This window comes from Cheilinus undulatus, linkage group 8, assembly GCF_018320785.1.
Source record: "Cheilinus undulatus linkage group 8, ASM1832078v1, whole genome shotgun sequence".
In the NCBI taxonomy this organism is placed as follows: Eukaryota; Metazoa; Chordata; class Actinopteri; order Labriformes; family Labridae; genus Cheilinus; species Cheilinus undulatus.
The window spans coordinates 3,955,411-4,233,168 of NC_054872.1; the positions used below are offsets into that span (position 1 = coordinate 3,955,411).

At 39.2% G+C, this 277,758-nt stretch overlaps 7 protein-coding genes across 10 annotated transcripts in view; 5 read left to right on the top strand and 2 right to left on the bottom strand.

The window, feature by feature from the left end:
- Positions 1-14,844: 14,844 nt before the first annotated feature.
- Positions 14,845-59,405, top strand: LOC121513790 (sodium- and chloride-dependent transporter XTRP3-like). The gene is made up of 11 exons (XM_041793758.1): positions 14,845-15,062; positions 41,501-41,641; positions 45,791-45,882; positions 45,975-46,202; positions 47,616-47,726; positions 47,886-48,127; positions 49,454-49,616; positions 49,852-50,053; positions 50,277-50,436; positions 51,863-52,028; positions 57,682-59,405. The coding sequence occupies exons 1-11, from the start codon at positions 14,939-14,941 to the stop codon at positions 57,850-57,852; spliced, it is 1,800 nt and encodes a 599-aa protein (XP_041649692.1). The 5' UTR covers positions 14,845-14,938; the 3' UTR covers positions 57,853-59,405.
- Positions 59,406-87,351: 27,946 nt separating this feature from the next.
- On the bottom strand, positions 87,352-103,519 carry sacm1lb (SAC1 like phosphatidylinositide phosphatase b). The gene is made up of 20 exons (XM_041792664.1): positions 103,461-103,519; positions 101,518-101,615; positions 100,378-100,452; positions 100,167-100,294; positions 99,378-99,527; positions 98,946-99,005; positions 96,856-96,889; positions 96,386-96,487; positions 96,092-96,177; positions 95,241-95,327; positions 95,056-95,124; positions 92,774-92,853; positions 92,512-92,610; positions 91,976-92,114; positions 91,738-91,807; positions 91,558-91,630; positions 91,083-91,176; positions 90,876-90,968; positions 90,725-90,782; positions 87,352-88,901 (listed from the first exon to the last, which is right to left on the bottom strand). Exons 1-20 carry the CDS (start codon positions 103,487-103,489, stop codon positions 88,765-88,767), a joined length of 1,761 nt encoding a protein of 586 aa, XP_041648598.1. The 5' UTR covers positions 103,490-103,519; the 3' UTR covers positions 87,352-88,764.
- Positions 103,520-106,095: 2,576 nt separating this feature from the next.
- On the top strand, positions 106,096-119,181 carry fbl (fibrillarin). The gene is made up of 9 exons (XM_041794423.1): positions 106,096-106,217; positions 108,867-108,965; positions 109,047-109,193; positions 112,120-112,214; positions 114,156-114,326; positions 114,429-114,561; positions 115,633-115,745; positions 115,834-115,979; positions 118,005-119,181. The coding sequence occupies exons 1-9, from the start codon at positions 106,208-106,210 to the stop codon at positions 118,027-118,029; spliced, it is 939 nt and encodes a 312-aa protein (XP_041650357.1). The 5' UTR covers positions 106,096-106,207; the 3' UTR covers positions 118,030-119,181.
- A 3,701-nt stretch (positions 119,182-122,882) lies between these two features.
- On the top strand, positions 122,883-213,891 carry dyrk1b (dual-specificity tyrosine-(Y)-phosphorylation regulated kinase 1B). 3 transcript variants are annotated; one of them, XR_005992214.1, is made up of 15 exons: positions 165,934-166,427; positions 167,383-168,718; positions 199,298-199,464; positions 202,234-202,353; positions 202,446-202,634; positions 202,905-203,052; positions 204,726-204,875; positions 205,462-205,598; positions 208,404-208,550; positions 208,651-208,791; positions 208,983-209,103; positions 209,230-209,412; positions 210,301-210,404; positions 212,400-213,634; positions 213,743-213,891. XR_005992214.1 is itself a non-coding variant. In XM_041793274.1 (14 exons), the coding sequence occupies exons 2-14, from the start codon at positions 168,613-168,615 to the stop codon at positions 212,913-212,915; spliced, it is 2,229 nt and encodes a 742-aa protein (XP_041649208.1). In that variant the 5' UTR covers positions 165,934-166,427; positions 167,383-168,612; the 3' UTR covers positions 212,916-213,866. The 3 variants fall into 3 exon arrangements, 2 of the variants coding, with proteins under 2 accessions (XP_041649209.1, XP_041649208.1); XM_041793274.1 differs by having other exon boundaries at positions 212,400-213,866; XM_041793275.1 differs by lacking the exons at positions 165,934-166,427; positions 167,383-168,718 and adding an exon at positions 122,883-123,564 and having other exon boundaries at positions 212,400-213,865.
- A 9,810-nt stretch (positions 213,892-223,701) lies between these two features.
- ppox (protoporphyrinogen oxidase) lies at positions 223,702-241,742 on the top strand. Of its 2 annotated transcripts, none has more exons than XM_041792458.1 (13): positions 223,702-223,832; positions 228,912-229,009; positions 229,114-229,248; positions 229,380-229,495; positions 230,383-230,515; positions 231,825-231,969; positions 233,194-233,387; positions 233,548-233,608; positions 235,669-235,787; positions 237,002-237,115; positions 237,422-237,571; positions 239,077-239,119; positions 240,859-241,742. In XM_041792458.1, the coding sequence occupies exons 2-13, from the start codon at positions 228,926-228,928 to the stop codon at positions 240,993-240,995; spliced, it is 1,431 nt and encodes a 476-aa protein (XP_041648392.1). In that variant the 5' UTR covers positions 223,702-223,832; positions 228,912-228,925; the 3' UTR covers positions 240,996-241,742. The 2 variants fall into 2 exon arrangements, with proteins under 2 accessions (XP_041648392.1, XP_041648393.1); XM_041792459.1 differs by lacking the exon at positions 223,702-223,832 and adding an exon at positions 223,913-224,160.
- Positions 241,743-246,989: 5,247 nt separating this feature from the next.
- Positions 246,990-262,734, bottom strand: rbm42 (RNA binding motif protein 42). Its single transcript, XM_041792767.1, has 12 exons — positions 262,410-262,734; positions 259,684-259,740; positions 259,147-259,273; positions 256,039-256,108; positions 255,888-255,950; positions 255,354-255,517; positions 254,741-254,890; positions 254,390-254,524; positions 253,909-254,026; positions 253,675-253,772; positions 247,366-247,462; positions 246,990-247,233 (listed from the first exon to the last, which is right to left on the bottom strand). The coding sequence occupies exons 2-12, from the start codon at positions 259,737-259,739 to the stop codon at positions 247,121-247,123; spliced, it is 1,191 nt and encodes a 396-aa protein (XP_041648701.1). The 5' UTR covers position 259,740; positions 262,410-262,734; the 3' UTR covers positions 246,990-247,120.
- A 6,484-nt stretch (positions 262,735-269,218) lies between these two features.
- LOC121513596 (aldehyde dehydrogenase, mitochondrial-like) overlaps positions 269,219-277,758 on the top strand; it is a 31,933-nt gene continuing 23,393 nt past the window's right edge. Inside the window, exons 1-3 of the mRNA XM_041793429.1 lie at positions 269,219-269,400; positions 276,132-276,236; positions 276,667-276,807. Coding sequence (XP_041649363.1) covers positions 269,281-269,400; positions 276,132-276,236; positions 276,667-276,807 — 366 coding nt within the window. The 5' untranslated portion in view covers positions 269,219-269,280. The remainder of the gene's footprint in view (positions 269,401-276,131; positions 276,237-276,666; positions 276,808-277,758) is intronic.

Here is a 277,758-nt window from a genome sequence, read left to right on the forward strand (position 1 = left end):
TTTCGGGCCTCTCTGCCACCCGGGAGGAGCGGCGCAGACAGAGGGGAGTATCTAGGACAGAAAATGGTCCCGTCTGCAGGGAACCAGGAAAAACAGACTCCTCTGTGCTGTGCAGCTGCAGCCTCAGTCCACAGCATTAATGATGTCCTGCAGAGCAGAGAGCAGGCTCAAACACCGGAGACTCCATCAGGATCCAGCACAGACCTACAGGACAGTAACGCCATCAGTAAATGCTCGATCTGCTGTTGGACGAAGTCTACATCAGCCATGAGAGGAAGAGTCAACGCTTCAATGTCAGGCTCCTCCAGAGCTATAGATATTTATATTTAACTGTGAAAGCTCATCTACTGTTGGTGACTGCAGTGATATGACAGAGAGCATAAAGATAATGTCAATTAAATAAAAGTATGCACTTGTAATATACCTGACATTAATATTCACCCCATTTAAAGTGACTGACCTAAATCAACAGAGGTCCAGCCAACTGGTGCTAGTAGGCTCACAATTAGTGAAACAGGGATCACCCGAGTGCTGTAAATGTGTCTCAGTGATTGTAGTATAAAGACATCTGTGTCTGGAAGGCCCAGTCACTGGTTAATCAGTATTCCTGGCTACCATTACATCATGAAGACAAAAGAACACTCCTAGCAACTCAGAGAAAAGGTTATTGAAAAGTATAAGTCAGAGGATGGAAACAAACTAAATTCCCAAGGCTCTAAACATCCCAGAGTTCAGTTAAATCTAGGCCAGGCCAGTATGGAAGAATGATGGTCTAGAGGGGGTAACAGGGCTTAATGAACTTTTTCACATGGTGGTACCCAACCAGTAAGAGCTGACCAGCCATCATGCTTCTTACTGGCATTAATTCCTCTTCTCTTCCAGCACTGTAAGCTTTATCGTTGGTGTTAGTTTTGAGATCAGTCATTGAAGCCCAAATGAACACCGAAAGAGACTTCCAGGCACTCATGGCTTTTAACATAAACTTTGGATTTGTTCTGGGAACATGGATAGACACCACATCAGCTCAGCATGGCTGATTTTACTGGAAACCTCGGTCTACTGACTGACTCATGAGGATAACACTCAACCTGGAAATATTCCACAAACTCACACAGCCAGCATCCAAACAATGGTACAATCCACCATCGATACATACTGACAGTCAGGTCAGTCTGTAAGAAAGGTCAAGAGGACACCAAACTGAGGATTCTGAATCAAAAGCACAAAGTGATTAGGATGAACCTATACAGATGTTTTTGTGAATTCTTTTAGCGTCAGACTCCCAGAGTTGAGTTTGAGAATCTCCTTCATGGCCAAGAGTGCTGAGTCTGAGATCTACACTGCATTCTTAATTATTATAAAAATGATATTTTTCTCTGATTTTTCTAAATAGTCAGTGCGAATTAGCATAATTCAAATTATTGATATTAATATTAATAATATCAATATCATTCCTGGACAGCTGGGTAAGCAAATCGAGCGCACCTTCTCTAAGGTCTACGGAAGAGGCAGTGGAGGGGCTGAAGCTAGCAATGGACAGAGAATTTTATTTTAGGCATTGATTCCCAGTCTAAAATCAAATTTAATCATACTGTCCCTGTCCATCGTGTAGCTTTAGCCCATCTACTGCCGCTACCTTAGACCTTAGAGAAAGTGCGCTCGATTTGCTTGCCCAGCTGTCCAGGAATGATATTAATATTACTAATAAGTATTTCGTGCCCACATTTTACCTACTTCCTGGCCACAAATTAGTATTTTGTGCGCACATTATAGCTATATTGTGTCCACAAATTAATTTTTTTTGACCATGTCATGTCTGGGGCTCCGTAGCAAGGGGCATTTTCATGGGGAAACAAATTTGGCTCAAAATCCGGGATGTCCCAGGTAATATGGGACAGTCTGCAACTCTGCCTGCTATATATCTGGAGACGAGCAGAGTGGAGTGGTTTCTGGCTCATGGTGGAGGTGGATCTCTGCATGGATGAACACTGCATGATAGAAATCTGGAAACGTGGGTTACAGGATGCCCCTGCCCTCTCACCGCTTAACCACAGGCCCAACAGTTGATGAAGACGAGCACCTGATGATAAAACAACAATGTTTCATACTCTGGGAGTCATACGGCCCAGTCACAGAGACAGTTCCGTCCAGCCTGCAGGATGTCCTGGGTAAACAGGACACTTTGGAGACTAACTCTATGGGACTGGGGACTATTTGAGTCCACTTAGATATCATTTAAAGGTCAAACATGGCTAATTTTCACTTTTCTAAAGAGGCAAATCAAGAAGCTTTTAGGAGCAGGAAGACTGGGATGTAATGAGTGTGTTGATCACTAAAAAGAGCCTGAACTCTGTAATAATTCAGCAGTTTCTCTCAGTCAGGATGAATTTGTCCTGAGTGGAATCAAACAGCAGGAGCGGTCGCCTTTCTGCATGAAGAGCCCGTCAGCAGAGATTAAGGAGACTCTGCCTAATTGAGTTCTTTCTTTAAGAGTTCATTCAGCTGCAGAGACGGCGTTTACATCCTCACCATAATGAGTCCTCTTTTACAGTAAAGCATTAACTCATATTGAGCCCGTTCATTCACTCTGCTCCTTCACTTCATTAAAAACGGAGCCGTCTGCTGAGCAGCCGGCTCCAAACAGACAAACACGCTTTGTGGTATGTGGGGGCTCAACAACAGTAAAGTGGGACACAGCCAGACGCCACACGTGGACGTTACAAAAGCAGTTCCATCTGAGAGTCATTGTGACCCACAAGGATCGGCGTCCCAGGCTGTGGAGCAGTTTCTTTAGCTGGGGAAGAGACGGAGAAAACAGGCAGCAAGGAGGTCTACAGAGCCGTCACGCCAACATGGCGGCACGTGGATGGCTCAGAGTTTTAAAGGAGAGCAGTCAGCATCGTAAAACAGGAAGTCTCTATAAGAGTCATTTCATCCTGGGACGTCCTGGAGGAGACATTAATTAGGTTTTATTTTGAAAATACACTCACACTTCCCATTGATAGACTGCACACACAGTTTGATCATTTGCATGCTCTGTGTGAAATGTAAATAAAAACAGATGTCAATGATGGTCAATGATGGCTTATCCCATTCAGGGTCACAGGGGGGCTGGAGCCTATCCCAGCTGTCATTGGACAAGAGGCGGGGTACACCCTGGACTGGTCACCAGTCAATCACGGGGGCTGACATATAGAGACAGACAACCAGGCACGCTCATATTCACACCTACGGCCAATTTTTGAGTCACCAATTAACCTAGCAAGCATGTTTTGGTGGTGGGAGGAAGCCGGAGTACCCCGAGAGAACTCATGCGTGCACGGGAGAACATGCAAACTCCGCACAAAAAGACCCTGACTGGGAAGGGAACCAGCAACCCTCTTGCTGTGAGGCAACAGTGCTAACCTCTGCGCCACCATGCAGCCCAAACTGACAAACCAGCAGGAAAAAATAATCAAAAGTCAACTGAAATTAAAAAAGTTAAAACTTAATTTAAAAAATGAAACTAATGGAAGTTCCAAAACTGTTTTAACCTTGCAGTGGCCCCTGAGGACCCCTTCAGCCTTGTCCCTGGCTCATAGAGATTTCTCCAGATTCTCTGAATCTTTTGATGATATTATAATAAATTTATTTATAAAGCGCTTTCAGTCAAAGTGCTGTACATAGAGATAAAATCAACTTGACAATAAAAACATTAGAGAATCCACAAACATACTAAACAATAAAAAGGACATCAGTAAAACAAACAATTTCAGACTCATATGCAACAGTAAACAAGTGGGTCTTCAGCTTTGCTTTAAACACATCAGTGGAAGATGCCTGCCTGATTTCTACAGGTAGACTGTTCTACAATGTCGGTGCACGAAGGAAAAAGCCCGCTCCCCGACTGTCTTTTTCCGGACCTTTGGGACACTCAGAAGTCCGGTCCCCTGAGAACGAAAACACGAGTAAGGACATACGGGTTCACCAGATTTGACAGGTACGATGGGACAATGCCATTTACAATTGTATATGTTGGCAGCAGCACCTTAACCCTTGTGCCCTCCTCGGGCATTTTTGGCCATTTTTCTCAAGTTTTTTTGTTTTTTATTTGTGATCATTTTGTCAGTTTTACAGCTTGTGGCATGAATTTTTACAGGAACTTTTCTTTCTAGTTAAATTTTTTAAATCCAACATGTTTTACTCTTAAATGTCATTCATACTCTCCCAATGAAATCTGTACCCTCTTAACCTTCAAGGCAAAAAATGCACACGTACAAAAAACTGCTATTATATCAGCATACATCATTATTTTTCTCTTTATTAAATCTCTTTAACAGCCTCAGACTTGTTCCAAACTAACAAATATGCAATAATTTTCAAGATTTCAACCCTATAAATGCCAGTTTGATTATTTGAAATATTTTATTTTTTACCACAAAAAAAAAAAAAGTGAATTATTTTCCATAAGATTAATAGTGGAAAGAAGGGGCTTTGGTGCTGATGAGAGTCTTGGATGGGTCAAATGTGTCCATGTCCTCTGAATCATTAGGACGTCTGAATGTTGAAGTCCAAATTTTGGTTTCATTTAGAGGTTAAGTTCTCAAAAAAGATTAACCCCAGAGCTGCACACATAAACTATAGACTGTCTATAAGTCCACTTCCTGTCCCAGCTAAGCGTTAGATTCCTCCATTAGTGCGTCAAACCCCCCGTGGACTAGCAGCAGGTTTTCTCATTGATCCATGAACCGAGCTCTGACACACCCGTCTGGTTCCTCACAATGACTCCAGTGAATCCGTCCTTTCTCTGCGGTTGTTATGTAACAGCAGAGATGAGGAGGAGCAGCGTGGTCACCACGTGAAGAAGGCGTCCTGCTGGTTTTTACATTACTGAAGGGAAAACAGAAGGATGATGAAGAGCGCCATCACTGCAGCGTGAACGCCGTTTAGCCAGCGAACTCTCTGAGGGTCTCTGAGAGCTGGTCTAGGGTTTGGATGTGGTCTTCATTATTCCTGTCTGAACAATAGTCAACAATTATAATAAACTTTATTATCAGAATGTCTGCTTTTATTTCTTCATCTTTTTCTGTGTTGTTTGGTTTGTATTATTTTTTAAAAAGCAGCGATGCAAATGAAAACAGATTCCATTAAATTACAAAATAAACAACCTGTCATAAAAAATATTACTTGTCTCTGTGACTCTCTGGGACTCCTCTAACATCCCCATGACACTCCAGAGGGTCCGGGCCCCCTGTTTGAACCAAAGGAGCATAATCGAGGTCTTCAGACTGTAAAGTTGACGGTTAAACCTGCTCTGACTGTAGTTTTTGCAGTGTAACATTGTCATGTGACTCTTGTTTTTTTTGTCCTGGTCCCACAGGATGAACTCTGGGTAATTAAAGACTTTAATGAGCGTCAGTGAAGAACATTTAGTTACACATTAAACACCACAGGCTGTTAATATTTCACTGATCGTCCTATTGTCTCTGTCCTGTAGATCTGCTGAGGTCGGCACATCTCATGATCATCCTCCTGATATAAAGATTAAAATCACATCCTGAGGGTTTCCAGTGAAAGTTCAGTGGATCAAGAAGAAGGTGGTGAGGCCTAATGACCTTGACCTTTGACCCCCAAAATCCAGTCAGTTCATTTTCCCTGCTTTCCTGTGACACTGGGACTGCTAACATTAATGCATTCACGCTTGATCTTAAACTTGAAACCTTCATGCATTAAAAAAATAATAACCTAATTTAATCATATGACTAAGTTTGACCACAACTTGCTCCCATAGTCCTCCAGGTCGGATGTTTACTGGGGATGAAGAGGTGGAGAGGGTCAGACACAGCCAGCAGTGATGACTGAGGAGACAGACCCAGGTCTGCTTAACGGATATTTTCTTTTTAAAAAGCAGGAGAATGTTAGTGAAGATAAAACCAAAACTGTTGGTACATGCTGCAGTGATGAACTGTCTTTACACCGAAGAACAACAAGTCTTAAGTTCCACCTTCAGGCAAAGCACATCTTTGCTAATGTTAGCAAAGACGCTAACAACAACACGGGATCAAGCCATGGTCATACCACTCTGTTCAGCTGCTTCAGGACAGTTTTCTTCTTCAGCTGCTCAGATAAATGCTGAAAAGTGCTCCAGAACTTTGAGACAGTCCTGTTTGTTAACAATATTAATCCAGTGTAGAAATCCACGGTAGAATCGGCAAAACTGAAGTTAATTAGTGAACTTTACAAGCTGAAGACGGAAAATATGATGCGTTCAGGTAACCTCAGTAAATTTGACAACTACATTCTATGTTATGTTGTGTTCAAATGTCACATAAATATAGTTATTAATAAGAAATTTCTATAAATACAGTGTAAATATGTGTTTATTTTTTGTCTGCCCTCATTTTGTCTTTTCACCAAACTATAGAAACACTTAAAAATAACAACCTTTTAAGATCTTAAAACATAAAAATATTCTTAGACCTTGAAAAATATGCTGTGATTAAGCATGATAAATCACAGCGTAGTGACGTGATTAATGGTTATGTTTTTTAATCGAGTTACAGCACTAATGAAAGCGTAAACTTTTGTTTGGGTTTTGGTCGTCTGTCCACATGAGAATGGCGTTTATGGGTGCCTGAAAATGGAGCGATTCAGAAATGAGCTCCGGAAAAACTTCCCCACTCCGTCTCCATGCCAATAGGAGAAACCTTACTTTCTTCAACACAGATGTGCACTACAGTGGCAGTCAGAAGAGGGAGGGCAGTGTGAGTCTGTGCTGTTCCAGCCTCTGAGGGGCAGGAATCAGTATGGAGTAAACTGTAGACAGCTTTATTTCAACTGGCTGCTGAGGTCAGCCCTGCACATGGGTTTGTATGTGTCTGACTGACTGAGTGACTGAGTGAGCTACAGACACACTGGTGGCCCTGTGCTGGCCCAGAACAGTCTCAGCACTGGTACCAGATGTTAGACTAATGTACACCTTAATCAAGCCATGTAACAACAACATGTGCCACTTTAGGTCTGTTACTGGCTGGTTGCAGGCAATCATAGGGCTGATATACAGGGACAGACAACCAGGCACACTCACATTTACACCTCTTATGTCATATTGTGTTGTATCGTAGTGAACTATATTGTTATATTGATACAATTTAGAGTCACCAGTTAACCTAACGAGCATGCCTTTGGGGGTGGGAGGAAGCAGAGAGAGAATCCTAGAGAGATTTCATGCATGCAGAGGGAGAACATGCAAACTCTGCACAGAAAGGCCCTGAGCAGGGAAGTCAACTAGGAACATTCTTGCTGTGAAGCAACAGTGCTAACCCCTGCACCATCGTGCAGCCCATTACAGTATATATATATATATATATATATATAATCAAAATCAATCAATTAACAAATATGGCTGATAATAATCAAATGACAAATAATCAAATTTGCTATGGAAAAAATGAATGGGAGTTTTGCTCCAGAATGACACTGTTGAGCTCTATGGTGAGAGATTTAATTTCTCAACACACAAACACAGAGTTCACCTAAAACTCAATAACATGTAAGGCAAGGCCAATTGTTTTAATTCTCACTCATTCAGTTCTGAGAAAATACAGGTTGTCTATCAGAGTTGGAGCACATGATGTGGTTGTGTTTATGAGTTTGAATGCACTTCATTGCTATAAACTTTGAAAGATGAAATTAAATAAGGAATAGGCCGGAGGTGTGGGACACACCAGGCAGAAACACATTTTAATGGTAAGATTTAACAATTCTTTGTTGTTTACACTTAAGAGAACACATGAATGCCTGTTCATATGAGACAGATCTGGGCCACATAGATCTAAACATCAACTAGGCCACATATAGCATGGACAGATCTGGACCACATAGATCTAAACCTCTAAGAAGCCTCATGTGGCATGGACAGATCTGGTCCACAGATCCAAACCACATTCGTGCCACATGAGGCATGGACTGATCTGGGACAAATAGATCCAAACCACATCCAGGCTACACCTGGCATGGACAGATCTGGGCCACATAGTTCTAGACCACAATTGATCCACATTTGGCAGGGGTGGATCTGAACCACATGGGCCAATGTATGAAGAAAATTCTCTTCACATTCTGAAGATGTCATGTTCACAAAATTGGTCCAAATGAAGACAATGGATCATAATAGATCTGTTTTATGGATGAGATTCCTGGATCATTGCGGCCAGTTTAAGGAACTATTCTTTGATTTACTTTGATTAACTCTGACAAACACCGAGGAGCGACAGATTCAGCTGTAGATCTCTCTGCTTTATACATAAATGCACAAACTCCCACTACTCTCACACCTCGGCTTGTATTTTAACAGATCAGCAGCCTTGTCCCCTGTAACTTAGTCTCTTATTATCTCTAATTAAAATTTGAAAAGTTTTTATTCTCATAGATCTATTTATAGCGTGTCACTGCCTTGTCTTCCTCGTGGATAAAGCTTTACTTTTGTCGTAGAGATTTTTTCACCACCGGTCTTTAGAGATATTAATAACTTCGGATCTAGAATAATTACATGTTGAATAATCAGACATAAATGAGACAGAAACTCTTGCAGAAACAACCAGAGCATGGATGAGAATAATAAACATCTTCAGTCCCTCATTTATCTCGTCTTCCTGTTGCTCATTAACGAGGTGAGCTGATAATGAGTAAAACAGATGTTTATGATAGCTCTGCTCTCATAGCACGACCCCGACTCTTCACTCCAGAGTTTATCACAGGTCAAAGGTCAAAGAAATCCCTAAAAAGTCTGGAAGGTAGTAAACAGGAGAGAGGAAACATTATATATTATTATATTTTATGTTATATTCTATACTTTAAACCGTCTCTGTCTGCATGGTCAGATTTGTGGTAATGATTCAAGCGCTCCATTTTCAGTAGAGCTCCTTCAGGTGATAAAGGCCTCCCTGCGTGTTCAGGGTCGCCTCTTTATGTGTCAGGACGAGGACGAAGACCCATAAATTTATTGCCCAGCTGACCCACAGTGAGGCTGTTTGTTTACAGCGTGGCAGGATGGCGAGGGTCAGTGTGAGCATGGAGCCTGACATAGATGTTGGAGGTGACCTACAGTCATGGTCAAGTTTCACAGCAGGGCAATGATCTCTGATGAAGCACGGGTTCTTCATCATTTAATATTTAAGAGACACGTGACGTCTGACCAATCAGAGGTCCTGATGCTGACCCTGAAGGTTAAAACCATGCTGAATATTAATAAAAGGACGGGGCCAGTGTGATGTAACCAGTCTGATTTTCTAACTGCCCTTTTTGAGCCTTTTATATTTTAGTAAATTTGGTTTTGTCAGCATTTCTGATGAGCGAGGAGTCGAGGAGTGAGATCTCAAGCTAAATCATTAATTCTAACCCAGATAAGTGGCTCTTTGGCCTCCTCTGAGTGGCCTCAGCACGTTCAACTCCAGCAGGGTTTGATTGTTGCATGCAGCCAGATCTGCCCGCAGGTTTGGCCGGGCTCCTAAAAACCCAGAGAACGAGCCGTCAGAGATTTATTGATGATATCAGAGCATGTGTGTTGGATCAGTAGCACTGGTGCTAGCATGTGTCCTCGCTAACAGTTACTACATTTGGAGCTGAAGAGTGTGTTAAGCTGTTATTAATATCTGATGATTAAGTTATTAATTTAACTTTTTAACCCTTTTTCATCAGTGTTTCCACTTCAAACCAATTTTTGACATCTTTTAATCAATTTTAGCCACTTTTAATCATTTTGGGGCATTTTTTAACCGCTTTTCACCGTTTCCCCACCCAATTTTGCCTCTTTTCTTGTCATTTTTAAACCATTCTTGCAGCCCTTTCCCATTTTTGCCACTTTTGGCCTCTTTTAATCAATTTTTGCCACTTTTTAACCACTTTTCGCCATTGCCACACCAGTTTCCCCCCTTTTTGCCATTTTTGAACCATTCTTGCTGCTGTTAACCCAATTTCACCACTTTAAACCCAGTTTTGCCTCTCTTTAACAACTCAATACTGTTTTTGTCGGCCAGTTTTTGCCACTTTCAACCTTCTTCTGCCAATTTTCCTCTGTTTTTTTTTTTCTTTTAGCAATTGTTACCTCCACCAATAAGGTTATGTGATCGGCAGGGTTTGTTAGTTAGTTTGTCAGTTTGTTTGTTAGCAACATAACTCAAAAAGTTATGGATGGATTTTCATGAAAATTTTTTAAGGAAGAACTGATTAGATTTTGGGATTGATCCGGATCACTGTCTGGATCCGGGAATTTTTTAATTTTTTTTTATTCTGTACTATTGGGAGATAGGACTAATGGCGGAGGTCTGCGCTCTCTGAGTGCTTTTCTAGTTTGTTTTGTTTTTGTTTTTTTCTTTTTGTTTTTTGGTAAAGTTATTTCAGTTCCTTCTTTATTCTCTGGCACCCTGGCATTTGTGCAGATCATGGTTTAGCTGACATTACTTTCCAGTGTTTTAGTCAATGTGCACATCCAGATTGTTAACATTAGAAAAAAGGTGATTCTGTTTTTAGAAAAGGGTTTTATATTTTGATAAATGCTTTATTATACTGCAGCCTAAATAAATCATTTTTGTTGCTTCGATAATAGTAGTTATTCCTCAGGTTAAATATAAAATATCAGTATCACAGCTTAATTTCTTTGAATAGAAATCACACTTAAATGTTTCAGATCATCAAACTCATTTTAACGTTAGACAACAATAACCTGAGTAAAAACAGAAGTCAGTTTTTAAATGATGACTTAATTTAGCAAGAGAACAAATCTATCCAAACCTGCCTGGTCCAAAGTGAGAAAGTCATTGCCTCCTAACCCTAATAACTGGTTGTTCCATCCTTGGTGTTTGTGATAACTGTCAATGAGTCTCTCACATCACTGTGGAGGAATGTTGTCCCACTCTTCTTTGCAGAATTGTTTTAATTCAGCCAAATTGGAAGGTTTTCCAGCTGTCCATGCCACAGCTCTCTTTGCTGGTAGAGAGCAGAATTCATGCATCCATCAATCACAGGAAGTGGTCCAGGTCCTGGTCCAGGCCATCACACTATCACCATCATGTTTGATTGTTGGTAGTTCATCCTTTTGAACATGTTGATGGTGTTCTAGATTCTTTTGGGACCTTCTGGATGAGTCCTCCATGCTCTCCTGGTGCCATTTTGGTGGGCCGACCACTCCTGGGGAGGTTCAGCACTGTTCACAGTTTTCTCCATTTGTGAATAATGGCTCTCAGCATGGACTCACTTTTCCAAAAGTTGCCAACTGTTTGGGTGTAAATGGAGGGGCACATGCCCATCGCCCCAGCTTCACCAAAATTCTGTTCTTTGCCTTTATTGATGATGTCATCAGCACTTATAAAACATTCCATCCTTGCCTGTAAAGATGGTTTTTTTCAAACCTTTTGAAACATGCCATTCTTACCTTTGGGGGACTTTAGATGTTGTTCTGGGGTCTTTTGGGACCTCCTGGATGAGTCATCCATTTTGGTAGACCAGCCACAAAGATTGTTGACAAAACTTACAGTTTAAATGAATATCTTTGCGATTCCTGCGGTCGTCAGGTGATGTTAGCATGTACCGTTTGGGAAAGCTGGAGAAATAAATACTGTGCTGCTGCTCCACATAGTGGTCAATGGATCTTTGTTGAACTCATTTTGCCCTCTAGGCCTAAATGCTGGTCACATGACTGAAAGCTATGAATAAAGGGGGTCCTCTACGTCATCCAGCTGGAGCCCCCCCCCAAACAATAATTGACCTTCTGTTGCTGAAGTTTAAAGAATCTACAGTCTTTCGTTATAATTTGCCGAGTCGTCGTCTTTACTGTGTTTTTTCCACTCTGGCCCCACTGTTTTAAAGTTACTCAACAGGTGATAAAGAGAGAGCAGAGTAAAAACAAAGCTTCAGAAGGATCCTGGCGTGAGCAGAGAAGTGGGTTAGTTAATGAAGACAGCGTTTTACTGTCACTTCAGGTTCATGTGAAGACAACGGGCTCGGCTCTGGACTTTCCTCAGGAGGCAGAGTACTGCAGGGTTCGAACATTTACCTGGTGATTTTCCAGGCTCCACCCACCACACGGTGAGCTGCATCCTCCTCGCTGTCAGTCACCCATGTGGAAATGAGCCGTCCTTAAAAATTTTAAAATGAATTTCTAATATTTTATTTTAATCAAAAAAGGTATTTAAGTTCAAATGAGCCAGTTTGTGTTAAATGTATGAGCTTTTTATAAATATTCACAAGCCTGCAGTCTAGGCCTTTCACCAGTTAAAAACATTTGGAGCATCAGACTAGGAAAAATCCAGCGAAGAAGACCCAGGACTGTTGAGCAGCTAGAATCCTACATCAGACAAGAATGGGACAACATTCCTGTCCCAAACCTCCATAAGCTGGTCTCCTCACTTCCCAGAAGTGTTCTTAAAGAAGAGGAGATGCTACACAGTGGTAACCACAGCCCTGTCCCTATTTTTTAGATGTGTCGTTTATGTTATATTGTGAATAAAATACAGATTTATGAGATCTGACAATCTTTGACTTCAGTGACTGAACTTTGTTGGAATAGGGGATTTATCTGCCCAAAAGTAGTCCGTAAATTCCATGTATTAATTTCTATTCCTCCTGTAAAACATTATTGTTGAACTATCAAGCATGAGCCCTCAGTAGAGCTGTACCTAAGGTGGGGCAGGTGGGTTAAAGGTCATCCCTAAACCTCCACAGTCCTGCTGTGGAGGTTTCACTGCTTGCCAGACGTTCACCTTTGTTTAACTCGCCGAGACTATTTTCAGCTGATCTGAAATCAGGACTGATCGTTTAAATCACAGGTGTCAAGCTCAAGGCCCGGGGGCCAAATCTGGCCCATGGAATGATTATATCCAGCCCACAAGATCATATCATATCTGAATTATTACTGGCCCACCACGTCTGCAGATTTCCTCCAGTATAAAAATGTGAACTTCAACTTGATTATTTAATTTATCTTTGTGAAGCCATTAAAATCTGGAAAAGTAAAGAGAAAGAAAAATCAGGTAAAAAGTCAAGATGTGGGGGAAAAAATTAATTTGTGTTTTATTTCATATTTTCAATTTTGCATCTCAAGATTAGGACTGAAACTTATGATTTTAGACTTTTCATTTCATGCTTTGACCTTTTCAACTCATAATTTGGACTTTATATGTCACATTTTTATCTGTAGATTCCTCATTTTAAATTTTTTAGTCATATTTTGACTCTTTCAACTCCTTACTTTGGCTTTTTAATGCCATATTTTGAGTTTTAAACACATGATTTCAATTTTTTTCTCATATTTTGATATTTTAAATTCAAAGATTTTACTTTTTATATCACATTTTGACCTTTTACACTCCCAATTTTAAATTTAAATCATATTTTTAACTTTTTAAGTCATCATTTTGAATTCTAGTTCATATTTTGACATTTTCAACTCCTAATTTTGTCTTTTTAATCCCACATTTGGAACTATCAGACTCACAGTTTAAAATGTTATGACATAATTAACTTTTAAACTCATGATCTCAAATTTGATCTCATATTTTGACCTTTCAAACCTATGATTTCAACTTTCTCCTTGACTATTTGCTCTTTAAAAAAATATTTTTCTATTTTTAATATCGTGTTCTGATCTTTTGAGCTAATAAATTGGATTTTTTTATTTAGCATTTAAACTTATCATTTTTCTTTTGAATTTATAAATGATTTATTATCAGTGCTGTTTGTTCATATTTTATCACTGATGGAAATGAGATTGACAGTTTAAGGGTGTGTTGACCCTGTTAGGCCCTCAGGTCAGACCTAAATCCAGAATCTGGCCCCTGCTGTGACTGACTTTGACACCCCAGGTTTAAATCAACTCTCAACCTGCCTCGCTGATATCTGGTCCATCAGGACGACTTCTGGGACTCGCCACTGCTGATGCTGCTGCACGCCACAACAAGGACGGTCTTCACATCGCTGGAGAATCTGGTGCTGTTTTAAAATGTTGTGGTGTTAAAAACATCCTCAAAATTGGATACTAGAGAGGGAGGAGCCTCAGAGATGGCGATCTGGGTAAGGCCAAAGAGCTGATGTGCTGAATCAGCATTATTTTGAAGGATGTAAAAAGGTGCTCTGGGTCAAGTCTTTAATGTCGGGCCTTGAGGCAGGTCTAGGTGTTTCATGAGAGTTCATGTTACAGCTGTAGGACGACTGAAGATGCTGTCATACCTGTTAGAGGGGCCACTGTAGGGATGTACACTATTATCCTTATTATTTCCAAACTTATTTTGAGCCAATACTGACATGTACACACCTTTATTATGATGAAGGACACCAGGTATCTCCTGTCTCCTATCAGAGCTATGTCTGCCAGATCAGAACAAAATGTAAAATAAAGGAAACTGACTCATTATGTGGTTTAGATGTTCCTTAAATCAGCTCATTCCTGAATGACACATCCCTAATAAAAACTGTTTCTCCTTATTTTAGCCAGCAGTCTGTTTTACTGTATGGACCAAGCTCCTCCTAATCCTCCTCAGACACCTTGGGCCAATCAGAGCTGCTGTTAAAAGTCAGTGAGGGTTAAATCAACTGTCTTGTATCTCTCGATGTGATTGGCTGTGTCCCTTTAAATCAGTCTGATGCCCTGCACCTGTCCACCTCACCTGTCCCATTCCGGCTGACTTTCACCTGATATTATCACCTCTCTGTTTCCAGCTGTGGCTCATACTTTTTGAAGGACTACATATCCCATGATGCCCTGCCATGTGCCACCAGCAGAAAGGCTGCTGGGAGCTGTGGTTGTTTGCAGCCTCCTCTCCTCCTGCTCCTCCTCCTCCTCCTCCTCCGGACTCTTTTCAATGAGCGGAGCCTCAGAGACCAACAGACGCTCTCAGAGACCCGCAGCCTCCCGCACCTCTCCGTTATTGTTCCTGACACAGACCGTGGAAGTGGATTCGCAGACATGGGAAAAGATGCGAGACCAAACTGGGACAACCCCATGCAGTTCGTGCTGGCGTGCGTGTCGTACGCGGTGGGTCTGGGCAACGTGTGGAGGTTCCCCTACCTCTGTCAGATGCACGGCGGAGGTAAGGAGCGTTACGTAACGGCTTTATTCTTTCACTCACACAGTCACACAAAGTCTCATTAGCAATTTAAATCAACGGAGAGACCGAAAACACACTCTCACGTGCGCTTAACAAGATTTCCTGAGCATCCACTGCTGCAGAAGTTTAATAGACAGAGAGAGAGCAGGGCCTGAGGGCTCCAATAATCCAAATATTTACTATATGAATGGAGTAAATGTGCTGCAGGTTAGCTTTACTGTGTTTAAACCGGAGATTACACTTTCTACCAACAGCCTCAGTCATGTTCAGACTAACCCTGATCAATACTCTTATTTATTCAGGAACACACGTGGATTATTCACCCTACCTTACCAAGGTCCAAAACACTGGAATAGAAGACTATTTAATAAAAATCCCCTTTAAAGAAATATATTTTCAAATATCCTAATGAATGAAGGTAGGACATTGTTTAAATCTGTTTTCTTTCTTTCATTATTATTCTCCTGATTTATTATTGATGCATGAATTCAGTCATGTAACTTTATTTATCAACCAAACTAAACACTAACTGTCTGCAGCACAGAGAGCATATAGCCTCAGTTATCTTGTCTTTTGATGATCGTTGTAAACTTGAATTAGGATGTTTGATATAATCAGTTTTATAGCAGTACCAGCAGATAATAAAACTTTAGAGTTTATTATCTGTATTGTGTATGCATTGTTTTATTTATGTTCAAAGTTAAAGATTTGGACGTTGGATATAAATTGGTTTATTGAATGGAATAAATTTTCAAGTAAATAAATAAATAAAAATCAGCAGGTCTGAATATTTCTGCCAATGATAACAGCGGATATATTGGCCACTTATTATATAATAATAATAATAATAATAATAATGTTATGGAAAATAATAACAATAATAGTAATAGTAACAGTAATAATTACTATTATTACTAGTAATAAGAGTAATGTGATAATTAAAAAAAATAAAATTAATAATAATATAATGATGTAAATGATAATAACAATAACAGTAATGTGATGATGATAATAATAATAATAATAATAATAATAATAATAATAATGTTATGGAAAATAATAACAATAATAGTAATAGTAACAGTAATAATTACTATTATTACTAGTAATAATAGTAATGTGATAATTAAAAAAATAATAATAATAATAATATAATGATGTAAATGATAATAACAATAACAGTAATGTGATAATAATAATAATAATAATAATAATAATAATAAGGGATTTCATTTTCAAATTAAATGACTTAATATCACTTCAAAGCAAATTCAAAGATTTTATATCCACTTTATCAGCTTTATTCTAACACATTATATTAATAACCTTTAATGGGCTTACACATTTGGCACTGATTGGTGCTAATTCTATGTATCTATTTCACAAAACAACACTGAATTAAATCACTTAATAAAACAATCATTAAAATGAAAAGTAAGTTTATTTAGATAGGTGATCCTAGTTCAGTTGTTATATAACCTCGTCCTTTGTTTGTTAGGGATGATCTTTTTTGGATTTTTGCTGATATTTGCTGATATTTCCAAAACTGCAAACTTCATACTAGAGTGATAAGCAATGAATTTATATATTTAGTCAGTATTTCTTAAACAAATGAGTTTTTTTTAAATGAGATTTCATGTGACTCTTATATTAAATAATTTTTACCAGCACCTGATTTAAAGGTTATGTGTGTAAAATTGGGAATATAAGCAGAATGTGACAGTCAGAGTCTAGACTGAAAGGGTTAATCCTGGTGCTGACTGTGGTGTCTAGTGGAGCTGTAATAAACATACATCTATTGTGTTTTCCTGTAGAGACATAGCTGAGTTTGTGGAGGGGGGTATCTTTATTTATAAAGCAAAACGCTTATGCTAAGATAATAGAAATAAAATGTTATTATCTAAAGATGATTAACACTAATTCAAACATATTTATAAATATTATTTTCATTTTTTATAGATTTTTTTCTGCTTATGCTCCTACATATTACAAATTTAAAGGTACAGTCTGTAGAATTTCTGCACTGAAGTTGTAGCTGTCTGCTAACTGTCATTAACTAAAAGAAGAGAGAGCAGTGATGCCAGTGACACAGCGGAACTAGGAAACTAACTTCACTTCTGTTGACATAAGAAAGGATCAATATTACTGAACATTTTTTCTCATTTCATCTGAAATACAGTTTCCTTAGTGTTGATATGTACGGCTGATAAATTAGCTGTAAATATCAGCAGAGTTTTTCATACCTGTTCATACAGATAATTAAACTTATTATCTGCCAAAACTAGTGCCTTGCTGACGATACTGTGCATCTCTTTTCGTTTAATGTCAAAAGACAGGGAAGAATGATTAATGAACCGTTTGTAGATGCACTACAGCCACAGTCTGGCAGTAGAGTCGCATTAAAATCAGAGGCCATCTAAAATAATGAAAAGAAGAAAACAGTCACAGTAAAGGAGGACATCGGCTTCAAAGGCAAAGCACAGAGTATTGGTGAAACTAGGGATGTTGGGTTTTTTTCCTCCTTTTTGCAAAAAATGGTGTTATAAACTTTATAAAGGCAAAGATGTAATGTTTTATAAGCTGGAAAGGGTGGTATCTTTAAATGCAAGCACGTAATGTTTTATAAACTGGCAAGGGTGGCATATTTAAAGGCAAGGATAGAATGTTTTATAAACTGGAAAGGGTGGTATCTTTAAAGGCAAAGACGGAATGTTTTATAAACTGGAAAGGGTGGCATCTTTAAAGGCAAGGATGGAATGTAGTATAAGGTGGAAAGGGTGGCATCTTTAAAGGCAAGGATGGAATGTTTTATGAACTGGAAAGGGTGGTATCTTTAAAGGCAAAGAGGTAATGTTTTATGAACTGGAAAGGATGGCATCTTTAAAGTCAAGAATGGAATGTAGTATAAAGTGGAAAGGGTGGCATCTTTAAAGGCAAGGAGGTAATGTTTTATGAACTGGAAAGGGTGGTGTCTTTAAAGGCAAGGATGTAATGTTTAATGAACTGGAAATTGGTGACATCTTTACAGGCAAGGATGGAATGTTTTATATAGTGGAAAGGGTAGCATCTTTAACGGCAAGGAGGTAATGTTTTATGAACTGGAAAGGGTGACATCTTTAAAGGCAAGGATGGAATGTAGAATAAAGTGGCAAAGGGTGGCATCTTTAAAGGCAAGGATGGAATGTAGTATAAAGTGGAAAGGGTGGGATCTTCAAAGGCAAGGATGGAATGTAGTATAAAGTGGAAAGGGTGGCATCTTTAAAGGCAAGGAGGTAATGTTTTATGAACTGGAAAGGGTGGCGTCTTTAAAGGCAAGGATGCAATGTTTTATAAACTGGAAAGGATGGCATCTTTAAAGGCAAGGATAGAATGTTTAATGAACTGGAAAGGGTGGCATCTTTAAAGGCAAGGATAGAATGTAGTATAAAGTGGAAAGGGTTGCATCTTTAAAGGCAAGGAGGTAATGTTTTATGAACTGGAAAGGGTGGCATCTTTAAAGGCAAAGAGGTTATGTTTTATGAACTGGAAAGGGTGGCATCTTTAAAGGCAAGGATAGAATGTTTTATGAACTGGAAAGGGTGGTATCTTTAAAGGCAAAGAAGGAGTGTTTTATAAACTGGAAAGGGTGGTATCTTTAAAGCCAAGGATGGAATGTAGTATAAACTGGAAAGGGTGGCATCTTTAAAGGCAAGGATGGAATATAGTATAAAGTGGAAAGGGTGGCATCTCTAAAGGCAAGGAGGTAATGTTTTATGAACTGGAAAGGTTGGCGTCTTTAAAGGCAAGGATGTAATGTAGTATAAAGTGGAAAGGATGGCATCTTTAAAAGCAAGGATAGAATGTTTTATAAACTGGAAATTGGTGACATCTTTAAAGTCAAGGATGGAATGTAGTATAAAGTGGAAAGGGTTGCATCTTAAACGGCAAGGAGGTAATGTTTTATGAACTGGAAAGGGTGACATATTTAAAGCCAAGGATGGAATGTAGTATAAAGTGGAAAGGGTGGCATCTTTAAAGGCAAGGATGGAATGTAGTATGAAGTGGAAAGAGTGGCATCTTTAAAGGCAAGGATAGAATGTAGTATAAGGTGGAAAGAGTGGCATCTTTAAAGGCAAGGAGGTAATGTTTTATGAACTGGAAAGGGTGGCGTCTTTAAAGGCACGGATGTAATGTTTTATAAACTGGAAAGGATGGCATCTTTAAAAGCAAGGAGGTAATGTTTTAAAAACTGGAAATTTGGCATCTTGAAAGGCAAGGATGGAATGTAGTATAAAGTGGAAAGGGTTGCATCTTCAAAGGCAAGGAGGTAATGTTTTATGAACTGGAAAGGGTGGCATCTTCAAAGGCAAGGAGGTTATGTTTTGTGAACTGGAAAGGGTGGCGTCTTTAAAGGCAAGGATGTAATGTTTTATAAACTGGAAAGGATGGCATCTTTAAAAGCAAGGATAGAATGTTTTATGAACTGGAAATTTGGCATCTTTAAAGGCAAGGATGGAATGTAGTATAAAGTGGAAAGGGTTGCATCTTTAAAGGCAAGGAGGTAATGTTTTATGAACGGGGGGTGGCGTCTTTAAAGGCAAGGAGGTTATGTTTTATGAACTGGAAAGGGTGGCGTCTTTAAAGGCATGGATGTAATGTTTTATGAACTGGAAAGGGTGGCATCTTTAAAGGCAAGGAGGTTATGTTTTATGAACTGGAAAGGGTGGCATCTTTAAAGGCAAGGATAGAATGTTTTATGAACTGGAAAGGGTGGTATCTTTAAAGGCAAAGAAGGAGTGTTTTAATAAACTGGAAAGGGTGGTATCTTTAAAGGCAAAGAAGGAGTGTTTATAAACTGGAAAGGGTGGCATCTTTAAAGGCAAGGATGGAATGTAGTATAAAGTGGAAAGGGTGGCATCTTTAAAGGCAAGGATGGAATGTAGTATAAAGTGGAAAGGGTGGTATCTTTAAAGGCAAAGAGGTAATGTTTTATGAACTGGAAAGGGTGGCATCTTTAAAGTCAAGAATGGAATGTAGTTTTAAGTGGAAAGGGTGGCATCTTTAATGGCAAGGAGGTAATGTTTTATAAACTGGAAATTTGGCATCTTTAAAGGCAAGGATAGAATGTAGTATAAAGTGGAAAGGGTGGCATCTTTAAAGGCAAGGAGGTAATGTTTTATGAACTGGAAAGGGTGGCATCTTTAAAGTCAAGAATGGAATGTAGTATAAAGTGGAAAGGGTGGCATCTTTAAAGGCAAGGATGTAATGTTTTATGAACTGGAATGGATGGCATCTTTAAAGGCAAGGATGTAATGTTTTATGAACTGGAAAGGGTGGCATCTTTAAAGGCAAGGAGGTTATGTTTTATGATCTGGAAAGGGTGGCATCTTTAAAGGCAAGGATAGAATGTTTTATAAACTTGAAAGGGTGGTATCTTTAAAGGCAAAGAAGGAGTGTTTTATAAACTGGAAAGGGTGGTATCTTTAAAGGCAAAGACGGAATGTTTTATAAACTGGAAAGGGTGGCATCTTTAAAGGCAAGGATGGAATGTAGTATAAGGTGGAAAGGGTGGCATCTTTAAAGGCAAGGATGGAATGTTTTATGAACTGGAAAGGGTGGTATCTTTAAAGGCAAAGAGGTAATGTTTTATGAACTGGAAAGGATGGCATCTTTAAAGTCAAGAATGGAATGTAGTATAAAGTGGAAAGGGTGGCATCTTTAAAGGCAAGGAGGTAATGTTTTATGAACTGGAAAGGGTGGTGTCTTTAAAGGCAAGGATGTAATGTTTAATAAACTGGAAATTGGTGACATCTTTACAGGCAAGGATGGAATGTTTTATATAGTGGAAAGGGTAGCATCTTTAACGGCAAGGAGGTAATGTTTTATGAACTGGAAAGGGTGACATCTTTAAAGGCAAGGATGGAATGTAGAATAAAGTGGCAAAGGGTGGCATCTTTAAAGGCAAGGATGGAATGTAGTATAAAGTGGAAAGGGTGGGATCTTCAAAGGCAAGGATGGAATGTAGTATAAAGTGGAAAGGGTGGCATCTTTAAAGGCAAGGAGGTAATGTTTTATGAACTGGAAAGGGTGGCGTCTTTAAAGGCAAGGATGCAATGTTTTATAAACTGGAAAGGATGGCATCTTTAAAGGCAAGGATAGAATGTTTAATGAACTGGAAAGGGTGGCATCTTTAAAGGCAAGGATAGAATGTAGTATAAAGTGGAAAGGGTTGCATCTTTAAAGGCAAGGAGGTAATGTTTTATGAACTGGAAAGGGTGGCATCTTTAAAGGCAAAGAGGTTATGTTTTGTGAACTGGAAAGGGTGGCGTCTTTAAAGGCAAGGATGTAATGTTTTATAAACTGGAAAGGATGGCATCTTTAAAAGCAAGGATAGAATGTTTTATGAACTGGAAATTTGGCATCTTTAAAGGCAAGGATGGAATGTTTTATGAACTGGAAATTTGGCATCTTTAAAGGCAAGGATGGAATGTAGTATAAAGTGGAAAGGGTTGCATCTTTAAAGGCAAGGAGGTAATGTTTTATGAACGGGGGGTGGCGTCTTTAAAGGCAAGGAGGTTATGTTTTATGAACTGGAAAGGGTGGCGTCTTTAAAGGCATGGATGTAATGTTTTATGAACTGGAAAGGGTGGCATCTTTAAAGGCAAGGAGGTTATGTTTTATGAACTGGAAAGGGTGGCATCTTTAAAGGCAAGGATAGAATGTTTTATGAACTGGAAAGGGTGGTATCTTTAAAGGCAAAGAAGGAGTGTTTTAATAAACTGGAAAGGGTGGTATCTTTAAAGGCAAAGAAGGAGTGTTTATAAACTGGAAAGGGTGGCATCTTTAAAGGCAAGGATGGAATGTAGTATAAAGTGGAAAGGGTGGCATCTTTAAAGGCAAGGATGGAATGTAGTATAAAGTGGAAAGGGTTGCATCTTTAAAGGCAAAGAGGTAATGTTTTATGAACTGGAAAGGGTGGCATCTTTAAAGTCAAGAATGGAATGTAGTTTTAAGTGGAAAGGGTGGCATCTTTAATGGCAAGGATGGAATGTAGTATAAAGTGGAAAGGGTTGCATCTTTAAAGGCAAAGAGGTAATGTTTTATGAACTGGAAAGGGTGGCATCTTTAAAGGCAAGGAGGTAATGTTTTATGAACTGGAAAGGGTGGCATCTTTAAAGTCAAGAATGGAATGTAGTATAAAGTGGAAAGGGTGGCATCTTTAAAGGCAAGGATGTAATGTTTTATGAACTGGAATGGATGGCATCTTTAAAGGCAAGGATGGAATGTAGTATAAAGTGGAAAGGGTTGCATCTTTAAAGGCAAGGAGGTAATGTTTTATGAACGGGGGGTGGCGTCTTTAAAGGCAAGGAGGTTATGTTTTATGAACTGGAAAGGGTGGCGTCTTTAAAGGCATGGATGTAATGTTTTATGAACTGGAAAGGGTGGCATCTTTAAAGGCAAGGAGGTAATGTTTTATGAACTGGAAAGGGTGGCATCTTTAAAGTCAAGAATGGAATGTAGTTTTAAGTGGAAAGGGTGGTATCTTTAAAGGCAAAGAAGGAGTGTTTTATAAACTGGAAAGGGTGGCATCTTTAAAGGCAAGAATGGAATGTAGTATAAAGTGGAAAGGGTGGCATCTTTAAAGGCAAGGATGGAATGTAGTATAAAGTGGAAAGGGTTGCATCTTTAAAGGCAAAGAGGTAATGTTTTATGAACTGGAAAGGGTGGCATCTTTAAAGGCAAGGAGGTAATGTTTTATGAACTGGAAAGGGTGGCATCTTTAAAGTCAAGAATGGAATGTAGTATAAAGTGGAAAGGGTGGCATCTTTAAAGGCAAGGATGTAATGTTTTATGAACTGGAAAGGGTGGCATCTTTAAAGGCAAGGAGGTTATGTTTTATGATCTGGAAAGGGTGGCATCTTTAAAGGCAAGGATGTAATGTTTTATGAACTGCGAAGGATGGCATCTTTAAAAGCAAGGATAGAATGTTTTATAAACTGGAAATTTGGCATCCTTACAGGCAAGGATGGAATGTTTTTAACCTGGAAAGGGTGGCACCTTCAAAGGTAAGAAAGGAATGTTTATATATTTCAGAGGATGACATCGTTAATGGCAAGGATGTAATTTTTTATTAACTGGAAAAGGTGACATTTTCAAAAGCAAGGAGGTAATGTTTTATAAACTGGAAAGGGTGGCATCATTAAAGTCAAGGATGGTATGTAGTATAAAGTGGAAAGGGTGGCATCTTTAAAGGCAAGGATAGAATGTTTTATGAACTGGAAAGGGTGGCATCTTTAAAGGCAAGGATGGAATGTAGTATAAATTGGAAAGGGTGGCATCTTTAAAGGCAAGGATGGAATGTAGTATAAAGTGGAAAGGGTTGCATCTTTAAAGGCAAAGAGGTAATGTTTTATGAACTGGAAAGGGTGGCATCTTTAAAGTCAAGAATGGAATGTAGTTTTAAGTGGAAAGGGTGGCATCTTTTATGGCAAGGAGGTAATGTTTTATAAACTGGAAATTTGGCATCTTTAAAGGCAAGGATAGAATGTAGTATAAAGTGGAAAGGGTGGCATCTTTAAAGGCAAGGATGTAATGTTTTATGAACTGGAATGGATGGCATCTTTAAAGGCAAGGATGTAATGTTTTATGAACTGGAAAGGGTGGCATCTTTAAAGGCAAGGAGGTTATGTTTTATGATCTGGAAAGGGTGGCATCTTTAAAGGCAAGGATGTAATGATTTATGAACTGCGAAGGATGGCATCTTTAAAAGCAAGGATAGAATGTTTTATAAACTGGAAATTTGGCATCCTTACAGGCAAGGATGGAATGTTTTTAACCTGGAAAGGGTGGCACCTTCAAAGGTAAGAAAGGAATGTTTATATATATCAGAGGATGACATCGTTAATGGCAAGGATGTAATTTTTTATTAACTGGAAAAGGTGACATTTTCAAAAGCAAGGAGGTAATGTTTTATAAACTGGAAAGGGTGGCATCATTAAAGTCAAGGATGGTATGTAGTATAAAGTGGAAAGGGTGGCATCTTTAAAGGCAAGGATAGTATGTTTTATGAACTGGAAAGGGTGGTATCTTTAAAGGCAAAGAAGGAGTGTTTTATGAACTGGAAAGGGTGGTATCTTTAAAGGCAAAGAAGGAGTGTTTTATAAACTGGAAAGGGTGGCATCTTTAAAGGCAAGAATGGAATGTAGTATAAAGTGGAAAGGGTGGCATCTTTAAAGGCAAGGATGGAATGTAGTATAAAGTGGAAAGGGTTGCATCTTTAAAGGCAAAGAGGTAATGTTTTATGAACTGGAAAGGGTGGCATCTTTAAAGGCAAAGAAGGAGTGTTTTATAAACTGGAAAGGGTGGTATCTTTAAAGCCAAGGATGGAATGTAGTATAAACTGGAAAGGGTGGCATCATTAAAGTCAAGGATGGTATGTAGTATAAAGTGGAAAGGGTGGCATCTTTAAAGGCAAGGATAGAATGTTTTATGAACTGGAAAGGGTGGCATCTTTAAAGGCAAGGATGGAATGTAGTATAAATTGGAAAGGGTGGCATCTTTAAAGGCAAGGATGGAATGTAGTATAAAGTGGAAAGGGTGGCATCTTTAAAGGCAAAGAGGTAATGTTTTATGAACTGGAAAGGGTGGCATCTTTAAAGTCAAGAATGGAATGTAGTTTTAAGTGGAAAGGGTGGCATCTTTAATGGCATGGAGGTAATGTTTTATAAACTGGAAATTTGGCATCTTTAAAGGCAAGGATAGAATGTAGTATAAAGTGGAAAGGGTGGCATCTTTAAAGGCAAGGAGGTAATGTTTTATGAACTGGAAAGGGTGGCATCTTTAAAGTCAAGAATGGAATGTAGTATAAAGTGGAAAGAGTGGAATCCTTAAAGGCAAGGAGGTAATGTTTTATGAACTGGAAAGGGTGGCATCTTTAAAGTCAAGAATGGAATGTAGTATAAAGTGGAAAGGGTGGCATCTTTAAAGGCAAGGATGTAATGTTTTATGAACTGGAATGGATGGCATCTTTAAAGGCAAGGATGTAATGTTTTATGAACTGGAAAGGGTGGCATCTTTAAAGGCAAGGAGGTTATGTTTTATGATCTGGAAAGGGTGGCATCTTTAAAGGCAAGGATGTAATGTTTTATGAACTGCGAAGGATGGCATCTTTAAAAGCAAGGATAGAATGTTTTATAAACTGGAAATTTGGCATCCTTACAGGCAAGGATGGAATGTTTTTAACCTGGAAAGGGTGGCACCTTCAAAGGTAAGAAAGGAATGTTTATATATTTCAGAGGATGACATCGTTAATGGCAAGGATGTAATTTTTTATTAACTGGAAAAGGTGACATTTTCAAAAGCAAGGAGGTAATGTTTTATAAACTGGAAAGGGTGGCATCATTAAAGTCAAGGATGGTATGTAGTATAAAGTGGAAAGGGTGGCATCTTTAATGGCAAGGATAGAATGTTTTATGAACTGGAAAGGGTGGTATCTTTAAAGGCAAAGAAGGAGTGTTTTATGAACTGGAAAGGGGGGTATCTTTAAAGGCAAAGAAGGAGTGTTTTATAAACTGGAAAGGGTGGCATCTTTAAAGGCAAGAATGGAATGTAGTATAAAGTGGAAAGGGTGGCATCTTTAAAGGCAAGAATGGAATGTAGTTTTAAGTGGAAAGGGTGGTATCTTTAAAGGCAAAGAAGGAGTGTTTTATAAACTGGAAAGGGTGGCATCTTTAAAGGCAAGAATGGAATGTAGTATAAAGTGGAAAGGGTGGCATCTTTAAAGGCAAGGATGGAATGTAGTATAAAGTGGAAAGGGTTGCATCTTTAAAGGCAAAGAGGTAATGTTTTATGAACTGGAAAGGGTGGCATCTTTAAAGGCAAGGAGGTAATGTTTTATGAACTGGAAAGGGTGGCATCTTTAAAGTCAAGAATGGAATGTAGTATAAAGTGGAAAGGGTGGCATCTTTAAAGGCAAGGATGTAATGTTTTATGAACTGGAAAGGGTGGCATCTTTAAAGGCAAGGAGGTTATGTTTTATGATCTGGAAAGGGTGGCATCTTTAAAGGCAAGGATGTAATGTTTTATGAACTGCGAAGGATGGCATCTTTAAAAGCAAGGATAGAATGTTTTATAAACTGGAAATTTGGCATCCTTACAGGCAAGGATGGAATGTTTTTAACCTGGAAAGGGTGGCACCTTCAAAGGTAAGAAAGGAATGTTTATATATTTCAGAGGATGACATCGTTAATGGCAAGGATGTAATTTTTTATTAACTGGAAAAGGTGACATTTTCAAAAGCAAGGAGGTAATGTTTTATAAACTGGAAAGGGTGGCATCATTAAAGTCAAGGATGGTATGTAGTATAAAGTGGAAAGGGTGGCATCTTTAAAGGCAAGGATAGAATGTTTTATGAACTGGAAAGGGTGGCATCTTTAAAGGCAAGGATGGAATGTAGTATAAATTGGAAAGGGTGGCATCTTTAAAGGCAAGGATGGAATGTAGTATAAAGTGGAAAGGGTTGCATCTTTAAAGGCAAAGAGGTAATGTTTTATGAACTGGAAAGGGTGGCATCTTTAAAGTCAAGAATGGAATGTAGTTTTAAGTGGAAAGGGTGGCATCTTTTATGGCAAGGAGGTAATGTTTTATAAACTGGAAATTTGGCATCTTTAAAGGCAAGGATAGAATGTAGAATAAAGTGGAAAGGGTGGCATCTTTAAAGGCAAGGATGTAATGTTTTATGAACTGGAATGGATGGCATCTTTAAAGGCAAGGATGTAATGTTTTATGAACTGGAAAGGGTGGCATCTTTAAAGGCAAGGAGGTTATGTTTTATGATCTGGAAAGGGTGGCATCTTTAAAGGCAAGGATGTAATGATTTATGAACTGCGAAGGATGGCATCTTTAAAAGCAAGGATAGAATGTTTTATAAACTGGAAATTTGGCATCCTTACAGGCAAGGATGGAATGTTTTTAACCTGGAAAGGGTGGCACCTTCAAAGGTAAGAAAGGAATGTTTATATATATCAGAGGATGACATCGTTAATGGCAAGGATGTAATTTTTTATTAACTGGAAAAGGTGACATTTTCAAAAGCAAGGAGGTAATGTTTTATAAACTGGAAAGGGTGGCATCATTAAAGTCAAGGATGGTATGTAGTATAAAGTGGAAAGGGTGGCATCTTTAAAGGCAAGGATAGTATGTTTTATGAACTGGAAAGGGTGGTATCTTTAAAGGCAAAGAAGGAGTGTTTTATGAACTGGAAAGGGTGGTATCTTTAAAGGCAAAGAAGGAGTGTTTTATAAACTGGAAAGGGTGGCATCTTTAAAGGCAAGAATGGAATGTAGTATAAAGTGGAAAGGGTGGCATCTTTAAAGGCAAGGATGGAATGTAGTATAAAGTGGAAAGGGTTGCATCTTTAAAGGCAAAGAGGTAATGTTTTATGAACTGGAAAGGGTGGCATCTTTAAAGGCAAAGAAGGAGTGTAGTATAAAGTGGAAAGGGTGGTATCTTTAAAGCCAAGGATGGAATGTAGTATAAACTGGAAAGGGTGGCATCATTAAAGTCAAGGATGGTATGTAGTATAAAGTGGAAAGGGTGGCATCTTTAAAGGCAAGGATAGAATGTTTTATGAACTGGAAAGGGTGGCATCTTTAAAGGCAAGGATGGAATGTAGTATAAATTGGAAAGGGTGGCATCTTTAAAGGCAAGGATGGAATGTAGTATAAAGTGGAAAGGGTTGCATCTTTAAAGGCAAAGAGGTAATGTTTTATGAACTGGAAAGGGTGGCATCTTTAAAGTCAAGAATGGAATGTAGTTTTAAGTGGAAAGGGTGGCATCTTTAATGGCAAGGAGGTAATGTTTTATAAACTGGAAATTTGGCATCTTTAAAGGCAAGGATAGAATGTAGTATAAAGTGGAAAGGGTGGCATCTTTAAAGGCAAGGAGGTAATGTTTTATGAACTGGAAAGGGTGGCATCTTTAAAGTCAAGAATGGAATGTAGTATAAAGTGGAAAGAGTGGAATCTTTAAAGGCAAGGATGTAATGTTTTATGAACTGGAAAGGGTGGCATCTTTAAAGTCAAGAATGGAATGTAGTATAAAGTGGAAAGGGTGGCATCTTTAAAGGCAAGGATGTAATGTTTTATGAACTGGAATGGATGGCATCTTTAAAGGCAAGGATGTAATGTTTTATGAACTGGAAAGGGTGGCATCTTTAAAGGCAAGGAGGTTATGTTTTATGATCTGGAAAGGGTGGCATCTTTAAAGGCAAGGATGTAATGTTTTATGAACTGGGAAGGGTGGCATCTTTAAAGGCAAGGATAGAATGTTTTATAAACTGGAAATTTGGCATCCTTACAGGCAAGGATGGAATGTTTTTAACCTGGAAAGGGTGGCACCTTCAAAGGTAAGAAAGGAATGTTTATATATTTCAGAGGATGACATCGTTAATGGCAAGGATGTAATTTTTTATTGACTGGAAAAGGTGACATTTTCAAAAGCAAGGAGGTAATGTTTTATAAACTGGAAAGGGTGGCATCATTAAAGTCAAGGATGGTATGTAGTATAAAGTGGAAAGGGTGGCATCTTTAATGGCAAGGATAGAATGTTTTATGAACTGGAAAGGGTGGTATCTTTAAAGGCAAAGAAGGAGTGTTTTATGAACTGGAAAGGGTGGTATCTTTAAAGGCAAAGAAGGAGTGTTTTATAAACTGGAAAGGGTGGCATCTTTAAAGGCAAGAATGGAATGTAGTATAAAGTGGAAAGGGTGGCATCTTTAAAGGCAAGGATGGAATGTAGTATAAAGTGGAAAGGGTTGCATCTTTAAAGGCAAAGAGGTAATGTTTTATGAACTGGAAAGGGTGGCATCTTTAAAGGCAAAGAAGGAGTGTTTTATAAACTGGAAAGGGTGGTATCTTTAAAGCCAAGGATGGAATGTAGTATAAACTGGAAAGGGTGACATCTTTAAAGGCAAGGATGGTAATGTAGTATAAAGTGGAAAGGGTGGCATCTTTAAAGGCAAGGATAGAATGTTTTATGAACTGGAAAGGGTGGCATCTTTAAAGTCAAGGATGGAATGTAGTATAAATTGGAAAGGGTGGCATCTTTAAAGGCAAGGATGGAATGTAGTATAAAGTGGAAAGGGTGGCATCTTTAAAGGCAAGGAGGTTATGTTTTATGATCTGGAAAGGGTGGCATCTGTAAAGTCAAGGATGAATGTAGTTTATAAAGTGGAAAGGGTGGCATCTTTAAAGGCAAGGAGGTAATGTTTTATAAACTGGAAATTTGGCATCTTTAAAGGCAAGGATAGAATGTAGTATAAAGTGGAAAGGGTGGCATCTTTAAAGGCAAGGAGGTAATGTTTTATGAACTGGAAAGGGTGGCATCTTTAAAGTCAAGAATGGAATGTAGTATAAAGTGGAAAGAGTGGAATCTTTAAAGGCAAGGATGTAATGTTTTATGAACTGGAAAGGGTGGCATCTTTAAAGTCAAGAATGGAATGTAGTATAAAGTGGAAAGGGTGGCATCTTTAAAGGCAAGGATGTAATGTTTTATGAACTGGAATGGATGGCATCTTTAAAGGCAAGGATGTAATGTTTTATGAACTGGAAAGGGTGGCATCTTTAAAGGCAAGGAGGTTATGTTTTATGATCTGGAAAGGGTGGCATCTTTAAAGGCAAGGATAGAATGTTTTATAAACTGGAAATTTGGCATCCTTACAGGCAAGGATGGAATGTTTTTAACCTGGAAAGGGTGGCACCTTCAAAGGTAAGAAAGGAATGTTTATATATTTCAGAGGATGACATCGTTAATGGCAAGGATGTAATTTTTTATTGACTGGAAAAGGTGACATTTTCAAAAGCAAGGAGGTAATGTTTTATAAACTGGAAAGGGTGGCATCATTAAAGTCAAGGATGGTATGTAGTATAAAGTGGAAAGGGTGGCATCTTTAATGGCAAGGATAGAATGTTTTATGAACTGGAAAGGGTGGCATCTTTAAAGGCAAGGAGAATGTTTTATGAACTGGAAAGGGTGGTATCTTTAAAGGCAAAGAAGGAGTGTTTTATAAACTGGAAAGGGTGGCATCTTTAAAGGCAAGAATGGAATGTAGTATAAAGTGGAAAGGGTGGCATCTTTAAAGGCAAGGATGGAATGTAGTATAAAGTGGAAAGGGTTGCATCTTTAAAGGCAAGGATGGAATGTAGTATAAACTGGAAAGGGTGGCATCATTAAAGTCAAGGATGGTATGTAGTATAAAGTGGAAAGGGTGGCATCTTTAAAGGCAAGGATAGAATGTTTTATGAACTGGAAAGGGTGGCATCTTTAAAGGCAAGGATGGAATGTAGTATAAATTGGAAAGGGTGGCATCTTTAAAGGCAAGGATGGAATGTAGTATAAAGTGGAAAGGGTTGCATCTTTAAAGGCAAAGAGGTAATGTTTTATGAACTGGAAAGGGTGGCATCTTTAAAGTCAAGAATGGAATGTAGTTTTAAGTGGAAAGGGTGGCATCTTTAATGGCAAGGAGGTAATGTTTTATAAACTGGAAATTTGGCATCTTTAAAGGCAAGGATAGAATGTAGTATAAAGTGGAAAGGGTGGCATCTTTATAGTCAAGGAGGTAATGTTTTATGTAGTGGAAAGGGTGGCATGATTAGAGTCTAGGATGGAATGTAGTATAAAGTGGAAAGAGTGGCATCTTTAAAGGCAAGGAGGTAATGTTTTATGAACTGGAAAGGGTGGCATCTTTAAAGTCAAGGATTGAATGTAGTATAAAGTGGAAAGGGTGGCATCTTTAAAGGCAAGGATGTAATGTTTTATGAACTGGAAAGGATGGCATCTTTAAAGGCAAGGATGTAATGTTTTATGAACTGGAAAGGGTGGCATCTTTAAAGGCAAGGAGGTAATGTTTTATTAACTGGAAAGGGTGGCATCTTTAATGGCAAGGATGTAATGTTTTATTAACTGGAAATGGTGACATTTACAAATGCAAGGAGGTAATGTTTTATTAACTGGAAAGGGTGTCATCTTTAAAGTCAAGGATGGAATGTTTTTAACCTGGAAAGGGTGGCATCTTTAAAGGTAAGAAAGGAATGTTTATATAAATTTCAGAAAGGATGACATCGTTAATGGCAAGGATGTAATTTTTTATTAACTGGAAAAGGTGACATTTTCAAAAGCAAGGAGGTAATGTTTTATAAACTGGAAAGGGTGGCATCATTAAAGTCAAGGATGGTATGTAGTATAAAGTGGAAAGGGTGGCATCTTTAATGGCAAGGATAGAATGTTTTATGAACTGGAAAGGGTGGTATCTTTAAAGGCAAAGAAGGAGTGTTTTATAAACTGGAAAGGGTGGTATCTTTAAAGGCAAAGAAGGAGTGTTTTATAAACTGGAAAGGGTGGCATCTTTAAAGGCAAGAATGGAATGTAGTATAAAGTGGAAAGGGTGGCATCTTTAAAGGCAAGGATGGAATGTAGTATAAAGTGGAAAGGGTTGCATCTTTAAAGGCAAAGAGGTAATGTTTTATGAACTGGAAAGGGTGGCATCTTTAAAGTCAAGAATGGAATGTAGTTTTAAGTGGAATGGGTGGCATCTTTAATGGCAAGGAGGTAATGTTTTATGAACTGGAAAGGGTGGCATCTTTAAAGGCAAGGATGTAATGTTTTATAAATTGGAAAGGATGGCATCTTTAAAAGCAAGGATAGAATGTTTTATTAACTGGAAATTGGTGACATCTTTAAAGTCAAGGATTGAATGTAGTATAAAGTGCAAAGGGTGGCATCTTTAACGGCAAGGAGGTAATGTTTTATGAACTGGAAAGGGTGACATCTTTAAAGCCAAGGATGGAATGAAGTATAAAGTGGAAAGGATGGCATCTTTAAAGTCAAGGATTGAATGTAGTATAAAGTGGAAAGGGTGGCGTCTTTAAAGGCAAGGAGGTAATGTTTTTTGAACTGGAAAGGGTGGCATCTTTAAAGTCAAGAATGGAATGTAGTATAAAGTGGAAAGAGTGGCATCTTTAAAGGCAAGGAGGTAATGTTTTATGAACTGGAAAGGGTGGCATCTTTAAAGTCAAGAATGGAATGTAGTATAAAGTGGAAAGGGTGGCATCTTTAAAGGCAAGGAGGTAATGTTTTATGAACTGGAAAGGGTGGCATCTTTTAAGTCAAGAATGGAATGTAGTATAAAGTGGAAAGGATGGCATCTTTAAAGGCAAGGAGGTAATGTTTTATGAACTGGAATGGGTGGCATCTCTAAAGGCAAGGATGTAATGTTTTACGAACTGGAAAGGGTGGCATCTTTAATGGCAAGGAGGTTATGTTTTATGATCTGGAAAGGGTGGCATCTTTAAAGGGCAAGGATATAATGTTTTATGAACTTGAAAGGATGGCATCTTTAAAGCAAGGATAGAATGTTTAATAAACTGGAAATTTGGCATCTTTACAGGCAAGGATGGAATGTTTTTAACCTGGAAAGGGTGGCACCTTCAAAGGTAAGAAAGGAATGTTTATATATTTCAGAGGATGACATCGTTAATGGCAAGGATGTAATTTTTTATTAACTGGAAAGGGTGGCATTTTCAAAAGCAAGGAGGTAATGTTTTATAAACTGGAAAGGATGGCATCTTTAAAGTCAAGAATGGAATGTAGTATAAAGTGGAAAGGATTGCATCTTTAAAGGCAAGGATGGAATGTAGTATAAAGTGGAAAGGGTGGCATCTTTAAAGGCAAGGATAGAATGTAGTATAAAGTGGAAAGGGTTGCATCTTTAAAGGCAAGGATAGAATGTAGTATAAAGTGGAAAGGGTTGCATCTTTAAAGGCAAGGAGGTAATGTTTTATGAACTGGAAAGGGTGGCATCTTTAAAGTCAAGAATGGAATGTAGTATAAAGTGGAAAGAGTGGCATCTTTAAAGGCAAGGAGGTAATGTTTTATGAACTGGAAAGGGTGGCATCTTTAAAGTCAAGAATGGAATGTAGTATAAAGTGGAAAGGGTGGCATCTTTAAAGGCAAGGATAGAATGTTTTATGAACTGGAATGGGTGGCATCTTTAAATACAAGGATGTAATGTTTTATGAACTGGAATGGGTGGCATCTTTAAAGGCAAGGAGGTTATGTTTTATGGACTGGAAAGGATGGCATCTTTAAAAGCAAGGATAGAATGTTTTATAAACTGGAAATTTGGCATCTTTACAGGCAAGGATGGAATGTTTTTAACCTGGAAAGGGTGGCACCTTCAAAGGTAAGAAAGGAATGTTTATATATTTCAGAGGATGACATTGTTAATGGCAAGGATGTAATGTTTTATTAACTGGAAAAGGTGACATTTTCAAAAGCAAGGAGGTAATGTTTTATAAACTGGAAAGGGTGGCATCTTTAAAGTCAAGGATGGTATGTAGTATAAAGTGGAAAGGGTGGCATCATTAAAGGCAAGGATGGAATGTAGTATAAAGTGGAAAGGGTGGCATCTCTAAAGGCAAGGAGGTAATGTTTTATGAACTGGAAAGGGTGACATCTTTAAAGGCAAGGATGGAATGTTATATAGACCTTAAAGAATGACATCATCTTTCTGCTTACAGGATGATATCATCAAAGACAGAGGAAGGAATGTTGGTGAAGCTAGGGATGTTGGGTGCTTTTTTATGCTCATTTTCTAACACGTAGTTGGCCTTAGGTAGCAACTTTTGGAAAGTGGCGAGGAGTGAACCCAATCCCTGTTGATGGTTACATAAACGAGGTCATGAAGCTCTAATGACATGGCGGGTTTTAAAAATGTGTTCCTGTCATATTTCCCGTCATGTCTTTTTTCTGTGTTTATGGTCATTGCTCTGAGTCAACAGGAGTGTGGTTGGCGTCTGTATATTTCCAGTCCTTATTCTGTTATCATGTTATCATAGTTGTTGTCACCGTCGGCTCATCAGAAGACAACTGACTGTTAAACGCCACCGTGTGTTTCCTAACAGCCGATCATAAAGGCGGGCTGAACCAGGAAGCATGAGGCAATGATTGAGTAGAAATGTGATAACTGTGGTTCTTTATAGACTTTATACTGACTCTGCTGATATCAGCTGATCCATTTGTACAGAGAGTGGCGTTTATTTTATCTTCTCATGTCTATTAGCTTAAATATCACGTGCATTAACGGTTAGTATTTACGGTTTTAGCGTCATAAATCTAGAGCTCAGTGGTGGTTATATAAATCCTTTTAGGTATAAGATAACTGGACCATTAGGGTCAGCCGTAGGTCAACGAGAGGGACTGGAGTAGTATTTGGCAATGACCTTTGATCTCCAAAATCAAACCTATGAGTGAGAGAGAACATTTGTGCCAAGTTTGAAGAAAATCTCAGTTTCCTTCAGATATCACGTTCACATAGACATAAAACCAAACCACAGGACAAATATAATCATTGTTTCAGTTTCATTTGATCTGCTCTGTCTATAGAAGCTACGAGGTGAGACTGTCAGTAAGTTTCGTCACACTTCAATGATTGAAGTTTTAAACCTGTATTATAATTTAACTACAGATTTATTTACCAGTCCCAGATGCATCTGCTTGATCTTAGATCTGTAGTTGATGATCACGTTTCCTATTCAGTCCAGTCTCCTTTTTTTCAGACTGAGTTTGCTTATTTTTTTCTGTGGCGTACGAAACTTTCTCTGAGCTCTAATTGTATTTCTGCTCTTAATTTTGAGCCGACCAATAAGAAACAGTTAGAGGATAGACCAATCATGTTGTTGCTATGCTGTTCTCAAGGGGACATTCACTTTGATCTCACTAAGAGAGTCCCAACATTCTGTCTCATACACACTCAAAGCCCGAGAGCCAAAAATCATCATCAAACTTCCAAAGTTATTACTAAAAATCTGTCAGAGATAGCAAAAAAGTGAGTCCAGAACAAATAGCTGAATGATTTTTCTACTTCTAAAGCCAAATGAAGTCTGTAGGAGGAACTGAGTTGGAGTTATACGGCTTGAAAGAGGACTGATGATGTGTGTGTGTGACAGAATGTTGGGACTATATTAGTGAGATAAAAGCAAATGTCTCCTGGAGAACAGCATAGCAACTACAGGCAGAGCTAAAATGATTGGTCCATTCTCTACCTGTTTTCTATTGGTTGGTTCATCAAAAATCCAAGAGCAGAAATAAATTTAAAGCATAGAGAGAAAAATTTGAATGTGTCAATTCGATAAACAAGCAGAATGGACCGAACCTTGCAAAGCAGATGGATTTGCCCATTTCTGTGTTTCTCACTGGCAAATCCATCTTGCAAAGCTCCCGTCTGAACAGTTTGGGCCTGGTTAGAAAGAAACAGCAGTGCTCCTCAGTAAGGAAAGTAGCTCTTGGCTGTCCTAAAAGTCGCCAGAAGTCACTAAATGACGCCATCGCCCAATTTGCATAATTGCCCATATGCTTTTAATTGTAATGGACGCTGTTTGAGGAGGGAATAACGTCATGAGGGACAGAAAGCTAGGAAAAAAGACCCTAACTACGTTTAGAACTACAACTTCTGTCAATTTTAGTTTTTATAACGTCACAATTCCAACCCTCCTTTATCTGGGCTTAGGACTAGCAACAGAGAGAGATACTCTGGCTGTTACATTAAATTTATTTATTCATTTAAGTTTATTATTCTATTTTTCAGAAGTTTAGTTTTCTTGAGTTTGCCAGTCGCTTTTTTTGCAAAGAGTCACTAGAGATGAGAAGGCAGGTCAAAAAACTGTCATCATGGTGCAGCATCAACAACCTGGTCCTCAACACAACAAAGACTAAAGAAATAAAAGTGGACTTCAGGAGAAGCAGACCTGACCCTCAGCCCATACACATTAACGGGGACTGTGTGGAGAGGGTCTCAGACTTCAAGTTCCTGGGCCTGCACCTGAAAGATGACCTGACCTGAAAACCAACACCACAGCACTGATCAAAAAGGCACAGCAGCGACTCCGCTTCCTGAGGGTCCTGAAGAGCAACGCCCTGGCCAAGGAGCTGCTGGTGTCCTTTTACAGATGCTCCATTAAAAGTGTACTGGCATACTGCATCCCAGCGTGGTTTTCCAGCTGCACTGCTCAGGAGAAGACAGCTCTCCAGAGGGTCATCAACACAGCACAGAAAATCACTGGCTGTGCTCTCCTCTCCTTAGAGGAGCTGTTCAGGTCCCGCTGCCACAGGAAGGCCCTGAGTATCCTGAAGGGCTCATCCCACCCAGCTCATCACCTGTTCCAACTGCTACCCTCAGGAAGACGGTTCAGGACAATAAGAACCAAAACTAACAGACTGAAAAACAGCACCTATCCCAGAGCTGTTTCAATATTAAATGATAATTGCAGCAAATGGAACTGCAAACACTTTCATTGTACCTTGTACAATGACAATAACTGATTGTGATTCTGATTCTGATTCTAGAAGGGTCTGAAAACTCACTAAACATAGTGACAAAGTCGCTAAGTTGGCAACACTGGGTGACAGGACCAATCAGCAACGATGGGCAGTACTTTCAGGCACAGCGGAGTCGTGACGTAAACAAGCAGCAACAAGAGGCCTATGCAATTATGGTGGAAGAGATTAGCATGGATGCTGCGAAAGCACCAGTTTTATCAAAACTTAATGACATTTCTTTGTTAAAAGAAGAACAAAGAACAGCAGTGAGTTGTTTTCTTTTCAAAAATGACAAAAGTCGAGTACTGACATGTCTACAGTCACCATGTTTCGCGTTATGCAGTTCTCTATGGATTTACTCCTACGTCACATGTTTTGTTGCTCTGATTGGCCCATAAAGATGTGACAGACAGAACATTCATCCAATCATCCTTGGAGTGTTTTTTTTTTTTTCAATTCCTCTGTCCTTTCCCAAACACTGTCTATGGTGTGATACAAATCAATCTGTCGTGTTGGGTTAGAATGGACCTGAATGAGAGGACAATTGTTGAAGAGGAAACTTAAGATTTGGGATCAGGCAGACATTTAGAGCACAAACACAGAAAATCTAAGAACAAGGAGCCAGGTTAGAGCATAAAAGCAGGTTTGAATAGAAAAACTGAAGAAAAAAGCTAAGCCCAAAATCAATAAGCTTTCCACTCTTGAGTTTTGCAACAATAATGACTCCATAGAGCCAACAGACCCTGTACTCTGAACATGTCAGGATAAAAATGGAGGTTTCTCTTTTTCTCTGTACTCTCAGCATCTGTGCTGCCTGTGTGCACATCCACGCTCCATTTACTGCACATGTGCTCATGTGGTCAGGGGAGCGTGGTACGTCATCTGTAGACAGAGTTATCACTTTTATAAGAGATATTACATATTAATATGGATAATTATCAGATAAAAAACAACTCTGTGCTAGCATTAAAACAGGTACTGAGGCTGTCAGATACAGGGCTGAAGCTCCAGATGAATGAAACCGTCACTGACGTCTGCTTTTATTTGTTCTTTAGTTACATAAACCACAACCCAACCAGGGATGAAGAGAGGATTGTTTACACCAGAGACCCGGTCCTGGATCTGAGTATGTCTGACCCTGAGGTAGAGAGATGTTACAGTGTCTTTTAGCAGATGCTTTTATCCAAGGCAACATACATCTGACGGATAGACAGGTGTTCCAGGAGCTAAGGACCTCGCTCAAGGGCCCAAACTAGATATCAAATCTGTCCTGACTGGGATTCAAACCTCCAATCTCCCATATCAGAGTCAGTGGTGTAACCCACTAAGCCAGGGGTGTCCAAACGTTTTCCAATTGGGGCCACATACAGAAATATCTTAGGATGGTGGGGCCACGTTTATATCTCACCTGGATATTAAAGTTAGTAAAACCAATCTGATGTTGGTTGAGATGTGCTCAGTGACTGTGTATGCTGAAATTGCTAGTTGATGGCTGACAAGGCAAATGGCCAATCATTTTAAGGATTTTGGGGGGGGCCAATCAGATTTCAGGGGGCCCTAGTCAGCTCTGGCTACCACTGGCCCCGCCCCCGGAACATCATTGGTGCGGCTTTTTGCTGCTGTAACCATTAGGGCAGTGATACTCAACATGGGGCTCTGGACCAAACACAAATTTCCTTTTTTTTCCTGCTAAGTTTATAGCTAATATCTGATCTAATATTGTGTTGGCTAGAGTATAGAATGAATTATTGCTTGTTTTTATTTGAAAATACGTCAGATAAGGAACTTAAGAAATAATCTCATATTAAATCGCAATGGCAATAATGGGTAAAAAAATCACAATTAGATTATTTTTCCAAATCGTTCAGCCCTAGAATGAACGAGGGAAGAACAATTTAAAAACATCTAGTTGCAGTCATTTCTGCTCATATTGCAAATCTGCAATAACTTCATTAAAAAGATGATTATTATTTATGTCATTTGTTTTGATTAAAAAAAATTCCCTCTAGAACTGACCTTTTTGTTGAGCCGTATCACAAACTGCTGCTGTTCAGTGATGGTCTTTAACAACAAAACATGAAATTGAACTTGAAATATAATGTTTTTTTTAAATGGCAAATATATTAGGAAGAAGTCAAAATCATGAGTTTAAAAGGTCAAAATATGAAATAAAATTTGTAATCATGAAATTAAAAGTCAAAATATGATTCGAAATTTTAAATTCTGAGTCCAAAAGATCAAACTATGGGATTATGCAGTCAAAGTGTGGAGTTGAAAATATGAGATAAAATACAAATAATTGTTTAAAAAAGGTCAAAATATCACAAAAAAACTAGAATTATGAATCTTAAAGCTTAAATTATTATATAAGAAGTCAAAAGTATGTGTTGAAATGCGCAAAGTATGAAATTAAAAGCCAAAATCCTAACTTTGAGTCCTAATTGTGAGGTGTAAAATTGAAAATGTGAATTTAAATCACAAATTAATTTCTTTTCCCACATTCCTGACTTCTTATCTAATAATTTTTACTCCTTATCTTTCAAATTTTGTGACTTAACAAGGATATCTGAAATCATCAACAGTAAGATCACTTTTTTATACTTCTGCAGACCTCAGACTGTTTGGCCAGTTAGAACAGAAATATGAGATCATCTTGCAGGCCGGATTTAGCTGTTCCACCGGCCGGATTTGGCCCCTGAGCCTTGAGTTTGACACCTGTGATCTAAGTAAGGGTTAATGGATTAAAGGGTTAATGCCCGACGAGGCTTCGCGTCGGACGGTTCACACCTCCGTGTCGTCCACCAATCCCTGATAACTGGACACCTTGAAGGGCATTAACCCGCTTATACCATGGTCACTTGCCAACAAAAATAATTAATAAAACTACTAATTTATGATTTATACGTTTTGTGATCAAAATAGAAAGTTTTACAAAAACAACAACTTCTTTCCCCTAGCAATGCCTGAGGGCTTGACTAATAACTGGAATAGCCATTCCAATCCCATAACGTTCTTAGGGAATGTAAATGTGTTCACTACTCCAGTAAATAGGCGGGCCATAGATACGAAGTCACAATGGAACAAAAATATAGTCCGCTCAGCACACTTTCTGAACGGATTTATCAATGAAATGACATGAAGACGAGTGAGACGGAGAGTCATGTGATCAGACTGTAAACTGTAAGTTAACATGAACAGTCATCTGATAAAAATCTCAGTTTTAGCTGTTTGAATACACAGAATAATTCCTCCTTCAGCACTACGAGGTCACAGACATGAAACAGAGCTGTCCACGCCCTGCAGGTGCTGATTCTCCATCAGACACGTCAATATTTATCAGATATTATCATGCCGGTTTATCAGAAGCGTTTCCTTTGGCTCTACAAAGAAATAATGGCTTCTTTTCTTTTGTTTGTGTTATTTGAATCTTCTGACAATAGTTTATAGCAGTTAGAACAGGAGGGAAGTGAGTTTTTTGCGATACTCACCTCTCTGTGTTAAGGTGATGGAGAGAAGATGTACGTCTGTTAGCAGAGTCGGTTTGCTCAGCGTTTCTAACATACATATCCAGTACTAGACCGAATTATTAACGGAGGAATAATCACACAGTGGGGCATCAGCTCTGCTCTAACTGGATCTTGCACGCTCTCTCTGAGAGGGAGAAAATTGACACACGTCAATAGACACACAGCACATGCGCATTTTGTCACATATATCCAGCGCACATCACTGGCTACTGTCACTGCTCATTTACATAAGTAAACACAGAACAGGACCTCTCATTACAACTGAGAGCACATAGTCGTGTTTATGTCAACAACGTCGGATATAAAAGATAAGACCGTCTTAGGTTACAGGTCTTAAACCTAGAGTCTGTCATTTTATTTATGTCAGTAAAGTGACGGTTGATGACGGTCTATAGGCTTCTTAGACTGGCAGCGCTGTACTCCCTGCTCAGAAAAATGACTGTTTCAGGTTGCTATAGTTACTCCCAATGGAGTAACGGCTAACGGTTGCTGCGCATTAATTTGGAATGGTGAAAAGATTTTTTTTGACCAGGACTACTTGAGAAGTTCGAAAGGTGTCCGTATATCAGAAGTTAATTGACACCAATGGAATTTCCAGAGCCAATCAGAATCGAGTTTTCACCAAGACCACGTTATAACTGGTTTTAACAGATGGCATCACATCACACCTATCCTTGCTTCCCTCCACTGGCTTCCTGTCACTTGTAGAATTGATTTTAAGATTTTACTGATCACTTTTAAGACTCTTATGGGTTTAGACCCAGGTTATATCACTGAGATGCTGACCCCTTATGAGTCGTCATGTAGACTTAGATCTTCGGCAGGGGGCTCCTGGTCGTTCCAAAGTCGAGGCTCAAGTCCAAAGGAGACAGGGCTTTTGCTCTCCAGGCCGCTCAACTTTGGAAGGACCTGCCGGTCCCATAGGACTGCCAGGAAGCCTGCCATGACTGCCCTTCACCATCAGGCCCATTAGCACTGGTGTCAGCAACACGTGCACTGGAACCTGAACCTGTGGAGGAATGTTATGTTCTGAGATGAGTCCAGATTCTGCCTACAGCAGGTGGATTGTAGGGTATATGTGTGGAGAAGATGCAGAGAACGCTGGGCTGATTGTTGCTCAGATAGAGTAACATCTTTTTATGGAGGCAGTGTGATGGTGTGGGACAGCATGGAAAATTAGGCCTGTCATCATTAGAGGCAATCTCAATGCAGAGAGATGTGGAGGTGAGAATCTGCAACCAGTGGCAATCCCATATCTCATTGCTAACTGCACACAAAGTGCACACAAACTACTCAAATGTGCAGTCCCATTTACATGTATGTAAATGAGGAGTGGGGGTGGGAATTATCTCCAAAATGCTTCAGAAGATAAACCTCACAAAACTACACCTAATACATGTTGTTTTCATTACGTGTGTTAATTTGTTTATCAGTGATGTTTGGTTTAAAGTTGCATCATCCTTGATGAACAGATAATAATGCTCCTTCCTCCACGTTTCCAGATGAAACTCTAAACCTTTTCCTGTCATTTCTCCCTTCCAGGAGGGTTCCTGATCCCGTACCTCATCATGCTGGTCCTGGAGGGGATCCCATTATTCTACCTGGAGCTCGCCATTGGTCAGAAGATGAGTCTGGGCAGCATCGGGGCATGGACCGCCATCAGCCCGTATTTAGGAGGCGTGGGTAAGAGAGTGGACTAAATCAGAGCTGTGTACGGAGGCATGGGAGAGACAAAATAACCAAGGGGAATAAGTTAATAATGAAACTGTGATGGTTCAAACCTACATAAATCTGGATTCGTTATAGAACTGAGCTGGAAATTTTCAAAATAAAAGCCTTGTTTTGGGCCAACCTCTCCAGGGGTGCGTTCAGTCCTTGGTCATTTGAGGTTGTTCTGAAACAAAGCGGCGTTCCCTCTTTGGTGGACGGATGTGAACACAACAATCAAACTGTCAGAATAAAACAAGAGTGGAGATCACCAGGAAGAGTCGTCTCTGTTGGCTATTGACCAAACCCTGGAGTTACCGTAGATTTATCAGCACCCTATGGCAGTGGTTCTCAAATGGTGTGGCAAGACGACAAGTCTAGATGTGCCTTGGAATCTGGCTGGACCCCTGAAAAAACCCAGAGAATGGACCCTCCCCAGTTGTGATTTATTGATGAGTACGTGTGTTGGATCAGTAGCATTCATGATACTATTAACCAAGTTAACCAAGTTTTCTACCCATTTTTCCACTAATTTTGTCACCTTAAACCATTTTTGCTGCTTTTTTGCAATTTTGAACTTTTTAAAAATACTTTTGACCCTTTTTTTTTTTTTGCAACTTTTTTGCAACTTTTTGCCACATTCAACCCATTTTTTGCAACCTTTTTAACGGGTTTGCCTACTCTTGCTATTATTTGGACATTTTTTTGCCATTATTTTCAGCACTTTTTACCACATTGTAGCAACTTTAACCCTTTTTTGCCACTTTTCTGCCTCTTGTAACCTATTTTGTCATCTTTTTGACACTTTCAACCCATTTTTGCCACCTTCTTGCTAATTTTCACTCACTTTGCCTTTGTTTGGCCACTTTGTTGAATAATTTTGGCCATTTTTTAATCACTTTTAAACCATTTTAACCTCCTTAACCTACAACATTTAACCCTTTTGGCCACTTATAACCCGTTTTTGCCACCTTTTTGACACTTTCAACATGTTTTGCCACTATTAACCAAATTTTTGGCACCTTATGCCAATTGTTAACCATTTTTACTTTGTCTTGCCACTTTGTACCCAATTTTGCCATGTTTATCATCACTTTAACCAATTTTTGCCACCTTTCAGGCACTTTTTGCCGACTTTTGCCACCCCCAGTGGTCTGGGCCCCACAAACCTCTCACCTTTATTCCCCCTTATGGGCCACCTTGACTGCTACATTATTAAAAAAGTCTATTTTGTATTGATATGAATATGGTGTGCCTTGAGATTTTGGCTTAACCTTAGGTGTGCCTAGGGCGAAAAAAGTTTGAAAACCACTGCCCTGTGGTGTCTGTTCACCTGTGTATGTGTAAGGCAGGCTGTGGCGTGGTGAGCTTTGGCTCACTTTATTTCAGTTTCAGCACAAAAACCCAGTGGAACAATACAACAGTGGATCATCTGACCAGTCAGATCAGAGGAAATGTACTTTCTCTGATTCACTAATGTGGTTTTCAGTTTTAACCAAAAAAAATCTAACTAAACTTAACTAAATAACTAAAATGTAAAAATTATTTTAGTTCACTAAAGCTAAATAAGAATTATGTTTTACAAATAAGAGAAAAACTAACTGAAGCTGTATTGTGTGCCTATAAAGCTAACTGAAATAAAATAAGATTAGACACCAAATCTTATTAGATTTATTCTCTGACAGCAGACTCTCAGCGCTAAAGCCTGGTAAAACAGTCTGACTTCACACAAAGGTTGATTTTAGATCTGTATTTCTATTCCAATATCAAATTTGAAAGCCTATTATTTTATTTTAAGGCTGTCAAAGTTAACACATTAATAAATCCTGACTTAAGTCATAGTTATATACCACTTTCTTTATCGTTCAGCTCGTTGGGGGTCAGTGGGGCTGGAGCCAATCCCAGCTACATTTATATACTAGGAATTTAAAACAAAAGATAAAAAAAGGTAATCTGGGTTAAAAAAAAAAAAAGGGCAATCCAAAATGTACTGAAAGACCAAACAGTTCACAGTTAAAAAAATAATTGCGTAAACTTAAAAATCCAAACCAGCTGTTTCAGCTCTCATATTTCTGAGGTGATTCCACATCTCAACTTGGTTCTAATGGTTTGTAAATGATTAATATTAAATCTCAGCAGTAATCTCCATGAACTGTAAACTTAGCCAGCAGATGAACACATCAAGTCCAAAATCACTGCTGCTGTGAGTGTAATCTGTTTGGCTTGAAGCCCCTCGTCTTCAGTGATATTGATGGTCTGCGGTTTTTAACCCAGTTAGTGATTGCATTAGTTAGCTTAGTTAATTACCTCCGCCAAGGAGGTTATGTGATCGGGTGGGTTTGTTCATTTGTTCGTTTGTTCATTTGTTCATTTGTTTGTTAGCAACATAACTCAAAATGTCATGGATGGATTTTCATGAAATTTTCAGGAAATGTCAGAAACGGCATAAGGAAGAACTGATTAGATTTTGGGACACTGTCTGGATCCAGGAATTTTTTAAAGGATTCTTTACTATTGGAAGATAGGTCTAATGGCGGAGGTCTGCGCTGTTACCACTTTACACCAGGAGATGGCGGACATGAGTAACATATTCAAAGTTTTGGAGTGTATAGAGTTTGAAAGACGCACGCCCGGTTGAGGAGACGAGTCGGAGCGTAACAGAGAGAAAGACAGTGAATTGTAGCAAGAATACTCACAATGCTGGGAAGAATAGAGGAATATTCACCCTCTGCCATGACTTTCAGTCGTCCGGTGAGACCATGGGTGCTTCCACCATGACAGTCTACACGTAGTGAGGCCAATGCTTTACCTCACCGCGTCTTCACCCCACCAGGGAGGGAGTAATCAGGGAATTAGATTTTGGGAGTGATCCAGATCACTGTCTGGATCCAGGAATGTTTTAAAAGGATTCTTCACTATTGGGAGATAAGGTTGATGGCGGAGGTCTGCGCTCTCCGAGTGCTTTTCTGGTTTGTATTGTTGGCGGAGGTCTGCTGGACTTCACCGGTGTAATCTGAAGACCATGGCTTAATCTCCTGTTGATGTCAGCATCTTTGTGAACTCACAGTTTTGGTTTTTTTCCAACTTCCATTTAGCAGCTTTTTAAATGGAAATTTTCCTATAAGCAGACCGGGGTCTCCTCAGTCATCATAACCCTCAGGCACATAAACATCCGTGCTGGAGGACAGGAGGGAGTTGTGGTCAAACTTGGTCTTATGATTAATTTTTAATTTCTAATTTTTAATTTTTTACATGACAAGGTTTCCAGATTAAGCCCATGCATTGATGCGTTAATGCAGCCCTAAACAGTACTCAATCATTCTCAGTATTTTTGTTACTTGACAGTCACCCATTAAATTTTCCCAGAATGCCTTTGGCATTGCCCACTTTTGCACCATGAGCGAAGTTACTGACTCAGAGAAGTCCTGCATGTGTGAACCAAGCACAGTACACAGTGGAGTCATATTTACGATGGAAGAGGACTTCCTGGTTCAGTGGGAACCTTTTACTCCTTCCCTCTTTAGCTGTGAGCATAAATGTTCAGATTAAAGTCTGTGATAGAAATAAGGGAAAACTGCAATTGATGAAGAACATGTAGCTTTGAGTAGAGTACCTAAAATTGTTATTTTGGGTTTGATTTATACAGATTTTTTAAGTGTAGTAAAGTTTCTACAGTGTAGTCTTGCTAAGTTAACCCTAACATAAATGTGAGTAAAACTGAGTTCATATAACTTCCTGCTTCTTAACAGAAACTGTTTTTACAGATGCTTCCATTGTTTGAGTTTTATTAACTCTTCAGGGATAACCCAAAGTTTCCTCTTCTACTAAGAAACTTTGATGAAATTAGTTCCAACAAAAAAATTATGAGTTTTTAAATTTGTTCAGTTTTAGAGTGTTTTATAATCCAGAAGATTCGGGAGTCCTCCTTACACTGGAGAGGATCTTCTACTTTCTACAGATTAAATCATGGTGTCACTCTGATTAGACTCATTTCCTTTGTAAGGCTTATAAACAAACCAAACTTTAAAGATTCTGATTGCTTTTGTCTCTCTGAGCTCTGACTTCACTGTAGACTCAGAATCATCATTTAAAGTATTTTCTAATGTTATGTACTTCCTGTTGCAGGTCTTGCTAGCGTGGTGACCTCTCTGTATCTGTGCCTCTACTACAACATCATCAACGCCTGGAGCTTCTGGTACCTCTTCCATTCGTTCCAGGTGAGCTCAGATGCCATTCGTACTCTGACTTTAATTTTATAAAATATCATTTTTCAGTGTTAAACCCTTTCCTGTGGTCCTGTTCCTCACAGTCGGTGTTGCCCTGGGCCGAGTGTCCCGTCAACGCTAATCTGACGGGACCCTTAGAGGAGTGTGACCGGGCCACACCCACTGAGTACTTCTTCTACAGAGAAACTCTGGATATTGCTGGTTCTATTGAGGAGAATGGTGGCGTCCACATGGGCCAGATGCTCTGCTTCCTGCTGGCCTGGTTCGTCACCTACCTATTCATCGTCAGAGGAGTCAAGTCCACCGGAAAGGTGAGACACAACCTGTCAAATCCCAGGTCACAGCAAACAAAAATGATCAGTACTATAAACACCAGAGTACAGGTATTGGCTCCCTGCACATCACTAAAACGTGTGACAGACACGCCCCTCAAAAACAAACTCCATTTGTTCCCCTTTTCCCTCATAAGTTGACATGATGAAGTGATAATGCACTTCAAAAAAGACCCAGAGGGTAATGGCTCACTAGTTCATAGAACAGTGTTTCCCAACCTTTTCCAACTCAGGGCCCACTTTTAAGTTTCAAAAGTTTTTGCGGCCAACCTCCGATCCCTTAAATACGGAGGCCGTATAATGCATTCTCAGAGCACCTTTTTCATTGAAGATTGAACATAAACTCACCAGCACCCTTGGGGGGCCAGTAGTGATTTCTCCATTGAGAAAGTCTACCAAAAGGCCATGTTAAGAGAAGTTTACAACTATACCAATCATTCAAAGAGTGAATAATTTTTAAAAAATGATTCTTTAACTACTTTTGTATCCTGAAAGTAGAGAAATGTTCAGGCAAAAAAGTAAAATAAAAAAAAAAAAAAACTCAAAGAGAAGCCTGGACGAGCAGTCCAGTTTTGTGATGGTTTAGCCTGTTAAACTCTGACCTTATCTATGTTTCCTCAGCTGACGTCTGTCCAGTCTGTCTCATTATGATGGGAAATCTGTCTCCTTATAGAGACCCAGATAATTTTGCTCAACCCAGTAGAGCTGATTCTTCGGCTCCCAAATGGTTCTTAATTTGGTACCAGTTTGTCTTTTTAAATATGGATTACATAACAACAAAGCATGGGGGAAAGGAAACTGGCACTCAAACAAGAGCTAGCTACAGTGGCTCACATGAAAGAGCCATATAATAGAACAGATTCGTTCATGAAGAGCTCTTCATTTCTTGGTCTCTAACCTCACAAGGTTTGTCCTGTTGATAGTACATCACTGTTTACATTAAAGGCATGTTTGTGACTAAATGAGGATATTTTTATATGCTAAAGGGGCTCAGTACTAGACTCCTCCAGATTCCAGTCCCACTTCAGACCACACTAGGAGGTCTGCAGGACTAAGTATTAGTGATAATGATCTCTTCCTCTCCAGAGAAATTAGTTAAACTGTGGTAAAAATCACTGTTTAGTAAAAGTGTAGGGATTGTGCTCAATGTATGTAGAAATGTTCTGATGATAACTGCAGCGTAGAGGTCCATTTAGAGCTTTAAAGTACTAACTCTCCTTCATTCACATTCATTCCTAATGGCCGTCTCCTACTTCGTGACCGCTGATGGAGCATTCAGGATGAACTACCAAATTGAAATAGTTTTTTAATCATGCTTTAAACATGTTTATTTCTACTGTAAACCTTGATATTCGACTTTGACTATTCTCTCCATGTTTGGTTCCCCCTTAGGTGGTGTACTTCACCGCCACGTTTCCTTACGTGGTCCTCTTAGTCTACCTGGTCAGAGGCGTCACTCTTCATGGAGCCATCAATGGTGTCACGTACATGTTCACACCAAAAGTAAGGCTGGAGATACAGCGGAGTACATTTATATGTTCAGATATTCATAACAGAGTGACGTTAAGCTGAAATTCTAGTCTAGGTATTTTATTTTGAAATATTTGGAGTTTCAGTCATTCGATGACTTCTGCTTTCATGTTTGTTTCTTTATGCTCTTAGATGGATCAGCTGGCCAACCCAACCACTTGGATCAATGCAGCCACTCAGATCTTCTTCTCTCTGGGTCTGGGATTCGGCTCCCTCATAGCCTTCGCCAGCTACAACCATTACAACAACAACTTTGAGCGTCAGGCCATCGTGGTCTCCCTTATCAACAGTGGGACATCCGTCTTTGCCAGCATCGTCACATTCTCCATCTACGGCTTCAAGGCCACCGTCAACTATGAGAACTGTCTGGAAAGGTGGGTGCTGAGTCATGCTGAGTCATTTTAGAGACTGGAAATGGTTCTACAGAATAACACGTGAATTATGTAAGATCTGCAATGAGATTTACCTGACATCATGATGTTGCTTCAGAGACCGTCCAGAGAGAGGTTTTTTTAAAAAAAACCAATCATTTAAAAACTTTATTAATAATTTAAAGACAGAACTGAATAATCCAAAAAGCAGAAAACCGGGATAGATGAGGGTTAAATTAATGACTGATGGAGAGAAACATGGATGGATGGACGGACGGATGGACACATGGACGGATGGACGGACGGATGTATGGATGGACAGACAAACGGTTTGATGGATGGACAGACAGATGGACGGACACACGGACGGATGGATGGATGGACAGATGAGTGGACAAATGGATGGACAGACGGATGGATGGATGGATGGATGGACAGACAAACGGATGAATGGATGGACAGACAGATGAATGGACGGATGGATGAATGGATGGATGGATGGATGGATGGATGGATGGATGGATGGACGGATGGATGGATGGATGGATGGACGATGGATGGATGGATGGATGGACGGAGGGACTGACAGACAGATGGATGGATGGACGGACAGATAGATGGATGGATGGATGGATGGACGATGGACAGATGGATGGATATATGGATGGACGGATGGACAGATGGATGGATGGATGGATGGATGGACGATGGACAGATGGATGGATGGATGGAGGGACTGACAGACAGATGGATGGATGGATGGATGGACGGATGGATGGATGGACGGACTGATGGATGGATGGATGGGCAGATGGATGGACAGATGGATCGATGGATGGATGGACAGACAAACGGATGGATGGATGGGCAGATGTATGGATGGATAGATGGACAGACAAACGGATGGATGGATGGATGGATGGACAGATAGATGGATGGATGGATGGATGGACGGATGGATGGATGGACAGATGGATGGATGGATGGAGGGACAGACAGACAGATGGATGGATTAATGGATGGATTGGCAGATAAATCAACATCGATCTGTGGCTTCCTTTTAACTATTTTTTTTAATAAGATTGATCTGTCCTTAGATAATCTCATTGGATTTTGCCAGGAAGAGTACTGTGGAGGTGAAATTTGACTTTTGGTCTTTAATTGGCCTTTTGTCTTTGGGTGTACACTATAAGATATGGCTGATGTTGCAGCAGATTAAGTGGTACACTGTTGACTCTTCACAGGTGAAGTCAAAGACTTTCAGAGTTCCTTCTGTGTTCGTTAAAGTCATTTTCTGATTTGACCATCCCTTTCTCTCTCCCTCTCCAGCACTCGTGTTCTCCTGCTGAATGCCTTCAGTCTAGCTGAGGACACCATCAGCATAGACAACGTCCTCGAGTGGATCCAGAAGCTGAACTCAACGTACCCACAGCAGTTTGCTGAACTTGGACTGGAAGCTGTGCCCTGTGACCTGAACAAGGAGCTGGACACGGTTGGTCTCTCAGCTTACTCAGGATTTTGAGGCTTAGCTCTTGATTTGTAATGCTGAAATTGTCACCATTATATGGGACACACCCCTCCAAGAGAGGAGACTTCCATCATGATTAGAGTCTTAGTTTAGCATGAGGCTCTATGGGGACTTAATCACTCTAGTAGTCATATTCCTGAGCCCTGTAGGTCGCTGCTAGTCCTGAGACAGTTTTTTGTCTGTTTCTGTCCCGTTTCAGGCGGTGGAAGGGACCGGTCTGGCCTTCATCGTGTACAGTGAGGCCATTAAAAACATGCCTCTGTCTCAGCTCTGGTCCGTTCTGTATTTCATCATGCTCCTGCTGCTTGGGTTGGGCAGCATGTTGGGCAACGTCACTGCCATCATCACCCCGCTACGGGACTTCAAGATCATCTCCGGCATAAGCAACGAGATGTTCAACGGTGAGATCTACTGAAGAGCAAAGCTGCAACCAGAAAATAATGAAGCTTCAGTATTTATTTATTTCATCACTGCTCCAACCACTTGCTCAGCATTCTCCATATCTCCTGCTCCTGTCACACATTTGATCTAACTTTGAAATTATAAAATTCTGTGTTTGATGTTGTTCTAAATAATCACAACAAACTGGTGTACCACTGACTTTCTGACGTGTTTCACTTTCAGGTTTGGTGTGTCTGTTCTGTCTCCTACTGGGCATCGGTTTCACCACGCCATCAGGAAACTACTGGTTCACCATGTTCAACGACTACGGAGCGACCTTCTCTCTGCTCTTCATCGTCCTCTTCGAGGTCATCACCGTCAGCTACATCTACGGCCTGAAAAGGTACGGCACGACACAAGCACCTTTAAATAAAGTCCACCAACAGGGACTGTAATGATATCATATTCAAATCCATTTATTTTAATATGGAGTTGCCTTTTGCAGCTATAACAGCCTCTAGTCTCCTTGGAAGGCTTTCCACAAGATTCTGGAGTGTTTCTGTGGGAATTTTTGCCCATTTATTCTGTAGAACTTTTATGAGGCCAGATACTGATGTTAGACCAGAAGGTCTGGCTCATAATCTCCATTGCAGTTCATCCCAAAAGTGCTGGATGGGGTTGAGGTCAGGTCTCTGTGTGGGCCAGTCCAGTTCTTCCTCTGAACTCATCGACCCATGTCTTTATAGTCCTTTGTGCACTGGAGCACAGTCATGTTGGAATAGAAAAGGGCCGTCCCCAAACTGTTGCCACACAGTTGGAAGCATAGCATTGTCATAAATGTCTTAGGGTGCTGAAGCGTTAAGATTGGCCTTTACTGCAGATAAGGGGTCTAGCCCAAACCTCGAGAAACAGCCCCATAACCCCCTCTTCCTCCTTAACGCTTCCACTTTCTAATAGTATCACCAACAGTTAACTGTGGAATATCCAGCAGGGGTGAAATTTTATCGTCTCAATCCAAAGGTTGCATCCATAACAGTACCACACCTGAAGTCACTGAGCTCTTCAGAACGACCTGTTTAGGATCACAGATGTTTGTGAATGGAGACTGCATGGCTAGATGGCGATTTCATACACCTGTGGGTCTGATTGAAACACCCACAAAACAATGTCCTTAAAGGCAAATTGTGAATGAAAGTTCCTTTGTTTTGCAATCATATCTAAATGATTTTAATGTAAAAATGGTGCAGTATGGATTAGAAATAGAACAAAATCTGTAATTAATCTGTTTTTTCCAGGCACACTTTGGCGACCCACTAAAAATGGCTTCGCAACCCACCATTGGGTCCCGACCCACTAGCTGAGCATCAGTGTACTTGAACATAGTTAATGCATGGTTCAAAAATGTGTTTGCGATGGAACAGCACAGTATAAACAAAAGACTATCACCATAATGTGATTTTATAATCTCAGAGAATATTTGAGTTTTGTTTCTCATACATTTACTCCCTTCTAGCTCCCTTGTTTTTTCTCTTGAATGTTTCTGGTGTGTTATTGTAGCTGATGTGGAGTTGGATTGTCTTTACAGAGATAATATTGGATACATTTTTTTTTTTTTCTTCAAGATTCATTTTTAGGCCTTTTCATGCCTTTATTTGAAGGACAGTGGATAGACTCGGAAACAGGGATGAGTGTGGGGAGAGACATGCGGTAAAGGGCCACAGGCCAGATTCGAACCCGGGCCGTCCGCGTACATCGGTAGCGCCCTAAACCACTCGACCATCTGCGCTCCCACATTTTTTTTAGCTAAATAGATTTTCTTCATGTTGTAGGTTTGAAAAGGACATCGAGGACATGCTGGGCCATCGTCCCAACTGGTACTGGAAGATCATGTGGGGCGGAATCAGTCCCATCCTTCTCATTGCCCTCTTCATCTTCTACATCGCCAACTACATCATGGGAGGGACGCCCACTTATATGGCATGGAACAAAGACACGGTGAGCTGTGGCCGCATTCTTCTTTATGACTGTTACTTTGACTTTACTGCGTTTCTTTTACCATATAAATCTGAGCATCAGAGCTAACACAGGCCTGGGTCAGGGTCTGTCTGGTTTCCAGATTATGAACCTCTTCTTTTTGAAGGGACTCTACAGAGCTGTTCAGTTTGGTCTCTGAGTGAATCTGCACTGGTGTAAAGCACCCCTGCTGGCAGGGAAAGTCATATATTGTTTCTTTAAATATTAGGCTGTGAAATAGAACTGTTTCAGGCAAAAACAAGCTGACAGTTTAGTCATGGATCCACCCCCTGGTCAGCAAGAAAGCTTCCTACTGCTGCAGCTTTGGGGGAAGCTGGTGGTCACCACCACCTCGGTGTTTTAGCTAGGTGATAAGATCTGACTGAGACTTCTCAGTGTCCCTGTGCTGTTGAAGAGTCCAACAGGACAAAAACTGACAGTTTATATTAGTATCTCTGGTTTTATGAGGTTGTCATATGATGTAAATTTATTGGTTTGCAGAAATGGAGAGTAAAATGCCCAGTGCTGCAGCTCCACACAGTAGTAATGATAAGTGTTTTTTGCCCAACAGGCATCTGTACCGGTTGCATGTCTGAAAGCATCAAACAGGAGGATTTTGTATTTAAAGTCAAACACTGAGTGTCCCTGAAAATGTGCCTCACTATTAACTCCTTCTCTATGCAGATGACTGTCTGCTTCATGTATGGAATCCACTTTTCTCCCAGCTTAAATTTGAATTATTCTGAAGTCCTTTAGTCAACTAGGCTGCATTCTCAATAGGCCCACCTGCTCCATACTGTGTTAGAGCACAATCGTCGCCCTTTTCCAGTCCCCTGCTGGCCTGCATTCACATTGTTCCTGGTCCAACCACGCTAGAGCTGCTTACTTCTCTTTCAAGTGTTTTGTAGTGGTGGGAGGTCAATACCACCACCATCGGTGGTATTTCTGCCACTAAATGGATTATGCAATACCATCTAGGGATGTTCTGATACCATTTTTTCCTTACCGATATGATTCCTATATCAAGGTGTTGGGTATCGGCTAAAACTGAGTACTGATGCGATACCAGTGGGAACTTTCTGGACTGACTGTGCAAATTATGTTAGACCCACAGTGTTTAACAAATTTATTAGACCACCACCCAAAGTAAGGTTTATGCCACAGCTGCCCTAAATTAACAGCATTGGTAATCACCAAAATCATTTTTTGTGTTTCTGCAATGGTTAATACACCAATATGTAGAAGCTCTTTAACCCAAATGATATTTTTAATGCTAAAATATAATTATTATTGTTATCCATGAATTTTCAAATTTATTGATTTACAAAAAAACTGAAAAAATCGTTAAGCACATTATTATTTCTTGATCAAAATATCAAATTGTAGTTATTCACTATCATTCTGAACAGAAAAATGAGTTTTAATGGTTGAATGTTATGCTTGCTTAATTTCTGACTTCTCAGAGAAGCCCAGTGAGCCGGCTCAAATTTGGGTGAATTCAGTTTGAAATCCCTCATTCCTGTTCAAAATGGTAAAACGTGGAGAGCTGACTGAAAATGAAAGAGTCCGCGTTAAAGCACTTCATGATGCTGGATGGTCTCTGAGACAAATATGACAGGTGGTCTAATACATTTGTTAAGCACTGTATGTTTGACTCAGAACATGGCTCAACAAGTAGAATCATAATGTGCAGCATCTCTGTGACCCTAAATTTGTTTTCCTGCTGATTATTGAGTTTTACTCCTAAATATTAAAATAACAATACAGGGGGCTGCATCACACTTTTGATAAACTGTGTCACTTCTCTGTCGTGTACGACTGCGCTGGTCTGAAGGTGTTTTAGCGATCACATTCAGAGAAAACTGTCACACAGCCATCATTCTCTGCTGCTGCAGTGGGTCCTTTGGTTCTTCTTCGCTGCTCTAAAAAAGGGTAGCCCATTCGTGCAGTGTTTCCAGCAGTGTAGAAGAACTGATTCACGGTTTATAGCGCTGACATTTAGCATGGCTAAATGGAGCAAAGTATAAAGTTAAACCAAACGGTATTGGTATCGGTGCATAAACTCACCGATATCTGCAGTTTAACTGGTATCAGACGTATTTCCAATACTAGTATCGGAATCAGAACAACTCTGTAATACCATCATCAGTGGTTTAAAAGTTGAATGTTGTGCACTCATAAGGTATAACCAATGCCTTTTTCTGTTTTTATAGGGATGCACAGTATTAGAGTTTTGCAGATAGCCACTATGCTGATAGTTACACATTTTTTGTAAGATTAATTGTGTGTTTTTTTTTGCTTAAATTAGAGAGACACAGGACAGTGAATAGAGCTAGAAACAGGGATGAGAGAGAGAGGAACGACATGCTGTGAAAGAGCCACTGGCTGGACTTGAACCCACAAAGACAGTGACCTCACCACTGCACACCTACACACGCTTTAGCCAGTAACTCTCCTGATATTTGTTCATGTAGTTCAGATTTAAAAAGTCTGTCCTTCTAACACTCATTAAAGTTTAAGGACAAGCAAACTTCAGTTTCAAGAATATTCATTTAAATTTAAGAAATTAGGAGAAATTTAAAAGAAACGGCATTAGCTGATGTAGATTTGTTGGTCCGGACTAAAACTGTGAATTTATCTGTACATACAGTCGAGACTTAGAGCCAATAAAGTGGTTCAAAACATCGGCAGAAATGATTATATATGATGATTAAATCCTTAAGCTAATATCTGCTGATACAATCCACCCCTAGTCTTTTAAACAACAAAAGTTGGAAATAAAAAAGGAAACTCGCTTTCAGATCTCACAGAATCAGCTGAATGGCACAACATCACTAAGACAAATCAGTGTAAATGGATTTTATGGCATTGTTTTTCCTCCCTCTATCTCTCTTTTATTGGACATGTTACAGGTGGTCGTTATCACGGTTGGTTCAGTGATAAAAGCTGAAGCAGGAGCTGATATCCACAAACACCGAACGTATCGGGAGGAGGTGGATCAGCTGACCAACTTTAAGAGGCTGTTTTCAAACATAATTCTGCCCTAAGAGTGAAACACACAAAGCTCTGTTAGAGTTTACATAAAGACATATAAAGAGACGGAAACATAAAGAGCAGACGTGGAGCAAAGAGCATTAGGTCAGCCTGGATGTTACACAACAGAGTCCCTACAGACCGCTATCAGACAGAGCTGCTGCAGGGTGGGACTAAATACTGAGACAAGCTCTGAGATATAGAGTCTTGGCTTTTTTGAAGTTTAAATCATATCTTTACAACAGAGTACAGCAGCAAATTCAATGTTTTTTGTTGTTTGAATTTTTACTTTCACTTGGTTTAGGTGTCAAATCAAGTTTATTCACCCTTAAGTGGCATTTTAATCCAGTGATATGGTCTAGTGATAAGGTCGTTGACTAAAACTATGACTAAAAATGTCGACAACCTTTTCCTCCATGACCATCCTTCTGTATGTGGCCCCCAATGGAAAATGTTTGGACACCCCTGCACTAAGCTATCCAGCCCCAGAGATGCGATCTTAAAAGTGTGGCATGATAGCAGCCGTATTCATGAAAATGTTTGATATTTTAAAGATAAATAATGTAATGAAAGACCAGGTAAGAACAAACCGGAGAATCATTCAAGTTAACAGTAAATTAGGTGGAGGGAATCATAAAGAAAGGAGGATATGTGAAGATTTAGAACAAAACCCTCAAGCAGTCAGCAGGGTCGTGGTTGTGGATTTGTCTTCTGACACAACGACGACCCAAACATCCATGGCTCCTGGTGAAGATTTACCTCCAGAAGACCAAAGTGAACCTCAGAGACTGGCCTAACCAAAGCTTGACTTTTATCCCTTTGAAAATCTGTGGACTGAACATCAAGGTCCATGCCAGAAGACCATCAAATTTCGAGGATCTTGAGAGATTTGTCAAAGAAGAATGACTGAGATTTCTCAGGAGACGTGTCTGAGACCAAAACTATGACTAAAACTGTTCGTCGACAGCCTTTTATTCTATGACAAAAACTAGACTAAGACTAACAAAAATAGATCTGTGATGACTAAAACTGACAGAAACTAAGTTTAGTTTTTGTCAAAATGACTAAAACTAGACTAAAATATAATGTAGTTTTCATTGGACATTTAAAATCTGTGATAATTCTCCACTGGTGGTAAATCTGTCAAAAAACAATTCAGCTGTAGCTCTTCTGCCTCTCAGCTGTAGAAAGCAGGGACCCCAGGTTTGGCAGAGTGCAGAGAACACACTACCATGATTTGGTACCAGATTTAGGCAAGAAAATGAGTGCTTGGACTAAAAGTAAAGACTAAAATGTGAGGAATTTTATGGGCTATAACTAGACTAAAATGTTTTCGTTTCGACAAAAACTAGATTAAAACCAAAAGGGTAGAAATGACTAAAATGTGACTAAAATGCATTTAATTTAAAGACTAAAACTAAGACTAAAATTTAAAACATCTGCCAGAATTAACACTTCTTTAATCCCACTTTAAAATATTTGAATGTGCTTAAATGCATCTGCACCTTAGGTGGGCTAACCCGGTGCGCCCATGGCGTGTCTTCTGAGGCTCTAGATCAGGGCTGTACAAACTTTTTCCCAGGGGCCACATACAGAAGTGTAGAGGATGGTTCCATATACCTCTTCTTCCGGGTATGGCAGTTAATAAAACCAATAAAATGTTAGTTAATATATGCTTAGTGATTGACAAGGCAAGGCAAAAAATTATCATCATTTTTAGGATTTTTGGGAGGCGCTGGCTACCACTGGCTCCACTTCTGGAATGGTATTAGTTCTGCTGTTTGCTACTGTAATCAATAAGGATATTATAAATCAGAATATCGTTATTTTGGTTGCCAGTATGTTTACCATTTGCACTGCTGTCTCAATTTAGTCACAAAAAAACACAAAGAATTATTGTTTTTGTCAAAATGTTTGTTTACAGAATTAGCATGGTAGCACCACTTTGTGCTGAAACTAAGAAGTATAATACACTCTAGTTTCACATTGTAATGTGCTGTGTGCCATTAAAAAAGGCTGCATTTTGCCTCTGGGCCATAGTTTGGACCCCCATGCTCTATTTTTGGCTCTGTAATCCTCTACAGGTGTGAACGGGGACAAACTGTGGTCTGCCTTGGGTCAGAAAGAGCAAACTGCCGTGTGAAACCACACTCATAAACCACTAACCCATTAAAACTGCAGCATGTAGAATTTAGCACTGACGTGTTTGTTCCCCTAATGTTCCATGAAAACACGAGGTTTGTTCCTCCCATAGTCCTTTGACCTCTGGTAGCTGCCATGGCAATGGTCTGAGTCACTGTATGCTAGAAAATGATTAGCCTGGACTTTGTGCAAAGTTTTAGGAAAACAGCCATACATCTCTATTATTATTTATTCATGATGCCAGTTAATATTTGTTCTGTGAGAGGATGTCGAAATAACTGGGCACAAGGATGAACTGATTTGAGGTCAAAGGTCAAGGAGCATCCCAGCCCATCTTGTACCTTTACTACCACCAGGCTAGGATTGTAGTTCTGTTGCGTTTTCTCATATATTGTCATGTTGGTGCATAGAATTGGCCTTTACTGGTTGCTTGGTTTGACTCTTCCTGTGGTCTCTTCAGGGTAAGTCGGTGGAGACAGAGTACCCGGTGTTCGGTCAGCTCTTCATCGGGCTGCTGCTGGTGTCATCGGTCAGCTGCGTTCCTCTCACCGCTCTCTACGTCTTCTGCAGGAAGAGGAAACAGGGGAACCGTCCGGAGAGACAGCGTACGATCAGCACGTTGTCTGCTTAAAGACACAAAGCGTCACAGACTCCTCTGTGTCCTCCTGAAAGTCTCCATCAGGGATCAGACGGAGGGCACGCCATCAGAGGTCACCTTCATGTTTTATAAAATACTACAGTGAACGTGTTCTTAGGCATCCTGTCGGTCAGTGTTAGACGTCTGAGCCACATTAAACACTCCATTTAACACTCCTCATGTCTGATCAGCTTAAAGGGAAACTCCAGCAGCTCCTCAGATAACTGGTACATGTTTATCTGGAGGCTGCAGCAGGGAAACAGACTGTAATGTCTGCAGCATAAGTCTGCACCAGTTCAGCCTAGTAGGTATCAGTGTTAGCACCAGAACCATACTGGTGCCAGACTTCAGGATCCAAACAGCTCCTGGAGAATGTTGCAGACTTTACAGCATGTTTCACCTCTGCAAGACAAACTAATCTGAGTAAATTAAAACATGTAAAAACTGGGTTCAGATCAGCTAGGCTGGATTTCCCTTTAACTGCAAACCTATTTAGCATAAATGTAGTTTATCTAATTCCCAAACATCTCCATAAATGATAGCTGTTTTCATGTGACACTAGTTTATCAGTGTTCATATTATGATGAATGTATGTAGATATGTAGTTTACTCAGTGAGTAATGACTTGTAGACTGTTAGAAATCCTTTTATATTTTATACACAGCCAAAAGTCTTTTCTATTCGGCCTTAAATGCGGATGTGTCCAAATGAACGAGGTGAGCTTATTCAGGGTCAAATTCTGTTTATTCATAGGAAAGAAAATCTCACAGCGGGATTAAACTTCAGCAGGATTATCAAACATTAATGCACTAAAGCCACCAGCAAATCTGTCCTGTAGTTAACCTTTTACCACATTTACACGATGATTATTTCAGCTGAAAACAGGATCTTTTGTAGGGATTTGCCCGCCAGTCTACACGATAGCGGCATGCCTGACAATGCAAACTTTTAAAAACAGCAGAGTTTTTATCCTAAAGTAAACCAACAGTACGCAGATCCTGAAGAACTTACCTTTTTGTGCACGCGTTCATTGTGGTTCTACTCCATGTGGCAGTAGACGGACTTCAACAACAATGGCGTCCTCCTGAGTTTGTGCTGCTCATGCCCAGACAGCCTTCCTCCTTTAAACAGAACTTCAGGGGTAATGGTGAATTCTGCAACAACTCTGAAATCTGTGAAATGGAAAGTTTGAAAAAAAATCTGAGTCTAAAAATCAGTTGAGTCTAAAAATCAGTTGTGATCTTACCTGAGTTTTGCAACAATAATGACTCCATATTGTTTAAAAATTAAAGGTCACATATTTTTCTTATAAATGTATATCTTTAAAGCTGTGCCGTGTTTATTGCGGCATTTTCAGGTGTTTTTGTGGATCTGTGTGACTGTGGTTGTCATCACAAACTTTGACAAAAATGAGAATGAGCCCGTTTTCAGAGTATTGTTTGAGTGTAAAAATGTTCTTTAATTTCTGAAAATGTCATTATTTTTTTGTGAATCAGAAACAGACATCATTAATACAATAAAACAGACACTCGGCTTCATCAATTTAACTATTTTCATGTCGTCTTTAAACAAACTTTTTAGTCAGGAACTTTTTGGATAGATGAAGGCCTTCTAACAAAAATGTGAATTCAGTTTGTCTTGAGCTGTGATAAGCAGGTTTTTATGTTTGCTTTGTAAGAAGAATGTACAAATGATCACTGTTTCCTACATATGAAGTATTTTTGATATCTACTTTTGTATCTGTTGGTAAAGAGGCTGGTATCTGCTATCTGCAGAGCTACACAGTGTAGCTCATGTATTAAAAATCACCTTCAGTTTCTCTGTGGTGGTGGGTGTGAGAACTTCCCATCCAAGGTACACTTTAAGGACAAAAGCATTCATGCACACCTATATTATTGAATCCAGGTGTTTCAATCAGACCCACAAGTGTGAACTCATCACCTAGCCATGAGTCTCCTTTCTCAAACATCTGAGATCCTAAACAGGTCGTTCTGAAGAGCTCAGTGACTTCAAGTGTGGTACTGTGATGGATACCACCCTTGCAATAAGACAGTTGGTGAAATTTCATCCCTGCTGTATATTCTATCGTCAGCTGTAGGTGATGCTATTAGAAAGTGGAAGAGTTTAGGAACAACAGCAACAGCCATGAAGCGGAAGACCTCATAAGATCACAGAGCGGGGTCAACGACTGCTAAGGCCCATGATCCTTAGAGTCTCCAAGTCTCCGCTGATTCCATCGCTGAAGAGTGCTGAATCTCCAAAGGCATTAATGTAAACACTAAAACTGCAGCAGGAGCTTCATGGATGGGTTTCCATGGCCGAGCAGCTGCATGCAAGCCTCACATAACCAAGTCCAGTACCAAACGTCAGATGGAGTGGAGTAAAGCACACTGATACTGGACTGTGGAGCAGAGCAGATGTGTTCTGTGGAGTAGTGTTTTTGTAACTGAGAACGATCTTGGTTTTGAAGACCACATTTTTAATGTCTCAGTCTTGTCTTGGTCTCAGAATGGATGGACTCAGGATTTTCCATCAAGACTGGTCGAGACCAGCACTGATCTGCTATTCTTGGACTTCATAAGAAGAAGCACTAGCTTAAACAGCAAATAGCTACACCTGCAAAAATCAGCCCATCTTATTTCTAGTCAGAAATACCTCTGAACTCTTACTTTAGGCCTCATTCACATGACAAATGTAGATAAACATCTCATTTTCAGATATTTAAAATCATTCCAGACTTGTCAGTGGCTTTAAACATACGAGGATTTATTTTTAACAAGAAGTTAGTCAAACAAATTTGTTAAGATTTTAGATTTTTGCATGTTGTGCTTTGAAAGAGTTGCAGACACCTTGCTTTTATCTGTCAATTTTATTTAAAAGAAAACTTAAATTCCAGAGAGAGCAACAGTTTGGGGAAGGGCCTTTTCTACTCGGTAAAGACACAGTCTGATGAGTGGAAGAACTTGAGTGGTCCACAAAGAGTCCTGATCTCAACCCCATCCAGTGCCTGGAATGGAGATTGTGAGCCAGGCCTTCGGGCCCAACATCAGTGCCTGACCTCATAAATGCTCTGCAGGATGAATGGGCACAGAAACGCTCCAAAATCTTGTGGAAAGCCTTCCAAGAAGAGTGGAGGCTGTTATAGCTGCAAAAGAGGGACAACTCCATGTTAAAGTACATGGATTTGAATACAATGTCATCACAGTCCCTGCTGGTGGAATGGTGAGGCGGTCAAATACTTTTGTCCATATAGTGTACCTTTAACTTCCACATACTTCATCTGCACAGCACACTACAGGTATTCATCAATAGATAATTCTATTTCTAATGTACTGGTGCCTCTTTCTCTTTTTTCGTACGCCGTTTGACTATTGCTGGTTGGTTTGGTTGAAATTATTAACACGAGGATTTAAATGTGTAAATGTTCTTGTGAAAACGTGAGTGATCACTGTTGAGCTCTATAAGGGACAGATGTTAAACAGAAAGCATTTCTCGTCCACTGTGCCAAATATAAACTTTGATACTGAACTTTAGCCTCTAAAACCTTTAAACGATGTAAAATATGTACATAATGTAGATATTTGTCTCTTTAATGATCTGATGATTGGCGCAGAGAACATTTTTAATGTTTTTATCATGAATTAGTTGTTTTACTAAAAGATGTTAAAAATCAAAGCAAACACCTGTGAGTAGAGATCTAACTCTGTTTCTAGCTTTTTGTTTTCATGGTTTCAAACTGTGATTGTTTTTTATTAAATGTGTTTCTGTTCATAATAAACGTGCTGTCTGTGTGGTTTTTGCAGCTGTAAAAGTAAAAATATACCTTTAAAAAACAAAATAAAGGAAAACTTGTTAAAACAGGTTTATTGGAGATGTTTTGAGTCTTTGCTGACTTTGGTTGGAAGAGGAAAATCTAACCCAGAATCATCATAACTTTATAGTAGCGTCAACCCTATTTTTGGGCAGTGGTTCTCAACATGGGGGTCGGGACCCCCTTGGGGGTCACAGGACACTGAGCTGGGTCACCAGATGCCTCCAAAAAAACAAGAACATATTACACTTTTGGCACTTTATACCAGCTAACCAAATTTTAACCTGTTTTCATCACTTTTTCCTACAAATTTTGTCGATTTTAGACCCATTTTTCTATGCTAAACACTTTCTATGCTTTTTTTCTGCCTGTTTTTGCCACATTAAAACCAATTCTTGCCACTTTCTGCCTATTGTTGCCTCTGTTGACCCATTATTGCCACTATTAACCATTTTTATGCCAATTTTAGCCACATTTCACTATTAGTGATGCCCAATTTTGACAGTTTAACCCATTTCTACCAATTTCTGCCTATTTTCTGCCTCAGTTAATCAATTTTTGTCAGTTTGCAATTTATCAAATCACCTCACCAAATTTTCCGCCTATTGTTGCCACTTAAAACCCATCTTTGCATTTTTGCCACTTTTGTCTAATTTCTGCCACTTTTTACCTTTTTGTTTGTTTCAAAATTGCATTTTGACACCTTTTACCCCATTTTTTTTGCCATTTTAACCTAATTTTAGCTATTTTCAACCAATTTTAAATCTGTTTTTAAGAAAAGGGATTTACATTTTTAAGAAGGCTATTTACTAGAGCAGTGGTTTTCAAACTTTTTTTTGCCCAAGGCACACCTAAGGTTAAGCCAAAATCTCAAGGCACACCATATTTAAATCAATACAAAATAAACTTTTAAAATAATGTTACAGTCAAGGTGGCCTAAAAGGGGAGATAAAAGGGAGAGGTTTCTGGGGCCCAGACAACAGGGGGATCATGGAGATGGCAAAAGTGGGCAAAAGGTGGCAGGAATGGGTTAAAGGTGATGACAAAGCATGGCAAAATTGGGCAAAAAGTGGCTAAACAAAGTCAGAAATGGGCAAAAATTGGTAAAAAGTGGCCAACCAATGGGTTGAAATTGGCCAAAACCTGTTGAAAGTGTCAAAATAGTGGCAAAAGAGTTATAATCGGCCTAAAAGGATTAACAGTGTAAAAAGGTGGTAAGAATGGGATAAAAGTGATAAGAAAATAGGGCAAAAGTGGGCAAAAAATGGCCAAACAGTAGCAAAATTGTGTGAAAAGTGGCTACAAGGTAGCAAAAAATTGGTTAAATCTGGCAAAAAGTTCCAAAAAAGGTAGCAAAATGGGTTAAATTTGGTAAAAGGTTCCTAAAGAAAAAGGTAGCAAAATGGGTTAAATGTGGTAAAAAGTAAAAAAAAAAAAAAAAAAAAGGTAGCAAAATGGGTTAAATGTGGTAAAAAGTTAAAAAAAAAAAAAAAGTGGCAAAAATAGGTCAAAAGTAGTAATAAGAAATGGCAAAAATGGGTAGAAAAACTGATTAACTTGATTAAAAATTGCACAAATTAATAGCTAGCCATGCTTTCAGCTCTTAATGAGGTAGCTGTTAGCCAGGATGCTAGCACCAGTGCTACTGATCCAACACACATGCACTGATATCATCAATAAATCCCAACAAGGTGGCCCCATGGCACACCTAGACTTGCCTTAAGGCACACTAGTGTGCCTTGCTACACCAGTTGAGAACCGCTGTACTAGGGCACTAAAGAATACAAAAATGTATTAGTTTATTTGATAGGAGTGGTTATTAATCAGGTTAAATATAAAACATGGTTATGACAGCTTAACTATACAATGGCCCATGGTTTTGCAGACCTCCATGGGCCCCCAGTTCGTCTGGAAAGCTCACCCATTTAAAGCCCCCCCCCCCCATGGGCGACCTTGTCTGCACCTGACTATTCTTGAATTGTGCATGCCTGTGTTCAAACATCTCCAGATACAGGGGGGGTCTCTGGCACCTTTATTTTCTGGGTCGCAGGTTTAAAAGGTAGAGAACCCCTGCTTTAGGGGACATGTGCAGAAAAAATAGTTATGGGAGCTCATTAGAAACGTTCCTGTGTGCATGGACGGGCTTTGTGTGAGTACAGTAAACTTTTTTAGTCCAGGTCTTTTTTGGGCTCCATAGCAACCGGAGACGATGCTCGGAATGATTTTTACATTTTTTAGCACATCAAAACATTTCACCTCACCTCAGTCCATCAGTCATAGGTGATGCATCCCAACATTTTTATTTTGCTTTTTTGAAGCTGTGTTTGGGCCGCAGTATTCCTGCACAGACTGCAGCAGAACCAGTTCTCCTACAGACTTTTACAGGTCTTTACTAAAAACTGTGTCTGATTGAATGGAGTAGCATTCCTAGATGTCTTGCAGGTTTGTTCTGCAGCAGCTCACCCAGCAGGCCTCTCTCCTCCCGCTCACCGGGACTAATCTGAGCCGGAATCTTAATCTGGTTGTTTCTGCATATTCTGATCCCCGTCACAGCAAACAGGCAGAGAGAGTGCTAAAATCCTTAATATGAAAACAAGAATGAACTCTGAAGAGGACTAATGCTAAACGCTAAACCGGTTTATGTAAGTGCAGCTAAACAGGAGAATTATCAACAAAATACGTCACAAACGTGAGGACAGAGTGATCAGGAGGAATAGGAAGGATGTGATAGATCTTATTTCACCTAATGATTAGCCCCGCCCTCTGATACCATGAGCCAATCATTGTTCATGCATCTCCACACTCTGGATTGAAGACCGTCCAAAGATAAACGTTAGAATTGTTCAATTGAAATTGAAACAGTTAAAACTTGCATGTATGGGCACCACCTCCGGATCCAGTTCTGGTCCTTTGGGGGCAAACCTCGGTCAAAGGGTTTATTATTCTGCTTGTAGTTCATTGGACTTTTGAAGGCCTCAGCAAACTCAGAAAGTCAGGAAATTTTTGCCAGTGCACAAGGTCTTGTGAAAATAGTGCTACTTTGTGCCTATTTCAGATTGGCTCAACAGCACCCACAAACATTTTTTAATATAGAGGCCCCCTTCTTTGACTTTGTCCTAGGTTAATGGAATTTGGTGGGTAGATTTGGCTTGACATGCTCTACAATAAAGCCTCTTGGAGCAATACACTAGCTCCAATAGGAAATCTGCCATTTTGAATAAATTAGTCAAAATTGGGGCATTTCGGTCAATTTCCAGGGATGCTTTAAATATTTCATTCTCCTAGGGAGTTCTTCCAATCCAGCTCAAATTGAAGTCACTGGTAAACAAGACTTCAATGATTGAAAGCTGTTTAAACCGTGTTTAAAACTAAAAGGGCGTGGCCATGGCGAGCTTTCAAATTTGCATATTTGTAAGGAACAGGAAGTAGCTCATAGCTCAGCTGTGCATGGTCCAATCTGACTGGAACTTACCATGAATGTAGCAAGTTTAGACATGAACACATTGTGATATAGTCATATTTATGGATCATTATTGTTACTGAAGGATGTTCTCATTTATTTACATTTACCAGGCCTTTTAAAAGTGTGACTTTTAAAATGATAGTAGTTTTTTCTTCCTGCTTGATATTAAGCCTAACTGAGTGAATATTTTCCATCTGTAGGACTGTTTGGAAGCTGCAACAGTCCATCGACTGAATTTACGGGGAGGAACAAAAGTTATCGCTGTGCTGATAACGACAAGGAGATCCAAGGAGTGACCTGATCTGAAAGGCTGCCGACTCTTCAGTAAAGACATCTTTCACTCTTGATCCACAACCGCTCCCCACTCTGGAACTCTGACTGGATTTATGATCCACCAAAGCACACCACAGGACTTTTAATGTTGTGATGGTTCCTTGAAATAAGCTTTCTGAGGCCTCGCAGCATGGGGGCCCATGAGGGTCAGTTAAACATGGTCCATATAATGCCAGACTACGTAGTCTCGGCCCGCACAAAACCAGACTGTGACAGATGAAACATGAATAACAATCATCTTTGGAAACATTCAAACCTGACAAGAAAGAGTTAAAAAACAAACAGCTCCAAAAGTTCAGGAAGATTCATGCATGTAGAAAACTGTCTGAGAGCCAAAAATGTTCTCTGTGCTCCGATTACGTATCCTTGCTCCTGGCCTCTCCCTTAAAACTCTGACTTCATTTTGGTTTTTAAAAGCAGACAAACTATTCAGCTATCTTTGCTGGATTCACTTTTTTGCTGTCTTTGACAGATTTAATAATTACTGACAAAGTCTGATGATGATGTTTGGCTCTCTCTTTACCATATGTGTGTATGTGAGAGAATGTCGGGACTGTCTAAGTGAAATGCAGCAAAACAACAAGCAGAGTGTTTTCACCCACTCCTCTCAGGGCAGACTTTTTTGATTTGTACACAGACTGTAGAAAGAATTGGACAAACCCTGTGTGACGTCAGTCGTCTGCTTACAATAGCCAGACTCAAATGGCTCTTGAAGCCAATCTGTGGAGGCTTCCATATTGAAATAGTGGTCTCAACCAAAGTTTGGATCAACCTTACGGCCCGCCCACTATTCTGGTTGGCAAAAACTGAGCCTCTGCCTGCTGAGCTATCTGTCAATCAAATGAGACGCGGCAATCAGCTTTCATCCTAAATATAATCCAAACAATCGTGGTACAAAAAAAATTCACCCCCCCCGTACAGCACAAGAAGACTCTAGCTAATGAGACACGTTTGGTGTTTTGAACCAGGCTGTAAACCAGTTTATTTCTAGTATCAAAACCAGTTGTTTAACATGTGTGCAGACGGGACTTCCGGTGTTCCTGCAGCCAGCCTCTAGTGGACACTCACGGTATTGCAATTTTTGGCACTTCCGTATTGGCTTCATTTTTCAGGACCGAAGGTTGCTGCTTGGTTTTGTATTGCAGTTTTGTATTGCTGGGCGTTCGTGTCGCGTGCTGAAAGTGGCGTTAGTGCAAACCCCTATTGTTGTATGAAGCTCTTTTTGGGACCGATAGGTAAGATTAGTACCCCTAAGGAAGAAGAGTATGTTTTTTGGGACCTTTTCCAACTTTTGAAAACACCAATAAAAAGGCGTGCCGTGCTATACCGAACTGAACGGGCTGCTTGGTGGAAACGACCTTTAATAGTCATAAACGTGCAGTCTGATCTCTCAGCCTTGACAACGCAATAACCAATCCTCGCAGGTTAGCCGGATTAAAAGCTAAACATAGAGACTGATTCATGCATGCTTTAGGGGAAACTAAATGTCAGGAGTCTCATAAAGCAATAGGATCAATAAAGACGATAAAACCACGGCTGAGAGGAGATAAAGCAGACAATAAAGTCATAAATGAAGGAAACTCTTTTGTGCAGCATATCCCGTCAGACCAAGGCTGTCCAAGGTTCTGCTGTTATTATCTAATCTGATCAATAAGTCAGGTGTTAACATAACAGCTAGATAGGGGGATTACCTCAGTAAACACAGCTCACCGTTTCAGGAGCTCCTGCTGCAAACATGAAGAGAAAATGTCTGAAATGACATCCCATAATCAGCTAAGATTCACAGGAAGCATCCCTGCCCAGTTTAACACCCCTTCTTTTGACACAATTCAGACTGCATGACATTTAACCACAGTGATCCCCCACTTCATTGTGTCAGTAAATCTATAGGAATCTGACATTAGACTGATATGAAGGGGGCTTTCTGGGGGCTTTGACCTTTAAAAAACAGACTCTGTGAGCTTTAGCGTTGGCTCACACCTGGATGTTGGTCTCTGCAGGTCATCTCTGCGCCATTCTGCACTTTCTGTCTCACCGTCCCCTCATAAATTCCACCTTTGAGCATCTCCAACTTCGCTTTATTGGCTCTGAATCACACGAAGAGGTCGATCTAACACTGAGGAAGAAACCAAGTTTAACTCTCACCTGACCGATCGACTCATCGTGTAGGAATATTCTGGATTAGAGTTTTTACTCAGCTGTTTGTCTTGAGCTCTGTTACTACAAATCACGTCACTGTGAACACAAACAGACCTCACAGAATCCTCCAATCCTCTTTGGATTCCTGACCCAATGAAAGCGGCGTTTGTTTCTGAGCTGTTTTGGACTCCCGACTCTGTAAACACTCATTTCTTCTGTTTTCTTTGACTCTGAAAAATTAACACCTAAATAGGGAGGTTACTGTAGGTCAGGGGTCATCAACTCCATTTTCACAAGAGCCAGTTTTTCTGCAGGAGCCGGATGCTGAAACAAAATGAAATAAAATCTGTATCGCTGTCTAATTCAAATATTTCTTGTAAAAATATCTTTTCCTTCCAAAATGAATGGAACTTTAAGCATTTAACAATGAGATCAGTCCATATCGCTTTGACCGTGTCAGGTGTGGGCATCAGGCTAGAGATTACTGACTGGACTAAGTCGTAGGGTGAATATTTAATAAGAACTATATTTATTGCAGATTAGCTTTGAAGTGAGCCATGGTTCTGCTGACCCCTATAGTGCCCCCATGTGGCAGGAGTGCATGACCTGGATTATTCCTTTATGTAGTCTATAGCCGTGTTTCCATCAGGTGGTCCAATTTGATTGAGTACTTGGTATGGTTCGTACGTTTCACCCCTGAATAGTTTGCAGACACCCGTACCCTCGCTTGGTGGGTGAGTTGGAGAAAAAACGAGTGACAGAAATCAGTAAGGAATAAGCCGATAACTGTTGTTTTTAAGGTAAGCTGAGTTAGCCACGGTCACAGATCCTCAGCTGATAGAATACATGTACAGAAACGTTTTGAGTCGTAACGGTACGATAATGTGAATATATCTAGTCCAGTGGTTTTCAATCATTTTTGTCTAAGGCACACCAAAACCATATCTCTACAAAATAGCCCCTCACAATAAATCGAGTGTAAAGTGTTAGCTCAGGCAGGCTATGGGGTCAAGTGCTGCCAAATAATTGAAATCAGATGATCTACAGAAAGTCCTCGTCAGCTCATCAAGCTGATGCACTTTTGGCATGCTATTGGCAAATCGTTCTCATGCTGCAATCTCTAAAGCCTGTCTACACTTCGCTGCTCCCTCTGCAAGCTGCTTTTTACATCCCTCCTCCACCCCAGCTACCTCTGACTTCATCAGTGTCATTCAGTGGTGGACAAAGTGTTCACATCCAGTACTTGAGTCAAAGTATTGATACTCATGGTCGAATCTTACTCAAGTAAAAGTTAAAGTCGGTGAAATTTTACTCAAGTTAAAGTACTAAAGTACATTTTCTAATATTAGTACGTTGCTGTAATGTTTTCTCAGTGCTTTTAGAGAACCCTGTAACTCTCTGAAACCATCTAATGTTGTACTGACTTACATGTAGAACCACTCTGCTACAAAAAGTCCATAAAAACACCTGTAAAAACTTCACCATAAAAATGCAATCAAAAACAATTAGGACAACTATTGTCATCTGATTTTTTTTTCTTGCAATGCAGAAATGTAGTTTGTTCGTGGTGTACACAGAAGTCATTTGAAATGATATGAATCATTCCTCATTTCTGAAATCTCAACATCGTTGCCGAGTTTTGTTTGAATGAAGGCGGGAGAGCTTGCTACACAGAGTGAGGACGTAGCCTATTTGCAAATCCCCTCCAGGTGTGAGCGGTGATTGTGATTGGTTCCTTTCAGTGAGGACCACAGTGTGTGGCTAATTGCGTTTAGAAAAGAAAAACACCAACGTCTGACTACAAAGCTAGGCTGAACCTAAAAGGACCAGTAACAACAAGCTTCCTAGAAAATGTAGTGAAGTAGAAAGTACAATATTTGTCTTTCTAGTGGAATCTAGTGGAGTGAAAGTCATAAGTTTCTAAAAAGACAAATACTCAAGTAAAGTACAAATACTGAAAAAATGTACTTAAGTACTAACCTGACATGCCAGATGGATGTGTTTCACACATCCATCTGGGAAAGTTTCAATAGGAAACATTTGAGAAAAGGCTGAGGATTTGAAAAAAACTCAGAGTGATTGGAAGAACATTCTGTCTGTCACATCTCCACGGGCCAATAAGAGCAACAAAACACGTGACGTAGCTGCTATCGAGCTCTGCGTGCATAGCTAGTGAGGAATAACGTGAAACATGGCGACTATAGACATGTAAGTACACGACTTTTGTCGTTTTTGAAAAGAAAACAACTCACTGCTGTTCTTTGTTCTTCTTTTCATGAAGACATGTCATTAAGTTCTGATAAAACTGGCGCTTAAGCAGCATCCATGCTAATCTCTTCCTCCATAACTGCACCAGCTCTTGCTGCTGTTTGTTTACATAACGACTCTGCCGTGCCTGAAAGTACTGCCCCTCGTCGCTGATTGGTCCTGTCACTGTCTAACCAGGCCCAAACGGTTCAGACGGGAGCTTAACGAGATGGATTTGCCAGTAAAAAACAAGGAAACGGGCGTATCCATCTGCTTTGCAAGGTTACTTAAGTACAGTACTCAAGTAAATGTACTCTACCACTGGTGTCATTGAGCGACCAAACGACTAAAACGTGACCAAATTTAATGAATTTATCTTTAAGACTAAAGTAAATTTATATAAAAAAAAAAAATTTAAATGTATTTTTAAATTTAAAAAATACGTGTCAAAACTCCCACTGCGTGCATTTTTCCTCCAGTTGTTCCGGGAGTACCTGGATGCAGCCGAGGACCTCCACTTCACACAGGAAGTGGGAAAATCGCCACCATATCTCGTCTTCTAATACCAGAACTCACTTGAAATGAATGTCTTTTTCTTTTTTTTTCTTTCTCTGTGTCGCTGCTATGTTAATAGAGGCAAGTGCGCCACATAAGGAGATATAAGTAGACGAAAAATACGGGAGTTTTCAGACTAACAAGCACAGCGATAACATTACATTAATTTTAATAAATCGATTTATGATCCAAATTCACGTATCAGTGAGCACAGACATAATCTTCAACTGTAGATTGGCTGGCTGGTTGGATGCTGATGTCACCACCATGTTGCCAGAGGCAAGTCTGCTACATCATTCAATACAGTAAACAAGGATTGTGCATGTTTTCAGAATAAAAAGCTCAAACGACGAGATTACATGGATTCAATTAATCATTTATAATAAATGATCCGTGTCAAAATAATAACTGACAGTGAAACATAAAAGTAGAATCTGCTTTCTTGTATTTTTTTCAGTTAAATAAAAAGATGTACCATGATTTTAAATTAAATAATGTTATAAACAGTATTATACAGTTTCATATATGTAAAGATATTTTTTATTTTGAATATATATGTATTGATCTGATCGTTTAAGCTTTTTATTTGGAAAACTTGCACAATCCTTGTCTACTGTATTGAATGACATAGCAGACTTTCCTCTGGCAACATGGCAGTGACATTGGTGTCCGGCCAGCCAATCTCCTGTCGCATCGTATGCTGCGTTTGATTGTACTCAAAAATGGGATACATCCGACCTCCAAATCAGAAAAGTGCAATAGAACAGCCCTTCAACTCGGGACTCCGACTCGGGATTTCAGGTAGGATCCAAGCAGAATGACGTGATCGCAAAATGGCACCGCACACCGTGAGAGGTAAACAGAGTCACTTTCTCCTCAACTTTTACTTTTATGTGTCGTCTAATTTAGCATTTGTGTTACTACAGTACAGGCCTCTGCACAGCTCGCTTTGATGCCTGTTTAAGTTCAATGATGCATGCAGGATTCCCCTCGCTGGTGCGTTCAAGTCATACTTACAGCATATGATGTTTCTCTTTCTCTCTCTCCCTCAAGTGGTTAATTTATTTCCCCAGCAGGAATATTTGATCCTCGAAAACATCGAAACAAACATCAGCTTACTGCGGCCGGCCATGTTTTCTGAGTTTACGCAATGAAACGCATTTACCTTGGAAGTCGGAATTTCTGACCTGGATCTTTCAAAGTTCTAAGGACAATCGAACGCAGCATTATGTCTGTGCAAAGAGATACTTGAATTTGGACCATATGATTTATTAAAATTGATTTGCTTGTCTGTCTGAAAACTCCCGTATTTTTGGTCTACTTTAAATTCCCTATGTGGCGGACCTGCCTCTATTAACATGGCAGCGATACACGAATAAAACAGTGAAGGAGACATTCAGTTCAAGTGAGTTCCAGTATTAGAATATGGGGGCAATTTTCAGACTTCCGAGGCGAAGTGGAGGTCCTTGACTGCAGGTCCCTCTCACGTGTCCTTCCACCGCAGCATGGCGTCATCTTCAGATCAGCTGATTGGGTCTGCAGGCTTTGATGACCAAAGAAAGGGCTGCAAGTTCTCCGGCACAACTAAAATAAGAAAGCCTAGCACGTGGTGTGAAAAAGGGACAAAATCCATTATAATAGTAGATATTGTGAGTGAGTCAGCACCAACTCTCAAGAGACCATCATTTTTTCATACTAAAAGTTTTCACAAACCAGGTCTGACATTGTTAGATTTGGGGTTTTTATGGATCTGTAATCTAAAAACACGTCACGCACTAGAACCTTGCACACCGAGTCTGTTGTGTTTTGTTTATACTACAATAAATTTGTAGAATGTGGCGAATGTTGTTGGCCAAAATAATCATTTTTTGCTCTTCCCCTTTGGCTTCATTTTTCAGGACCGGAGGTTGCCGCTTGCTTACATCTGTGCCAAGTTGGAGAGACAGAGAGGAGCTTTTAATTTAGTCTCTGTTAGGAGACTTTGAGAGCGAACTTCTGCCCTTATCTGTTATATTTCCATGGCTGATATCCTCATAATACATGCTCAAACACAGTGTTCATGGTGAGGTTTTTAGTGCAAGAAGGGAGCAGAGGGGTCGAGTGGGGGTGAGTGAGAGAGAAGGAAGCAGCAGGGGCTGATCAATCACCGTCTAAATGACTTGGACTGTTGCAAAAATCTGCATAAAAGTGGAACCTGTTCCAAAAATAATGGTGGACGAATGTTTCAGTGTCAGTGTGCAAACATGATCAGAACAACAAGAGCTCTATTTTAACATGAGAAAAATTCTGACTAAAATAACAGACCCAGTGTGTAGAGACCTTCAGTTTGCAAAGGCCTTAGCTGTGCCTGGCTTTTAGTGAATAAGACGTTTTTCTAAAGAGGCTGATTTACATTAAAATGAACTTTTTCCCCAAACAACTGCTTCATGGCTCATTTACATGCACACAAACAGCAGCAGAGCAGAGACTCTGTGCTTTGTGTATTAAATGTTATGACGCTTTTTGACTCAGTTTAGTGGGCATAAAAGATAACCCACCAGTCCTTCAGGGAATCACACTCTGATTGTATAGGAGTCTGATAAAATGTTCTTACATCTCACTGATTTATTACCTCAGTAAACACTGTTCTAATGAATTTATGGTCCTGGTCTGCAGTCTCAAGGCTCAGTCTGATTTCTATCTTTACCCCTAGAAAGCAAAAAAGAACAGCAACATGTCACGTTTTGGGCCAGCATGCTTTTCCAAGTCTGAGGAAGGACCATAACTCTACATTATGATTATAATGATTCTCAAGGCATTCTGGGATATTTTCCACAAAACTTGGTTTGGAGTGTTCCGGGACCCCTTAACCTAGACAGGGAAAATGTGGGGCGAGGGTTGAGGTTGGGAGGGGCATAGGTTCATGCACAGGTGAGCATAGGTAAGCATGATGTTCATTTAGGAAACGATGGTCTATGGAGCTATTATTGTTGCAAAAGTATTTGCAAATGCGTACAAAGATCTGCGCACAAATCCACAAATGCGTGCACAGATCGCATTTGCAAATACTTTTGCAACAATAATAGCTCAATAATGGTCCCATTTCAAGTCAAAGACAGCAGAAAGGAGGAGAGGAGTCAGCGCCCCCTGGTGACTAAAAGATCAATAAACCAGCTTGTACTGAAGTGTAAACAAATGTAAGAGAGAAGTAGGACAGAGCAGTGGTGATAAATGATGTTTATTAGCAGCCATGTTCCTGTCAGTCTGACGTTTGTCTGTATAAAACTCTGACTGTTGCATAACATGGTTTAAACACGCTCAGTTCAGCAGAGGGTAGCATGGGTGGGGGTAATGATTGTGTACAGGCAGCCAGGTGACCCCTCCCCTCGTTAAAGGTGGGATAAGACTTATGCTCTGATAACGAGTTAAAGGAATGATAGAAAGGGTTTCATTCATGTCGTACATTCTGTTACACATCATCATCAGTCGACTTCCAAGCCCTAAAACTCTTAACTCAGTTCCTCCTACAAACTTCACTTTAGCTTTACAAAAGTTGACAAATCATTCAGCTATTTATGCTGGATTCACTGTTTTAACATCTTTGATAGATTTTTAAATAACTACTGTTAAGTTTGATGATGATTTTTGGCTTTCAGACTTCATCATATGTGTGTGATAGAATGTTGTGACTCTCTTTGTGAGATCAAAGCAAATATCTCCTGAAGAACAGCATAGCAACAACGGGCAGAGCTAACATGGTTGGTTCATCCTGCAATTGTTTCCTATTGGTTGTTTTTTTGTTCGTTTGTTTTTTAACCCTTGTAACATTCATGTGCTTTTACCATCAAGACTGTCAGAATGTCATTATGTTTTGGATTGTCTTTATCACAGCTTCACTTTTAAAAACCTACCATCCTTCAGCTTTTCTGCTTGGAGGATAAAGAGGCTAAGACCAAGATAATTTTTATCCTATCTGTTCTCCAGCATGTATGGTAGAGGATTAGGGCCATTGTGAAGTCAAACTGGGAAAAGAAAAAAAAACGCAAAGCCACAGTTCCGCCCAGCCGGAAGGAACCAATATGGTGAGTTCGTACAGCACGGACCATAAAAAGCGACGCACACCATCCCGCAGCATCAGCTGACCAGCCAACAATGAGCGAATGAGTGAATGGAACTGAGAAACAAAGTTTGAAGAAGATAACTAACCTGCCCATGGCAAGCCTGTGCGGAAGTGGAGAGTCTATGAACAGCAGAGAGGCAGCCGGTAAGACGGCAAGCTTGATAGAGACTGTCGGGGAGGGGGGGGTTTGTTGTGCTTTAAAATGGTTGTGCTGCCGTTGCTAATGTTGCTAATGCTTACGTAGCCACCGGGTCAGTCGCCCAGTTACATGTGGCTCAAATGATTAACGTGTGGTTGCTGTACTTATGGTGTTGTTTTTCTTATTTCATTTGACAGTACATTGCTCTTGTGACTATTAAGTGCAATTAAAGGGCCTCAATTTACCTTAAGTCTCATTAAGCTCAGACATAATTGCATTATTTGCGGATGTGAAAGGATTTCATATTGAACACATTTAGTAATTTATTTAAAACAATGTAAAAGGTAAAAACCATAAAAAACATTCTGCAGTTTAAAAATACATGAGTTCAAGATGTAAGATAAAACATTTCATGATTTCATGTATCTAAATTGGTCTGTTTAAATAAGTGTTAAACATCAGAGTAAAAATTTAAGATGCAGACATTAAACTGTAAACAGTACGTTTAAACAGTAGTTAAAAACATGATTAATGTAAATATTTACTGGTTACATTGTCTAAATTGAAGCAGGATCATAAGAGATCACTTTATTTGCACTTAAATGCTTATTTTAGCACCCTTAGGGGGAGGGATGCACAGTGGGTTATTTAGATGGTTATTTTGTTGGGTTTCTGCTACTAAAGATATGAATTTGCAATTACAGCGCATGCACATTATAAATAATGTTTTCTTTTCTTCTTTTTTGTGAATCTGTTATTTAAAGGTTTTCACCTATTTCAAGACCTACCTCTTAACCAAGTCTGTCACTTGCAACTGCAAATAAATGAAGATAGAAAGAGAAGAGAACCTGCTTGGTCTTTGAGTGGAATCCAGTTTAAAATCTGCATTTAACTTATCCATCCCCTTCAAGTGGGGAAACCGCACAAATTAAGGCAAAACTTGACAGCCATTAAAAAAACTTTTGAGACTCAATGTGTTTTTTACCTCTGCCAAGGAGGTTGTAAGATCAGGTGGGTTTGTTCAATTGTTTGTTTGTTTGTTGTTAGCAACATAACTCAAAAAGTTATGGATGGATTTTGATGAAATTTTCAGTAAATGTCAGAAATGGCATAAGGAACTGATTAGATTTTGGGACTGATCTGGATCACCGGCTGGATCCAGGAATTTTTGAAAGGATTCTGAACTATTGGGAGATAGGGCTAATGGCGGAGGTCTGCGCTGTTATCACTTTACACAAGGAGATGGCAGAAATGAGTAACTTCCATCCCAGCAGCACTTCTTGGTGTGTTTCTATTCAAAGTTTTGGAGTTTATAGAGTTTGAAAGACGCAAACCCAGTCAAGGAGACAGGTCGGCGTGTAACAGAGAGAAAGGCAATGAATTGTAGTGAGAATACTCACAATGCTGGGAGGAATAGAGGAATATTCATCCTCTGCCATGACTTCCAGTCGTCTGGTGAGTCCATGGGTGAGACTGTCAGTGCATCTGTTGGCACCGGCAGTCAATGTTTCCACCATTACAGTCCACACATAGTGAAGCCATTGCTTTACCTCACCATGTGCCCACCCCACCGGGGAGGGAGTAAGTGGCGAATTGGATTTTGGGAGTGATCTGGATCACTGCCTGGATCCAGGAATGTTTTTAAAGGATTCTTTGCTATTGGCAGATAGGGCTGAAGGTGGAGGTCTGCACTCTGTGAGTGCCTTTCTAGTTTTACTTGTGAGAAAAAAGTCGGAATTCTGAGATTAAAGTCTGAATTCTCAGTTTTTTCTCACAACACAGGATCAGGTCTTGAAGGTTAAAGATAACAAATGCTACATCAGGTTTGAATGGGTTTAAAAATCAAATCCAAGAGTAGAAATACAATTAGAGCCCAGAGAAAGTTTTGAGAGAAAAATCAGAGTCAGTTTGACAAACAAGCAGAATCAACCTGCATGAGAGGAGAATGGATTGCACAGACTCAGGTTTGAATGGAAAGACAGGAAAAATCAGAGACTAAAATCAATGTCAGGATCTCAGAACGTTAAAAATATGCTCTTGAGGTTTGCAATAAAAAGACTCCACAGATTTGTTTGATCCTTGTATCTGGCCGGTCAGTCACTGGATCTAAATGTCAGTCATATTTCTCAGTAACTAACTGATGGTGTTGACACTGATCTGATTGGAGTAGAGACAAACGTCACCTCAGAATCATCCATCCCCTCTCTTTAATGAGTTTGAGGCCTATTGATGCCAATGTGCTAAAGTAAAAGAACATCCTTATGACTGAAGCATTTCTAGAGCGATATGTTAATATGGTAAAATCCATCCATCCATCCATCTTCATCCGCTTATCCGGAGCCGGGTCAGGGGGGTAAGCAAGTCCACCCAGTCGTCCCTTTCCCCAGAGAGATGGTGAAACTCCTGCTGGAGGATCCCGAGGCGTTCCCAGGCCAGACAGATATTTAAACCTTCCACCGAGTTCTGGGTCTTTTCCTGAGGTCCACGGAAAGGCGACCAGGAGGTGTCCTGATCAGATGCCTGAACCACCTCAGCTGGCTCCCTCCAACGGGAGGAAGGAGCAGCGGCTCTACTCCTAGCTCCCTACGGATGTCTGAGCTCCTTACCCTATTGCTAAGGCTGAGCCCAGCCACCCTCTGTATGAAACTTTGGCTGCTTGTACCCACAGTCTCATTCTGTCGGTCATTACCCAGAGTTCATGACTATAAGTGAGGGTTGGGAGGTAGACTGACCGGTAAATTGAGAGCTTCGCCTCTCGGCTCAGCTCCCTCTTCACCTCAACGGTCTGGCACTACGCCAGCAGTACTGCAGGTGTTGCGCCAATCCGCCTGTCAATCTCACGCTCCCTTTTACCCTCACCTGTGAACAACACCCCAAGATACTTGAACTCATTCACTTGAAGCAAGGACTCACTCCCCACCTGGAGGGAGCAATCCACCGTTTTTGGAGGTCCCAACACTCATCCCAGCCACTTCACACTTAGCTGCAAACCATCCCAATGCCATCTTAAGGTCCCCAGCCTGTCCATGAAAATCACAAACAGAATCAGAGACAAGGGACAGCCCTGGCGGAGGCCAACACGCACCGGAAACATGTCTGACTTTGTGCTGAGGATGGAGACACAGCTCTTAGGGACCTGATGGCTCACCTCAGCAGCCCCAGGACCCCATACACCCGAAGTACCCCCCTTGACCTCACAAGGGACACAATCGTAGGCCCTCTCCAAGTCTACAAAACACATGTAGACTGAATGAGCAAAATCCCATTCTCCTTCAAGAAGTCCTGCAAAGGTACAGAGCTGGTCCACGGTCCCACAACCAGGCTGGAATCCGCGCTGTCCCTCCTGAATCTGAGGTTCGACAATCAGCCAGAGCCTTTTTCCAGCACCCAAGAGTAGACTTTTCCAGGGAGGCTGAGGAGTGTGATTTCCCCCACATCCTCCAGTCCCCCTTTTTCATAATGGGGATGACCACTCCGGTCTGCTACTCCACAGGTACTGTCCGAAGTGTGCCAGCCACGACAGCCTAACAATTTCCAAAGCCTTCAGCATCTCAGGGCGAATCTCATCTACACCTGCCACCTTGCCATCGGGACATTTATGACGACCTCGGCAGCCTCCGACAAGGATATAGAAGAGCCATACCCCGGACCCTCAGACTCTGTCTCCCCCTCGGGGGATGCACTGGCTGGATTAAGGAGTTCCTCAAAGCGTTCCTTCCGCCACCCAACAACACCCACAGTCAGGGTCAGCAGTTCCCCACTCCTGCTGAGAACAGCCTGAGAAGAAACCCCTGCTTTCCCCTCCTGAGTCTTCAGATAGTTCACCAGAACATTCAGTAAAAGTGTAATACAATAAAAGTTCAAATAAAAATAATGAAATCAGCAGGGTGTAAGCAGTAAAGAACTTTATTTCAGCTGAAAAGGGTCGTCTTTTTAACAACTAAATCTGAATGATGTTCCCCGTGGTCAGTCCAGACCCTCAGCTGCTAGAATATGTTCATAGAAATGTTTGGAGCTGTAATGGTACTAATAAAGACACAAGATGAAGCTGGGCTTTTACAGTAGATACCACAGTTAGTGATGAATCTAAGGTCATTTTTACACCTGACAGTCTGGGGGACTCGGTCCGTTTTGGAACTGATTGCAACATTGTTGCACTTCCCTTTGGTTTGGTTCACATTCACACTGCTCTTGGTCAAACGGACCAAACCGTCTGAACACCTACAACCTGTGCCTGTTAGGGGCTCTGTCGTCACAAACAAACGGCAACCAAGAAGAGAGCAGAAGAAGATGAAACCGGGAAATCTACCCCCTTCCGCCAGTCTTTTTTTTCCCACATAAACAATAAAAAACACTGAATTTACGCTCTTTGGGTTTCTGCTTTTGCATTGGGGCATTATAAGCAGCCAGCAAGGCGGTGAGCTGTCTAGCATGTCTTTCTTTACACGAGGCAAATAAATAAGCACCAACTACAATGTGTTGCTATGGCTACACAGATGCCAAGCAAGGTACTGACATGTATTTGAGTGTATCAAATCACATATAAATCTGTATAATATTACACTTTATGCCACTTTCTGCCTTTGGTTCACAAGTTGGTCCACTTTGCTTTCACACCTCAAATGAACCACACTAGGATTCGTTTGGAAATGGACTGAGACCTCCTGTTTTCAAGCGGACCAGAGTCCACTTGTTTGGTCCGTACCGGAGTTCATGTGAGTTTTCATACCACTCCAAACAAACCGGACTATCCAAGAAAATGGACCAGAGTTTGTTAAAAGCGGACCAAACAGCTCTGGTGTGAATGTGCCCTAAACCTCTCCTTCCTCTGCCTAACACTGTAGTGCCAACTCGCCAGAACCGGGGTGTAAACAGGAGCTACCTCTGAGTCATGAATGTTGTGACACATTCTGATTAGGAACGATTGTTTCATTCAAGGCCAAACCATGATTGCCTCCTCCTTCCCTCTCCCCTGCTGGTCTGCGTTCACATCAGTAACATGGCTCTGTGCTAGAGCTGCTGAGAGAATCGACTTTCTGGTGTTATTAAATTATTTTCATTCAGAAATTTGTGTAAATCTCTGTTCAATTATCAGGGGTTCTCTTTAAACATGTGAACATTTAACCAAAGTAGTGTTTAATAAGACAAATGTTTCATTTCATTTTTGAAGCAATAATTACGTTTCTCTAGTTTTGTATGTGTACATGTCTATAAATAAATCATAGCTGTACCGAGGGCTTGCTGATAGAAGTGTGAAGAGCTTCGCCATAGTGGGAGATCTCTTCTGCAAGCATGGTGAATCTCAACGGAAAAGAGTCAAGGTCAAACCACAAGGGACTTTTTGTGTGAACTAGTGAACTCTCAGGTCCTGTAAATGTGGTAGACTCTGTGGTAGAACTTTGTCTAAATTTAAACTTAAATAGGGGGGACTTTCCATGAAGATTCGTCAGCAACACCAGTTATAAAAAGGGCCTCAGTTTGCCGATCGTCTGTCTCTTGCAGACTCAAACATGCTGGCTCGAGTTGCGTGCACATGGGCGATAACTGTCGGTGAGCAGACCAGTTAAGGATTGTAGCTACACTGATTGGAAAGAAAACCCCTCTTCCAATGACAGTATAGAAGCCAACGAGTGCTAACCAAAAACTAGAAAGTTTATGGTTGAAAGACATAGAAGTCGATGTGATCCTGACTGTAACATGGTTCACTGAAAGCAGAGTCAGCCAATCAGAATACACAGATTCTATGACCTGAGGTGAAATTGACCCCAGGAGCTATCCTCCGTGGTTTCAACTCATGAGGGTTTTTGATCATATTTTTATCTTTTACTTCTTTTTTCTTTTTACTATTTTATATTTTTGTTACCTTTATACTTATTTTGAACCAACATGTTTGCTTTTGCTTTTGAATTGATTTTTACATCATTTTTATCCTTGTAGTTTTGATGCATTTTTGGCTGAGTTTAAAAAAATTAAAATGTTTTTTTTTAAAAAGCCTCTGGTTGTCAAGTAAACTGTTGGAGTAACCTCACACACCAGGCAAGATCCCTCCACGAATGTAGGATCCATGATCCCCTGCTCTAACACCAGTGGTCCAAACAGTCGGGCTCTACGCTGAAGAGGTCTACGGTAGACCACATCCTGGCACTTCAGGTCCTCATTGAGGACTTTTATGAATTCGTTGGAAGGTTCATTACAGCCTGTGTTAGACTCAGTGAGCAGAAATGCTGTCTAGAGGATTCTGGAGCTCCGCGGAATCCCACTTCCACCCACTTTTCCAAAGGTCAGCTATGGCCTACCAATATGGCAAAAAAACATCCGACATCCCCGGCTTCATCAACATTCCATCCTCTACGTTTGCAGATGAGGTCGTACTTTAAACCTTTAAAACACTTCCGTCCTTGCCTTTGATGATATCATCCATTGAAGCTTACAAAACATTCCCTCCTTTGAGTGTGAAGCAAACGGCAACGTCTGGTCCTGAAAAATGAAGCCAATGCAGATGTGCAAAAATTCAAATACCGCAAGTGTCCACTTGAGGCTGGCTGCAGGAACACCAGAAGTCCTGTCTGGACACATATTAAACAGACAGTTTTTACACTAGAAATAAACTGGTTTACAACCTGGATCAAAATACCAAATGTGTCTCATTAGCTAGTGTCTTCATATGCTCTCACTGGGGGTAATTTTTTTGTACCAATATCATTTATATTATATTTGGGAAAAACCTCACTGCCCACTGATTGGCGCGCTTCATTTGATTGACAGATAGCTCGACAGGCAGAGGCTATGTTTCTGTCAATCAGAATGTTATCTAGCTAGCTGACAGGAAGTCGAGCTTAGTGGGCGGGCTGTAAGGTTGATCTATAGTTAGGTTGGGACAACGATTTCAATATGGAGGTCGCTGCAGATTGGCGTCAAGAGCTGTTTGAGTCCACCCATTGTAAGCAGACAGGTGACGTCACACAGGGTGTCCAATTCTTTCTACAGTCTATGGATTGGAGCAGGCCAGTCTTGGCCCCCAGTATTCATTCCGGTCTAACCAGTACCCTGCAGACAGAGGTGTCAAGCAACTAACTACAAATACTTCGTTACCTTACTTAAGTAGAAATTTTGTGTATCTATACTTTACTGGAGTAATTATTTTTCAGCCTACTTTTTACTTCTACTCCTGACATTTTCAAGCAATTGTCTGTACTTTCTACTCCTTACATTTTAAAAAAAACGTTGTTACTCCTATTTCATTTCAGCTTGTTTTCATTCCAGCTTGGCATCGTTCAAACAAAACCACACAAAAAAAAACCTATCCAGATACATCGCGCCATCCGCATAGAGTGAATTTGATTGTGGTTGGATGAGAAGTATAAACACAATACCATCCTGAAACCCTATTGGTTTGTACGTGATCCATTACACCTGCGCACATGACACAAATCACACTCTAGCAAGGAAATAGCAGACGTATGTAGCCTAGTATGAAGATGTCTGTGGCAGAGACTCAAGAGAACTCGAGCATACCAAGCACCAGCGAGGAGGTTGGTAGCCAGGAAGACCAATACTTACAGGCAACTAGTCATCATATCCTCTGTTCCATGAAACATGTTAATGCTCAGTAGTACACATATGTGGTTCTTGAATGTATTTGCACTGGACTCAAATGTGTTCATTTTCAATGGGCATAAATGCAACTGAAACAGGTGCATCCCAGATTTTTCAACATTAACACTTTAATATAACATTAAAGTCATTATGGCCTTTACAAAAATGTTTTTTTGGGGGGAGGTGGGGTAGTGCACTATCGGCCCCTGTGGCGCAGCCTAAGATTTTGTCCTTAATGGCATTTTTTCCCCCTTACATTACTTTTACTTTTACTTTTAAGTAGTTTTGAAACCAGTACTTTTACACTTTTACTTGAGTAAAAAGCTTGAGTTGATACTTCAACTTCTACTGAAGTCTTTTTAAACCCTAGTATCTATACTTCTACCTGAGTAATGAATGTGAATACTTTTGACACCTCTACCCGCAGAGATATCATTGGCATTATATCTGTATGATATGTTGTTTTTTCTTGATGTTTTAGAGCAGTGGTTCCCAACCTTTTTTCCTTAGGGACCCCCCTACTCATATTTAAGACCGCTAAGCCCCTCCAAGAAAAATGCCAGGACCCACTTAGAAAAAAAAATACACATCAGTTGTAATTGTTTTATGGACAAATTCCCAACATAACAGGGCTGCAGACACTCATTTTTGATAAAAGATCTATGTCAGAAAACACACTCAAAATTCTCAAGTTTAAAATGTTTTAAAAAGTTTTCTCAATTTATGAGAAATAAAAATTGTTCTTTAAATTGGAAAGTTGTAAATGTGCTTGACCCTATCACAGAACGTTTTACAATATAAAGCCCAAAAGTCAAAATCCAGCCACAGTTTTCAGTTTGGTTCTTGTGAATTTTTGACTTTACACTGTTATAACATTTTTTGTAAAATATTTGACTTTGTAAAGTCAAAATTTAAGATTTTGGAAACTCTGAAATTCTGAGGTTTTTTTTTCTTGTAAATGTATGACTTTATAGTCTCAAAAATTTAGATTTTTTTTCCACCCAAATGTGACTTTTTTGATAAGAAATGAACAGATTCTCTTGATTTTTGTAAACCACTATTTTAGAGAGTGATGAATTGGTTACAAGTAAATTACTTTATGCTGACAAACGCTCTCTTTCTGCAGGGATCCTTTCTTTAATACTGTCATACACTTGAAGAACAATCAGAGTCTGTCAGTGACAAAAATAAAACCCTTTAGAGGATGAACTCAGTTACGGCATGCTACTCTGTCAGTTACAGCCGGTTTCATGGCTGCAGATCTACTGGGGACGTTAAACTCAAAGATCCCAACAAGAGTCAGAGACGTTCTGAATGCATTTCCCTTAAACACACGTACCAGACACACAGAAATGATAAAGGAAGTTTAAATGGACCATTCAGTGAGTCTTCAGTGGAAATCTGGGACATTAACAACATCCAAACACTGACTGGATGTTAAACTAAATCTGGAAAAAAAGGAAAAGATCCCTCTGAGCTTTATGGACCCTTCAGGCTGGCAGCACACAAGACCATTTTAGACCCAGTCCTCCTCCAACAATCAAGGCGGCGTGGCCCAGTTAAAGGGGCGTGTTTGTGGAATCAGTGGGATTATTTTACTGCTCCTGGTCCAGTCCCATACTCCCTGATCCTGGATCATAAATATCAAACATGTTTAATAATTATGATTCCAGACCAGATTCCTTAACTGGGAATGCCAGATAGACTGTTCCACATATCCATGGTATCATGGGATGTATTTCTCCACCCATAGACGTGTTTGGGAAGGACTGGACCTTTCAGAAAAAAATCAGAAAGTGAGAGGGCCAAAGTTCTGTCTGTCTCAGTCATAACGGTCCAGTCAGAGCATGGAGACATCCTCCTGAGACCCTGCATAGTCACATGACAAAATCACAAACTGGATTTATCATGACATAGAAATCAGTTATCAACAAGTTCAATCAGTTATTACTTAATTTTACTGAAGTGGAAATTATGTAGCATTTTCATGTGACTTTAGGATATTTGTTTGGATGTTTGGGATATTTTTTCGGAAGAGTTCAGGCATTTTATGGCAATTTTGGAAAAAAATATGAATGTTGATGAATATGTAATTTATCTGAGTATGATTGGGATTTTTGGGGTGAATGGGGGAGGAGCTGAAATTTTCCAGAATTTTCAGGGAATTAGTTGGGATGTTTGGATTAATTTTCTGACACTTCCATGAAATTTTATTTTAATGTATTTGTGAAATTTTAGGAATTTAATTAGAAATGTTTGGGGTAATTTACCTGAAAGCTTTCAGGAATTTACATGTTATTTTGGGTGAAATTTGTATTTTCTGTTTTCCTAGCATAGGTCCTAGAGATGAGAGCTTAATGAAATAATAACCTGTGATAAATCCCTGTGAATAAGCCCAGAAAAATTCAGATTATCATTATCATCTGGACTAAGATGATATTTCTGTAATCTGGGGTTATCTATCCACTCTTTTGACTTTGGTTTCTCAGAAATCTTTGGAAATACAATGCTGTAAGTTTATGACTGTAACAACATGATGTCTGAGTTTATAATGTCAAAATATATATTTTTTAAGCTTGGAAATTTCCTTATTTTTTGATAAATTTTCCCACTGCTTACACTCAAAAAATCTGAGTCTGGTTTCTTGTAAATATACAACTGTATAATCTCAAAATTCTCAACTTTATCAAGTAAAAAAATGTTTTTTTTCAAGAAGTCAACAGATTATTATTTATTTATTTATTAATCTTTAAGGCTGGCCCTAATACGATGTTGTAAATTATGTTTCTAATCACGATTTTTTTTAATCATATATGTAAATCTAATTTGTGAGATGAGACCATAGCTGCAGACATCAGACATCCATAAACACACGCACACTCCCTACTATATTCTTTTAAACTGAACTCCATAAGATGTTTGCACTGAACAGTAAACCAATTTTATATTTTCCTGGATGAATTTCATGTAATGATAGAGACAAGGTGATTAAAAATGCTGCTGTATTCCAGCCTCACGATGCAGCAGGTTCCCTGTCTGGCCAAGCCTGCCCACAGAAATGACTGGCCCCCTGATAAACCCAGAGAATGGGCCCTGAAAAAAACCCAGAGAATGGGCCCCTGACAAAAACCCAGAGAATGGGCCCCTGACAAAAACCCAGAAAATGGGCCCCTGACAAACCCAGAGAATGGGCCCTGAAAAAAAACCCAGAGAATGGGCCCCTGAAAAAAACCCAGAGAATGGGCCCCTGACAAACCCAGAGAATGGGCCCTGAAAAAAAAACAGAGAATGGGCCCTGAAAAAAACCCAGAGAATGGGCCCTGAAAAAAACCCAGAGAATGGGCCCCTGACAAACCCAGAGAATGGGCCCTGAAAAAAACCCAGAGAATGGGCCCCTGACAAACCCAGAGAATGGGCCCCTGACAAACCCAGAGAATGGGCCCTGAAAAAAAACCCAGAGAATGGGCCCTGAAAAAAACCCAGAGAATGGGCCCCTGACAAACCCAGAGAATGGGCCCTGAAAAAAAAACAGAGAATGGGCCCTGAAAAAAACCCAGAGAATGGGCCCCTGACAAACCCAGAGAATGGGCCCTGAAAAAAACCCAGAGAATGGGCCCCTGACAAACCCAGAGAATGGGCCCTGAAAAAAACCCAGAGAATGGGCCCCTGACAAACCCAGAGAATGGGTCCTAAAAAATCCAGATGTGATTTTTTTTTAATGTCAGTGCATGTGTGTTGGATCAGTAGCATTGGTGCTAGCATCCTGGCTATCAGTTCCCTCATGTTGGAGCTGAAAAGCGTGTCAATCTTTTATTGGTTTCTGCTGTTTCAAATTATCAATTCGTGCCACTTTTTAACCTCTTTTCATCACTGTTACCTCTCGTTTTTCCACATTTGACACATTTTTTACACTTTTAACCTAATTTTGCTGCTTTTCACCCCTTTCCTCTACTTTTACTTAGCCGCTCATTTCTGCCACTTTTTAACAGCTTTTCACCATTTTCAGCCCTTTTCAACCCATTTGCTATTCTTTCCCCATATATACTGGATTATTCCAAATTTGCTACATTTAACACATTTTTGCTAATCTGTAACCACTTTTCAACATTTTCTTCCTGCCAATTTTTGCCACCTTTCACCCTTTAACAGCCTTTCACCATTTTCAGCACATTTCATCCTCTTTTGCCTTTCTAACCCATATCTGCTGCTTTTATCCAATTTTTGCCACTTTAAACCCATTTTTGCCAATTTTTCCCTTTTTGCAGCTAATTAATTTTCCCTTGACATTATTTCAGTTCCCTCTACTTTGTTCTCTGGCATTCTGACGTTTGTGCATGTCATGGCTCAGCTCTGAAGTCTAACATTACTCTCTAAGTCAGTGTTACTCAACCCTGCTCAACCAAAGAGCCAAACTGTTGAAAAATACATTTGCAAGGGGCCACAATCTAAGTGGTGAAAAGTGGCAAAAATGGGTTAAAGTGGCAATAAAAATAAGTTGAAATGGCAAAAAAGGCAAAAAAGCAGAAAAGAAGTGGCAAAAAATGGGTAAAAATGGTTTAAAAATGTGTGTGTGTGTGAGTGTGTGTGTGTGTGGGGGGTTCAAAAATGGATAGCAAAAAAATGAGTTACAATCGGCAAAAATGGTCAAAAAGTGGTAAAATGTGGCAAAAAATGAGTTAAAGGTGACTTAAATGGGTAAAAAGCAGCAAGTGTGGCAAAAATGGGAAAAACTGTCATTCACTGGCATTCAAAGGCAGCTTAAATGGGTGAGAAGTGGCAAATAATGTCTACAAGGGGAAAAAATGCAAATACCAAAAAAACAGGATAAAGAAGGCAAAAACTGGTACAAAAGGGGCCAAAAATGGGTCAAAAGTGACAAACGAAGTGGCAAAAATGGGCATAAATAGCAGAAAAATAGATTAATTGTGGCAAAAAAGGAAAAAAAGGGAGGAAAAATGCAAATAAGGGCAACAGAAATATACAGCCAAAGAAAAAAATGTTGATAATTAAAGCCAACTACACAAGAGTGGGAAACAAACTGATTAATGTAGCTAACAATGGATAATTTCTGAGGTCAAAGTTGACCTTTTTTAAGGTTTTTCCAGGAAAATTTTTTTCAAATGAAGGCATAGAAGAGCCACAAATCAACACAAAAGAGCCACATTTAGCCACGCGTTGAGTATCACTGCTCTAAGTGGTTTAGTCGGCGTGCCTATTCACATTTTTGTGAAAGGAAAGGGGGTTTACATTCTGAAAAAGCCTCAATTTTACAACATCAATAAATTAAATTCATGTTTGTTACTTTGATAATAAATATGGTTATTACAGATTAACTAAATCATAGATTTAGAAAAAGCTCTCCCCTTTATCCATGCTTATGGGCGACCTAGCATGTGGCAAAAGTCAGCACTTGTAAAACAGGTTAGAGAATAACAATACATGAATTTTATCCAGAAAAGGAAATGTTGGTTTACTGTTTAGTATCTATGCCTTATGGCGTTCACCTCAATAAAAAAAAAAGACAGAAGGCAACAGACATGGGCAGAGCACAACGCCCCAGTGCCAATGAAAGAGAACTTAAACGGTTGTGGGATCGTCTCTGGTTGCTGGGCCGGTCGTGTTTAGTGAAGCTGCAAATTATGGATTAAAAGAGTTTAAAAGCGTCTAAGAATGCATGTCTCTATGGATGTCTGATGCCTCTCAAGTTTGACGATGTCAGAGCAGACCAGGTCCCACACCCTCCTGAGATCTTTGGCGCCCCCTGAGAGTGCCCAGACCCCAGGTTGGGTACCACAGGTCCAGACCGTACTCTCTTAGATATTATCATAAATACCCAGCTGATCATTGTTTCAACAACGAGAAAGGAAAAATCATCTGCATCAGCATCCCCAAATCTCAGTTTAACATCTGTGTTGGTGTTGGCCCAAGTTTTTAAAGTAAATCCACCGTTAGTTGATCCCATCCTCCTGTCCCTGTTTTTGAACCAATTGAGATCTGAAAATCGTCTCGTGTGCAGCCAGCCTTTCTTAGAAAACACCCTAAACTCTGTCAGTTGAACCCGTCCTGAAAAATTCAAACATAAAACATAAAAACATGAAGACAAGGAGTCAGAAAGAAACCAGAAGGCAGACGAAGAGTTCATACAGTAATTCACTAACAGCTGATCGGTGATCAGCTGATCTGATCCCTCAGTATCTGTACGAAGAGCACGGTGGGACTAACCACAGCGCCCCCGTCAGGTCTGTGACATCGAATCAAACGCAGTCAGAGGTTTGGTTTAACCAGCAGACAGATAGTCCTGTCATCGTGAACGCGCTGCAGTGTGGACAGCAGCCGACCTCCGCTCTCTCAGTCCGTCTCTAACCCGTCAATGAGCGGAAGGGCCGGCCCCGGCCCCCCCTCCTCCGTCAGTACAGGCTCCAGCCCTGCTGATGATGGTGAGGATGATGATGCTGGGGGGGATAGAGTGATGATGAAGAGGCGGCAAGCTCTCCGGGGCCAAGCTGCTTTCCACACGCACACATTCAGTCCAACTTCTCCTTCTGAACCAGCTTCGGAGCGTCGACAAAGTCCACGCCATTAAAGAGGATCAGACCAGCAGTCACCACGCTCGCCGTCCCCCAGAACAGCACGTATGCCAGAGTCTCTGTCCACGTGTCACCTGCAGGGGGCAGCAGTCACAGACAGTCAGGAACATTAGCATAGGAACAAAAAAACAGCCTTAACACTTCATTTTATTGTGTTTATTGATTCAACGTAAGAAAAGCTACATTTAAAGAGTTAAATTATAAAATACATAGTGATGTCTTTTCTTTGTTTTTTAGAAGTCATCTTGTAAACCCCGCAAAGGTCCTGCAGATAAAGGCATAATGAGTAAGATTTCTGACAGACAAATTCATGGGATTAAGAGAGCAGCTGCTAAAATGTCATTACAAAGCAGCAAACAGGTATTTGAAGCTGCTGGTGCCCCTGGAGTCCCACCAACCTTAAGGTATAGGATCCTCCAGAGGCTTGCAGTCATGCATAAACCTACTATTCAGCCCCCCCTAACCAATGCTTACAAGCAGAAACGGTTGCAGTGGGCCCAGAAATACATGGAGACTTATTTTCAAACAGTCTTGTTGACTGATGAGTGCGTGCAACCCTAGATGGTCCAGATGGAGGAGTAGTGGATGGTTGGTGGATGGCCACCATGTCCCAACAAGGCTGTGACCTCAGCAAGGAGGGGGCGGAGTCATGTTTTGGGCCAGATTCATGAGGAGAGAGCTGGTAGACCCATTTAGGGTCCCTGAAGGTGTAAAAATGACCTCTGCAAAGTATATAGAGTTTCTGACTGACCACTTTCTTCCATGTTACAAAAAGAAGAACCGTGCCTTCCGAAGCAAAATTATCATCATTCATGACAATGCACCATCTCATGCTGCAAAGAATTCCTCTGTGTCATTGGCTGCTATGGGCATAAAAGGAGAGAAACTCATGGTGTGGCCCCCATCCTCCCCTGATCTCAACCCTACTGAGAACCTTTAGAGCATCCTCAAGCTAAAGATCTATGAGGGTGGGAGGCAGTTCACATCAAAACAGCAGCTCTGGGAGGATATTCTGACATCCTGCAAAGAAATTCAAGCAGAAACTCTCCAAAAACTCACAAGTTCAATGGATGCAAGAATAGTGAAGGTGATATCAGAGAAGGGCTCCTATGTTAACATGGAACTTGGCCTGTTAAGATGTTTTTGACTGAAATAGCTTTGATTTCAGTAAATATGACCCCCTAATGCTGCAAATTCAACAAATGACCATTTTCAGTTCTTTACAACCTATAAAATGTTTTAAAACTCTGTTGTGCATGATAATGTGGAACAGTGCATTTTGAGGTTTTTTATTTTTGAAAAAAAAATTGTTATCATTGGAAGGCTTGCTCAATAAAATATGCTCTAATGACTTGAAAATATTCTGACTGTCATTTGCATCAACAATCTAGGAAAATCATCAGAAAAATATCATTAGCATAATCGTTTGGAACATGGTGTAAACATCATGTGGAGATTTCTAGAATACTTGCTGCTGCGTTCTCAGCAAATTTGAATACGCCTGTGTTTTTCATACAAGATAAGAAAATACTCTATTGATTCTCAGGGGGTTCTGGAGTAGAAGCGGCAGCACAAAACAATAACGTTCATAAATGTTTTAGTGCAGTATAAATGAAGCAATATATACTGTAAAAATAAGCTGGCTCAACTCTAACCATGCCCTGCTCTGCCAGCCTCAACATTCTTGTTTTTGTGAGGCATTTATTTTGCTTTTATTGTTTTGGCAAAGCTATGGCTGTTTTTTTAAATGTGCTATATAAATAAACCTTGACTTGACTTACTCTCTACATGTCCATCCAGGGGAAATAAAGCTTAAATGAAAATGAATTTAAAGAATCATCTTGTGTTGCTGTGCGTGTAAAGATGTTGTGAAAAGGTTTTTTGTTGTTTTTCTTACCGGCCATGAGCAGACAGATGATGCACATAGAGAACGCTACAACCATGATGATCGGCAACTAGAGAAAAGACAGAAAAAAAGAGTCAGATTCAACACAATCCTAAATAAGACAAACTAATCTCCTTTTATTTTTCCCCTGATCTGTTCTCACCGTGAGGAACTTCCAGTCTTTGGGGTCTCTCAGAGGAGTTGTCCAGTCACCTTCGTCCACCGCGTAGTTCCCCAGGAACAGATCAATGGAGTCCTGCATGAAAAAACAAACGTACCATCACGATCTTCAAGTCACTGATGGACTCATGTATTAATTTCTATACCATTTAATTTCCTGAATCTATCAGACTTCTGAAGAGTTACTGACCTGCCTGAATCCATCAGAGAAGTTGTTCTTATAATATCTGATCATGGAGTTCCAGCCGTCCATCAGCAGACCCCACTGCGTCCTCTTCCCCGTCCTGAACAACCACAGAGTTTAAAAACCATCAGTATTATTTGGTGTTACGGGGGGAAGTTTGGGTGGAACTGATGGCTGCCACCGATTAAAGAAGTTTTGGAAAGCCAGTGGTAGAACAAGGTTTAGTAGATTAACTTTTAGATTTCAAACTCCCACCATTTAATCAAATTAACTCATGAATCATCTGCATGTAAATAAAAGGCCAAAGGCCAAATGCTGCAAACATCTCCTGCATTTTCTTGAAAATACAGAACATAGCCTGTAAGAGGAGGAACATTTTAAACTTTTAATATCAACAGGGCCAGACAGAGCTGTAATCCTGACACTACACTTGAGTAACAGCATGTGTTGTCATGAGTTATCTTCAGGTATGAGGTCTGACCTGGTGAAGTCGGTCTTCAAAGCTCCTGTTCCCGCGTACTGTTTGGCACAGGCGTCAGCGTTATCAGCCCACGCTGCTCATTAACAATCAGAGAGACAAACAGAGGAATCAGAACAGATCATTCAGATTATAAGAAATGACAGATTATTAAAACTAATCATCTACAGAGGCAGAGCTCACCATTCTTGTACATCTTCTCAAAGTCTGCCTGCTCCTCAATCAGCTGACCGATGTGGAGAACTCCCATCCTCTGAACACAAACAACAGATGAATATAAACTTTTTCTATGAAAGACCACTGTTGGATGATCTGCAGCTCTTTAATTTGTTAATCCAGGCTAAGGTTAAAGGCATTTATCTGGGGTATCAGAGGCTGAGTGATAATGTTAAAGTTCTCATAGACCAGGAGGCAGTCTTACCCGTAGCTGAGACTGCAGCGAGCGCCGTGCCAGCAGACTCTGGATGACGTTGGTCCGGTCCAAACAGTCCATACAGTTACTGCGAAACGTTCCCTCCTGACTCAGCAGAACCTTTCCATCTGCATCCACCAGGAAGTAGCTGAAAACATGCACGTGCAGGTGTAAGCTTCAAGCGTCAAGTCGACCATCCACTCTGCAATACTCCATTTTTAGAGAGACATGGATGAGGAGACAACTGTCTGATATTTTCAGAGGTCTGTGGGTAGATCTGTCTAGTTTATCTCACTGCAGAGTAAACACAATATGTCTGCAGACTTCACTCAGAGTGGCTGTTACCCAGTGATACCAGCTGACAAATCACAGGGCTGGAGGTCTGTTTCGTTTTGAACATTTTAAGGAAGAGCGTCTAGCTGCATGCATAGTCTTCTGGGTAGGGTTCAGGTCTATGCAATCTCACACTGGATACTATGGTGTAAATCAAGCTTTACTCCTCATGTACACACACCTCAGCACGCACTAAAAATAACCTCACTAACCCAAACTCATCCTGCATCTCAGCCACCATGTCCAGAAGAATCTGCAGGCGGTGCCACCTCATCCGACTGCACTCCTTATGGAAGTCAAAGGCAATGTATCTGCAGGACGGGGAGCATTCAACACACTCAGAATGATCATAGACACGTTAAATATAGATATGAGAGTAAATATGAAGAGCAAACACAAATCTAAAGAGTCAGTGTAAAGATTTAAGTGAGTATGAAGCATAAATATAAAGCTGAGAGTGTGTGGAGTTCTTACTTGATCATACCGTTCCCCAGGTTGTTGACCATCTTATCAAAGGCCAGCTCCAGAGGTTTCTCTGAACCTTTCTGGTTGATCTGATAAGAACAACAAAAGACATCTAAACTCTCAGAAAAACTTCTTTCTGATAAAGCTTTATTCTCAGTAAAATAGTCTGTCATTATAAGCTGGCTTTCACATTATTTAATGAAATCTGTAGGTGATAGAATCAAGGATAAACCGTACATAACCTTGTTTTTATAAAGTAAGATTCATGGACAAGTCTCTTGTGTTCTCTTAAGTGTCCAGCAGGGGGCGACCAAATGCCTTAACTCAGTGATCACCAGCCTGGAGATCCTTTACTCCTGTTGATCTTTCAGACATTACCAGTCGATCTTTAGAAGAGCATCACCTCTAACTCAGGTTTTCTTTATCTATTTAGTTTCCTGTATGAGCACGTTAGTCAGGCTGTTAGAAATGTATTTTTCTGCACACTCTAGAACAGTGGCTCCCAACCAGGTGTCCTGGTCTCAGGGGGCTGTCTCCTCTGACATTGTCTAAATTGGATGTGCATATATTTCTAAAATTATGATTGGAAACAAAATGTTCAATAGTGTATTGGAGCCGCCCTTTATATTGAAACTGCACACTGTGTGTTATACTCTTTAAACTGTACTGTAAACCTGCACATCTGTACAGTTTCTGCTTTTTTGCCAGTTTGTGCACACATTTGAGATGTTTATATTGTATATATATTTATTTTTATTTTGCTACTTTTTTTCTATTATCCTTTATTTAAGTCTAATCCCTTAATTTTTTTTCAAGATTTCTTTTTGGGCCTTTTCATGCCTTTATTTGATAGAGGAAGAACAGTGGATAGATTCGGAAACAGGGAAGAGAGTGGGGAGAAACATGCGGTAAAGGGCCACAGGCCAGATTTGAACCCAGGCCGCCCGCGTACATGGGTAGCGCCTTAAACCACTCGACCATCTGCGCTCCACACCTCCTTAATATTTTATATTTTCATCTTATTTTTATCAGCCTCTTGATACTTTGTTCCTCCTCTGTGTTACCTGTCTTTGCACCAAACAGCAAGACTAATTCCTTGTATATGAAAATGCACATAGCAGTAAAACCTGATTCTGATAGAAGATAAATAAATAAAGAGGATCTGGAAAAAAATCTCTGTTTTTGGGGTTATAAGGTCGTATAATTACAGGAAACTAAACTCTGAATTGCTGAGTTTAAAGGGTCATACATTTACAAAAGTAAATGAAATTTCCAAATTTATAAGCTACAAACTGACATTAAAAACTCAAAAATTACAAGTTTTTGAATTAAAGAATTGACACCTCTGAAAGTCAAAAATTCCTGAAGTGGCTGAATAACCCGTTTACTTAAATATCCAAGCAAGGAGGTCAGAGGAGCTGCAGAGACAGGATTGTTGACAGGCACAGATCTAGAGAAGGCTACAAAAACATTTCTGCTGCTCTGACGGTTCCAAAAAGTACAGCGGCCTCCAGAATTCTCAAACAGAGGAAATTTGACACAACCAGGGGTCCGTTCCAATAGTCCTTTTTCTAAACTGAGTGAAATGACCCAGAAGTATTTTTCTTTGATAAGAGTGGTTATTTTTTCTGGTTAAATATGAAATATGGATATCACAGCTTAACTTTACAATGGACCATGGTTTTGCTGACCTACATGGCCCCCCAGTTTAGCTGGGTGCCAGAAAGCTCTCCCACTTATCCCCCTTTATGGGCGGCCTTGTCTGCACATGACTATTCTTAATTGTGCATGGCTGTTCAACCATCTTCAGGTACAGTGGGGGTCCCTGGTCTCTGGCACCTTTACTTTGGGGGTGAGGGGCTGAAAAAGTTGGGAACCACTGTGCTAGATGGAGGACTCTCCTCAGCGAGAAACAGAATCCTGATAACTGGGGGGAACCTGACCTAAATCTACAGTGTTGGTGTAAAGGCCCTGAATACTTATGTCAGTTATGTTTCAGTTTTATTCTTTATAAACTGCAGAATTTTCTAAAATTCTGTTTTCACTTTGTCATTATGGGGTACTGAGTGTAGACTAATAAGAGAAAAAAAACATTTTAAGTGAAGGGGTCTGAATACTTTCTGAATGAACTTTAAGAACTGAAATTAGAAAAGAACATATATAAATTACATTTTATATAAATTAAGAGTTTTTTATAAAAGAAAAAAAAGCTTACAAACTTTATTTTTTAAATCATATAAAATCGGGAGACGGACCAAAAAGATGCATCGTTAAGAAAAGTTTGGATTTACCAGATTGAGGATGACTTGTCGTCCATAGAGAATAATCTGAGAGTCGAAGTGTCTCTGAAATCCATCCAGCTACAGAAATTAGACAGTAGAAGAAGAAAAAGGATGGAGGGAGGAAAAAGAAGAAGATGGCCACATTAGAAAAGAACAAACTCAGACAGAGTGATGATTCTGTGGCGTTTACTCACATGGTTGACCGTTTTGCTGATCTGTGGTTTGGGTTTGTATTTGAGGTTCGGTCTCTGGGACCAGTAGAAAGGGATGGAGCCTCTGGTCTGTGGAGAAAAGGAACCATGAATCTCTATAGATCCTACTTTTATCAATGCTTTTATTCATCACAACATATAATAACAGATATACACTCATCACAATCCTAACAATCATCATTTACTCGCTGAGTTTGGTTGCTTATTTGTGACTGGTTTTAATGTGGGAATAGGGACTGGGTTTAAGCTCTGCTGAAGCATCACTGGATTGTCCGATAGTCTTGAACGCACCGTACCAGCAGTTCAAAGCTGCAGCAGTCACCTCTAAATGACATCACATGTAGACGGCTCCCGCTGAGAGGACAAGAAGACACCAACTTGGATGAAATTAGCTGTTATTCTGCTGTTAAACGCAGACAGAACTCAGACAAAGTCTAGGCTCACAGCAGCGCCCTCTAGAGGGAATAAACCCTGAGACCCAGCTGATCAACCTGAACGTGGGCTGACCCAGGCTGTGTCTCCTGTTATTAAATCCTGTCCTTTCTTTCTACCAACCATCTCTTTTCTTCAACACACTTAACATCAGGGCTAGTAGGCCATCTTTGTTTATTTATTATACTGAACAGCCCAGCAACGGCCTTGAGGTTAGCTCATATACGCCCCGGTACCCCTTTCACACATATTATTCCTCTCTCTACTTGGTTTCCTCCTTTGTCCCGTCTTCTCTAATAAAGGCTTAAAACCCCGAAAACCTCTATAAACTTAATTCTTTTTTAAAATTTCAAACAAGGTATTATGGAATCTCTCTTGTAGTCGTTGTCGTTTGGTCTCACCTGAATAAAAGAAGCCTTGGCACCGTTATACTGAACCACCTGTTCAGTTTCTACATAGTTAGCAGCGTGACCCTCAGTGTCAATTCCTAAAGACAGAAAATAGACACCTGTTAGGGACATCATAATAATAATAATAATAATATAATAATAATAATAATAATAATAATTTTTTTTATAACAATAACAATGATAATGATCTGGATTGGGACTAAGGAGATTATTTCTGTAGGAGAACGTGACATGAGCAGGTACAGAGGCGTATTGAATAAACGCAGGCTGAGAGGAGGCCGTTACCTCGTACGTAGTATCGTACTCCGGCTCTGAAGCAGCTCCTCCTGGAGATAATACTCCACTCAAACACTTTACCGTTTATGCAGCTCGACCTCAGAGCGATGACTGATCCATCAGGGGGTCAAGGAATAAACTTCACAACCCATGTAGATTTATAAACCTTTCCTTTTACATTCAGACAAAATGATGGTGAAAGATGGTTAAAAAAAAAACCAGCAGAGTGAGCTTATCAGGGAATAATCCGTACAGGTATGAGAAAATCATCAAGTGAAGCAAAAAGGAAAAACAGAACCTGTTCCCAACAGGTAGCTTTATTCTAAAAAAAGACAATGCTTCAATCTACAAAATAAAGTTATGTGTTGGGGGCTGAAACAAGCAGAACAATCAGATATTCCTTCATTAAACAGGAAGTTTTAAGTGTTTATATATGGTTTATAAAGCGGTGAATCAGCTGACTGTCAGCTAAAGGATACAGCCATGGACAACAGGAAACACAAACTTGTGAAGCTGAAAGAGAAGAGGAGAAAAAAACATGAAAATGTTGGTAATGGTTGGTTTGTGGAAATGCCTTTGACAAACACAAGCTGTGTATGAATGGGAGAGAACTTTCACCGGCTCTGGAAAGTAACTCAGTTCAGATATTTGATCCATACAGATCCCCTCAGAACAAAGCTGATTTATTAGGGATCAGGTATCTGACAGTAAGGTGACGTTTCTAAAACCGGCCTGTTATTAGTCTAAAGAGTTATTGATCTACTAGGAAGAGAGAGGACAGGATGAGGACAGGTACATGGTTTTTAAGATTTATCTATAATAAAGAGTACACTATCAGGGGTAAACTCATCTGGGACCCCTTCATCTATAAAACTCTGATTTAACCCTATAATGGAGGAGTCATCATAACAACAGAACAGAAACAACATATCAGATGTTGAAATCTATTTTTGATACAGATGAATGTACAGTTCTATTTTTACAAAGAAGCTTATATAAAAAGTCATTTCTTGAATTAGAAAAACTTTTGGCACAACTTAAAGGTTGTTGCTCTAAGTAGCTTATCTATATATTGTGGAACAATGCTTGAAGTTATTTTGTAGAATGAAATACTGTGAACTGTTATAATTTATGGAGAAGGGGTGGGATTAAATCAGTTTGTACTTCTTCTCAAACATGTAATCTTGACCGTTAAGTTTCCTCGTAATTGTTTTGTTTCATCTCTCGTCAAAGTCTGTGTGTATCTTTGGAAGGTAAATGACCATTTTTCATTGCTTTGCTTTACATGTTCAAAATAAACTTCACTAACTAACTAACTAAACTAAGACATTTTATCATTTCATGAGAGTATCAGTCCTTTTTCAATTTGATAGCAGCAACACATCTTGAAAAAGTAGGGACAGGGCAACAAAAGGCTGGAAAAGTAAGAGGTATTAATGAAAATACAGGAGGAGCATTTTACAACTAATGAGGTGTGGTTTCTAATGTAACAGCTTCCTCCTGTGTCTTTGTTAACATACCATTTCTGTACTTCTATTCTATCAGCTGAGGATCTGTACTGGCCAAGGTTAACATACTTAAGGCGTAATTATTAAAAACTGCACTCTTCAGCTGCTTATTCTCCACTGATTTCTGTCACTCATACTTTCCTCAGCAGTGGCAGGAACAGCAGACTCATGCTGCATGTGACGTCACATGCATAACCTCGACAGTCCACCCACCAAGTGAGGGTATGGGTGTCTGAGGAAATGCAAACTATTTTGGTGTTTAGCATACCAAACCACACTCAATCAATCCATACCACCTGGTGGAAACGGGGCTTTTCCTTCCCCATCAGCTGGTCTCCTCACTTCCCAGACGTTTACAGACTGTTGTTGGAAGAAAAGGGGGTGCTACACAACTAACATGGTCCCGTCCCTACCTTTTTGAGATGTGTTGCTACCAACAAATTCAAAATGAGCTAATATTTTTCATGAATGGTAAACTGTCTTAGTTTAACATCTGATATGTTGTTTATGTTCTATTGTGAATAAAATATGGGTTTTTGAGATTTGACATCATTGACTTCTGTTTATATTTACAGTTTACAGCGACCAAACTTTTTTGGAATTGGGGTTGTAGATAGAATGAAATGAGTGCTGCATGGGGTTAAGGTTATATTTAAAAAGTTATGTTAAAAGAGGATCAGGTGCTTTTCAATGACAAGTAGGCAGAGGTTATAAATTCAACTAAACAAACAACTGTCCAGGTCTTTTTATTTATAAAAGTCCTCAGTGAAAATATCAAACTGAGAGTCTGAGTCTCTCTGTTTAATATAAAAATCCTTCTAAACATCCTTCTACATGTTTCCACTCAGTGGGGACAAATCTGATAAAGCTGGGCTAAAACTGGGCTGAAAACTGTGTAGTGTGGAGCCAGATCCAAAAACATGTAAGAACAGAGCCCTGGTTTGAAAATGCACAAATACATCATTAATATATTAAAGCCTGGTATACTGGGAATGTTTACTGGATGAAATAACAGAGAAAGACATGAAAATAAATGAAATAGAGCAGAGTTTGAGTCTGACCTCTGGCTGTGTCATGAACTCTCTGAGCAGGTGACCGTTCCAGACAAAACGCTGATCTGCCTGAAGAACAGAAACCAGGTTTTCATAAAGGTGTAGAGGTGAGAGGGGAAGACCTGGAGACGAGCAGCAGGACCTACGTCTGGGTGGAACATTATGTCCTATCACAACACCGAGGGCAGCCATGACTATTCTCAGTAAGACTCAGAGTAAATCTAAGACTACAAGTCAGTCAAAGGAGATGAGACCAACTTTATTTACACCTAGCTGCTGCTCTCGACTCTCAGAGATAGAGGTAAGAAATAAACTTTCCAAAAAAACAAAGAGAAACCTTTCTGCATAAATTATCCAAATTTGAGCTGAATGAAAATATGTCTATGCTCTTAAAGTTAAATCTCAGACACACCAGACTTAACGTGGAGAACTCTACATTACCCTCTCCAGCAGACTCATCTCCTGAAACTCGGGGCTGGTGTTGGCGAGTCTCTGCAGGCTGTGCGTGAGGTCGTAGTCCGTGGCAAAGTAGAAACCATCAGTGTGCAGCACGCCGTTGATCATGGACAGGAATGCCTTGTTGTCCTGCATCTGTAAGCAGACATTAACAGCACATTAATACATGCAGACCTGGTGTGACAGTCTCAGAGCTTTAAGACCTGTTGTCTGGACGGCCAGCTCTTGGAAGAGTCCTGGTTGTGCCAAACTTCTTCCATGTGAGAATTCTGGAGGCCACTGTGCTCTTGGGAACCTTCAGTGCAGCAGAAATGTTCCTGTAGCCTTCTTAAGATCTGTGCCTGTCAACAATCCTGTCTCTGAGCTCTGCAGCTCCTTTGACCTCATGGCTTGGTTTTTGCCAAGCTGTGAGGCCATCTATAGAGAGCTGTGTGTCTTTCCAAATCATGTCCATTCAGGTTAATTTAGTACAGGTGGACTCCAATCAGGGTGTAAAAACATCTCAGCAAAGATCAGAGAAATGGGAGGAGCCTGAGCTACATTTACAGTGCTTTGTAAAGGGTCTGAATACTGATGTTGATGTGAGATTACAGTGGCTGCCTCCTTCATAAGAAATCATTTTGACAGATTCTTTCTGAAATGAACTCTTTAAAACCCTCAGAAGACGACACTTCCTGGATGACTGACTGGATTTTAGCAGGTAGATTTCTCACCCGTTTTTCTGTTTTGATTTTGAAGTATTCAATTGTCCAGGAATCATAAAAATGTTCTTACCTGGTTGTCCGTCAGGTGTAGTATCGTCTTCTTATATGAGACAATGTCAAACTCCAGAGCCTTCCACACAGCATGTCCAAGAAGATCTCCCACCTTCTTCTTCTTCGTGATGACCACCAGGTACATTCCTGATGCAGGAAACAGGAAGTTACCATGAGAGCAGGAAGCTCCTTGACAGATGTGATGGCGTTGTTTAACGCACTGATCTTACCCGCCACCAGTCGTATCGTCCCCATTAGTCCACATATCGGCCTGCTGTCGGTGGACGCCGGGACGTCCCTCCTCACTAAAGACATCGGCACAGATGTGAAGAGAGATTTAAGCCTGATTTATACTTCTAACAAATCTACGCTGTATGGAGTCATTTTTGTTGCAAAACTCATGAGCATATGCCTCCAATCTTTCCATTCAAACCTGCCTTTGTGCTCTAAATGTCTGCTTAATCTCAGATCTTTAGTTGATGATCAAGTTTCCTCTTCACTTCATTCTCCTCTCACTCAGGTTGATTCTGCTGCTTGTTTGTCAAACTGATTTTTTCCAGAGAGCCAAACATTTTTCTGTTTTGTTTTGTTTTTTTTTTGTTGATGAATCAGCCAACAGAAACAAGTAGAGGACGGACAAATCATGTTATCTCTGCCCGTTGTTGCTATGCTGTTCTCCAGGAGACATTGCTCTGATCTCACTAAGACAGTCCCAACATTCCATCACACACACACTCATTATAAAAGCCTGAGAGCCAAAAGACATTGTCAAACTTTAACAGCAATAATTTAAAGTCTGTCAAAGACAGCAAAAAGGTGAATTCAGCATAAACAGCTGAATAGTTTCTCTACTTTTTAAAGCCAAAATGAAGTCTGTAGGAAGAACTGAGTTGGAGTTTTAGGGCTTGGAAGTGGACTGATAATGTGTGTGTATGTGACAGAATGTTGGGACTCTTTGACTGAAATCTCCTGGATAGAGATTATCCTGGGCAATATTGTGATTGTGATTATAATATCATCACATAAAATGGTTGGATGAGCTTCTTTGCTTGGTTATCGATGAAAATACTGAGAATCATGATAAGTCTGTAGATCTGAAACCAAAAAATACAAAAATCAAGCAGCATTAAAACACACAAAACCAGCTCTTTCAGTACTGCTTTCTAAATAACTACTTTTTTTTAATTAAATGTTTTTCTACCATTGTAAGCTTAAAGGCATTTCTGCAGATATTAAGTAAACCTTTACAGCACTACTGAAAATTAATATAACTACAGCCTTTATTAGATTAAGTGTTTGCACAGCCTTGTGACTGTCTAGATCTAGTTTACCGTACTCTCACAGCTCCACCGTCATCACTGAGCTTTTACCTGTGAGTGTCATCTCAGTGGACACTCTGTCGATGGCGAGGACGTCCTCACTGCCATCATCACAAGCCTCGATGTAGAACTTCTCTGGCGTGGTGCGCCTGGACCGGCACAAACATGACAACAGAATGGTTAAAAAAAAAAAAAAAATCAGAAACACAGCTGGAAGGTCATCAAAACATTTTTCTATTTGACAGGAATATAAAGTACACCAACATTCATATTCAAGACGTTATGTGCTATCCAATATAATTCTTAAAACAGTCACATATCTGGGCAAGCCTTAAAAATGTGCTGATATAAATGCCTAACAAGACAGCTGTTTACATGCTAATCTAGTATAAATAAGTATAAATTGTTACATTTAATAATGTTATACTCCTACTGTTCTCCAGTAAAAAAAAAAACTCAGTTCAGTTGATCTTTGAGGAATGTGGAGACTGTTTAAGGATCTAGTGTCGTCAGGTTGAATTACCACTGATGCTTGCAGTGCGTGCTGTTAGAACACGCTTTAAGAGCTTCAGTGTGAAATTTAACTTAACAATAATAAGTAAAAATAAAATAGCATTCAGCAGTTCTGTAAAGGTTTACTACAATGTCTACAGAAAAGCCTGAAAGTTTACAATAGTGGCAGTATTAACCTTTGAAGAAGCACCTTTATTTTCAAACAAGGAAAAACTTTTATTTGTGGTAAATATGACGTTATATTAAAAGCAGTACTGTAAAAACTTGAGGTTTTGTATTTTTTACAGCTTAATATTTGTTTGTTTTGAATTGATAAATACTTCAAAACTAAGGCTGAGCAGTTAATCAAAATTTTGATTTCATTGCAATAAGGAATGCAATTTTCAGATGCAGAAGGTGCAATATTTCTTCAACCTTAAATCTGTGCAAAAATACCATTTATTGATATTTAGCAGCAGAGCTGTTACGCTCAGTGCATCACACAAAGATTCAAGTGTCATTTTTTCAAGATAAGTTCCCAAAAAAATCATAATTTCCCCCTTTTTTTTTGTCATGTTTCTCTCTTTCAGTTCAAGAATGAGAATGACAGAACAACAATCATTCCCTTCAATACAACAATTCATATTACATTTGCAACATAAGTCAAAGTAATCGCAGTAAGATATGTTTTCAAAATAATTCAGCCCTAATTTGATCTATTTAACACTGTTTTGGTTGTGTTACAGAATGATTTATTGTTTAAATCTGTTGACAAATACATAAGATGAGGAAATAAGACAATAAATAACTGAATATAGCATCGCAATAAATTCATGCAATTGAGCCCGATTCAAAACTATGATTATTCTCTGCATTTTTATTGATAACAAAGCAGGTAGACTCATGATATCATTTATAGATTATAACAGACTGGCAACCACAAACTGTAATTTTGTTCAGTTTAATTGCACATTATTGCCAAATCCTGCTGCACTAACTACACACGGCTATCCAGAGAGCGTAAAGAAGGAGATTTCCTCTAATTTCAGTTCATGAAAAGTCAATTTAACCGAGAACTGGCTGTCTAGTCCTTGGAGTGTTGTTGCCATGGTTATTATAACGGACATATCGTGAGAAGAAACGTATCGAAGTTATAAATCGGTTATCGGCACATCCGTATGTAGTTTCTATCAAAACAAACATGGCGCCACCAGTTTACTTTTAGCACATAACTGACCCAGAATACCGCTAAATGTTGTTCATAAATCCGGAGTTCACACCAATGAATGAGAAATCTACGTCCCTCACTGAGTGTCCAGGTGTTACGTTAGCTTTGGTCACTGTGACTCGATGCTGCTCTCTCTGTTAAACTGGCGGGGTTAGCCTTTTAAACATTAGCATGTTAGCGTCAAGTCCTCTCATACTCTCTTCTAACGTTCTCTCTGAATAAAAGACATGAAATAACCTTAGTTTAACACAAATCAGACATTCATGGCACTTACAAGTTAAAACTCTCATAGGTGCTCGCCATCTTTCCTGCGTCTGACCTCAGTGACGTGTCAGCGACACACGGCTACTTCCGTCATCACGTTACAGCGTCAGAAACAGACGCTAGAGGGCGCTGCTGACCCGTGAATTAAAAAGTAGGGAACTCCAGGGTTCTGTTATTTTTCCTTTTCTACTCATTTTTAAGATTAACCTAGTTATTTTTATTGGTTGATTATCACGCTCATTTCCCACTGTTACCTCTACATGATATTTTAGTGGTTTTATTTTTTGACCAGCTTTATAATAGAGATAGTAGGTAAACATCCTCATATGAGAAAAGAGACAAGATTGGATGAACCTTGTTTTATCCCCATTGGGTCTGGTTATCACAGCAGCTCTCAATGGAGACCAAAAAATCAGCAATAGTTACCAAAAAAAAAACGGAATCAGTAAGTAGGAGTGAAGATGTCAATGCATGTGTTGGACCATTGCTGCTAACACTCATTTAACGGTTTTGTCACCTTTCGTTGCCACCAGTCACCATTTTAGCCACTTTTTGCCAATTTTGACTCTTCCTTTGCTTCCTATGGCCCATTTTTGCTGCCATCTTTGCCCCTTTAACCACCTTATTGCCACTCCTAAATTATTTTGGCTCTGTTTTACCACTACAACTGTTCATTGCAAATTTTTTTGTCACTTTTCAACACATTTTTGCCATTTACCCCTGCTTTTTTCTAATCCATTTTGCCACTTTGAACCCATTTTGCCTCATTTCAACACTTTAACAGATGTGTGCACTTTTTGCCCTCTTTTTGCCACTTTTAAATACATTTTTTGCCCATCTTGCAAATTATGTATGCTTTTATTCACCTTTGACCCATTTTGATGCCTCTTTTTAAACTTTTTTTTTTTTACCCTTTTTGCCACTTTTTTTTGCCACCTTTCCGATTGTGCCACTTTTAACTCATGTTTCCACAATAAGCCCATTTGTGCTACTTGTGATCTAGTGTTGCCATTTATTTATTTTTTTGTTTTGTTTTTTAACCAATTTATGATACTTCCCTTTCAAAATAGCCTATTTTTTCCACTTTTTATCCAACTGTCGCCCATTTTTTTGCAACTTTTGATCAATTTCAGCCACTTTTTGCCCTCTTTTTTTAGCACTTTCCATCCATTTTTTGTCTGTTTTCCTTATTATTTTATTCAGTTTTTTTCAGTGAAGTTGGCTCATTTTCTTCTCCTTTCTTTTCTGACATCCAGACATTGGTGAACATCTTGGCTTAGCTTTTAAGTCTAGCATTACTATTTTAATTGTTTATATCAGTGGTTCTTAACCTTTTCAGCCCATGACCCCCAAAATAAAGATGTCCGAGACCAGGGACCCCCACTGGACCTGAAGGTGGATGAACACAGCCATGCACTTCTGGGGGGGGGGGGGGGGGGGGTTGTTTGTGGGGCCCAGCCAAACTGGGGGTCAGCAAAATCATGGTCCAAAATAAAGTTAAGGTGTGGCATTTTACATTTCATCTAAATAATAACCACTCTTATCAAAGAAACACATTTAAATTCATTTGTGTAGTAAGTAGCCCTCCTTTTGTTAATAACAGAAGAAAATAGGTTAAAAGTATCTAAAATGGGTGAATAATGGCAAAAAAAAAAGGTGGGAAAGGTGGTGAAATTGGATTTTAAAAGTAGTAGAAAAGGGTTAAAAGTGCCAAAAATTAGATAAAATTGGCAAAGAAAATCACCAAAAAATGGCAAAAATTGGTTTAAGGGGCACAAAGGGCATATAAGGTGGTAAAAGGGGATTAAAAAGTGGCTGAAATGGCATAAAAGGTTGCAAAGGTAGGTGGAAATTTGGTGAAACTGGATGAAAAATGGATATCAACTGGCTAGAAAGGGTTAGCTGAGGCAGAAATAGGCAGAAATGGGTTAAACTGGCAAAAATGAGCATATCAAATTTTGAAATATGGCATAAGAGTGGTAAAATAGTGGCAATAGTGGGTTAATAGTGGCAATAGTGAGTCAAAAGAGCCAGCAATAGGCAAAGAGTGGCAAGATTTGGTTTAGACATGGAAAAACAGGCAGAAAAAAAGCGGTGGAAAGGGTTTTAAAAAGACATAAAAAGGGTTCAAAGTGGCAAAAATGTGTTAATATTGGCAAAATTGGTGTTAAGAAGTGATGAAAATGGTTTAAAATTTGGCAAAAAATTGGCCCCTCTCAGAGTCTCGCGACCCCAAATGGGGTCCCGACCCCAGCGTTTGAGAACCCCTGGTTTATATCAGTGTACCTATCCACAATGTTAACATAGTCAATTAAAATGTAAGTCTGTTAAAAAAAAGGGAGGGGGTACATTTTGAAAGGGCTATAATGTACTGCAGAATCTATTGATGTTACTCATTTTTGTTGCATTGATAAGGATGGTTAGTATTCAGGTTTAAAATAAGGTTATAATATGGTCATATGATTTAGCTGACCTCTGCGGGCCCCCCTCTATCCCTCCCTTACAGCCTCGTCTCAAAGAAATGTTTCTTAATTTTGGATTTTTTTTTTAAATTCAGTTTCTCCAGCAGGTGGCGGTGTTTCATCCACTGTGAACCACGCAGCAGCCAAAAAAAAAAAAAAAAAAAAAAAAAAAAAAAGCCGAAGAAGAGAAGTCTGCTGCACGTGCGTCCACAGTGCTCCAGTCCGCTGATAGAGAAACACGGCGAAGGAGAGAAGAAGAAAGAGTGGGTTAATTTAACACTTTAGATCTGACACCATGAAGCCAGGTACAGTAAATATTCCTATAATTATGTTTAATAATGTTTTTAAATGATAGCTGGTTTGTTTCTGTTAACGTGTCTGCTGATGTTAGGGAGTTCCGGCCTACCCCGCCATGCTGCTAAACCCTCACTGTAGACTATGAGCTAAAAAGATCAGGTTTAAACTCTTTCTATGAACCGATGGGATCCAAAATGAATCTAAATATGATGTTAACTTGAATCAACAGATGCCTGGTTAGCTGTTAGCCGTTAGCACTGTCTCATATGCAGTAATGATAAACCACGTGTTGAGCTCTGTCTGTTCTGATCATCTGCACTAAAACGAGACATGCAGCAGAACCGGAGATAAGAATATTATTCTAAAATACCTGGTTAATCAGTCAGAGATGGTGGATTTATCTGTTTATTTGTCCTGTTTCTGTCTCGATGCTGAAGCTGTGAAGTTAGCGATAGCTCCTGTTAGCATGTTAGCTCAGGTGTGTGGTGAACTTTGCTCCCTGATTATAAATAAACCGGATTTAACTTGGTTTTCTTTTTGTAGTGACAATCAGACTAGTTTGTTATGAGCTCTACACCTCTACAGCTAAATGCTTGAGTTAAATGTTCGTTTTAAATGTCTCTAAATGATCCTGTGTGGATACCACGTGTTTAAATGGGTCTATAAGAATCAAAAATACCAAAGTTTAAGTCATTATCTGGTCTGAAAGTGTGCAGAGGTTTGCGTCTCTGCTTGAGTAATCCCTCTCCTGCTTCTGCACGCTTTTGTATTTGCAGAAAACCTTTTTAGCGCAGTTTAGCAGTTAATCATAATAACATAATGGAGAAATACTGCTCCCTCTTAGGTCCTCCTGGAGTCTCATCAGGAGTTATAATAGATCAGTGTTACTCAACCAAAGAGCCAAATTATTGGAAATTACCTTTGCAAGAGCCACAATCTAAGTGGTGAGAAGTGGCAAAAAGGGTTAAAGTGGCAGTGACAAAAAGTTAAAGGTGGCAAAAATGACCAAAAAGTGGCAAAAAATTGATGTAAAGTGGCAAAATAAGCATGAATGGCTACAACTGGGTAACAAGTGCAGTAATGGGGAGAAAAAGTGTCAAGAAAAGGGCAGAAAGCGGCAACAGTGGGTGAGAAGTGACAGAAAGTGAGCTAATGGTGCCAAAAACCAGCAAAAAAATATTAAAAGGGGCTAAAATGGGCACAAAGTTGGGGGGGAAATCAGAAAAAAGTATCATTTAACAGCAAAAGGCAGCTTTAATGGATGAAAATTGGCAGAAAATGGCAAAAAGGGAAACATTGCGAATTGAAGGAGGGGGGGCAAAAAGCAGCAAAAACTAGACGGAAATTGCAAAAATTGGCAAAATTGTGGCAGAAATTGATTAAAAGTGGCCAAAGTTTGAAAAAGGGGGGAAAATTCCAAGTAAGGGCAATGGAAATATACTGAGAAACAATAACAGTTGACAATCAATTTGACAAAGCCACACATTGAGTATCTCTGGAGTCGATTGTTTTCCGCAGCAGTTCTACATAAAATGTCACTTGAACGTTTGCATGATGCATTTCTCAATTAAAATTATATTTGGAACCATTTCAAGTTAAAGGAATAGCCTAATGCACGTTCTGTAGTACGAAAATTTCAGTAAGACATTGTAATTCAATCTAGATTTCACTTAATTTCCCAGTCACACCAACTGCTTGGACAGTAAGCAGGAGTTTGCAATGAAAACAGAGAAATCAGTCTTTGTTGGGTGTCTGGTGTGTTGAAACAGATGCTGGCATCATTTGGTCTTTATCAGAATCATACCAGAGTATGAAGTTCTGTCATCATGATAGCACTGGTTCCTGCTGAGTATATTAACAGAGCTGAAAATCTGATAGAGTTAGGTGTTTTGAACAATAAAAGTTTAACTAAACACCACAGAGGAGGAAATAAATGGACTGTTGTACAGATGAGAATCCTGTCATGCAGCTCCACAAAAGCCTTGTGGTGTTTAGTACTTAACAGAGTAAAAACAAGAAAAAGCATTTGGGCATTTGATTGTCTTAATCACTGCAGGTCATAGTTCAGTCTGCGTTACGCGCTGAGGTGGTTTCAAACCAGGATCTGAATCAAGTCGACCCAAAAGTCTGGTTCATTGGGTCAGTGTAAATGCAAGTATTTTGCTTTGAAATTAATCTTCAATTTTACCATCCCATGATCATGAAAACAAGATAACTGATCCTAAACAATCCCTGAAAGCTGCAGCAGAGAGGTAAACATTTTAGCATTTGTTCTGTGTTGCCACATGGGAGTAGCATTATCTCTTAAATGGAGCTTTTGTATGTATTTGATTTTTGTGATTTATTATTTTATCTGGGTGACATCCTGGGGCTCTTTGGAAACTTCTGGTTTGCCGTTCTGTCCATCTGGTGAAAGGTGGTTGGATGAGTTAAAAAGGAGACCGTCCAAGGTTAAATGAATCTCACTGCTCCCTAAAACTTGATAACAGGAAAACTGTCGTTTCAGTGGTCAGAGTCTTATTTTTAGTCATTTAAACTCAGAGGACAGAGCAGCAGCTTTAACTTTAGTCTCACTCAGAGGTAGACCTGGTCTCCATCAGTCCCCGTCCTGATGTTTGAGTCCACCATGAGCTGATGGTTCCTGTTTTGTGTTTCAGGGTTCAGCCCCCGAGGAGACCGAGGAGGATTCAGAGGAGGACGAGGAGGGAGAGGAGGGTTTAGTGACAGAGGAAGAGGAGGATTCAGAGGAGGACGAGGTGAGACACTGGGAGGATGCAGGATTATTATTAATATTATTATCATTATTATTTTGTTAAAAAAAGCGTTTGTTCTTTCAGGAGGAGGATTCAAGTCTCCAGACGGCGGAGGATTCCGGGGTCGGGGAGGTGGCAGAGGGGCCCCTAGAGGAAGAGGAGGCCGGGGAGGAGGGAGGGGAGGATTTGGAGGAGGGAAGAAGGTCCTGGTGGAGCCACACAGACATGAAGGTTTTTACAATGTTTAATACTCTGATCTTCATTCTTCCAGTGTTGGTGCTACTTAGATGTTGTCATTTTTCTATCTAACAGCTGTCTCAGATGTTAACGTCTGTATCATGACTGATTTTAATTTTAACGTCATGTTAACAAGTCGGTGCACAGTCTCTAACTCTGAGAATCTCGAGAAGAGAGGGCTCGCCTATTTTTACCGTGAGCCATCCCTCAGCCAGAGTAGAGAGGAAATGATGATTTATCTATCCTTTAGCAGATATGTATGTCCACGTTGGTAGAATATGTCAGAGGGAAGATGAACTGCCAGTTTGTGCTTAAGTTAAAATCCAGTTTGTCATTTCTGTGGAGAATTTAATATTATTTGCTTTAATTCTGAATTTTCCCAGCTCAGTTCTGTGATGAATCCGGTCACTGAAGAGAGATTTATTGAGGTAGGGCTGACTATAGAGAGGGTGACAGAATGGAGATACAGACATAAAGCACATATTCTAATATGAAAACAGTGGCGGCGTGAGCCGGAGGCGACACTGCAGCCGCCGCACAGTCAACACACACCTGTCATTGCCAAGGTTACACTCAGACTAGTTCATCTAGGGCTGTAACAGTGTTTGTATTAGTCCTCAACCTTCGCGGTTCAGTCACACCACAAATACCTCTGAATTCTTCCCACTGTCTCTGGTCTAAATGGAGAAAAATGTCATCATAGATGACAGTATTACCTGCTGATGGAGGTGGCAGGAATGCTCCTAAGTGTTAGCTAACCGCTTTAAAACAACCTTCAAAGAAGAGGAAGAAGCAGGCAAAACAAAAAAAATGAAGAAGAAAGATCTTCCATGCTGTTTTCTTTAAAGCAGGATTTAAAAGCAGAGAGGGTAACGCTTATACATTTTAAAGGCCAAACGCGGATATACAGAAGTAGTGAATAGCGACTACAAGTGACTAAGACCTCAACTGCGTCCCATCCTGTGTTTACATGAGCTGTTCTGTAGTCCTTCACTGATAAACATGAGTAAGGATTTTTCAAGAGTAAAACACTCTAGCCATTGTTTTCTACCTCTGTATATCAGCGTAAATCCTTTGCTTTGCTGTTTAATTACAGGTATGTGATGGCGTCATGGCACGTTGCATAAATCATTAATACGAACCCCTACAAAGGCTCTAAAATACATACTTTATTTTCTCAATTATGTTTTATTACTGCTGTTCTAAGGAGATATTAGCCTAGTGTTGACATGATACCAACATTTTAACTTTGATGCTGATATCTAGCTTAGTATCGCGATACTCAGTATTGAGGGATCAGAGGCAAGATGTTTATGTGCGATGTTCATATTGTGGAAACGATCATTTATGAATACCCTAAAGTGTAAATCATACATTTAGATACAGTTTTGATTGTTTGATTTATATTTTTGATATCTCTTTTTATTATCTATAATCAGTTATTTGGTTCTAGGTTTATTTGTTCTTATTTAGTGTGATTTTACAAAGCTAGGAGACTCACTGAGTATAAAAAGTTCATTTTTACTGATTTCTTTAATTCCCAACTTCAGGTACATTTAGGGTAGCAGCTACTCTGCTGTTAGATTTTTATTAAATCAAATGTGATTCTTTATAAACTGTGTATTTGATAATATTTAATACATAAAGTATTCTGTATTTTAGGTCTGCCCTGAACAATGCTCATATTATTCTAGACATAAAACAGATTCTATGAATCTATGAGCAGGCCTTTCACACTAGAACATTACTCCAGTGACCTAATCTTTGTATTTTTATTCAGGGCTCTATGTAAACTCAGTACATTGACAGGTTCACAGAGGGAGTGTGATATTTTATCTCTTTAACTAATTGTTTAATCTCACATTATAGAGCCACTGTAGTTCTATGTAACATACGTTAGCAGCCCTACTGTTAGCTGTTTAGCTATCAGTCATTTTAAAAGCACCTGAAGAGACTCCTCATAACTTTAGCATCATAAATTTGTCATTTTAGAGCTCATGTTTCTCTGTCAGGTCTGCTGCAGGATGGCGGTGATAGCGACAGATTTGCTAATGCTATGCTCATCATCTTCCTACCAGTGGGCTAGTCAGCTAGCTTCTACGCTAACCTGTTGTGTTAAATTTGACGGTGACAAAAACCCTTAAATGCAAAAATTCATCAGATTTGCAATACGAGTCAAAATCTTCACAATAAGATATTTTTAATGAATTGTTCAGCCCTTGTTTAACAATTAAAGTTAAGGAATAATCGCATATCAAATCACAATCGCTATATTGGGGAAAAAAATAGCTATTAGATTATTTTTCCAAAATTGTTCAGTACTAGTTTTTATACCAAAAGGTTCAAACTCATGCTACTCTACAGTCAAATGTAAAATAATAAATGAGAGGAAATCTGGAATTCGGCTTTTAAATTCAGGACTGTGTTTTCTTTTTTTATACCGACAAACTGAACTGTGACCTTTGAACTTTTACACCCCCAATTTCAGCCAATGATGGTGACCTTTTGTTGCATTTGCTAGTTCATATTTACGGCCACTTTGTTTTGGGTGTCAGTTTTATGAATTAGTTCCAGAGTGTAAATTATCAATAACTCCACTGTTTCCTGTCATGTAAACTCATAATAAGCAGTTCTACTGAGTGTGGAGGTTTTTGCACATGCTCAGTCAGCATCCATGTGTAAGAAACCCCAATAACAGTGAAGACCTTCTAAGTTCTTTTGTCCACACTTTCTCTAAATGTCCTCTCTCTGTAGTTCATGCTCCCTCAGATCAGCGCCCCCACCTCAAACGTCGGCGTTGAGTGTTGTCAGTCTCAGTGGTCCATTCTTCTGTAAACTTGGCCTAAAATACAGACCTTTTCCTTAATCCACTGTAGTTTTGTGCTAATGTGTAACGGATTTTGTGTTTGTGTGTTTTCAGGCGTGTTTATCTGCAGAGGAAAAGAAGACGCTCTGGTGACAAAGAATATGGTAGTTGGAGAGTCTGTGTACGGAGAGAAGAGGATCAGCGTGGAGGTGAGACGGAGTTTGATTTACTTCATTACTGAACAAGTATCTGTCTGTTAAATACAGCTGGTTTAGGGTCACTTTAGGGTCACAGAGATGCTGTACATTATGATTCTACTTGTTGAGTCAGATATAGGTGTAAAATAATTTACTAGTCCGCACAGTCAGTCCACAAAGTTCAAACTGGTACTGGATCAGGACTCGGTATTGGCCGATATCCAACACCTTGGTATACCACCTTTTAGCGCTAACATTTAGCATGGCTAAACGAAGCAAAATATAAAGCTAGACCAAACAGTATTTGATCGGTGCATAAACTTGTGTACTCATGGTGTAGTGATCTGAACCAATCACAGATCAGCTGTTTTTTCAGTAGCCATCGCAGCAACAATTCTAAAAGGGTCCGGAGCATCTTTTTAATTTCCAGTTTGGTATTTCTTGTCATGGCAGCGGCTGCTCTTCATATCTGTGGCATATTCATCTCATGACAGTTTTTACCTCTTGTCATGATTCGATCTTGTGAGATCTCATTGCATCCTTATTACTGAGACAACCAAAGACACATGTGACGTGTAGCCACCATTCAACACGGTCACTTCTTAAATGTTAACACCGGCCTTTGATTTTAAAAAAGACAGTAGTTCCTGTTATTCTTATACGTTAGACTTCCTTCATATCTTTGATTCTAGAATCCACAAGGAGTCTTTAAACTTTTCTTTTTAGGAAACGAGAAAGTCTTAGTGACTCAACGCTCCATAAACAGTGTAAGAAGTCAGTATGTCAAATACAGTAATGTAAATATTATAGACACTGAGAGCTAGCGCTGCTAATGCTAACAACAGAGCCACACAGCAGTATCATCCAGAGAAGGTGGAGCAGTAAAAATATCAGCACCGGGTTTACTGAGCTCAAAGACTGGATGTAATAATTTAATTTAAAAATACAGATTATTGAAAATTTTGAATTGATTCAGAAAAGCAGAAATAAATAAATGTGATTCTGACTAGTATCATTTTTTCCAGCACTTCTGAAGTTTAATGAAGGGTTGTTCCAATACCAGTATCAGTACTGGTACTGGTGAGTACACGAGTTTATGCACCGATCCGATACAGGTTGGTTTAGCTTCGTGTTTTGCTTCGTTCAGCCATGCTAAATGTTAGCGCTAAAAGCTGTAAGTCAATTCTTCTTCGCTGCCAGCAAACACTGCATGCACGAGCTACCGTTTTTAGAGCAGAGAAGAAGAACCAAAGGACCCACTACAGCAGCAAAGTATGGTGGCTGTGGGATAGTTTTTCTCTGAATATGATCATTAAAATGCCTTGTTGTACATGACAAAAAGTGACATAGTTTATCAAAAGTTAAATAACTTTTGAACTATAAATCGTTGCTCCTTGCTTGTTTTTCCTCTTGAAGCTAGCTGTTGTTCCTTCCCATCAAAGCTGTTGATGCCTTTGAATCCCTTCCAGCAGTATTTTTAACAAGCCTGGAACTTGTGACTTTTTGGGACTTTAATGATTAAATCCACACCATTAAACCAGATGTTGATACCGTCAGATGTTGTGTCCATTTTAATCCAGCAACGATCATTTATTACCGCTAGCTTGAACGTTGCCATATTGTTCACCCTGGGTGAGGGTCTGTTGGCCAATAGCAGGCTGTTCCATAAGGTATCAGGAAGGAAAAAAGGGAATTGGAACATCTCTAAAAATTAGACTGGTGATAAAAATGAGTCTATGGTGAGAAAGATTAGACTGTGGCAATAAAAAAAAACTAGACTATGGAGATAAAGAAGATGTCTGTTTGTAGTGGAGGTGTCAGGTTGGATTTATGTGGACTCTGGTAGAAGAGCTGTACATTTACATCTTAGTGAACACGGCTTCTGTTTCTTCTGTTTTTATGTCCTGTAATGTCTGTTTTTATGGTTAAATGTTTTATTTTTCTGTCCTTCAGGAGGGAGAAGCAAAGACGGAGTACAGAGCATGGAACCCGTTCAGATCGAAGCTGGCGGCGGCCATCTTGGGAGGAATTGACCAGATCCACATCAAGCCGGGGGCGAAGGTCATGTACCTGGGAGCAGCTTCAGGAACTACAGTGTCCCATGTGTCTGACATTGTGGGGCCGGTCAGTACTGCACATGCTCAGAAACCACGTATTGTCAGGATGAAAGGTTGGGTTCTACTGTGAATGCATTTGACTCAGCTGATGTGTTCTACCGTGTTACAGGAGGGTTTGGTGTACGCTGTGGAGTTCTCTCATCGATCAGGTCGTGATCTTCTCAACGTGGCGAAGAAACGCACGAACATCATTCCCATCATCGAAGACGCTCGACACCCGCACAAATACCGCATGCTGGTTGGTGAGTAGAGCTCTTAAACGCCTTAAACCTTCTATTAATAGAAAAACATCCTGATGGGACCTTCAGTTTAGATTAACATTAAAATCACCATGATACCTGATATCTACCATGGTATCACAAGGATGATAGGCAAGAACATCGCTGGGAATGGGCAGGAACATCACTAGGAATGGGCAGGAACATCAGTAGGATAGAAAGGAACATCAGGAGGATAGAAAGGAACATCAGTAGGAATGGGCAGGAACATTACTAGGAATGGGCAGGAACATCGCTAGGAATGAATAGGAACATCACTAGGAATGGGACAGGAACATAATGAGGAATGGGACAGGAACATCACAAGGAATGGGCAGGAACCTCACGAGGAATGGGCAGGAACATCACTAAAAAATGGACAGGAGTATCACCAGTTGTGGGTTAGGAACCTCACGAGGAATGGGCAGGAACATGACTAGGAATGGACTCGAGTAACACGAGTTGTGGGTTAGGAACCTCACGAGGAATGGGCAGGAACATCACTACGAATGGACAGCAGTAACACAAGTTGTGGGTAAGGGACCTCACAAGTAATGGGCAGGAACATCACTAGGAATGGGTTAGGTACGTCACAAGGAATGGACAGGAACATCACTAGGATAGACAGGAACATGACTAGGATAGACAGGGACATCACTAGGAATGGGTTAGGCACATCACGAGGAGTGGGCAGGAACATCACAAGGAATGGGCAGGAACATCACAAGGAATGGGCAGGAACATCACTAGGAATGGGTTAGGCACATCACTAGGAATGGGCAGGAACATCACTAGGAATGGGTTAGGCACATCACTAGGAATGGGCAGGAACATCACTAGGAATGGGTTAGGCACATCACTAGGAATGGGCAGGAACATCACTAGGAATGGGCAGGAACATCACTAGGAATGGGTTAGGCACATCACTAGGAATGGGCAGGAACATCACTAGGAATGGGCAGACACATCACTAGGAATGGGCAGGAACATCACTAGGAATGGGCAGGAACATCAGAAGGAACAGGCTCCTGGTTAACGGCTCCTGTTTGTCTGTAGGTATGGTGGACGTGATCTTTGCTGACGTTGCTCAGCCTGATCAGACGAGAATCGTCGCTCTGAACGCTCACAACTTCCTGAGGAACGGCGGACACTTCGTCATCTCCATCAAGGTTCGACAAGATCTTGTGTCAAAATATTAAAATTTTACTAACAACGCTCGTCATGTCATGAGTCTCATGAAACTGTTTGTCTGTACAGGCTAACTGCATCGACTCGACGGCGGCGCCTGAAGCCGTGTTTGCTTCAGAGGTGAAGAAGATGAGCGCTGAGAACATGAAGCCTCAGGAGCAGCTCACACTGGAGCCGTACGAGAGAGACCACGCCGTGGTCGTCGGCATCTACAGGTATGACGTCACACTGGGGTTTTAAAACAGGGTTTCCTTCTCCAAGCTCACCATATTAATATCCACACAAAACAGCCTCTGAACCACAATAGTAGCACTTATTTCAGTCGGAGCTGATTATCTGGTAATTTTGTCGTAAATAGTGGATATCTAGTCATTCCTAAAGATTACGGTGTTGTAGTAATAATTGGCATTTTGCAAGTTATAACTGGAAATATGGTAAAATTAAGGAAGTAGTGATAATGTATCCATTACGTGATTCCTTGTAATATTGTGGTAAATCTCTGGCATTTAAGGTGGTATTTTGTTACAACCCAAACTGCCTAGCCCTAGAAAAATAACTAATAATTTTCAGGAAGGAGTTGCTTAAATTTAGAGGGCCAAAATAAATTATCTTGTTTCTAAGAAATTACTTGGTAAAATACCACCTGATCAACAGAGATTTGCCACAAGATTATGAGGGTTATGGTTGGGGAATAATACCACCAGATCTTTGAAGAACAGCCACAATATTACTTGGAATAAAATAATAAATGTATTATTACTTTATAGTTCCTCAACATTACCATCCTATTCTAGAGAAACTACTTGATAATAACTACTCCTTACTATAAAATTACTAGGTTATTAGGGCCCACTAAAATAAAAAAAAAAATTCATCAGCTTAATCTGTAACAGGCTCCTCGTTGGACCCTCTGATTGTGTGGATCAGTGGTTCTCAACTGGTCAGGCACCAGGACCTTCCTCTGCCCCCTTAAGAGAAATTGGGACACACATTTTTGAAAACCACTCAAATTTCTATCAAAAAAATATTAGTTTAGATCATAAATGGACAACATATACTATCAAAGAGCAGAGACTAAAGAGGCATGTTTATGCAGCACATAATTACAGAAGAAATGCCCTAATGCATTTTATTTTACCATTTTTCCCCAAATAATAAAAAACATGGTATTTTCTTCTCTTCTTTTCTTAGCAAAACCAGCTTTGCTCTGAATGCTCAAGTGGATAAATAAGTTGATATCATGAGGAAAAGGAAAGAACCTCACACATCAGAGAAAAACATTTTAAAAATGTATGGAAATATGGAATGTTCTCAGGGCTTTTGGACTTCTGCCTCATTTTTTTCATGGCACATTGGTGACCCACTGGAAACCACTTCAAGACCCACTTTTGGGTCCTGACCCACCATTTGAGAACCACTGGTCTTGATGACCTTAAAAATCAACATGACGAGCTTTACGATGCATTATTGATTATTTTTATCCTCATTTAGTTGTACGGGAATTAACAGCTGACTCAGACATTTGTCTGCATTAACTCACAGCGATAACTATTAACAGGATCACTTGATCCAGCCGGTGCCGTTTCATTTATGAGGATATATCAGACCACACGCCACTACTTACCACTTTATTTGCATTTACTACTGTAGAAAACTGTCGTACCGCTGTCTTCCTACTATAAGCTAACTGCTAAGCCACTGCTGAGCTTCTCATATTTACATCCGGGGAAGTGCCAGAGAGGAAAGCAGCGGCCTCTAGTGGCAGGAGGTTCATTACAGTTTAAAAGAGCATTATAGACCAGGATTTCAAACCTATGTTTATAAAAAATGATAGGTAATTAGTTTAACCAACTAGTAAATCCCATACCAGCTAATTTGATAAACGATTTTAATTGTTTTACCGATTAACTGTGTGCATCCCATTCGCCATCACTGTTGCCTCCTGTCCTAAATCTCCTTTTCTACTTTTAAATCCTCCTGTTTTGTTTCTCCGCTAGCTTCCAAGACTATGAAGCAAAGTGGTGCTGAGCCCTCTTCTTTTGTAGTGTTTTTTTTTTTTTAATTTAATCTTAAAATGGTGATAAATTTGACTTTTCTTATACAGAACGTCTAAAATCTGAAATTTTGCTCTATATTTGGATGGAATCGTCAGTAGTTTCAGCTCCACGCCCTCCCATACCTCCACATACATACATGACGCCGGCTCTGTCACATTTAACACGCCTTCTTTCTTTCCTCAGACCTCCACCCAAACAGAAGAAATGAGGACCATGGACAACCGTCTCCAGCCACCGCCGGCTTTTTGTTCTGTCAGTGTTTGTCTCCACAACTCCACCGTCCTGAAGATCTCAGCTGGACACAATGAGTCCGGACTCTGAAAATGTCTGACTCTCCTGCTACCACATGGTTTAACATGATTCCATCTTTTACGTTGATTTATAGTATTCAAACGTGCAAAAACAAAGAGAGAAAAAGCGGCTGAACATCAGAAATGGCATCAAGTCGCCTGAACACCCTCCAGTTAACACATCCAATCCAGCCAGTGCAGTTGAGGCTGTCTGCAGGAGTTTATCCACCATTTTTCATTTTCCAGAACAATCGAATGCTCAGTTTTGGGTGTTTTGGACTTCTGTTTTTCTTTGTAATGTGGTATTTAATTTTCATTAGTTACGTTAAAGTTTAAACTTCTGCTATCATGATCAAGTCTGACTCTCTTCCTAACAGCTTATTGTGCTTTAATTTTTTTTAATCTTTGCCCTATACCGATCCATTACATCTAAACCACACAGCAGGAGGATTACTGAAAATGTACATGATGGAGCGCTTGAGAAATGTATTTTTCCTCTTGTGTGTTTTTTCTTCTTTATTTTTATCTGTGCAGCCTCTCTGTGCTGTTGTCTAGTTTTTTAAGCAGAGTTTACATGAAAAAATCAACTAAAAGTCATTTTATATAGCAGCACAGCCATAAGACAATATGTTTTCTGCTGAAACTGCTCTGTAAAACCAATGTCTACTTTGGTTTAAAGAAAGATACTTTTTATTTCACCCATGTCTGATCCATTACGAATCATGAAGCGTCCACACCCTCTCTGCCATCTTTGACACGCTGTCTGCGAACGTCTCAGCTCATGTACAGTAAATCTGAACCCCTAATATCTCTGATAACACCCGTTCGTTTGTAGGGAAGCCGTACGGCACTGATGTTTGGTGGTGAGCCGGTAAACTTGATTCTGTGTACAGATATATCCGTGGTGAGTTTTTCACCCTGACTAGTAGTTTAATACTAGAACTGTAAGGTTTTTTTGTTGTTGTATGAAGAGGAATGGTTGTACCTTACAACAGTTTATTCTTGAAAAAAGTTTGTTTTTGACATGATGGATGACTTTGTTTTAATAAAATGTTTATTATTCTTGTTAATGGTTTGTTTTCAGTCCGGTTCCTGAGTTGATGATGAATCAGTGAATGGTAGACGTAGAGATGGACAAATTCAACAACAGTGTCATAGTCTGAGCTGTCAAATAATCAGAATATTGGGATTAATCTCAGAATGTCAGTGGTTAGTCAGGATTCATCACATCCTTATCGCATTTAAAACTACACTATTGTGTATGTTAGTTCATTTGGGGTTTTTTTTCTGGTTTTAAACTAAGGTTAACAAACTTTCTGTTGGATCCAGGAAAGGTAGATTAAGATTATAGCATGAATTTAACCACAAAAAATGAATGTTTCATGGGTTTTAAAGGAAATAAGAGAACCGTCAATAGGTGCATGAAGCCTTCTGACTTGTGCACCGAGTTATCGGTGTTTCTAAAGGTAAATGAGACTTTGAGGAGAAGTGGAGGGCTTATTTTACATCACTGTGGCTGCTGATGTAGCTGAATCAGAGAAAGGGACAGTAAAGACTGAGTTTGATCCTAGTTTAAAAGATTAATACACTTATAATGGACCAGATTGAGATTAAACTTAAAATTCTCAACATTTTTAATACTGTTTTCCAAATCATTCAAAGTCAGGATTGTGACCTTTTCCAAGAAGTTGGGGGGGGAGGTTTTGTCCATCTTTTTTTATCATAATTTTGACTTTTTTTCTCATAATTCTCACTTTTTTTTCAGAATTCTAACTTTGAAATCAGAAGGCAGACTTTTTTTGTCAGAGTGAGAAAAATAAATCCAGATGCCGTAGTCCTCTTCAATACTTAGAAACATGAAATTATTCCTTAAGTTTGAGTTTAAAAAACATCGAAGTATTTTTTTTATTTAGTTGTGTACAGAGTAGTATTAAATGACAGATAATCAAAACCAGGCCATCGTTTTTCAGTTCAAACTTTATTGCAGACTCAAGATCCAGAACAACAAAACACAAAAGGATAGCAAAAGACATGGATGAGTATTTTTAATAAAGGTACAATAATAGTTCATAAAATGAATACAATATGAAAAAAAAAGGTTAAAAGGAGGCATCTGTACCATTGTTTTTATTACAGTGACATGTATAATAGTAAGTCAAACGTGTTTCTCCCCAGCTGGATCATGCAAAGGAGAACCCATATGTGAACAGGATCCAGAAACACTGCTGTCTTCTCTGGACCAAAGCTCATTTAAAATGGACTGAGGCTAAATGGAAAACTGGTCTGTGGTCAGATGAAACCTCAGACACTGTAACCTGTGGACTAAAGAGGATTTTGACCATCCAGCTTGTTCTCTTGGCTCCGTTCTAAAGCCTTCATCTTTGATAGGATGGGGTTGCATTAGTGCCTATGGTGTGGGCAGCTCTAACTACGAACTATCAATGGTGAAAAGTAGAGAGAGGTTTCAGAGCAACATATGCTCCCATCAAGACAACGCCTCTCTCAGGAAAGGCCTTGACTATTTCAGCAAAATAATGCCAAACCACATACCACATCCATCACAACAGCATGGCTTCACAGATGAAGAGTCCGGGTCCTGATGGCCTACCTGTAGTCCAGACCTTTCACCAATAGAAAACATTTGGAGCATCAGAGAAGGAACAATCCAGCAAAGAAAAGCCAGGACTGTTGGGCAGCTAGAATCCTACATCAGACAAGAATGGGACAGCATTCCTCTTGCTTCCCAGAAGTTTGTTGTTAAAAGAAGAGGGAATGCTACACAATGGTAGGCATGGCCCTTTTTAGGATGTGTTGGTTTTCATCCGTTTCTGCCTGTTTTTGGCCACTTTTAGGCCCTTTTCACTACTTTAGCCACCATTGTTTGCTACATTTGCCTCTATGACTGATTGTTGCCAACTTTGAGCACTTTTGACCAATTTTTTACACATTTTAACTGCTTTTCACCATTTTCCTGTCTTATTTTGACCCTTATTTTCCTGTCTTAACCAATTTTTGCTGCTGTTGTCCCATTTTGGTTATTTGAACCCACTTTAACCCATTTTCTTTACCCCTGCTGAATTAAAAAACAGTTTGTTTCTGGTCCATGTTGATTTGATGCTGGTCTGACCTGCAACAGAACACAATGAATGCTGGTCTTGCCAAGGTTGTAATAGTTTTGGATTTTTCAATAGATTTTGTTTTTATTTCATTTTCAATTTCTTTTTCAATTTAGTTTTCATTAGTTCTGACTGCTGGTTTGTTAGTTTAGTTTTTATTTTGCAAAAATGCTTCATTTCAGTTTAGTTTTTATTAGTTTTAGTTAATTTTTTCAGATACATGTCAGGACTGACAAAATGTCATACTTTTTAAAATATACTAAAACAGTTTTCCTTTTATTGGTTGATGATGTTTGAATACAACTCCAGACATAAAACTACCACTGTGTGAAGTCTCAACCAATCAGATCAGGCAATTTTACACTCCCTAGACTTGGGTGTCGGTGCCGGTCAGTCTGGTTGTGTCAAAGACTAAAATTAAGGATATTTTGTCCCTATTTTTATTTTATTTTAGTTAGTTTTGTAAGCTCACTATACAGTTTCAGTTAGTTTTCGTTTTTTGGTAAAGCTTTTTTTTAATTTCGTTTCAGTTAACTAAAAGGATTTTTGGATTTTAGTTTTAGTTATTTAGTTAGTTTTCGTTAACTATAATAACCTTGGGTCTTGCTAGTCAGATCAGCACAGACATGTTGCTGGTTTTTAGCAGGGTTAGCTGCCCTTTTTGCCTCTTTAACCCACTGCTGCCACTTTTAACAAATCATTGACACCTTTCACCAATTTTTGCCACTTTTAACAGCCCCCCCCCCCCCCATTTTCCACCCATTTTTGCCTTACTTGAACAGTTCTTTGCTTGTTTTATCCAATTTCTGTTTCTTTGAAACCTTTCGTTTTTAAAATAAAGTTTTAGGCTTTTTATGCCTTTGTTTTAGAAAAATAAGGATGAGATAGTGGGGGTGAGACATGCAGGAAAGAAGTCATAGGCCAGGTTTGAACCCGGGGTGCAACCTAAGTGCTTACATTTTGAAAAGGGCTATAGGCTTTTTTCTACCGCATAATTAACTAAATTTATTTTTGTGTCTGTGATTATTGTGGTATTTATTCAGGTTGATTATAAATATGGCTATCACTGGTTAACTTTTAAATGGACTTGATTTTTCACCTCTATAAGCCACAGAAACCTCTCCTCTTCCCTCCCTTATACCCAGCCTTGATTCTAGGTGTGCCTTGGGTAAAATAAATAAATAAAAAAGTTTAACCATAGATCTACTCTATCAATTTGAGCATCTTTTCTTTTCAATGTCGTCTTCCTTGTGAAAATACTATTATGATTAAATAAATCCTCGCTGAAATATTTATATTTTTATCCTGTATAAACTCAAATATCATCCTTCGGAACAGTTTGAAATCTAGTGAATAATCAGCCTATAAATGTGAATTTTTACTTCTGAATGAGTGGAAAAACGCTCTTTTGTTGTTTGGTCGTTTGGCGCCAAAATGCGGCTCGTTCTCAGTCATCTCTGATAACATACGGCTCCACGTATCTCCGGTTTACCGACATTAAATCAACGTTGAGCGGCTAAAGTTTGATTTAAAGTCCTCTCTATGAAAGTTGCTGCCGTGACCGTCCGCGGTGGATTTGTTTTGGCAGCCATTTTGTGGGAAATGTCTCGGGAGCGCGCGGGGCCGTACTTGCTTGGTGTCGGGAGCGCGCTCTCAATGCAGCCCCTCTCCTTTGACCGATATTACCATCAGAGGGGCTGGCCAGCTCTCCGCTAGCTGAAGCTGTGCCTCATGAAATACATCTACTTTTTCTAAGCGTCTGCCTGTCTGTGATCCAGCGGCCCCTCGGCCGGCCGTTACCCGCCTGACAGCCTGCAGAGAGCGGACTGTCTTCTCCAGATTCAATGGCTCTGTTTTATTAGTCAGCTAGCATGCTAGCTAATTGCTAGCTAGCTAATGTTAGCTTCTTGCCTTTTAAATTAATTTAAAAAAGCTGACGGGCGTGCTCATCTGTTCCGCCCGCTCCCTTGGTCTAAGGTGGATGCACTCGGGTGTGTCTGAAAGTCAATATCGGTTCAGTTGGGGTCTTCTTCAGAGCAGAGAGCGGACTGAGCTGGAGGGCTGAGCGGCAGAGAGGCGGCGGGCTGCCCTCCTCCCCTCAGGCTCGGCTAGCTGCGCCGCACCGCGGATCCGTGCTGACTGACCGCCCGCTCCCCGAGCTCCGGAGAGACACCATATTTCCTGGAAAATACTCTCAGCGGGATTTTTATCGGCCAAACTACCCTAAAATACGTTATCTGGATCTGTGGTGCGAAGAGGGGCGGCTGACCCGGGGGAGGAGGCTCGGTTCGGGAGACATGGCTGCTCCGCGGGACTCTGCTCCACACACCGCCTGAGGTAGGAACCAACTCGGCGCTAACGGGCTCTTTTACCCGCTTTATTCATGTATGAGTGTGACTGAGGGCCACTGTGTGTGGTAGCCGCCCGGCCTCCTGTCCCCGCTGCCCCGCTGATGGAGAGCGGCTCCGCGGGCAGGAGGAGGCTGCGCCCGGTGGAAAAGGTGTGTTACTGCTGCTGCTGCACCGAGCACCGTGCTGTGAGCCTGAGAGCCTGTGAGGCTGTGCATGTACAGTAGCAGAGCATCATCATCATGATGGACTCCTTTCAGTCGCTGTAATGTCCTCCAGGTGTGCAAAGGCGCTTTTACCATTAGGCGAAGGTAGGCACCAAGGGGCCTCGAGGCACAGGCAAAGGTGTGCATCAGATGTGAGCTATACATCAGAAATATTTGAATGGCTGAGAAGAGGATTAAGAATGTACAAAGAGAGCATAAAATAGCACCAGAACAGTCTCAAAATCCCGGGTAAGGACCCCTGGACCCCCTACCGAGGTCCAAATCCCTCAAAAAGCCCCAACATGTCTTCACGCTAAGACAGTTACAGCAAGGTAGATCTGTGTAGAAATCCACAAAATAGCAGATTAGTGCGTTGTAGAATGGCATTAAATAAATGATCCTGTTTGAAATGTGTCAGAAGAACTGATAGTGCACATGTAGACTCTATTGTTTATTCTAAAAGTTACATCTCACCTGAGACATGTTGAACTATTCAGACTGGGGTCTTCCAGAATTATTGTTGCTCTTATAATAGGTGGTGCTTTGAGTCTATCCTGTAGTTCTTTGGCTTTGGTACCTGAACACAGATGATCTGAATTATTTTGTCTTCTCTAGCTATGATTGCTGGAAGTAAAATGGAGAAGGGCCTCTCACTGGTCTTTGTCCGGGGCCTCCAAATCAATGAAACCACTGATGGTGGTGATGGACTTGTTTCATCGGCTGTTGTGTCTTCCAGGTGTGCTTGGGTGGTTTTACCATTTGGCAAAGGTAGGCACCCAGGGGCCTCGAGGCACAGGCAAAGGTGGGCATCAAATATGAAGTATTTGCTTTCAGTGATTGATACGAGGATTCAGAAGCTGCCCAGGATGTATACAGAGCATCAACATGGAGTTTAAGTATCCAGGAAAATCCCCTGGGAGGACTTGGCTAATATATGGAGTTTTTAACATATATCTGAGGGTAAGACTAAATATTGCTGTAGTTTTAAAGATGTCAGGCCTCATACTCTTAAAATCAGAACCACCAACTGATTACAAGATAATCAATATTGATACCTGTTTGAAATTAAAAGTAGAAGTTCTAGACACCGAATATTGGATATTTATTGTTTTTAAATGTGGATGTAAAAGTGGGTGGAGCTGGCTGGTGTTGTGCCAGCGAGGGAAACCCTCGCTCCTCGCCAGTTCCGCCCACTTTTACAAATGTTGCCAACGCATTTGTGCAATTTAGACGGTGCTCCCTGACTCACTCTCTCTCTTGGTAAAAACCCGACTGAAGATCATGAAGTTGCTGTACATTTTGAGCAGTGAAACAATGGAGATTTGATCATTTTAAAATACACAGCAGTTAAAAACCAAGAACAATTTGACCGTGTGCAGTAGCTTGACATTTCTGATCATTAAAAGCAATAAATTGCCCAACTGTAGATGTCTAGGACGTCTATTTTTGATGCATTGGTATCGAACAGTTTCAGTATGGTTTGGTTTTGACTAAGATCATATCTAAGTTTATCCTTCTGGTATTGTGACAAACGTTTGTTTACAGATAAGCATCACCTTTCAGTCATAAAACTGTGAGTTTTTGGTCCATATCGCCCAGCTGTAGGAGGGACCCTGGTCTCCTGCTGAGACTCAAGCCCCTAAAAAGGCCCGGCATTTCTCCATGCTAAGCATGTTAGAGTCAGGTTGATCTTTTTAGAAATATCGGATGTTTAAAGTAGTGCAGCTGTTTGGTAAAATGACCTAAAATTGGTTTTAAAAAATCCTAACTATAGCATGTATTGCTTCTTCTTAAAGTTACCCCTTACCTCAAGGCATTTTAAGATATATTAACATGACTTTCAGTGAAAATGGATGGTTCAGAATATTATCTTTTACTAGTTAAATGGATAAGGGCCTCATGCTGCTCTTCACCTGGGGCCTCCTAAGTACTAAACCCAACCCTCCAGGTGAGCTGTTACCTTCTCTGCCGTCCTGCCTCACCTGTGTAACGGTAAGCGGTGTGGGGCTGCCTGTAAACAGACTCCTGATTGATGCCATCAGTGTATGTGTATCTGGGCAAGTTTCAGCGGCTCCATCCCTCCCTCTGGTTTCTTCTGTCGGTGTCTTAAACCGGAGGGAGGGCTGGAGATGGATGGATGTGCTGCTACGTGATGTAAACTAGGGCTGGGCAATGTAGACCAGAACTCTGAGGAGTGACACACTTTACATAGGTGGATATTTTTATCAGTAATCATGATGGTCACAGTAACAGAAGGATGAACTTTGATGTGATTATAATGAAAATAAGACCATACTGAAACCTGTTTGATACCACAACCACAACAATAGAAGTGCTTGACACCCAAAGTTAGGCGGTTTTTTGTTCTGAATCATCAACCATTGCAAACCCCTTCACACTGTATAAATTATACAGAAGAATCTGCAACATTTCTGTATACTGAGGCTGTTTATATGTACCCTACTCTTTAAAACCATGTGTTTAAAAATGCTCAAACCTTCACATAATTGTAATGATCAGAAACTTCAGTCATATTTTTAACTAAATCAGAGAAAGAGGGAGCACTGTCTAAATTGCAAAAGCATGTTGGCAACACAAAGTGGGTGGAACTAATGAGTATGTAGGGTTTCCCTTGCTGGCACTGTACCAGAGTTTTAAACTCTAATATGGTCCTTGTAAAAACAAGCAATGGTGACGCCTGTTTCAACTGGCAACAAAAATAGAAGCCTTAGATGCAAGATAGATATGTTGGCAACACATTTGTACATTACAGACAATGTGGAGGAGTCTGCCTGCAATATTTAGGAGCTCTGCGATGCCATAAACTAATACAATCTATTAATTTTAATGATCATTAGAATAGAAAAGCACAAAGCCTTGGAAAAAGCATCTAGGCTATTTCATGAGACATGAATCATTCAAAAATTAAAGGCAAACTCCTGCACGCAATCTAGCTTGCACAAAATATCTGACAACATTGACACTGGCAGTGGCAACGTTTGACCTCTTTAATACAGTGTGTTTCAAAATAATCAAACAAAAGGTACAGACCCTTCACTATCTTCACATTTATATAAGAAAATAGAGAAAGCATTGAATAACCTTTTCTATAAGCTTTACCTGCAATTTTTGATGATCAAAAACAATAAACTGTCAATATTAGGTGTGTAAGACTTCCATTTTTGCAGCTGTTGTACTTAATCTATATCATATGATTTCTATTATAAATGCTCCTTAGATAAAATAGGTTAGAATTTAATGATAATTCTCCATTACAAATACTCAGATGGATGATCTATTGGTCATCCATGGCAGTTTCCATCAGCTCTTCTTTTGGTTCTTTTACTGAGCATGTGGTCTGGTATCAGTTTTTTTTTCTGCCATCAGCATCATCATATCTGAATGATACTGTCCTGCCCTGTATCTCATCTGAGAGCATATGGATATATGTTGAAGCTCGATGTACTGTCCAGCCCTACTGTAAAGGTGTTGATATAAATCCTCAGGTATACAGCAGTGAGCCGGTTTATCCTGATCTGATGCCTTTATGTGTGAAAGCAGCCAGCCAGCACCCCCCGACTGTCCTCTGCACATCTGCAGCATTTCATCTGCTGTGGCAGCTAACGCTAGCAGCTAGCTTAGCCACCGCAGCAGCCCCAGCCCCTACCCTGCCCTGGAGTACAGGCACACGGAGCTCTGCTGCCGGGAGACTCGAGCCTCTGGGGAGGTGGGACGGGGCCGTGCCGAGGCCGGCGCTGATGAACAGCTGGAGGAAGCATGACTTGACATCTCTGCTGTGTTTCTGTGGTCCAGTTTGTGTTCGGAGGATGAGGCCTGAAATTGTAGGCAACCATAATGAGCAGATCTGTCACAAATTGTGATTTGTCACACCTCGCTTAAGTTCAGCTCATTGCCTTTCTTGTGACGGACAATTCTCCACCAAAGACTCCAGCTTATTCTTTATGTTTTAGTTCATTCTTTGTCCTCCCAGACCAAATCCTCTCACTGGTGTGGATGCTTGGTCTGTTTGCCCAGTCACTTCCTGTCTGTTAGGTTTCATTATGGGCATTTATTGCTCAAAAAGGGATAAAACATGTGAATCTTCATGTAGAATTGTGTTGAAGACCTGTGAGGATGATCTGGTGGTTAAGGATGTGAAATAGTAGTAGGACTAGAGCTCTGTTGTCTGTAGGGCTGTGGCAATAACCCAATTTAAGCTTCCGTGTAATTCTAGTAACAAGCAGACGATTACTTTGATATTAGGGGTGAGGCATCAGTCTGACATCAGTATCAGCCATCAGTGAGTTATGTGGCATGAACCAGTGTTTATCCGTTGTGTCCAACCAGTTAAAAGTTGGTATTTAGTACAATTAACTGCTGAATCAAATAAGAAATGTTTTTACAGGGCAGAAGAAGTCACCTGTGGGACAAACTGATCTGTTTTCATGGTCAGATACCAGAAGAATGTTGGCAGAGTGGGGGTCTCACATCAAAAGAAGTAAGATATAAACATCGGTATTGGCAGCTGGCTGAATTGATACTTTAAAGGTCACATATTTGACCCTTTTAAGATGAGTTTATATTGGTCTCAGAGGTCCTCAAAACATGCCTGTGAAGTTTGTTCTTGAAAAAAACAATTCAGTATAGGATTTTTGTAAGTCTAAAAAGCCCTCTGTTTCAGCCTTGCTCAGAACAAGCTGTTTCTGCGTCTGTAGCGTTAAATGTTGATGAGCTGTCTGACCCCGCCCCTGACCACACCCCTCTCAGGAAATGGATGTGGCTCTCCTGATCCTCCTCTCAGTGGCCAGCTGAGCTCTCTTCCAAGTGGGGAGGGCCAACTGAACATGGGGGCGGGGCTAACTCCCCACATGACGTCATGAGGGTAAAATCTGAGAATGGCTTGTTTCAGCACACATTCTCTGACAGGTGTGTGTGTGTGGGGGGGTCTGATTCTTAGTTTTAGTTGAAAAAAACTATAAACATTTTAGTCTAGTTTTAGTCCATGAAAGTCCTCACGTTTTAGTCTTCACTTTTAGTCCAAGCATTTATTTTCTTGCCTAGATCTGATACCAAGTCATAGTAGTGTGTTCTATGCACCTTGATGGGGTCCCTGCTGTCTACAGCTGAGAGGCAGAATAGCTACAGATGCTTTTTTTTTTTTTTTTTTTTTTTTTACAGATTCCCTCACAGCAGAGAAATATCACAGATTTTGAATGTCAGACGAAAACTACATTACACTTTTAGTCTAGTTTTAGTCATCTTGATGAAAAATAAACTTACTTTTTTGTCAGTTTTAGTCATCACAGATCTATTTTTGGCTAGTTTTTGTCTTGGAAATAAAGGCTGTCGACTAACATTGATGTGGACACGCCTCAAAAGCGTTTGATATCTGATAGCTCAGACTGATGCAGAGCTGGTCTGGGACGTTTTCATGTGGACTGGATTGGTTGTGTAGATGCAGCACTTAGTGAGACGTATTGAAGACCGTCCCATTGCTGAGATGATCTGCTGTATTCTGATGATAAACTAAAAGTATGGCAGTCGTCAACTCCCATTGTTTAAAAGGGGAACCGGATCCTAAAATCACCTCGTCCATTAAAAAAGTCATGACTTGCTCACAACCCCGTCGTCTTGAATTGAGTTGTCATTCCAATCTAACTGTTCTAACCGGAATCGTACATCTGCAATTCCCCCAAGACAGCTCCAAGAAAGAAAAGTTTGGGTACCACTGGTCTAAACCCAGCACCTCTGGAATAATGACCTTTGCATAGCTTGTTGTAGCCATGGTTGGTGTAACAAGCATGTAATCCATCCAAATAAGAGGCCAACCTGTTAGGTCTGCTGATTACTAGGGCAAATATTCAGTTCTCAACTATAGCAAAAATCATAACCATGATTATTTTGATTGGTATTCAGATCATGATAATGAAACGTGATTACTTGTTGATTTTACATCATCTGCTGCATTTATCAAACCTTCACACTCACCACTTAGAAAAGAAATAGTAAATGTAAATATATGAGTGCAACAAAACCCCATAAAAATTATAAACTGCTGTTTAATAGAGGTGTCGATCCCCTGTTACATCACGATTACCTTTAAATTATGAAGAGAACTATGGACAACACACGTTAACCTTACAACAGCAAATGTTTTTATTTCCTTCCATTCACTCTTATCACTCTAGAGCAGTGTTTCCCCACCATTTTTCCTTGTAGCCCCCCTACATGTACCTAAGAAAAGCGGAGCCCCCCAGGTCCCAAGAGAGAAGAAAAAAAAACCAACATAGATTTTGTTTCACTGATAAAACCCTCACAAAAGGCCTAGGCATGCTTTTCCTTTGTTTAAACTACTTATAACTGCTTTATCATGGTTTTAGTCAATATTTGCAAATCTAATTTTGACAGCCTCAGAGCAGGCAAGGCCTCGTGGTGTCCCCCCTGGGGGGTCCCGGACCCCAGGTTGGGAACCTGGGCTCTAAAGCAGTATGTTCTCTTTCTGCAGCCTTTTATAATCACGATCAGGTCTTTTCTCTTTGTTTTCCTGTTTTAGAATATTTCTTGAACTCGTCTACACACACAGGGTCTTGAGGAGTTTTTCAGCTCTTCATACTTCACACAGGGGCCTGTAAATGTAGCACATAGTTCATTTGTTTTGTAAGACATTTTAATGAGAATAAATCTGTGGCTATGATGTTACAGTGATTAAATCACATTAGTTTTAGTTCACCACAGTGTTGATTTTGATACATGGAGAGGTTAGGAGAAAGTTTAATTTCTACAAATCTCTCTTGTCATTACAGTCTGTCTGTTAAAGGATTCAGTCTCCCACCCACAATATCTGATTGGCTAGACATCACTAGACAGGTTTACATCCTATCATAATGTAATTTTTAACACTGAAATTACTGACGTTTGATGATAGCTCATTTTTACAGTAAATACTTAGGGATACATCGTTTGGTTTTCTTATGTAGCAGATACTGAAATCGATGCTGATATACAAATGTAGTTCAGACTTTAAACATAGGTCATTCAAACACACTTTAAAGTTTAAGAAAAAACTTCAGTGGCTGTGGAATGGGTTTATGCAACACCGTCATCCGCGGTTTAAATGTGTGCAGTAGTTCACAGACGAGGTATCGCCGATGCAGCTGCTAGCGTAAAAAGGTCAACGGGTCAGTCTGAGTCCAGTTATCAGCATGTTTAGCTCGAGTATTACGAGCAGCCAGGAACTAACTGAATATTCATGCGGTTGTACTTAATGTACAATGCTGTGGGGTAGGCAGCATAGCCAGTGTGCAGTGTTTAACTCTTGACTAGATTGATTTAAGTCCAAGTCGAGTCAAAGAAGTAGGCCGGGGCGTTAAATGAAGTCCGAGATGAAACTGCAGCCTTGTAAAGTTGACGATAAATGAATGATAAACGTGATAGATCCGCCAACAGCAGCATAGCGACAGTAGCTGTTGTTATTTCCTGATTGCTTTATTGTGAAGGTCCCCAGCAGGAAGTGTTGTACAGTCGGTAGCAGCTTGACACACCTCAGCAGCGCAGAAGTGAAACTTCCACAGGGGTAGTTACGAAGAAATAAACACGTAGAGACTTATTCAGTCATTTAAGCTCAGACATGAGTTCAGCCTGCCATCACAGAGGGGAGGAGGACTGGGTTCGTAGTACAGGAGTCTATTTTAATTTTGTTATTTTAATACTTCTACTGTCGAGGGCTAGAAAACACAGTGATATGATACTGAGGTCATATTGCCCAGGATGAGGACTTTCTACAAAGTTTGGGAGCCTTTTTCAGCGCTGATCTGAGCAGATGAAGAGGAAGATGGTCCCTCAGCAGCTGAAGCCGGTGTTTGGAATGCGACTTGCAGCACAGCTGGAATGTTTTTCCTTCTATGTTCCAGTTAAAGGTGCAGTGTGTAATATTTAGCCTAGTAGCATTTAGTAAAACCAACAAACTTGGTTAAATGAAACATGATGTCTATAGGTAGGTCTATCCTAATTAGTGTTTATCCACCTGAAAAAAATGTGTTTTTTTTATATTAACTCAGAATAAGCAATCTATTCATACATAGGGAGGGTCCCCTCCACGGGTGCCGCCATCTTGAATTTTTGCATTTTGCATGTCTCTGTGGTGAAAACTGTAGCAACCAGTGGAATTTTAAAAAAAAGTGTATCTGTTATTTGGTCGCTTCTGTGGCACCACAGAAACATGCAAAATGCAAAAATTCAAGATGGCGGCACCCGTGGAGGGGACCCTCCCTATGTATGAATAGATTGCTTATTCTGAGTTAATATTGAAAAAAAACAACATTTTTTTCAGGTGGATAAACACTAATTAGGATAGACCTACCTATAGACATCATGTTTCATTTAACCAAGTTTGTTTGTTTTACTAAATGCTACTAGGCTAAATATTACACACTGCACCTTTAAACGTTCCTCATTTAGGTTTAATCTGATGCACAGGGCTGATGTGCTTTTAGCTGATGCCTGTTTTTACACCAGTGATATTTTAAATCATGCTAAGTCACAGAGCCTAACAGAAATATTATTGATCCTCAAAAAAATGCAGAACTCAGTTTGCAGACCCAGGTAATGATCCCCATCCCCACTGATCCCAAGATCAGATCGGTACATCCCTAGTGCAGTACCTCCTATATTAGTGAGGTTTGTAGTCTTGTTTCTCTTGGCCAATCAGATCGTTCTCTGAGTGACGGCACAGTCGTGATGACAAGCTGGACAGCTCCGACAGTTCAACCCAGATCAAACTCCAACATCACCGTCAACTCATCGGCACACTAACTTCTTCCTCTTCTCTGTTGTGTAGAGTAATTAAAACTCATCAGCGACATCTGCTGGTTAAAATGATGGACTCAGCAGATCTAGGATCAGTGTTTACCTCTCATCGTGCTCTGAGTGACTGTCAGTTAACTTCACCTTGAGCTGAGGATGTCAGCTTTTCAGATTTTGATATTGCAATAAAACATGGGCAACATTTCAGAGTCCCACTTTTCTGATTATTATGGTGTTTTAAGCAGAGAGGTATTTCTCATGCATAGAGATGTTATTTTAATTTAGCCACAGTTAACTAAAGCAGTCTTTTCCTAACAAAAATCTGTGTTTTTGTGCTCTTGAAAGGTTTTCTTTGACGTGTGCAGCAGCAGATCCCTGTGTCGATCCCACAGAGAGATGCAGAGTTTAAACCCTGGGCTGCTCCTCGAAGCACAAATGCTTTCTGAAATTCAGCCGACGCTGATAAAGGCTTCATCATCTGTTGCTAGGTAAACTTAAGGATGACATTGCATTGTGTTGCTGTTTGGTTTTATTCAGTGAACAACACCAGCCCGTCGCGATGGTAGCCTCACTGTGTACTCACGGTTTGATTTAAAAGAAGGAGAGAGGATGAGAATGGTCATTCAGTAAAATTTACATGCACAGTGTTCAAACTGAGAATTAGCTTTTATCCAATCAGAATGTGCACCAGCAGTTACATCACTACTACTTAGCTATGTTAAAAATATATGTTTAATAATTTATATGCAGATTGTTCAAATCATCCTGATACTGAGCCACAGGTAGCCTGGAGAAGCTGCAGGAAGTCTCTGCTCTGTAGAACCTCTTCATGCATCTTCAGGATCAGTCCTCTACACCAGTGGTTCTCAACCATTTCAGCCCGCGACCCCAAAATAAAGGTGCTGGTGACCGAGGACCCCCATTGTACCTGAAGGTGGCTGAACACAGCCATGCACATTCAGGAATAGTCATGTGGAGACAAGTCCGCCCATTAGGGGATTAAATGGGAGAGCTTTCTGGAGCCCAGCCAAACTGGGGGCCAGCAAAATCATGGTTTATTGTAAAGTTAAGCTGTGGTATTTTAGATTTAGCTTGAAAAATAAGCACTCTTATCAAAGAAACACATTGTAATTCATTCATGTAGTAAGTAGCCCTCTTAAAAATGTAGAAAATAGCTAAAATGGGTAAATAATGGCAAAAATGGTGGGAAAGGTAGTGAAATTAGATTTTAACAGTAGCAGAAAAAGGTTAGAAATGCCAAAAATTAGACAAAAGTGGCAAAAATGGGCATATTAAGTGGTAAAAGGGGATCCAAAAGTGGCTAAAATGACGTTTAAGTGGCAAAAATAGGTGGGAATTTTAATGAAATGGGATGCAAATTGATAAAATTGATGGCAAAAAGGGTTAAATAGGAAGAAACGTGCAAAAATGAGCACATCAAATTATATAATGTGGCTTAAAAGTGGTAAAAGGGGTTAAAAGTGGCAATAATGTGTCAACAGAGCCAACAATAGGAAAAGAGTTGCAAGATTTGGTTTAGAAAGTAGCAAAAACAGGCAGATAAAAAGTCATGGAAAGGGTTTAAAATGGACAAAAAAATGGGTTTTAAGTTGCAGAAATACATTAAAATTGGCAAAATTGGTGGGAAAAAGTGATAAAAATGGGTTTCAAGTTGGCAAAATTGGTGAAAAGTGGCAACAGTGTAATTCAAGAATGTTCTTGGTTTTTTAAGGCTTCTGGAGACCCCCTCTCAGTGTCTCAAGATCCCCAATGGGGTCCCGACCCCGACTTTGAGAACCCCTGCTCTACACCAGTGGTTCTCAACTGGTGGGCTGGGACCCAGAAGTGGGTCGTGCTGCTGTCTTCCGCAGGTCACGATGGGCCTGGATAGAGTCGTAGCAAAAAAATAGGTGAATATGGAAGCCCTGAGGGGACATTAAATTTAGCTGGGTTTCTTTAAATCTTGACTTTTTTATTCGTTGTCATGTATTTGGATAAATCAACTGACAACAAGTTAATTTGTCAAGATCTTTAGAAAACATTGAGAATTTACTGTGGGAATAGAGAAAACAACATCTGCATGTGTGTCCCTCCTGGGTTAGCCTGTTATCTCTACTGGAGGAGGTGGTGGAGGGTCCTGGGGTTCAGAAAATGAATCTGGAAATATCTGCATACTAGATATTGGAATCTGTAATATTTGTTTTTATTTACATCTGTCTTCCTCTCTGCTTAAAGTTTGTAAATAATTAAATTCATCAGATCTTCTGGATACTTCATGTTTCTAAACAACAGTTTCATATTTTACCTGGTAGTGTCGATTTAAGGGTGTCAAGCTGCTTCATAAGACGATGGAAATTATATTGTGCGCCATTTTTTTTTTAATGTTGAAAATGTGAAAAAATCCAACACTGGGTGTCAGGACTTTTATTTCTGTTACCACGGTATCAAACATGTTTCAGTATGGTTTTATTTTTACTAGAATCGTTTTAAACTTTGTCATTCTCGGGACACACAGATTGCCAAGCGGTCTAAGGCGCTACCCATGTACACGGCGGCAGGGGTTCGAGTCCGGCCTGTGGTTCTTTGCTGCATGTCTCTCCCCACTCTCTCTCCTGTTTCCAACTCTATCCACTGTCCACCTCTATAGCATAAAGGCAGGAAAAGCCCAAAAATAAATCTTTAAAATAGTTTATCATTCTGGTAGAGTGACAACCAGGAGAAACCTCTTCAGATCAACAATACTGTGTAGAACTTTAAGGCATGTTTGGGCCAAAAATTGAGGCTGCAGTGAGAAGTATGTGGTGAGTGAGCCATCTTTAGGCACTATTGCATAGGATGGAGGAGAAAATCAAGACCACACCTTTAGGTGGAGTAAGGGGCGGATGTGGCAAGTAAGCATGGTAAAGGGAATGGTCCAAGGGGGTAGAAGGGTGACCACGAGTCTGTGGTCTTACTGTGGATGTCCCAACGGCCTGAAAACCACAGGTGGTCTCCAGGAATATCACCAAGGGTGAAAAGGAGTGTATAAAAGAGATGCCGTCGAACTCGACTTCGGCTACAGAGCGACAAACTAGTGAGTCAACATGTGTCCTGACCACGCATGCTCTTTGTCTCATATTTAATATATCTGACAGACTGAACCAACTATCACGGATTGCTCTAAATAACACAAGATGGAACAAAATATTGATTAATTCAAATGTATATTTTAATCTGTAAAATAAATATTAGCTGCACTAACCTGGTATTTGAGGGGATTGTGGACAGGCCAGAAACACATACTTTTATTTGAAAAGCCTGAAAAAGTGATTTTTGCATAATATGTTCCCTTTAATGATCGATGTCGCATAAACACTGTCTCTTGATGAGTTAACTAAACTAAACTAAACGTTAGTAAAAGAAAAAAAACAACTGAAGGAAAGCTAGAATTATAAGTCCGGGATTTTTTTTTTCTTTTTTATCGACAAACTGGACCCATATCAATCAAATCAGGACCTCAAAACCCAGGTATGAATTGAACCGTTACACCTCTAGAGGGTATACATATGGTCTCATTTTTACTAGAACTGTATCAATATTTGAATTTTACAACCCCCACAGCAGACCTGCCTGCTGACAAACTCAGACTGGGCTAGTTTGAATTTATTGATATATCAATGCATGTGCGTTGGATCAGTAGCATTGATGCTAGGCTAACAGTGACATCATTTTGGAGCTGAAAGGTGTGTCAAACTATTACTGGTTTCTCAGGTTGACCCTCTTTTCATCATCGTTTCCACCCATTTTTGCCTTTTTTTTTTTAAACAAAATTTGCCACTTGTTGGCCCTTTTTGGGGGTTTTTTTTGTCCATTTTTAAACCTTTAACCAGTTTTTGCTACAAATTAATGCTTTCCACCACTATTTACCCTTTGTAGCTTTTCTTTACCCATTTTGCAACTTTTTAATCCTTTTTTTCCCAATTTTCTCCTTTTTAAAAATCTCTTTTTATAATTTTTTAATTATGTTTCCCTTAAATGTACAGTATATAAAATGTCACCAGCAGGGGGCTCTCAGCCAAAACAATAGCACAGGGTCATGAGTCAGACCAGCGCTGCTGTTTCCCTGTTTCCATCAGCAGAAGCATTCACTAAACAGAAAGCCGACGTTCTGTTCTGCAGTCCAAGCTCTTGGTAAGGCCCCCCTTATGAACGACCCTGCAAACATCTGGGGCTGCATAATAATGCCAGTTTAATTGTTATGTCAATATAAGCAGTGAAACTTGCAAACGTCTAAATTGAAATTTTCTGGAAACAATCAGTGCACAGAGATGTTTACCCTGTTTCCAACAGTTGTGTCGCTCATAAACCACCACTAAAGTTTTCTGCAGTATTTAACAACTGACAGAGATAACAGCTTCATTTGATTTCTAGAGATACACTCACTGTAAAGATTAGAGCTGATACCAATACTAGTGTTTAACAACAGTATAGCTGGTGAAATTATCAATGTTATTTTCATCACTTCTTCTTTTGCCAACATTTTCTCTGACATTTGATCATGAAATCAGATCAGAGTGGATCCCACAGGTCACTCTTTCTCTCCTATTTCACTGAGCACTTAGACCAGCGGTGTCAAACTCAGCCATAGCAGGGGCCGGATTCTGCGTTCAGGTCTAACCTGAGAGCCTGACAGGGTCAACACTGAACCGGAAACTGGCAGCCTTATTTTCACCTGTAATAAAATATGAAAAAAAACCAAAAACTTGGCATTGATGATAAATAATTTTGAGACTGAAAAACAGTCAAAATTATGTTTAAGGGCTCAAAATCTGAGATAGTCAATCTTATTAGTTAAGAAGGTGAAAACAAAAAAAAGACAAAATAATGTTTTTAAAATGCAAATATATGAAAAAGAATGAGAATCATGAGTTTAATAGGTCAGAATATGAGAAAAAAAAAATTAGATTTAAAAGGGCAAAATATGAGATAAAATTTCCAATATTGTGTTTTAAAATTCAGAATATGAGATAAAACTCAAAATCTCGGACCTCAAAACATCAGAGTATGTAATTATGCTCTAAATTTTGAGTTTTAATGGTAAAAATAGGAGTGTAAATTTTAAATTGTTAGTGTCAAAGTTAAAATTGTGGGTTTAAATGTCAACGTTAGGAGTTAAAAAGTCCAAAACGAGATAAAATGAAAAAATCACTAGTTCTAGAGGTCAAAATATGAATTAACTTAAAATTGTGAATCTAAAGGCCAGAACATTAAATACGAAGTCAAAATAATAAGTTGTAGTTGTAATTGTGAGATGCAAAATTGCACATATGAATTTTTTTTCCTGCACTCCTGACTTTTTATCTAATTATTTTACTCTTTTATTTTCACAGTTTTATGACTTAACAAGAATATTTTGTATCATCAGGGTTAAGTTTACTTTTTTAAACTGGAGGAACTCTGCAGACCTCGTATCGGTGGTCCAGTTATAATGAAAATATGATCTGATGTTGCGGGCCGGGTAAAACTGCACCACGGGCCGGATTTGGCCCCCGGGCCTTGCGTTTGATACCCCTGATTTAGACAAACCAGATTAAATCTATTGGAAACTCCAGATGATGGTTGGTAACGGATATGTGTTCATGCCACATTATTTGAACTGGTTTGGTTTGGTCTGTCTTCTTTGTTTGTTTAAGCTTGTGATTTTTCCATCATCCCCTCAACATGAGCTGTGCTTAAATTCTGTTTGGTTGTGGGAGTTGTTGGGGAAACCAGCAGGAAATACATGCACTCCACAAGCGACCCTCAGATTGATTGTTTTTGGACTTTTTGGAACTAGTAGATGTGGACTAGTCCCATGGACTAGTTCCATAGACTAGTCGCTGAATCTCCACCAGTAACAGAGAAGTTGAGGAGAGGGAGAAGGAGCTGGTGGATCTTGTAGCTCTACTGTTTTCTTGCTCGTTTCTACTCCTGTAACTGTTAGCAGACAGGTTTGTGCGTGCCTCTTTTCTCTGTTCAGATGTTTAAGCCAGGTGAATCAACAGACGTTGCTGTCACACTAAAGGATTGTGGGTAATGTAGTGCTGTTGACTGTGCTTGTGATTAACAATGTCTTTTCTCAAATGAGGCCAGTTATATGAGAAACTGCATCTTCTCCATGCCCATATCTCCTGGTTTCTCCCTCAGCTAGCTCATGGTTGGTCTAACTGACATTCTGGCAAATAATCAGATCTAAAAACGCCATAGAATGAATGATGTGGCTGATGAGGGACAGTAGGAAGGGGGGAGTGGGCGTTTCTTATCCTCACTCCCTATCCATGACAATCTAAAGGCATTTAAGTGTTGTATAAGTCTTAAACCATCTATGACAGTGTTACTCAACCCTGCTCCACCAAAGAGCAAAATACTTTAAAAATATCTTTGCAAAGAGCCACAATGTAAGTGGTGAAAAGTGGCGAAAATGGGTTAAAGTGGCCATAAAAATAAATTTAAGTGGTAAAATGGTCAAAAAGCAGCAGAGAAGTGCCAAAAAATGGGTGAAAGTTAGTGAAAATGATGAGAAAAATTGGCAAATTTGATTAAAAATGAGCAACAGGTCGTAAAAATGGTCAAAAAAGTGTAAAAATTTGGCACAAAATGAGTTAGAAGAAACTAAAATGGGAAAAAATGGCATTCAGTGGAAAAAGGCAACTTAAATGGGTGAAACATGGCAAAACAGTTTAAAAAATAGCAAAAAGCAGGACAAAAAAGGCAAAAACTGGTGAAAAGTTGCAAAAGAAGTGGCATACTTGAGCTTAAAAAGCTGTTATAATAGATTAAAAGTGGCAAAAAAGGAGGAAAAATTGCAAATAAGGCCAGTGTAAATATACAAACAAAAAATAAAGGTTGACAATTTAAGCTAACTGTACAAGAGTGAGGAACAAACTGATTAATGGATCATTTCCGAGGTCAACGTTGACCTTTTTTCAGGTTTTCTGGGGGGAAAATATTTCAAATAAAGATGTAGAAGAGCCACAAATCATCACAAAAGAGCCACATGTGGCTCAAGAGCCACGTGTTGAGTATCGCTGGTCTATGATATGCAAACCTGATGAGATACCACAGGAACAACACAAGAAGTACTGTCTTGTATCTTGCAGGTACTGCAGTTTTTTGGTATGAAAACATTGCCAACTTGGTGACATGGTGTTTTAGGAGATTTATCTCAAGTTTTGTTGGATTCATCTCTCTCCTACATACCTTTCTAATAAAATAGACTAATATGAAGCAGCAATACTCAACAGCAGACCAGGCATCAACAGGTTTCATGAAACTAATCATCTTAATCAGCAGAGTTTTAAAGTTTTATTTTGTATTTGGAGCAATAAATCCACAAGGGTCCTGAATGAGTAAAATATTAAATGTTAGTAATATATCATTCTTTTGTGTCTTCCTCCTTCGTCACATCATCGTAGTGAGAGCAGAGAAACTTTGCCTCTCACTCACAGTACCAACTCCATGAGTCTGCTCTGCCTTCAGTGTTTGGTAGTTACTGTAAAATATCAGAGAAAGTGGTTACTGAAGGAAGCTTCTGAGTCCAGCCTTTGGTCCCCACCATATTGGAAACGCTGTCTCTAACCTTCTTTAGATCATATCGGCCACGCCCCTAATTATATATAACTGGTATCCTTCATTATGCATTATGTTAATATGGCATACCTTGAGATTTTGGCTTGATCTCAAAGTGTAAAGAAAACTTGAAAACCACTGCTGTAGTAGACAGCTTTTTCTACCTCAGATGCTGCAGATTGGCTAACAGTGGTGACTGTTGAGCATGCAGAGCGCTCTGTGCTCTCATTGGATAACGCCATTTAAATAAATTATTATTGGGTGACAACTTTCAACGCAGGAATGTGGACGTTAACTTGCAGGGAGGATTATACAACGGTGGTGCCAGCATGCTAACTAGCCACATTCTGTTAACCAAGTTTACATGGTTCACCAATCCCGGCTTTAAAAGATAATCATTATGATTATTTTCTAAACTACAGAAAAGTTTACTAAACACTTTTATAGCTTAAGTGTAACTGGATTTGAAAGTACTCTCCTTGGAACATCACTACTGGACAATGTTATTTATATATTGAACTGTGGCTCAGTAGGTAGAGTTGGTTGTCCCACAGTTGGAAGGTTTTGGGTTTGATCCCCAGCTCCTGCAGTCACATGTTCCATCTGTCCTCAGGCAAGATACTTAACCACCATTATGCTCCCACTGCTCTGCTGGTGGCATGTAAATGAGTATGAATGGATTAGCTTATACTGATCCATTCACCTTCTGACATCAGTGTATGAATGAGGAGTGAATAGAGTGAAAGAGTGAGAATGAGAAGGTGTGACCTGTGGTGTAAAAGCCCTTTCAGTAGTCATACAACTAGAGAAGTGCTACAGAAATTCAAGTTCCTTTATGTAAGTACTGGCAGATAAAAACTAAAAGATCAGTATCAGAATTACCAGCAGAGCCCGACCGGTATGGGATTTTTTGCAACTATTAACCATTTTTTACACCCCATTTTGGCCATTTTATCCACAGTTATCCCATTCTTGCCAGTTTATATCACTTTTCAACCCAGTCCACTTAATTTCCCTCAATATTTTGAGATTAGAAGCCATTTCAGCCACTTTGTAATCCACTTTTACCACTTTTTGTGCCCATTCTTGCCAATTTAATCCATTTTTGGTTATTTTTTGGCCACTTTTATCTAATTTTTGCCACTTTAAATCCATCTATGTTCTTTAAAAATCCATTACCAACATATTTTCCACCATTTTTTGCCATTATTCACTAATTTAAGCAATTTGTCACCCATTTTTAATATGTATTTCACAAAAGTTATTTTCATTTATAGAAGGTTATTTACTTCAGAACTGAATAGAAAGAAATCTGTGATAAGAGTGGTTATTATTCAGGTAAAATATAAAATATGGTTTTCACAGTTTTTCTTCACAAAACACCAGGATTTTGCTGACCTCCATGGGCCCCCAGTTTGGCTGGATCCCAGAAACCTTCCCTTTTAGCCCTCCTTATGGACAGCCTTGTCTCCACATGACTATTCTAGAATGTGCATGGCTGTTCAGCCACCTTCAGGTACAGTGGGGGTCCCTGATCTCTGGCACCTTTATTTTGGGGGTCACAGGCTGAAAAGGTTTAGAACCACAGGTCTAGCTGACACATGTCAACTCACATGTGTCGCTCCACAGCCAAGACCATGCTCGATGGCATCTCTTTTTTGGGGGGGTGACTTTTCACCCCTGGTAATATGCCCCGAGACCACTGGTGGTTTTCAGGCCCTTGGGATGTCCACAGCACAACCAGGGGCATGTGGCAATCCTAACTACCCTCTCAGATGATACCTTGGGCCATGACTCTGACCTAAAGGTGTGTTCTTTGTTATTTTTAAACAGATTATTTTCCTATGCCCCTGGTAATATGCAAGGACATCCAGAACAGGACCAGGGTTGTGTCAGTCCTCCCCACCGCCTGAATGTACTCTCAGACAGTTTTTTGTTTGTTTGTTTGTTTGTTTGTTTTTTTGTTTTTTTGTTTGGTTTTTTTTCAGCCTCAACGTTTGGCCCAGATAGCCCAAAGCTTAGCAGAGTACTGAATCTGTTTCAGTTTCTGCAAACATGATTTTATAAATATAAATATTGGCATATTAAAATTCCAGTATGTTGCATCCCTACTAAAATCCTCCTTCTTCTATACTGTAAACAAACTAAATGACATGAGAGAGCTACCAAAACTAGTCTGATATTTATCTACTCCTCTTTTACATCAAGTCCAGCCTATATCGCCACCTGCTGACCAAACTTTGCTACAGTGAAATAAGAGAATTAGCTCAAACGTTAACAGTACTGTTAACTTTTTTTGTTGTGATGTTTCAAATGTTTGTTAAAGTAAAAAAACTTTAACAAACATTGAAGGAAAGTGTCAGTGAACTTTAAGTAGATAGTAGTTTTTTGTCCATCATTTGTTTTAGGAGTTATTAACGCAGAGATTCTTTAACCCCCCCTAAAGTTTACATCTATCAGAGCTTTTTAATTTGTTAAGAATTCAACCAAAGGTCTCCCATCAACCACTGTGACGTCTATTATTAGTCCCTGAATGTGACCAATGACATAACCTCGTAAACACAGGGATGATTCATGTTCTGACACATAATATTGACGTTCGTGCCCATCTCTGCTCTCATAAACATGTTTCAGAAAGTTCAGACTTCTTAAACCTAAAAAAAACCCCTCACATCCACAGCGCCCTGTAGGTCATGTGACAGACCGCTGTGTGAGTGTGGCTCCAGGTCCGTCCGTCTGTGTGTAATGTGGAGGAAGAGGCCCCTCCACCTGTCCTTACTGGGACGCTATTTCTGGGTCTCTCACTGAACTTGACGATGTCTCGCCTGGCAACAGAGCCGGTATATATATGTATGCACGCTCTGAGAGTGCCTGTGTTATTCCGGTCCTTTCTGCAGCCAGACTGAAGCTGTATAGACTCATATGGAGCGGCCAACAGCGGCAGACTGACCCTAAAAGAAGGAGGACGCTAATGTTAGCGTCACGTTACCACTGGCATGTTGTCGGTTTGGAATAAACACTTGTTTCTCATCATGCGCTGGGGTTGAATCGTTTGGTGGAGTTGGCTTTGTTGTTTTATGACACTGAAAAAAGTTGAACTAAAATTAGGGATGTGCTTCCCATCAATACAAGCCCATATACTATCAGTACTACTCAGTTGTTTGGTGTAAAGACATGTTTAACAGCAGTGGTCTAAGCTGAATAGAGCTGGAGTTAAACAGCAAAAAATGTGCTGCTTTTTACAGCCGATATATGAGCTGTAGAAATAAATAAGTTTGTGGAGTTTTAGCCAGGACTAACTGACCTACGTCAGCTTTTCCTCAATCCTTAACCCTGAAAGGGTCTTTTAAGGTCAAACATTTAGGTCTTAACAACACTGAAATACTATTGGCAATACCGTGCATCGCTGCAATGCATAAATCAATGATGTTAGTGCTAGCTAGCCTCCTGGCTTGAATTTGCCTCCAAAGTCAGGCTCAGATCAACTTAGAAGTTGACTGAAAAACTTTGCCAACGACTCATTATTGGGGTCAAATGCACATCCTTTTCTTGTCCTTTCTATTCCAGAATCCCAACTTTATTCAGGTCTTGGCTTGTCTCTACAAAGTCAGCCTTTAAGAAGGGGGCCACATTTTAGAAACGGAAGAGGTAAAGGAATAATAGGAATAGGAAGAAAAAAAGGACAAATGTGCATTTTTCTTCTTTTAGCAGGAAATTATACTTGTTGTTGTTATAATGTATTATCATTTAAGATGGACCATTTTTGGCCATCGTTCATGGGCCTCCCAGTGTGGCTGGGCCCTTTGAAAGCTTTCCCCTTTATCCCCCCTTATGGGTGACCTTGGCCACAGAACCCACTCTGGGTTCTCAGTAGCAGAATTGATTTTTTTGTTATTGATTTTTAGGTTGAAAAATGCAGACCAAGTTTCTTATGGTACCGGTTTCAAACTCCATCTTTACCACAAAACTCCTCAGTGTAGGGTTGTCATGATGTCCGAAATTCAAACTTTTTTACACTATGAGACTGAACAGTAACAGGTTGTGTTAACTTTAAAAATCCAAAACAGCTTTTTCAACTCAGTTTGTCTAGGTTAATAGAACCTGTTCTAGTTTTAAGTAAGCAGTACTCTTTCACTTTAAATATCTTTTGTAATTTTACTTACATTAATTGGCCTTAAAATGCAGAGTTTTCCCAGAATGCCTTTGGTGTTAGACACTTGTTCCATTAGTGAAGTTAACCGCTGAGTTAGAGAAGTGCTGCCTGTAGGGAGAAATCAATTTATCATGGATAATATGCTAAACATGATGGAATCCTTCTGTCATTGATGCTAATAGTCACTGAAGTTGGCCTACTATAATTGGCATGAATGTTCAGACTTAAATGTTATGAAAGAAGGGGTTAAAAAGTAAAAAAATACTACATACTACGGTATGTTGATTTGAACAAGATTTTTTTTTAGCTTAGGAAAGTTTCCACAGCCTAGGTAAACTTTTATAAAGTTGACTAAATGTACAAATAAAATTGATTTGATATAGCCTAACTTAAAATGCTTATTACCTACTACTAAACAAATATTATTTTTCTTAGTAAGTTTGACATAAAAAGTCTAGGTAATATGTTTCTTCTAGTATTTTGACTTTTATTAATTTATCATGGCTTGCAGTGATGATACGATAAATCTAGAGGTACAAGATATTTGTTTCAATACAAAAACAACAACAAAAAAAAAAGATGTCCAAGACACCCATCATTGAAAAACTAAATTTTAAGGATAAAAAAAGTTGCAGACAAACTAATGCTCACTGTCTAGATTGCACAAAATAATTAATACTTCCCAAGCGTTGCTAACTTTCAAATGTTCATTCAAATGATACGTCTTAATGAAAATTAAAAACACACAAGTATGGACAATTTAAATAATTTCAACAAAAATACATGGTGTAGTACCCTTTCAGACCAGTGGAGGGTGTTGTGTGCCTTTGACTATTGTTGTTCTACATCCTGAGCTGAAGAAGAACTCGTGGTGTCAGTCTTCATGAATAAAAATAACCATTAAAACATTAAAAAGTAGAAGTTAAATATATGAAGTAAATTTTTTTTTACTAATTTTACAGCGTTCAGGAGTTTAACTGCAATCTTTGTTGAGTAAAAACAAGAAATCGCAAACATTTAGTGAATATTTATGTAGCTGTGATATCAAACAGGTATTAATGTTGTTTGATTTTTACTGGAATTGTATCAAAGTTTAAAATTGTGGTATCTTTTAGTCGCTGTGGTATCAAACAGGTGTCCATGTTGTTTGATTAATACTGATATAGACTTCTGATGTCATGGCAACCCTTTAATCAGGACAAACTTTAACATTAGTTTTTTAAAGCATCATGTAAATATGTCAAATTTATAACTATGAATATGGACTATTTCTGAAGCCTTCTGACATCCATTAAGAACTTCTTTTGAAAATACAAACTCCCTCAGGGTTAAAGTTGATGATATTAAAGTTGATGATACTAGGCTTTTGGAATGTGGTGTTGTGTGAGTCTTGTTTAGAAAAGTGAACTGGGCACAGGATTGATATCAGGGCTCTGATTCTGGCATACCTTAACTCTTACTGGTTGTTAAGGCTTTCCTAGTCTGGTCTGTCTTCTCCATCCTGAAGACGGACATGCAAAGATCAATCTGGAGTCTCTGCTTCTCATTGGTCAATGAGGCTGTTCAGCAGGAGTGTGTGAAGTGTGTAATGGGGTAGTAAACAGGCGACACCATACGTCTGAAAAGAGTATGTACAGGTGGGTTAAAAGATTTTTAGAAATATGATTTCAGTAAAAATTCAAACCATATTGATACCTCAAGGGAGTTTTCACATTAGAGACGACTGTTTTGTAGCACCCAAGCATGAACTTTCCGCTGTGCCTTCAGTAACTTTATTCTGTACCCAAGCGCACTTTTGCCAGTCCAGTAAGTGGCAGTATACATGTAGTTGGTCCACCAAGAAGAAGAAAGAAGAAGAGGCTGTAGTATTCATTTGTTTCCTGCTTTTAGGAATGGTTTTTACTATTTTAGAGACTCCAACAGTGACCTTTTTCCTACTTCCACATCTACTCACAGCTCAGAGGAGGAAATGGGCCTGTTCTGCGTGGAAACGATGGTTTTTAAAGAGACAGGAGACATTTAGGGTTGACTTTACAGCTCTACTTGCTGACAGGTAACCCGTACTCGAGCATGGTAACATTCACATATCCTGCATACCAGGCCTGAATATACATGAGTCGTGCCTAAAACCACCTCTTCAAGCAGACTTGGGGACGGTACCTGAGTACGCTTGTGTTTGTAGTGACCATAAACCAGACTTTCTGACTTTTGTTCCTATGTGATACCACACTGATGCAGTGTCACAAGTTAATTCAACACCAATTGCACTGTAACTGGTTCTGCTGAAATATATGATACAATGGTGATATTTAAACCTCCTGGCTGTCAGTTCAGAAATATATCACCATGTAATCAAGTTCTTATTATTGAAATGTGGTGTCAGTTTCTAAATTTATTTCATGTTTTTATGGAGAATTTGTGGCATGAATCATGGGAAATGTAGGATCCTGAAAGGAGGTCACAGGAAGTTCAGGCTGACCGAAATGTCACCTACAGTTCACATTAGATACTGAAATTACATTATTGTTTATTTTAGTATAACTTTATTCCTCTAATTTATATGAGACGCATCTGTTTAATGAGCTGGGACTTCAATTTCATCACCATTTCATTGAAAACCTATGTTTATACATTTTTTTTCCTGGTTTCTACCTTATTGAAATACGAGAATGAGATAGCATAATTGTCTAATTGGCCCATTATTTAGCCCTGTCCTCTCTGTTACTGTTAATAGTAATAGAGTAGATTTCTTGTGTTGCTGGGCTCCTTCTCAATTCAAACAACTCCAAATACCCCGTGATCTGACTAACTTTTATTGATCTTTAATCAATCAGATTCTTCGATAAACTGGTCCTCAGTGAAAAATAAAGACAAAGATGCAGTAGGGTGTATGAGGATAACTCCAAATCTATAAATCTGTAAATAGTTTTAAAAGATACCGATGTCTGACAATAGTGGTGTGTGCTGTGCTAATGTTAGCTGTCCTCCTGATTTCCAATGATAGATGGTAGACATTCTGATCTGACTTAGTTCAGATGTATTAGGACCGCTCTTAAAAAATGAAAAATAACAAGGATCCGTCAGGACAGGGCTGTTCAATTAGTTTGAAATGGGGGGGCCACTTCCAGAAGAAGCATCCATATGAAGGGCCTGGGAGACATTGCATGACGCTGTGAAGAAGTATTCACCCCCTTCCTATTTTTTTCTTGAATATTTGTCACACTGAAATGATTCTGAACATTAAACAAACCTGGCCCTTTGTGAGAAAGTCTTAAATGTAATAATTGGTTGTCCCACCCTTGGTGGAAATACCTGCAAGCAAGCGTTTCTGATAAGTGGTAATAAGTCTTTCACATCACTGTGGAGGAACTTTGGCCCACTCTTCTTTGCAGGGTTGTTTTAATCCCTCCATATCAGAGGGTTTTCCAGTAGGCTTTGGCTATCGGTTGTGTGCTCTTGCATTGCAAAGTAATGACAAAGAAAGTAGAGGCTTTCTGGGTTTAACACTTCAAAATAATTTTTGATGGTGCAGAAATTTAAGGCAACATTGTTTTATAGCTAATTTTTACCAAAAACTCACTAAATTCCATGGAGAAACTGTACCCATCTGTTACGCTGTAAAGCCTAACTTCTGGGCCAGTACAACCAGTTAGTCCTTCTTAAAGGAGCAAGCTCAGAACTAGTATAGAGAAGGAGGCCATGGAGGTTTAGGAAATATCTGAGATACTGCAAGACCTCAGTTAAAAAATTATATAATATAGGAACGGCCACTTTTTAAATTATTAGAGATCTTTAGGGGCAGAAATTCTACGTACTGGATCTTTAAAGGGCCACTAACAATGACCTTGGGGGCCTGATCTGGCCCCAAGGCCTCCAATTAAATAGCCTGGCGTTAGGATTTTCATTAAAATAATAATTTTGAAATTGTAACATTTTAGATTTAAGAGAAGCCAAACTCTGATTTTTTTTTAAGTTTAATAGGTAATAAATTCATGGGAAAAAAAACAAACTTTTCAAGATTAAAAAGTCCTTAATTTTGACTTTGTAAACTCGAAATTTATATTTTTTAAAGCCATTTTTGTTATAAATCTAACCAGTGGGTGGATAGCCCCATGTATTACCTCACATATCAGTCCCAGTGTGAAGTTTAATCTATTTAGGCTCTCAACTGGAGGATTTGTTCACCTGATCTGATTTACTTTCAGGCAATGCTTGATTTTTGGCTCTTTTGAATTAATGACTTTTAAAACTGGAAAATTATTTTTTTTCTTGTCATATATATATATATATGTGTGTGTGTGTGTGTGTGTGTGTAAACAAATGTCGAGTTTAGGGGTTTCTTTTAATTTCTCTAAGTGGCCCTAATAAAGCATTGAGCTTACTAAAACCAGCATTAACAGCAAAGTCAATATTGTCTTATGCTAGCATGATCAGCAAAATAGCATTAGTTATTTTGCTAACGTCCTAGCTCTAACATGATCGTAACATCACAGTGTTAATTGTTTTCTCCTACCTCTAAGTTTATGTTATTCTTTGTGCTTGTCGATGGATTGAATTGTCCACACAGTCTAATCCAAAGAAGGCGTTTTACTTGGTTAACCAAGGAAAAGGAATAAAAAGAGTGGGGACCCTGGCCCAGATCTGAGTACAGTTGACCCTGAAGTCTGGTTAACTTGAACACAAGCATACTGTACTCGAGCACAGTGCCTGAGTCTAAGATGTTGTGAAGTCAATCCTGAATTTCTTCTGTATCTTTAAAAAGCATTGTATCCACACAGGCCCATTTCATCCTCTTGTAGATGTGGACACACGAAAAGGAATGTTGTGGCATCTTAGGAATTATTAATACATCTATACTAGTAGGATGGATACCATTATCTGCACAGAGCATGAACAGATGTTGACCTGAGTGGTTCCCATGTTGGTCTTGCCGTCTTTTTTCTTCTTGATGGATTTTTGAAACTAAGTGTGCACTCTGACACCTACTGTATCACTCTGTGTACATGTACAACTGTGCTCGGGTACAGAGTTATTGTTACTGAAGTGAAAGCAGACCAGCGGGGGAGAGCAGAGGGGGAACAACCACGCTATGGTTCAGTACCAAACAACCATGCCTTATGTGAAAACCCTCCCTTGACTCTGTTGAAGTAGTCTAAATTTTCACCACCACGTAGCGAAAGGACTTGGCCTTTGTCAAACAGGAAGTAGCTCAGGAATGGTTGCTATGAGAGAGGTGGGTCAGTGGACCAATCAGAAAGCCAACAGAGGGTGTTGGAGTATGTCATAAAACAGTTTAATGTGGAAAAAAGGATGAACTTACTTTATTTTTAGGTTTTCTGTCAACTTAAACGTGCATTAAGGCTTTTTTTTGCTGAATATAACTTTATATGCACAATGTCTAAGTTAGATTATACACAGATTGTTTCAGTTTTTAAATCCAGCATGATTTTATTATTTAAACAAAACTTCATGAAACGTAAAAATCATGATGTGGGACTTTAAATTGACTGAATCATCATAGCATGGCAGTGCTGCCATCCTATCACCATGATTTATTGCTAAATGGACATTTTTATATGATGATTTTTTTATATTAATAAATTTACATTCAGTTTTTTGTTTTATATTTTAAAGATGAGGTGATATTTCTGTAGCTCTTAAATTTTTATTCATGTTTTTAAATAAAGAGCAATAGTTAAATTTGAAGGCTTTCTTCATCGTCTGTGAAGCCAAATGTACATGAAAGTCTTTGTTGCTGTATGTGACATTAGCAGCGCCGTTTCCAGCGGCTGTAACCCGGTCTTTTCCATGTTATTCCTCTTTCTCTGTGTCATTCCCGCTTCGTTTCGCTTTTGTCTCTCTGGCACCGCCAAGTGAGAAGGGTATCTCCGAGTGTGAAGAGCTCCACTCCTCTCTGAAAGCACCCTGCAGTAGCAGCATGGTAATTCTGCTCCTCTATCTTTCCTCTGCATCATGTTTACCTAGCAACAAGCATCACCCGCGGCTGGCCATCCCATTGGTCATTCGAAAACGCACCGGGGACCAATGGCAGGGCTGTTGCCATGGTACAGTGTATAGTTGCCGGGTGGAATTTTGCTGCAAGGCACGTGAGTCTCAGAGTCTGCTTGCCTCCTCGCGCTGCTGTTGTAATCTCCGCTGTCTGCTCGTTAGTACAGCTGAACGTGATTTAGAGGGAGCCCGTTCGTTACTTTGTGAAGGGAATTCTTAACGTTTATTCACATATTCAGTAATAAAGCCCGAGCAGTGCGCCTGTAAAGCGTCAACAACACGCAGAGAGAAAGAAAGGGTTAGAGAAAGACAGAGCAGCGGCAGAGCAGACAGCAGGAAGCGGCTGCGTCTAATTCCTGAACCAGTGCAATCTGCTGTATCACTGCCGAGCACTATCAGGGTAACGAGCTTTCACAACCGGCTTTAGCGCTTCTGTTTCTCATTGAAATAAAAATACACCCACAGATATGCAATATAGACTTTTTGAAGTAATTATATAATTAAAAATGTAAAGAAACTTTATTTGTGAAGCCACAGTCAAACTCAAAGCCATTCAAAAGTCCTTTGCAAAAGCAAAAAAGATAATTTAAAACATTAAGATCATCAAATTTAGCAAAGTAGGACTTTAAATGTAAGATATTGGCTAAAATGAATTAAAAAATACTCTGTTTTACACAAATATGGGGAAAAATAGCATCAAAATGGAGAATAAACCTCAACATTGGACCAGTAATTTAATAAAATATATGTAGCTATATGTGGCTTGAAAAATAAACCTATGATAAATCTAGGATGTAATATTAGAAAATAAAAAATCATTTATGTTTATGAAGATCCCATTTAAAGTGTTTTGCAATAATAATGATAATTGTAGCAATAATGTGCTTATAATAATAATTAAAATGATAACTTCATAAAGCACTAATATTAACAAGGTTAGAAAGTGCTTTACAAAATGCATAAAGAGTTTCAAAAATACACAGAATTAACAGGAAAAAAAGGCACAGAAGGAGGAATCTCATATTTTTGCATTGCAATTTAAAACTTTGTGTTTAACACATTTGCAGTGTTATTAATCATTTAGTTTAGTAATACCAGAACAGTTTTGATCATTGAAATATTTGAGCAGAAAATGAAGGATAAATTCTTTATGTACTTGATAAAGTATACTTTAATATCTTCACATTTGGTAGTTAATTTTTTTCCACTTTTTTCAAACCAAGTCAAGGGAAAATCTTTTGAAAAATATAAAGGAAGGTGGTGTATGTCTGTAAAATGTCCAGTAAATTTATTATTTGCACCAACTGAATTACAGTAGCACATTTGCACTGTTAATACTGCTGTCTCAGTCAGGACGTTCTTGTAAAATAGATTTATATATATCATGGGTATAGTCCAGGCTAAATAAATGTTGAATAAATACTTTGTCATTTTATTAGGCAATACTTGAATCAAGTTTAAGTTTGGCTTGGTCATTTGAGAAGATAGTTTAACTAGTTTACATTAAAAGGCAGGATGTGACTGGAATTAAATTCCAAAGTTGTCTTTTCTTTCTACATGTGCATAAATGGTGCTGAACAGCTGTCCCTTCTTTTTCCATGCAGCCTCCATATTTTGGTACGCTGATCCTGCAGGGGGCAGTGTTGTTCCAGACTCATTTGCTGTGGTGCTAATGTTTGCAGTGCTAGCTCTGAGTGCGGGCAATGTACTGTAAAGCTCAACATGTTTCTGAGTTTTGTAGTAAGCTGGCTGACACTTGGTTAGGGACCTAAGTTGGGTCGCAGATGTGCATTTTACAAGAAACATGTGGCATTATGTCAATGAAGGGCTTTTATTTTGAAGGGCATATCTATAACTCTTGTTTTTGCCCCATCAGCTGATGTGATCTGTCATATACCGCCAGTGAACAAAAGCATGGCTTTATTAATGCCCATCCATTCTATTCACAGACCAACCGACTGGTTGCATTTCCATGTTGCTGACTGAGCCAACAAAGCTCAGACTGGAGGCACATCAACATAAAGTCATGTGATGCAGCAATGACACGCTTTTTAGTATGGTGTAAGGGCATACAGAAAAGCTGTGGCAGCCATATTAAAGCTTCATGCCAGCTTGATTTTCATGTTTCACATGTATTATCTAGAGATGCACAGATTGTTGGAATTAGAGCCCATACTGATACCAATATTTTTATTCCTTTCTTGTTTTGGTGGAACACTCCTAGTTTGCCAACATTGTGTGGCATATTTGACTTTGAAATCAGATCTGATGAATCAGTAAACTGAATATACCACAGGTAAGATAAAAACAGAAGGGATACACTTTCAGTTTGTGCCTTTCAGAATAAAAGCAGGTGTTTTGCATTTCTGTGGAGAAACTCTGTTTGTACAGAATGCTTTTATTCTGAAATTTTCCTGCTCAGTTCTACAATGATGTAGGTCACTTATAGGGAGATTTATAGGCATAAAACTGATGAAGAAAGACAGGGCTGTGACAGCAGGGAGACACAGACATGAAGCTCCTAAGTTTTCTATGAAAGCTGTGACAGTGCTGACTAAAGTTGACACGCCGCAGCTGTCACACAGCAAACATGCACCCAGTCTAAAACAGCCATAAGCATAGGCTTACTATTGTAGTTTCAAAGACAGCCACACTCATTCTCACCTGCTGCTCCTATGTGTGTGATCATGATCGAGAGTTTTGCATTGCATGATGAGAGTAGAAATGTCGGGCACTCTATTTTTCTCCTTAGTGCAAACAGACAAAGTGAACACAGGGAGTGGCTTGGTTCATCTTCCTCTGTGTTCAGCCTCCGTATAACGCCCAGTCCTTGTTTCTGAATGCAGAACTGTACAGAAATACACGATATACCATCAAAACTAGCAGTGGTGACATGGCTGGGTGTCTCTGAATGCCAGGTCTGCATGGACTCGTGTTGTTGGCTCAGGTTTTTGTGAAATTAGCAGCTTTTTGTCAGCTTCATGTCATTTGAAATGTGGGGGTTTCTGTACATATTTCATCATGGATGCACAAAAATCACATTCTGATACTTTTAACTGAATGAATTTTTAGCTGATTCTTTTCTGGCACTTGTGTTTAAAGGAAGCCTCCGTGTTGAAACATGCTGACTTCATCTGATGAACATTGGTGTCTTCAACATGTTTGCTTCACAAAGAAACACTAGATTTTTACATTTTGCTGAAATTAAAACTAAAGATTCTATGTAGGCTGGGCAGTGAACTCCTGATAATGATCTCAAAAGGTTGCTTTGTTCTTCCACCTGTGGCATGTCGTCCTTAACTTTGTGTTGCCTCTAAATTTTGTCAAAGGAGTCAATAAAGATCTTTTCTCACTAAAGAATGCACCTTAACTGATTATTAAGTGAAACCTGTTGGTCCTAATGCTCTAAGTTTGCCTTTTCTCCCTTATAGTGCAGAAAGACTTTATTTAACCTCTGAACACCACCTATTAAAAGGGAACTGTCAGAAGTGTCTCCGTTACTGAATTAAAAGGTTATTATTTATATCATCATTGCCAACGTTACTGCATTTTTGTAAACATTTTTAAGGATGCTTCTGTTGCCCAAAAACAGCAGAATTTTTGCCTCCTCCTGACCATTTTTGGACCATTGCTTCCACCTTTGTTGTCTGTAAACAATATTTAATGTGAATAGAATAAGATAATGGCCCAGCAGAACCAAAATGAAACCATAATGATCATTAAGACCATGGGGAGGGGTCATTTCTGACCCCAAGACAACATAAGGGTTAAAGTTTTTGATTAGTGAAGAGGGCAGTGAGGAAGAGGTTACTGTTGTATAGACTGACGTGATGTTTAGAAAGAACTAGTATACAATGGAGGAGTAATAAGGGAGAAAAGCTGTTCAAAGTGGCCCTCCTTCTTCCTGCTGTGAGATATTTCTCACATTTGGGTGTTAGCTTAGCGGATCAGTCATGCCCCATATATCAAAGCTGGTCTTAAAATCAGTCAGGGATTTTTGGATTGTTAACCTGTCCTGTTAAGTTATTTTGAAAGCATTACTGTAAAAACTTCAGGTTTTGTATTTTTTATGTTCTTTAACATTTGTTTGTTTTGAGTTGACAAATTCTCTCACATTATTCTCTGCATTTTCACTGCCAACCAAACACTCATGATACCATGGATTATCTTAGGACAGCGTTGCTCAACCCTGCTCCACCAGAGAACCAAATTGTTGAAAAATGCCTTAGGAAGAGCCATAATGTAAGTGGTGAAAAGTGGAAAAAAATGATTAAAGTGGCTATAAAAACTAGAAAAGCACTCAGAGAGCGCAGACCTCCGCCATTAGCCCTATCTCCCAATAGTGAAGAATCCTTTAAAAACATTCCTGGATCCAGATGGTGATCTGGATCACTCCCAAAATCTAATTCGCTGATTACTCCCTCCCCGATGGGGTGGAGTCATGGTGAGGCAAAGCATTGGCTTCGCTATGTGTGAAGTGTCATGGTAGAAGCATCCATGGTCTCACCGAATGACTGAAAGTCATGGCAGAGGGTGAATATTCCTCTATTCCTCCCAGCATTGTGAGTATTTTCACTACAATTTGCTGTCTTTCCCTCTGTTACACCTTGACTTGTCTCCTCAACCAGGCGTGCATCTTTCAAACTCTATAAACTCCAAAACTTTGAAAAGAAACATACCCAAAATGCTGCTGGGATTGAAGTTACTCATGTCCGCCATCTCCTGGTGTAAAGTGGTAACAGCGCAGACCTTGGCAATTAGCCCTATCCCCCAATAGTAAAGAATCCTTTAAAAAATTCCTGCATCCTGGAGCGCAGATGGTCGAGTGGTTTAAGGCGCTACCCATGTACGCAGGTGGCCCGGGTTCAAATCTGGCCTGTGGCCCTTTACTGCATGTCTCTCCCCACTCTCTTCCCTGTTTCCGAGTCTATCCACTGTCCTTTCTCTATCAAATAAAGGCCTGAAAAGGCCAAAAATAAATCTTAAAAAAAAAAATAATTCCTGGATCCAGACGGTGATCCGGATCACTCCCAAAACTAATCAGTTCTTCCTTATGCCATTTCTGCCATTTCCTGAAAATTTCCTGAAAATCCGTCCTTAACTTTTTGAGTTATATCGCTAACAAACTAACAAACAAAGTAACAAACGAACAAACCCACCCAATCACATAACCTCCTTGGCGGTGGTAATAATAAGTACAAGGTGGCAAATAATGGTTAAACAGTAGCAAAAAAAGTGGCAACAAGGGGCAAAGTACGATAAAATGGCAAAAAGTGGATGAAAAGTGGAAAAACAGGGAGAAAAAGTGTCAAAATAGGGCAGTAACTGGCAAAAAAGGATGAGAAGTTACCAAAAAATGAGCTACAGGTAGCAAAAAATGGCAAAAAACAGCAAAAAACATGGCAAAAAGTGACTAAAATTGGAAAAAATGTGGGGAAAATGGTCAATAAGCAGCAAAGAGTGGCAAGAATGCTGAAAGCAGTGGCATTTCATGGCAAAGCTGGCAAAAATTTAAAACTAGCAAAAAGCAGGATAAAAGGGGCAAAAAACTGGTGGCAAAAATTGGATAGAAGTAGTAAAAATTGGTGAAAAGAGATGGCAAAATTGGGCTTAAAGCAGTAAAATTGATTAAAAGTAGCAAAAAACTGAAGAAAAAGGCAAAATGTTGCCAATAAGGGCAATGGAAATATACAGACAAAAAAAATAAAGGTTGAAAATTAAAGCCAGCTGCATTAATGTGGCGATTGAAACTGATTAATGTGACTTGCAATGGATAATTTTTGAGGTCATAGTTTCCATTTATAAAGGTTTTCTAGGGGAAATAATATTTAAAATGAAGACATAAAAGAGCCACATGTGGATCCAGAGCCACACGTTGAGTATCACTGTCTTAGAATCACAATTACAGTATTGTCTAGTTTAATAACAGTCACACATGATGACCACATCTTGCAGCACTGCTGCTGTTGTAAATAAATAAATACCTAGTGAGATGCAGTAAGCAGAAATCAAAATACTGGTTTTATTATGCATAAAGGGATATGAATTAGCAGGTTTGTGTGTATGTAAACATCATATCTCCAATATGATCAGAACCAGGATCAGGCTCATTATGGGGGTACTCGAGTCCATGATTAGGATGGTCTTGGTGCTCTCTGTTTCATGGACATTACCATGTTCACCTCCTCAGATATACTCCTGGATCTTTCTGAGTGTGGTCCAGGGTCTGAGCCATCGTTCCTCTGTGTTAGAGTTCTGTGTCCCCCTCGGCCCAGATGGACTCCGTCGCCCTGTGCGGGGCACGAGGCCACCTTTGAAGCAGATCACCTGTAGTGATAAATCTGCATCTGATTAGCAGGTTAGCATGTGGTGCTACTGTGCTGTACCGCTCTGTAATGCTTCTTTTCCTGCCTGTTAATCTCAAGAAATCTCATTTTAATGCACGCTCTATAATTATAGCATGTTATTAGGCCATGATGTCTTATTTTAGCTGAGACTGGTCAGCTGTTTTTCACTGTGTAGGAGTGAGGAACTGTGAACCAGACAACCAGAGGTTCTGAAGCCCAGAGCTGGAGGACATTTATTAAAAAACATAAAATTCTTTTATACAGTAAGGTTTTTAGCATTTTTGATACTGTGATAATTTTATATACGTCATGTTTTAAAAGATACCATCATCTTTCAGTGATGTTATTAAAACATAATAAAGCACTCGTTTTTCCTGTCTATTACAGTTACAGTCAGACCTCAGGACACTTTTTCATTGTACAAAGATGGAAACAATGTTAGTGTTGAGAATAGCAGATTTGGATAACAGAATTTAAACTTTGATATGATTCTAGTAAAAGATAAAATTATATTTATTGTTTTATACCATAGCACCAAAGTAGAAGTCCTTGACACCAAATATTGGGTCATTTCTTGTTTCTAATAACCAGAAATTGCTGGAAACTCCTGCAGATCATCTAAATGACACAAAACATAATCAGTGCCTTCACACAGAAGTGTTACCAAAGTTTTTGTAGCATTTAATAACGTGAAGGAGTTTGCCTGCAGTTCATGATGGATTTATTCCTTACACATGCCTGTCTCATGAAATACATGAGGTTTTTTAAGTTTCTGTCCTATTTTATACAATAATGTTTGGTTTAAAAATGTTTCTTTTAAAAGAATCAAACACTCTCACAACCTAATGTAAAGAACCAAAAAGCCCCAAAGGGTTAAAAAAAACATTATTTAATCAGACTGGTGCACAGAACAGCAAACTTCTGGATGCCATTCCCTTTATCAAATATATCAACAATGCTTCAGCACTGTTGAGTTTGCTTTCAATTTCTGATCTTTGAATACTTGGATTATCGCAATACCAGGATTTTACCCCTCCACGTGACTCTAGTAGAATCAAGCATCAGTTTGATGCCAAAGTAACGACAAAATGAAGACCTAGACACCCAATATTGGGGAAAAGTAATGGCAAGTAAATGCACACTTCCTAAATTGGGCGAAAATTGTCAGCATGTCTGTGTCAGGATAGGTCAAGAAGCCAACAGACTTATTCTAGGGACCTCACCAGTTTTAAGACAAAAAAAAGGAAAATAAAATTGCAATTTAAGAACAAAAACTATGCATGCATACATCTACATATTTTCAGATTTACACACGTGCATGCCTTTTCACCCCTAGTGATAGGTCTGCAGAACAACAGCCGCTTTTGGCCCTTGGGACATCCACAGCATGACCAGGGGCTTGTTGCAACTGTGCTTCCCGGCCTGATGGTACCCTAGGCTGTGCTCTCTTGCCCCATCCACCCTTTATTCCTCCCTAAGGGTGTGGACTTTGAAATGTTTATCTACTAATTGTTTTTCTGTGTTCCTGATAATTTGCAAGGACATCCAGAGTACGGCTGGGGTTATGTCAATCCTGCCTTCCCTTCCTTTCTATGACCTCTATTACTGTTGCAGTAGTATTAACATAGTGTTGTCTGTTTTCTGTGAGCAGTGAGTCAAAGGTTTGAAACATCGGTCATGACAAAATCAATGCACATGCAACAATTTTCATGAAATAAGAAGTTTTAAAGTTATGTATTTGACATGATTTTTACACCTCCTGCACAATGTCTAATTTGCACTAATCTGAAGAGTTTTAACATACATGCAATTTAGAACAGTGGTTCCCAGCCTTTGTTCCATTGAGCCCCCCCTCACATATCTGAGAAGAGCTGTGACCCCCCCCAAAACCCACACAGAAAAAGAGACTTACTGCTGTCAAAAATACCCATCAATTTGAATTGTTCTCATAATTTAAAGCTAAAAAATAGCCAAAAATACAACTGTTATCACCAAAAGACTTTTGTATGAACCATACATGTGTTTTGTTATGATTTTAGATAGTCTGAGTAACCCTAACCCTTAAGGATTTAGACAATGTGAGTTGACCTGTGATCTTTCGATAATCTTACACAAGAATTCCCCCAAAATTTGGTGCCTAGAATTTTGTTTAGTTGTTATGGCATCCATGTTTATTTACTCAGAGGGCCTCCATGTTGGTGCAGTGTTTAGCTCTTTCACTCTCCGAGAAACCCATCTTCTTTCAATAGTCCAAAGTAGAATGCGTGATATTATCTGCATGATATCAGTATCTGCAGATATGGCCATCTCTGCTGATATTTACAGCTAAAATATCAGCTGTATATCTTGGCCTTTATTGGCCATAAGTATTGGTCTATGGCTTCTGAAAATATCAGCCATTTTCCAAATAAATTAGTGGAGTTTTAGGCAGGATCAATAGACCTATGTCAGATGAAGTCTTTGTATTTATCCTCAGTCCTTAAACTTTTAAGTGTGTTTTAAGGATGGAGTTTTTAGGTCTGAACCTCATTTGTAGATCAGTATCAGCTTCAGTGATAATATATCAACATACTGGCCAAAATCCATTATCACACATCCCCAGTCCAAGGACATTGTCAGTAGGTTAATTGATGACTCTGAATTGCCCACAGCTGTGAATGTGAGCATGGTGGGTTTTTTTTTTCTTTTTTATTGGTCTGCATGTCAGCTTTGTGAATGACTGGTCACCTGTGCAGGTCACCTCTCACCCATTGACAGCAAGGCCCCAAACCCCCGCAACCCAAAACTCTTATATAAAACCAAACAGATACACTACCATGCACAATATACTGTATGTTAACATACAGTATTTAGATGAGTTTGCCTGTACTTTCTGATCATTGAAACTTGAATTTATAACAAAACCAGAATGGATATGTTATTAAAAAAATATTCAACCAATATTGGTTGTCTTTGACCTCTATATTTATAGCTGTGGACTCCAAATAGTGTTGTTTGGCAAAGGTTAAAAATACTCTCTAATGATGGCACTAGTACATTAGCAGCAATTTACATGAAATAGAGAAAAGTTATGGTTTACATCAATTTAAAATATAAAAATATTTGACATTTTCAGCATATTTGTGCAATTTAAACTCTGTGTGGAAGTTTCTCTGCAATTTCTGGTGATTAAACTAAAAGATTACTCAATAGTACGTGTCCAGGGCTTATTATTTTGTTATTGTGGTATAAAATAGCGTCATTTGTTTCTGCCAGTAGTGTATGGAAGTACCTAAAACACAGTATCATGACAACACCAGTAGATCAACACCCAATGCCTATGCAATCATTTGCATGAAATAAAAAGTTTAGGCTTTATGCTTCTGCATCAAGTTTTTAACTTTACATGCATAATGTCTAATTTGCACTCATATGATGTATTACCAACATATTTGTGCAATTTAGACACATTGATACTCCATGCATGGCTCTTGAGCCAAATGTGGCTCTTTTGTGATGACTTGTAGCTTTTTACAAAACCTTCAAACAGGGAAATTTTGACCTCAGAAATAAATGATCCATTGCAAGTCAATCTCTTTGTTTCCCACACTTATAGAGTGAGCTTTTAACGCCACATTTAATTGCCAGCCGTTGTTTTTTTAGTATATTTTCATTGCATGTGTGCAAGAGAGAACATGACAGATAAATATCACTGATTGTTGGGAAAAAGGGACAGAACATGTTCCAACTTGACTTTGTAATTTTGTTTTATTACAATAATTTAAAGTGGATATTTGTGTAAGTTGAGGTCTAAACTAGCAGTTGTATGAACTAACAGATTTTTAATTCAACATTATTTTCCAAAAGATTTTGTTTTTGGTTTTTTTGCCCATCATATCCTGATTTTTTCAACTCTACCAGACACACCAACATGTATTTTGCTTTCATTTTGTCAGTTTATGATAAATGTGAAGTTTTCAGTTTTCTTATAGTGGTATTCACTAATGGCATTTAGTAATAGGAGAGTATAATACATTTTTGGTAAAATGAACAAAACTGTTATCAGACAGAGCTGGGAAACCTCTGACAGAGCTGCCAAACTTCTGGCAGAGCTGACATATATCTGAAGATGATGAAAATAAAAAATTGTGAGGTCTTGAGGTTGATTATTTGTGGATAATTTGTGTTTTTTTTTTTTTTTTTTTTGTTTTTTTCATCTTTGCCACCTTCCTTCACCAGCTCTTATTGCTGTATTTTTGTAACTGAGGGTCTTGGAGCTCTGTAATAGTTGCTATGCTAATGAACTAGGGCTGAACGATTTGGGAAATAATCTAATTGCTTTTTTTTTTCACCCAGCTTTGCGATTGCAATTTATCATGTGATTATTCTTCAGGTTTCTCATCTTATAAACCATTCTATATTATAACACACAAAGCTGTTTTCCCCAGAAATTTATATCAAATCTCCCAAATCTACAAATAAATGTTCAAAAATTCTAAGAAAATAGCTACAACTTAAAAACCTGCCCCACCACCTAATAAAATCAAATCATGTTGCCAAAAATTTCAAATGAATTCCTCAAATTTTCATTAAAAAAAACAGCTTATCAACTTCTTAGAAATTTAAAAGTAAATTTCTCTAATTTTCATGAAGTAAAGGTTTCAAAACTAATTTAGCCAGAAATTTGAATCCAATTTCCCAAAATTTACAAATAAATGTTAAAAATTTCCATTGAAATACCTAAAATTTTCTAAACAAATTTCCAAAGAAATTCAAAGCAAATTCCCAAGAATTTACAAATAAATTTATCAAATTTTCAAGAAGATACTTTACATTTTCAGAGCAAACCACCCCCCCGAAAAAAATCAAATTCAATTCCTAAAAATGTCAAAATAAATGTATCAAATTTTCGCAAAAATATCTAAAAATTTCTAAGCAAAAATTCCAGTCAATCTAATAAAAATGTCTTATTGCAATTATTTTGTCCTATATAGCAAATTTGATATGAATTGTAATGAAGGAAGTGATGATATTATGGATTTCTTATTTTAAGAAGACAAATTTATATATTAAAAAAAAAAAAAACAAGGAAAGTAGGAACTTTTTTCAGTCGTTCTAGAAGAAAATATTGGCGCTTGAATGTTTGCACCTATGCCTCAAAAAGTGTATTAAACTGGTATTTCAAAACACATTTCAGGTCAAAGAAATATTGCACCCTCTGCGATTTGAAAATTGCAGTAGGTCACACTGTGATTTAATCTACATTTTGATTAATTGCCCAGCCCTATAATAAACACAATTAATGTAGTTCAGGGCTGGGCAGTTAACCAGAATTTAGGTTAGATGACAGTACATCCCACTGCAATTTTTGAATGGCATATAGTGTAATGTTTCTTTGACATGCGTGTTTTAAATACCAGTTTAACACAGTTTGTGAGGCAAAGATGTTAGGCTCTTCACATCATGCAAACATTCAAGTGTCAATTTTTTTCTAAAATGTTCTGCCTAATTTCGTGCAGACAGATATTGTTTCATATATATATATATATATATATATACAGAATTATTTATTACTTGCATGTTGAAAATACATAAGATGAGAAACTTAAAAAATAATTCCTTATCCAATCACAATACTGAGGAAAAAAATCCCACTTAGATTATTTCCCAAAATTTTTCAGCCTTTATACAGTTTGATTCTTCGTCATATCATATAAAGGTTTAAAAGCCTGGCTTTTTTTCATGTATAAAGATCATAAGGTCTTGGCTCATTGTTGGTGTTTTTGTGAATAATGTACTTGGTGTTTTAGTAGTTTCCAGGTCTTTCCAGTCTTCCTTTATCATCCCTCATTGCTGTGCTATCAAACAGGCATTACTATAGTTTACTAGTATTATAAGAAGGTTTTAGGTCCTGGCTGTTCATACATGTGTAAAGATCATGAGGTCTTAGTTCATTGTTGGTGTTTTTGTAGATAATATACTTGGTGTTTCAGTCGTTTCTAGGCCTCTCCGGTCTTCCTTTATCATCCCTCATTGCTGTGTTATTATACCTGAGAATCTTTGACTGTGTTATTAAGGTGCAGGTCTGCCGGACTCAGGACGTTAAATCCACGGTGGAGCGGGTCCAGAGTGTATATGTGAGGGTGTATTTTGCTTTAAGAAGCCGTGTGTCAGCTGGTTTATGACACTGTTTGTGTGCTGAGCTGTTCCCAGGCAGCATTGTGCCTGATTTAGCCCGAATGCTCGGATAGCAACAGAAACAACTTTTAGCTCAGGCTGAGGAGAAGTCACACATCTCTGCTGTAGGGAGTCACTCAGTGACCATGTGCTCATGATGGAAGCCTTTAGCCCCGCTCCCCCATCCTCCCCCTCGTCCCCCGCCCCCCCTTTCCATTTCTACCTGACATCTTCAAACTATTTCCGCGTCATTCCTGCCTCGCGCCGTTTCAACAGACACTGGGAAACTAACCCCAAGGACCCGCCCACAGACACGGCCGCGGCCCAATCAGAGCCAAGGGTGGGACTTGAAGCGGCCAATGAGGGTGCAGCTGCCGTAGCGTCGGGTAGCAACAGAGCCCGTAGAGGGGGCCTGCTGAGTGAGGGCAGAGGCAGCGTTTACAGGAATACAGACAAGTTGAATCATTTTGAAAGACTCAGGGAACAAAAAGAGCTTTAATATGGCACACAGAAGGTAAAATAGACAACATTAACGCTCCAGTATAGTTAATGTAGGTCTCTTCTTTATGTTTGAGTCACTTTTAAGGTTAAATTATTCAATAGTTGTTCATAATCCTCCTGTTTTACTCTTAAAAATAGGAGAATGCACCAATATCAGAAAAAGTGCAAGCACAGTTGTCACATTCATCAGGTATGAACATTTACTAATAATAATAATCATAAGAAGCTTTATTAAGGCACCGTCTTAGCTCACAAACACGAATACACAATGTAATGACACATCCCAGGGTTCCTGTGGGGTCTTAAGAAGGTTGATGAATGAATTTAGCTGAATTTAAGCCTTTTAAAAAGTATTAAAAAGTCTGCAATGCAAGACCGTATGGTTCCAAATGTTGCTTTCTATTATTATAGTGATCTAAGGAGGCTGTAGGCTTTGAATGCAGTAAAAGCAGAATTAAAAAGTATAATAGGTTCCTAAAATAGGCAATTATACCATGAATTGATTTTTTCTTTCTTATCACCTGAATGTTTCAATGAAAAATTTTACTTTCAGCTTTTGCTTTAGTGCAAAACTTGCACAGAAGTACTTCCTGATTGTGGTATGACTATGTTTAGGCAGCTTAACTAGAAACATAAAAGACCTTCAATTCAGCTACCTTATGGTATCAGTTTTTTTCCTCAGTTAAATCTCAAAACTCTCCAAGAAGGCCTAATTTGCAGACTAAAATAGAAAATGTTCGTTCCTTTGTTGTCACCTTTTTGTCATAATAATAAATACTTAACTGTGTTAATATAATGGGTTAGAAATTAAAGATGCAGAGTCCTAAAGTGTCAGAGGAGGTTCTTGAAAAAGGTCTTAAAAAGTATTGCATTTAATGCCTAATTTTCTGTATCTACTAGTAAAGTTCTTAAAATCATTTGAAACACTGTTTCATCTTCATCAAGTGTTCCTCATCCTCCTTTTCACAATTATCAGAGCATATTTTGCAGTCTGCTCTACTTGATTATGCACATTTATGTTGAAATATCACGCAAATGCAGACACGGCTAATATCAAGTACGGTATCAGCAGTTTTATGAGTACTACACCTTGTATTAGCACTAATATCAATGCACCCCCTCTCAAATTTTTGTTTTTTTCAGTTATCATTGATTTTGTAAAGAGAACGATGCACATTTCCATGGCATTCATGCACAGAGGCCTTGTTTAATTCCTTATTTCTTCTCCATTGTTACTAAATTCAAACATACTGCTGTATATAAAGTTTTTTTTACTCTTATTTGTATTTGCATTTAAACCTTTACTTCTTTAAACTTTGTTCCTTTGGGTACTTTAAAAATCAAAGAAAGTCTTATACAAAGCAGCATCTTTGGTGCAAGGACCATACTGCAATTTAAGGAATTTGTCTTTATTTCTTTGCAGCACAAAATTGCCAATTTTACCGCTTGAACCTGCCCAAAACCTAAACAAATTTGTAGCTCACAACAGGCACAAACTAAACTTGCACAGCACAAAATGTCACAATTTAGTGGAAAAGTTTTTTGCAAAATTTCATCCCCTTCAAATGTTTTAAAAGGCAAAACCATGGAGGTTACTTAGAGCTACAGAACAAAATTAGTTGGGCATATGTGGTCGGATGGGACCTATAATAAAATCCTTGTGAAAGCATGCCATAACTGAAGGAGAAAACTGCTGTTTTATACCAAATATTCTTCTTATTATGGACATTTCTATGGGACCTTCAAGGATAAACATCTCCTGAGATTCATCTCAGATTAGCTCAGATTTTGTTTACCGCTTGAGGAGACCTCAGTGACCAAAAAGCATGTGGCTCATGCACCTGATTAAAAAAGTCTTATTCTTTTGTGTTTAGAGTCTTGGATTCAAATGTCACTTTTTGGGAGATAAAGTTAATTTTATCTACAGCTTCATTGTGGTTATTTGACTTGTTGGTTTGCTTTCAGGCTGCAAATTATATTTAAAAAAACTGCAAAATAAAGGAGTCAAGAGGAAATCTGGCTCTCTGATGAGTCTACATGCCAGATATGCGAATAAAAAACTTGGGACAATGGGACTCAAGACTGTTGATATAATTAAAGAAGCATATTTGGTGATGAAATATATATTTTCTTTGTTTTTGATTATAAAAGTGGGCAGCAACGCCCTTGTAATGTTTAAGATGGATAGTTGTCTGTTAAAGTTAACCAGTCCATGCTCGCTTTAAAGTCTTAATAAGTTTATAACAAAGTGAATTTTATCTATAAACTTGTATTGAAAGTTAAAGCAAAGGTTGTGTGCATGCGTGTATATAAAGTTCCAGTATATATATCCTGCTGTTACTATAAATGGACAGGCAGGAGAGGTCTGCTCGGACCGGACCACCGCGGTCAGATAGAAGGTCACTGTACGGCTAACTCACTCCAAAAGCGAAGAAAGTTCCCTGAAGTTTGTCCGGATGTAAGCTGTGTTTGATGATAAATCCCGCTGTTGTTGTGTTTTGGTCCGGTGTGTTTATGTGGCCTGGTTTCTGTAGTTGTGGTTCAGTCTGCTTCCCCCCGCCGCTCCGCGGAGATGGTACGGTCCGTGTGTCAGGGTGGGGGAGCCGTGTGGGAGCAGCACAGATTCCGTCTGACCGAGAAGAAAGCACGGAGAGAAACGGGCGAGAAACATGAGCTCAAATCGCCCTTGTGAAGGTTTCCATCTTGAAGGACTTTAAAACAAATCTCCCCGAGTTTAAAGAAGGACGAGAAAAGAAGGATACAAGGAGTTCGAGGGAGGAAAGAGCGCGAAAAGAAGGAGAAGAAGAGTTAGCGAGAGGAACAGAGCGAAGAAGAAGAGGCGCGTCTGACAGCCAGCTCAGGAACTTCTGTGGATCTTTACTTCGACAAGTTTGGCTTCACTTCACTTCACATTCAGCGCACTTCACACTAATGTTTGGGATTGAACTTTAAGAGAGATTACCTGAGAGGTGTGCTGCTCCTGGACCGAGCTGTGGCCAACTGAGGAGCCAAGTTTGGGAGTACAATGCAGTAGGGCTGGGCAATATATCGAAGTTTAAACTATATCGATATATTTCAAAGCAGATCTAGGGTAAGATAACATTGATTATACCCATATGTTAATGCTGATTTCAACAAATATGTGCCAGGGCTAATGCTCAGTGAAAATACCTTTTACAGTGACCACAAGATAACATGTTTGAACCTATTACTGTTTTATTGATATTGTTTGATTTAAGGAACACAAACAGATTGTTAATTTAAAGGCATTTTTACTGTACATGCTGACACTCAGTACATTTACATGTAGTTAGGATCAAATTGCTACGCTAGACTAGATCAGCTTAATATGGACATTTAATATTCATGTAAACAGGTTAGTGCAGCTGAAATTGTATCAAATCATATTTCTCAAAGTCTTTTTCCAACTAAGATGCCTAAATAATTTAAATGGGGTGTAGACTGACTCCTGCATTTATACAGCCACACTAGACTGGGCTTTCCAAGCTTGTCCCCTGACCTCCACGCCGGGTTTCAACCTGGAAATCAATGAGCGTAAATGCTAAGTAAAGCAGAAGTCATGCTGTCATCTTCCTTTGGATATCACTGCAAGATATGAGGCATAACATGCATCGTGTTTGCACCAAAAATACAGGCCTGTAAGAGCTGTAAGATTGTTTCTGTATACAGCGTTTGACTTGCAACTTCAACCAGAAGAAGGTCCACTAGATGAAAAGGAATTGAAATACTTGGCACCAATAAATCAATTTTAACCCCATTGCTTGCACACTGGGAGAAGAAAACAGTCTAGTTACAGATCCTAATTTCCTATCAAGGGGGAATGTCGCCCCCTAGTGCAGTGGAGTCAGGCATACTTGCATCAATAAATGGATTTTGCTTCATTGCCTGTACACTTAGAAAAAGAAATTAGTCCAGTCTAAGCTCCTGACTTACTGTGCATGTAAACGTACTGATTGTCCAGCTACCTTTGTGACTTTTGGCCCCTGTGGATTTGACTTGACTTTGTTTTTGTTCTTTCTTTGCAGAAAAAAACCCAGATAAATATATCACTAAAAAATATGATTATTGATCCATATCGCCCAGCCCTACAGTGCAGGCCGGTGTTGAGAGTGCATGTAGCTGTGGACGCTGGATCTAAAGTTTAACTACAGACTACCTATTTGTGACTGTGGATTTATTTGCTGTCAGAGGAACTCTCTATGCTGTTAGAGGAACTTTCTCTGGAGCTGCTTGGACTCTGCTGTGTACCTGTGAGTGCAGGTATGTCACGCTGACGCTGTGTACGGCGTATGTGGGATTACAGCGGCGTCTGCCTGTGTAACGGGGCTCCTTTTCACCCCGTGGCTGGGTGAAGGGGAGCAGAGTCTGCGTGGAGCTCCAGCTGCTCAGGCTTTGTGACATTGCCATCGTGCGTGTTTGTGTGCGGATTAATCGGACTGATAACACTGCTTGGCCTGCTCCGTCCACCCAAGAGTCCCCCCTCAGAAAGCACCAGTAATCGGAGCTATTTTTAGCGGGAGGGATGGGGTAAAAGCAGGCAGCTGGAAACCCAACTCCCCTCCACCCCCAGCTGTCACTCTACCACGCTCAGCCCACCTTGGCAGCATGCTGGGCAAGCCTGGTTAGCACGGACTGGACTTACACCGGGTTAAAGTGTGAGATAAACTTTGGATGAACTTCTTTGGACGTGAGTAAACCTACTGGAAACACGATTAAGATGTCTGAAGAGCTACGAGCCGTGGTAAACGTGCTCTGGACTAAGTGAAACCATAATAATAAGCTAGTAGAGTGCCACTTGTGTTAGTAAAGGTTTAATTTAACTAGTTTAATATCAGCCACCAGCGATCTGGAGAGTCTCCAGCACAAAAAGAATGCATGAAACTGCCAACGTAAGAAAAAGCTAAAACGTGATTAACCAAATATTCTATAACCCCAGAGAAAACAGAGTATATATGTAGAGATCTATATCACACAAAGCAGAGATTACATCCTTTATATTTTTACTTCAGAAAGACGACAAGCTGCCTGTACACCAGTCGGTTGCCTTAGAAACCACAGTCACAAAAAAAATCAAGCCAGAGAAGACGGTGCCTTTTGATTGGTCGATTTGGTTTCCCACCTGTTCAAGATTGGTCGATTTGAGTTGGATGTAAAAGCGTAGACTCTGGGAATCGAACGTGCGTCTGATGACAGTAACCTGCAGCTCTGACTGACACAGTTTCCCTGCTGGAACCGAACCATCGCCAAGCGTTTCCATGGTGATCACGTCATCAGCATCCGTGGAGGACAAGCCTGTGCCTGCGTGCAGGATGGTCCAATCAGAACCCTGGATCAGCACGGCCCTGCTGCGCAAGAACAAGAGTCAGTACACACAAACACAACACAACACTGCTGTCTTAGTTTCATCACAGAGCAGCCACAGGTGTGTGTGAGTCTGCCTCCACACTTAGGTGTGATTGATCACACTGTATTAGAGTGCATCAGCGATGAGGTGTGGATGTTTTTGGAGATGATGCTGTGTCTGAGTGGATGTGACATGGTATGAACTCGCTGGTTTAATGGGTCATGGTGAAGTTTCTGACTCTTGTGGATGCCTGGATTACAAAGATCCTGATCCGGACTGGGATTAAAGCCAGAATCATAATCAGAGGTGGTCATGTTTATAACTAAAGCAACAGTAATGACCATGTTGTATTAAAGAGTATCAAATAGAAGTGATAGAACTGAGGAAGTAACAGACAGTTTTTAGTTTAAAGGTACAATATGTCAAATTTTTGTTCTGAAATATCTAAATTAAAAAAAGACAGATTTCACTGCACATCTCCTCAGCTACTAAGGCTGGGCAAATAATCTAAATTTAGATAAATCACATTATGTCCTCCTGCAATATGAGCCAAAACAACTGCATTAAATTATGTTGTTTTCAAATTATTAAGCCCTAGTTTTCATGACGATTGCTCCAAGGCCTTAAGCTTAACAAATCAGAAAATTTACCAATGTGATTAAAGAAGATATGCAATTTATACTTAAACTTGCAAAGCAGATGGATACACCCGTTTCCGTGTGTCTCACTGGTGAATCCATCTTGCAAAGCTCCCGTCTGAACCGTTTGGGCCCGGTTAGAAAGTGACAGGACTAATCATTGACGAGGGGCAGTACTTTTGGGCGCGGCGGAGTTGTGACATAAGCAAGCAGCAACAAGAGGCTGATGCAGTTATGGTGGAAGAGATTAGCGTGGATGCTGCTAAAGCACCAGTTTTATCAGAACTTGACGACATTTCTTTGCTAAAAGAAGAACAAAGAACAGCAGTGAGTTTTCTTTTCAAAAACTACAAAAGTCGTGTACTGGCAGTACTGTGCAGTGTGGCTAATTTCCCAAGTTGTTCAGCTGTAATAGATACTCAGCTCTCAGTACTTCAAGTAAATGAAACACTTTTTACTCTGGTAGATTTATAGACCAGTACTTTAACTTTTACTTGGTGGACTTTAAGCACTGACCCTGAGCACACCTGACCCTAAAGTTGGGAATAAAAGCATACCATTCTTCAGTCAGACCAGGCCCAGGTCCACCTGTAGACATGGTCTTGGGTATGATTCATGTGCACTTGGTATGGTACATGGGAGTAGTGCAGTACAATTTGATAATAATGTGTGATATAGGACAACATTGTGTTTCTGATATAATCTATAAGCTGGACTTGCTTAATAATCGATGAAAATGCAGTGAATAATGATAGTTTAGAAGTGTGTGTGTTTATCAAAAAGCCTGACAAGACTTTCTCAATTGTACATTTTTCTATATTTATGGCTCTTTTATTTATTTAGTAAATTAAAAATGTCAGAATGGATTGTTAGCTTAGCAGCTGCTAACAATATTAGCTCAGCTGTGAGGGTGGGAGGTATGTTTTTAGTTTTCAGAAGGCCTTGGCAGAAGAATTATCTGCAGAAGTTTCTGAGTCTCAGATTTAAGTGGTAAAAATGCTCATTTAGGAGACCAACATCAAAATGTGGGGTTTCTCTGGTGGTCTTTAGTGAGGCTCTACTGTTTATACTGACAGTAACTTTATTTCTCTCTTAGCCTCCAAAGATCTGAAAACTTCAATATTTTGTCATCAAAGTATTTAGGAAAGACTTTTAAAAATTGGGAATGTGCTTTATATGATCCACACATTGAGTACAGCACCATCCCATTTAGGGCTGTGGGGGGGCTGGAGCCAAACCCAGCTGTCATGGGCCGGGGGGTGACGACTGTTCACTAGTCAGTCGCAGGGTTTATGATTGACTAGACTGGCTTATGGAGCCGTATGATCAGTGATGTTGGTCAGAGCTGTATTATGAAAAAATTCAGACATTGATCAATCACTACTGATCAGTTTATTGATCAATTATCGTTTGTGCATGTTAACTCCTCATAGCTGTTCGTTTGGAGAGAAACTCTCCCCGTGCAGCCTCTCCGACAGAAAGTTTGGTCGTTGTGGTGTGCCGTACGAGGGTTTGTGAGTGTGCTGCTGATTTCGCCGTGCTTCTACTTTCATTCATAATTTTCATCAGCGAGGGGAGTTTCATTCACAGCAGATCTGCAGGTCCGCTTTGAGACGCTTCAACTCTGATAATAAGAAAACAGCTGTAACTTTGAAGTGTTGGGAATGTTCTTTAACAAGCCTTTGAATGAGAGGTTGAGCCACTCCGTTATTGTCCTGCACGTGTTACGATCATTCAGGTCCTGAGATTGTCGAAGCAGGTGACTTTGAACCCAAAAAGGTGTTTTTTTTAAAGTCTCCTTGTTAAGGATCAGAGTTTACCTGATTAGTTTTAACATGCATTGTCATGATTTTTAAAATAGTGAGCTTTAATATAATTCTGGTGAGAATCAGAACGCCTGTCTGATACCACAGCTACAAAAATAGAATACTCAATCCTGGGGAGTGTCTCCATGCTTGCAGAAGAGTTGCAGGTGAACTCCTTACAGGAGTCTATCTACAAAAACATCGTCAAAGTTCTTGGAAATGTAGACAGTGTTTTAGTTTGTCTGCAGTTTTTGATGGATTCATTCCTGTACCATAAACCTCTCTGAAGAAGTAGAGGTGATCATTTACTTATTTATTTTTACTTTTCTGTAATATTGAGCGTTAAAGCAACAATGATAATGTCATTAATCAGGTCTTAGACAAATGATTGGAGTAAAAGACCTGATAGCCATAGTTTTATCTGCAAAGTCTAAATTTCTTTTCCATGTTTTATCGTTCACTCTCCGCAGCCATGCTTGCAGTTGGACTTTGAGGTTACTTAAGATTCACTTACAGTCATGTTAAAGTATTGGGTTGGAAAGCTTCTACATGGGTCATACTGATGCTTGAAATCCTTGACCGTTTTTGACTTTGGATGTGCTTTTTTTCAGTAGGGATGCATGATATTATAGACAAGATATTAATACAAGCAGATGTTAAAATTTAAAATATTCACAGCCCTTATGTTGGCTGTAAATATCCACTAAAAATACAAATACTTTGTGGCATTTTAGGCAGGACAAACAGACCCACATCAGTTAAAGTCTTTCTCCTTGTTTCCTCCTTAAACATGAGGTACAGCAACAGAACAGCAGCTCACACTTCATTATGCAGCAATCTTTCATGTAACATCCAGCATTTCCAGCATGTGTGATTGTGGTTATACTGGACAATTTTGAGATTTGTGGTTGCAATTTTGATATAATACATGAATGGTATTATGAGTCTACTTGCTTAGTTTTTTATGAAATTGGACAGAATGCTAGTTTGAAAGTGTGTAGCAGAAAAAAAAAATAAGAACACTGAAGTTTTTACTGTATTGTTTTCAAGATAACTTCATATTTTCCCAAAAAATGTTTTTCCTCAATAAGAAATAAAGGTTCTCCTATGGAGGTCAGCAGTGTCACTATTTTAAACTAAAATGCCTTTCTTTAGACATTTTAGTAAACCTTTACAGGACTACTTATACTAAAATAATTACTGCAGCCTTATATATGATTATGTAATTGCATAGCCTGACACTGCACAACAGTGACTGTGCAGCACTGTCTGAACTACATTTATTTTTCTGTCTTTGGCTGTATGAATTTGTAAATTTCAGAATATTGGATATCTTCAGAAATCCAATGTTCATCTCTTATTTTCAACGTTTGAAAAGTGGTTGTATATTAGATAAAGTGCTTGCTTAGTTACCATGACTCTTGTATTGTTTTACTAGAAATATAGCTTTATAGAAATCAAATAAGTTGGCATTTTTTGAACATAGAGCGGTCAGTCTGAGTGAACGTGACCACGCCCCCTGATGTTGGCTCCCCGGGAGCGTGCTGCTTCTGAGAGCGTTGGCTGGACATGACAGCGCTAACAGTCTTAACAGTGAAAAAATAACATCCACCACCATATGGTCTCTTTTAGTATTAAAAAAAACTAACAGGAATTTATTTTTACCACAGCTTTAAGATGCTTGAAAAGCCTTAAAATGCTCCTTTAAAAGAGTTGAGAAGTGCTCGAGTTTGACTGTGGAGCAGGCGTATGAGCCCTGCCTAATGTATGTTTTTTAACCCTTTGATGAGCAGTAAAGCCTGTTGTTTAATGGCTTTATCTGATGTGAGTAAATGTACAGGGTGTGTAATACCATGATGACAGATGTTGGTGTGACCTGGTGGTGGTGTTGTTGTTAACGCTGGTTTATTGTGTGTCAGTGGGACAAAGCGTGAGGACAAGGCGAGACGAGGCGGGCCGGGCGTGTTGTTCAGCCTGACTGAATTTTATTGTACTGATATGTCGGTGTGGATACTTTATGTTTGCGTGTCTGGACAATGAAAAGAACAACTCAACTCTTAAGAAAATAACCCTGAACACAAAGAAGTGTCTGATGATGCTCTGTGGGTGTTTGTGCTCTGTTGTAGGTTTGTTGTTTTGGGTAAATGTGCCAAAGGTTGAATATGTCCCGTCTACTTCTTGCTGGTGCAAACATGCAGCTCTCATCCTTACTGGTGATGGTGCATGTGCGAATATTACTAACCAGAAATAATGAGCAGCGTTAAGAGCACCCACGTAGCTGTGAGGTTAGGATGAAACCTTTATCCATCCTTTCCTGTTTGGGCTGACCAGTCTGTACTGCATAGAGATTAATCTGATGTTTATTTTGACTTAAGGATGATTGGTAGTAATGAATTTTACCTCATTACTCCCCTTTAATTGAATAACATTTAAATGATCATCGAAACATAATTCAAATGATTGATGAGTTTGATTTTTAAAAGTTTCTGCACCAAAGATAATTTAGAACATCAGAACACCTCAATGGCAGAATATTATAATTAAAATGTTATTTTGACTCCTATTTGGCCCCCAAAAATTATTGCACATCCTGTGATTGCAGTACATATTTAAGCCCTCTTTCCATTAATCAATTTAAAGGTACATTACACAGAATTTATGCACTGAAATGTCTAAACTGTTTGAAAAAATGTCTAAATATGCTATATATATATTTAAGGCATGTGTCTTGTCTACTGTAACAGATGGGATATGCTTTTAGTTGCTGTGGAAATGCTGGATGTTACATGAAAGATTGCTGCATAATGAAGTGTGAGCTGCTGTTCTGTTGCTGTACCTCATGTTTTTTTTTTTGTTTTTTTTTTTTTTTTTTTGAGTCCAGCAGGGAAACAATTTTTGTCCTGCCTTGTCCCAAGAAGAAAATCTGAGTCTGGACTTAATGAAAATGACGAACCATTTTTATTTGCCCTTATGCTGTGAAAATCCCTTTAAGCAGTGGTTCTCAACTGGTGGTATGAGGGCCAATGTGGGTCATGAAGCCCTTTCAAGTGGATTGTAAATATGTGCCTGATAAAAATGTGCCAAAAGTCTATGAAACTCTCCAAAACTTGCTTGTCCAGTTTCTTTGATTTAAAGGGGACATATTATGCAAAAATCACTTATTCAGGTTTTTTTTAATAAAAATATGTGCTCTTGGCCTGTTCACAATCCCCTCAAATACCAGAAAAATCCATTCCCTCCCCCCTTTCTTTCTCCATCTTTCAGAAAATGTGTGCTGAAACAAGCTGTTCTCAGATTTTCCCCTCATGATGTCATGTGAGGAGTTAGCACCGCCCCCAGGTTTGGTTGGCCCTCCCTACTTGGATGAAAGTTCCGCCCTCCTGCTGATCCTCCTTGCAGATTCCAGCTGAGATGCTGGATAGCTCAGTGGATTACCCTGCTGACTTTGGTCTGTGAGATTGATGGTTCAAATCCCTGTCAGTGCATTATCCAAGTACAGTTTGGGCCCTTGGACAAGGTCTTTAACTTTGGTTAAAAGTCTGCTAAGTAATATTGTAACATCAGGAGAGCCACATCCATTCCCTGAGAGGGGTGTGGTCAGGGGCGGAGTCAGACAGCACTGTGACATTTAAAGCTACAGAAACAGCTTGTTCTGAGCAGGGCTGAAACAGAGGGGTTTTAGACATGCAAAAATCCAATACTGGAGTGTTTTTTCAGCAACAGACTTCACAGGCATGTTTCGGGAATCTCTGAGACCAAACTCGTCTTTAAAGGGTAAAATATGTCCCCTTTAAAAGTTAGTATTACATTCTGAGAGTTAAATCAACAACGAAGTGTTAAACACTGAAAAATCAACACTGTATTTTGCTGTGTAGAGTTGTAAAGTCAACTCTAAATGTCAGTCTCTTCAAAGACCATCAAATCTGTGTAGCATGGGCCCATTTTATCATCTGAGCTGTACAGTAGATTTGGAAGTCGTTGTAGGTGCCGTAGAAATAACAAAATCAAACATGTAAATATGTCTTGCTTACGAATGAAGAAGTTGTGAAAAATATGACCCATCACACTGCTGATTTAATGTGTGCAGTTATGTGTGCTAAAAATATCCTGAGTCCATGTCCCAGTGTCCTCCATGAACCCTCCACACTTTAATTCACACCCTGTGAGACATTACTGTAAGAGGGAGTGGACATCTGAACATCAAGGCCTTAAAATGATCAGTACTTTTGGGTATTTATGGATTTAAACATGACAGCCTCTGTTATTTTAATCATCCATAGTTCTAAAAAGTACCAGAACTTTAAATATCTATTTCATTAGAAGGGGGCTGAATCCATTAAATTGTAAGCAATCTTCTGCCTAACACTGAGGTCAAACACCTTGATTTTTGTGTCAGTTGTGATGGCCACTGTGTCGTTTATGCACCAGTGAAATACCACTACGCTCTTTGTTTTATTACATCCTAAACATGCTCGTACTTCTGGTATCAAGCGACCAACTCTGCTGTAGATGGTGGGAGTTTGAATGTTGATGCCCATGGTGCTAGGGTCTCAAAAAGTCAGATCTGTAGGATCGGGCTATAATCATGCTCAAAACATGTAGTCTGACCACAGTAGAAGATGCACTGAACAGATAAATTGCCAAAGTTTTTGTGCAATTCAGAGTGTGCAAGAGTTCGCCAAGAAACAAGAAGTTATCCACTCCTTAGTGTCCAGGACTTTGATTTGTGTTGCCATGGTATGTGCAGGTATCAATATTGCATAGTTTTTACTTAGATGAAGTTTTTGGTATCACAATGATCCTAATTTCACGTAATGTTAGGGCTTGAGTGTTGCACAGTTTTGTCTGACATTGTCAGATTTAAAAATGTGTGAAAATCTGCATGAATGTGGTTCACATTTCCCCACATCATTAAAAGGAGAGCTCTGTAAGCACGAGGATGTACATCAACCATACCTGTTGATTCAGACTCTTATTTTGAAGGCAGCTGAGGCTCAGTTCTGTGAAACCACCACAGGAAGTGTTAGTGATACCAAAATACTTGCAAAGGTTAATTTATAAATACACACAGATTCAGTTTCATTCGAGGTATAAAAAGATGTGAACTCAGACAGACGAAGAGCGATGGGAGCAGCTCATACAGTCAGTGTCTGTGAAATAAGATAAACATGGTCACCACCGTAATATCCACGTGTCCCAGTGATCCAGCCACACGCTGGGAACTACGGTCGGCCATTATGACCAATACAGGGACCTGGTTTACTTCATCTCTCTATCATTATTAGAACACCGATATACCAACAATCTTTCCCTTATGTTGACTGTCCTCTGTCGGCAACTTTTGGAAAAGTGAGTGGAACTGGTGAGGAGCGAGGGACTCCACCATAGGTCCACCAACTTTCAGAAGGCTGCAAAATATGGCCAATTATTTGGCAAAAACAGAGGGCGAAAACTCCCAACATCCCAAGCTTCACCAACATTCCAACCTCTGCCTTTAAAAATGATGTCATCAAAACTTAGAAGACGTGTCACCTTACCTTTTAAGATGATGTCATCCTTTTAAGATTTTTGTCACCCTTTAAAGTTTCTAAACATTTCATCCTTGCCTTTAAGATGATGTCATCCTTTGAAGATTTTGTCACCCTTTAAAGCAGGGGTGATCAACTAAAATTCAAAGAGGTCCAGTCAGAGAAAATGTATTAAACCAAAGGTCCGGAACATCATGATGTCTAACTTGAGTCAGTGTGATATGTGGATTTGGGTGTGATTTCAGGGACTTGTTGCACTGATATGAAAATTAATTTTCCTTTAATGCTGTTGATTTCAAACAAGTTTTTATTTAAACAAAGCAACACAAAACAGAAGTAAAAGTGGAACGTATAATTTCCTTTCTTATCTTTTCTCTTTCTGTCTTCCTCTCGTCTGTCCCTCGTTTGAATGCAGCGGTTCAATGTTTACCGCTTTGAATGCAGACAGTTCATTGGCTGAGTAGCATCACGTGAGATGGTTTAACTCCCATGCAATTGGTCTGTGCATTTCCTGATCTGCAAAACCAAAACCATAAATTCTAGAATAGCTGCGCCAGTTAAAATAGAAGCACCCCATCAACTTTAAAGTTCCCTTTTAATCTAATGATTGTAGATAATTTCCTATGATGTTGTTGATTCACTTTGGAGCCTTCATGTACATTCAAAATACACGTCTTAATCATAAAAATGAGTTTTCTATGTAAAGTTTGTATTCATTGTATACCTAAATATTATGTCTTCAGGTACTTTGGAGAACTAGAGTCAGGAAATAGTTTGATTAAAATCTAGCAAACACTAACCAAACTAGTTTAGGAACTAATCCAATGCTTAATTTTGGCTGATATTTTTCCTCCCTTTGCCTCCCAGTATCAGACAAACCTTAAAGAACCAGAGTTTGTTTTGTTGCGCACATTTTAACAGAGCTGTTTTCATTTAAACTCTTTGTTCAGGTAGAGACTAAGGAGCACTGTGAAATGTTTGTTGCTTTTAAGAAGCATTCTAAGGAGGTCAGTAAACTTTACTATTAATACAAATGCTACTGAACTACTGATGCCCATCTCCGCACAAGTTAGTGTTTGGAGGGTTTTGCCCTTACTGAATCAGATTATTTAATCAGCTGTGCCTATTTTTTTTATTTTGTCTTATTCCTTTGTTTTTGGTAATGTTTGGTGTACCTCAGGGGTCAATTATAGGGCCATGTGTTTTTCTTATGAAATCCCTCCTTCAGTTATTAACAACTGGATAAACTGAAATTTGAAAGGTAGATTTATTTGTAGAATCATAAAATGAATGCTGCCATCTGCTGGTGACCTTTGGAAGCACATCATTGTCACTGCACAGAATATGCAGTCTGATTTTTGTGCATACGTCCTTGCCAGCTCAAAGATAAGCTATTATGGATTCATTGTTGTTGATAAAGCTTAAAGATCATTAGAACAGTGGTTATCAACTGGTGGTTTAGACCCTAAATGTGGGTCATGGAGCTGTCTTTGCTGGGTCGTAAAACTGGCACAAAGTCCATGATGTACATGGGCCCTATGCAAACAGACAGCCATAATATATTTGTTTATTCTGTTTAGCTGTGATCAGTTAATTCTAATAGTTTTCTCAAGATAAATGGTCTATCTCTTTATTTGACAACAAAGTTAGGATATAACAAAGACAGTCTGGCAAAGGATGTCTGTAAGGGATTTGATAGAAAGATGATGGTAACATGCATGTCATAGAAAAACATGAGCCCATCAATGGGCCAAAATACCTGTCTGATTGTCTAGTCCATTATGAGGCATCCAGACCCCGCTGGGACCCCTCCCTTTTGAAACTACCAGAGAACCTGTGGCTCTTCATCTGTCAGCTCTTTCAAAATATTTTGGTCACTTCATTTCCTAAAGTTCACTCTCCTATATTCATTTAAACCATTTTTGTATTAAATTAATATTTTTACAAGGTGACATTTTTTTATATCTCACTGAATTTTAGTGATTTAATGAACTTTAATGCTTACTTGAACAAATTTCCACAAAATGATTTTTTTTAACTGGTATTATTCCAGGCTTTGTAAATGAATGTCTTGTTTCTGATCCCTGTCATGTCTTTTGAAGCTCTTGATGATATAAATCTTGTTTTTTAGGCTTTATAATGCTGTTTGAATTGCTGTTTGTATTAATGGAACACTATATGGTTGCCTTTCCTTCAGGTACATCTCTGGTAGCCCTGGTAGCCCACCCTAATTGATGATACCATAGTGGAAATTAGCATGCTAGTAATGAAACTGGTGACTGTAGATCTGCTCTCATTAAGTTTAGTAGAAGGAGACGGCTTCAGTGAGCTGATGGCGTTTAGTTGAGCCGGAGAGAAAAAACAACACCACGGCTAATAAGGCTGGAACAAGAGTGGAACAGATGTCTGAGGAAAGAGCAGCGTATCAATAAAGTCAGGGGGCTTCAGACTTTTTTGCCCAAGGCTCATCATATTCGTCATATTATGGAGAATAGCCTCTAAGCCTATCTGTAGTTTTTGTATAGCTTTAGTATTAACATTTGCTTGTAAAGCTCCTGATGGCTCACCTAAACTTACCTGAAGGCACACCAGTGTGTCTTCCGCACCATTTGAGAACCAGTCTGTTCCTACAGACTGGTGGACAGATCCCTCCATGGAGTCAGATGGTCCTGCTAGCTAGTTTGTCTCTGAGTAGTCTGTCTTAGTCTGGAGGAGCTGACAGTGAATGAAGTTTGGACAATCCCATTCACACTACGCCTTCATGTTTACTTTATGTTTATACGGTTTGTAACCCTCAGTCATGTCATCACTGGGGATGCACAAAATGGGTAGCAGACTTCTGGTTTGTCGATACTTGTAAAGGTAAAATAAAGGAATGAGGGTGAACAAAGAAGAAGATTTAAGCTAACGTAGGTCTGTGGGTCCGGCGGCAGTCTCCAAAAATTTTTCATACACTGCCAATATTTTCAGCTGATTTGGGCTGATGTTAACAGCTGATGTATGGGTTATAAATATCAACAGAAATGTCCCTATCTGCCTCCCATTGGGGGTCGCAGGGGGCTGGAGCCTATCCCAGCTGTCAATGGGTGAGAGGCGGGGTTCACTGTGCACAGGTCGTCAGTCAATGAATATAAAGACAAACAACCAAGCACGCTCATACTCACACCTGCGGCCAATTTTAGAGTCACCAGCTAATGTAATGAGCATTTCTTTGGTGGTGTGAGGGAGCCGGAGTACCTAGAGACCACCCTTGCATGCACGGGGAGAACATGTAAACTCTGCACAGAAAGGCCCTGACCAGGAAGCGAACCAGGAAGCTGTTGTGAGGCAACAGCGCTAACCCCTGCATCATCATGCAGCCTGGCATTAAAATAGGTTGGCTTCTCTTTTTAAAAGGAAAAAACATATAATCAGCGTTTCCTCTGGTGTACTTGAGTGCTAAAATCCCAATAAACCCCTATCCCTACTGATTTCTCTAGCTGGTACAGCATGTTATCTTCCATCTACTCACCGATAATCGCTCTGCTGTTCTCAGTAAGTATCTTTCAATTGTTGATATATTGATGGACTAAACATTTCACTGTTCTGTTTCCTGCTTGGAGGAAATAACTCCTCACTTTTGTAGTATTGGGGGGAGTGGCTGATACGAAAATTTCTGCTGATGTTTACTGCACATATTAGCAGGATAAATCATATATCGGCCATAGATATCTTCATGTTATACGACTGTATCATCAGGTATAGGTGGCTGTCTGGAGCTACACTGTGAGCCCTGAACATTCAGAATGAAGCCCCAAATATAAACTACCAGACTGTCTACTTAACCCGCTCCTCTCTCAGCTCTGATTGGCTCAGCCTCTCTTTGACTGGAGACACCTGGCTGTAAAGAGGGTGATTATATATCAGTGTTGGCTAAAATGAGTCTGGAAATATCAGCATATCAGATATCGGCAAAAATCCACTATTATGCATCCTTGAAACCATACTGAAGGTCTGCTTTTACCCAGAGTTTATCAGACGTTTAAGGTCACTGGTAGTTTGATTTGCAGAGCTCTCCCCTGCATCATCATCATACAGGATCTGACATGGATCCCTACATAACAATAATGTTGCTCTGTTTTTCTTCCTCATTCTAATGCTCTCCCTGCCTTCCAGTTTATCATGTATACATGCATTCGATTCTGCCATGTGATTGGCTGATTGCGTATTACTGATAATGAGCAGGTGTACCTAATGAAGTGGCCAGTGAGTGATGGCATATTTATACATAATTCAGAAAGAGTTTTTGATATTTTTGTGTCTGTATATTGTTTTAGACACAGTTAACAAGAATTTAGGTTCTCTGACAAACCTTACATGCTCCAAATCCTGATCATTGATATTTTGATCTCATCAGTCAGTTTAACATAAACATACAGGACAGAAGTGGTGCTCTCAATCAAAACAAAAACAGAAGATGTTGTTGAGGGTAGCAGGGAATTATGGGAGTTATTTTATCCCACCTTCTGTCCCAATACTAGGGGTCATTGGGTTCATTGGAACATAAACTTCTTCTAACAAGTCTCACTTCCTTATGTGGTCATTTTTGATGAAGTTTCTGGTGTAACAGAGCTGTTTACTGTAAAAATATAGGGTTTCTCTGGTTTTAAGAACTTGCAAATATTTGAGATAATGTAAAATCTTAACTCAAAAATCAATGACACATGCTTAGTCAGTATGAATTAATCAATGTGGACGTTTTAGTGCAAATATCCAAACAAATAAAAAGTAGTGAAGCTTCAAATAAAAGCGCATATAGTATAAAACAGATATGTATGGGTGGAATAGATATTTCAACACTGCAGGAAAAGTTTTACACTTCCTAAATTGCCCCAAAACATTGACAGTGTTCCTTTATGGACAACTTATTCGTTCACTTTTGTTTCCAAATATTCATCCATTGTGGAATACCTAGGGCTTCTGTGTTCATCACTGTGGTGTGAAACAAGTCATAACTGTTATATTTTTGACAAAGTAAAAAATTCCTGTTCAATTATGACACTAATATTACTCTAATGTGATTCTGTGATTTTTTTTTGACATTTTCATGGCCGTGTTTTCTGCTTGTTGTGGTTGAAATGATGAAGAATTACTGTTTTTGATGATGTTATTTGCTCCAAGTTCTGATTATTGACAACTAGGTTTTTTATTCTCTACATGTGTATGATATTGTTAATTTCCTCCTGTGTTGACAGTGAAATAGGCGAGTAAAGTTACTGTTAAGCTTGGTAACCGTCGTAGAGATGGAGTAAGAGGAACTGCCGGGATTTTCCTTCAGTGGGTCACTGGGTGAGTCTCTTCATTACAGCCAGGAGTGGACGTGGGTTGATGATCCGGTGTCCTTGTTCAGCTTTGGTGATTGGGCAGCTGGCATTGTTAAGAATATTGAGTGGTATTCTGATGATAAAAATGTTCAAACATAATCAAACCACTTCCCTATGGAAGTCCATGTGACAGGATGCAAAGGAACAAAAATGGGATGAGAAAATAAATCCCCAGAGTTTCAGCCACGCTGATAGTGGGAGCTTTGTGCTGAAATCATAATACTAACAACTGTGGCTCAGTAGGTAGAGTCAGTCATCTCACCAAGGTCGGGGGTTCGATTCCAAGCTCATACTGCTATTGGTAAATGTATATGAATGCGATTGAATGGGATTTGCTAAAATTGATATTACAGCACTTTGAGTCGTCAGAAGACTAGAAAGTTCAATGCAAGCTCAAGTCCATTCACCATTTCACCATCTAACATGCTATAAATGTTAATAAGCATGTTAATGAACTAAGCAGCTTTACAGATATTTTACTGAAAAGCAAAGATTAAACTTTGACCAGAGGTTTGATCAGTAACCTTAAAACATCCATCCATCCATCCATCCATCCGTCTATCCTATAGCCAGTAGTTTTGATTTGAAGTTGGAGTCTGATTGTTTTCCAAGCAGATTGCAGAGGTAAAACCAGTCCTAACACCCTTCACACCATAGGAGAGTCTTCACAGATTCTTCAGAACCATCAGATTTTTGGGTGTTTGCTGACTTGAGTCTGACAGGGGAATCAGACTAAAAATCAGCACTACTATCTTACCAATCAGAGGGCATTGTGACACCATTGTTAGGTAATATCTGTCTAACCATGGTTTGAAGAAATCACACCTTAAACAGGACTTTAGGATCCTTGTCTCGACTCAAGCCTGTTTTAATTTACTGAAATATTTTATCTTTTGAGCCTTCAAACTTTAAACAAACAGAGTTTATGTTAGCTGGAGCTTTAAGTATTCTGAATGAATGTAGTCACATAAATTCACTTTAAACCTTTAGTAGACTTGTTTAGTCACAGCCTTGTTGCTCATTTGCTCCCTTGCTTTAATGAAGTCTGGTATTGTGTTAGAAAAGTTTAAGTAATATTTTAGCTGAATTCAGGTTTTTGACTTATCAGATCTTGAACTTAGTCTCCATGAGATATTGGATTTTTTTTCATTCACTGTGTTTTCACATGATCCGGTGTCCTTGTTCAGTCTTCTGGATGTGGATGTGCTCGTCATGGTTCTTCATATAAAAATGGTGCTAACAGTGAGCAGGTTTGGGGTCTTTTCAGTGTTATTTTGGTGGCCATTTTTAATTTTAGTCTCAGTTTTAGTCTTTAAATTAAATGTCTTTTAGTTCGAGTCACATTTAAGTCATTTCTATCCTTTTTTAGTTTTAGTTTAGTTTTAGTCCATGAAAAGTTCTCACATTTTAGTCTTTACTTTAGGTCCAAGCATGTATTCTCTTGTGTAAATCTGGTACCAAATCATGGTAGTGTGTTCTCTGCACTCTACTAAACCTGGGGTCCCTGCTTTCTACAGCTGAGAGGCAGAATAGATACAGATGTATCATTTTTTTACAGAGTTACTCACTGTGGAGAAATATCATAGATTTTGAATGTCCGACGAAAACTACATTACATTTTAGTCTAGTTTTAGTCATCACAGATCTATTTTTGATAGTCTTAGTCTAGTTTTTGTCATGGAAAAAAAACGCTGTTGACAAACATTTTTACTCATAGTTTTAATTGATGAAATTACCCCTGGGTCATTTGTGTGCAGATCTGCATTGGTGTAGTCCAGGAATCACACTGAGGTTAGTTCTTAGCAGTGTAAGGCTTTGTCTAAATAATGAAACCAGAATAAGAAGTTTGCATGTTCTGTACAACCAGAAACTCAGCCATGATGCCCATCCTTACATGCTCACTCTAGTAGATGGAGTACTGGTGTACAGTATTTGTCTACGGACTTGCAGTAGGGCTGCACGCTGGTGCAGTGGTTAGTGTTGATGATTCAGCAGGAAGGTTCCTGGTTTGAATCCCAGTCACATAAACAGGGTCTTTCTGTGTCCTTGTGCATATGTGGGTTCTCTCTTGCTTCCCCCCACAGTCCAAAAACATGCCTGTTAGGTTAATTGGTGGCTCTAAATTGCCCGTAGGTGTGAGTGTGTCTGGTTGTTTTTCTGCAGATGATTCTTGGCCCCCCAACAGTTTAAGGTTAGGGTCAGGCCTGTTTTAAGGCTTGTTGTCCTCAGATGTCTCAGTACAATTATTTTACTGCTGCTGATTGAGTCTGAGCATGCCAATCTGGAATTGTAGATTTTAGATTCTCAGATGGCTTCCCCACATCAGCCAATGAGAGCAAGCATGTTGGGAACAAGGTGTTGCCTACTTTTACAGTTCACAAACATGGTGGCAAACATAGACACAACTTTTCTCCAGAGCCAAGTGGAATATTGAAAAAGAAGAGGGGTGTTTGTGCATCTTATGTGTGCATTCAGAGAATTAAAATGGGTCTAAACTGCCCTCATGTCTGTAAACAGAAGATAATCCAGTGTGCTGTTGGTCTAACATCATTAATCAACATGTAGAGCAGGAAGTAAAGTTTCAGTGTACCGTATTTCACTGTTACACTAAATAACCTGTGAGTATTGTGCAGAAACAAAGAAGACATGACAGCAACCAAACTATTATCCAGTAATCATAAACTGACTTAAACGTTAGCTTCAGTTCCACAGGAGTGAATGCATGATGAAGTTTGTGGATGTGCTGATGGAGGGATGCTGGAAGGATACATGGATATAGGATGGAATGATGGAGGAGAGATGTGGTCTAAGAATGGAAAAGGGAAAGATGATGGAGGGAATTTGGATCTCATGTGGATGTAAAGATGTAGGATGGATGAATTATGGATGGATGGAGCATATATGTTTGAAGACTGGAGGAGAGAGGGAAGCATGGTGAAGAAAAGAGTGGATGAAGGAGAATAAAGACCATAGAAATGGTTCATAACCTAGATTCTTTTTAACTACATGATCTAAAACGGTTTGATCTGGATTATTTATTGATAGGTGTTATAAAAACGTACCAGAGCTTTAAAAACTACACCTATTCCATCAGAGAAGTGCTGAGGAAAAAAGATGAATCCATCACATCAAGAGATCAGAGTTACAGCTGATACCAGAATCTGAACTCTTTCCATGATTCTGGTCAAAATCTGATTATTTTAATGTCAGACAACAAACAAAAAAGCAGAAAACATCCTGTACATCATCACAAAACATTGGCAATAACTTGTTTTTCAATATTTTTAATATTCAATTTTAACATTATAAAATTAGAGTGTAGTCAAAGGTTACTCTGCATTAATATCTGACTGTTCTTACACAACCATCATTGGATATTTAAAGCCAAACAAAAAGAAGCATCTCAACACTTGTCTGATAGCACAGCAACAGGATTCCAAGGCAGCTAAAATACCAAACAAACTCCTGCATATTGTTTACATTGTAGATATGTAATCTTTTGGTGTAATCCTTACAAAATGCCAATATCTCCTGTCATGTTGACCAACAAAACAGCTGAGATTAAGACTAACAGTTCACATCTTCTACCTGGTAAGTCCCTACTCTAAATCAGTCAGTTAGATGTGTTAAAAACTGCTGACATCCTGAGATAACTATGTTAAATGGGTGCATCTGAGCATTCCTGCAGAATGCATGAAAACACTGTTTGTGTACAAAAAGGTTGTTTTGTTAGAAGATGCAATGAAAGGTTTCTCTGCATTTATAACTAATTGTGTGCTCACAGTACCAGTATTATTATTATTATTAGATTTATTTTGGGGCTTTTCATGCCTTTATTTGATAGAGGAGGACAGTGGGGAGAGACATGAGGCAAAGGGCCACAGGCCGGATTCGAACACAGGACGCCTGTGTACACGGTAGCGCCTTAGACCGCTAGGCCATCTGCACGTCTGATGAAATTCTAGTAAAACTCAAATTATTTTAATGCCAGGACAGTAAAGATCGAGGTCCTAGGTATTAAATATTTGTTAGTTTCTTTTTTTTTTAACAAACAAAAGTTGCCAACAAGCTCCTGCATATTGTCAGTGGTTCCATAAACTGGGGGTCGGGACCATCTTGCGACCCCCACTCAGTGGGGTCCCGAGACACTTAGTTGGGGTCGCGAGATGCCTTCCAATAAACAGAGAGTATTTTTAAATGGTTTTAAATTGTATATTTTGCACACTTCTGTGAAATAAATGCATAAAATAGTTCAATTAAAAACAAAAACATTTTGTTTTTTGGTTATTTGTTGAAATTTATGCTGAAATCCAAGCAATGTTATAAACTCCTGCATACGATGGTTCTTAGATGTGCATGGCTGTGTCCAGCTATGCCACAACCAGTCTTCAGGACAGTGGAGGTCCCCGGTCTTCGTCACCATTATTTTAGGGGTTGCGGGCTGAAAAGTTTGGGAACCTCTGGTCTAAATTTCACAAAAACAACCTCTCCATTTCCATACCATTAGCATCATGGTGTAATTACCTAAGTCATAATTTGGCCAAATTGTGATTTCTGCCTAACTCTACTCTACTAACGCTGCTGATTCCTGTCGCCTTGTTTTTCTGAAAACCTTAAAATATGACATTGGCGACGAGGCCAACCATACATAAATGGTGCCAGTGTTTTTAAGACATTATGATTTAAGGTTTCTCTGCACTTATATAGTGTTCTCCCAGTCAAAGGCTTAAAAATTGAAAAGCAATTCTATCAAAAATCAATAGCAACACTTTCTTAAACCTCAGCAACAAAAAAGAAGTCCTAGGTGGCCAGAGATTGCTAACAATCGCTTTCACTTTGTCTCAGTAGCAAAAGAAAAAGCATTGGATCCATGCTTGTACAGAAGTGTTTTCAATGCTTTTTTTTACAATTCTGTTGTTAAAGGCTTGTCTGCATTTGTCTCCACCAGTGTTCTCACATTATCCTTATTTTAGATTTTCATGCAAATCTAGTCCAAATGGAACGATTTTGATGCATGGCAACAAAAATAAAAGTCTTTGATATTTCATATTGGATGATTTTTTTATTGTAACAAACTAATTTGCAGACAGACACATACATTTCCCAAATTACTTAAAACACTGCCCTCATTCCTACAGAGGTGTTGCCAATGATTGATTAAATATTATCATAGTAGTGTGTAATCAGAGGCTTCTCTGCAATCAAACTTTATTCTTATTATTCCATAATTTTAAATTCAACTCTAGCAAAAACAAAAACAAGAAATCTAAACCTTGTGTTGCTACAACAGTAACACTAGAGTGGAAAAAGGCAGAGACTAAAGTTGCCAGCAAACTCTTACATATCTTCTGAATTGCCTTAAACATTGTACTCATTCCCATACGTAAATGTTGCCAGTGTTTTTGTTGTAATTTTGTACTTTAATGTTTCTCTGCATTCATATTTACTAGCATTCTTCTAGTACTGGGCTTTAAAATTCAATGCATTTCTGGTCAAAATCAAGCAATGTCAACATTTGTTTGATACGACAGCAACAAAATAGAAGTCCAAAAGTTGCCAACAAACTCTTGCAGGTTGCTCATTTGTGCTTTGATCATGCACAGAAACATTGCCAATGTTTTTGTGCAGTTTTGACGTCATCACCTCGTCGGTTTATAGGAGACATAAATGTGAGTTTTGCATTTTTATGAGAAATAACAGAATGTAGGATTTTAAAAACCCACATGTAGTAAAAATACTGCACATTTTGACGACCTATGTGTTTTTGATGGATGGATGGAGGGATGGTTGGTTGGATGGATGGGGGAGAGCTGAGGTCTGAGGAGCAGGAAGCATGATGAAGGCGAGGTGGGGGAGGAGGAGGAGGAGGGAGCGGCTGGCTGGTGGGGAGGCTCGGGTTGCTAGGGGAGAGTGTGTCAGGCTGCTGCTGCTGGAGGCCGGCCTGCGATTGGAGCGACTTGCTGAGCGGCGGAGAGGCGGAAGAGGAGAGAGAGGAGCAGCTAATGAGTATTGTAGGCTGGTTGCTGAGACAGCACCGGGTTTATTTATAGAGCGCTGGCCAGCCAGCCCTTAGATACCAGCAGCGAATCAGCTGACAGAGGAAGAGGGGGCCCCGACCAATGGCGGCGTAAGAAGGGGGATGCCAGACTGAGGAAGTGCTGTGAGTGCCTCTCGCTCTCTTAAAGAGACGGCGCAGATTTTTCAGTACTAGGCAGATATTCTCTCTCTCCAGCAGTGTCATATCTGTAAGCAGGCCAGGACCCAGAGCACCGGGCCCTCTGACGCTGATTGGATTACATCCTGCACCTCATCACGCCGCACACAAACGCCACACGGATACACAGGGACCGACTCAGACAGTGTTTTAGCAAATATTCAAACTATCACAGCACAATGTCTGTGGTTGACACTCAGAGTGTCTGATAGGTGGTGGTAATGCCAGGAAACATTTAGATACGTCAGTGTGTTTTCAAACAGATATGGAGTGAAACAATCATTTATACTGATGTAGTCATGTTGATTAAAGAGCAAAAAACAGGGCTTATAGACTTTTTCAACACAAGATGATCCATTTGGAATCTTTAGTGTTAAAAAGGGAAATATTTAGTGATATATTTAAAGTAAGGAGCATTAACACTATCGGTAAGCTTCAGTCAATACTGAACCCTCATTGATGCCACAGAATTAAAAGCAGAGGATCTAGAAACCCACTTCATTCTTTAAATCATCAAAAATTACAGGCAAATCCCTGCAAAATGTCAAAATTTCACAAATACACAGACAAAGTCACTGAACACAAACCTGGCCAATGTTTATGTGTAGTTTAGACCAGTTGTTCTCACCTGGTGGGTCTGGACCCAAAAGTGGGTCACGAAGCCTTCTGCTGTGGGTTTAAAAGGTGTGACTGGTAAAATCTTTAAAAAGCGCTGGTTGAGACCGTGTGCAGGAGTTTTCTTGAAGTTCTCATGGATTCTTTCCTCCCCTAAGCATTTGTTTGTTTGTTTGTTTTTTAAAAGACTTAGTTTTTCAAACCTCAGTGCTTTTTTTAAAATAAAATTTATTGATATAAATAAGAGACTGCAGGGTGCCGAAACAGGGATGCACGGTATTATCGGTACAGTGTTGGTGTCGGCTGGTGTGAATATTTCTGCAGACATTTACAACCACTATTATTTCCATAAAAATCAGACTGTATCATCTGTAAATATTGACTGTATGAACAAATAAATTATTTAAGTTTTAGTCTACATCAGCTGATCATCCTTCCCACTTTAACGTCTGTTTGAAGGAATGACATCTGTTATTTTGCTTTTTAAAGACTTAAGTTTTAGGGCTGAACCTCATTTTAAAAATCAGTATCAGCTAAAATAATTTTGTTAATATTGGATATTAGCAAAAATCTAATATTGTGCATCCCTAGCTGAAACACATGACATAAAGAATTAAACATTGTCATCATTTCGGTTACTTCTCAGACCTCAGGGCTGCTCCATCAAGGCAGAAGAATCACAGTTATTTCTGTTGATATTAAGATCCTGATTATTGATCACTATTACTTGTTGATTCTGCAGAATTGGTGTTATTTTGCATTGTGCGTGGACTCCTTTAAACCATAACTCTGAGGTTGTTTCATCCTTTTTCTTAACTAGTGGTTTCCTTCCTGTAATCATCTCTAGCTCTCTCTGCTCTAAATATTGCCAACATATTTGTGAAATTAAGCCGGTGCTCTTGCTTATTTGCGAAAAAAACATGACTGAGGGCCATCAAGTTTCTGTACTTTTTAGTCTTTACAACAATCGAGATTTGATCATTTTTAATCACGTGGTGTTCAATAGTAGAGAACAATTAACAACCTCAGTTTACAGAAATGCTGCCAATGTTTTTTGTGCAATTCAGGCAGTGTAAGGGAGTGTTTGTCCTTGGTTAATTAAGAATGGAAAAACTGCCCTTTAACAAGTGTTTAGGGCTTCTGTTTTTATTGGTGGGTGTTGTTTAAATATGGTTTAGTTTAACTAGAGTCATGTTAGAGTTTATCCCTCTGGTTAGGGATGCACAGATGCATCACTTTCTGGCCTTTTAAACAAACATCAGTGTTCTGCCAACAGTGTGGACATTAACTGACAGGGTAGCTGATGTTGTTCTCTTGTATCAGTTTAGTTTTTTAGGCTGGCATTTATCAGCAGCTGCTTCACAGGGCAGAGGATGTGACCTGTAGGACTAACTGACCTGTTTTCATGGTCATCATTAGAGGCAGTTTTGATGTATTAAGTTAAAAAAGAAATGAAAAAAACATCAGTATCAGCATACACTCTGATTTTTTTATGATTGGTGCATCTGTAATTCTGCTACTGTGACTCTGATTTGGCATTTTTAAAGAAAAATGATCCATATGGTACATTTATTCAGCTTAGAAGCATTGAGACAGGATTGATCATTTGGAGGAAAATAAAATGGATCATGTGTCAGCGCGGTGGTTCAGTGGTTAACGATCACCTCACTGTAAGGATCCTGGTTGTAATCCCTGTCAGATGGGGCCGTCCTGTCCTATGTGGAGTTTCCATGTTCTCCCGTGCATGCCTGGGTTCTCTTAAGGTTCTCTAGCTCTTTAGGTTAATCGGTGACCCTAAATCACCCGTAGGAGTGAGTGTGAGCGTGGCTCGTTGGCTGGTGACCAGTCCAAGGTGTAACTCCGCCTCTTAACCAAAGACGACAGGGATCGGCTCCAGGCCTACCGTGACCCTCGACGGGATAAACGGTATAGATAATGGACAGATTGATAAAATGCTTCATTTGTTATGGATTCATGGGTTGAAAGCAGCTATAGCTGACTAATCACACTTAAGATTACCGTCACAGTATCAAACAGTATTATGAATAACATTTCTTTGCGCGAATAGTGAAAAACATTGATGTAAAGTCCAAAATAAAAAAAAAATTACGTGTTATATTTGAACATTAGCTGCCCATGACACTTACTGTACTTATATGGGGAAAAAAGGATTTCACTATTCCACTTATTCCAGTATCCCTCAGCCCTTAGATGTTAAAATATGACGGGATCTGTTATTTAAATGGTCAATTGTGTCAAAAATAAACTGCAGAACTTATGTGCAAGAGAGGAAGGAATCAATCAAGCAGAGATTGGCTGGAATTTTTTAAAATATCAAAAAGTAAATGTCTTTAAATATGTGGAATTGTTTTGTTTTTTACTGAACAAAGAAATGGCATAAATCTTCAGCACACTGCATAAATTGCACAACACTGGCATCCATGGTGTTCTTGAATGTTGCCAATATTTTGGTGTAATATCAAAGTAGCATTCTCAACACTGGTTACATACAACAGCAACAAAAAGGAAAACTCCAAAGCAGCCAGAAGCTGCAAAAAAACTCCTGCAGGTAGTCTAAATTGCACAAAATGTCCCCATTCCCAGTTGGGATCTAGCAATGTTAACACATTTCTAGGGCTGACAGCCTCAAGGCAGTTGGTCAATTGATTGGTTGCTGACCTCATGTCCGACCAAAATCCAATTGGTCGAACAATCGCACGTGCTACTTTAATTGGAAAAATCCATTTTTTGCAGGGGTGAGATGGGAGATGTCAGGTGTTTTTATTTCTTCAGTTATCTAGTGTTACAAAATATAATTTACAAAAAAATAACTATGAACATAACTATTTAAATATAATACTTGTGCCTTTAAGAGTAATTAATTACAGGTTAAATACCCAGAAAGTCAAAACAACGTCACTAGGGCCCTCCCACCTTAGAGGAGAGCAAAGCCCGTGAAGAACGTTTCTACTCCTTTTCCTGTTAATTGACAACATGACGAAAAGTTTGTAAAAAAGGATGATTTTGGTCCGTCCCACAGCCAATCGATTAATTGATGATCTGGTGCGATTTTAGTCGGTCAGGTTTTTCTTTGGTTGACTACAGCCCTACACATTTCAAAGCACAATATCATTATTTAAAATTTTTATGCAATTTTAGCAAAAATTAAATGATTTTGATGCCATGGGTGCAAAAATAGACGTCTCAGGCATTCAGTTTAGGATCATCTTTAACAAACCCCCACACCTCATTTACATTGCATAAAAAATTGTCCTCCTCATTCCCAGATGTAAATGTTGCCAATGTTTTGTAATGTTGTAATGTAAGGTTTTTCTGCATTCATATTTACAAACTTTCTCATAGTACTAGATTTTTCATTTCTATGCAATTCTGGTCAAAATCAATATCAACACTTGTTTGATACTACAACAACAAAATAAAAGTCCCAGACATGCAAAAGTTGCCAACAACTTCCTGCAGGTTGCTCATTTGTGCTTTGATCATGCACAGTAAAATTGACAATGTTTTTGTGCAGATTAGACGGCGTCAGCTCATCTGTTTATAGGAGACACTTCAGACTTGAGTATTTGTATCAGGTGATCTTTATTTTGGTAAGGTTATCAAAATTCCTGACACCTGCATATACCATTCATCCATCCATTATCCACACCACTTATCCTGCAAGGGGTCAGAGAGGCTGGAGCCGACCTCAGTCGTCATTGGGTTAGAGGCACAGTACAACCTTTGACACTACAAGTCTTCAGTCTCATTAATTTAAATGATTGATATCAAAAGTACCTCCAGTGTGCGCAGGAGAGGACTGAATTCATCCCACATTGAAGATCAACTCCTGCACAAAAACACTGGAAATGTTTCTGTACAAAGTTAGCATGCTATGTTTGACACTTAAAATCAAGAAATGACCCATTGCTGGTCTTTTCAGACTTTGACTTTTGTTTCTGTGCCACTGAAACTCATACTGATATGATCTGATTTTGACAAGTGTCATGTTGAAGTGTGAAATTCTAGTACGATGACAACCCTAATGGATTTAAACGTGGCGAAACCTTTAATCACAACAGCTCTTCTTCAGCGTTCACTGAGTTTGTGTCCTGAATTATGATAGTTATGTAAAAGCAGACCTCATTTTTAGACCTGAATTAGACTGGTTCTTTGGAGCACAGGAGGTCTGTTTAACACAGTGAAGGTGAGACAAAATATAGAATCACTTCAGCATCATAACACTGTGTTTGTGCGCACTATCCATTGTGAGAAATGGGAAATTTGTATTTATAGTTTGAGTTGAAGGATTTCTTTGACTCAGTGATAAAAGCAGACGTTTCTGCCTTTGCTCAGATGCCACAGAAGTCGAGCTGTGACGTTAAATGTTTCAAGGTCTGGGATAAATACAAAAGAAGAAGAAGAAGAAAACACTCCTCAGATTGTGTGAATGAAGTCAGCTTTCTGTGACTGAAAATGAATTAGTGGAGCTCTGAGAAAAGTTGGTGCTTTGGTTTTACTGAAGCTGCTGATACACAAACCTTTATTATCAAAGTGTCGAACATTTTAAGAAATATACCCCATTCAAACAACATAAACAGGAGTTATATCCGTTTTGGTCATTCAGACACCAAGTGGTAGTCCTTAATGCTTTGTGTGGATGCACTGAAAACATTTTGATGGCTTAGTTTGTATAAAGAGTTGGTCTGAAACATCTTCATCAGGACTGGACTGGTTGTGTAGATGCAACAGGTACTGGCACCCATTCAAGACCACCCAATCAAGTGACATGATCTGCTGTTTTCTGCTAGTACACAAAAAGCATGGCTTTGTTTATTTCTGTCCAGCCTCGCTCAGAGTGATGGGGACTGTGGATCTTTTTAGAGGTCTGGATTGTTCGTCTCAGCTCAGTAATAAGAGTCGGTCTTTCTGCTCCTCAATGACTCTTCATTTGGTACCAGTTTGACTTTTTATGTCTTTACAACAGCAGAAACTGGGGAAAGGAAGCCGTCTCTCGAGCTGGAGTGAGCTCTCGTCATTTACAAAAGGAGCCAGCTCTTCGAAGCAGCCCGTCCATGAACTACGCACCACGACTCCCTCGTATCTTGTCATCTTGAGTTGTCATTTCATTTTATCCAGTGCTTCATCTTTCTATTATTATTAGAGCACATGTGTACCAACAGTCTTTCCCGTCTTTTTACTGTTCTTTGTTGGCAACTGTCACCAGTTCAACCCACTTTTCCAGAAGTTGCAAACTATGGCCATAAATGGAGAGAAAAACCATGCTTTGAAATGTTTATGACAACATGAGGGAGAAAAGCTGTTACAGAGGCACTGCTAACTTCTTAGCTGGTGGCTAATTTGCCCCCATTCATTCTTACCAGCAGGAGCTTCATTGCACCCACCATGTCAGTTTGCTTTGTATTCATTCAGTCAGTTCTTATTCTTTATCAACTTTTGCATGCAATCAATAAAGTTTGAATTTGATTTGCATTTGTCATCTAAAACTAGGGATGTTTATAAGCAAATATTTTCCAACAAAAGGTTCATTTGAATTCTGTGAGGTTGGCTGGTCTAAAGTTAAGAAATGATAACAGAACAAGAAATGGTGTGAAGATGGTTTATGTGTTACCAGGATTGAAAGAACCAACAGCCTTCGCTGCTCCTAGGGATGCTCAGATGCATCCGTTTAACGTCCGGTCATCTCTAGCTGATCCTGATAAAGCAGTGTTAATTTTTGCAGCTACTTTTAATTTTAATTTTAGTTTTAGTCTTTAAATAAAATGCATTTTAGTTTTAGTCACATTTTAGTCATTTCTATATTTTAGTTTTAGTCTAGTTTTAGTCCATAAAAAGTCCTCACATTTAAGTCTTTACTTTTAGTCCAAGCATTTATTTTCTTGTTTAAATCTGGTATCAAATCATGGTAGTGTGTTCTCTCCACTCTGCCAAACCTGGGGTCCCTGCTTTCTACAGCTGAGAGGCAGAATAGATACAGATGCGTTGTTTTTGACAGATTTAGCCACAGTGGAGAAATATCACAGATCTTGAATGTCCGACGAAAACTGCATTACATTTTAGTCTAGTTTTAGTCATCTTGATGAAAACTTCACTTAGTTTTTTGTCAGTTTTAGTTAAGGGTGCATGGTAGATGGTATAAATGATATAAATTTGGCCTACAGTAGAGATTTGGACTCTACCGACCAATTGCGATAACGCTTGTTAATGCCCACATGCCTGTGCTGACTGTGGTCTCTCATTGTTTTGGAAAGTAGTTATACACCAGGATAATGCTGAAACGCCCACATACATCGTGTTTTCTCATTCTAGATCAGAACAGTAGTAGTCCTGTTGCTCCTGTGAATTGCTATAATCACCAAGGAGCAATGTTTATATCCGTTAAAAGGCATGGCAGCAGCCATTAACCAGAGCTACAGTGGCAGAAAGTGATGGGCAGGACAAGGGGTGGTCTGGCTGGTTATCAGGGCACATATTTGACTTTTGGCTGATTGTCATCCCCTGTGGATCTGTTTACACTCTCCTCAGTGTCACCTTTTTTTTACTGCCTACAACACTCTGATTGGGCAGACATAACATGCATAGTAGCCAATCAGTGCTGAAGCCTAAGTTTCACTGACACATCAGTTTTAAATACTGATTATCAATCTAGTGAACTTATCAATAATTGGTAGAGATGCAGTGATTGTAAAATTCAGGGCAGGTGCTGATGTTTTTTCCTAGCTTTTTGGTGTTAACACCACAATGCCAGTTTTTTCTCTCATTTTTGACCACAAGCTACATCCCCTGTCCCACGATAAAGCTCTTCTCTGAATCAGCTGCTTGTGCTAAATGTTGGCATTAAATTGGAAGGACAAAACAACTAAACATCTGACTTTGGTTTATGTCCACGATATAAAAAGGACCGATAGCGGCCAGTATCTATGCATCCTTAATATTTGATATTGGCCCTTAAAAATCCACATCAGTCTAGCCCTGGTTTAGTATGAGCGTCTGACTGGGACTGAAGGCGTGTGTTGATTTAGCTGTCTTTGAATCTCAGTGATTCTGTCTCTGTGCTACTCAAATAAAAGACAGGGGGTGTGCTCCCCTAGGTCAGGGGTTCCCAACATAGGATCTGGGACCCAAAGAGTTTGGGGTGGGTGAGGCTTTGTCCCCATGTAGCTAGTCAGAGTAAGTTTAATTTAAAGATATTTTGGTGCTGAGGCTTTCAACGTGAACTTTGACAACTAATGCTTTATTTTGTTATCATTGTCCTGGAGGGGCTAGGCTTTTCTTAGATTTAAGTAGGAGGACTCCAAAGACATAGTAGGGAACTACTGTTCTATGTGGTGCAGAGGAAGGACCAGGATGTAAGGAAAAACGAAGACTAACCGTAAAATCTGGATTATAAATCAGGCTGGTATATTACCCTCGGTCTGTTTAAGAGGTGTCAAGTCATTCTTCAGGTCACTTCTGTTTCCACCACATTGGTTTTATAATCCTGCTGGCTAACAGGACCATTGTCTTATGGTTTGTTGTTAGAAAAATTATAAACTGGTTTTCCAGCAGAATGACACTATACTTTAGCATCTATCTTCCTTGAGTAAAGAACGATAATGGCAGGAAGCAGCTGCAGAAAAATTTTAAATATAGGACGCCGCTCCTTGAAATATGTTCATCTGTTTTTATTGTGTACTTAATTAACTGAATGTATTTCTTGTTTTTAGCATTTTCAGAAAGTCTCAGTGCTGAGAGTTTTTAAGTTCACATGAGACGACGTGCTAACGTGACACGCCAGATGGATTTGTTTCACACAACCATCTGGGAAACCACTGATAGACAGCGTTTGGGAAAGGGCAGAGCCTTTGAAAAAAAACTCGGAGGGTGATTGGATGAACGTCCTGTCACATTTTTATGGGCCAATCAGAGCAACAAAATACGTGGCGTAGTAGCCGCTACTGAGGAGTAAACTCCATATAGAACAGCAAAACACGAACCATGGCGACTATAGACGTGTCAGTACACGACTTTGTTCATTTTTGAAAACAACTCACTGCTGTTCTTTTTTCTTCTTCTAACGAAGAAATGCCGTCAAGTTCTGATAAAACTGGTGCTTTAGCAGCATCCACGCTAATGTCTTTGGCGATAATTGCACCAGCTTCTTGTCGCTGCTTGCTTATGTCACGACTCCGCCATGCTCAAAAGTACTGCCCCTCGTCGCTGATTGCTCTTGTCACTTTCTACCAAACAGTAGACCCAAAACAGACCCAAACAGTTCAAACGGGAGCTTTGCAAGATGGATTCGCCAGTGAAAAGCACGCAAACAGGCGGATCCATCTGCTTTGCAAGGTTAACGTCATGCTGCATAATTTGATAATATTTGCAATTGTGATTCTGATGTAATAAAACTCAGAGGTCTTTCTGCAGACATTTTAGTAAACCTTCAAAAGTTCTACTGAATACTAAGATAGTTGCAGCCTGTTATGACGTTTTGTGATTGCGCAGCCTGGCATCAAGATTGTGATTGCTGTTAGTTTAGCTGTGCAGCTCTAAAGTGATACTAATATTGTCAAATTAATGAGTCATCATGCTGAAGAAATGTGATCTCATTATCAATCAAAATAACGGGGATTATTGTTTCTGCAGCCCTATCCTCAAACATAAAAATACAATTTTATTTTGACCAAGAGGACCAGGAACTTTTAAGTTTTCAGGAACGTCTTTTCACGTGGCCCATCTTTGTCTGTGTTCCCACCACCTCCTAATGGAAGATAATCCAAATCAGCCCAGTGACCTTTAGGCAGTCTTTCAAACATGACTAATGAAATAAAATGCCATGAGTACTTATCCACTACAGGTTTTGGCTCAAAGGTTCCTGAAGCTTTAGAAAGTGCTGCTCTCCAAGTACTGGTCTGGCTCAGCTTAACTGTCCTGTTAATAAATCAAAAGCCTCAAAAAATAATCTTATGAAAAAAAGCACAGTTACCCAGGGGGGAACTTTCCGATGGGTGCGTCAGTTACCCCTGCCCTTTCTTTCAGACTCCTGTAAATGAAACAAAAACGGTTTGAAAAGTTTCTAGTTCCTGGAAAAGTTTCTGCTGTGGAAAAACACCAATAGAAATGAATTAGGGATCATTTATTAGAATGTTTTCTACATGTTTGAGACTTTTTTTGTTTATTTATGACGTCTGATTGGATGGAGAAGATGTCACAGAGATGCGTCACAGGCTTGTTTACTAAAAAGTGTCGTCATGGTAACCATTATCTTAACTAATCATATCCCTACTTTGCATTTCAGTGATGTTTGGTGAAATGTTCGATGTTTGATCTTTTGACAGGTGCCTGTGGAAAGGTTGTTATAATGTCTGATAGTTTGGTGACTCAACCCAGTTATTTTGATACAAGTTCTGAACTTTACTCAAAAAAACTGATTCATTTCAGGAGACATTTGTATAAGGGAGCAATCAATCCATCCAAAAGTTCTTAGGAAACACTGGCACATTGCTTAATTGAATTTTGCCAATGATTTTGTTCATTTTTGCCTGTGTTCAGGAGTTTGTCTGCAAGTTTTGGTGATTAAAGTCTAGGATTTCACAATATTGGAAAAATCCAACATCATGCATTTCTGAAAAAGACAATAAATTCCCAATATTGGTTGTCTAAGGCTGTTTGTAACATCAGGGACCTGGTTCAAGTAAAGTTGGCCCCAAAGTCACTTGAAGATGTGGTCTTGGTCAGTGGTTGTCAAATGGCGCGTGCTTTAAGGTGAGTCCAGGTGTGTTTTGGGAATTTCTACAACCATACATTATTACTACAACTATAGAACGACTAAAGACACTGAAACACATTTTTTAAGGGGGGATTTGCTTGGATATGAACATGGTGTGCCTTGAGATTTTGAGATTTCGAAGCAACTCTGCATGTCTCCTGTCCCTCCAAAAACCATTGTATCTGTGCAGCATGGCCCATTTCATGCTCTGAGCTCTACAGTAGATGTGGAAGTAGGAAGTGGGTTGTTGTTAGCATCTCTAAAATAATAAAAACATCCAGAGTAGCAGGATGGACTCTACTGGCTACATGGAGCATTAACAGGTATTGTCTGAGTGGTTACAGTGGCCGTCTCTTCTTTGTTCTTCCTCTTGGGCGGGATTTGCAAACCACCTGTGCACAAACCACCACCTACTGGGCAAGTTTGCAAATACACGAATGCTGTGGAGATTTATATTTTGCTTTGCTATTAAACAGATGCCATATTGCTTGATTTTTCACAACCAAATATGGTCACTTCCTTCAAAAAAATAATAATAAGAACATGAACAGTTGCCTCCTCAGAGCGTCTGAATGAAACTTTTACCTGGTATGAGTTTGTCGATCTGTGGTTCCTCTGCCCCTAACTCCTCCCTTTCTCTCTCTCTCTCTCTCTCTCTCTCCAGGTGTTAGCAGCTCAGGATGTCCGCCCACCTCCTCCTCCTCCTCCTCCTCCTCCTCCTCCTCCTCCACTGCCCAGGGCTTCTCCCTCGCTGAGCCAGCCATGACCAGCCAGCACACACATACACACCCCTCCTTCAACTCCATCCACTCCATGGCCGAGCAGCAGCAGGTAAACCACACGAACACTCAAAGTGATGGTTGTCTTTGTCACCACACCACCGAGGATCATGTGCATTTTTGATTAAGCTGACCGGACGAAAGTCACAACTTAATTTTAACAAAATTGGCATTGTTACTCTCTGTGATAAACGCTGATGATCTTGGCATGTAGATGGGCGACATGAGCAGGTGAATGACAACAGGTAGCATCTTTATACACACAGCTGCTCAAACTTTTGAAGGAAAACTGCAACGTGCAAAGTTTCATTGTTTGGTCAGAGACCGAACAATGAGTTTCTTAGAGTAACACAGGACTGCAGAAGCTCCCCTAAAATATCAGCTAGACATCAGCTAACATGGGAAATGGAATAAAACTGTACAATATGACATGACATGGTAAGATTTAAACGGAAAAGGAATGACATAATTTTACGTGACACTGATACTACAGATCAAGACATGGCACAATAGGATTAAAAACAGAAATATTGAATGATATAAGACACAATACTGTAAGTTATGACATGACAATTTAGCTACAATAAGGTGTGGTAAAGCATACTATGTCATGACCTGGCATGACACAGCACCATGCTACATGTAACAGCCTGATCCAGCATGACACAACACAATAGAGTTAAATACAGCAGAATATAGTAAGACATGATACCATTTATCCATTTTTAATACTGTTAAACCATCTCTACTTTCCTGTGGTATACGGTATTACCACCAGGTGTTTCAAACCCCATCACACAAGAGGCAGGTCAGACCAAGCAGTCGCCAAGTGTGCAAGCCCAGCCAGCAGAGCATGCACCTCTACCTGTATTTCATTCAGTCCTTGTACAGCATGCTTTAAGTCTATGAGAAAAAACAAATCCAAGGAGGCACTGGAACTGATTTATAGTTGCAGTGTTGTTCACACACTTCTCTGGTGAACTCACATCAGGATAAGCTGTAAATATTTTTTATGTTTGCATCGTGCAACAATGGCAGGCTCTAACCGGCTGTGAAATAAATGTACAGATGCTATTAAAAGTTATATTACTTCAGCACCCCTAATAACAACAATGACCTTTGAGCTTTGTCTACACATCCTATTAAAATGGGTTAACAAATGTTTAAATGTTTTTAAAATCATTTAATGGTTAAATTGTTCCTGATGCTGCTGCTGCAGCACGTATGGATATTGATAACAAATTTTAGATCATCACTCATTCGCCCCAGAAAGAAGAAGGAAAATGTTTCAAACTCTTACCGCAGTGGACAAGAAGAAGGCCACAGCAGTGCCTTTCTGAGACCAAGGCCTCGTCCACGCAGATTTCTGTTAAACACTTGAAGAGCATCTTCATTAGGGGTGGGAAAGAAAATTACCACAGCATAGTATCGCAATATTTTGTCTGGTGATATATCGTATAGTCTCGTCCCCCAAGAATCAATTTTTTATTAATTGCTAATATGAACTGAAGTCTATGATAGTGGAAAAATAAAACTAACTGTTTGTCCAGTGAGGTCGGCAGAGGTGATGGTCATAGGGCAGGAGAAAGTTAGTGCAACAAACATGGCCGCACCAGCAGTGTTAATTTTGTCGACTAAAACCATGACTAAAAATGTTCGTCAACAGCCTTTTGTCCATGACAAAACCTAGACTAAGACTAACTAAAATAGATCTGTGATGACTAAAACTGACAAAAACTATGTTTAGTTATTGTCGAGATGACTAAAACTAGACTAAAATGTAATTTATTTTTCATCAGACATTTAAAATTCATGATATTTCTCATCTGTGGGTAAATCTGACAATAAAGCCTCCTCTCCTATCGTTTTTCTGTCATGTATGAGAGCAGTTAGACGCCACGTCTAAGCTTTGAGCCACACCTCATGACAATTGTTTTTTTACTTCATTTTACACACACTTGTGGATGCAATGAGTGCACAAGATATGATATAACAATGCTCAATCAGCACTATGGGGGGAATAGAGGTAAAAATGAGCTTAATATCACATATAACATCATTTAAACTCCTGTAGTCTTGGATGGTTATGACATTATTGCTAACAGTCAGAGCCACTATGCAGAAAATTAACAGGATTTTTACTTCAGGATCCATGCTGTTGAGCTCTGTAGGTCGCTGTTGGATCACTGTTTTTATCATACTTATGGTAGGATCAGATTTCACAAATTTATCCAGATTTTGACCTGATTGTGTTGTCGCCATCCATCATCAAACATAGACCTAAACATGAACATCAGTAACGATTAACGCTCGTTTATTGCTGCGTAATTAAGGCACCGTATAACAACGATTAGGCAAAAATTATGGTCGTGGTCATTGTCGAGTCCACAATCATTTCTTTGTAGGGTTCTTTTTTTCAGAGCTCAAGACCGCTAGTATCAGAAACAGCACGTTTGTAGCCATGATTGACAGCCCATGACCCGCCTCCCTGATGACCTGTGAACTCGTCATGATAGATCATCAGCTCAAGATGAAAAGACAGGATGAGATTTTTGTGGCGTAGTCCAACATGGGGGCATCATAAAAAGTATTAAAAAACAATGTAGTCTCATCTGACCATTAAATAGATAGGAGGGTTTCATTGGCTCAGACCCTGGTGGTGCAGGTGATTATTATTTTGTCAAAAATAAAGAACAAAAATCAATGTAAAAGCTGAAAATCTCTAAAATGTGCAGAAAGCGTTCTTGTTAGGCTCCTGTGATCTTGTTTGGGGTGTAGTTTTGTTCCTGAGTTCGGTCTGAAGGTGTGCTCCCGTCTCCAGGTGCTGTCTGATATGACCATACTCCAGCGGAGGATCCCCCCCAGTTTCAGAGACCCTGCCAGCGCCCCCTTGAGGAAACTCTCTGTAGACCTCATCAAAACTTACAAGCACATCAATGAGGTAAGAGACGCTGTTAATCTGACGTTTAATACATTATCCTGTGGTCAGTCTGGGCTTTGTTCTCTAACAAACGTGTGGCCTCACCTGCACAGGTGTACTATACGAAGAAGAAGCGGCGTGCCCAGCAGGTCCCTCCAGAGGACAGCAGCACCAAGAAGGAGAGGAAAGTCTACAACGATGGCTATGACGACGACAACTACGACTACATTGTCAAAAACGGAGAAAAGTGGCTGGACCGCTATGAGATCGACTCACTGATCGGGAAGGGCTCCTTCGGACAGGTAAGAGACACAAAAACGCCAACGCTGTGTTCTAACAGCATAAGAGCATCAGATCTCTATTATCCCCTGAAACAGAATGAGATCAGGTACTTTTATTTTGAAGGACGGAAACAAACGTGATGTGCTTCGTATTTACTAGATCCAGCCAAGGTGTACTGAGTAGTTTAGCTGTGGATTTTAAATGAGCAGAGGTGTGGCAGCTCTAAGCTCATGTTTGTGTGTTCATGTGACGCTAAATTGTGTGTTTGGTGTGTATTTGTGTGTTTGCAGGTGGTGAAGGCCTACGACCACCACGAGCAGGAGTGGGTTGCCATTAAGATCATAAAGAACAAAAAGGCTTTTCTAAACCAGGCTCAGATTGAACTTCGCCTGCTGGAGCTCATGAACAAGCATGACACTGAGATGAAATATTACATAGGTAAGACTCGGAATGATGCTACCCTGTTAAAAGCTCTGGTTACCAGCAGGTCGATATCGATCTGCCATCACTGTTTGATAGCTGTTAGTTTAGTCTGCAGTATAATTATCAAGGCTCTGACTTTGATTTGTTTCACTTACTGTTTAGATCCCATCAGGAAGAAAAAGGTTTTCAGGATGGACTTCAAAAATTACTTAGAAAATTATGAAAATTCCTAAGAAAATTTCCAAAAAATCTGCATAAAGTTTATGTAAAGCCAATAATTAACCAATAACTTCTAGAAAGTTTCTAAAAAATTGTGGGAAATTTTCCTAAATTCTCAAGAAGGAATATTTTGATCAGTCCCAGAATGGTTCTCATACATTTCCTGTAACAACATTTCTATAAAACTTCAGGGAAAATCAAAAATTCTTAGGAATTGCCAGAAAATTCTCATTTTAGAAAATTCCAAAGAAGCTTTCCAAAAACTTCAGAATTCCTGTAAATTCAGTGCATAATTTATGAAAATACCTCACATTTCCTAAGAAGTTCCAGAAAAATTACCTTGGCAGCTTGGAGTTCTCACAACTTCCCAGGGTGTGTCCCAAAATTCCAATGGAAATTTAAGACAATTCCTGGGAAATTCTTCAGAAAGTAAAAGAAAGAGAATCCTTGCAAAGGCCCACCATTTTGTGAATAGTTTCCAAAAGAAATTCTGGAACTTCCTTGGTAGCTTCTAAGGATAGATTTTTGGATATTCCCCTTAAATCTTGAAGAAAATTTTCTCAGAATTCCTCCAAAAATTCCCTTTAAATGTGCAAGGACATCCCCTTAAATTACTCCAAATTTCCCAAGGAAAGTTCTGTAAATTCCTTTTTTTTTTTCCAAAGAAAGTCTCTGGAAAACTTCCTTAAATTTCTATTAAAAGTTTCTTGAAATTCCCTTTAAATTTCAAAAAAAAAAAAGTTTTTTAAAATTTATCGGCTTTTTCCAAAGATAATTTCCATCATTCTGTATTAATTTCCAAGGAGAGTTTTCTTAAATTCCTTCAAAGTTTCCAAGGAAAGCTTCTTATAATTTCCATTTATTTCCAAGAATAGATTCTAGAAATTTCCCTTTCTTAAAATTATTCTGCTATTTTCAAGGAAATTTTCCATACATTTTTGAGGTATGTTTCCCAAAATTTCCTGGTAAAAGATCCTGAAGGTTTTATGACGTTTCTGAAAAAAATTCCTACAAACATTCCTGGATATTCCTGAACAAATCCTGGAAAATGCTCACTAAATGTCCCTGGAAAATTCATAAATGATGGATGAAAAGATTCTGCTAGTAATCATTTTTAAATTCAAGAATTTTTTTGGCAGATTCGTGGATCATATATCAGACTTTAAAATCTGAATTAGTGGTCTACTCATTGTTTTAGTGCAGGGTCTGTACCCACAGCTGGAGTCTGTCTGCCATGTTAAAGGGAGTTTAGGCTGTTTTCCTATTGGACTAAATCACAGAAGCATCTTATGGTTTAAAACTTGCATAACAACTCAGTGATACGGCTGACAGTGGAGTTTTCATCATCAGACAAAGGAAACAAAAACAGATGTTTACCTGAAGAGATCGGTGTTTTCTAGAAACCCCTAACCTTTCTCCTTTTTCTCTCCTTCTTTTCTGCCTCTCTCTGTCTGTCTCTGTGTGTTTAGTCCACTTGAAGCGTCACTTTATGTTTAGGAACCATCTGTGTTTGGTGTTTGAGTTGTTGAGCTACAACCTTTACGACCTGCTGAGGAACACCAACTTCAGAGGAGTCTCGCTCAACCTCACCAGGAAGTTTGCACAGCAGCTCTGCACAGGTTCGCTCTTTCTCTCTCTCTCTCTCTCTCTGTTTATTCAGGCTTAGATGGCTGCGGTCTGCCCCCTAGTGGCCAGAATAAGACTCACAGATACACCATGCCGTCATGCTGCCTTTCAGTAGGTCATTGAGTACATCCCAGTTCCCTTAAATTGGATCCCTGCGCCCCTCGCTTGCGTCTTCGCCCCTCCCACCACAGATTCATGGAGAGACGCGAGGAAACGAAGCCAAGGAGAGAGGGAAGAGGAAAAAATAAAACAAAGGAAATATTAGAGCCAGGATTAATGCTCTCTTTTATTGATTTCATTAAATTTATGCTCAGTGTTTTGCTTTTATTACATATGACTCAGTAGAAATGGACAGTTTATAATCAGTTCAGACGTCTGTTAGCGTCTGATTTTCCTTTATTATTCACCATCGCTGATGTAATCAAGTTTCATTAACATCCACTGTGCTGCATCAGCCAATCGGTGAGAGAGATCCATTAACAGGGCATGTCTGTTCGGGTTGTGAATATGTATATAATGTTCATAATAAGTCCACTGTGTGATCATAAATGTAAGTGTGATGTGTTTTGGTGTCCGTAGCGTTATTATTCCTGGCCACGCCAGAGCTTTCAATCATCCACTGCGACCTGAAACCAGAGAACATCCTGCTGTGTAACCCCAAAAGATCCGCCATCAAGATCGTCGACTTCGGATCGTCCTGTCAGCTTGGACAGAGGGTGAGCTCCTACTCACACCGCCACAACTTCAACACCTGGTTTTACAGAGAACGGTTCAACCACAAACAGCTGATATGATGCTCTCATCATCGCAGCCAGACTGCTTTAACTTTACCAGAGTTTACCGTGCTGCTGCTCCGCCTCTGGGTCTGTTAGTTAGTGTGTTTGAATTAAGATAAACACCACATGTGTGTGTGCCGTGGGACGCAGATGCCCTTGTGTTTAGGTCCTGAGCCTGTGGCTCTTTCACTGCATGTCATTCCCCACTCTCTCATCCCTGTTTCCAGCTCTATCCACTGTCCTAACGCTCTCTTATAAAGGCAAAAACTCCACAAAATAAATCCTTCAAGAATCATTAAATATGTTTTTTGTGCTATAGCAGCAGACCAGCAACCCTTTTTTTTCTTTAGGGGGAAAATTCAGTGTTCAGTGTTAATATTAGTGTCTTGTGAGTTTAAATTGGTTAATAATTATCTTTGTCTCAATCAAAAAGCTCAATCTCTGCAGAGATTCCATCTGTGATGTTTTTGCACACTTAAAATACCAATCAGAGCTTATCAGTGACAAAAACGACAACTGTTAGAGGACGCACATCGATCCATCAGCCTTCACGCTGCAGACGTTACAACTGAGCAACACTGAGAACATTTTCTACCCGTTTCTGAGTCGTTTACATGGACTTGAGTATCCTCTTTTGTGTTTGGGAGTGTAAACATCATATTCTGATTTTAGAAACTGGAGTAAGCTCTTAAGTTGATTTTGAGAAACTGGATTCTGCTTCCTGGAGAACTCTGAAAGAAAACCAAATACTGTGGCATGTAGATGCCTTTCCTCCTTTTTCTGACGGATGCTGACTACCTGAGAACGCCTCATCCAATCAGCAAAACAAACACAGCACTGGCAACAAGAGGGTTTCACATCTGGAGTGACCATCACTCTGTAAGGAAAGAATTATAGAAGTGGAATTTTAGACAGGAGAAACCATCAATTTCTCTTCTAGTCTCGAATGCCAGTGTCACCAAACATTCAAACAGGGATGTCAAACTCAATCACAGCAGGGGCTGAATTCTGGATTCGGGTCCAACCTGAGGGCCGAGCAGGGTCCACATTTAACCATAAACTTTCAGCTTCATTTTCACCAGCAATGAATTATGGGGAAAAAGTCTTAGCACTGATGATAAAGGATTTTGAGTTGAAACGGTCAAAATAAAACGTTTAAAGGCTTGAAATCTGAGATAAAAATTCAAATTTATTAGCCCAAAAGTTTCAAAACATGGCATTTAAAGTCAAAATAGTGTTTTTAAAAGGCAAATATATGAGAAAGAAAGTTGTAATCATTATTCTTAATTTCCTGTTTTAATTACAGTGTTAACGTCCCTCTGTGTGTCATGTTTGGGCAGAGAAATGTCTGTTTAGTTTTTTTTTTAATGAGGGTTAAATGTTGAGATCGGTCAGCAAGAGAGAAAGTGTAGTTTCTGCTCTTTAAGAAGAATGTGGCGCCTCTCAGTGGACGCCTGTGAAACTGCAGCCCCATGGGTGTAACAGCTGTTTAGTTTCTTATAAATCAGTCTGGTAATGTAGGGGTCTGTGGTGTTTCTGATAGTAAACTCACATCATTAACATTAATTTCTAATAATTAACATCGATCAGAAATCCCAGGTAAACCGCCCCATCTCAATTATTGACCTGGGGACAGATCAGTGTTTGAGATTATGGCATTGTTTAGATAATAGTCCCTAGGGCAGTGATCCTCAACTGGAGGCCCAGGCCACATCAGGCCCCCCATGGCATCCCATCAGGCCCTCAGAGGATTATTCAGTTTCGAAAATTTTGGCAAAAAATACGGTGTATTGTTTTACTTTTTTTGTTGAAGTTTAAATTAAACCTTTAACCTTGCAGCTTATCAGACAAGAGGCAAACTAGTATGTCTGTAATTTGGTATGGCAAACACGTATTTTATTACTGTTGTCTTGATTAAAGTTGCAGTTTTTGGCATCAATTTTTCCACTTAAGCCTCTTTAAGAGTGCAATTTTACCCTCTTAGAATCTTCACAGATCTGTTACCGGCACCTGCTTTTGGCCAATCACAACACAGCTTATTAGCATCAAACTCAGTGACAGACATCAAGAGGGCTCCAGAAATATGTAGCTAAAATATCTTAATTGTTTCTTGTGACTGGCTGCAGTAAAGGTGAGAGTGACTGTTAAAGGTTTAAGAAGTTCCATTAATTTTGGGAAGGATTTTTCACAATACTATGTTAATTAGACGAAATGTAGATTTTTTTTTATCTGTTTATTTCAATATCCGGCCCCCACAGCATCAGTCAGGAAAAAGCTGGCCCTTGGGAAAATGGAGTTGATGACTCCTGCATTAGAGGGAGACTAGGAATATGCCACCATAGTGTTTTTATCCCGAACCATAGGGGGCGCCAAAACACCCAAAAATGTGTTCCCTTAATTAGTGTGGACAGAGAGGCGGGTATCAATTATAATCAGAAGGGCCACACTGATTGGCCAATAATATTTCATTTATTAATCCTGATGAAACTCTAGTTTGTTTTTCTCATATATTTATAACTTTATAATCCCACATTCTTCAAGTTTTAAAAGTTCAAAATTACAAGATTATTTTTATTTCATTTATTTTTAGAGTGTCTCTAATGCTACTTTGTACTTTTAGAGATCTGTCATTAAAGAAGGATGTTTTAAAACTTAATAAAACATCCTGATGAAGTTTTAGCTCCAGGGATAAGATCTGATATCCACACGCTGAGTGTCTAACCTCATCCTGCTCCTCATTTTCAGATCTACCAGTACATCCAGAGCAGGTTTTACCGCTCTCCCGAGGTGCTGCTGGGGATGCCGTACGACCTGGCCATCGACATGTGGTCTCTGGGCTGCATCCTGGTGGAGATGCACACGGGCGAGCCTCTGTTCAGCGGCTCCAACGAGGTGAAGACGACTAATCTACATAAGAGCTGGGCTGTGATTGGCTGCGTTTACTGTGTTTACAGCTTGAATCAGCCCGTTAAAACCTTCCCTGTGTTCGTAGGTCGACCAGATGAATAAGATTGTGGAGGTGTTGGGCGTCCCTCCCAGCCACATGCTGGATGCCGCTCCCAAAGCCAGGAAGTATTTTGACAAACTGTCGGACGGTCTGTGGACAGTCAAGAAGAACAAAGACATCAAGAAGGTTTGGACGGGGGCTTTGACTGTCTGTGTTACTCAATTCGGCTCTAGTCGGTGGTTTTTATTTTACCATCAGTATCAGACCTTGTTCTTTTTGGGTGGGGCTGAGTTATGTTGAACTTACCCTGTAGAGAAACTGATGATCCTTGAGTGTTTTTGATCAGAAAGTATTAATGCTGTGCTTTTGTGTTTCAGGAGTATAAACCCCCAGCCACGCGGCGTCTTCATGAGATTTTGGGGGTGGAGACCGGGGGTCCAGGGGGGCGGAGAGCAGGGGAGCCAGGCCACGCCCCCTGTGATTACCTGAAGTTCAAAGGTAACAAACCGAGTTCGCTTGATTTTGTCTCCTCATAGAGTTGCTGTGATTGGCTGATTACCTGTAGGCCATCACTGATTGGTTGTTTAAGGGTGTGACGGTGGCTCTATTTGTGTCCTCCTACAGATTTGATCCTGCGCATGCTGGACTACGACCCAAAAAGTCGGATCACGCCGTTCTACGCCCTGCAGCACAACTTCTTCAAGAAGACGACGGACGAAGGAACCAACACCAGTTCATCCACATCCACCTCTCCTGCCATGGACCACTCCCACTCCACCTCCACCACCAGCTCCGTGTCCAGCTCTGGTTAGCACGCTCAGACATGCACAGACATACACCTGTACATGCACAGACATGCTTAGATACACTTCTATGCATGCACTGATAGTCGCTCTGATACTTGCTCTGGTGCTGCACATGCTCTGCAGGAGGAATAAGTCCACTTGTATGACTCTTTTTGATTTATATGAACTCTAATTGAACACATAGGTTCTTCAAATGTTCAGCACCTTGGTATTTTTTGATGCCACGTTTAAATGTCTTAAGTCTGTTTTTGAATAAAGCATTTAGATCAAAAAATGACAAAAACATTTCACAAATCTTCAGCTCTCGAGTCAAATTTAAAACAGAAATATCAAGAACAGCAGCAGTTCAACCAAATTCACAGGTTAAATAATCCGAGAGTATTTCTGAATGCGTTTTAGCATCTCATACAGGTGCAAAAGTTCTGTTGCTTCTCTTATAAGCACTCAGGAAGCAGATTGATGGCACTGTTGAGATTGCACAAGAATGTTGCCAACGCCTCTGAATGTAGAGGTATTTGTGCAATGTTGATGTCTGCAATCAAAGCAGACAAAGGCAAGCTCAACTCAAAAACTCCTCACAGGGTGACAGTCCTGATTCAAAGAAAGCACCACAGCAAAAAGATCTGCTCTGGCAGTTTTTAACTTATAATGACGAAGAAAAGCTGCAGCTGTTTTCTCTGTAATTTTTGATAACTGAAAACATAAAAAGCTTAATATAAAAAGTTCAACATAGAGAGAAATTTAATTTGTCACCATGGTATTTCGTGGGTATTGATGTTTGAATTCTAATCCAATCGTAACAAAGTTTAAACTCCTGACAGCCCTATTGAACAGAACCGTCTGTAAAAATCTTCTTTTCCTAACCATTTTAATGTCTCCGTGTTCTCAGGTGGCTCCAGTGGTTCTTCCAATGACAACCGAAACTACCGCTACAGTAACCGCTACTACAACTCTGCTGTTACACATTCAGACTACGAGATGACCAGCCCTCAGGTACGGACCGACACACCAACGCCACACGGGTCTGACCGACGCTTTTCCTTTAAAGGCTAAAAATCACAGTCTTGAAGATTTCTCTGATAGCTCTGTGGGTTTATCACCAGTAATGCCACGGTGATTCAATCTGAGCTAACCAGACAAAAAACATGTTTGACTCATCAGTCAGGATCAGAAATCTGAACGCCTTTCTCCACTCCTGTAACCAGGAGCTCGTTGTCCATTACATTTATTACAGACAATAAGAACAACTAAACATTGGCCACTGAGGAGTAAACTACATAATATTAACCCAACAGTCAGCTGCTTTCATTTCAGTCCTGCTGATTCTTTGAAGAAATCTGTGCATAAAAGTCTTCAGAATGCTAGAAAAATATTTATGTCAAATCAGGAAAAACAACAATGGCCAACAAGCCTGTAGCTTCTCTTTCTCCTCAGGTGATGCTTACTGGTCCGGTCATTCTCTGGACTGGAACAGCGAATATTTTAAATATTTAATAGTAGAGAGCTATTTGTAATGACAAGTATATAGGTTTATAAAAGTTAAAAAAAAAACATAATGTGTAATTTTTTTGCTTTTCAAAAATGAATTACTTATTTCTCTCGCACTTGTTCAACCATTGTTTAAGACAATCACAGATCATCTTTCTGATAAACAGCAAAAGCAAACAGCGAGTCTTGGCTATTTCAGACACAGTAAATGTTGCAAAATTAAAATATTTTATTCAAAATAATGTTTCTCGCTCCCTTAGCATCACCACCAATCATACAAAGGGTAAAAAGCGGGTAATTCTGAGGTAAAGAGAACGTCCAAGTATAAATAACATTACAACGCTGAAGTTGGTTTTCAACGTTAGCATCATAGAAAGCTCACGGGTTCGCTATCTGAAGGTGCGAGTTTCCAGCCAGTAATTCGTCTTCATAGCCAATCACAATGTGCCACGTCATCAGCAGGCGCGGGTCCCGGACAGATCTGGTACATACACCGAGGTTCCCAGTTACCCCCCAAAAAAACACGTCAGAGAACGGGGACCCCCATCTTTTCCTTCAGGTGGATAAGTGTATAATCTTGCACAAAGCATCAAGTACAAAACTTGCATTGAAGGTAGTTTTTATAACTTTTATTTGCATTTAAACACAAATATTACTTAATAAATACAGTTTGATTTTAATTTGAACTCATTCTAACAGTATTTTTTTAGAAAAAGGTACAACTTCTGATTTTAAATCATATAGATTAATCTTTTCTTTATGGAAAGCATCCAACGACCCCGCTTCACTGTATCCCGACTCCTTTGGGGGTCCGACCCCACTTTGGGAACCACTGAGTTAGATACACCTCCTGGTGTGCTTGCTCTCATTGGCTGCTGCAGATATTTTATCAGAGGCATCCTGGTGTGGCGTCACATGGCTTCAATCAGGAGCAGTGAAATAATATCATGAACCCCAAACTTCTGAGGATTATTTGGACAAACAACTAGTGACAACAAGGCTGAATCAGTCCAAATCCTCTTGATCGTTCTGTAGGGGCCGATCGGACCTATCGGGGCGCGTCGGTAGTCGAGTGGTTAAGGCGCGCACCATGTACGTGGGCGACCCGGGTTCAAGTCTGGCCTGTAGCACCATTTCCTGCATGTCTCTCCCTGCTCTCTTCCCTGTTTCCGAGTCTATCCACTGTCCTCCTCTATCTAATAAAGGCACGAAAGGCCAAAAAAATAAGTCTAAAAAGAAAAAAAAAACCTGTGTCGTATCCAGCAGGCATAGCACAAGACGGAGACGTCATGAGACATTCTCGTCTCCTGAAAAATGTCCTGTGATAACAGACTGCATAGAGGCAGAGCACCAGCTCTAATGACGTAGTCCAGTTGAACGGGAGATTGCCCACGCAGTTGTTTTTAAAACTCTTAAATAGTTTGTGTGGCGATTAGTAAAGACGAGGAGCACAGTTCAGCTCACACTGACACTGGTTCTGTGTTTATCTCTGCCCCCCAGGCTCCGTCCCAGCAGCAGATGCGGATGTGGCCGGGCAGTGAAGGTGGAGGTGGGGGTCAGGACCCAGCATACACCCAGTTGCTGCTCCACAAGCCGGCCGCCTCCCAGCAACACCAGCGCCACTTCCTGGACCAGCCCCACCACCCTCACCCTAACTACTCCCACCACGGGAACGGCGGGCGCGGCCTGAGGCAGGCCGGGCAGACGGGCCTGGGCGGAGGGGGGGGCCAGCAGGGATCGTCGCCCCAGATGAGCGACAGCATGGATGTGGGCGTGTCCCTGGGGCTGCACCACCTGGGGGCGGTGTCTTCCATGGAGGCGTCTCAGTTTGGCTCGGCCTCGCTGCCGCTCGCCCTCCCCATTGGACTGTCCGCCTTCCGGACTCGGACGGCCCCCACCGCCCCGGGGCCGCAAGCCCCGCCCCCCGAGGACTACTACCCCGCCTCCAACAACAATAACCCGGCGGCGGGGGGCCGCGGGAGGCCGGACTCAGACGAGGGGCCGGCCAACTCTTGATAAAACCTGAACCACGCCCTAAAGCCATACGATTTTAAGTCCGAGTCCACACAGTCAGAGACTCCGGGAGACGGTGGGACTGCATGAGAGGAGGAGGGGGAGGGCAGGGGGGTCGGAGCAGAGGAGGATGCTGGGAAATACGCTCCTGTTTGAGTTTGGAGAGGAATGATTGTGACACGTTTGTTTTTCTTCTTCTATCGTTGTTTCTGGTTTCTCTCCGCTGTGACCAGCTGCGTGTTGATTGGTTGTTGTTTGAAGCCTGGAGAGGAGGAGGCGGGGCAGTTTGAGGGAGGAGCCGTGGTCACCGGGTTCCAGCGTCTTAAACAAACATGGAGGAGAGTGCCGCCACCGCCGTGTCGTTCAGGACTTCTTCTTCTTCTTCTTCTTCTCGGCGTCCTCCCTCTGTCGGGCCCAGCGGGGGGGGGGCGGAGCGGGGAGGAGGTGACAGGACACTGAAGCCCCGCCCGGGAGCGCTCACACGGACCTCCTCCTTGCCGTCCTCGTCCTCCCCGCTGGTTGCCCTCCCCCTCCTCCTCCTCCTCCTCCTCCTTCTCCTCCTCCTCCTCCTCGTGCTGCGTCTCTCCTCCTCTCTGTGCTGCTAATCACCATGAGAACCGGTCGGGATTGCTGCTAAAGATCCACCACAGATCAATAAAGAAATAAAAGAATAGAAACAGAATAAAAACTTTTTAACCTTCTGCTTAAGAGAAAAGGATAAAGTAAGAACCACTGCATCTCAATGTATTTATTACTATTTAACATGAAAAAACAAACTGAAAGTAACCCTTTTTTCTGCTCTTCTTTGTTTGGTTGCCTTCTTTCTGCAGGTGAGCTCTGATTGGCTATTGTAACAGTGACAGTAACGGTGACATGGGAATGCCACCGCTGTGGGGGCTGGGTGGAGGGGAGGGGTTGGGGCAAAATAAAGTTGGATATATAATAAGAATAAAGAGTATACTTTTGCACACCAAAGTCAAACAAACATCAGATCTCCGCTTTTCTTCCTGCTACTCACATACAGCACCTCTTGACATCACTTCCTGTCGGGACAGACGGCAGCAGACCGCCAATATGCCGGCAAGAAACTCACACAAGACGTAACATTAAAAATACCTCCAAGAAATCAACATTTTCTGAAAAATCATCCTGCAGGAGCTGCAGAAAGGCAAATATTGATCATTTATTCAACGTATTAATCCTCAAATGGTGGAAAATAAATTATTATTCTCAGGGTGTTCATGACCAAAAATGTCAGCAATCGTAAATAATGTTGATTAGTTTTTGGAAGCTTTTAAAAACCAATTTAAGTGTAAATCCATAGATATGTTTGTAATATATTTTAAAGTATATGCAGGTTAAATTTCCCTGAATGAGATTATCGTAGCCCTGAATATGTTGAAAATTGGCAAAAACTTTGATTTTGGGGGGCGGCTTTTTTTTTTTTTTCAATTACCTGTTGCACTCAGGGATTTCACTCAGTGGTCAAAAATGGACGCCATGCATACATAGCAAGAAAAATAAACAAATAAAAAATTACTTTGCAATAATTTTAACCCAGCTCAGACCTGGTTATGAATATGAAATATTGATTTTTTTTTCTAGAAATGTAAACCTTAAAATGCCAGTTTAAGTGCATAGAGCCCTGATGTTTAGAATGCAAAAAAAAAAAAAAAAAAACATAAAAAATGAAAAAAATTTTGTTGTTATCTGTAAATTGGATTTCCTTGAAGAGGATAATCGCAGCCTCGAATTTGTAAAAAATAAGCAACAACTTTGATTTTCTCTGCATTATTATTTTTCTAAATGTTAAGATTAGAATTTACTGCTATACTCAGGGTGTACGTGGTCAAAAATGATGCTATGCATACATAGCAATAAAATCATCAATGAAAAAACACAAAAAAGTCCACTTTTTTGGCAATAATTTCAACCCAGCTCAGACCTGATTATAAATATCAAATATGAATTTTTTTTTATTTAACCCTTAAAGACAATAGTCACAGCCTTGAATTTATTAAAAATGAGCAAAAACTTTGATTTTTCTGCATTATTATTTTTCTTAATTTTAAGTTTATAATTGACTGTTACAGGGTGTACGCGGTCAAAAATGATGCCATGCATAAAATAACAATTTTTTTTTTTTTTTTTAGCTACACACAAAAAGTGTACTGTTGTGCAAACATTTTTTTTTAACCAAGCCCAGACCTGATTATGAATATCAAGTATTTGTTTACTTTTTTAAAAATTTAACTTTTTAAATACCAGTTAAAGTGCATAAAACCCTGGTGTTTGTAATGTAAAAAAACAAACAACAAAAAGTGAAATATTTTTCATATATTACCTGTAAATGAGATTTCCTTAAAGAAGATAATCGCAGCCTTGAATTTGATGTTCCGGCATTATCTTTCTAAATTTTAAGATTATAATTTTCTGTTACACGCAGGGTGTAAGTGGTCAAAAATGATGCAATGCATAAAATAGCTTTTTTTTTTTTTAAACCAAGCTCAGACCTGATTATAAATATCAAGTATTTATTAACTCTTTAGAAATTTAACCATTAAACGCCAGTTAAAGTACATAAAACCTTGATGTTATCAATGTAAAAACCCAACAAAATTTTTTTTTTCATATATTACCTGTAAACTAGATTTCCCTAAAGAGGATAATCGCAGCCTCTAATTTGTAAAAAATGAGCAACAACTTTAAATATTACGCATCATTGTTTTTTTTAAGTTTTTAATGAATTGTCATAACAGCACCCCCTTCAGGAAACCAGAAAAAAACACGTAGTTTCCCTTTTTTCAAACACTGTAAAATGTCTGAAATTTGGTAAAAATCTGTAAAATTGACTCCAGAATGAACGCCTAAACTCATAAATGCATGATTTTTTTTTTTTACTGTGATGGCTGGAGGATCAAAAACTGTGGTTTTGATGGTTTAATAGGACATTTTTGGTCACCAACAGCCTGAGTGGGTATAAGAATGTCTACAGAGATTATTATTGTAAAAACAAAACAAAAACAAAAAAACACTCATTCTCCACACTGTATGTAGTTAGCGTCAGCGCAGTCACAATAATCAGGAGAAGAAAATGACAAAAAAGCTGCACTTGGCCTCAACTCAGGGTTAAAGGAGAATTTTAAAATAAAATGAGTGAGTATAAAAACATGTCACTATAAACTCCTATCAGCGGGTGTTTTTGTCTCACATCTGCATGAATCAGTAACTCTTTTAGGTTTATCTTTTAGGCTTTTTATGCCGTCATTCATAGGGGGTGGCAGAGGGGGAATGACGCACAGGAAAGGAGCCACAGACCAGACTCAGACCCAGGTGTGACTTACCTGTTGGACTGTCAGTCTGAGTCTATTTATTCACATGATTTTAGTTTTTTAGTTGTATTAGTAAAACAGACATTAGCTGATCGTCAGTACTGATGGGTATGAACATTGTGCTGATATTTCCAACCCTTATGTCAGCGTAAACACCAGCAGTATGAATGAACAGGGTCATGGAGTTTTAGTCAGGACCAGCTAAAGTAAGGACTGAAGTTTTAGGTCGAACATTTTCACAGATCAGTTTACCAGCAATGGCTGAAATGAATTTATAAATGTCAGATATCAGCAAAAAATCATATTTGTAGTGTCAGACATCCACATGTACTCAGTTATAATAATACTGCTGCTGCCTCTTTGTTTTATTTTAATGTCAATTAAAGAACAGGGATTCAGGGTGCTTTTTACATAAAATCTACTTTGACTCTCCTCACTAAAACAAAAAAAATCCAAAATATATTCAAGGCCTGGTGATATGGCCTTAAAATAAAATCTTCTTATTTCAAACTGGATCTAAATTTTAAGTTGATTTTCTTTGCCTAGTTTTGCCACATTTTCTCAAGGATTAGAAAAAAAAAAGGATATTGATGACTGGCTTAAACATGATGGACGGTGATTCTAGTGGATGAAGAAAATAGAAATCTTTAAGCAGTCAGCAGATCATACGAGTCAGTTAAACATGTCTGAAGAGTGCCAGAACTCAGCGAGGAAAGTTCAAGAGAAAATCTACAGTTTTGTAATTTCTTAGTCCAGATTTTTTTAATGCTATTAATCCATAAAATGTTTTTATTTCCCAGGCCCGAGAATATCAGATGTTTACAGCCTAGTGTTGGTCCTTGGTCAGCCGTGATTCTCCACGTTACTTTCAGCATGAAGTCCTGATGGGATTGTAAACACTGGTAGGGGTGGGGAACTGGTGGCAGTTTTAAATATCAGTACGTTAAAAACATCACCAAAAAAAAGCTGGGATATATTTCCATGTCTGATCGCTGGAGCAGGTTTTGTCTCAGCCAAGGTTGGTTCTGTTTTCAAGCCTTGTCTGGACCATGCTCATAATATCTGAACACCTCTTCAACAGATTTTCTCCATCCTCATGTCCACTCCACACTCATCCACAGCGTCGTCTACAGCTATGATATTTCCACCTGAACATCGGAGTCGTCATGGTGGGATGAAGTGATCCACCGTCTACACTGGCGGTGTGTCTGGAAGCACCGTGGAGATTATAAAACAGGAATTAACAGACAGGAACAACAATACCAGGGTGTTGTAGAGTCAACAGAGATGTCTCAAAGAGTAGGAGAGGCAGCATCGCACTATACAGGTACATCTAAAGCAGGGGTTCTCAACCTTTTCAGCCCACGACCCCCAAAATAAAGGTGCCAGAGACCGGGGACCCCACTGTACCTGAAGGTGGTTGAACGCAGACATGAGCATTCAAGAATGGTCATGTGCAGACAAGGCTGCCCATTGAGAGAGCTTTCTGGTACACAGCCAAACTGGGGGCCAGAAAAATCATGGTCCACTGTAAAGTTGAGCTGTGGAATTTTATATTTAACCTGAATAATAACCACTCTTATCAACGGTGATGAAATTAGATTTTAAAAGTAGCAGAAATGGCTTAGAAATGCTAAAAATTTCATGAAAGTGGCATAAAATAGTCAAAAATGGGTTTAAGTGGCAAAAATGGGCATATTAAGTGGTAAAAAGAGGATTCAAAACTGGCATGTAAGTGGCAAAAAGGTGGAAATTTGGTGAAATGGGATGAAAATTGATGGCAAAAAGGGCTAGCAGAAGCAGAAAAAAGTCAGAAACTGGCAAAAATTGGCATATCATTTTGTGAAATGTGGCCTAAAAAGTGATAAAAGGGGTCAATAGTGACAATAATATGCCGACAGAGCCAACAATAGGCAGAGTTTCAAGATTCGGTTTGGAAGTAGTAAAAACAGGCAGAAAAAAAGTGGTGGAAAGGGTTTAAAACTGACAGTAAAATGAGTTTTAAGTGTGGAAATGATGTTAAAATTTGGCAAAACTGGTGTAAAGTGGCAACAGCGTAATTCAAAAATGTTCTTATTTTTTAAAGCATCTGGAGACCACTTCTCAGTGTCTCGTGGCCCCAAACAGGGTCCCGACCCCAACACTGAGAACCCCTGATCTAAAGGAGCTTGAATATCCAGTAAAAGTTCCAATCAGATGTTCTGTCTTCACTTCAAGAAGTTAAACTTCAGTCTCATTCAAAGTGAAATATTTCACGACATTTTGGGTTTAATGTTGATGATTACAGCTGATGTCTCAAATCCACCATCTTAGAACAGTAGAACGTTGTGTCCAGTTTACAAAGTTTTCCTGAGCCCTCAGTCTCTCTCAAACACAAGCATGGTGTGGCAAGAAAAGGAGCACAACCAGAGGGATGAGCTCAGCCTTCAGAGGACTGTCAAAGAAAGCAGGTTCAGGAACTTAGGGGGGCTTGTCAAGGACTGGACTGAGACTGGGGTCAGTGGATCAAGAACCATCACATAGACGCATCTAGGAAATGGGCTACAAGTGTGGTGATCCAGGTGTGGAGGCTCTCCTGAAACACAGAAAACGTCCTCAAGGTCTCATCTGGACTGCTGTGGTCCCAGTGGTCCAAAGTCCTGTTTTCAGAGTAAACTAAATTTTACATTTAATTTGTAAATCAAGGTCCCAGAGTCTGGAGGAAGATCTGAGAGGCCCAGAACCCTTCAGGTCTTGAAGTCCAGTGTTTCCAGTCTCCACAGTCAGTGATGGTTTGGGGTGTTGTTGGTCCACTGGTCTTTATCAAGTCCAGAGTCCACACCATCCAGGAGATTTTAGAGCTCTTCATGCTTCCATTTGCTGAGAAACTTTATGGAGATGCAGTGAAACCAGAACTACCAGGAACTGGTCTGACCTGAACCACATAGAGCAGGGGTGTCAAACTCAACCACATCAGGGGCCGAAATCTGAATTTAAGTCTAACCTGAGGGCCTAAACTGTCAGCTATATTTTCACAGGTAGTTAAATAAGGGGGAGAAAAACTGATGATAAATGATTTTGAGATTTTAAAAAATCAAAATGATCGTTTAAAAGCTCAAAATATTATTTAAAAATCTCAGAACACAATCAAAAGTGAAAATAATGTTACAAAGATATAAAGTTAAAAACATAAGTTTAAAGGTCAAGATATGAGATAAAACACAAAATCACGAGTTTAAAGGGGCAAAATATGGGATAAATCAAAGTTAGGAGTTGAAAAGGTCACAATATGAGATAATAAATCAAAATGTTGGGTGTAAAAGGTCAAGATATAACTTAATATTTAAGATTGTGAATCTAAAAGGTCAAAATATGTGATGACATTCTAAATGGTGAGTTTAAAAAGTCAAAATACAGGATTAAAATTCAAAGTTAGGAGTTAAAAAGGGCAAAATTTGAGATTGAGTTTGAAATCATGATCTTGAAATTTCAAAATATGACTTGAAATTTTAAATTGGAATCTAAAAGTTAAAAGTTCACAATTTGAGACAAAAAGTCAAAATGCTAAGTTTAAGTCAGAATCTTTAGATGCAAATTTAAAAATATTAAATGAAAACACAAACTAATTTCTCTCCTCCATTCCTTACTTTCTATCTCATTATTTTTACTTTTTACTTTTCAAGTTTTTACGACTTAAAGGATATTTTCAATCTTCAAGGTTAAATTTACATTTCTATACTGGAGGAAATGTGCAGACTTCAGACCTGTGGGCCAGTTCTAATTTAAATATGACATGATCCTGCAGGCCAGTTTAAACTGCACCACTGGCCAGATTTGGCCCCCTGGGCCTTGAGTTTGGCACCTGTGTCATAGAGGATCTCTGGAAGACAAGAGAAACCTGATTCAACAATCCTGACAAGCTGAAGGCTATCAGTAAGACATAAAAATCAAGATTTAAACAGAAAAGTCTGAAATATTTCACTTTGTATAAGATTAATCTAGATTATCATTAATCCAACATTCATGTTCTCCCTGAAACAGCTTCAAACTCTGGATTAGGAGAGCAGTGTGAGGAGGTTCATGTTCTACAGCAGGGGCCGGATTCTGGATTTAGGTCTAACCCGAGAACCTAACAGGATCCACATTTAACCATAACTGTTGACCTCATTTTCACCAGTGATAAAATATGAAAAAAACCAGCTCTGATGATAAATCATTTGGAAATTCAAAACAGTAAAAACGATAAGTGTAAAGGCTCAAATCTGAGATAAAAATTCTCATTTATTAGTTCAAAAGATCAGAACATGATATTAAAAATAGAAAAATAATGTTTTAAAAGAGCAAATATACAAGGAGAAAGTTGAAATCATAAGTTTGAAAGGTGAAAATATGTGATCAAATTTGAAATCAGGAGTTTAAAAGTCAAAATACAATATGACTTAAAAGTCTGATTGGTCCAAATATTGGATTAAAAAGCCAAAAATTGGGAGTTGAAAATATCAAAATACGAGCTAGGATTCAAAACGATGACTTAAAAAGTTAAAAATTATCACTTAAATTCAAAATTTGGAATGTTAAAGGTCAAAAAATGATATAAAAAGTAAAAATTATTCATTCAAAATGTATTTTAAAAAAATTAAAATTTAAAATTGGGAATCTCAAAGATAAAAATGTGACATATAAAGCCTAAATGATGAGTTGAAAAGGTCAAAGCATGAAATTAAAGTCAAATCATAAGTTTGAGTCGTAATCTTGTGATGCAAAATTGAAAATATGAAATAAAACACAAATAATTCAGATTTTTATGGCTTCACTGGCATATTTTCAATAATCGTGTTGAAGTTTACATTATTATACTGGAGGAAATCTGCAGACCTCATACTGGTGGGCCAGTTAGAACACAAATATGATGTGATCTTGCGGGCCGGATATTATTGTTCCACAGGCTGGATTTGGCCCCCGGGCCTTGAGTTTGACACCGGCGTTCTACAGTCTGACTGAGCTCCTCCTCCTGCCTGATGACCTGTAGTCACGCCGTTCTCCTGTTGGCTCTGAGCTTCAGTTTGGGAGAATGTAAGACTAAAACATCACAGTTTTACCTTCATTAGAGCAGAAGGAGCAGCTCTTCATTTACTAGTTAACAGTCTGTTCATCCCTCAGTGTGAGAAGCTTCCTCACTGATCCTCATGGAGACGTTTAACCACCAGGGGGAGTTTTTATTCTGTTAAGACAAATCAGCTGATATGATTGGCTCTGCTGTTTCTGTGAAAGCGCTAGTTTCAACCTGGGGATAGGACCCCCTGGGAGGGGCGCCCAAGATCTCAGGGGTGCGAGGCGCCTGCTCTGAGATTGTGCAAATATGAACTAAAATGATGGTAAAACACTTTTTAAATAGTTTATTCATAGGCTCTTTAGAGAGAGTAACGTGTAGACATGTTTCCTCTGGGTTTTGTTCATGAAGCAGCAGAGAGATCAGTGTTTATCAGACACCAGGGCTCTAAGGTTGGGAAGCACTGATTTAAAGAGAGACTAAATGCATTTAAAGACAAAGAAACAGAAGGACAAAGTGTCTCAGTAGCCAGTAAACTCTCTTTTTGCTGCACTCAAAGCATCTTTAATCAGTTTTATTCTTCAGCTCATGGACACCAGGATCAGTATTTGTGTTTAAAATCAGCCATCAATCAATCAAATGTATTGATTAAGCAGTGTGTGAGTGTGTGTGAGTGTGAGCCTGCCTGGTTGTCCTTCTTTACATATCAGCGCTGTGATTGGCTGGTGAACACCACCTCTCACCCAATGACAGCGTCAGAAATTAGAGTGTCTCAGGTGGGATAAAAACCCCTCAGGTCCTCATAATAAAAAAAAAAAAAAAAGATGAAACGATGAATGAAACATTAAAATGTGAATTTAAAGGTAAGATTGATTAAAGACAGAGATAAGAATCAGAAAAAAATAATTATAGACTAAAAAAAACTGCATTCAAATATTGGTTTAATGGTTTCTGATGATGCTATGAAGAAGAAGTTCTGCTGTTACACTCCTTTATTGATCATCCTGCTGCAGTGAGGGATTGCCATCTGAATGGTCAGGGGTTCGATGCCATGGTCTCCTCAGAAGTTCTCAGGAGCTGACTGCATTCACCAGAGTAACTTCCAGACTTGGTCTAACCGGGTCCAACTTGTACTGGAAGCCCCCTGGTTCCCAACTGAAGTCCTTACAGACTGAGATACAGCAGCCCCCAGCTGTTTTTATTATTATTATTATTATTATTATTATTATTATTATTATTTACATTGTTAAATTAAAGTTATAACAGTTTTTAAATGAGAATATCCTGCTGTTTTCAACCATTCAGCTCTCTGAAGGTGAGAATAAAATGAAAGTGGCTCCCTCATATCTGAACTCTGGAGTCAGCGCGCCCTCTGCTGGACAAACAACAGCATCACACCCTTCTAACGCCAACATTTACTGCTTCATAAGCCTTAAAAAATCATAAAAGCAAACACGAAAAAGTTGGATTCAAAACTGTCTTTTATATGAACAAAACAACCGGTTTTATTACTGACAGATAAAGTCGTAGAACAGTCTTTATATTTCATGCTGAGGTGTTTTCCCCCCTTCAATCAGGTGGTTTATTTTTAATGTTGCATAGGAGATTGGATTAAAAGTACATGAATTATATTAAGAATTTCTATAAATTAATAGACAACTAGAACTTAGTACCAATTCTGCTTTGGTTTTGTAAATGGTAATTTATTTTATTAATTTTTGCTATGTTAATTTATATACAGGTATGTTGTACATTATATATGTTAAATGTTTGTTTTATTTTGCTATATGTTTGCTTTATTGATTTTTTACAAGTTTGTTTAATTTTTTTTAAATTAGGCTACATGTTCAATTAATTTTATTTTAATTTATTTTGGTATATGTTTAGCTTTTTTAAAATTTTCATCAAATTTTATATTCTATATGTGCGTTTCATACAATTAAAAAAAAAACACTTTTTAAAATTTTATTAAACTGTTGTTGCTTTATTTAATTTCATTTTATTTTTAGTTCATTTTAAATCTTTATGCTATTCTAGTCATCTTTTTCCATTAATCTTAAATCAACATTTATCGTTTTGTCATTATTTTTATTAATTATCTTATGAGTTGAAAGTCATTTTCTATGGTAGCAAACCTCACAGAGTAAAGTGTTGCTAATTATGAAAAGAAATTAAAGCACCCTTCAAGCTTATACAACTTTTTTGTAACCAAAAGTCAAGCTTATACCAACTTTTATTTTTTAAAAATATATTTATTAATTTATGGAATATAGGTTTGCCTTATTCTATTTTTTCCACCTTTTTTTTTTTAATTAAATTTTGTTTTATTTTATTTTTGATTATATTTATTTTATTTTATTCTTTCCTGGAACCGTCTTCCGGTCCACTAGGTGGCGGTAATGCGGCTTTTCTTTCTTTGTCAGACGTCATTAAAACGTCGAAACAGAGGTCGTGAAGATGGGGCTTTTATTATGAAGACATTTGAGCGGAAGTTTTGGAAGTAGTGAGGCCAGCACGCGGAGGACGGACGCACTGTCCCGTGTCAGGTGCACTTATCAGGTAAATGAATAATACCTATAAAGTGTCTGATTGATATTAGCGCTATTTCATGCTAACAGGTGGAGGGTTGCCATGAACGGCGTTGTTGGTGTTTCCAGGGGACAGTTTACTTTGTAGCACCTCTGTCTGTTACATCAGTTAGTGTTATAAGTCATTTCAGTTCACCTCTGGGATCATAGACATGTTTAATACATGAGTAAAATAACCGTTTTAATGATCTTTACAAAGCTAATGCTAACGGCAATCAAACCGGAAAAACTCACCTGGATGGTTGTTTATCACCTGGATGACTCACTCTCTGTCAGGTAGATTCCTCCTACAGCTGCAGGTAGGTGACTCTAAACCATAACGATATAAACTAACAGATAAATAATAATAATGACACTGTAAATAGGTGGTTTTATTACAGGTCTGAAATATAGCTGTCATCCTCACTGGTTTCCTTTCTTAGAGGCAGAAAGACATTATTAATCGCTCACAGATGGGCTGGTTATAAGGCCAGAATCTAAACTTAAACACTAAGAACAGTTAACAGTGCAGGCAAACTTCTGCATGCTAATAAATTACAACAACGTCTTGCAACATTTTGCTGTTGCAGCATGTCCTTTCCCTAATCCTACCCAGCAATGTCTTGTTTTAAACCAACAACATTGCAGTTAAAGTCCTACGAGGAAGGGTTTTTCATATGATAACAGATTTTTTTTAACCTAATTCTAGTAAAAGTGAAACTATTGCAGCAAAAATAGAAGTCCTGATATCTGCACTGTATTATTTACTGATTTTAATAGCCAGGAAAATTCCCATAGAGGTCAAGAAACTCTATTAATAGGAGTCCTGCCGTCAGACCCATTTAGACCCAGTTTTGGAGTGCTGGACGTACTCTAAAGTTACTCCCAGCACACCTAAAATTAATTCAAAGCACAGCTGAGAAAAATTAATCTGAGCAGAAGTGAGTTTAAAGAAGAGCTGAGTTTCTCTGGCTACATAATTATTTGCAAATTTTAAAAAATCTAGCTCAGAATTTCACCCAACATTCCTATAATACAATGTGAATTACAGTTATTTACTGTAAAGCAGGGCTTTTCAAAGTCTCGGAGAGTGAGCCTCCCCCAAGAAGAAACTATTCATTCAGTGGACCCCCACCCACATAAAGATAAAGATTTTTTTTAAAAATGAAAAACACCCACAACTTCAAACATTTATGTATAATCTTTAAACATTTTTAACATATACATATATTTAAAATCTTGGTCTGCAAATGTCCTTAAACATTTGCCTTTCCCTCTTATTTAGTGGGAACGATACATTTTCATTTGACAGTTGATGTAGAGTGCATAATAGCAGACCATCCTTGCTTTTGATTAGTGCAGTGACCAAAATGCCTTTCACTTCCTGTTAAAAATTCCCCTGGTTTTGGTCACTAGACTTTTTGCTCAGTCTCAAGATGACCCCAAGGTTTACACAGCTTTATGCTGTCATTAGCTTGTGCATCTTTGCAAATTAAACACTGTGACTTGAGGATCATTGGGACCAATGCAGGAAAATCCTAACATGAATAGTTGACTCTAAAGCATGGTCCCTATAGTAACTATAAGTCTGTCCATTTAGCTCCATGCACAGCAGAAGTTAGCAAAGCAAATCACCTTTTTTCTGGTTTATGGTTGAAGTTCTGTGGCGCCCCCCAGGGGAAGCCTGCCTCACACTTTGAAAACCACTGCTGTATAATACTGGGCGTTGAGTGGTAGAAAACACAGAAAGTTCTGACAGTGTAGGGACGTTGATAGTTCATGAGTCATGTAGTATTTTGTGCTTTTAAATACAGAATAAAGCAGAGTTGAGATAACAAGGTCAGATTTAGTTGTCTGGATGAACTTTGGAAGATTGGCTGACATTACATGAAGTATTCTTGTTCAGCAAAAGATTCATAGCGTTTTCAATTGACTTCAAAATTCAATATATATTGGGGCGCAGGTGGGCTGGTGGTTTGGGGCGCGCCCCGTGTGTGCAGCAGGCCCGGGTTTGGGTTCGGGTCTGGCCTGGGGCCCTTTGCCGCATGTCTCTCCCCCACTCTCGTCCCCGTTTCCAGCTCTGTCCACTGTCCTCCTCTATCAAGTGGGGGCCACAAAAGTGCCCAAAATAAATCTAAAAAAGAAATTCAATGTATATTTAATATTTTTGTAAAGCTAGAAACTTTTGTTCTTATTGTTGATAGCACAGATTAAATTAGGTTAAAGAAAAGCCTTGAAGGTAGTTAAGCTAAAGGTAGTTTTTTACTTAGGAGTGTTGGTAGGAGTAATTATTATTTTTAAAGATGTTAAGTTTTGGAAAAATGATTCAGATATTACTGCAAAAATAGTGGTAATAGTAGACCGTGGAGAAATAGAGCCCTGCCCAGAAAACACTGTTAATATATTGACATTATGATGGTATTTGCATTAACATGCAGCTCATCGATGATGAGTAGAGTTGTGGTGGGATTTTAGTGGGGGGTTTTTTTTGTGAAATGATTGGTTTCAGTGTTAATTTCGTTGACTAAAACTATAACTAAAACTATTCATGGACAGCCTTTTTTTCCATAACAAAAACAAGACTACAACTTACAATAATAGATCTGTGATGACTAAAACTGACAAAAACTAAGTTTAGTTTTGTCAAGATGACTAAAACTAGACTAAAATGTAATTTAGTTTTCATCAGAAATTCAAAATCTGATATTTCTCCACTGTGTGTAAATCCTTTAAAAAACAATGCATCTGTATCTATTCTGCCTCTCAGCTGTAGAAAGCAGGGACCCCAGGTTTGGCAGGGTGCAGAGAACACACTACCATGATTTGGTACCAGATTTAGGCAGGAAAATAAATGCTTGGACTGAAAGTAAAGACTAGGGGGAAGGTACCTAACATAATATTTTTGAAAAGCAAATGTTTTTCCCAGTCCCCAAACTAACAGGCAGGACCTAAGGAAGTTTAACAAATTTTATTTACAATATTTTAAATTAAACAGGTCACTCAATATAAATTCAAACAAAAAACTGGATTCAAACTAAGGAGGTGGTCTAGCTCTTAAAAGTAAAATTTATCCAAAAAAACACCATTACCAGAAAGGGACTAACTAAGACTACAAAACAAAATCAAAGCTACAGCTGAACTATACTAAACTACTATGAAAACACAGTTATAAATAAATCTTTGGAGTCTGGGATGAAACAAAGAGGTGCTGCTGTCAGTGAGGCTATTTTAAAGACGTGGAGAACCAACCAGTGCTGCGTCTCCTTGCCGCCACCCTACTGACCAATTACACAGCACCACCTGGAGACAACAAAGATCCACTCACATGACAGACCGCACACTCACTCACAAACACACGGGACAAACAGAGGACTCACTCTCACATGAAACAAGACAAAGATCCACATGACAACAGAGCACTCACTCACACACAAAAGAACAGTAAAAAATACAAAACCCAGTAATACAATTATCGAACACAATACGGCCACAGCCGTAACACTAGACTAAAATGTTTTGAGTTTTTGTCGACTAAAACTAAAAGGATAGAAATGACTAAAATGTGACTAAAACTAAAATGCATTTAATTTAAAGACTAAAACTAAGACTAAAATTAAAAATAGCTGCCAAAATTAACACTGGTCACTGCAGGACACGCTGGAAAAGGGATTTTTAATCTGTGCGAGGTTTACTCCTGGGTAGATGAAGATTAGATAAATACATGTTGATTAATTTCATGTTTTATCTGCATTGAACTGCAGGCAAACTCCTACTAGGGCTGAATGATTTTGAAAAATACTACATTTCTGTTATTTGACTTATTTTGCAGTTTCATTGTTATCTTTCAAACTCTCCATGAGACAGACACTGTAAACATTGTTTGTCATGAGTGCAAAAACTTTAAACTTTGATGATTCTAGTAAAAACCTGTTTGATACCACAGCAGCAAAACTAGAAAACTTACATACTCAAATACAAAAAATTTTGGCAGAATTATTGCAGGATTTATATCTTTAAGAGCGACTTTGTCACAACTTTCAGATTAATTTATGCAGCTGGGATGTGAATCCTGATCTTTGGCTCATGAGCAGATTATTATTGCCAATGATTAATCAATCACACACATGCTCTGTAGAGGCTTTAATAAATAACCAGGCTGTCAGAATAAAGGGTTAACCCAGGTCTGAAGTCGACCTTTGCTCTGCTGTGAGAATAGACGGTTGAACAAGCCGTTGAACTGTGGGTCAGAGGTGTCTGATAAATGTTAGTATCATAACCAGCAGGTCTGATGGAGCAGACCCTCCCTGTAACAGACGCTGCTCTTATCTCCTCTCAGTTTGTTTGAAGGAGCCCTCGCTGCATGTGATCACACACTGGCCTTATTAACGTCAGCGGCTTATATATGTAGGTCGAACAGAGAAACATGACAGGTTTCTACATTTGAGAACGCTGAAAATAGATTCCAGCTGTTGTTACTTTGTCATTTGTCAGCCAGAAATTTGCCTAACACTCAGACTTGCTTTGTTTTGTCTTTATATTGTAAGAAAACCGCACTAGTCTTCCTTTTCACTTTTGTTCATTCATTCATAACAAGCACCAGGACTATCTAGGACCTGCAGTGGTAGTTTGAACTGCCTGCTCCTGCCAGATTTATGTTGTCCAATGCAGCCCCCGTAATTGAAGCTCCAGTTAGGGTTTTAAAAAGTGGAGGGAGAAACTGTGAAAATGTCCACTATTTTGGAAAAACTGGACCCCTCTGTCCCTGGGCTGATACATGGCCTGTCCATCATAACAATCTGAGAAGATACAGAACGTTTATGATCAGATCTAGATATTTTATTCAGGCTTTTTCACTGCAAACATTCCCAAAGCAGCTCTCTAAAACCAATAACTTCATTAAGAAAATATTCAGATGAGTTGTTGATCGTTTAGTGCCGCCCACTCTGGGGTTTTCAGCTCCATGTGAGGCAGATTGAGAGCATTCATGGAATCAGATCGCCCTCTGCTGGACAAACTAACATTTTAAGAAAACTGAGCCGGGTTTTCTGTGTTTTATATTCTGTGTCAAAAGCTGGAGAACGGCCAATGAGAACGGTTGCAGTCCTCGGAGGGGGGATCGGGGGTCTGGCAGCTTCGTACTACCTCAGCAAGAGCCCCCAGGTTACCAAGGTAAGACATGAACAACATTTTTGAGTTTTGTGTAAAATTATGTCTGTGTGTAAACAAATGTAAACAGGGCCTTTAAAAAGTCAACCTGTGTTTTTTCTGTGCAGGTTGTTCTGTTGGAGTCCAGCGGGCGGTTTGGGGGCTGGCTGTGGTCCACCAGGAGGCCAGACGGTGCGGTTTTTGAACATGGACCCCGAGGGATCAGACCTGCGGGGGCCGTGGGACGAAACACGCTCAACATGGTGAGAAACAGCCGAGTTCTGAAGCACTGATGAGTTATGGAGAGACTTTTATCATTGATGACTGTGTTTATTTGAAGATTGTCATTCGTGACTTAGATTGTGATAAGTGAGGTGTTAATGTGTGTTTAAAGGTGGAGGAGCTCGGTCTGACAGACGAGATTCTACCTGTCACCTATGCTCATGTCGCCTCTAAGAACAGATTTCTGTACATCAACAACCAGCTGCACAGGATGCCTTCAGGGCCCAGGTAAGAGTGGGGAAAAAGACACCTGTTTGTGTTCATATCCATCAATACATACAGACATGAACATAAGTTTTAGGCATGTAGGATTCATCACGGGACCCAATGTACCAAAACCTGGGGCTGGGATGAGTGGAAGGGGCGGCTTTACAAGCTTGACACATGTTGACACACATTAGTCACTCTCTTCTGGGCCTTTTCATACCTGGAAATATGCCTGGAGACCAGCAGTAGTTTTCAAGCCCTTGGGACATCTACAGCACAACTAGGGGCTCGTGGCAATCCTACCTGACCAGATGGTACCCAGGAGGTGTTTACTGGCCACATCCTCCCTTTACTCCACCCTCAAGGTGTGGACTGTGTTATTTTTCCAGTAGATTATTTCCCCTTGCCCCTGGTAATATGCAAGGACATCTAGAACCATGGATTCCTTGGTCCCGCTCCATGATGGCCTCAGGCGGCTTACTCGCCACATCCACACCTCACTTCAAACTCAATTTTTTTTTGCCCAAAACAAGCCTGAAAGTTCTGCAAAGTTCTGTACATGTAGACTCCACTGTCAGGCTTCTGGCATGGATCTACATGGGTGCCATCTTGGTGAGGGGTAGCAGCGTCTTAGAATAAATGGCAGCGGGAGGTCTATTCCGGTTAAAAATATAAATGACTAACTGAAATGTGAATCCATTTATAATTTTAGACCTCTCACTGTTATGATTTGCCTTCATCTTTAGCCACAGCTACCCCCCTTCAAGATGGCAACCACAAAGACGCCACACTCACAGGAACATTGCCTGCCCAGGCAGCATCTCTGTGTATATATCTATGTGTTTGACCCATTATAAAGGTGTTGTTGTTTCTGTCTGACACTGTGTTAATCTCTCTCTCTCTTTTAGCGGTCTCTTTCAGACCGTCCCGCCGTTTTCTCGCCCCCTCCTGCTGAGTGGCATAAAGGAAATCTTTATGAAGAGAGGGAAGCAGGAAGATGAGTCAATCCATGCATTTGTTTCCAGGAGGCTGGGACAAGAGGTGAGGATAGTCAGATTTGTTCTTCTAACCCTTTTAGGCAGTTTTTTTAAATTAAGATTTCAACATTCAGGAATGTTTTCTTCTGTGATTTGATGTTAGCTGAGAAAATCAGGCCTCCATTACCAACATTCTCCTTTTTTTTTTCCTTAAAATTTTCTTTGAAAACCCCCCTGTCAGGTTCCTGACATGCACTAAAACTGCTTAATTTTTCTCTACCATGTTCTTAAATCAATAAATACCATGTCATGACAGGCCAAAACCCCAAAGTCAATGGTAGGGGAGACACTGAGTTGTTTGTTGACATCCTGATTTAGTTTGTCAGATATTCTTTCTGTACTGTTTAATACGCTCTTCAGTACCAGTATGGACTGGATAATGAGGCTGATAACTGGGGTACTGAGTGGTGGAGTATCATTTGGTGATGTCTAGATCACTGATCTGGACTTTGCTGATGATGCTGTGATCTTTGTGGAGACTGTGGATGTCCTCAGAAGGGTTCTTGAAATTTCTGAGTCTGGAGGCTGAAATGTTGGGAATGCACATGTCCTGGACCCAAACAAAGATCCAGGTATTTGGGGATTCCTCAGATGTGCCATCAAGTCTGTGTCTGTGGAAGGTGAGAGCGTGGAAGTTTTAGAGCAGTTCACCTACCTTGGGAACGTAATCCATCAAACTGCAAGGCTGAGATTAACCAGACTTGGACTTGCACACAGAGCGATGGGTTTGCTGGTCAAGACAGTGTGGAATTCCTGGTATCTGAGCATGTGGATGAAAGTCGGCATCTCTAGGTCCTGGTCTTACTATACTCTTGGGAGACCTGGATGCTGACTGATTTTCCAGAGGCCCCGGCTGTACTCCTTTGTGGCAACTTCTCTTCTGCACATCTTTGGGTGTCGTTCTAAGACTGTGTGTCTAATGCTGACTTTCTCAGGAGAGTGGGATGGGAAGGGTCAGCTGGGGGCGACTGTGTAGAGAGCTGGCCATCAGGAGTCTAGAGACGAACAGGACCAAGGTTAACACAGCAAAGTGCCAAACCGGCATATGCTCCCATACCTGACCTGACAGTTTAATAGTCGTCCTATCTTTCCTGTGCACTAGTGTATTTTAAAATAATCCAAGGCTCGTCTCATATTGAAGTTTGACCCCAGTAAAGGCAGGATGATTTCAGAGAAGGCAGGAAATAAAAGACTTGGATATAAAATGAAGGTTTACAGTAATCTTGACTGATGCCTTGCTTTTATTTCTCTCTCTTTGGGGTCATAAACCTAATGTTTCCTTTGTTTTTGTGTGTGTGTGTGTGTGCGTGTAGCTGGCCGACATCGCTATCGACAGTCTTTGTCGTGGCGTGTTTGCAGGCGACTGCAGGAAGCTGAGTATTCGCTCCTGTTTCCCGATCCTCTACAACGCAGAGCAGAGAAGGGGTTCCATCATACTGGGGATGCTGCTGGGATCAGGTAACACTTGGGTGAATGATGTAGTAATGTAAAGGTAAAGGAACATAAACATGTGGAGCAGGGGTCATCAGGTACATTTGCACAAGGGCCAGATTTAGTCTGGACAGAGACTTTGGGCGCCTGACTTTCAAAATAAACCAAAAACTAAATATTTTGGTCTGATTAACATATTGTTGTATTAGAATTTGTATTGTCTTTAAAGACCCAGAGAATGGGCCCTCCCCAGTTGTGATTTAGCACCAATATTAACTCCTTTTTGACACTTTTCAACCCCTTTTCATGACATCATTCAGCCATTTCTGCAACATTTTTGCAAAATTTTTGCCGCTCTTTGCCCATTTTTGATTATTTTTACCACTTTTGACACCAATTTTTCCACTCGCCACTTTCAAGCCAATTATTGCCCCTGTGTGTCACTCTGTAACACCCTTTCACTACTTTGCCAGTCTATCTTAGCCATATTTTCCAATTTTTACCCATTGTTGGGTTTTTTGTCTGTTTCACCCATGTTTTGCCATTTTTTTAACCCCTTTGTGCCACTTTTCCTGCAAGTTTATCCCCTTTGAGCGACTCTTTTATCTATTTTTTCCTCTTTATAACCCACTTTTGAAACTTCCTGCCCTTTGTTCCTCTTTAACCAATTTTTGCCACATTTTAACCTATTTTTACCACTTCCCCTGCCAATTGTTGCCCCTTTGTGACACTCCACAACCCATTTTGACACTTACCACCAGTTTTTGCCACTCTCAGACCCCTTTTCACCACTTTATGTGGCTATTTTTGTAACATTTCTGCCAGTCTAAACCCAGTTTTCTAAAACATTTTTTACATATTTACTAATAATGGCTGATAAGTGATTTTTGTGTAAAAACAGATCAAATGTTAAGTCATTCTACAACTATTTTAAAATAATTGTTTTTGTGGTGGTTTAACAGCTGTTGACATTTAAAGCCAAAAGATACCCTTAAAATCACAATGTCTTTTCCTACTTTTCTGAATGTAATGATCTTCTGGGGGCCGGATAGGAAGCTTTGGGGGGCCTGATATGGCCCTCAGGCTGCCACTTGATGATCAGTGATGTAGAGTGATGTAGACTTAGCATTTACATGCTATTAAGTCTGAAAGTGGTGTAGAATAAGGGGGCAGGTCTCTTTGACTGACAGCTTGCTGTGCTGTTGTTGTTTGTCAGGAGGAGTGTGTACTTTAATGTTGTGACCCCTGCAGGTCCAGGTCCAGAGGTCCGTCCTGGTCGTCTTGCTCAGCGGTCTCTCTCAGAGTCGTGGGCTCAGTGGTCTCTGATCAGAGGAATTCAGTCTCTCCCAGAGTCACTGGCAGACTTCCTGCAGAGGAGTGGGAAGGTTCATCTCCACCGGGACGCCGCTGTGAGACAGGTCACACCGTCAGAGAGCGGCTGGAAGGTCAGTGAGGACGACACGGATCTGGGTTTAACATTTAACTGAAAACATGAAGCTTTGTGAACCCTGTAGGAGCTGTGGATTCATAAAACACCTTGTCTGGTCATTAAGTCATCGTATTATCATGTCTTTTTGTGACCTTTCTTTGTGTTTTTATGTTTAGATCCATTTGGAGGATGGCGTTGTATCAGCTGATCACATTATCTCTGCTCTGCCTGCTAAAGGTGAGGGACAAGTGACAGAAAAGGCTGCTAAAGCTTTGTTTTTTTTTTTTTTAAGGGACAGTCACACATTTTTACTAACTTTATGTTTAGTTAGTTGAAAAAAGTATAAAAGCTGTCTCAATTTATGAAACCTGCTAAAATTATTTGGAAACAAGTGATGTTCCAAGAGGAACAATTTAAAATCTGATTAAACACAAATTTAAATAAAGTCCCTTTGTCTAAATTTAAGAAAACACTCAAAAGTCACCATCTAGATGAAGCATTAACCTGAATCAGTGCCCTAAATGATTAAAAATGTTGATTATTAAGTCAACCAACTTGTAATTCTTATATAGATTACTGAGAGACCTGATGTTTATTCATTCAGGAAGAAATTACTGCATGTGAGCACTGGGCACTGTGCTGGTAAATAACCTTAAATGCAATGCAGAATTAACCCTACAAAGCTGAAGATTAATGTCCTTCACTATCAGAGCCTTAAGCTGATACGCTTGTTCTATGTTAGAGACCAGTCAGCACCATTTAAGGGGAAAGAGGCGGTCACTATGAGTGCGGTTTAGTTGAAATGATCCTGTAAACAATGGCGGCCGGTGAAGGGATTAGCATGAATGCAGCTGTAGCAACAGTGGAATCAGAACTGGACACCATTTCTTTATTATAGAAGAGCAGAGAGCCACACAGGAAGGTTTTCTTAGAGTTGAAGATGTTTTGTTCTTCTCCTGCTGGCTTCAGAGGGAGTTTGAGTTGCTCCACTGAGCTGCTGAGCTGAGCTCCATTGAGCTGGCTCCACTGGTGGTGAACAAACCTGGACTGTCATGATAACGGCTGACTGGAGAGATCATGTTATGCAGTTTACTCCTCAGCGGTGCAGGTCTACTACGGCACGTTTTGTTGCTCTGATTGGCTCGGGATGAATGAAACAGACAGACCATTTGTCCATTCATGCTCTGAGTTTTATTTTGAAAGGTTCAGCCCTTCCCAAACACTATCTATGGGGTGTGATCCAGATGAAATGTGGAACAGTTTGGCCTGTCAGGTTACAAAATCTACATCAAAGGAAATCTGAAGTACAAAACAGGGACACTTTAATGTAAGCCATGTTTAGATGGATCATTATAGAAGTTATCGCATTTATAAAGTCAGGTTTTACATCATTAACGAGCCAAAATGGTCAGATTACTGTCTGCTACTGCAGCACAGACTGACAGGAAGGGAAATGATGATAGTTGTTTATGTTGTGAATATTACTACTACTTCCTGTGGTTATTGAATTATTACTTACATACTAGATGGTGGCATTATTGTCAAAATGACACTGTCGGAGTCCAAGACATGCCTGAGACCAGAGTGCACCAAGACCAAGAGTTTTGGGGGTTCAAGACAAGACTGAGACCATAAAAATCCATTTTAAAAAAGTTTAACATTAAAAGAGCAGTCTCTTTAAGTTTGCTTTAAAAAAAATTGACAGTAAAATTAAAATTGTCTGCATCTTTGTCTTCAAAGCACTGCAATGCAAAAATATCAAATATTAGAAAGTCTGTCCAGCTAAATTCCTGTCAAAAATAAACCCTTATCTGTATTAAAAAGCCACCGACAAGTCTGGATTATTTTTTTTACATATCTGAAATTAAGATGTTTATCTAGATTTGTCAGAATGAGGCCTAAAGTAGGTGTTACAAAGTATTTCTGACTCGAGATAAGATGGACAGGCGCTCCTCGTTCACAGCCTCCTCCTCCTGTTGTCTTCACTCACTTGTGTGCGGGGGTGTGAAATTACACACAAAATGAGGCCATTTGTTGTTTTATTGAGGGCCTTTCCTTATTATCACAGTAATGGCATCAAAGAATAGCACATCAGTGGTGGTCTGGACCAGTCTTGATGGAAAATCCTGAGTCTGGCCAGTATGAGACAGAGAAAAATGCTCTCGATTCTGAGGACCAACCATTCGTGGTCTCGAGTTAGGTCGCCTTCCTGCAGGTCTGGAGTAAAAAATGAATGATGCTTTTAAAGGTTTTTAAACAGGAAATGCTTCAATGACTTCTCTGTGTTCCACCGTCAGCTCTGTCCTCAGCCCTCCCCTCCTCCTGTCAGCCAATCATAGAGCAGCTGCAGGACATCTCCATGGTAACGGTAGCTGTGGTAAATCTGCAGTATGAGGGCTCCATCCTTCCTGTAACGGTGAGAACAACAGGACAACAAAACCATAACACAGTTTAAACTTACATGAAACTATTTACAAAACTAAATGTATGACCCACCAGAACATTTCTACAACCATGACAACAGACTCAATATTTACCTTCATGTTCTTATTTCCTAGAGAGTTTCAACACAGACACCTGGCTTTTAGAGACATTAAAATCTCTCTGAAAGTGTTTGTGGGGTCACAAAGTTGAATGATGGGCCACTGACATTTATTTAGTTTTAACCAGGCATCTGTAGTCACTTTAATTTTCACTTTATGATTAGGAAGCAGTCTTTAGGTAGCTTTCACACTAGGGGCCCGGTCCCGGATCCAAGTGCACTTGAGCCCAAAGTCTGGTTCGTTTGGGTAGTGTGAATGCAAATGAACTGGGCCCAGGCCCACTTGGGGAGGTGGTCTCGGCCGCAATTCAAGTGGACTCTGGCACAGTTCGGATGAGATGTGAATGCAACCATGCTCGGATACGGGACAGAGCGCTGTATCAGCTTTATGACATCATCGTAAAAACTAAACTTCTTTCCACAGCACGGCAGTTTGTTCACATTTTTCTTCAATAAAGGGCAGAAATCATCAGAATCCAGTCAATAAACGGTCTGTTGTGACTCACAGATGAACAAAAGTTGGAGTCAGTAAGAGGAGGTGCAAAGGCAATAATAGTCTCCTTTCACCTCAAAAACCGCTGTATCTGCGCAGCGCGAGCTCATTTAATCCTCTGAGCTGTAGTAGATGTGCAGATATGAAGAGCGAAGTTGCTGGTATCTTAAAAGTGATTTTAATCATCCATGGCTGCAGGATGGACTTTTTGCTAGGTCAAAACAAAAATAATCTTCACTCAGGTCTTGACCTCAGTGGTTGCCATGGTAGCTTCTTCTTCTTTCTCCTCCTTTGCGGGGTTGTAAACCAGCTACATGCATACCGCCACCTGCTGTTTCAGACCGAGTAAATACGCAAGTGGCCTCGGGCGCGGTTCGATGTTGCTAGTGTGAAAGCAAGCAAGGGGGGGAAGGGGGAGGGGGAGGAATCGCGCTGTGGCGCGGTTCAAAACAACTGGGCCTAATTTGAAAGCGCCCAAAGATGACTAATATAGACTATATTTATTGTCCTTATCATACTTTGCTAAAAAACATTCTTTTATTTTGAAGGAGTTGATCTCCCCTATTTATGAGCTGGTATCTATTTGTATGTCCAGGGTTTTGGTCACCTGGTTCCTTCATCAGAGGATCGAGGTCTGCTCGGGGTTGTTTATGATTCTGTCCCGTTTCCTGAGCACAACCGACCTGAAGGACACACAACCAGACTGACAGTAAGCACAAAACTTAATATTGTTTTTCCTCTTAATCACTGTTAGAATGGGTTTTGGTGATGTGTAGATTGAGAGTCCAAGTTCAAAGAGAGATAAGCAGGCTATGTGCCAACTGTGAGCATGTCTGCTGTTCTGTAAACAGGTGAGATTGAAGATGCCGACTGATTTAGAGCTCTACAGACTCAGACTGTGGCTGATGGACACCAATGAAACTTCATCTCCTATCAGTCACTCTGAATGGTGTCTGTGTGAATGATCTTCTATGAATAAACTCTCCTTACCTGTGGAGGTGTCTCTGTCTCACAGGTGATGATGGGCGGAGCCTGGTTCCAGGAAACATTCGGAGACGTTGATTCAGTATCAGAGGAGGATCTTTTAAAGAGAGCTACTGAGGCTGTGCAGACTCACCTGGGAGCAACGGTGGCACCGAGCTGGAGCAGAGTGTTCATACAGAGGGTAAAACATGAACAAGTCTATTTATAGGCATGTTAACCTCTCAACAGGGCGACAGGATGAGGAGGAAGATAATGCTAAGGAAAAGACGACTGCAGTCTGTGTGCAGGAAAAAATTCGATCTAATGCCAGCCACACACTAGACGATTTTTTAATCTGAAACGATTTTAAAACCCTGAGAGACCACAGACTTCAGGACAATTTCCAAAGATTTTTCATCTTTACTCCTCTGAACGCTCACACTAGACGACTCAGCCAGACTGTCAGATCACAGGACACCACACACCTGCCGACCTGCCTACAACCTCGCGTGATCACGTGACTTCAGAAAACACAAACAAAACATGGATGTCTGTCGATACCGTCTTGCTGTCTCTCCACAAAAGGCTGCCCTGGCGTGTGTTACAGGTGCAGCAAAAATCATAAAACAAGGGAAACATTTGGGATGAAGTCATGGCTGAAATGAAGGTACCGTTGTGTTTATGGTTGTGAAAGGTGAAAGTATGTATGATCCAGCTGTGACGCTACCCGGTCTGCTCACTCTCATTGGTTGTTGTGGGTACTCTGTCAGCGGCACTACGACCTAGAATACTGGTCGAAATACAGATCTTATTTAAGATATAAAACACAAAAATAAGTACTTATATTCAGTTTAAAAATCGGGTGAAAAAAATGACTTGTCAAGTGTCTTAAAAGTCCACACGTACATCCTTAATGTTTGTATGGGTTTGTTTTACAACTTATCCCATTTGGGGTGGCAGATAGGCTGCAGCCAATCCCAGCTGTTGTTGGGAGAGTGATGGGGTTAGAATCGCAGTCTGAAAGGACCTTTTTATGCAGAACCAACCCCAAGTACAGAGACTGTAGAAAGAATTGGATAAACCCTGTGTGACATCAGCTGTCTGCTTACGGTAGGCGGACTCAAACAGCTTTTAAAGCCAATCCGTAGTGGCCTCCATATTGAAATCACTGTCCCAACCAAATTTTGGATCAACCTAACTGCAAACAAGAGACTGCCCACTGAGCTCAACTTCCTGTCAGCTAAGCTAGCGCTAATGTTGGCCTTCCGGAGGTAGCGTCTGCCTGTCGAGCTATATGTCAATCAAATGAGGCGTGCCAATCAGTGCGCAGTGAGGTTTTTCCTCAATATAATGGAAATGATTGTGGTACAAAAAAAATTCACCTCCAGTACAGTGAGAGCACATGAAGACATTAGCTAATGAGACACATTTGTTTTTTTTAACCAGACTGTAAACCAGTTTATTTCTAGTGTTAAAAAAAACTGCTGTTTAACATGTTTTCAGACGGAACTTCACATGTTGCAATTTTTTCCACTTCCACATTGGCTTCATTTATCAGGACCAGAGGTTGCTGCTTGGTTGGAACCTCATCCTGTTTGTATTTTGTAAAGCCTGGTTTCTATTTAGTCTTTGTAGACTAAAAAGATTATTAGATTTAACCTTGGTTGTTATTGCTGTAATTGAGAAAATGTTTGTTTCTCTCCTCAGGATTGTATTCCCCAGTATTATCTGGGACACCATCAAAAAGTAGGTGAGTATCGACGCCTAAAACAAAAACATACTTATAAAGGGACTGATAAATAGTAAATGGACCTGAGCCTGCATTGTTCTTTTCACTTTGTTTTATTACTCAAAACCCTTTTTACACCACAGATAGCCCTTACCACTCATACCTGTTCAGTCCACATTCACACACTGACCTGCAATTTCCACATACAACGACTGCGCTGCACACAGAAGCACTGCGGGTTTGCTCCAACCGAAGGCAAGCGACCTTGCACACTCGAAGCGAGTCTAGAGCGCTGCATCATGGCATAGCCCTGATCATCGGGCAGAGATCACGGGAGAACTGCAAGATCACGCCGGGATAGTATTTTAACAGTGGACTATTTTATTTTTGGGGTTAATTTATCATCCTTTCCAGTCTAAGTCCATAATATTGTTGCTTCCACCATTGGGTGAGTACATCAGGAAGTTAAAAAGTTAATGTTTGCTTTCTTTTTTTTTTTTATCTTTATTGCACGTATTGAACAAAGAAAAGGGAAAAAAAATACAGAATAAAACAAGAAATACGATACATTTTGAAGTCAGATAAAGAGTAAATGTGCAGAAGCCAAAGAAACCTGAGCAGGCTTTTAGAGTGGCCCTCCTAAGGGAAAAATTTAACATTCAAATGAACATCAAATGTATAAATTATTACAATACAATTCAAAAAGTGTTCAAACAAAATATAAAGAACAATATCCTGACAGGAAAAAACACTAAACAGAAGTTAGACTTTAATGTTAGAGAATAATTAAGAGTTTGTTGTGCTTAATTGGTCCAACAAAAAACATTTAGTTTTTTTAATGAATTTAAGTTGCTGCAGTTTCTAATATGAGTCGTTAAGTTGTTCCAACAATAAGGTCCCTGAAATTGGATGGAAAATTGGGAAAAAGTTGTCCTAAAAAAGGCAGGATGAAGATTATTGGCTGACCTTGTTGGACTTAAATACATTTTGAAAACAAAAAGCTTCTAGGATCTGTGGTCTTCTGTAAAATTCTTTAGCTAAATGTCCTAAAAAGTTAACTTTCCCTCGTCAATGGCGCTGTTGTAGCTCTGTCACCCACTGACCTCTCGGTGACCCTCTGCTCTCACTGCAGGATGAGACGTAATGTTGATATAGTGATGATTTACAATCAGGGGTCCATGCATTGTGTTGTATTTTGAAAGAACCTGATATTCTAAGCCTGTGACTTCCTGTTTGGAACTTTCTGAACGATGGGAATTGACGCAGTTTGGCAGGCCGGCGCTGAAAATAGACCTGCAGCGCTTCCCCAGCAAAGCGCAGCGTAGTGGCAGTTCTGGGATGCGATTTGCTCTGCAGTATGATTCGCTGGCGTATCGTGGCACAGCCATTGTATGTGGAAATTGCAGGTGATGGTGAAGGCTGCTGTGTAAAAAAAAAAAAAACAGATGGATAATGACAGTCACCTACTGTTGGCTAAACTTACTGTTTTAAACATCATCAGTATCAGCCCTAATTTTCACCATTGGTGTGTCTTTAATTGACTATACATCTGATTCTGATCTCAGTATAATGAACCTCAACATTACACTGTAGTGATGGCCAGACGGCCTAACGGTTAGGTCATGGCCCAGGTTTAGATCCAGCCTGTGCCCCACCATATCCCTGTCCTGTTCTTCCCACAGTCCTACTCTCTGAATAAAGGCATAAAAAGCCCAAAAATATATCTAAAACGTCATTTTATCTGGTTTCTGTCTCCTCAGAGTCCATGCGCAGCTTCATTAAGAAGAATAACCTGCCGCTGTCTCTGATTGGTTCATCCTTTGATGGCGTGTCTGTGAATGATGTCATCTTCAGTGGAAGGAGAGCCGTGGAGGAGCTGCTGGGAGCTGTAGTGTGATTAACACTGGAGTATGCATTTGACTGTTACTGTTTACAAAGAGTAGAAACAGGTGAAATAAGTCTTCTTTAACTCCAGCACCATCTAACAGCATGGCGTCAGACTGCAGGAACAAATGCCTCTTTAACGCCTCTAAGTTCTCTTAAAGCACAAAATATTTAAACCTGATCTTCAGTCACTAAAGCTCGACTTCAGCTAATGCTACAAACAGCTGTGAATGTAAAAATACTGTTCAGTTTTTTTGTTTAAAGTGCCACTGTGTAAAATAAGTAATTTTATATAGAGTAATTTAAGTAAAAAGCTTGTTACTGACATGTTTGTTGGTTTTTTATTTACCTTACATTGGTATCAGTCTGGATTTAACAGTTCCTAAACCGTCCATTCATGTAAATATGATACCACTGAGTCTATGGTCTTCATCTGTAGTTTCCAGTCTTCTTCTATGCAGCATGATGTTAGCTGAGTGAATTATGGTCTCACTTAAACAACATCCTTGTTGGTCGTTTAGGTACCCAGGAGAAATCCTTAAAGCTCTTCAATGTGTAGTGAATACAATTTTTATATATGATAGCTCCGACTGCATACAGAGGAGGTCTGGGGTGTCTTTGTCTGGACTGGATTGGTTGTGCAGACGCACCGGCATGTATTAAAGACTGCTACATCAGCTGACGCATCTGCTATATTCTTAGTAAATAAAAAGCATGGGTTTATGTCCGTCCAGCCTCACTCAGAGTGATGGGGATTGTGGCTTCTTTTACAGATCTGGATTATTTGTCTCTGCTCAGTATTAAGTCTCTAGGCTCACAAACAGCTCTTCGGTTGGTCCAGTTTTGATGGAAAAAAAGGAAACAGACCCTCAAATATGAGCCCGTTCTTCAAGGCCACCTCGTTACTTGTCGTACTGAATAAAGTTGTCATTTCAATTTAACCAGTACCCCACATGATCATTAGCTAAATAGAATATCAATGGGTCCTCTCAAAGCATTTTTCTGACATTATAAAGGAAAAAAGCTGCTACAAAGGAACTGCAAGCCACTTAGCTTGTAGCTAATGTGCCTTTTTAGATTTTTTGTAAATTTAACTAACTTTATTCATTTTTTGTTTATATTTATTATTTATTCATAACGTCTGGCAGTTATTCATGAAATAAACACATTACAAACATTACAGACTAAAATTTAATTAACCCTCTATTGTATGACTTTTTTTTTTTTTTTTTTTCTTTTGAGAAAAAAATATTTCGCTCTACTCTAGTTTTTGTAGACTGGGGGTCCTTATTGAGGTAGTAATAAAAAAAATGGCACCCCCACCACCCACACTCCAGATTTTGGTTCATTGCCTCAGGGCAACAACATGCAATAATGGCACCAAAACGCCTAGGTTTACAATATGTACAAAGATAAAACAAACAAGCAGTGTAATCAAAATTACATTTTATTTTAACAACCTGCATTTTACAAAACAACTTCATATATTCTAGACTCAAACATTGATCCCATTCTACTTACTATTCTTTTTAGTGATATACTACTGTATACCACACATATAACAGTAGTAGTATAATGGTTACACATTACGGTATACTACTACTACTCTAGGAAACAAATATTTATTTTTACCTCCGCCAAGGAGGTTATGTGATCGGGTGGGTTTGTTTGTTTGTTAGTTTGTTTGTTAGTTTTTTTTGTTAGCAACATAACTCAAAAAGTTGTGGATGGATTTTGATGAAATTGTTTCCACCCCAATCGGTGAATGCCGTGTTGGGGGCACATAGGGATGGATCCAGGAATTTTATAAAGGATTCTTCACTATTGGGATATAGGGCTAATGGTGGAGGTCTGCACTCTCTGGGTACTTTTCTAGTCTAACAAATCTTCATATGTGATGACAAAAGAAAAGACAATCTGAACTTTACTGTAAACTTTGTTACTTTTTTTTAGCTTGAACTGCATCATTCACATGGCCAGTGCTTTTTCCAAATGTAGATGGACTTAGATCCATCTGTGATGGACAGAATGGTCCCCCCCCCCCATAGAGTTCCTGTTTTTAACCCTGCTCACCCTTGTATTAGCTATTTCACATGTACATAAAGCCTAGAATGAGGAACCAGCTGTACTCATCTGTGTCCTTGTAGGTCAGCATGCAAGTCTGCATGGAGGAGTTAGTCTATATATGTCAGTGAAGGGTCTGTGTGTGTCTGAATAATGTGTTAGCTAAACATGTTTCAGACACACAGAGACCCTTCACTGACATGTACAGACTAACTCCTGTTTCTTTGCAACAGTATTTGGTGTAGAACCAAGGAAACCTTTTGCTGTGGATGCAGTGCAGTTGCAGTGGTGGATGTAAACAGGCCATCTCCTGTAAAAGACAGTCATACAGTCACAATATGACCTCTGCACCCTTCCAAAACGATGACCCACAAACAGCGTAACCTATACGTGCACTGTTACTAACTGATTCGCATCTAGGGTGTTATTTAACTGGCTAATATGTGATTGAAAATAGTAATTTTATATTACTAATCACTAATGACAATGCTCTGAAAACAGTTAGCTAACAGTTAGGTCCTGTGATATTTTATTTAAAAAAAGAACACCAAAAAACTATTGGGGGAAATGTAATGACAAAACTGGTAAGTTTAATCTGCTGTAAATTATGTACAGACTTGTTTTATAAGTGGATTAACGAATTGTAGCTCCTTTTATCTATGTTAGCTTTAGCTAAAGCAAATCTATGTAAATGTTAGGCTATGGAGCTATGTCAGCTCTAGCAACTTGAGCTTTGCCAAACATAGCTAATACTTATGTAGTTAAATTACCTACATAGCTAACATAGCTCAGCTAAGTAGATGGCTTGCATTGGCTTGAGCAAATATGGCATAAGCTAGCATAACTAATGTAGTTTAAACTCTAGCAACATTAGCTACGTAGCAGTTTTTTTTACGTGAATAATATCTGGGTTTATCAGATCTGCAAAACACTTAAAGGTACACAGCAGTGGTTTTCAAAGTGTGAGGCAGGCCTCCCCTGGGGGGCACCACTGGACTTCAGGGGAGGCACGAAACCATAACCCCATGATGCTCAATGGCCACAGTGTTTTCATTAGCAAAGATGTTCAAGCTAATGATGGTATAACACTGCTTAAGCCCTGGGGTCATATTGAGACAAAAGCACTATGTCTAGTGACCAAACCAAGGGAATTTTTCGACAAGAAGTAAAAAGAATTTTGGTCACTGAAGGTAACTGAGAATTTTAGCGCCACAAACACAAAGACAACCTGTGTGAGTGCAGGTTTTTTGCACTAACAATGACCAAAAGTGATTACCAGGCACGGATGAAGGAAGAGGGTGATATGTTGTTGTGCAATCCTGCATCAACAGAATAGATGCAAACTCATACTTCCCACTAAGAGGATAGAGCATAAAAACCAGGTCGTATTGACAATAAGTTCATCACTGAAACCAAATAACTGATTGCCTTGGAGAGATGGATGTTTAAAAATATATGCTGAAAAAATTATGAAAATGTTAAACTAAAACGATTAAAGATGGGACATAAATGTTAAAAACAAAGTTGTTAAATCAGTATTTTTTATGGTGGTGGGGGTCCACTGAATAAGTTATTTTCTCTTGGGGGAGGCTCACTTTCCTACACTTTGAAAACCCCTGGTATACAGTCTTAAGCTACATTACCTACATAGCTTGTGTAGCTAACAAAGCTTTGTTAACTTTAGCCTTAGCTAAATTAGCTGTCTAAGTGTTTGTTATGGCTTTTCCTGTAAGCAGAATACTTATTCTATTTTTCCTTTTTAATAGGATGTAGTCTTTATTATAATATCAGTGATCAACACTGATCTATATTAATGATTAACACTGGTCTGTTATAATTACATAAATGATTAACACTGGTCTGTTACAATTATATTAATGATTAACACTGGTCTATTATAATTATATTAATGATTAACATTAGTCTATAATAATTATATTAATGATTAACACTGGTCTATTATATTAATGATTAATACTGGTGTATTATAATTATATTAATGATTAACATTGGTCTATTATAATTATATTAATGATTAACATTGGTCTATTATAATTATATTAATGATTAACATTGGTCTATTATATTAATGATTAACATTGGTCTATTATAATTATATTAATGATTAACACTGGTCTATTATATTAATGATTAACATTGGTCTATTATAATTATATTAATGATTAACATTGGTCTATTATAATTATATTAATGATTAACACTGGTCTAATATAATTATATTAATGATTAACACTGGTCTATTATATTAATGATTAACACTGGTCTATTATATTAATGATTAACACTGGTCTATTATATTAATGATTAACACTGGTCTATTATATTAATGATTAACACTGGTCTATTATATTAATGATTAACACTGGTCTATTATATTAATGATTAACATTGGTCTATTATAATTATATTAATGATTAACACTGGTCTATTATATTAATGATTAACACTGGTCTATTATATTAATGATTAACATTGGTCTATTATAATTATATTAATGATTAACACTGGTCTATTATATTAATGATTAATATTGGTCTATTATATTAATGATTAACACTGGTCTATTATATTAATGATTAACATTGGTCTATTATAATTATATTAATGATTAACATTGGTCTATTATATTAATGATTAACACTGGTCTAATATAATTATATTAATGATTAACACTGGTCTATTATATTAATGATTAACACTGGTCTATTATATTAATGATTAACATTGGTCTACTATAATTATATTAATGATTAACATTGGTCTATTATATTAATGATTAACATTGGTCTATTATAATTATATTAATGATTAACATTGGTCTATTATAATTATATTAATGATTAACACTGGTCTATTATATTAATGATTAACATTGGTCTATTATAATTATATTAATGATTAACATTGGTCTATTATAATTATATTAATGATTAACACTGGTCTAATATAATTATATTAATGATTAACACTGGTCTATTATATTAATGATTAACACTGGTCTATTATATTAATGATTAACATTGGTCTATTATAATTATATTAATGATTAACACTGGTGTATTATATTAATGATTAACATTGGTCTATTATAATTATATTAATGATTAACATTGGTCTATTATAATTATATTAATGATTAACATTGGTCTATTATATTAATGATTAACACTGGTCTATTATATTAATGATTAACATTGGTCTATTATAATTATATTAATGATTAACATTGGTCTATTATAATTATATTAATGATCAACACTGGTCTATTATAATAGGGTATGGTCTGTACTACATTGTTAACAGTTAAAGCTGCTACCCCCATATCCAGCAGCTGACCCTTCCCATCCTGCTCTCCTGATTACTTCAGCATTAGACACACAGCCCAACAACAGATGATTGTTCCAGCCTGCTAGGAACAAATGCTTGGATCGACTAATCTTCCTTCTTCCCTCTCTTCATGAAGCTTTTCACAGCACTCAGCAGGAGAATGTAGAATTGAAGTTATGTTCTTTACATCTTCAATAGCAGAAAAAAGAATACTGTCTGATAAAACTGTAAGTAACTACTAGCTGAGCTGGTATCTTCTTAAATATCTTGGAGTTTACTCAATGATAACCTGTCTTTTAAAGAGCATATTCAGTATGTTGCTAAAAAGGTGGAGGTTTTACTTGGTTTTTACAACAGAAACAAGTCCTGTTTCTCCTGAGTCGATCTTTATACCTAATCTCGATTATGGTGATGTTCTGTAAATGAATGCCTCTGCTTAGAGTCTGCATATGTCGGACAGTGTGTATCATTGAGCTGAGATTTATCACAGTCAATAACAGCACCATGAAAACATCGGATTAAGTGTCGACAGGTAAAGATGTGACAGTTTCACAGGCAGTGAAATAATCACATAATCAAATAATCGCATCCACAGTTTAGAAATGAGGATTTTATTTAATGAAGATAAAGTAACCTTTATACAAGCTCAGACAGCCTCCTGATTGGACAGACTAACAGTCTCCACAAGGGGGCGATAGCACAATCACACTAACAGACTCCCACTTATCATCTAAGGCCCAGCTTCTTCTTCTCTTTGTGTTTCTTGCGGACCACCTCGATGTTTCGGTCCTTCCACATGCTCTTCCTCAGCTTGATGGGCCGACTGCCAACGTATTTCCCTGAAAACAAACCGTTATTTCAGAGTGACGTTTCTTCAGGGTCAGATAAGAGATGTTTGTTATCCTGGTCCGTTTAAACGTCAAGAAACTGTTTTCAACATCTTTAAATGTCAAGAAGAAGAAAACACCGACCGTTCATCTCTCTCATGGCTCTGACATAGTCGTTTGGATCCTTGAAGCTGACGAAGCCGTAACCTTTCGTCTTTCCTGTTCGTTTGTCTCTTACCACCTAAAAATGACAAGAAAAACTACATTTTCATATGCGCAAATTATTATGCTAATTGGATTTTAGTGTTATAAACATTCAATTTTTTGTTTTTCAATCAAACTCATGGATGGTATTGTGTCTAAGGGCTCTATGGATCACTGAAATCAGTCTCAGAGACCTGTGATCATTAGTTTGCCAGGTGAGCCCACTTAAAGGAAAACTACTTAAGAAGGACGTTCCACATTATTAAGCAGGCCACAGGTTTCAGCAATATGGGAAAGAAAAAGGATCTCTGCTGCTGAAAAGCCTCAAATAGTTTAATGCCTTGGACAAGGAATAAAAACACGAGATATTTTATGAAAACTTAAGCGTGATCATCTGTGAAAAAATTTGAGGCTGATTCAAAGCACAGATGCGTTTGTGCAGATAAAGGCATAATGAGGAAGGTTTCTGATGGACAAATTCATCAGATTAAAAGAGCAGCTGCTAAAATGCCATTACAAAGCAGCAAACGGGTATTTGAAGCTGCTGGTACCTCTGGGGTCCCACCAACCTCAAGATGTAGGATCCTCCAGAGGCTTGCAGTCGTGCATAAACCTACTATTCAGCCCCCCCTAACCAATGCTCACAAGCAGAAACGGTTGCAGTGGGCCCAGAAATACATAAAGACTCATTTTCAAACAGTCTTGTTTACTGAAGAGTGCCATGCAACCCTGGATGGTCCAGATGGAGGAGTAGTGGATGGTTGGTGGATGGCCACCATGTCCCAACAAGGCTGTGACATCAGCAAGGAGGGGGTGGAGTCATGTTTTGGGCCAGAATCATAGGGAGAGAGCTGGTAGGCCCCTTTAAGGTCCCTGAAGGTGTGAAAATGACCTCGGCAAAGTATATGGAGTATCTGACTGACCACTTTCTTCCATGGTACAAAAAGAAGAACTGTGCCTTCCAAAGCAAAATTATCTTCATGCATGACAATGCACTCTGAACCCGGTGATGCATTTGGTGATATAGCCAGATAGCTTTATGACATGGAAAACACTGACTTTAGGCTCAACAGACCAGCATTAACCTCTTAATTCCCTTTGTGGAGTTGTGAAGGTCTACGTGAGACAGCGCCCTCTGCTGGATTAATTTCTAAGGTCCATCCCAGAGTCACAGGCGTTAGTATGAGATCACTGATGACTGTTGAATTCTGTTATTGAACATAAAGGAGAAATGACTCAAGTCATTTTTGTCCCTTGAAGCCAGCATACGTGTTTCATTCTGATGATTTTGACTTCTGTTGTAAATTGGATATGAATTAATGCACTGAAAGGTTTTATATACAGTGCTTAACAAATTTATTAGACCACCTGTCATATTTGTCTAAGAGACCATTCAGCATCATGAAGTGCTTCAATGCGGACTCTTCATTTTCAGTGAGCTCTCCACGTTTTACCATTTTGAACAGGAATGAGGGATTTCAAATTGAATTTACCCAAATTTGAGCCGGCTCACTGGGCTTCTCTGAGAAGTCAGAAATGAATCAAGCATAACATTCAGCCATTAAAACTCATTATTCTGTTCAGGAATGCAAGTAAATAACTATAATTTTACATATTAATCAAGAAATATTAATGTGCTTTTCTATTTTTTGTTTCTTTTGTAAATCAGTACATTTGAAAATTCATGTATGACAATAATAATTATATTTTAGCATTAAAAATATCATTTGAGTTAAAGAGCTTCTACATACTGATGTATTAATCATTGCAGAAACATAAAAAATGATTTTGGTAATTACCAATGCTGCTAATTTAGGACAGCTGTGGCATAAACCTTACTTTGGTTAGGGTTAGGGTGGTCTCATAAATTTGTTAAGCACTGTATATGAACTTTCATTTCCCCATCCTCTTCCTCTTCTTCTGTTTGTGGTTTCTGAATGAGGATATAATGGACTTCCTCAAGGGGGACCCTAAGGACAGGGGTCAGCAACCTTCTGTTCGAAAAGCCATTTTGGCCCAATCTTTGAAGAGACCTAAAACACATTTGAACCTTACAATGAAGGCCATGCAGTCAATTAAGTCTGCCTGTCAACATAACTGAGTGAGCAAAGGTATGTTAACTCTCCAGTCAGTCATGTTATTTTACTCTTACTTGGCATTTTGAATCATAATTTTAATTTTGATGTATTTAGGGATTTAGAAATACAAGAGAAACAACCATGCACGTTTCATTGTTTATCTATCAGTGCTTTTATCAGTCAGTGGTTTTTATTTTATTTTTTTATCTATCCTTCATGATACTGACATAATCTTTATTATTATTGCTTTATTCACCCACACACACTCATTACATTTACAGTCAGAGTTAATGCAGGATATTGTATTAGCCTGTAGTGGTTTAAAGATAATCTGATATGGATCAGTTAACCGATCTTAATGTCAGTGGTCTGAGTGCATCGCTCCGCGGAACCCTGAATCGGTAAAAATGCAGCACGAACCGGTCTTTGGACCGGTTTTAATATCAAAGAGCGGTTCATTGAGGCTCTGCTGTTTGTTCTCATAGCCCGTTCTGCCATGCTCTGGCTCAGCATCTCTAATCTTGCGCAACCCACGGTGTCCTTTTACCTTCAAACAAGAGTTCTGTTCACCGTAGGTGCTCACTAGGTAGCTGGATGTGTTTCACCGGTCATCGCCTGAACGTCTTTCAGTTACAGTTCTGCACTTCAGGAATCAAACCATGTGGACTTTATATGAAGGAAGGATAACCTTCAAAATGTCTGCCTGTCTGTACGCTTTGGAGAAAAGCGATTAACTCATTGAGTGCCAGCCTTTTAATAAAATGGAAAGTGGCTTGTGCCAGCGTTTTTGGCCATTTTGAGCCAAATAGCTCAAATGAAAGAAGAAACTCTCTGTTTTATCATGGAAAAAAATGTTTGTTTGTAGCTTGTTCCATTCTTAATTTATCTTAAGTTGAAGGGTGTTAAAGAGACAGCAGTGAAAACGAAGCATTTCAGACAGGGTTAAAGTAAGTGTTTTTCAGGATGCCAGTGTGAGAAACATGAGGAGTTTTTTGAGCTGTAAACCATGTGAAGCTACTATGTGGGTATCAGAGAGATGGTGTAAAGCTTTGAAAAAAAGGCATAATACCCCCTCTTTAATCACAGGTTAACGTGTTGTTGGGAGTGACTGATTTGGTGACATAATCAATACATCTGAGCCCACTTATATGATATTAAACAGAGAGGACTTCACTGAGCTGGAGATCAGCTGTTACCTAGTGAACTAATTCAAGAATGAAAACAATCAAGAACAGTCAGATACACAGAGAAAGGAAATAACCAAGTTTTTGCGACATGTAGACTGAATACTCACAGTAAGAGGAATTATGAAAGGAAAAAAATGTATAGAGAGCTGTTTTTAATTTTGACTGTTTTCAATATCATTTTAACCCCTTGTTCTCCTGTACTAGCAGACACACAGAGCTCTGTCTATCCAAATCTCCTTGTGACTTTTCATTCATTTTAATTTGTGGCTCTTGGGAAAATGTGATATTTAGTTGGTACAGTTATTAGGATTAATAATGCTAAGGAAGTTACAAGTACAGAAGGATGAACAAGTACCAGTAAAAACTCATTTTAATATTTATCTCCCAATTTACTGTCAAAGTAAGACGCCTGGGTGTGATGAAAACTTTGTTAAACATAATTTCAGAATGTTAGCACAGGAGGCCTGGCATTTAGTCTGTTTTATAAATAAGATCAAATAAACTTAGATTATTATGAAATGATCTTGTTTTCCCCTTTTGTCGGATCGGATTGGACTGAATTGTTCTGTAATTTAATGAACTGCCAGTGAATCGAATCGTCTTGAGAAGGAAAGATTCACACCCCATTAGCCTGCTGTTCACCTACCGATGAAACCTTCCATACTTCATCTCCTCTCACCATAACACACTGCTGTCTGTCTACGTCACATACAGACACCCAATAGTCGCTCAATTAACAACAGCATCTATGATTACTGGGTCACAGACTGCAGCGATACAATCTGGACATACTGGAGCAATCACAATAATCACTCAGAATATCCAGGAGAGAGTAGAAAGAGGTGTTTACAGCCTTTCTCCCTTCCTTCATGTCAGTCAGCACCACGGACAGCTGCACAAATATCAACAATCTGATCTTTTACAACACAAATGCTCACTCCTACACTGTACCTCACATTCACTAGACGACAAAACATTTAAACCACCATCAAGTTCTTCAATCTTCTGAATAATAATGAAGATTTCACAGCAGAAGAGTGGAGAATAACAGTAAAATATGAGCTTACTTGTTTATTTAGCTCAAACAGCCCACTACTGATACCTTGGCCTCCTTTCTTTCTTCACCTGAATGATGCTGAAGGGTGAACTTTGTTTTTCATCCCTACACTCCGCTGACTCTACTTTAGTCTGATGAACGCACTGGTTTTATATAAAACGTATCAAAGTTGATCGTCTTTTTCCCGTGTCCTCTGTCCCTCTTCCTGTGCTAAACCAGATCACAGATATTAAAAACTCAACCAGCCTGAATGCACAAAACTCCAGCTTCAGGTGTCACTCGTGACATGTCTGTCCTGACCTTTGCTGGAAGACGAGAAAGCGCCAGTATGTGCTGCAGCTGAAGACGCACGACATGACGCATGACATTAAAGTTGATAAAATGTTTTTGAAAATAAAGTTAAAAGGGAATGAAAAAGCTGCGAAATATGCAAAACTATCACAATAAAGCATTGGAAAAATCCTTTTGTAATGTTAAACAAAAATTTCCTTGATTTTATTTTTTGGCACAGCTGCAAGGAGACACTTAGGAGGGGCAAATGAGCAGTGGGTTGCCAACCCTTGCCCTATGAGATTAACATTACTGTCTTTGATATTTATGCTGCACAAACAAACCGAGAAGCTTTCTGCATTTTAGACAAAATTGAAAAAAAAAAGTTTCAATGTAGACTGCCATTCTAACATTGCAGATTCTGCATTCTGGCATTTTCTATTGTGAAATGTCAACGGATATTCTCAATGTTTAAAATGAAGAAGAATCAGATGGTGGGGAAGTTTAAGGACTGAGTGATCAATCCTAACCCGTAATTTTTTAAATAAAATGATGTTTAATCATACCAGGCGAGCGACCTTGCACACTGAAAATGTGTCTCAGCACAGCCCTGATCAGCCTGAGACAAGAGGGCACAAGATCATGGAAGAACTACGAGTTCCTGCTGCAATAGAACATCAACAGCAGATTATTTAAACTTTCGGGGGTTGATTTGTTGTTCATTTTTAAACAATTCTATGTTGTTTTGCTTCTACCAAGGGTGCTACATCAACAACTAAAAAGGATGTTTGGTTTCATGTAAAATTCTGGAGTTTTTCACCTCAAAAGTTAACTTTTCTTCATCGATAGCACCAAAGTAGCTCTGTGACCCTCTGGCATCACCATTACCTGTTGCTTGTTCCTCAGGATGAGACATAATGTTAATATAGTGATAATTTACCTGTGTTTTATTCTGAAGTTGACCAGGTATTTTGCACGTTTCTCTGGCTATTTGGATTGATCTGCTTTAGCTGGATTTATGTGCTTTGGCCACAAATAGACCCGGTATGTATCTCCAGGAAAGCTTCTGGGACATGCCAGACTGGAGCACAGGCAGTGGAACTGCAAAGACTGACTGAAGAGGGAGTGATTAGTTCCGCAGTGTGCTTCATGGGTGGATTTCAGCGCAGCCTTTGTACCTGATTAAAGGTAAGATTATTCTGGATGTGATGGATCATCTAACAGTGACCCTGTTCTCTTTGTACGGTTAATCAGCTGTTCAATGTCTGGTTAATTGAGGGATCTTTGTGAAAATCAACACACTTAAATAATGGGTCAGTTTTATCTGCTGGCTGCTTTGGGTATATAGAGATCCCTGGTCATTTTAGTGTTAAAACTGTAAACAGTCACATGAAAAAGCAAAATATTCAGTGAAATTAGTACAAAAATAAAATACCTCTCTCAAGTAATTTAAGACATTTTAAGAATTAAAAATTTAGATTCAGAAACCCTTATAAGTAAGGAAGCAAGGTCACAAAAAAGAAAGAAAAAAGAAGGAAAGGAAGGCAGAAAGAAAAGAAGGATGACAGGGAGTAAGGAAGAAACAGGAGAGGGAAGGAAAAAAGGAAGTGAGTAAGAAAGTAAGTAATTAAGAAAGAATAACAGATAGAAATCCCACCTTAGCTTTGAGGAAAGATGGGTATCTGCTGAAGGCTCGGGCCAAGATGTCATCGTTCACTTCATTACCAAGATCACCGCAGAAAATACGGAAATCATCTGAGGGGGGAAAAAGTGTTATTATATTTTATTATTATATTACATAGTCACCTGAATGTTTCCCATTTCCCTACAGGGCCTGCCTACAACGCCACGGCCACTCAGACATCATTTTAATTCACGGTCCTGTCCTTACCTGAATCCCATTCCAGCAGACTGGCGTCCTCCCAGGTGGTTCCTGCTGCAGTCCTGATGCACTTCTTCACTTTCTCCACTTTTCCTTTCTTCTTATCCTCTGCGGCGCTCTCTACAGGCTGAAACAAACAACAAAAACGACAGCTTCAACATCTGATACAAGTTTGAAAAGTTGCAAAGAAGTTCTCCTTGTTGAAAAAAAAATTAAACACTTCCTTGGTGCAACATCTTTAAAAAAACAGCAAATCTCTTAATGGGCAGTAGTATCAGAAAGGAGTAGTAGTGGTTTCATAAACAAGTGTGTAGGAGAGCAAAATTCCTGCACAATGTCCGGAGTGCACAAATATGAAATGTCAATGTTTTTATGTAAATTTGCATCCTTTAGTAGTAAATTTAAAGTACCACATCCCTCTTATCCTGTAGCCTGATTCTTCCTGGCGTCAGTACAGCAGTGGAGAAAAACCTGATGGTCTCTAACGTACCTCAGGGTGGGGGGGTTCAGGCTCGGGCATGCTCGGTCCGATGACAGCGCTGTTATCTTCAGCCTCCTTCTTCTCCAGCAGACCTGCAGCCATCACTGCAGCCTGCTGCTCTGCAACCCTCGCCGCCAGCTCCTCCTGAAACATTCAGACAGACCAGAGTTGAGTGATAGTTTAACAGTAGACTTCTGTAAGGGCCTAACGCCACATCCTTAAACTCCTAAACACAACAAAATTCAGATCAGCACACTAAAATGTCTTTTTTCTAGGGTTTTTGCAAGGATGCAATTCCAGCAATTCAAGTAAAATATAAAATTTGAAGAAGAAAAGAAATCCAAATCAAACTCCAGATACCATTCTAGCCTGTCTCTGAGCTCTGACGTCGATCCCTTTGTGTCTGACAGGAGCAGGAGGAGCCGAGTAGACTGTTGGAGCGGCCTGGATGATCGACGGTGTCGGTTTGTTGGAGGGAGGGGCTGACACGATTGGCACCATCTCACTGACCTAAAAAACACATTCACACACCAAGGAGTCAGAGGAGAAATCAGGAAAAACATATAACCCAGTTATACACTTGTGCAAATTTCTGCACATTGTCTAAATTGTTAAAGTGTTTGTACAAAAGATGTGTTTATCTAATGTTTCCCCCAGAAAGATTTGCCTACAGTTGGGGTTTCTTGTTTACTTTTTGTTTTGCAAATACCAATTCAAACATATCTTATCATGTGATTTATTTCAGTAACACAAAAGTTAAATTTTTTGTCCTACCCAAAACCCAATTTCTATAAGAGAAGGAGGTAAAAAGATAGAAAGAGAAGCCGTCAGTTGGTGTCTGCAGACAACAGGGCCGTTGTAATACCAGTCATCACACCATAAACTAAAGCTTTGACAAACTTAGTTTTAGTTATATCAACAGGATCTAAACACAGGATGTTGTTTATGTTGCTGTTGTCATGGTAACACAGACCTGAGGTGCAGGTGCGGGAGCGGCCATGTGCTGGATAGGCTGAGGAGCTCCAGGAGGCGCCTGACCCTGCAGCGTAGGAGGGAGCATCATGGGAGGAGGGGGAGGAGGCCGAGGAAGGGGAGGGGCTATGGGGGGGCCGCGCATCATCGGCAGCCTCTGACCACCTGAGAACACAGGTAGTTACATGGATCATTTTAATTAGCATGAATCATTTTATTATTACAGAAAGAGGAGCAAAGCAAATACTGTTTACATTCACGTGGACCTCAGAAAACTTTACAAATGTCTCCCCCTGTGTTGACTTCAGAGACAAAAGATAAAATACAACGGCACAAAAATCTCATCTGTTGATAGAGCTAAAGTTAAGAAGATCAATCACAGCATCTCTACTTTTAATGCATTTGTGTCTAAACTTATACCCAAAAGTGATTTCTGTTATTGTTTGTGAGTAAAAAGTCCCTGACACCAAAAAACAATGAAAAAGGTTCTAAAAAATTAAAGAATAAACCAGTCAGCAGTGTGACGGTAATTTACCAGGTCTCTGCAGGATGTGGGGGACAAAGGCTGGTCTCATCATGGGAGGACGAACTGGAGGGACTGGGAAACAAACATGGAGGGTTATACACAGAACTGACTTTATCACGCTATATTTAACCATCATACTGGGATTAGAGATAATACTCACCTGGTCCAACAAAGGCTGGAGGTGGAGGACCAACAAAACTAGCAGCTCGAGCTTCTAACGTCTGCTGAACCTGAGAGAGAAGAAGAGAGTGAGACATTAAGGGGTGAGAGAAATGTAATTTATGACTGTGTGAAGAGCAGAGACTAGGATGGAGGATAGAGACGATTCTGAGTTTGAATTTGGGTCAGATTTAAAGCTTGATCAAATAATTCTTAAGACTGTGGTGTAAATATTAGGGGAGCATGATACTGAATGTTTTGCTGATATTTACAGATTAATTTAAGCCTATACAGATATGGAAATGTGTATTTCAGACCTAAAACTTCAGTACTTAAAACACACTTTACAAGAAGGATGAACAAAGAAACAAAATTGAGCACTTGAAACATACTATGAGGTTTACAAACTGAAAATGAACAAAGAAAAATTCCTTAACTGGTTTAGGTATGTTGGTCCAGCCTAAAACTTTACAAAAGGAAAAGATTTAAAGTCCATAAGTGCCGATATTCACAGCAAAAATACTGGTTTTAAATATGAGCCGAAATTTTAATATCCGCCAATACCAATATCAGTATCAGGCCAATAATATCGTGAATCTCTAGTCAATGATTGTTTTACTGCTCCTGATGGCTCAGAGCATCCACAGTCTACAGAATTTAAAAGGGGATCCTAAAGGGTGACAGAGGGAGTTCCTAAAGAGGAATAACCTCTGTGAGAGGCTGTTGGTGGCCTTCTATGGCTCTGCCATAGGGCATTTTAAGATATTGCCTCACAGTGTGGTACACAGGCTGCTCAGCAGCAGACAAAAAGCCCTACAGGTCAAAGTTACCCATCCAGATCACTGCTCCAATCACTACCCCCTTCTCCGTGTGCGAGAATTCAGAGCTTATTTAGTTTGTGTATGCATGCAGACTCGCTCACAGTGATGCTATTTGTGACTTTAATTCAGCCGCTACTTTGTCATGACTCCTTCTTGTCTCACCGTCTCTCTGTCACACATCCATCAGCTGTTGACTGTGCTATCATCAATCAGAAGCTTAACATGAGTAGGGCAACAGGCCGTTCTATACTGCAGCGGTAAACTTAGCAAAACAAACTCTGTTTGCCAGAGAGTCCATTGTTAGCTCCAAAAACTGAAGTTCTAGCCCCAGTTAAACGAGCCCTGTTTGCTGTCAGACAGCAGACAGAGCAGAGACACACACTCACTCTCCAACACACACACATTAACACATTCATCTGTGTTCAACACTGTCAAAGAAAAAAAAAAAAACACACAAAACGATAAAATAATCCTTTTCTGTAAATAACAGCATACGCGTTATTGACACAAAGATTTCTTTTGTTTTAAATATGGATGTCCTTAAAGAGGATGAGAAGTAGTCTAATTTTACTAATGCAGCTCTTTATATTTAGGTCTGTTGTAAACCGTGTTTGAAGTACTTTCAAAATAATCTAAATGCTTTTATTATTATTATAAAAATTATAAAATAAAGATGTAGAGATGTAGTAGACTGTTAACATGAAAGGTCTGATTTGAAGAGCATTAAAATGTACAGTTTGAGTCAGAGTCAGACAAGACAAACTGTGTCTAAGCATTAATAGCCTACTCAGTGCAAGAGGAGTTTAAACACTTCTGAATAGACCCGAATGCTTTGCAATTATGACTTTCAGCTGTATAAAGGACATATTTGCCACCCATGTACTAGAAAACAAGTGTTAAATCCCGTTTGGTCTCGTGAGATAAGAGTCTCGTCACACCCCTACTATCCATCCATCCATCCATCCATCCATCTTTGATGGTATATCCGCATCAGCCAAAAGCAATAACACAAGTGCCTTTCAAATGTCTCACAATTCATAGGTTTCAATCACATGACTACCACAGAGGCCCGGAGAGTTGAAAAAGAGCTGCCTTTGACCACGATGTGGAGCTGCAGCACAGTTTTCAAAACGGCACATTTACATCACATAACAACCCCAGACAGAGTTATTAGTTTTTCACAATTGCTAAGACACATTTCTCAAGCTCTTCTACTTCAGATTTTTTTTGTCCCAAAAGAATTATTTAGGACTCAATCATAGTTCACATATTTCCTATCAGCAGTTGATTTTTCATCAAGTTTCGCTCACTGCCATTCTATGGGAAGCAGCTTTGTCAATCATTGTTACTCAAATTTCATCTGAAATTTCTGGGAAAGCACAATATTGGATTTTTGCCGATGTCCAATATGCTGATATTTACAAAATAATTTTAGCCAACACTGATAATTAAATGTAGTTCAGATCTAAAACTTCAGTCTTTGAGAAACAGTTTAAATATTGATGATAAACACATTAATAATTCAGTCCTTCAAACACTTTAAAGTGTAAGGAATGATGATGAATGAAGAAAAAGACTTCAGTTGAGGCAGGTCTGTTGGTCCAGACTAAACCCCACTCACTTATTTGTTCATATGACCAATATCCACAGCTTTTATAGCTAAAATATCAGTCTTAAACATCGGCAGAAATTTTCATTTCTGCTGATACCGATAACAATAATAGAGTGCATCTATGGAAATTTCTGTTCTTGGTGTTGGTCTTCCTCTCCATCTTCTCTCTCTTGCTTCTCCTCATAGTCTACCATCTCTCTCACTTTAGCTCTCTATACTGGTCTAGACTAGTTCCACACCATTAGCTGTGTTTAAACGGTGATAACTGCTTTAATGTGTCTACATCTGCCTCCTGCGGTTACCATTCTGCACCAACAGATAAAAAAATGTGCTTTAGAGAATGAGGTTGTGTTTAGAGTTTTGTCAGAAAGAGAAAATAAGTTTTGCAAATTGTGCCTAACAGAAAAAATGTTTTAGGTTTTTCCAACAGGGGCGATTTGATAAATGAGTTTAGGCAGCTGAACCTTTGGTTCAGAGAATGGTAAAGTGTTTTAGCAATTGTGAAAAACTGTCATTTCAATTGAGTTTTTGCCCCATTGGCCCCTATTTCAATCAGTCAAATCAGAGACGTCCCAGCCAGAGCTTAGCTTCAGTGATGTTTATACATCAGTTTATCTGAAGTACATTGGTTTAAAAATCCTTTAAGATTTTTATGTGTAGTCAGATTAATACAAACCTGTCTGTAGGTGTTGGTTCCAATAATCGGTCGCACCACAGGAACAGAGAGAGCCACTGGTAGAGCGTCCATGACAGGTGGGCTTCCTGTTACTGGTACAGGACCACCGAGAACCTCTTGCTCAAAGCTGAAAGGAAAAAGACAGAGACAGGATCGAGACGGCTGCTTTTATGACGCTGCAGAGAGCAGCATTTTTTTTTCCATGCATGTAATTCACATAATCACCCAAACCACTGATCTGTGTGTACGTATGATAGTTTTCATCATTAGACTGATGTGTAGGAATGGCCACACCGTATCCTGGGGTATTAAAGAATAGTCCCCGTTACTGCTTTAACCACTGTCATGAAGACAATGCTGTGTGATGGGTGAATATTTGGAATAAATTCCTTACAAACGTGTGTCTCCATAAATAAGGTAAAAGTCTAGGACTAAAGATGTTGTCTGTATTTGGACTTTTAAAGCTGTGACCCAATAGTTAGAGCTGTTCTATGTTCTAAATGTTGTTGGTGTGTGTTGGCAGGGAATACTACTCACAGAGCCATCTCAGCCTCCATCTCCTTCAGACGCTCCTCTCCAGACTTCAGCGCCATGCTGTGAGAAAAATCAATGAACAATGTCACAAGATTTTCTCATTTTGATACAATGATAGCAAAACTTGAATATATCAGTACCACAGAAGTAAAAATCCATGTCCTTGGCACACATTCTTGTAATATTGTTGTTTTTCAATCAAATATTGCACATAAAGTTCTGAACAGGGTCTAAATTCCACAGGAGGCCACAGGACTGCTCTTAATTTCAGCAAAAATCATCATCACAATTATTTTGATTGAAACCAAGATCAGGATTATGAAACATAATTACCCATTAATCTCTCAACATCTACAGACGTAACAAAATCATCCATTAAAAAAAAGGGGGCTGTGTTTGCATCCTAGGCACAAAGTCAGTGAATGAATCAAGACCCTTTACTCAGAATAGGGCTAGGAACTGTGGACCAAAAAGATCTTGTATTTTTGCTCAAAGAGGATTAAAAATATAAACATCTAAAATGTTTTTCTGTAAAGATATTATGAAAGCAATGTTATGTTTACATCATTTTCACATATTTTTGCACATTTACTCCTCTACCTCTGAGCAAAGTATGTTTACCTTCTAGCTAATACTTAAGAGAAATAAATAAACCCAGTGTTTATAATGTTTAATGGTGATTTTTATGCTTATTTTGATTCACTTTGGAATAAGAATTGTGATCATGTTTAACCATTTCAATATCTTTATGCTTACATACTTGCATACAGCTATATGTACATATTTTGTGCAACATTACATACATAGATTAGATACACTTATGTATGCTTTTATGGTGCAATGATACATGCATAAACACATCTGTTTCTGCTAACTATGTGCAATAATATTAGCACTTTAACTAACCAGGCCAAGGGCAGTGTGCAATCTCTTCTCTAAGCACACTCATGACCATGTACAATATATCAGCACACTTGCACTTTAGCACTACGGCACTTTACCATCTGCCTTATGCCTTTTAACTGCAATAGTCACTTTATTCCTGGTCTGTTTTAAACTTAGGTCATGCAGCAACCTACTGTATCATGATATTTGAGTCTTTGTATTTCATTGTACAGTCTGTGTTGTCTGATTTTTATGTAGACTTTTAATGGACTCTTTGTCGTATATACCATCAACCTGCCAGGGACTATAGATGGAAATTAGCCTACAAACAAACAAACAAACAAATAAATAAATAAATAAATAAGCGATAACTTACAGTTTTTGCATAGTTTATGGGTCAATGATATTCAAGGCATTATTCATTGTGGATGTGCCATCCGACACTTGCAATTTTGAATTAAACAAGCAAATGTCTAGACACATGTTGTTGCTTTTACTCTTGTCAGAAAGTGGATACATATACATTTTAAATTAAAAAGAATTTAATATACCACATGACATGGAAAATGTACCCACTCACCTAAGCAAAATTGTAATTAATCACATTTTTAAAATATGTGATACCTCCTGTAACCTCATGAGAAGAAAAGTTTTTACTTTAGAGCTTTAAATAATACAACATACAGAAACATTTTCAGTAGTTTCACCACCTGAATTACTGGTCGTGCCACCTGACATTTGCAACTAATTTCAAGTTAAGCAGGCAAATACTTAGACATGTTGTTACATTTGTTCATGTTAGAAAGTAGACACATATTTTAATGGTAAAATAAATTATATCAGTTTTATATTGGTGCTACCACCTGACAGTTAAAGTGCATCTCTCACTCTTTGACTCAAAATAAATGTTTTTTATCTTTACTTGAGAAAGATCTACAAAAACTTTCACAGCCATCAGTGTCAGCTGGAGATAAATGGATGATATATTATGTTGCAATCTGTTATCACTGCATTTTAAAGTAAAATAAATATGATTGTGGTTGATCCATCCTGACAACTAAGGACTAGCAAATTATGGGACAAAACTTTTTCAATGATCGTGCTAACTTTAAAATGATAATTTTGTTATCATGTGTTTATCTCAGAGATTTTACCCATAAAATCCTCTCAACATTTTCTAATTGGATTTTTTCATGGTTAAATTTCTAACAGTGTCAGTAATCTGTTCATTTACTCAGACAGTCACACCTCTTGACATTTTTAGGGTTTGAGATGCTGAACACATGAAATTAATTATATTGTTTAAATATACTGAAATGAAAAAGGGTTTCTCGAACAAATTGGTGGTTCATTTATCCTTCTGTTTCTTTACCTGTTGATATTTGGCTGATTTGACACCTGTGGATCAATCCATCCCTCTATTTAACCTTAAAGATTATCTTTCTTTCAGAACTAAAAAAGCTCAGGAGAATAAGCTAAAGAAAAATCTGACTTATCTATGATAAAGTCATGCAAACTATAAACTCAATTAAACCTTGTGACCTAAATCAAACTAAATATATAAACCGTACAACCAAATGTCATCTGATTATACTTAATTTAGCATAATAAACATCTTAAAACTCGACAGAGCTGATGAGATAAACAGTACCAGCTTAAACATTTATTAAGTATTAAAAATATTCTTACTCTTATTTGGTTAACTTGATTTACTCTAAACAGGAGCATCAATAACAGTTACCTCTGAATACAAACATAGACAAATATTAGCTATAAATGTTTAGATTTATGTTTCTAACGGTGTCAGTATCATTGATATCATCATTTTTAACCAATAAACTTACCTTAATCGACCTTTTTCTCTGTTTTGATGCAAACCTTTTCCTCTCTGAATAACTGAACAAGCTAACGGCTATCTGAGCGGCTAAGCTAAGTAGCGTTAGCCTACAGTTAGCCTAGCTCTATTTCATCAACCAGCTTATAACCAACGACAGCAATATCTACAGTAACATCAGCTTCATCAGACTCTTAAAGAGCCGTGTTCACAGGAACAGACGTGTTTAGCAAATCAACAAATACAGGCAGCTGTACGAGCTGTGTACGTTTACTGGTTCATCAGTTATGAGAGCGTTCCTCTTCTTCTACGCTTCTGCTTCTTCTTCTTCTTCTTCAATCAAGTTTACTGGCGCATCCTCTTCTTCTTTTTCGGTTTTACGGCGGCTGGCATCCATCGCTTTGGTGCATTACCGCCCCCTTTCACTGCGGAGTTTTGGCTCTGATCATGGATTCAATAAGATCAAGAACAGTAACATCCTTCCATCCTCAACATAAATAAAGCATCTAGACTACCCCAAATACAAACACATGCGTAAATACACCTACAATAATACTAGCTCTTCATTGTTTCCATCCTGCCTTCCCTCGTATCCTATTAAACAACCCTGTGCTCCATAAATATTCTAACAGTTTCCTTTGATGTGTCCTCTCACCCGTACTCAGTAATCCTTTTAGTGTTATTCCCTTCATTCCTACTCCCATCAGCTCCCTCATCATAAGTTTACAGGCGGTTGGCAAACAACGAAATTATACATTTCCGCCACCTGCTGGTCTGGAGTGTGGTACAGACTATCTAATACGGTACAACACACTGAAATACATTTAAAAACTAAATGTAAAAAAAAAAAAAATATTATTTTTCATCAACCTTGGTCTCAGATAGTGAAATGATGTCATATAATACGTATTTTCTAAGCTCTTTTAAATTCAGTTATGTCCAAGGTAAATGTTCTCCCTTAAGATAAGATGGACCTTCATTCCCCCATTGGGAGGAATTTGGTTATGATAACAACTCAGCAGGAGAGGAAAAAGTAATAACCAATATAAAACAAAAGTAAGAAATAAAATTTGCCATCAAAACTTAAAAGCGTGGTAATTTAAATTTCTGTTGCCTTTCTATCATCTTAAACCAGTCTGCCCATTCTCCTCTGACCTCTGATGTCAACGTGGTATTTTCGGCAACACAGCTGACACTCACTAGATATTTTCCCTTTTTCTGACCATTCTCTGAAAACCCTAGAACTGGTTGTGATTGAAAATTGCTGTAGATCAGCAGTTTCTGAAATACTCAGACCAGCCTGTCTGGCAACCATGCCACGTTCAAAGTCACTTAAATCCTCTTTCTTCACAATTTTGATGCTCGGTTGTACCTATTAAAGTGTCTGGTTAGTGTGTGTGTGTGTGTGTGTGTGTGTGTGTGTGCGTGCGTGCATATATATATATATATATATATATATATATATATATATATATATATATATTTAATACACACACACACACACACATATATATATATATATATGCACTATATTGCTAGAAGTATTCGCTCACCTGCCTTGACTCTCATATGAACTTAAATGACATCCCATTCTTAATCCATAGGGTTAATTATGACGTCGGTCCACCCTTTGCAGCTATAACAGCTTCAACTCTCCTGGGAAGGCTTTCCACAAGGTTTAGGAGTGTGTTTATGGGAATTTTTGACCATTTTTCCAGAAGCGCATTTGTGAGGTCACACACTGATGTTGGACGAGAAGGCCTGGCTCTCAGTCTCTGCTCTAATTCATCCCAAAGCTGTTCTATGGGGTTGAGGTCAGGATTCTGTGCAGGCCAGTCAAGTTCATCCACACCAAACTCTCTCATCCATGTCTTTATGGAGCTTGCTTTGTGCACTGGTGCACAGTCATGTTGGAACAGGAAGGGGCCATCCCCAAACTGTTCCCACAAAGTTGGGAGCATGGAATTGTCCAAAATCTCTTGGTATGCTGAAGCATTCAGAGTTCCTTTGACTGGAACTAAGGGGCCAAGCCCAGCTCCCGAAAAACAAGCCCACACCATAATCCCCCCTCCACCAAACTTTACACTTGGCACAATGCAGTCAGACAAGTATCGTTCTTCTGGCAACCGCCAAACCCAGGCTCATCCATCAGATTGCCAGATAATTTAAAAATGAAAATTGAATTTTATTTATTCGCTTCAATTACCTTACCGAAAACATACCAAACTGTGACTTCAGAACTGAGGTACGTACCAAACCAAAACTTTTCTGTACCATTACACCCCTTCTATGCACTGTTCTTGAGCTAATCTGAAGGCCACATGCATTCACTGAGATCCTGAGAGCGACCCATTCTTTCACAAATGTTTGTAGAAACAGTCTGCATGCCTAGGTGCTTGATTTTATACACCTGTTGACATGGAAGTGATTGGAACACCTGAATTCAATTATTGTTATTATTATTTGCAAAAATGCTTTTTTTTTTTTGTTTAATTTTTATTAGGGTTTTAGTGTTAGTTTTTTTTTTTTATACAGATAGATGTCGGGACTGAGAGAGTGTAAAACATTTTTTAAAACATTTCCAAACAGGCTACTCCTCCCTTATCATTTTATTTACTTCATGATGATGTTTGAATACAGCTACAGACATAAAACTACCACTATGTGAAGTCTTAACCAATCAGATCAGGCAATTTTACACTTTCCAGACTTGTGTGTAGGTGCCAGTCAGTATGGTTGTGTCAAAGACTAAAACTAAGGATATTTTGTCTCCATTTTTATTTTATTGTAGTTAGTTTTGTTAACGCACTAAACAGTTTTAGTTATAGTTTTTTTTCATAGTTTTATTTTTAACTATTTTTAACATCATGAATTCTTAACATCGCATTTTTAGCTGATTTCTGCTGTTGTTGTGGAAACATCGCCAGTGAATTTCTGCCCCTGGGATTTAAAACCATAGACATAATATACTAGATGCCTCATTTTTAAAAACATTTCTTTTATTGATATACAGTGCTTAACAAATTTATCAGACCACCTGTCATAAAAACGAGAAAACATAAATATTTTAGAAATCTTTCAAAAACTTGTTTAAAACTAAAAATGTTATTTATTTGGCAAATAACAAACTGAAACAACTAACAGCCCTTTTTCACACATAATAACCAAAGAACTTCATATTTTGTATGGCCTCCTTCGGTCTTGATAACAGCTTGCATTCTTGATGCCACTGTTTTTATGGACTTTTCCTCAGTCTCTTTTGTTATTGATTTCCAAATAGTTTCTAGCTGTTCCCACAGACTTGCTTTAGATCAAAATTTTGTGCCATCAATCTTTGGATCTACTAAATCCCAAATTTGTTCAATAGGATTCAAATCCGGACTTTGACTTTGCCAGTCCATCAGCTCCAGTTCTCCAGATTCCTTTTTCTTGGTCAAATAGTCTCTGCACAGCTTTGAAGTATGCTTAGGGTCATTGTCTTGTTGGTATATGAACCCACGACCAATCAGATTCAGTCCAGAAGGGATTCCATGATGCACTCAGATGTTGTGGTAGACGTTCTTGTTCATGATACCGTGGATTTTCACTCATTTTTCCACGCCGTATGCACAAATGGAACCCCATACCATAATGGAATCTCCACCATGTTTCACTGTCGGTGCAATGCATCTGGCATCAAAACGTACTCCAGCTTTTCTGCAGAAGATCTTCTCCTGAAGATCAGCAGTGGTCTTCCTTCTGTCTCTAGTACTTAAATCTTGAGGTGTCTGACATCTGCTTCAGCTAACTTTGGTTTCCTGCCTCTTCCTTGGTGCATTTTGTAAGAACCAGTCTCAGCAATTGACTCCAACGCATACTTGACCACACTGAGAACACTTTATGTCTTTCCCTATTTGTCTCAGAGGCCATCCAGCATCATGAAGTGCTTTAATGCAAACTCTTTCATTTTCAGTGAGCTCTCCATGTTTTACCATTTTGAACAGGAATGAGGAATTTCAAACTGAATTCACCTTTTTATACTCAAATTTGAGCCGGCTCACTGGGCTTCTCTGAGAAGTCAGAAATTAATCAAGCATAACATTCAACCATTAAAACTCATTTTTCTGTTCAGGAATGCAAGTAAATAACTATAATTTGACATATTAATCAAGAAATAATAATGTGCTTTACTATTTTTTTCATTTTTTGTAAATCAGTACATTTGAAAATTCATGTATACAATAATAATTATATTTTAGCATTAAAAATATCATTTGGGTTAAAGAGCTTCTACATATTGGTGTATTAACCATTGCAGAAACATAAAAATGATTTTGGTAATTACCAATGCTGTTAATTTAGGGCAGCTGTGGCATAAACCTTACTTTGGGTGGTGGTCTAATAAATTTGTTAAGCACTGTACATATTTACATATGTACATACATGAGGTATCTCAAAATTAAATAAACATATTTAGGGATTCCATAATATCCAGAGTTTTCTTTGCTCTTTTGTCTTCCATTCCTGTAAGTGAGTTTATACAGTATTCTATTTCCTTTTTGAATTGTTGTATCTTTGGTAATGTTCGTGTCCATCTACACTTATGAATTTAGTATTTCCCATACAATATAAGTAAATTAAGAAAATACAACTTTTGAAAGTTTCCATTTTGCTATCATAAAAAATAAAACATCCTTTTCTGTTACTTGTACTTTGGAACTGGTCTGTACATTGTAGAATTGCGCTACATCTAACCAAAATAAGCGACTATGAGGACACTCAAAAAACAAGTGGCAACTAGTTTCAAGCACATAATCACAAAAAACACAACCTCTCTCCACAACTCCAAATCTTGCAATGACTTGACTAGTTGGATAAATCAAATGCATTATTTTAAATGCCACGTCCTTAATTTTATTCATAACACAGTTTTCCTGATTGAAGTTCCACACAGACTTCTATTTAATGTTTTCAAATTTGGAATTCCAGATGCATTTTGGCTGAGGAGTTGAGATTTGGTGGTACAGTTTCCTAATATGTTTGTTGGTACATTTTTTGCTCATCAACTGTACACCACCTGCAGTGAGCTCTGATGAATAGTGTATGATCTCCTCCAATTGTCATTTAGCACCAATAATAACCCATTTTTGAAACTTTAAACCCTTTTTTGATACTTTTTGCCCCTTTAACTCAATTTTGCAAGATTTTAACCCCTTATGAAACACTTTCCTTGCATTCCCCTTTGTGCCACTTTTCTTCTACTTTTGTCACTTTTATCCCATTTTCATTACTTTTTTGCACTTATTATGACATTTGTGACCAATTTTTGATACTTTTGCCCCTTTTTTCCCCTTTAACGATTTATTGCCACATTTGAACCTCTTTTCACAACTTTTTCTGCCAATTGTTTGTCCCTTTGTGCGACTCCACAACCCATTTTGCCACTTATCACACATTTTTGATACTCTCTAACCCCTTTTCAGCTCTTTATTTTTGCAGCACTTTTACCAGCCTAAAACAGATCAAATCTTAAGTCATTCTAAAACTATTTCACTGTTTGTTGCATGGATTTAACAGCTGCTGACATTAAAAGCCAAAAGATACTCTTAAAACCACAACGTCTTGTTTTTCTCCTTTTTTGAATTTAATGATCTTTTGGGACCGGACAGGAAGCTTTGGGGGGCCTGATGTGGCCCCCGGGCCGCCAGTTGATGATCAGTGCTTTAGGAATTGCACGATCTAGGCCTCCAACTGCAAACTCTTTAGGAGTGACTGGAATTTTGTATTTCATTAGAAATTCTGAATAGCTGAACGGGTATTTGTTTCCATTTAATAACTGCATGACAAACAGAATGTTGTTTTCCATCCAACCATTAAGAAACAATGTTTTATTTTTATATCTGACGTCCTTGTTGTTCAGATTAAAGATATGTGTGGAGAGACATTGTGTTTGTAAATCATAAACCAAGATATTAAAGCTTGTCTGTGGAAATTTGACAGAGTGAAAGGAATCTTCTTCACATCAAAATTACAATGCAACAAAAACTCAATACCACCTAGACGCCTCATTGACTGTTTGCCCGCTGTAGCTATACGTCAACGTGTCCGCCATATTGCCAGAGGCAAGACCGTGTCATGAACAAATGCAAGTATATGATGAATGAAGGGTTTTCAGATTAAAAAACACACACGTTCACATTTAAGTGATGGTAATGAGTCGTTTGTATATATAGTGGCTTACAGGTATATTTTTTGTTAATCAAATGATTCAAAATGACAACCAGAGAGCCAAAAAATGTAGATAATTCAGGTATTAATATACTGCAACTGGAGGTACGTCTGGGTTTTTTACTTTTTAGGTACTTACTTATTATATTTCTTACTTTTTTACGTCTATTATGTCTATGTGTAAAAGTGTTAAAATTAAAATTTTAAAATTAAATTGTAGTTTTAATAAAACTACAATTCACGTGACATCGAAGCAGCCTGATGACGTCAACACGTGGACGGTGCTTGAAGCTGCAGCTTCCTCCGAGAACTGTAAACCTGTGCTCCAAATTCGGTTTTCCTGGTTTATTTTTCTTCAGATGGTATGTATTGGCATACTGTCCCCCTGTTTTTTCTTTTCTTATTATTCTTAATTCATTTTTCATTTACTTTCATGTCATTGCTTTATCTATTCATGTATTTTTCCTGTCTTTAGCATTTTCTTACTGTGCTTATTTACGTAATTGTAAGCCGTATTCGAATTTGTGCATTTCATGTGTCGTTTGTAAATTTCAATTTTAGAATAAAGTTCCCGGTGAAAAAAAAGCCATAAAAATAAGCCCCGCCTCCTCTGTAGCTGCCAGTCAAGCCTCGGAAAACGTTAGTGCGCCGTTTGGTAAAGGGGAAGAAGCACCATGCTGCGCACCGTGATCACCAGGACTCTACCCCAGCTAAGCAGCCGACTGTCGGCCTGTCACTTCTCTGCTGCCGCTATCCCAGCCCCCAACAGTCAGCCGGAGGTCCACTTCAACAAGGTAGGGTCCTAATCAACAGGTTCGACTCGCGACCAGGGGGGACTGGACGTGGGCCAACTGCGCACTCAACGCAGCTCTGTAGTCAACTCTGACTACAGGGACATTTTAGCTGGTGACGATTTCTGAAGAGCGTTTAACCCCCTTTTATAGCCAGCTGTTCAAATCATGGTGTAAATCTGCTTTGGCATGAAAGATTCTGGAAATCTGCAAACATGCGCTCCAACTTTTCTTAAATTTAACCCTTAAAAGTCAAAGATCTGCTGCAGCCCACAGTTGAGTTAAAGATCTCTGCAGGTGTGTTAAAGAGCAGCTGGATTAAACTGGATAAATACAGACAGAGTTTAGAGTCTGTATTTCATCACACTCAGGCTTCAGAGCAGGACTCTTGACTCTTGCAGAGTAGTTTCCCATAATGAGGTTATATAACGTTAATTATTACCAGCACCTCTGTGATTAAACCCATGTTAAGACATTTTATCACCAACAAGACTGTAGGGATAAATAATGGTGTCCTGTACTTGTAAGGAAAACAAAGACATAAACAGCACATGCGCAGCTTTTCTCTAATTACCTTAACATTAAATAGTGCTCACTTTTCTGCTGTCAGGAAACGGTTATAATAATGCTCCCTTTATCTGAGACAGGATCTCAGCAGCAGTGGGAAATCCATGCAAGGTCGGTTTGCAGGTTAGCATACACATTCCTGGTTAATATGGTCAATCAGTGCTTTGGTTATCTTGGACCTGACTCAGCCTATGTGCAACTTTTATCTCCATTTTCTAGATTAAATTATTAAAAAGCTGTTCCTTTGAGATGCTATCAGTTCACAGTTGTTAACATCCTGTTTAAGAGCATTACAGCATGGATGTAGACCATAACTGGAGCTTAGACAGAGCATTTTAACGTGACTGTACGCCTGAACTGATTAGAAATTCTGAGAATGAGGTAAACTGAATAGTAATTCTGGTGAGACTGGGTGTTTCAGAAGTTAAACCCTCAGACCCCCTTTTTAAAAAAATCACACTTTTCCTCTTTAGGCCCTTTTAGTTCACTGGATATGCTTAGAAATATTAAACATAAAAAACGCTATTTGGGTCATTAACTCCAATGCTCATCACCTGTAGTTAATGCAAATTAATTCTGATAATTTCAGCCATCTGAATTCCAGTTTATTTATGTAATGCCACTTTTTTTTTTAACACTAAAAGGATAATTTTCTAGGCTATATGATGAATTCAAAGTGAATTTTTTGTGTGCAGGGACTGTCAGTCTGGGATATGTCAGTGATTAGCAGCAACACTGATTTTGATAGATTAGCTATTACTTTTTGTGCAATAACAAAAAATACCCCCAAAAAATATTTAAAACCCCCCCCCCAACCTCCTAAAGGGATACCGTAAATAAATAGCCTTCATAAAAAATAAAAACCTTGAATATAAAAATATTCCATTCCATTCATTTTATCAATATTTTTGTTACCGAAATAAGATTGATTTCAAACATGAAAATATTGTTTTGTTTGCAGACGGGTAGGAATGTGCAATTCTGTTCCTGGCTGAACTTCTAACTCTATTAGCAGCTGCACCTGCATAAACAAATTTAGGCACCTGACTGCATTGTTAAGTTTAGTTTATTTATTTGTCAAGGGACAGTGTGTAATGACATTGATCATTCATACAAAGTAAATGAAAACATGGTTGCACCAGATTCAGTGAGTCGCTAATTTCCATCTGTTGTCCCACATAAAACTGACACAAAACATACAAAAAAGTCCCAATAACAAGGGCAGACACCTGACAGGACCACACCTTACAAGACAAAGTACAAAAAAAATACTCTATTGATCATTATAGAGGATGATAAATAAGTCCTACTTTGTACAAATTGTATAAAGACAAGAAAGTAGTCTAAAATTTTCACATATTTTTAAAGGCTAAGTCCTAACACATTAGATAAATAAAACCATAAATAGAGCCTGTTCTATGAGATATATAAAGTGCAAAACATTATCATAAAATGACCATGGTACAGTATTATCAATATAGAAATACAGGAGGGCAATTGATATGTCATGACCATTACACATTAGCAATTTACATTCTGCTCTGCATGGATTGGCTGCTTCTTGGTTCCCAGACTTTTTTATGATGCAGACATGGTTGCAAAGGTCAAGGAATACAAAGGCTTGGCTTAAACGTGGCTTATAACACTCTAAATCTCTATAACCCTGAAAAAGACATTTAGCGCTATATAATATTACCTATTGGAAATACCATGTAAAATATCTGCAAATCAATCCCGTAAGAAAGGAGTGAATCTGATGAAAAGCACTAAAAACTACAACTTTGAAGGGATATGTCCAGGATGCGTTCCCAACAAACCAAATTCATGTTTTTTTTAAACCATGGCTATGAGATACAAAAATACAGTTTTTCCTGGTTTTCATTAATACATTTTTTTTTACATTTTGTATTTTGGCTACACCTACACACTCAAACTCACACAAACTAATTTCTCAGTACACAAACACACCAGACTCTGACATGCACGGAAAACACCCCAAACAGTTTTAATGTAAATAATTTACTCCACTGGCCTACAGTCACTGTTCCATCCTATCAGTTCAAAAAAGACAATGTTTTTTTTTGTGTATGCATTTTTTTGCCTCTGAATGACAGGGTTACAGAGGAATTAACGGAACCTCATTTTCTGTACTGCAATGGCAGCAGAATGAGAATAAGTGGTTTTAATGATAGTAAATGGGGCCAAAAAGGGCTCCAGAGGGAAGACTGTCAGTTTTTTGTCAACACAGTGTGAATGCTGAAATTATAAAATTCATTAAAAATGAACATCTTTAACAGATACCCTCATCTCAGCGAAAAATACAACTGGAAGGCCTTAAAGAGTCTTACAGTAGAAATGGCTGTCACATCCTCCTTCTCTCTGTGTTTGATTATCTTGTTTTGCCAGTGTTCAGCTGCAAGCCATCAAGTATTGTCACTGTGTAATAAACATTTTAAGGGTTTGATATTTCAATAGAGTTCACGCTCATGACTTGATGTACTGTGGATGAAAAGAAGCAAAAACAAAATAATCAATCACAGAAAGCGGTACGGTGTAAGTCCATCACTGCTGTCAAAGTATGGTGTCATTCTACCAAACTATCAAAATCTGAACTTTATCTTAGAATTATGCCTGTTTCCTTAGAATTCTATTTTTAATTCCAGAAATCTGAACTTGATATCAGAATTCTGACTGATCTCAGAATTCCAAATTTAATCTCAGAATTCTGATTTTAATCTCAAAATTTTGACTTCACTTTTAAAATTCTAAATGATCTCGTATTTTTGACTTTGATCTCAGAATTTTGACTCAGATCTCAGAATTCTGACCTTTAACTCTTTTTTTTTTTCAAACTTTAAAGTCAGGCTTTTTCTCACCTTAAATCTTCATCTGCATTCATGTTCATTGTGAAACTATAAAGACACTTTTTGGTCTGTGATGTTTTTTATCATAACCTTTAATGCTGCTAATGAATGTAACCTGGCCTGCAGATATTACCACACCTTTGACGATGACAGAGCCTGTTATCACCTATTAAAGAGAGACGCTGTCTATAATCTAAATGAACAGCCGTAACCCCTTACTGATCTTATTTTTGAAGTTTATCTGAAGAATTAGCTTTGTTGTATTTGAATTTATTTCACTGATCAGGTGCCAAATAGGAGCACAGTTTTTTTTAAATAATGTCAATTCACAATATTTTATTCATAATGAGAGTTTAGCCATGAAAAGAGGGTTGGTTGTTTTTTTTCTGAAGGATATTGGACAGTATTTTGTTGAGAAGACTGGGAGAAACAGACAGAATTGAGAAGCTTGAATCAGAATTGTACCTGAAACAAATTATGAGGCGACTTTTTAAAAAAAATTCTGATTAAAAAGTCTGAATTCTGAGATATTTTACCCCAGAATTTGATTTAAAAAGTTGTCTTGAAAATCTTTTTAGGTAGGAATTCTGTCTTTTTTTTTGGCTCAGAATTCTGATTTTTTTTTCCTTATTAAAAAAAACCCTCTCTATTTAAAAAAACAACTTTATTGTTCCTGATCTTCTTCTTGACTTTTGATACTATAATTCATTGAAATATCATAAGCTGTATTATTTGTCATCATCTGGTTTTGAATCAAAAGTGTTGACAGCCGTTATTTCTCCTCCTATTTTTATTTATTTCTATTTATTTCTATTTAGAACAAGAAGGACTGACCAAGGAAATATGTTGAGACTTTTGTTTAAGCCCAAAGAGAGAATAGTTTCATTTATCACTCAGTGCCCTTCAGGAAAACAACAGAATGGGTCGCAAAGCTAATTCTGAAGGTAATCTTTAGAATAAGGTTGTTAATTTTGACTACAGACAGTGTTTCCTGTAAATGGGTCGTGTGTTGGCTCTGTTTTATAGACAGCGTCTCTTTTTAAAAGATAATTTATGGCTCTATTACAGGTGTGCAGGTTCGATTACATTCCTTAAAAGCCTTCTCCTCTGAAGAACTTCTCTTTTCTGCACACTTATCTTTTCTTCATAATCTTATCCATGCGAGTTCCTGTTTCCTCGTTCACTCACCTCTGCCCTGAATGTGATGTAACAGCTCGAGTCACACAGAGGCCTTTTGAACAGCAGAGCAATTTAACAGGACACTCCCATCTTTGCAGGAGCCATCTGAGGAAACATTATTATGTCCAGTTTAAGTTTAGGGCTGCAGTACTGTTTACAGAAAACCCTTTACCAACGAGGAGATGGATCCTCTCAGAATAACTGACTGACTTTGGCACCCTCACACTGCTCCAGTTTCTTAAACATTCTTTTGTCTGCAAATTTTTTCAAATGTTCCTGTCTGAGCAAACTTTCATACATAATTGTGCTGGGATGTTTTGTATAAAATCCAATGTTGTTACCTGCTTACATGTAGTTTTGTCACATTTATTGAATCCTCTTTAACAAAAACACTCAGTGTTACTCCCATCATTAGCTGGGGTGTTTGCCATGACCCTTGAAGTGACCCCCACAAATGAACAACAGATGAATTCATTTTGCCTCTGTGCTAAGGGTTGACCCCTATTGTTTTTCTGTCCAATACCAATATGGTTACCAATAGGTAATGAGATCAAAAATCCATAATTGGGACACATTTGCAATTATAGTAAAAATGATCTATAAGGTTCAGTTTAGATTTAGAACTATGTTGAAATAGTCATTCAAATACTAGCCAACTAAAGCTGCAAACAAAGGCTTTAAATCTGGATGCACTATAATATTGCATGACGTCAGTATGGCCAGATATTAGCTTAAAAAGTGAGTTATCTGTATCAGCAGCTATAAAAATTTATTACAGCTGATATATTAGCTGTAAATATTGCCCTATGTTGCTATAAACATTTCTATATAAGCTGTAAATACTGGTCATATATCAGCTTTTTATGGTCTTTTACGGCTGTAAATATCAGCCTACATCCCCTTTAACTGTTAGTAATTATCTGCCTATATCTGCCTATATCGGCCAGTATTTACTGTGAATATCTGCCTATTTAGACTGTAAATAACTGTCTATGTTGGCTGTAAGTATTGGCCTGTAGCTGCTGTGAACATCAGCCTTAATAAGCTGTAAAATATATGCCTATATTGAATGTAAGAATTTGCCTATACTGCTGATGAACATCGGCCTGTATCTTTAGCAAATATCAGCATGTTTTTACTGTAAATATTGTCCTATCTAGACTGTATATATCTGCCTATATCATTAGTAAATATTGCCCAGAATCGCCTATCAGTATTGTCCTTTATTGGCAGTAAATATTGGCCTACATCCCCGGTTATTATCAGTAATTATCTGCCTATATCGGCCTAGACTGGCCATTATTTACTGTAAATATCGGCCGAGATAGACTCTAAGTAACTTTCTATATTAGCTGTTATTATTGGCCTGTATATGCTGTGAACATCATCCTTAAACAGCTGTAAAATATATGCCTATAATGAATGTAAATATTGGCTTATATCACTGATGAATATCTGCCTTTATCAACCTATATTTCTAGCAAATGTCAGCCTGTTTCTACAGTAAATATTGTCCTATCTACACTGTGTATATCTGCCTATATCTGCAGTAAATTTAGCTCCACATAGGCTTTGAATGTTGGCCTCTATTGGCTGTCAATAATGCTCTATGTCAGCTGTAAATATTGGCTGTATGTAGATAAATTCTTAAAGTTTTAGGGTTCCTTGTCCATATGTTTGTCTATCTGGCCATTCTTATGGACATAATAGCTCAAGAACCCTTTGAAAGTTTTTCTTTGAACATTGCACGAAGGTCCTCTCTGACCCAAGGATGGACTGATTGGATTTTTAAAATACAAGGTCAAAGGTCGCTGTGAGCTCAGATCTTTTGCACACAATATTTTAAGAATGCACCAAGGCATTTTTGAGAAATCTGGCATAAACCTGAATTTGGGCTTAAGGGTGATCCGATTGGATTTTGGAGGTCAAAGGTCACTGCAACTTTACATATTGTTTGAGGTCAAGGTTACTTTGTACCATTTTGTAACCATACTTTCTGTTTGCCCGGGAGTTGGGCCAGAGGCTGGACTAGTAGAGAACCAGTGATCTAGACCAACATAAATAAATCTAATGAATGCATTTATCAGTGATTTGAAAAGTGATTTGTTTGTCGTTATGTTTCAGCTTTTCATCAACAATGAGTGGCAGAATGCAGTGAGTGGGAAAACTTTCCACACCATCAACCCGGCGACTGGAGAGGTGATCTGTGAGGTGGCAGAGGCTGACGAGGTAAAAACACGCCATATACAAACACATACGCCAGTTAAAGTAGTGCTTTTTGTTTACTGAGCAACTAATGATGGAAGCTTTAATTCTTATGACTTAACCAGAGAAATATCCTTTGTTGTGGTATAACCTCAGGCACTTTTAAGTTCCATGTCTTTTTCTTTTCCACTCCCAAAGGCAGGTGTCTACTCATAGCTTTATCTCGTTACTTTCTCCTAAACAAACATCTTGAGGGGAAAGTCAACCTGCTGAGTCACTGCCTGACAAAGCACGTGTTGTCTTTGAGTAGCAAGCTCTGCTGTTGTTGATCTTTGAGTTTAAAACTGCAGATGTTTTCCCAGTAAAACCTCAGACACATTCCACAGATGGATATGCCCATTCCATTTTTTAACCACACTAACACTGAGTGTAATTAAGTTATTTTTAATTCTAGGCTGATGTGAACAAGGCAGTGAAAGCAGCACAGGATGCCTTTAAGTTGGGGTCACCATGGCGGCGGATGGATGCCTCACATCGTGGTCTGCTCCTCAACCGGCTCGCTGACGCCATTGAGAGGGACTCCGCCTACCTCGCTGTGAGTCTGACATTATTATCCAATCACAGAGGGGCTGCTACAGTATGCCCCAAGTGGTGTTTTCACAGGTTTTACTATTTAAGCTGGAAGTATTATTAGGTTATGAAAATGTAGGAGCCCATACAGGCCCATTTAGGAATGAGAATCAGGTGTCAGATCTCAGATGAAAAAGCATCAGGTCTCAGGAAAACCTCTGTCAGGCATCAGGTTTCAAGAAAAAAGGCATCTGGAAAAAAAAGTCAGAAAAACGCTGTCAGGTCTCTTGAAAAAAGCTGTCGGGGAAAAAGATGTCAGGTCCCAGGAAAAAAAAGTGTCAGAATGAAAGGAATCAGGTCTCAGGAAAAAAAGCAGCAGAAGAAAAGGTGTCACAAAAAATGGTATCAGCTCTCAGGCAAAATAAATATCAGAAAAATGGTGGAAGGAAAAAGGCATCAAGACCAAGGGAAAGAGGTGTCAGGAAAAGAGGCATCAGAATAAATATGTCAGGACCCAGGAAAAAAGCATCAGAATGAAAGGCATCAGGTCTCAGGAAAATGGCAACAGAAAAAAGTTGTCAGGACAAATGGCATCAGATCTCAGGCAAAATAAATCTCATAAGAAATGGTGTAAGGAAAAAGGCATCAGGACTAAGGAAAATAGGTGTCAGGGAAAAAGGTATCAGAATAAAAGGTGTCAGGTCTCAGGAAAAAAATAATGACAAATAAATGCTTCAGGTGTAAGGAAAAAAGCAGCAGATAAAAATAGCGTCAGGAAAAAGGCATAAAGTCTAATGAAAGGAAGTGTCAGGAAAAAAGGCATCCGGTTACAGGAAAAATAAATCTCAGAAAAAAAGTGTCAGGAAAATAGGCATCAGGTCTCAGGAAAGAAACTCTCTGAAAAAGAGGCATCAGGTCTCAGGCTATTACTCAAGGGACCTGATGTTATCCAAAGGTCTCATGCCTTTTTTCTTGA

Excerpts from the sequence above, each read along its gene's own strand:
- LOC121513790 (XM_041793758.1), top strand. The coding sequence starts at position 14,939 with ATGGGAAAAGATGCGAGACCAAACTGGGACAACCCCATGCAGTTCGTG. Across the intron at positions 50,054-50,276 it reads AAGCAACGAGATGTTCAACG|GTTTGGTGTGTCTGTTCTGT; the intron begins GTGAGATCTACT and ends TTTCACTTTCAG. Across the intron at positions 52,029-57,681 it reads TGGCATGGAACAAAGACACG|GGTAAGTCGGTGGAGACAGA; the intron begins GTGAGCTGTGGC and ends TGGTCTCTTCAG.
- sacm1lb (XM_041792664.1), bottom strand. The coding sequence starts at position 103,489 with ATGGCGAGCACCTATGAGAGTTTTAACTT. Across the intron at positions 100,295-100,377 it reads GACGATACGACTGGTGGCGG|GAATGTACCTGGTGGTCATC; the intron begins GTAAGATCAGTG and ends TTCCTGCATCAG. Across the intron at positions 90,783-90,875 it reads AAGACTGGAAGTTCCTCACG|TTGCCGATCATCATGGTTGT; the intron begins GTGAGAACAGAT and ends TCTTTTCTCTAG.
- fbl (XM_041794423.1), top strand. Across the intron at positions 114,562-115,632 it reads CAAATACCGCATGCTGGTTG|GTATGGTGGACGTGATCTTT; the intron begins GTGAGTAGAGCT and ends GTTTGTCTGTAG. Across the intron at positions 115,980-118,004 it reads GTGGTCGTCGGCATCTACAG|ACCTCCACCCAAACAGAAGA; the intron begins GTATGACGTCAC and ends TTCTTTCCTCAG.
- dyrk1b (XM_041793274.1), top strand. The coding sequence starts at position 168,613 with ATGGTGATCACGTCATCAGCATCCGTGGAGGACAAGCCTGTGCCTGCG. Across the intron at positions 199,465-202,233 it reads CCATGGCCGAGCAGCAGCAG|GTGCTGTCTGATATGACCAT; the intron begins GTAAACCACACG and ends TCCCGTCTCCAG. Across the intron at positions 205,599-208,403 it reads CCTGTCAGCTTGGACAGAGG|ATCTACCAGTACATCCAGAG; the intron begins GTGAGCTCCTAC and ends CCTCATTTTCAG.
- ppox (XM_041792458.1), top strand. The coding sequence starts at position 228,926 with ATGAGAACGGTTGCAGTCCTCGGAGGGGGGATCGGGGGTCTGGCAGCT. Across the intron at positions 229,496-230,382 it reads AGGATGCCTTCAGGGCCCAG|CGGTCTCTTTCAGACCGTCC; the intron begins GTAAGAGTGGGG and ends TCTCTCTTTTAG. Across the intron at positions 239,120-240,858 it reads GGGACACCATCAAAAAGTAG|AGTCCATGCGCAGCTTCATT; the intron begins GTGAGTATCGAC and ends CTGTCTCCTCAG.
- rbm42 (XM_041792767.1), bottom strand. The coding sequence starts at position 259,739 with ATGGCGCTGAAGTCTGGAGAGGAGCGTCTGAAGGAGATGGAGGCTGAG. Across the intron at positions 255,951-256,038 it reads TCCAGCCTTTGTTGGACCAG|TCCCTCCAGTTCGTCCTCCC; the intron begins GTGAGTATTATC and ends TTTGTTTCCCAG. Across the intron at positions 254,027-254,389 it reads CTGAACCCCCCCACCCTGAG|CCTGTAGAGAGCGCCGCAGA; the intron begins GTACGTTAGAGA and ends TGTTTGTTTCAG.